At 41.4% G+C, this 288358-nt stretch overlaps 3 protein-coding genes across 7 annotated transcripts; 2 read left to right on the forward strand and 1 right to left on the reverse strand.

The window, feature by feature from the left end:
* Positions 1 to 3889: 3889 nt before the first annotated feature.
* ESD (esterase D) lies at positions 3890 to 25926 on the forward strand. 4 transcript variants are annotated; one of them, XM_082602219.1, is made up of 11 exons: positions 3890 to 3977; positions 7370 to 7418; positions 8550 to 8631; positions 9709 to 9783; positions 10377 to 10465; positions 12717 to 12815; positions 14266 to 14390; positions 15441 to 15560; positions 16219 to 16317; positions 18501 to 18668; positions 25697 to 25926. In XM_082602219.1, the coding sequence occupies exons 4-11, from the start codon at positions 9716 to 9718 to the stop codon at positions 25775 to 25777; spliced, it is 849 nt and encodes a 282-aa protein (XP_082458345.1). In that variant the 5' UTR covers positions 3890 to 3977; positions 7370 to 7418; positions 8550 to 8631; positions 9709 to 9715; the 3' UTR covers positions 25778 to 25926. The 4 variants fall into 4 exon arrangements, with proteins under 4 accessions (XP_082458345.1, XP_082458343.1, XP_082458346.1 ...); XM_082602220.1 differs by lacking the exon at positions 3890 to 3977 and adding an exon at positions 4796 to 4960; XM_082602217.1 differs by lacking the exon at positions 8550 to 8631.
* A 14025-nt stretch (positions 25927 to 39951) lies between these two features.
* Positions 39952 to 234476, reverse strand: LRCH1 (leucine rich repeats and calponin homology domain containing 1). 2 transcript variants are annotated; one of them, XM_082602166.1, is made up of 19 exons: positions 233745 to 234467; positions 139895 to 140039; positions 118396 to 118522; positions 106395 to 106500; positions 101149 to 101285; positions 100227 to 100354; positions 98709 to 98772; positions 95294 to 95396; positions 92250 to 92377; positions 88205 to 88272; positions 86163 to 86249; positions 81569 to 81658; positions 81431 to 81467; positions 76997 to 77050; positions 76191 to 76263; positions 65556 to 65665; positions 60991 to 61128; positions 58196 to 58273; positions 39952 to 41009 (listed from the first exon to the last, which is right to left on the reverse strand). In XM_082602166.1, the coding sequence occupies exons 1-19, from the start codon at positions 234046 to 234048 to the stop codon at positions 40899 to 40901; spliced, it is 2088 nt and encodes a 695-aa protein (XP_082458292.1). In that variant the 5' UTR covers positions 234049 to 234467; the 3' UTR covers positions 39952 to 40898. The 2 variants fall into 2 exon arrangements, with proteins under 2 accessions (XP_082458292.1, XP_082458293.1); XM_082602167.1 differs by lacking the exon at positions 39952 to 41009 and adding an exon at positions 49142 to 49447 and having other exon boundaries at positions 233745 to 234476.
* Positions 94839 to 95269, forward strand: LOC309792503 (large ribosomal subunit protein eL33-like). Its single transcript, XM_082602171.1, has one exon. It carries the CDS (start codon positions 94858 to 94860, stop codon positions 95197 to 95199), a length of 342 nt encoding a protein of 113 aa, XP_082458297.1. The 5' UTR covers positions 94839 to 94857; the 3' UTR covers positions 95200 to 95269.
* Positions 234477 to 288358: the final 53882 nt, after the last annotated feature.

Raw genomic sequence — 288358 nt, forward strand, 5'->3', positions numbered from 1 at the left:
TACTTTAAATATAAATATACTAAACCTTCCAATTAAAGGACAAAGACACTTCATAATGACAAAGAAGGTATAATAATAATATCAGGAAAGTATAATAATAAGAGATGCTTACATGCTTAATACCAGAGTTTCAAAACACATGAAGCAAAAACTGACAGAACTATAGGAAAAATAGATAAATCCACAATCACGGTTATACATTTAAACACTCTTTTCTGAATAATTAATAGGACACTTTTAAGACTAGACAAAAATTAGTAAAGATATGTAACATCCGAACAACATTATCAACTAACTTGACTGCATGAATATTTATAAACCGTACAATCAACAACCCCATGATACATATTATTTTCAAGGGCAGATGGAATATTCATGAAGATAGACATTATGCTGGGTCACAAAAATGTCTCAGTAAATTTCAAAAGATTGCAGTCTTTCACAGTATGTTCTCTGACTGCAAGGGAATTAAACTGAAAATCAATGACAATAGATAGAGAAGATGAAAAGGAGAGTTACAAGTACAGAAAGGGGGGAAGACTAGACCTATGATGTCGGATAGGAATTGGGGATCTCAGTATGAACCCATTAATTTTAATATGTATAGAGAAAAATATAGAAATAAATATAGGAATATATACATACAGGAAAGTGTGTGTGTGTGTGTGTGTGTGTGTGTGTGTGTGTGTCCATCCTAGTTTGGTCTCCTGAAAGGACGCAGAAGTTATTACATACCGGAAGCACCAAGCACACTTGGCTCCCAGATCTTAATTTATAGGTACAGGCCTCCTTGGAGAAAAGTCTAATTCTAGCCCTGGGACAGGGATAAGCCTACAGCATCTTGTTACTCCAGAAAGTAAGGAATTGCTTAAAGAATGATGGGAACATATCAAAAAGACATGGGAGCTGCTTGCAAAATCTGGCACAATTCAAGCATTAAAATAAATAATCTTAGTTGTGGATTACATAATCCACTGAAAAATAAAAATTAATGAGTACAACATGATAAAAAAGCGAGGGAAACCATTGTTTGTTCTCACTCTCCCCTGCTGCAGCAGGGGCCCGATAATGCCTTGCCTGAATTTCTTGTCTGGCCTCTGATCAATTTCTATTGATTAAGAAGGCCAAGAAACCTGGTCCGTAACAAAATGACCTATCAGAAAAATTAAATGAAGTTCTCTCTTAAATAGTAGGATTATTGGTGATTTAATTTTTATTAATTTCTATATTTTAAGTGTTCTTTTCAAATATATATTTGTATTAATATAATCAATACTCGGGCCTCCCTGGTGGCGCAGTGGTTGAGAGTCCGCCTGCCGATGCAGGGGATGCGGGTTCGTGCCCCGGTCTGGGAGGATCCCATGTGCCGCGGAGCGGCTGGGCCCGTGAGCCATGGCCGCTGGGCCTGCGCGTCCGGAGCCTGTGCTCCGCGACGGGAGAGGCCACAACAGTGAGAGGCCCGCATACCGCAAAAAGAAAATAAATAAATAAATAAATATAATCAATACTGTATTTAATAATATAATTAAAATGTATTAGGCCTTGGGATGAACCTAACTGAAATCATGAAAGTGGGAATATGTAATTTTTACTTTGTGAAGCTTTGAAATTAGTGAAAGACAGGTAAGGTGAAAGTGGTATCAATTTGGGGATGTTGAGATATTAAGAAAGAGAGGAGAACAGCCTTTTGGCTCTCATGGTTTTCAAAGCCAGATGTTTGGGAGATTCATTTTTCAGATGCAGGTCTTAAAAGTTGGAGTGCCTGAAGCAGGGGATAACCCTTCATTCCTGGGGAGAAGCTCAGGGTCTGTGAGGTCCCTTGGGATTGCGGGCTGCCATGCCAGGGGTTGGGTTTATAGCGAGACTCGGTCTCAGCCTTTCCTACCTGCTTTGATGTGTTTGCTGATGTGAAGGAGTTACTCAGCTAATTTTCACGTCTTTTTTAGAGTGAACTGTACCATAAGCAGCTGTAGACTTGGTGTGTCTCTGGGAGGAGGTGAGTTCAGGCTCCTCCTACATCATCATGTTGAACTGTTTTTTAGAGCCTATATATAAATGAAATCATTCACTATTTGTCTTTGATTTATTTCATTTAGCATAATGCCCTCAGGTTCATTCATCTTGAAACAAATGGCAAGATTTTCTTCTTTCTTAAGGCTAAGTAATATCCCATTGTGCACATACACATAAAATCTCACATTTTTTCATCCATTCATCCATCGATGGACACTTAGGATGTTCCCATGTCTTGTCTATTGTAAATAATGTTGCAATGAATAAGGGGAGGGCGCATACTTATATCTTTTCAAATTATATATTACAAAATTATATATATAATATTAAAGAAGAAACAGAAATGTATTGGAGCTATATATTATAATTGTATTTATGTTGAGTAAAATAAATTTTAAATTTTACTTCCGGTTATCATCACACTGTATCAACACAAGAACCTTTCAGTAAAAGACTTGATCTCACAGTTCTTAGGCTAGTCTGCACCCCAGAGCAATCAATTTATTAAATAAATCCCCTTTAAGTTTCTCCAAATATTTCCTATCAGTTCTAAATAACTTGCAAACTTGAGTATTCTATTTTAGTTGTGAAACTCAGTTTGAAGAAAATTCCGTTTTCAGTGATTTGTATTAAAAAATAGTGCACCGCAAGGAAGAGTAGCCCCGGATCGCGGCAACCAGAGAAAGCCCGCAGGCAGCAACCAAGACCCAACGCAGCCAAAAATAAATAAAATAAATTTAAATTTTTTTAATAATTAATTTTAAAAAATAGTAGAAAGTAAAATGAATTTTTCATTTCAATGCTTCCTCAGAATAAAAATATTATTTTGATTAAATAAATGCTACCTTCAGCCCGAATTCCAGTCGATCCACAGCTCCACAGATTAGTTCAGTCCATAGGTCACTATGGCCAAATAGGCCTGGGCCACGGGGACAAATGCTGACAGGTAGTCTCCTGAGTGGCATCTATATTTATAACATCGGCTCCAATAGAGGTCACTTCACCTACCACTCTTTTCAGAAGATCGGCCACATCATTTGCAGGGCCCAGTGCAAAACGGAAATATGTGGGCCCTTTCAGAATTTATTAACAATGCTGCACAGGAAAGAAACTAGGACCTCAGAGTCCTTCTGAGGTCCTGTTCCACTGGACAGATTGCATGCCCACAAAACCAGCCTTGTCTTTCAGAAGATGTCATTTACAATATGTCTATCTAGCTGTTGGTTAAAAAAATTTTTTTTTGTAATCATGTTTAATTTTCTCAACAGGCAAAATACACTAACAATTAATCTCGTTAAATCAAGCAACGGAAGCAAAAGGGCAAGCATCTGTTGTAAGTCAGCAACCAACAACTGTATTGCTCAATTCAACTAACATTGAGAGAAGGGAGAAAAGAGGACACTGGGGAAGCTTCTACTGTTTCCAGCACAGGAGATTTTTTAATGGCTCCTATTTCACTCCAGCTACCAAGTAGGTGAACTGGAACGACTGAGGAGGCGGGGGGGGAGGAGATTTGAAATTATGTCCTGGTTTCTAAATAACTTCAAAAGGCTACGTGGAAACATTTTCCACGAGTTTAGCGGGGCCAGAGCTCACGTTCATTCAAGCCTGGGCCTTATCCTGCGCGCGCTGGTAAGAGGCTGGGCCAAGGCGGCTGGCGGCTCCCTGACGTAGGACTCGCGTCAAGAAAAAGAGGAGCCGCCCACAAAGCGCTGCGCGGAAGTGCGAGGCGAGGGAGGGGGCGGGGACAGTGGGGGGCGGGGACAGTGGGGGCGGGGATAGTGGGGGCGGGGCCTAGGAGGGCGGGGCTGAGGAGAAGGGACTCGGGAGTTAGGATCCCGGAGTGGGCGGGCCTAGAGGGGGCGGACCCTAGAGGGGCGGGGCCGAGGCGGTGGCCCTGGCGGCCATGATGAGGCCCCGCCTTTCCCTTACGGCTGCTGCTCCTCTTCCCTACCCGGCCCGAGGTAAGACTAGGTCTGGACAGAGGCCTGGATGTCCGCGGCCCGTCTGGGTCTCGTGCTGCCCGGGTGATACGGCGGAGCCTGGTCGGGGCGCACGCTGAGGCCTGCGGCGAGTCGCGATCGCGAAGAACGCGGCCCCGGGCCCAGAGCGAGACGAGCCGTGGCAGGAGGGAGGGGCGCTGAGCCGAGGACTTTGTCCCGAGGCTCGGCGCCTCTTCCCGAATCCCTTTTCCTCACTGAGCTTCCAAGAATATGTAACCCGGGGCGTTCGGGCGTGTGGTCTCTGAGGGCATCTGCCGGTTTATCAAGTACCCCACTACGTTTGCGTAGCTGTTCCTGAGTCAGGTGGATGGGTACCTCGCTCATGGAGGAAACAGACCCCAAGGCGTTCGCAGCCTTCACGGGCGCCTGGGTCAGGGCGCCGGGCACCTGGGGACCCCACTTCTCCGCACACGCTTGCGAGCACTTTGGAAGGCTGATCGTATTTGTAAATGCGCTGTCAGTTGTGTAGGGGTCTGGCGGTCCTCCGTGACTGGGTCGTCAGGGCGATGGCATTTGCGCGGACCTTGGAGCGCATTCGAGGTTGCAGGAATAATAATAGCTAACATTTGTGTGCGTATCATGGCCAGCAGTGTTCGAAGTACGTGAATTAACTCAATCCCGGGAACAACCCTATCAAACTGATCCTATTAATATCCTTACTTTACAGATGGGGAAATGAGGCATAGAAAGATGACGTAGTTTGCCCGAAGTCACTACCACTACCAAAGAACTACCATGTATAGTACGTGGTGAAGCCAGAATTTGAACCTGGAGGGTCTGGCTCCACAGCCTGCTCTAAAACCATTGTACCATGGCACCCAGTAGAAACATGCAGGCTATGCTAGAATTATACATAATTGAGTTTGACTAAATTAAGATAACAGAAAACAAGGCCAGAAAAATACTGTGGGACCATTGAAGACAATTTTGACAGCTAAGTTAAGGTGCTTGGAGTTCATGGATGCTATGTTTTTCCCCAGGGTGGATTAAAAATTCATGTATGGGCGAGCCATGTGAATTTTTATGAAGGAAAAGCGATTATGTATATAGTACAGTTAATAATGTGACCAAAGTATATATGGAGTTCTGTTCATCCTTCTTGTCAGTTCATAGTTTCAATTTTGTGAAGTTTTAATGGCATCAAGCTTCTAAAAAATTGCATAATTATTGACACTATCTTCCATTTCAATGACTTATTAGTTTTCAACTACTGCCCTTGACAGAAGAGTGGGATTAGTTCTGCACACCTGTAGCAGCACCCTGGAGGTGGGCAAGCATTTTTCATCTGCTAGTTAATGTGGGCAAGCTAACCATGTTTTAAGATGACAATGTGCTTAACACTACTGAACTATACACTTAAAAATGGTTAAGACAGTAAAGTTTATGTTACGTGTTTTTTAATCACAATTTTTAAAATAAAATAAAAATAAATTTAAATGATTAATATTTCCAAGTAGACCATGTTAGGCCTGAAGATGTGTCGTGTATAGGGATCCATTGAACAGTAAGTTAAATGGATTAAAGCCCTAGGCCTCCATGCAGGATTGATTTTTTTTTTTTTTTTTTTTGCCTTACACGGGCCTCTCACTGTTGTGGCCTCTCCCGTTGTGGAGCACAGGCTCTGGACGCACAGGCCCAGCGGCCATGGCTCCCGGGCCCAACCGCTCCACGGCATGTGGGATCTTCCCAGACCAGGGCACGAACCCGTGTCCCCTGCATCAGCAGGCGGACTCTCAACCACTGCGCCACCAGGGAAGCCCAGGATTGATTTTAGTGAGACACACAAGAAGGAAACAAAGTAGGAAGGAGAATTTAATTTCTTGTGTATAATTAGGATGGTGGCAGTGGGAATTCAGAGACGGGGTAACTTTAAGATATTTCAAATGTAGGTTGGGCAAGACAGGCATAGATGAAAAGAGAAGCAAAAAAAGGAATAGAAACACTTGGTTTGAAGGTAGGAGTCAGAAGCTTAACTTTAGATGTGTTGAGTTTTACTAGCCTGTGGCACATCCTGTGAGAAGGGTCCAGCAAGAAATTTAAATTCTGGCACCAATGCCTGAGAACGATTGAATCAAGAGAGGCAGATTTATATTGTTTCAACGAAAAAATAGAGCGGAAACTTAGGGAATGGAATCCTGTTTTTTCACTGAGGAGAGAATTTGAACAAAGAAGTGATGGTCAGCAGTTCCATAATCGGGTGATGTTGGGAAGACCTGTGTAGGTGATTGAGAGCCAGTGGGGTGGGACACATTGCAGATGGAGAAATGGATCAAAGTCCACGAGAGAATGAGAACAAAAACCCAGGTAGAGATAGATAGAAACCTTTTGAGGTTCATGGGAAGAAGGAAAGAATGGGTGAAATACAAAGAACACAGATTGCTGGAGATAAATAACACTTAACTTCAATCAGTAAAGGGAAGAAAAGTAAGATTTGACAGTTGAGCCTTTTGGGGGAATCGATGCTTTGTGAATAAAGATGACTTTAATACTTTTTACCTCATTGGCTTTCCATGTACCATGCATTGAGAGAAACTTTGTTCTCTGAAGAATATTGATGTACATTTTCATTGACTTTCTAGGAAGACTGGCACTGTGAATTTTTTTTTGCCTTTGTTTTTGGTTTTTCTTGGGGGAGGGTGTTTTTTATTATTCTATTCTACTATGTAACTTCGTTTCTCCCCCAAAATCTGTTCTAGAACTGAAATGAAACGTGTCAGACAGATGACACATTTGGTGTCATTTGATGCACACTACTACGTACATTTCTATTTGTTTGTTTATTTCTGTGTATCAGTAACTTCACCATCATTCATAAGCCCAGTTTTCTCACCAGTTCATCCTTTCTAGCCAGTCAGCCCAGTAGTCCTTAAGCCCTCATCTCTTCCCTTTTTTATCCTCACCACATTACACGTTTAACCTACAACTCTTAGCTGATGAGTCTAGGCTTCTTTTTATCTTTCTCTACTTTTCTAGTCTCCACTCCTGTTTTCCTCACTCTCAGCAGTTGACTGTATCTTGTACTTTCAAATTACAATCTAAAACCTTTTCTATTTATTTAAAAGAAAAAAAAAAAAACTGTCTTCATAGGACTCTTATTCCAGGAGAAGTTTTTAACCAAACACAAGGCCTTGTGGCAAAATAGGTGTTAAGGTACTTAGATTATGGGCCGAGGTAAAGCGATGGTGCTGTTCCATCAGCTGCCCTTTTGACACTGCCATACCCAGAGTAGGTAGTCATCTACCTAACAAGGGGAAAATGTCTCTGTTGAGAATGTGTAGTGTACTATACATGTCTGTATAACCTTTGTTGTGAAAAGTATGTCCCATTTAAATACCATTTGATCTTTTTTTCAGGATCATCTACCCTTTGGTGCAGATAAAAAAGCAAGTAGCAATTGGACAGGTACCTTAAAAGTTTTATTTTTATGCATTACTTTGGAAGTTGAATGAAAAATCTAGTAACGTGGTTTAAAATATGCTATTTTTCACATAGAAAAATTTTAGTGAAAAATGTAATCACCTAGTATATCATTTCATGTATCATAGTATATCATATCTAGTTCTTAGCTTATGTCTTATTTTTTATTGAGCCTAACTTTCTTAATTGACAATTGAAGATAGTTTCTAAAATGGGTAGTTAGGGGGAAGAAAAACTTTAAAAGCTTTGATTTTATTTTTATTAATTCATTCTACCAATTTAAAAAACAGTATTTTAACTTTGTTTTCTCTGGCCCAATGGAAAGTGTTTGATTTTGAATTTTAACTAAGAACATTCAAAGAGCAGAAAAAATAGACTAGTTACGGATTACCAAAATAGATGAATAACAAAGTATAAAAACAATAGAGGTAAAGAATAAGCTAATTTTAAAAACTTTCACATAATTGGTAGTTAGAAGTTAAAAATGTATTCATTAATTCAACAAATAATTATTAGGTACCTCTCACATACTAGATATATGCTCAGTGTACCATGTTTTGGGAAAGTAGACATAGTCCTTGCTAGATCTAAAAAAACAGGATTTCCTTTAAGAATAATTCAGGTAAATTTTTTTCCTTAGTCTCATGTGTATATATTTAAAAAGTATACATTTGTCTCTGTTAATTCATTATTTAAGATAGTGTCATAAACAAGAATAGCTGAAGTTAATATTCAATAATTAATAACATTTTGTGGGCAGTTTGTTTAAAAATTGGTCTTTTAAAGGTTAAAAGCATAAACCTGTGAATAGAAGGTAATTCTACCTCTGTGTATAATTGTAATACCCTAATGCTATAAAATTCGTCAATCTTTTCTGAAAAAAATTTTTTTATGAGTATTTAAAAACCCTCTCAGGAGGCAGAAAAGCATAGCAGGAGAGTAGGGGCTCTGATGTCAGACTTTCTGGTTCACATCCCAGGTTTCCAATGCAAAACTCAGTATTTGGATTTATTGAGGAGATTACTTAAACGTAGGATTGAAACTAATCTTATGTAGAATTTTGCAAAGACGTTTCCAAAATAAGCTTTCTAAGATTATTGCTACATATCTTTTTAGAGTAACCTTAACACCACAACTGATCAGCGTACAGTAGAACATTTCACTGAGAAGACCACCAGAGAGGCAATACCTGTTCCTGGTATCTGAGGATTTTTTATTTAGTGTGTATGATTTAGTGATTTGTTATAAGGAGGGGAAGGGAATCCTTCCTCGAGAGATACAAATCAGAATCAGTCTGGTTTCTCTTTGCTCAACAGGTATTTACCATAAAGATGGTGTTCCAGTTTTTTTGCTATTTATTATTAAAAATTAATAATGTGTGGTATTTTAACATTTAAGTTTAAAATTATTTATGAAAACTTTAAAGATGTGTTGGAGAGAAAAGAAGTACTAAACTTCAAAATTTCCCCATGACAAACTGTACTTTTAATTCACTCAGGACAGGCTTTTGTTTTACTTGCTGGTTTGTTTTAAGAGGAGAAATGTTGATCTGAAAATTGTATATCACTTTCTCTGAAACACTCTCCTAGGATGAGTAATTTGATCTGTTCAACATGTAGGAAAGTGCCTGTGACACTGTGTTTAGTAAATGTTACCTGTTATTATTATCAAAATCATTATTGTTATACCATTTTCCTCCCATTTTAATATCAACTATAATGTCATACCATTGCCTCCTTTGTTACAGTTAACAGGTAAACTATTAACAATTTTTAATCTTCTAAGCTAAAGTTAATAACTTATTTATATTCTGCCTCTTTCTGCAAAGAATTTGGAAAAAAGTAAAAAGGAAAGGGACTTCCCTGGCAGTCCAGTGGTTAAGACTCTGTGCATCCATTGTAGGGGGGCATGGGTTTGATCCCTCATCGGGGAACTAAGATCCCACATGCCACGCGGCACAGCCAAAAAATTAAATAAAGATAAAAAGAATTTGGGGCAGTCCACAGTCATACAGACAAAAAAAGCTTATTAATAAATTAGTAATGACATTCCAAAGTACTAAAGTTTCCTAAAGTGAGTACCAAGTGTTAAGTGTATGTATCAAAATTAGTCAGTTTCATAATATTATTTATGAGAGGAAATTAGCATGTGAAAAAAATTCAGGGTGGCAGACAGTTGCATGTTTAGATAATTTATCCCAAAAACAGTTAGCTTTGTTTGAAATTTTTTAGGAACTGATTCTCTAGAAATTAATGAGATTAATCTTCACTAATAGGAGAAGAATGGCTTTGAAACAGATTTCCAGCAACAAGTGCTTTGGGGGATTGCAGAAAGTTTTTGAACATGACAGGTAACTACTAAGAAGATACAATTTTAGGTATCTCTAATTCTGCTTCCGTCTATTTGATTCTTTAAATAAGCCCATGAAAGATCACTGTTGCATGAATTACTGTTTACCTGTAGAAAATACCTGTGATTTTTATCAGCTTTATCTTATCTAGTTTTGATATTGGTGATGGTAATAAACTCTTAGTGATAAAAAGCAAATTAAGGATGTGATGCATTGCAGTGCCCATGAACAAACATGTAGTTTAAGAGCTTTAGAATTCATTTTTTATAAAAGCTGATTTATTATTTCATATATCTCTTTAGAAACAATTTTTCTTTTAATAATTTTGTGATACATTGAGGATGTTGCATTTATTCTTTTAATTCAGCCTGCTCAGAATGACTGTGTACCATGCACAGCACAGGCTCAGTTTGATTAGTATCAATAGATCAGTATGCTAAATTGGCCTCATTCTTTCTTTAAGGGCGATGGTATATTCTTTAAATGTTGGTGGAATCACTTATTTTGGACATTAAATCACTTATTTTATGTTTCTGTCTTGACTGATGTGGGGCAACTGATTTTTTGTGTGTGTATGACTGTTAAAATTACAGTGTTGAACTGAAATGCAAAATGAAATTTGCTGTCTATTTACCACCAAAGGCAGAAAATGGAAAATGCCCTGCACTATATTGGCTGTCTGGTAAGTGTTATGCATTTGAGTTTTATAAAGGAGTTTCTTTTTCTTTAATCTTTACTTATTGGTGTGCTTTCTGAACCATTTATAAAAGACTTTAGGAGCCTGTCATAGTCTACTCTTACTTTATCCTGAGAATAATTTCAGACCTACTGAATTACATTTATTATACTTCTTTTTCAATTAGACCAAGTAATTCAGCAGAGAATATAAAGTTCTAGACTCAGTGACAAGAGCTTAGAAAAGTTATTTACTTTGTACCTACCCAAGCATTTCTTAGAGACGTTACCACTCAAATAGAACAGTATTAGGTAAAAGCAGGACACCTGTGATATGCTAATTAGAAACCACAGCCAAGTAACTTCTTACAGTGTTCTCTGAAATATTTTAATTGGACTCACCTTCTCTGGGTACAATCTGGAACATCACAAAAGAATACTAATGCTTCTTAATCAGAGGTGAATGTTAAAGATTCTTGAATGGATTGTGAGAGAATAATTTTGAACCTCTGTGCTAACTTTTCTTTCACAAGATGTTGGCACTTCATCTTTAGAAGCAGACATTATAAGAGACTCATAGAAACCAAATTATGTCATAACATTCTATTTTTGTTTCTTTAAAATTGCTTCTTATAACTTTGATTTAAATCCTCCCTCATGTATGTTTCCTCAAAGATATGCCCCAAATACCAGTCTTTAAAAATGAGAATATTTCATTTTAAAAGGTAAAAATTAAGTGCCTACCTAGTTTTTTTTTTTAACATCTTTATTGGAGTATAATTGCTTTACAATGGTGTGTTTCTGCTGTATCACAGTGAATCAGCTATATGGATACATATATCCCCATATCCCCTCCCTCTTGCGTCTCCCTCCCAACCTCCCTATCCCACCCCTCTAGGTGGTCACAAAGCACTGAGCTGATCTCCCTGTGCTATGTGGCTGCTTCCCACTAGCTATTTTACATTTGGTAGAGTATACATGTCCATGCCACTCTCTCACTTCGTCCCAGCTTACCCTTCCCCCTCCCCATGTCCTCAGGTCCACTCTCTATGTCTGCATCTTTATTCCTGTCCTGCCCCTAGGTTCTTCAGAACCATTCTTTTTTTTTTTTTTTTTTAGATTCCATATATATGTGTTAACATACGGTATTTGTTTTTCTCTTTCTGACTTACTTCACTCTGTATGACAGACTCTAGGTCCATCCATCTCACTACAAATAACTCAATTTCATTTCTTTTTATGGCTGAGTAATACTCCATTGTATATATGTGCCACATCTTCTTTATCCATTCATCTGTCACTTAGGTTGCTTCCATGTCCTGGCTATTGTAAATACAGCTGCAATGAACATTTTGCTACATGACTCTTTATGAATTATGGTTTTCTCAGGGTATGTGCCCAGTAGTGGGATTGCTGGGTCGTATGGTAGTTCTATTTTTAGTTTTTTGAGGAACCTCCATACTGTGTCATAGTGGCTGTATCAATTTACATTCCCACCAACAGTGCAAGAGGGTTCCCTTTTCTCCACACCTCTCCAGCATTTGTTTGTAGACTTTCTGATGTGCCTATCTAGTTTTAACTCAACATCTAATTTCTTTGATTGGAAAAAGCAAACCAATTTTGCTAGAAGAGCAGGGTATTGCCAAAAGCAACAACAAATTACATGTTTGTTTTAGAAACATACTATTCTGTAGCTAAAGATGCTCTTAGAAATCATGTAACCTGTAGAATAGGAAACTATTCTATAGTACCAGGGAAATTATATATTACCCAGGATCACATAAAAGAGTGAACAAGTTTTCTGATTCATGGTCTAAAGCTGTATTCATTCTTTTCTCCTGTTCTTTTTACCTTTTGTTTCTGGTGAGAGCTACTGCAGTCATATCTCTTGTTAAAAGAATACATACCATTAGCGTTGTAATAACATTTGTTTTATGCACCATATTGCCATACTACAGTTTGAATAATTCTAAATTCCCAAACACACCTGGTCCAAAGGATTTCTGTAATTGAAATTTTAGTGAGTGACTTTCAAAGGACAGCTATGGGAACATTTAACCTAAGACAGTTCTTGGATTAATACCGTTACATATTTTATGAGAAGGGAAACTTTAGTGTCTTTTTCAGCATTATTTCTTAAACAAACAAAAAACTTTTTAATAAGTCAGCTTGTTTTCCTGTGTTATAAGAAGATTAAAGCTTATAAACCGTTCACAGTTCACAGCATATCATGAGATAACAATATTTTTGATCTTTAGGTTTAACTTGCACAGAACAAAATTTTATATCAAAATCTGGTTATCATCAAGCTGCCTCGGAACATGGCCTCGTCGTCATTGCTCCAGATACCAGCCCTCGTAAGTGTTCTTGTTCCAAAGGTCCTTTGTAAAAATATAAATCTTTAAGACTTAAGTTATAATAATGCATGATTCATTTCATATTTTTGCTATTTATTAATCTTTCAAGCAACATCATGACTCTAAAATACCATGCTGTACATTTTCCTCACTGAATTTTACTCATAACGTCACTCTTATGAGAGGGAACAGTTTTGCTATTCCCATTTTACAGATTAAGACACTAAGGCACTTTAAAACAGAGACTGAGCAACTCAATTAATAATGTATCATATTGGCACTAGTGCCAAAATAACCTACAATGCATAGGAAATAATTTTTTTTATTCCTTGGGTAAACTGCCTTGTCACGTGGTAATTATCTTTTCTCATTTCTGTTAGTCATCAAATAGTCGTACAGTTAAACAAGTATTCGTTTTAATATAAATGATTATAATGTTTACATTAGAGAAATGAGAATATCAAATATTTGAGAATTCAATCCATCAGATAGTTGAAACTTGTTTTGGGACCCTAGAAGAGTCAGGAAATGGAATTTAAATGGTAGCTAAAACTATCTGGAAGTTGAATGGCTGGCCTTGGAAGTAATGCGTCTCCTTTCACAATCCATATTATGTAAAAGTAAGACGTGTCACAGGAAATGTAACAAAATGTTTAATTCAGAAGAGCATCAAAAATATAAAATGCCTTGGAATAAACTTTTAAAGTATGAAGATTTATTTTTTAAAAAAACATAAAATTTCCTAACTGTTGTAAGTGGAAGAATGTCAGGTTCCTGGATGGGTAGACTGACTATTATGAAGAGGTCACTTCCATCAAATTACATATCACTATAATTTTATTCAGAATCCCAGTGGTTGGCTTTTTAACTGTATGCAAGGATATAAAATAAAACGTAATTAGTTAAAATAGAATATAAGAAAATCCCATTGGGGGATGGGTAAATAGGGGAAACGTGATGGAATGATTCCAAAGTACATAAGGAGACACCTTCAGTTCAAAATAGTGAATTGAGCACAAGCATTTGTTTCCCCTTCCCTTCTAAGATCACAGTGGTACAGAGAAGTAAAGAAGTGTTGGTAATGAGGAGGGTCATCAGAGAAGGAATCTTAACACATTTCTGAAAGATAAAAAGAGAGTATAAGCCCTTTGATAGGTAAAACAGAGTGAGGAAAGATGTTCAGAATACATAGGAGGGAGCTTCATCAGTGAAGAAAGCCAGTGAATACCCCAGCCTGGAGGGCCATTCCCTCTCTTGCCTCATTGGCTAGAACTAGTCACATGACCGCACGCAAGGGGGCAAGGAAGTATGTGCCCCAAAACGCAGAGAGCCCACAATACTTGGTGAACAGCTCTAATGCAAGTGAAATTTCAGGTTCATTTTAAAGTGTGTTATTAAACATGGGCCATTACTACAGAGTAGATGAAACCACAAGATTTTTCCTTCATAGGTGGCTGCAATATTAACGGAGAAGATGAGACCTGGGACTTTGGCACTGGTGCTGGATTTTATGTGGATGCTACTGAAGATCCTTGGAAAACTAACTACAGAATGTACTCGTATGTAACGGAGGAGGTAATTTAATTTACAGTGTAGTTATTAATTGATGACTGCCAAAAGTTTGATTTTGGACACAAAGTCTTTCCAGTCCCGAGAACTTTAGGGTGTGGTATTGTTGAATCTATTTGGTACATATTTATTAACTATCTTGGTAAAAATTCCGAAGTTTACAAGTACTATAGTCCTATTTTCTGCAATTTAAATGAACACTAAGTACAATTTTCCAGAGTTTAATAATTATATTGATAGCTGTATACACTACCCAGGTTATACAAAGAAAATAGTGTATGCAAAAACTGTGTCTTCTGGCAGCTGGTTCATCCAGACATATTTCATAGTGATTAAAATCAAAAAGGATAAGTGGTAAAGCATTGCTTCTATTAATAATATTTGTGTGCAGTTTATGCATTTTTCTGATTTTAATTGTTAATGTGCACATCATAGAAACTCAGAAACGATAATATAAAATTTTAATCACCATAATTCTGTCACCCCAAACAACAACTATATTTTCGTATATTCCAGACTTTTTTTTATGACTAGTTTTCATGTAATAGTAAAACATTTTTATCTTGTTCTTTTTTTAGTTGTATGAAGTAAATATTTTCTAATATTCTGATCTATTTGTAACATAATTTTAATAATTGTATAATATTCTGTCATATGCTGTGATTTACTTTTTTCTAATGGAGGCTACTTATATATATTACATATATTTTTTTACCATAATACGTATTACTGCATTGATTATCTTTGTTTATAATTTTTTACCCATAAGGACTTTTCCCTTAGAAGAGATTCCAGGAAGTGAAATTATTAAATGTTTACAACATTTTAAAGTTTCTTTCTGCATTATCTTCTTAAAGTCGCTTTCTAAGGAAGATGTAACGTATATTCTCCAGTGATATATTAATGATTATTGTCTATCTGACTTTTTTTTTTAATCTTTACTAGTGTAAACCATTTTAAGACTGAATTTGGAAGTATTGATTATTTTAGATGACTTTGAAAAAGTCTAAACTTATTTCTGTCATATCTCTTGTCCCACTATTAAATTCTGTCTAGCTTCCACAACTCATAAATACCAATTTTCCAGTGGATCCCCAAAGGATATCTATTTTTGGCCACTCCATGGGAGGCCATGGAGCTCTGATTTGTGCTTTGAAGAATCCTGGAAAATACAAAGTAAGATTACCTAAGCTTCTAGTGACAGATATTTCTCTTGAATAGTATAATATTAGGAACTTTCAAAGATTGAAATTAAGATACTGTTGTTTTAGTATTGGGACTAAACTTTTCTAGTCTTGGGAATTTCAAGGGGTTTGTGGGAAAAGAGTATTAAATTTGACCACACAATACATGCTACAGAATCAGACGTATAGGAATTTTATCCCAGTGGTTTCTCATTGGTCTGTTAGAGGTATTATAAAGCAATTTTCATTGCTTCTATTCAAACTATAGTTTTCTAGGCTTTTTTTTCCCTAAAAGTTATTATTGATTAATGTTATTGTGACAGTATGTTATTTACTTTTACCGGGAATATTCTTGTAAAGTTGACTTTGATTTTCCACTGTTTTAAGTGGAAAAAATGAGTAGAAACGCTGAACATAAACTTTCATTTGTGCCTTATTTAATGAAAATGTAGCTCTTTTAATAGAACACACAAAGGATATGGTCTCTTGGAGAGGCATATAATCTAAGCCCATAATATAGCAAAAGGAAAATTGTTCACAGGGATTTTCATGGCAAGTCAGAGTTCTTAAGCCAGTTGTAAATACCTGTTCATATTCAATTTAGCAAAATATAACTTGTTTTTAATTTTTTTGTTTGTTTGTTTCTGAAGTCTGTGTCAGCATTTGCTCCAATTTGCAACCCAGCGCTCTGTCCTTGGGGCAAAAAAGCCTTTAGTGGATATTTGGGAACAGATCAAAGTAAATGGGAGGTAGGTCCTGGATGGCGGTCTTCATACTCATTCTTAAGTTTTCAAATTTGTTAAAAAGCTACACACTACAGACGTTATATTCTTAACTCACTCAAGTTAAGGATTCAGAGCAAAAAATAATTAACTGAAGTGTATACATATAACAATGACAACAACAGAGAACAATATTTCAATTGCATTGAATTATGGCAGATATTCTGCAGCTACATTTTTTTTCTGCTAATGATTAATTTATATGTTTATTTTCTAAATTAACGTTACAAAAAATACCCCATGTTACTAAATTTAGACTTGCCTCATATTAACTGTGTGCTTAATTGTATGATAAGAACCACGAGGCCTGGCTTTTCATTTTGTGTATCTGTTTCAAAGTCTAGCATCTCTCAGATTTGGATTTTAAATTCTAGACTTAAAAGCTTTTAAAAATAGATATTGTGTATGTAATATACATTTATGAGAATATTTCCAACAGTAAGATTGCTTTTTCAAGCATAGGAGCAGATGCTTCTAAATGAAAGTAAAACTGGTAAAAATGGCCCTTTTTTCCTGAGACTGATTTGCCCTTGTGCAGAAATGGGCTATTTGAAAACTCCACCAAGAGTTTGAATATTTTGCAGGTGAACTCATCATCATGTACATGTTAGCAAGCAGAAAATTGTCGAGTGGGAAAAAAACCTTTTTTGTCTTATTGTTGTTTATTCAAAGTCATTTACACATGGACCCCTATTTTATTTAAGATTGGTCATTGAAATTCTGACAGATTGGAAGGTTAATCTTTTAGTCATTAGAGTTTTGTTTTGCTTAGGCTTAGATTGTCATTATATTGGAAGAATGCTGAAAATTATTACTGTTAGTTACTTTGGGGACAGTGCATTGACAGTACTTGTGCCTCAGTGTTTTGAGTCCTCACCATGTGCAGAGTTTGTGTGGGGTTTTGAGATCTTATGTCAAGAGGGTGATGACCCTTTCCTGTCCACAGGGGCCTTATGGTCTAACAGAAGTTTTAAGTAAAAGACCAACTGATTGGGAGAAGTAGGGGAGAGGTACCCTATAAAGGAATCTGTATCATTTTTCTCCAAATGGCAGGAGATTTTACTATTTTAATTATGCAGTGTTTAGGCTATCATTTAATTTACTCTTGGAATAAGGAGGCCATGCAGAATTATGAAACAGTGGAACTTAAACTAGTTGGACTTTATAGGTGTCCTTCCACTCCCTCCTTTTAAGATTAAAGAAAGCAAGTCTTAAAAAGCATGCTACTTTAGAAGGGGAAATCTTTTGGTTTTTGTGTGTCTTGATCAATGCATAAAAGTTGTCATTAGTGAATATACATGAATAATCAATATTTAAAGATGGATGGTAAAATAGAAAATTGTAACTAGCAGCAGCTCCTCACATAATAAATTTGAGTTGTTGATATGATTCAGATTGTTCAAATCAAGTCTTCCTGAAAGTTCCTGGAGATAGTAGACATTTGGTGCCGTTAGCAGATAGCAAAGAGAGATTTATGTCTGGAATTAGTCCAAAAAAGGGACAGGGCTTCCCTGGTGGCGCAGTGGTTGAGAGTCCGCCTGCCAAAGCAGGGGACACGGGTTCATGCCCCGGTCCGGGAAGATCCCACATGCCGCGGAGCGGCTGGGCCCGTGAGCCATGGCCGCTGAGCCTGCGCGTCCGGAGCCTGTGCTCCGCAACGGGAGAGGCCGCAACGGTGAGAGGCCCGCGTACTGCAAAAAAAGACAAAAAAAAGGGACAAAAAATAGACTATTTATTTGAAATAGAGAATATTTGGAAATAGAAAAAGATAATGGAGTTAGAAGAAATAGTCAATTTGTAAAAGGATTTACAAAGAAAACAAATTGGTTTTCTTGGAGTTGAGAGGTGATTAAACCTTAAAGGTTTGGAAGAAAAAAGGCTATATGCCATGAAGAATACTTGAGATATAGAATTCTTGCCGTTGGTCTAGGACTGGTTGAAAGTAGGGAAGAAGCTGTAATTGAGGATAGAATTCTGAAGGCCTGTAAATAAAAACCAGACAAGCCAACTTAAAAGCATATTTTCAATTTAATCAGCCTTAGAGCTGAAATGACTTTAAATTTCTATTCAGTTCTAGTATAGGGTATTCTGCAGAATAGCTCTCTGGGCACTTTCAAGTTTATTTTTCATTATTTCTCCCCTTTTTATAGGCTTATGATGCTACCCATCTTGTGAAGGCCTGCCCAGGTACTCAGCTGGATATACTAATTGATCAAGGAAAAGATGACCAGTTCCTTTCAGATGGACAGCTACTACCTGATAACTTCATAGCTGCCTGTACAGAAAAGAAAATCCCTGTTGTTTTCAGATTACAAGAGGCAAGTACTAGGAAACCTTAGCTTGTTCTAAATTAACTATAAAAAAACAAGATTCCGTAGTACTTTCTTAATTTTATTTGACTTTTATTTAATGTTAATGTTATTTTATTTATTTAATTTTATTTGAAAAGCTACCTCTAGTAAGGTATTTTTTAATTATAATAAGACATTTCAAGTGAAAGCCTTCCTATTAAGTTAATGATATCTAAGACCAAATTCCATAGAAATAGGAAAGCTTTTGACAGTGAAAAGTATTTACAATTTTCTGTCCCACTGTAAAATCAGTAAATAACACGAATTTAACACTTGAATAGTACCTAATTGTCAACATTATCAGGTATATCCTTCTTGACACATGCGGCTATTGTTGCAGTAAAATAAAAGGACAAGCTTCCACCTTCATTACTCTTCACTTTACGTACACATCTTAGCCTCAGAAGCTGTGTATTATTTGTCTCACACACACACACGCACTTTATATTGTTTGAGTTAGATGCTAATCTATTTGTTGTGCTACTTGCTAGTTGTTTAAGAATAATTACTGAATTTCAATTGGTTCGCAAATGTTCCTTGACTAAAATACTTTTGACTGTTCACTACTCACCTAACTCTATGCTAATACAGCTATAATTAAAGAAATTCCACCTTTTTTTTGAATTATGTATTCATAAGCTTCAGAACATAATAAAAACAAAATTTTTATTTCACGATGAAAAGTGAACACTGAAAATTATACATGGTTGTGATTTTTAAAAACATTTTTATTCATGTTTAAAGGTAATATGTCAGGCACATTGATCTAAAACATATACTTATAATGATAAGTGTTCAAATAAATCTATATTAATGTGTAATGTGGTATATTTCAGTTTACAAAAATGTTTTCACAGCATTAGCTCATTTTAGCCTTATACGACCAGATGAGAGACCATTCCTAGCCTATCCACCTGTTTGGGTTTTTTTGGGGTTTTTTTCAACTTTTTTTTTTGTTGTGGTAAAATACCACAATGCCACATAAAATTTACCACCTTAACTATTTTTAAGTGAACACTTCAGTGGTATTAAATACATTCATAATGTCATACAGCTATCACCACCATTCATCTCCACGATTCTTTTCATCTTGTAAAATTGAAACTCTGTTCCCATTAAATACCAACTCCCCATTTCTCCCTGCCCCCAGCCCTTGGCAACTACCATGTTACTTTCTGTCTCTCTTACTACTCTGAGGATCTCATATAAGTGGAATCATATAGTATTTGTCTTTTTGTGACTAGCTTATTTCACTTAGCATAGTCCTCTTAAGGTTCATCCATGTATCACGTGTCAGAATTTCCTTCCTTTTCAAGGCTCTTCATTGTATGCATATACCAAATTTTGCTTATCCGTTCGTCTGTCAGTGGACCACTTAGGTTGCTTCCATGTCTTAGCTATTATGAATAATGCTGTTATAAACATGGGTGTACAGGTATCTCTCAGGATTCTGCTTTTAATTCTTTCGGTTATATACCCAGAAGTGGGATTGCTCGGTCATATGGTAGTTCTATTCTTAGTTGTTTGAGGGACCTCCCTACTGTCCTCCAGAGCGGCTGCAACACTTTGCAGTCCCACCAGCAGTGCACAAGGGTTCCAGTTTCTGCACCTCCTCCCCAACACGTCTTTTCTCTTCTTTCTTTTTTTTTTCCTGGATAGTAGCCATCCCGGTGGCTGTGAGGTGGTAACGTGGTTTTGATTTAAATTTCCCTAATGATTACTGATGTTGAGCATCTTTTCGTGCTTATTGGCCATTTGTATATCTTTTGAGAAATGTCTATTCCAGTCCTTTGCCCATTTTTTCATTGGGTTGCTTTTTGTATTGAATGCTATTTGTATTGAGTTTTATGAGTTCTTTATGTATTCTGGATGCTAATCCCTTATCAGATAAATTATTTGCAGATATTTTTCTTCCATTCTGTGGGTTACCTTCTTACTCTGTTGATGTTGTATTTTGGTGCACAAAATATTTTAATGTTCACGAAGTCCAATTTGACTATGTTTTATTTTGTTGCATGTCCCTTTGGTGTCGTATCCAAGAAACCACTGCCAAGTCCATTGTCATGAAGCTTTTGTTCTATGTTTTCTTCTAAGAGTTTTATAGTTAGTTTTATAGCTTAAGGACCTACATTTAGTCCTTAATCCAATTTGAGTTCATTTTTGTATATGGTGTTAGGTAAGGATTCAAATTCATTGTTTTGCATGTGGATTCCAGCATCATTTGTTGAAAAAACTATCCTTTCACCATTGAATGGCTTAACACTCTTGTCAAAAATCATCTGACCATATATTCCAGGGTTTATTTATGGGCTCTCTGTTCTATTCCATTGGTCTATATGTCTGTCTTTATACCAGTTACCGTACTTTTTGATTACTGTAGTTTTGTAGAAAATTTTGAAATCTGGAAGCATGAGTTCTCAGGTTTTTTTCTTCTTTTTCCAAGATTGTTTTGGCTATTTGGGCTCCCCTGAGATTCCACTTGAATTTTAGGATGGTTTTTTCTGTTGCTGCAAAAATTGCCTTTGGAATTTTGATAGGGATTGCATTGAATCTATAGATTGCTTTGGGTAGTCTTGACACCTTGACAGACCATGAACATGGGATGTGTTTCCATTTATTGTGTCTTCTTTACTTTCTTTCAGCAGTGATTTATTCATTGTACAAGTTGCTCATCTTCTTGGTTAATTCCTAAGTATTGTATTCTTTCTGCTGCTGTTGTACATGGAGTTGGTTTCATAATTTTCTTTTCAGGTTGTTCATTTTTAGAATATAGAAATGCAACCGATTGTTGTGTTTGACTTTTTATCCTGCTACTTTTGCTGGATTATTAGCTCTAACAGTTCAGGGTTTTCTACATACAAGATCATATTATTTATGGACAGAGATAATTTTACCTCTTCCTTTCCAATTTGGATGCCTTTATTTCTTTTTCTTGCAAATTGCTCTGGCTAGAACTGCCAGTACTATGTTGAATAGAAGTGATAAAAGTGGGCATCCTGTCTTATTCCTGATCTTAGAGGAAAAGCTTTCAGTATTTTACCATGAAGTATGACAATTGCTATGGGTTTTCATACATGACTCCTGGCCATCTGTTTTACAGATGAGGAGACAAGCTCAGAAAAGTAACCTACTTACCTAAGGTCACACAGCTAGTTTATGGTGGAACCAGGCCTGGAAGCAAGGTCGTCTGATTGCAAATACTATCCTTCTTTCATCTGTCTAACCATTCCACAGCAAGGCAAAGCAGTACTGCTGCAGAGCCAAGGGATGGAATTAGAGCTAACATAAGGGGAAGTTGTGCATAACCTGCTGCTTGTCTAATTCATGCAGCAGACCTTAGCAATCTCCCTGATGTCCTTTTAATCTCCTTGATATTTTTAACATGTAAACAATACATATATCATGTGGGAAAATATGTCCAAAACCAATACATTATGTATACCTTGTTTGCGGGTATCCATCATATAGAAATAGATTTTTTTAGATTAATTTGAACATTTATCATCAGAACTACATGTTTTAGATCAATAATCAACCTTGAGAAATTTGATTATAAATATAATAGTATGCTTAACTCTGTTAACTATTGCTCTAAGTGATGTAACAAAGCATGTTTTTTCCAAATGACGTTAACTTCTTGGCTCTAGTGGGGTTGTTGCCTCTTCTGCTTCCCTTGTGTCTGTGCCAGGAAATTTAATTGTTACCACCAACAACCAAGTTTCAGCCTGCCAACAAAGAATGAAAAGTCTCTAGAGTTTGTTATAAAAACAACAGAGTTAGAACACTGATGTAATTCTTGGGGAGAGAAAATAAATCAACTTATTTCTAAAATGACTAAATCCCAAGCAACTGAAAAGCATAGTGGTCTGTACTTAATGAAGAGTCAGTACAAAGCATTCAATTCTTTAAAAAAAAAAAGTGAGAAAGTATTGAAATCATCAGTCACAGTTTTTAGCTCAGGCACAATTTTCTATTCACTTTCCTTCCAGCATGGACAGGTTAAAAGTGAACTACATAGTCTGAAGCAGATTATGTTTAGGTTTGTTGTAATTGAATGAGCAACTGAATGGACATACCTGGGCACTGGCTCCAGGGAAGCAGCTTTTCAGATTTTCAAGCCAACTTCTGTTGACTTCAGATTACCTCAGGTCTGAGGGCACTTGATTATAAGTACAGTTTATCTGTATTTCTTTATGAAGTGGGAGCTGTGAAGGATTAAATAAGCTGAAAATAATAGTGGGTAATATAAATAAGTGATCTAGGGAGGAAAAAAAAATTATTGCAATCATGTACATGGTTTACCCAACTTCATTCATTTTCCTCTTTTTAATGGTGTTAAATGCTCACAATCTACATTTCTATCAACTGTCAAAAAAATTGAGGGGGAAGTGTAGTCCATAGGGATATTAATTTGGTTTTTATTATACTTCGTAATTTTTTCTTTTTCTATTTTCACTTCAGTGAATCTAAATTGAAAATGCACAAGGTAGCAGAATTCTGATAGCTAATATACACAGATCAAGTCTTAGTCTGAAGAGGAAAGGCCTAGTATGTCTTATTATCAGTTATTGAAGTAATATAGTGAAGAAACATTTTCAGTTTCAGACCTAATGGAAACTTCCAGAAACCAACATTGAAGAAAGGCTATAGTACCTTCTCAAGTCTCAGGCCCTTTCTGAAGATTCAGAGGTTGTTTTGGCCTCTGTGCCTGCCTGTTAGAGAAGAGTACGAACATGGCACAGAATTCTAGAAGTGCAGGGCTCTCTCACTCATCTGTATCCCCATGCTTAGCACAATTACCTGGCACATAAACTCTCAGGAAGTGCTTATTGAATAAACAAATGAGCAGCTTTCAGCCATCTTCTTCTTTGTACTCTGAAGAGACTTCATAACTCGGGAATTCATATCTGAGCTTTGCTAATTGGGTCTGGAAAATATGTAGGAAAATACTGCCTGTTAGAATAAATGTTCATCATAGCCGCTGAAGCACTGCTTCTTATTTTGAGAATTGAGCAAAGAATAAAAGAATGAGTTCGTTTATTTTTATACTCTAAGAGAGTTTTGCTACCAAAGACTTTTCCATTTCAAGTGTCAGGTAGAAAAGGAAAGGAAGGCCCTTTCAAGTGTCACTAAATGAACGTAGTCACACAAGCTGCTTAACATACAAACCAATTCAAAGAATTTGATGAAGGGAGCTACCCCCATTTAATAATATTGACCAGCAGAACTTGAAACTAATCAAGAATGACACAGTCAGCTCTAATTATATAAATGTCTTGTATCTACCAGAATGGCAGTAATTCAAATGTATTCTCTTGCCTTTATGTTGACATTTTCAAAAAATCTTTCTTGGTCCCTCATGATAGGCATTTTCTATTTTCTCACGAAGGTAGACCTTCAGTTAAATATCATTATGGAAGGACATTTGCTTTGTACTTTAGGTGAAATATACTGTTATCTTGCAATACACCCCTGAGAGCTCAAAATTGTCACTTTGGTTTACTCTGGGACTTCTCTAATAAAATAATAATAAATAATAACAATAATAATGGTGGCTACCCACTATGTGCCTGAAACTGCAACACACTGAACATATGTGCAGCTAAACATGAAAATACAGCATAGTCAGTCACGTTAGCATTTTTGTTAACAAGTGTTTCGAGGCATCTACACCTGTTTTCAGTCAGATCCATCTTATCATCTGTGAAAAATGGCAGGTACTTGGTACTATATTTCACAGGTTTTATGGCCTGAAAATCATGGGCATATTTAGCCTCTTAACAACTCAAGAATTCCATGGTGGAAAATGCTTTTCTTTAACTTTCTTTATGTAAGAAACTGTCCTTCAGCTCTAAATTTAACTAATTTAACTGGGACTGGTCTGATCATTGAGAGATGTGAAACCAAATAATTCCAAGGCTCAGCCTTAATTTTGACAACATTCCTGTCAGATTCACTTCCACAGTTTGGGCACTGAAAATAGAAGACATTGCTTTTAAGTTACTTTGATGATTTTAAACTAGAACTCTTTTTTAACTGCTGTTCCCAAGATATGCACTGCATACCTCTGCCAAGTAAGAGGTAGAGAACATTTACTGATTCATCAAAACCTTAGGGACTTTACCTTGTTCCCTGAAACCCAGGTGATATTGTTATTAGGTTTTTTTTTGTTTGTTTCTTAAGTGCTTAGAAAAATTCCTTTTTCCTCCCATCAGAGATCATTCGCTCGATCTTAGACTTTCATCTTTCTCAGATTATTCTATTTTGTATTTTAATTGTGTTTTGGCAAGGTAAGGGCTGTCCCCCAGATTATCTGTTTTTTAACACTCTTTGATTCTTCCCACCCTATTTTTCTTTTCTTTTTCCTTTGAGAGCTACTTATTTTGTACTCAGAGGACACTCCAAGAAAGGACTGCCTCTCTATTTACCACTGATTACCTATTAAGGATTTTATTTGACCAGATAGAAATCTGTTTCACCTCAACTACTTCACACATTTTCTCTCTGCTTCATGGTAGTTTTCAAAAGTTTACTGACTTTTTACCCAGTTTGATTTATTGCTGAGGGATGTCAGAGTGTAATAAATTATTCCTTTTTCCTCAGATAAAGATACAATATGCTTTTACCGTGCAGGAGGTCGAATTCTTAATGCGATTTATGATGGCTGTGTTTAACTTCCCAGTGATAGGGCATTTGGGCATTCTTCATGTTCTTTCTCTGTATTGTTTATGTGTGCTTATTTTGTATCTTAACATTCCCTTATTGATGGTGGTGCATTGCTTTTGTGAGTTGAAACTTTTTTCAACTACTCTTTTTTCAGCGAAAATGTTGAAGTACAAGTGTAATAAGCTTTACTTTGATTATAAACCTTCCACATGTTGTGATAGTTTGATTATTTATAAGCGAATTAAGTGACATGCAAGATAGATTTAATGTCCCTAATATCGATTTTTCTGAATAGTAGATAAATGTCTTATCTCTATTTTGCCTTCTAGGGTTATGATCATAGCTACTACTTCATTGCAACCTTTATTACCGATCACATCAGACATCATGCAAAGTACCTGAATGCTTGAAAAACTTCGGATAAGAGAATCTCTTCAGGATGATAAAATTGTAATAAACAGACTGGCAAGGAAAAAAGATTTTAAAACGTGGATTTTGTAGTGCTAAAAATGCTTCACTCTATAGTTGAATCACCCTCTGAATAAATACATCAAACCTGCTTCTGATTTAAAAAGTTACTTTACCAGTGTTCACATGGGAAATATTTAATACTTCACAGTTTTCTTGAGGTAATTTGGAAACCACTGTTGTGTTGACCTCAGGACACAATATGAATATAATCCCATTGAAATAATGAAATGCTAACTCTGGAACAGAGAGTTTAAAGGTCGTTTAGCCTGAACTCCTCACCTTTCCAGACTTTAAGCCTCCGAAGGCGTGGACTGTCTTCTTCCTGTTCATTGTTACACACCTAGTGTCTAGCAACTACTTGGCTTCTAGTAGTCATGGAGTTGAATAACTATTCGTTAGTTGTTGAATAAGCAAGTAGGGTCAGAATTCCCCATTGTTACACAGTTATTTGTGGGAGAACTAAGATTAGAAGTCATATTTCTGGAGCCAATCAATGATATTTCTTTTCTTACCTGTTGAGTCAAATAGATTTGTGGACATTGGTTTATGGACCTCTCTCAAGAGACAGGAATTAAATACTAGATTCAATCTGAAATTAGATAAGGAAACTTGTTTCATATGTTACTGTAGAAGATATTTTCCTTTAGTTACATGCAGAAATTTAGCTTGATGAGCTCACCAAGAACTTGTAAATACCAAAGTGCGTTCCTTAAAAACTTAAGGATGTTTGGGAGTGGTGTAATGACCAGGGATTGAACCTGGGACCTCTGAAGTGAAAGCACCGTGTCCTAATCACTGGACCGCCAGGGAAGTCCCCTGGTTGTTTTAAAAGAAATATATTTTTCTGTTAAAAGAGTACGAAAGTTATACATTTTAAACATTCAATAAGAATGTGTGTTACTTGGTAATTGAGGAAGACATCAGGTTCTTAAAGTTATAAAATAAGTACTATGTAAATGTGAATTAGACAGTACTAAAATTTTTTAATTCGTACTATTTAAATTATCAGTAGTCAAGGGACTTCCCTGGTGGTCCAGTGGTTAAGACTCTGCGCTCCCAATACAGGGGAACCAGGTTCCATCCCTGGTCAGGGAACTAGAGCCCATGTGCCACAACTAAAAGATCCCGGACGTGGCAACGAAGATCCCGCATGCTGCAACTAAGACCAAATAAATAAATATTAAAAAATAAAAATATATATTAGTCAAGATTGAGCCCTACAGTGACCTACACAAGAGCGGCCAAATAAATAAACATTAAACAATAAAAATAAATATCAGTAGTCAAGATTGAGCCCTACAGTGAGCTACACACAAAATGGTTCTAAGTCTAAACAAGAAAAATTTTTTAATTCACAAAGTTTTTGCACGTTGTTGGGAATTCCTTTGTAAAGAAAAATAGTTGTGTGATCCTATGATCTTTGTATTAGTTGAGGATTTAACCAAAGGAACAGAACTAGTAGATATGTACGTTAAGAGATTTTTTACAGGGACTTGGCTTATGTGATTGTAAGGGCTGGCTAAGCAAGTCCAAAATCCAAAAGACAGGCCATCGGGAAGGGAAGTTCAAGAGCACGATGAGACTCCGTGGGCCAGGCCGAAGCTGTTGTCCACAGGTGGAGCTTCTTCTCTCAGCCTCATTCAGTCTTGCTTTTAAGCCCTTCTAACAGTAAGGCCCACCAGATTATCCAGGATAATCTTCCTTATTTAAATTCAGTTGATTAGGGACTTTGATCATATCTGCAAAATCCCTTCATAGTAACACCTAGATTAGTGATTAATTGAATAACTGGGAACTATTACCTTGCCAAGTTGGCGCACCATTATAAGAAAAGAGTTGCTTTGCCTTTTTGCAGGGTACATGCAGAAACATTTAAATACTCAGTAAATAATTGCTAACATATAGCCAATGATAACTAATAAAGACAAAAGCCTTCAGTTACAATACAGAATTGACCATTGAGGATATATAGGGAGCCAATTAATTTTAACTTGCTTTTATGTGCCACAAATACTGACCTGGGGAGGTATGAATTCTCATATATACCTGTAAGATGTTTCCCCCACCAGAAAAAATTCTCAAAGTCTCTCACATAATAAGGAACCATCTCAATGACTTTATAATAAACAACAAATAACCTACAAATGAACTAATACCAGTTTTGTTTGCTTCCAAAAGTCACCTGACAGAATCAGATATATAAGGAGGCAAAGGAATTGACAGATTTCCTGGATCACAATAAATGTAAAACCCTCATTAAGATCCCCTTAAGAAACAATACGATACAGTAAAGCCACGATTACTAGTAGCGGCAAGCCATGAAGTGGGTGGAGGTGCTTACAATATAGGTATCTGAAAGAACTTGTATCTAGAATATATAAAGAACTCCACAAATTCATTTTTAAAAAGATAAACCAACAGAAAAATGGGCAAAAGATTCAATTAGGTACTTAACAAAATAGGACGGAAGTATGACTAATAAATACTTGAAGATGTGCTTAACTTCATAAGATCAGGGAAGTGCAAACAAAAAATGCCACTACAAACCTACCTGAATGGCTAAAGTTAAGACAACAGAAATCCCAAGTGTTGGCCTGGCTGTATGATGACCTGCTAATGGGAGTGTACAGGCAGGGTTTGCTGAGATCAAACATATGGCCCTTCCTGATGATTCCACCTGAGGTTTACCCAACAGAAACGTGTATGTAAAACCTACATGAGAATGTTCAGAGCAACACTGCTCCTAATAGCCCAAATCTGGAAACAACCCAAATGCCCATCTACAAGAGAATGGGTAAAATCAGAGTATTCATACAGTGGAAGAGTCCACATTAATGAACACACTAAAACTATGTGCAGCAACACGGAGGACATCTCAAACACAATCTTGAGTGGAAGAATCAAATACAAAATATAAACTGTATAAATCATTTTGTATCATTTCATATAAGGATCCAAGCCAGGCATAACTCATCCATGATGTTAGAAGTCAGGATGGGGTTATGGATAGCAGGGGGAGGGGTGGCCCCTAGGCAGAGGTGATTAGAGAGTCACATGCAAGGTCCTTTAGGGGACTAGTGAGGCTCTCTTCATCTAGGTACTTGTTGCATGGGTGTGTTCACTTTGAAAATTCATCAAGCCATATACTTAAGATTTATACACTTTTTCATATGTGTTATACTTTAGAGAAGTTTATGTTAAAAATCTATTAAGTAGTCAAGATGTGGAGATCATAGATATACTACTGCACGAAGAAGAAAAAATTCCTGACGTTATACCAGGATGCTTATTTGAGAGGATACAATTTCCAGTGGCCACATCATTTATAGATTCAAGTAATGTTGTATCTCACTTAGAAACCACTTAGATGTGAAGGTGATGCATGATGGCTTCTGAGTTCTCTAATTTTGAAGATGCAAGTGAAGAGCCTGGATAAAATTATTTCTTGAAAACTTACAGTGGAAAAATTCCAAGCTGATATTTTTAAAAATATTTTTAGTATGTGTCATAATAAGCTGTGAAAGATAGACACAAATTTTGTATTGAAGTGTTCATAAACATACTTCAAATTAGCCAAACAACAATTTTTTGCATATTCTCATCAGAAAAATGCAGACTTCCTCCTGTTCAAGGTTGTCTTGTATTTGGCCACGTTGGACATACACGTTGGATGATAGTCAAAGGGGGTTTACTTTTTTTTTTTTTTTTTTAATTTTATTTATTTATTTTTTTTGTGGTACGCGGGCCTCTCACTGTTGTGGCCTCTCCCGTTGTGGAGCACAGGCTCCGGACGCACAGGCCCAGCGGCCATGGCTCACAGGCCCAGCCGCTCCGCGGCATGTGGGATCTTCCCGGACCGGGGCACGAACCCGTGTCCCCTGCATCGGCAGGCAGACTCTCAACCACTGCGCCACCAGGGAAGCCCTAAAGGGGGTTTACTTTTGATGGATGAGATCATTTTCACAAACTAGTCATTTGTGTATATTTTGAGATGTAAAACATATATTTTAAACATTGTTTAATAAATGTTGAAAGCCAAGAAGATAAAACAGTGCTTACATCAATCTGTGTCAACATCTTTGTGCTTCTTACTTTCTTTACAGTCTTGAGAATTTAAGTTCTGATTCAAAAACACTCTTTAAAAAAAGAATTATTATAATGATACTTGCAGAAGAAGAAAACCTGATATGTGTCGTGCTTCCGTAGGTACCTTGGGCAGCTTATTTCATCCTTATCAGTTATTTCATCCTTATCAGGCTGATTCCTCATCTGAAAATGGCGTAGACAGGAGCCCCTTCACCCTCTCACAGGACCGTGGAGCATAGCAAGACAAGATGCCCGTATGAAATCACTCTCTTCCTACCCAGATGTTAGTGACCAGTGCTTTAGTGCCAGTGGACTCCAAAGCGAGGAGTGCTAAGGAGAGAGCACAAGACTGTCCACGGGAGTGTAATAGAGCTTCTGCCTGTGTTAATTTTTATTTCATTCCCTCCTGCTAAGATGTGTATTTTTCTGCATGCTTTATAATATACATAACACTGTGGTATGTTAATACATACAATTATACAGAAATAGTTCATATGCTGGGGATACATGTGGCAAGTGTGAGACCCTCAAAGGTCCCTACCACAGCTTTGTGTGTAAAAGAAAAGAGTCTGTGAGGACCAACACAGAATATCTGCCGTGCGATTAATTTGTACTTTGCCTGTTCCCAGGCTGCTTGGCTGTAGAAATAAAATATTTTCCTCCAGGAAAACATAGTTCATAAACTTCTTCACATCTTTTAGTAGCCCTGGCCAATCCAGAGAAAATGTCCTTTTGGTCTTCAAAGATAATAAAAGGAATCTAGATCCTTGTAGTATTTGGCCTGAGTCCAGGACTCCAATCCAAGAGCAGTGAATTTCCCATTTCCTTCTCGTCTCTTTGGCACCAGGTGTCAGTCTGCCGCCACTGGTGATGCTTAATGAGTGATAGTAGGGGTGAAGAAGAGAACCCTAGCACTTCCTCTTTGGGATGAGAGCAGTATGTATTCAACCAGTCAAATAACATTTTCATCTTATTGGGTTTGTTGGACAGATTCAAATATGAATGGCACGTGCCCCCGTGTGTTTAACCCCTGCATGCAGAGTTGTAATACTGAGCACAGGTTGTTCAGGTGATGGATTGAAGGTGTATTGCCTTTTTGGTCACTGCTGGATAAACAGGATTGTTATTCTCAGAAGACTAAAGCGTAGTCCTTTTGGTTTTCTTCTAAAATCATTTCAGTAAAAACACTGCCACCCAGTGTTTTGATTAGGAGAAGCACAACAGACCGCACACTAAAAAAAAGTTTTCCAGAATAAATAGCAAATAACTCTTTTTTTGGTTATATATAAAGAAAACCTGACGGACTATAGAAATTTCCTGTCTTCAATGTAGAATAATGCAGCCCATGTGTTGCTGCATAGTGCAGAGAAGCTGTACACAGCTGTTGGAATGATCCTTTTGATTTTTAAATATAAATTCTAAAATAATCCTGCTAACAGTCCAGCCTTATTCAGCTGTTCTGATCTGGCTCACTGCACAAAGTCCAGGCTGAGGGATTATTGTAGGTGCTACCTCACAGGCTTGCTGTGAGACTTACAGTACAAACCTTGAACAGGGCCAGTCAGGTCATAACCACTCAATAAGCATCAGCTATTGTATTTAGTTTTCTTCATCACTTGGATCTGTGACTACTCTGATTATTAAGTTTTCTATAAGAGGACAGATAAATTATTGTGGGTCTTATTATGCCCTTTTCCCCACTGAAATTATTATTTGTCTAATATGAACTTGATAAAAGAGGTTTATTAGGAAACAAACATTCAACTACAGCAGAATGGATTCTTTTTTCAGGAGTGCCAAGGAGAAAGAAATCATGTAGAGGGGAAGGGGAAAGTTCACGGAAATGAAAAGCATTGGACCGACAACATTGGGTCTTCAAGCCTGGGTAGCACTTTGCAAAGTCAAGAAGAGGTGAGAGGACATTCTAAGCAGCAAGCATAGCCCAGGAAACAAAGACATCAGAGACCCTGGCAGGGTTGGTGGGGGGGGTGGGGAAGACTGGCAGAGCTGCACCAGACGATGTTAGCCGCAAACTGTTAATAGGTTGGAAAGGTATCCATGGAACTGAAATCTGCTGAACAAGTAATAGCGAGGTACTGAAGGTGTTTCCAGTAGGGAAGAGACGTGCTAAGACTTGTGCTTTATTCACATTAGTGTGGTCGAAGGGGAAGGTAGTAAAAATGAGGGAGACAGGGAGACCAGATGGACCTCATCTCGGGGAGAGCGGATGAGGGCTGGCACTAAGGTGGTAGGGATGAAGAGAGGGTGCCGGGGCTGAGAGACGTTTCTGGATCTACATGGTTTAGTGACCAGCTGAATGGGACACACCAGTGATGACCCTACAGTGTCTAGCCTGGGAGGCTGGGGAGGTGGTGAAAACATTGAATCAGGAAATACATGAGAAAAAGAAGAGGTTTGGGAAGGTAGAAGGGGAGTTCAAGTTCAAATACATTAAGTTTGAAGAACCTCCAAGTGGATGACCTTCACAAGGACATCCAAGTGAAGACACCCAGAGCTACATCATTCTGGATGTCAGAGAGGAAGCAGGATGTAGAGTTGTAAAGATATGTAGATGTATATATCATTGCCGCTGTTGATCACCACCAGATATCTCTGGCATGGATGGAAGACTGCCAAGCATTCCTCCTTAAAGAAAAAAAAAAAAAAAGAACAGAAAGTGGAGACTATGAAGAAAATGGGGGAAAAAAAAAACAACCACTCTGAGACAGAAAAATAGCACCAGGAGAGAACGTTTGGGTTTCAAGTAGCAAGGGCTTAACCATCCCAAATTCTACAGGAGGGTCAACTAGAAACAAGGACTGAAAAGAGGCCACTGGATCTGGCAATTGGGATGGGACCCATGACGTTATTATGAGTGTTTTCAATGGAGTGGTGAGGATAGAAGGGAAAATGAATGGAAAGTGAAGGCATTTGTTCATTTATTCCACAAATATTTATCAAGCACCTATTATATATCAGGCACTGTCCAGGCCTCAAGGAGAGGGCAGTAAACAAAACACAGACTCCTGTACTCATGGAGCATACACGCCAGTATTGTTCACAGACTACTCTTCAAAGAACATTCCCCAAGGGTCTGGGAAGACAAGAGACTAGACAGTTTTTTGAGCAGAAAGGTGAAGTCAAGGGAAGTGTTTCTTATGGGCTGGTAAGGCTTGAGCTTGTGGCTGAATCACGATAGATGGAGAGGAGAGGTTGGAGAAGACGGGAGGGAGGAGGTAAGAGAGACAGAGACAGAGAGAGACAGTCACACAAAATCCCCTGCAGTTGTGGAGTGGGTGTTTAACCTTGGAAGGGTGAGGGGTCATTTTTTTCCTCCAAGACAAGAAATTATTTGACAGTTCACATCTGATGGCCTCCATTTTCCCTGTAAATGAAGAGACAAGCTGAGAGCAGACTGAAGGAGATGTTAGACAGCAATTTGAAGAACTGAATCAGGAAGTAGGAAAAGAGCCAAAGGACACAAAGTCAACCTTAACTTCCAAGCAGAGTTGTATCCAGTTAAGCAATAAGAATATGTAGTGAATAAAGACACAGACCTACTAGAGAATGGACTTGAGGCTATGGGGAGGGGGAAGGGTAAGCTGGGGCAAAGTGAGAGAGTGGCATGGACATATATACACTACCAAATGTAAAATAGATAGCTAGTGGGAAGCAGCCGCATAGCACAGGGAGATCAGCTCGGTGCTTTGTGACCACCTAGAGGGGTGGGACAGGGAGGGTGGGAGGGAGGGAGACGCAAGAGGGAAGAGATATGGGAACATATGTATATGTATAACTGATTCACTTTGTTATGAAGCAGAAACTAACACACCATTGTAAAGCAATTATACTCCAATAAAGATGTAAAAAAAAAAAAAGAATATGTAGCAGTGTGTTCGCTTAACACACACCTACACATTCATGCTCAATAGAGGCTGCGTGGAGCCTTCCTCAGGCAGCAAAGGCGTCTTCTCCTCTGTCCCCAGCCCCCAGCTCTTGTGACTATAGCAGATATTTATGTGGGGATCAAATTCCAAGAGATCAAATACTTTCTTTTACTTCTCAAAGAAAAGCAGTAGTTGTTTAGGGAGCGTTTATTGGCCAAGTACTCAATTTAATTTACTTTGGCAGGTCTAATCACAGGGGAGAGCAGGCAGCCTACCCCTACCCACTTTTCCTCCCCAATCCTACCCCACCCTACCCCACTTGATCCTGCAGAAATAACAATGACTGCCCTGCCGCACTCTCCAAATCCTCAGCCACTTTTTTTTCATGAGTGTTGCTGTTACCAATTGACCTTCAAATCCAGCGTTTGAAAAGCACAGAGAATAGTAGTAAGATGGACTTTCTCCAGGTAACTGCCTCCCATTCCTTTGGTCTCGTCACCTGACCGAGTTAAAAAAGGCCTCTTTGCCCTCTTCCTGAGGACGTTTGTCCCGCCTTCTCAGTGACCCTGTGCTCAGTGCAATGATTCTCAGCTCCAGACCCGCCTGAGAGGACAGTGTCCTCTGCCCATTAACATGTGTACTTCTTAACACCAAGATCTTTTGGTTGAACACAGCTGTCTTAGCCCTAGGTGTATATTGACACAGATTTCCAGTACCACTGCGGGAAGGTTCTGCTTACCTATTTAGATGATTCTTCCTCAAGTGCCTTTACCAAGTGGACTGATCACCCATTAGAAGGCAGCACTGAGAAGCCTGGGCTCTTGATGACAAGGGGACCCATCTCAGCCCCGGCAGCTCACCTCTGGTCTAGGACTTCTTCTACATGTAAGAAAAATAAATTTCTATCTTGGTTAGGCCACTTGGGTGTTCTGTTCTTTGCAGCCTGGGCATTTCCTTATTTTCTTATAATAACCAAAGCATGTAAATGTGTACTATTTATTTTTTAAGCATTTCTAGGCATGTTGTTGAGGGTGGTTTTTCAGGGCTATGAATACTTCCCCTCCCTCCTGGGAGCCTGACTGGGATAATTCTGAAGTGTGAGGTGTCCTATACCATTTCTCAAAGCTTTTCCAGGATTGAGCTTCAGTGGCTCACTGTGAAGCTGGTTTAAGAATGCACCCCCTTTGTGGCCACATTCTAGAATGCACCCCCTATTGGCCACCTCTTGCTGATGGGACTTCCCCATTCCCACCTCCACGCACCCCTCCCCCCCACCCTGGCTGGCTCCCTATCAAAGACCTAAGGGCCCCTACCCTTATCTCAGGGTATGTCTGCTTCTTTTAGGTAATGCCCACCTAATACCACATGCTTCTAGGAACTAGACATGCTTCTAGGTGCTTCTAGAGGAAGCCTCTAAAATATCCTATTAATGCCTTAGTGCCCACAATTTCTTTCAGCAAACAGTACTGTCCTGGAAAAATGTGTATGCTCTACCATTAACAAGGGGGAGAAAAAGGCCAGTATAGAAAGTTGTACTGTGTAAAAATACGTAGGAATATCTCAAAGAAAATATTTCAAAAGTTTAACAGTTCCCTTAAGGTGGGATTACTGGTGATTTTCCCCTACCTCTTTATACTTTCCTAAGTTTCTATGATGAACATGTATCACTTTGATAAACAGAAAGAAAAATTCCCCAATTAAAAAAAAGTACAGGGCTTCCCTGGTGGCGCAGTGGTTGAGAGTCCGCCTGCCGATGCAGGGGACACGGGTTCGTGCCCCGGTCCGGGAGGAGCCCACATGCCATGGGGCAGCTGGGCCCGTGAGCCATGGCCGCTGAGCCTGCGCGTCCGGAGCCTGTGCTCCGCAACGGGAGAGGCTGCGACAGTGAGAGGCCCGCGTACTGCAAAAAAAAAAAAAAAAAAAAAAAAAAAATTACAGCAATGTTTTATTAAATTGGGAGAGAAAAATGGCAAGGGAACGAGAGGCTTCTTCCTGGACCTCACATCAAAGTGAGGAATGCTTCTTCTCACTGTGCTTGTCTTGTAAATCTCTTTTTTTCCTGCACTTTTTGTTCTGACCTCGACCTGTCTTACTTAGCATCTGAACTGGTCCCAAAAAGCTCAGCTTATCAGGTTTTATTATATAAATATGCTTTCTTTTGTATCTCCAAACATCTTAAGTACTGTCGACTTTTTTTTCTTCTAACTCTAGAAACGTCACCTGGGTTAGCTCTGCTGGGAAGCCCTTCTGCATGGTGAAAAGGACATAGGCCTGACACAGCTGAACTTGACTCTGCCTTGCTCTCTCACCTGCTGTGACCTTGAACGAGGTACTTGAATACTCTGAGTCTCAGTTTCTCCTTGTTAATTTGCACTCTTAGATTAGAAGTGATAGAAGCCCAGCTCAAGTTGATATGATGCAAAGTCATAGCCTCTTGGAAGCACACATGGAAGGTTTGACTACCTAAGCTTCAGAAATACAGGGCTCTTTACTACTGGATCCAAGAATGCAAACAGCAGGGTTTTCTTTGCTACTTCTCCCTGCATGTCATTTTTATCCTCTAGGTGTTTTACAGGTTTTATGTCTTCTGTCTTCAGTCACCAGGAAAGAATTAAAATCCTGGAAGAGACTTATTGGTCAATTGTGAATAAGAGGGAGGCTCCTCAGCCAGGTGGGCAGCATCAGTAAAGAACCACATAGAGGGACTTCCCTGGTGGCGCAGTGATTAAGAATCCGCCTGCCAATGCAGGGGACACCGGTTCAAGCCCTGGTCCGGGAAGATCCCACATGCCACCGAGCAACTAAGCCTGTGAGCCACAACTACTGAGCCTGCGCTCTAGAGCCCGTGAGCCACAACTACTGAGTCCATGTGCCACAACTACTGAGTCCATGTGCCACAACTACTGAAGCCCGTGCACCTGGAGCCCGTGCTCTACAACAAGAGAAGCCACAGCAATGAGAAGCCCGCGCACCACAACGAAGAGTAGCCCCCACTCGCCGCAACTACAGAAAGCCCGCGCGCAGCAACAAAGACCCAATGCAGCCAAAAATTAAATAAATTAAAGAAAAGAACCACATAGAGAATGCCCTGGCAGTACAGTGGTTAGGGCTCTGCGCTCCCAGTGCAGGGCCACAGGTTCAATCCCTCGCTGGGGAACTAAGATCCTGCATGCCATGCAGTGCAGCCAAAACAAACAAACAAATAAACCCATATAAAACCTCATGGTATACGATGCAGGGTTAGTTCCTAGAAGCACATGGTCTTGGGGGCAACCCCACGGGTGTCTACTACAAGTCCCTTCCTTATTGCATTTTGGTAAGAGTTTTTGAGATAATGTATGTGAAGTTCATTAACTCTTCTAACTGGCATCTCTCCAATGCCTACTACATGATAAGTACTTTCTAAGCAATGGAGGGAGAATCAGCAGAGAACCAAACAGACAAGCAGCCTTGTTTTAATGGAGCTTATAGTTCAGAAGAAACACTTGACTCACAGTAACCACTCAATACATACTGGCCATTAAGGTGGCCCATTAGCACGTGAGTGTGGGGAGTAGAGGGAGTTCTTTAGAGTGAAACCCTGCATACACACACCCACCCTCAACGGGACCTGATGTCTGCTGACTTCCAGTGGAAGATGGAAGATTAGATAACCAGTCCCACTGGGGTCACTGCTGCCCCATCTCTCAGGTTCACTCAGGAAGAACTAGGAAGTCCCCAGATGCAGCTGTTGGCTAGAATTCAGTGTCTGGGACAGTCCCCAGCTGTGGCCTATGCCATACAGCTGAGCTGCATGGGTGACCCTAAATGCAAACATGCCGCTGCCAGGCTCCCCCAGCACTCCCGCTGCCATCCCTTCCCTTGTCATTCACACATTCCCAGTTGCTCCAGCCAACTTACAATGCAAAGTGTCTGTGACGCACTGGACTTCTGTAAGGTGCAAGAAACCAAGAGGGCTAAGCTTTCGGAGGTGGGCACAGTTGCAGCACTTTTAGTCAGAACATCACAGGCAAGGCATAGCTCTTCCTGACTCCGTAGATACGGGTCTTAAACGTAGAGGCCCTGACACTGGTCCCTGCTGTCCCTGCTCAGGCTGAGTCTCGAGTCTTGTGTGCTCTGTGTGGGTTGGGACGAGAAGGCAGAAATGACATGTCACTGTTTTCCCTTGAATTCCTCAAAGCAGCTGCTCTTCTACCAGAGGTGGGCGGGACGTGTGGGGAAAATGGTAACACCGACCCGGATTTATGGGAAGTATCATCAGGAAGCCACTTTAGTCCCTGAGCGTCAGATTCCACAGGAGACAGTTGAGAGGGAGGACCAGACCCCGGGGCTTCACACCATGTACCACAGAACCTTCAGGTGAAGTGAAAACACTTCTGGAGCCACCACCTGAGGGACAGGTGGAGACACCTGATGTACACCTGGACTCCATCACAGCAACTCTGCTTTTGAGTGCTGCTTGTTCTGTGGGTCCAGGGAAGACCTTAGTTTGAATAAAAATTGTCTTATCCTATATATACATATTATATGTATATTTCATACACACACATACACATAGATGATTGCTACACTGTTTCATCAGTGACACTCTATGTATGATTTCTTCTCTGCATCTGATGGGTAAGTCAATCAGAAGATGGTTTGTACAAATTCAAAGTTTTAATGGCTGTTAAATCATAAAAGGAAGGGTATTGGCACTGTGCACATCGTGTTCATTAAGGGCGCTGCCAGCCGGCCATGCACATCTTATTGCACATACGAACAATGGACGAAGATCTTGAAGACGTCTTAGCCACACAAGGGCTGCATTTCGAAGAAAAAAAAAGCCATTTTACAAAATACTGAAGCCATTCATATTATACAGCCAACCGCAAGAAAATACTGAAAATTAATATCAAAAGAAATATTTTAATTTTGAAAAAAAATCTCTCAAAACAAGGATTACAGAGCTTCATGTTGCCATATATACACGTAAAAAAAAAATATTTCAGGACCCTGCATTCTCAATGCCCATCAAGGTGCAGTCATCTAAATTTCTATTTCTATAATCAACCTTTGACTGTCGCTTACACTGAATACACTCTTTGTTCAAAGTGTTTTCTTTTTTATTACATCATTATGCTATTGCAAAAAACAGGTATTTGTGCAGTACAGGAAAATATTAAAATATATTTTAAACTCGGTTAAAGTGCACAGTACATCTGATAGGAAGTAACGGCTAGCTGCCAATCCAAATGACTCTTTTCAGTAACCCCTCCCTCCTTGCTAGACAGGAGGGCAGCCTTGGCGTTGGCTGATGTAAGTCTGTGTTCAATTTCAATGCATACTGTCCTCCTGGTGTCTTTTCTTTTGTGTTCGCCTTTATATTTGGCTTATAACTTGTGGCTGCTGCTCTAAAAACATACAATGGCTTTTCACAGAAGTGACGATGCCGTCAGCATTCGCAAGATTTTGAAAGACGAATTACTGGGCTGTCTGTAACTGCAGGGCGAGTGCACATGCATGTAACTGCCTAAAATAGGTTGTGTGTCTGTGAAGTCTTACGTGACTCTCTCAGACCAACACGGACCCCTTTCCTTAGCTGGGTTTTCTCTAGTCATTGCTTTCTCTGAACCTGCCCCCTCCTGGGCCACTCAGCCTCACAAACGCTACTTCCTTCAACCTTCTCCTGAGCCCGCCTTGATCTTGCATGCAACCACTACACCAATTTACTGACTCACTTCCACGGTTTCATACCAGAGGCTGTGAATCTTGCCGTGTTTGACGGACTACTTTGAAAGCCACCAACTAAGCTGCAATAAAATAAGCACGTCTACATCTCAGAATAGTTTCCTCTTTTAAAACGGGCAGCTGCAGAAAGCGCTGGTCTCCTGATCCAGGTCCTACACGCCTTCAGTTAATTCTCGATCACTCTCCGCCGAAGCTACCCTTAAAAAACTTCTTGGTTAAACGATAACCTTTTCCTCATCTCCACTTTCCTGTACCACTTCCTTATTATCTACCTTTGGTGCTACACTTTCAATTGCCCAGGTTACAGTGCAAAATTACACTACAAGACACATGATGCCAACACTTGTTACTTCTTCGTGTTAAAACGTGAATGTTCTGTGCATAGCAAAATAAGTATGAACCCAAAAAAATAATTGTTCACATTTTATCTTCAAGTTTAATATGTCTTTTTTTTTTCCATCACAGCTATTTACAAACAACTTTGGGGTGCTCTCTTGATTTCTGTCAGTTCATTGTATCAGGGGACAACAGGGCTGCTGGAATGTAGGAAGCTGGATGGAATGCAGAAATATAAATAAGACCAATGTTCCAGAAACCAAAGTATAAATAATGCCTCCCCAGAAAATAGTTCTTGTCACAGAAGCACCTGCTTTTTGCTTCAATTTTTTTTTTTGAGTAATATACACCAGAAAACATGACTGTGGAGACCTAGAACTATTTGCACACCAAAGAGGATAGAGAATAACTCAATATTTATAATATTAAAATAAAGTGTTTAACCACAAAAAAGCAGTAATAAAATAGTTTCCTAATTTACAATTTGCATCCAAAGGATGAATAACAACTCACTAATAAATAATATTTATATAAATATTTTGTATGTCGAAAATAGTTTTTTTAAAAGGCAATGGTCTCAAGAAACTTCTTGAAAAATTTGGTGGCAAAAAACCTGACTGCAAGTTCCCCTCCCCACCCCCCCAAAATACACATCGCGTTTGGTTTGGTTTTAATAAAACAAATGCATCTTGCTGCAAAACGGCTGTGCTTGGTGTTTTGGTAATGGCAGTGGGTGAGCATGGAAGGGATGAAGGAGGTTGTAGAAGGCATTGATGAGCTGCTTGGTCCTTCACAACCAGCTCCCTCACGGGGTTTTAGGCAAATACCTGTCAGGTCTTAATGTCTGAGTCAGTTATGAAAGGTAGAAAATCTTCTTTTGTGTCCTCCCGTCAATTCAACTAGAGTCAGGGAACTGACAAGCAGTGAGTGGGAGGTTGGAGGGGGCAGGTGCTGAGAGGAGAGTTTAGGATCTCTGACCGGAAAAGCGTCTGAGCCACGACCCAAAGGAGAGGAGTTGGTCTCATGTGAATAGAGCCTTTGTTACAGTTACATCTAGCAATGCTTGAACGGTGATGCCCACTTTGACCAGGCCTTTCTCTTCAAGGATGTGATGGGGCAGACACAGTTTTTCCTAAAAGGAAGAAGAACAAAGCATTGATTTTTAGATGACTGGAATCTAATTAGAAAATCTCGAGATACCACTGACAGGAGTTAAGTCGAGCTCTGAAGTATGCCTATCTGATCACTTCAGACTGTGCTCTCTCCCTAACTTTCCACTCATTTTGCAAAGACCTTTTCTGTGTTTGCAAAGAAAACAATGATTTTCCACAAGTGAGGGTTGTTCTAGAAAGACTTCCAATCATCCTGAAATGTGCAAAAGAGCTAAACATTTTTTACAAACCTTGACACTAAATAAGTGAGCTACATACCGTCAGTTGGAAACCACCCACCAAGAACATATTAGCTTATATTCTTATAAAGCAAAATTTCACATAGCCTCTCACACATTTTAAAGGAACTTGAATACTCATTTATACAGACCACACACCATTCTACTGACCATAAATCTTGATCTAGTTCATTTTATTTCCTGTGATCTCTGGAATGGAGGCATGCTTTCTTCACAGTGTATGAACAGCCTTGTAAATAAGTAATTTTAGCCACAGCGTTGAAGAGCCTCCCTTTTAAGACTCTTTTATAAAACTGTCAAAGACACAAATATCCTGCTACTTTCTCATATTGTATTTTTGTTCTTGGGAATTGTCCAGCACATACTACTCAAGGAAGATAATCAAGGCGGCTCACCCCGTGTGTGGCACCCTGCACGCTCAACCACCAGTTTACAAAAGAGCAAAAACAAAATAATTTTACATTTTGTCATTTGACCTTGGTCTGATACCATACAAGGGAATCTCCTTCCAGAGTGTGTCTCCTTGGCTGGGAAACAACTCCACAGCAAACACTCCCTCTCATCTACCCAAAGATGGTGTGTTTTCCACAGTCCAATAACCACTGGTCTTAAGGACAGTTGAAATTGGGAGCTGCGTCAAGCCCCAGGTGGTGGACACAGTGTTTAACATGAAGCCAATCAGGTCTCCGATCAGCACTGCTTCCTTGCAGTTCTCTTGCTGGAGGAATCAGATATTCCTGCTGTGTCAATGCAGGACTCTCCACTAAGTACCCCAGATGCAGGCACTGTGCTCTTAAAAAGATCATCCAAAGACACATCATGACATCTCTAAGAACCTGTTCCACAACCTCGAAATGTTGGTGGGCTCTACACTCGCAGTCTTACCATCCCCCATCCCTCCCACTTCCCTAACTTATGGTAAATTCAGAGTATCTCAATCTCTGACTCCAGGCCTTGAGAAATGGCCACTTGTCAATATAAAACAGCCGATTCTTTAAAATACAATTTTAACAATGATTTCAAGTGGCTGCTGGGTATCAAATAGGATTATCTTGTCATCATGGTGTGTTGAGGGGAGGCAAGTTTATGCTGCTTGCCAACTTAGCAGCCAAATGTCAGCCTGAGAAAGAAAAGGAGGTTCTGTCTGAGTTGTGAACAGGGCACTAGGCCAGGATGGACGGTGCTCCCTCCTTCTGCCGCAGCCAGAGGTCAGTGTGTACCCTTTCCTGACACCTTCTGCTTGCCATGGGCTTGTGAAATCACCTGAATCTCATTTCATTGGTAAGGCTGGTCCCACAGGGGCAGGGATATAGTTTCCTCATTCTTATGGCTTCCACAGCACCCCAGTAGGATATTATAAATGGCTGTTAATTATGGTTAAGTTCCTGGTACAAGGTATTACTTGGGGAAAAAAATAAGTCTTCACTTTATACCATATGCTAAAATCAATTTGAGATGAGTTGAAGAGTTAAATGTTAAAAAACATCCACAACATTCCTCCCAATAAAATATAGATACATATTTAATATTTTCTCTGGTAAATGAATGGGGATGAAAAAGTGATATAAAAATCACAAAGGAGGACTTCCCTGGTGGCGCAGTGGTTGAGAGTCCACCTGCCGATGCAGGGGACATGGGTTCGTGCCCAGGCCCGGGAAGATCCCACATGCCGCGGAGCGGCTGGGCCCGTGAGCCATGGCCACTGGGCCTGCGCGTCCGGAGCCTGTGCTCCGCAACAAAAGAGGCCACAGCAGTGAGAGGCACAAAAAAAAAAAAAAAAAAAAAAAAAAATCACAAAGGAAAAGCTAAAAACAATTGATCACCTGAAAGTATACAGCTTCTGTGTGTAAAAAAGAAAAAAAATTAAAGGATAAACAACAAACTGTAAAAAAAATTATTTGCATCAAATTACAAAGGGTTTTATATTGATGCATAAAAGCTCAACAAATCGGTGAGAAAAACACTGAGATCAATAATGGAGCACTGGGCAAGGAACATGAATAGAAATTTTAAGGCAATAGATTTGCCCAAGGCATTCTGAACAAGATACTTTGCTTCTTGATCTCAGTGTTCCCCTATGTTTAGTCACAAACGTTCCTGAATTCTAGAACTAATATTTGCACAAAGCCTAATCTCTGTGCCACATGGCTTTGGGGGGGCTATCCTGAGTCCTGCTTGAGCTGTGACATGGCTCCACTGATGAGTGGTGGGGCCAGTGGTCTGCAGAGTTGAGTTTGCATGCTCGAGGTCATGCTTGGGAAGGGCTGGGCCTCCAGAGAAACAAGGATGGGAAGATACTGAGGCCTTAGCCTCCTGCTGACAGGACGTTGGAGGTGTCACACACCGAGTCAGCTTAAGGTCATCCCCTCTCCCAGGCATTTCTCACCTTCCTGGTCTCCTCATTCCTAAACCAGGTGCAGAGTTCAAAATTCTCCCTTCCACCCTAACAGCTGGTGACAAGGAGTAAATAAAAGACATAAAAAGGTATCCCTTGCATCCTTTCTGGCTTTCTCTTTTCATTCAGACTTCCTAAGAAGCCCTGAGGTGCCCTCAGATTACATTATAGGGTTGGAGGTACCTACAAAGACTAGCGTTAGATCATAGAAACCTTATGAAAACACGGCAGTTGTGGTTGTTCTATCACAGGACTGGGAGGGAGACTGATGGGAATCATGACTTCAGATGCTGGTTGACAAGAGAAGCAAGGGGAGCCTGCCAGAAATACGGAAGGGCTTTGAGGATGGCCAGAAGGCCATTTCCATCACACTAGTCCTGTCACTGCATAGCCCATGGGGGAGGGGATCCCTGAAGTGAACTACAAGTTGTGATGGGGAAGGAACTGCTGTGGATTTATAGCTTGATGGGAAATGACAGAGAAGGGTCACCTCACCTTGTATATAATGGATCTCAAGGAGAGAGCTGAGTATTTACATTGAGTTTAAATGCATTAAAATTCCATTGTTGGAGGAGATGAGTGGCTTTCACTGAGAATGTAGCAGCAGACTGCTCTCGGATACCCATGAGCTCCTTTTGTTGTGTTTCTTTCTAAAGCACAGAGCAGAATCATAAAGTAGTATCCTGCATAAAAATATTCTGACCCCCCTCTGAAGGACTCGTCCTGCCCTTTGCATTGTTTCTCCAATGGCGGAAACAAATATTCACTCTTATGCCCTCACCCACCCCTCTTCTGAGCCACAACACGCAGGGTTGGAAAAGGCAGGTAAGCCATAAAGACTAAATTCCAACTTTGCAAGACTTCTGGGGGCACCTCCTACAGGCCTGGCACCAATGCTATGGATTTGCGTTGGTCTTTTCTTTATGACAACTCTGCGAGGTAGATACAATATCTTTACTTTTCAGAGGAGAAAACTGAGATGTAGAGAGTTTAACTTTGCTGAAGTCACACAGCAGGTAAGTACTGCAACCAGGATTTGAACTTGTGTCTCATCTTACAGCTGGGGCCCCTTCCACGACATCATGCTGCTCCCCATAAGGTCCTTGACCAACCAGCGAGCAGGTCCTGTCTGTGCCCAGGAGATAGGAAGAGGCCCCTGGGCCCTCGGAGTCCTCTCCAGGCCAGTCCCACCAAGTTCAACGTCAGGTGGGCATCAGAGAACCCTCAGCTTGGGGAAGGGCATTAGCTCTGCCACTTAGCTCATTTGGTTTCTCTTCGCAGTGAGGGCCAGATGTCTTGTTCTGGCGGCAAATGCCTCACGGGAGCAGGTAGATCGCCATCACCGCCTGGCTCTCCTTTTTCTATAGTTTCTTACGCTCCCCAGCAGTCACAGGTCTCCTGCCAGGCCACCCGCTAGACAAAATGAAGTCACCCAGGCAGCACTTTTCATGTTGTTCAGTCTGCTTCTAAAATGTAAAGTCCTGGCACTAACTGATTGAACCTTAAAACAAAACTGTCTGCATCATTTTAATGTAAGAGAACTTCAGTTCCTGCTTTGCCGTGTGAGGGCTCCGAGGGGCAGCTTCTTCCGATGTGAAATGCAGACCACGTCAACCTCTTCCAGACAGAGAGGATTTCTTGTCACTCTTCATTTGGTTCTCTGCTTTCCAGCCATGCTACTTTCTAGTCCTTCTTTCTAGAACATTTATTCTCTACACACAACTATCCCTTCTCTCACCTCCCTAATCCATACACCCTTCACCTGGCTATTCCTACACATCTTTAAGGCCTCAGTGCAAACATCACGGTTCTAGGAAGGCTTCAAAGACCACCCACTCCCATCAGGGTTGGGCCCCCCTGTCCATGTGTTTCATATACAGAATCTTGTACCTGACCTATCACAGGACCTTATCACATTGAATTCTTCATTTGTCCACTAGATCCACTACACAGGGTCCAAAAACCTGCAGGCCAATCCAGCCCATAGCCTGTTTTTGTAAATAAAGTTTTATTGAGACACATTTACAAGTGTCTGTGGCTACTTTCACACTATAGCAGCTGAGCTGGGAGGTCCTAACAGAGATGGTATGGCCCACAAAGCCTAAAATATTTACTGGCACTTTACAGAAGTTTGCTGACTCCTGATTTTTGAAGACAGGGTCACGTGTCATGATCACCTTTTTATCCCCAAGATGGGGTCTTGTACAAAGGGTGCTCATTCAATATGTGAGGAATGAATGAATGAACACAATCATAAACAAAATCCAGTGAAAAAGCAAGGAACTGGACCCTCATAGTCTTAAGGAGAAAAGCGTACATTCTATTATATATACCTGACAGTTTATTGAGAACTAATTTCAAAATCTGAAGCCTAATTTTAAAAACCTAATCTCCTGAAAGAAAATCACATTAAAATATTTTTCACCTCATCCCGAACCACTTTCAAGCTCCTGAAATTTTAATCTACTGTCTATGACTTTTACCCTGTAGGTGAAACACCCTTTTTCCTTATGACAGAGACCAGCATGGATTTTAGAGAGATAACCCTAACCACTATGTCCTAAATTTAATTTCTTACTCACAAATAACTAGTATCAGGATATCAAGTGCCTTTACTTATCTACTCATTGATGAAACTCCTACTCAGCTGTCTTGCTTTGGAGTTCTGTAGGGCCCTTCCCACCAGCTGGGGCCCCTTCCACGACATCATGCTGCTCCCCATAAGGTCCTTGACCAACCAGCGAGCAGGTCCTGTCTGTGCCCAGGAGATAGGAAGAGGTCCCTGGCCCCTCGGAGTCCTCTCCAGGCCAGTCCCACCAAGTTCAACGTCAGGTGGGCATCAGAGAACCCTCTGTTTTATATGTCTCTCCCCAAGTACAATGAGCTGCATACGAACCACAAATCCATAACGAGAAGGAACTAATAGAACTTACTTAGTTGTCACATATTTTGGAAATCCTGACACGGAGTAGCAAGTTGCTACCAATTGGAAGAACTGGAGAAAGAGAACTTTCTATTTCAAATAGATCTTTCTATTTCAAAAAGAATATGTAAATAAATACTTGGTAATTTTTATCAGGCATTGTAAGTACTGAAAAAAATGGTCTTCCTTGTGAGAGGAAGATTTAGTATGCACACATAAATCACCCAACCACCTCTCAGATGACAAGTGGGTTGGCCAAGTATCCCTAGTCACGTGGCAATGGCAGGCATCATGCTAGCCTATGAGTCGGTGTGTGAGTACCTTGGGGAAGAACCATGGGGAGGCTTAATAATATTCTGAATAGAAATGAGTAGTAATGGGCAGGACAGTTCATTCCAAGCTTTGCCTAAAGGGCTAAATTAATTGTGTTCTGCTTGTTACCAGACTACTTGATGAAAAAATACCACCCAACAGATCCCCAGAGGAGCAACACATTAGGGTACAGATACACTAATGATATGAGAAGTGAAAGTGCATCCAAAAAATACTTTGGATGCCAGAACAGAAATATGAACAGGGCCAAAGAACTATGTCAAGTCAGCACTGAAAATTAAATCTGATCTCCCAGGATTGCGCTACTCAGTTTTCACTGAGGGAATATTCTTTCAGGTGGTCACCCAGTAAGTCATCTCTCTTCTTCCCCTGTGCCCCCCCACCCCCTTCAAGAAGAAAAATCCAAGCAGCAGTGATCCTTGAAGGGAAGCCTCAGTGCGCTGCAGAGCTGGACAGAGGTGCTGAGCGCGACTCTGGATGCACACAAATTAACGTATTGATGGGCCCATAAAAACTTGGATCTGTCACCCAAAACGTGTTTATTAAGCAACTTATGGCTCAGGGTGCTCGTTAGACATCGTACAAAGGGATTTTATTGTGTTACAGATTGAAGAGTACAAGATCGCACCAAAGGCAATTCAGTACATCTGCGGGTTACTTGTTACACAACTGACGTTAGATAAATTCCACATACCCTGTATTTCACCAATCAACCCAAAATCAGGAGGGAAGAGCTCAGTTAACTCAAGATATTATCATGTAAAGAATGTCTCCTGTTAGAAAATCTGATTTACCAACAAAGGATCTTTATAAATATATTCTTCTAACTATGTGACCTTTCCACATCCTCAAGTCCCCTGGATTCATGGAAATGTTCAGAAAAATAAAATTATCTTCTTAGTAGCCATCTATAAAGACTGTTTCCATGTGAGTAAACTAGAAATTCATCTTGAGGAGGTGAACTCCATCATCCCCCCCCCCAATTTAAGAAACAATATTTGTCAACCCGATGTAAATTGAAGCATAGGGGAGTCTGTCTTCACCTTGGAGCAGGGCTGTCTCATATTATAAAACGACATCCCAGAACCAGGAATATCTTGTCCTAGATAAGATTCTAATGTCTTTTTTCTTTAATTGCAAACTGATCACATTGCTCCGAAAGCAGATATAGTTATTAATATATAATCCTTTAAGCTTACTTAAACGTAAAAGCAGGTTGCTAATGTCACTGGGAATCAAAGGTTAAATGGAAATTTCAAGTCACTGAAGAAACTACATTCTTCTAAAATAAGAGCAATCTTATTGGCTCCTGTCATAGCAACCCCAGCCCTAGGCCCAAGAATGTTCCATGACTCATGGCTTTATTTGAAAATAAATACTGTCAAATCCATCACATTCTAGACCTGAAGTTATGATGTGATGTAGCAAAAAAGAAAAAAAAAAGCGAAATGACCCATTACATTATTTAAAAATAGAACCCCTTTTTGGAAAATGCTTTTCTAAGAGCCTCGGTCAGAGTAGACCAAACAAGGAATGAGTAAAACTACGCAGAAAGAGTGGTGTGCCGCGGATCCTCCAGGGGGCGCTCTGACCGCGCCGGACCCTTCCTCCCCAGCGCCCTTCTGCACAGCTCTGTCTCAGGCAGCAGGGCAGAGGGGCTCACTCAGGGTGGAAGTGGGGGGTCACCCTCCCTGGTGCCCTTCACAGCTCCCGCTGCAGGAAGCAGGGAGGAAGCCAGCTGGATGGCCAGCAAAGCAGTCATTCTCCAGATGGTATTTTTCAACTTGGTCAACAGGGGCATTCTTAAAGATTGTTATAGACCAAATTGGACCCCAAATGCTGGCTTTCTGTCTTCCCTCTACAGTTAAATTGCCCAATCCTGAATTAGGAGTCGACTTAAATACTGACCCAATGGAAGGATGTTCATACGCTAAATCCCCTCTGCTCCTGTTCTGGAACCTTCTTCGCCTCTACCCAGGGCAGCAAAGCTCACTGGGAGAGAGAAGAGGCACTGCAGAGCACTGCTGCTGGCACCATGGGGATGAGGAAGCAAGAGGTGTGGACACACACTGTCCTTCCTCACTGCTTCTCAGCAAGTCAGAGAAACTATCTCATGGGAGCTGCTTTCTATCAAGTTTGTGCTTCTGGAAAATCTGATGTGGAAACGTGCGGCTTCAAAACTCCAGAGATTACTGAAGAGATGACAGGGATGGAAGCTTGCAAGGCAAAGGCCCAGAGGGAGGAAGGACCCTGTCACGGAGCAGGGCGACAGAGCAGAGTGTAGGGATGCACATGCGGGCGTTACGCAGACAGAACATTCCAGCGGTAAGTGATATAGATCAGAACTACAAAGAGAATATGGACAAGACAGAAGCTTATAAGGTCCCTGGCGCGGAGGGCGGAAGGTGGTTGTGGGGCTTTCTCCCCGAGTGCCAGCAGAGTGTCAACAGTCTTTCGAATGTGACGAAAATCCAACTGCAGGATGTCATACGGAGAGCAGAGGTCAGCCTATTCCGAGGGCAGCCATCAGAACAGAAAGAGACAGTGCATACAATTAAAAATACACAGAACAACGGCTGAAAAGAAGCACACATGTTTAGTTACTAGCAAATGGCAAGAGTAACCCCTTATTTCAAGCAGGTAGAACCCGTTCCACCACAGATTTTTTAATTAATTACAAAAAGCAGCATACCCGACACAGTCTATGCAAATAGGACAAAGAAATGCCTCACCCAGAATCTCACTATCGAGGAACAGAAGGTTCTGTAATTTATACATCCTTCTGGTATTCAAACAGTTTTAATATTTAAGTGGTATCATGAGTCAGCAATGGCATAAAAATAAGAGCTTTTGCACCTGGGACATTTAGGTCTTCACTTTACTAAAGGGAAAAATACAAACTTAAAAACTTAACCCCCACCTTTCCTCACCATTCTCTTAGTGCATTTTTTACCCTGGTCTATGAAGACTGAATATAAAGTATTTCTCTCCGAAAGGGAATACATGCGCCTAATTTGTTTTCCTTTTAGGATTATTGATAAACTCTGGGGAATGCTAGTTTTAATCATGTCCCTACATGTGCCCAAAAACCACATTAAATTTCACATTTTCACAACTGGACATAAACCAAAAGTTTAAAAGAGGCTTCTTAGATCTGCAGTTAGAATAAAGGTACATTCCTGCATAGAGGAATTATGTAAATTTCTTCACCACTAAACAGGTATGTGTAGGGGGAGGGGCGGGGAGAACAGGCCTCCGTGTTTTGTCTACTTGACAGTCACCATGTAAGGAGGCAAAATTCCTACTTTATCAACTAAACGCACAAATAAGATAGTCCTATGAGTTGACCTCTGGATGCCTACTGCTATCAGGAAGCAAATGGTTTTCTGATACCCTGAATTCCTGAACCAGAAATGACCAGCTTCAAATTAAAAATGATTATTATTGCTATGTCAGTATGTACCAAAGTTCTGGCTTTGTTTCCAAATTAAACAAGGATTGAAAATATCTGTGATATATCTCATAAATGCAGCTTTATGTCCAAATTAGGCAAAGCATTTAAAAAATATATATATTATATATTTTATAATATACTTTGCAACAATATTGCCCTTTGTTTTAGCATCACTGCTAAGCAGATGCAAATCACAGAGCAACTGAAAGATGATTCTAAGATAGAGATTCCGTCTTGCCCGTATCTTCTGCAGTTAGGTTGATGCCCTCTGGTAAAGAGGGATAATCAATGTAAGTGCGTTGATAAGATTATAAACCTTCTAATCTTAAATTACTAAGGTAGAGATCCTCTTAACAAAAGATTTTTTAAAGGATATTAATAAATCATGCTATATCTATTCACACTGTGCATCTTTTCTCAGCGCATTTAGAGGAATCAAGCTACCATTGTTATTTTCTCAAGAATTAAAACAGCTACACATAGAATGGATTTCACTGTGACAGAGATGCTGATCAGGAATTAACGGATGGGGAAACATCTAAGAGAAGGAGATTTCTATTGCAATAAGAATTTTCTATTGCAATGGTGTGCTTAATCAGTGAACTCTGAGGAAAACAGACATAAGACAGAAGGCATATGCACACTAAGATGTGATTGTCATCAAAGTGGTATTTCCATGTTAAAAGCAAATCATTTTATCTCCAGGATATATTTCAATACATTTCCCAGAAGCCTATGGAAAATGTCTGGTCTGCTCCCCAGCAACTCCATCAAAGAACTAAGAATTAGATTGTCTGCAGTTTCCAGTGTATTTATTCAGTGGTACACTTCTCGCATGGGTAGGCAACACAGACCATTCTTCTCATTCTGGAAATAATTTCATGATGCCACAGATTCTGGGCTTTATTCAGATTAAAGTGGGTAAAGCTTAGACTCTCCATAGCGGGTGGTTTAAATTAAATCACGATCTCTGAAGAAAAAAGTATGGGTCTAAGATTGGCTGGGAGGCAAAAATCTGAAGCATCATAATGTGTGGAGTGTGGGTTACTCTCTGATTCCACCCCCCATCACACAGCCCATGGCCGTCAGATCAGTCCCTCAAGGATGCTATGATGGGAACCAGGGCTGAAGTTGCCAGGGGAACCTGGGAGTTTTCTGAGCCTTGTGCTTTCCAAATTTCAGGCTTAATAAGAGGGACTTACAGATTATGCTTTATTTTTTTCTTAAAATTACAATAGGAAAACACTAAAAAGGAAGGAAATTGAAAGAGGCCAAGTTTCACCATGTATTTACAGAGCATTAGTAATTATTGCAAGGCATTTAAAAAACATAGTTAATACACTCAGAGTCCCGAGCGGCAAGTGCAGATGCTAATTCCCGTTACAGTGAACAGAAATCACAATCACCAGAAGTTCACTGATTCTCATACAAGTCAACACAAGAGTGTGTGACTAAGATTACTATTAAAGATTAACTCAGGTTCCCCAAATACTACAGATAGAAACAAAAACGTACACACATCGATCAAAAGGTCTAATTTACAGGCATTCTGAGTATAATACAGACTAAATTCTAAGAAATGTAGAATATATTGTTTATTTAAATTTGATTTTGAAAGGCAGTATGCTTATAAATAGTTTATTTAAATTTAATTTTGAAAGGCAGTATGCTTACAAAGTATTTTTAATCTAAAATGTCATAGCACAAGAATGTTGACGGTCATTCTGAAAATGTAAAGCCCTAACTGACAAGGTGTAATTTGGCAGAGAGTGGAGTGAGGCAGGAAAAGGTTTCCAGAGTTTTCTCCAGATATGTAAGAACTAATCACCAATTTTATGCACTTAGTAACTCTAATATCAGTAAGCTAATTCATCTAGAAATGCAATTTCAAGCTCTTTGAAGATGCTGCTTCGAGAAAGTATTTGTCCTCAACCATGTACCAATGTCAGACCACTGACCGGAAGTGTCTCTACCACCAGGAGACACACAGGGGGAAAGGATTCTTACATGGATGGTGATACACACCTACTAACCATTGGAGATGACTGGTTTTACAAGCTAGAGACTGGCTCTTCTTAATGCATTAGGGATTTAAAAATTTACATTAATAAAATAATAACTTGGCGTCAATCTGCACCTCTGATCATCCAACCTCGGAAGTAACCAATGTAAATGGAAACTTAAAATAAATCTTGTAATAAGAATCTCACCATCCCCCAAAAGTGTTTATTAGTTATGACTTAAATTGACACTAAAGTCATTGATTTGGGGGAAAAAAGACACATAAGGTTCAAAGAGGCGAAGGAATTCATATCTCCTATTCTCAAGATTAAAACAAACAAACAAAAAAGGTAGCTTCAATTTATAGAACGTCTTTCGATTTAAAAAATTCAGATCATTTACATAAACTGTGCTAAACCCTTACAGCAGGTATAAAGTAGGAAAAGTTTTGCAATTACTTTCAAAAATAATATCTCTTTATAAAAGTCAACAAAATACAAATATGAAAGGCACTGAAAAGAAGACTCAGCCATAATTCCACTTTATCAATGCAATCATCGTTAGCATCTCAGTGTACTTTAGGATTTTATTTTTAACTCCATCTGGCTGATGCAGAGGCTGGACACCAAGGGACCTGTCCTTGTAGATATGGAAGGAAAACCTTCCACCTGCCACCGTCTAGTGAGGACCCTTGGCCTCTGTGCTATCCGGCAGGCAAGAGCCCTGTACAGCTGATGGAGTTGCTGCCCTGACCCTCCTCCCCAATTCCTCTCTGGAGACAGTAATGAACAGGAGAGGCTGGGCAGCTAGAAAACAAGGTGCATTTCTATTCCATGTCCCTTCCTCCTCTAAACAGGGCAAGTCTGTTAAATTAAGGACCTTGCTCCTTACAGAGGTTGGAGGCCAAGGCTACTTATTTAACATCAAGTAGACAGACAGAGACCAGGGGGTCTCCCCTCAGAAAGGGACCAGAGCATCTTCCCTCAGACAGAGACCAGGGAGCCTCCTTTCAGACAGAGACGTCAGTGTCTCCCCTCAGACAGGGACCAGGGCAATTTCTCTCAGAAAAAGACCAGGGTGTCTCCTCCAAGAGAAAGAGACCAGGGGATCTCCCTTTAGAAAAAGACCAGAGTGTCTTCCCCTCCAAAAAAATAAAAAAATAAAACCAAGGTGAAATACTTCCCTGGTGAGTAAAAAAATATATATCTATTTTCTATGATGCTTCACAAATGAGAGATTTCTCTCGGCCTGAGACAATACTAGTAAGAGTCCTAAAACAGCCCTAAACTTGGATCAAACCGGAGACCCCCAATAGCCAATCGTGAATCCTCCACATCAAGATGAGAGGCCAGGAATGACCAAGCTGACTCAGGAAAGGCAAAGGAAGCCTCAGTATGTCCACAAATAGCCTCAGGACTCCAAGGCTTAATTGAAATCAGATTCCTGGGTGATACAAAGAGTAGATAGTGAAGAATTTGGAAGCCCGCCAAGGCCTGTGTTCAAGATCAAGCTGCACCAGAGGTCAGAGACAGCTGCGCAGTCTGACCAGCGGCATCAGCACCACAAGGGGCCATGGGATGGGGCCAGCAACATCATCTGACCCCCAGATTTCCCAGGGTGCCTTGAGGCACGTGGGGTAATTTTCCTGCGTCTCCCGCCTCAGAGGAGCTGATGGGGGAAAGCAATCATGGCGCTGCGGGATGGAGCTGAGCGTCCATGGACTATCAGCTCAAAGTAACCTTAAGGGTCTAGTGATTTTCAAACTATAATTAGCAACAGGACACTTTCCCCCCCAAGGAACTCTTAACTGGAAAGCCGATGCATGCCACACAGGCAAAGCGGAAACTGCCGTGGCTGAATCAAGGGCGTGGGAGTGATCTGCAGCCGCGCCTTGGCTTCAGAAAGAATCAAGGGGCTCTGAGAACGTGGTTTTAATCCACTGCTTAAGTCCAACACCTGCAGTTTGCAGAGCAGGGAACTCGGCCGCAGAGAGCCCCTGTGTGTGCCGGAAAGAAGGCAGGCGCTGGGCGCGGACGGACCTGGGTTCGAACGCCAGCTCTGCTGCTTCCCAGCTGCGGGCGTGAGCTTAGGAAATTGTGTAACGTCTCTGGGCCTCAGTATCCTCAGAGCAGGGTAATAAAATATTGGCCTCCGAGCCTCAACCGTGAGCATTTGAGAAGATGATGCAGCTGCCAGAAGGTCCCGGCGAGTGGTTCACGGCTCCGGGCTTTAATGCGCTTGCCTCAGGGCACATAACCAGTGAACAGCACAGGTGCGGCTAATTCACCCCAAACCTGTGTCCCTCGCTCTGCTCACAGATCCTCCGCACTCGCCCTCACGCCTCTCCTTCCAGGTGGCAGTCACTCAATCTGTCCCAGTAGTTGAAGAACTGGCCCCAAACAGAAGAACCAAATCAAAACCAAAAAACTCCAAGGCACTGGAAATGGGCAGCAGGAAGTGACCCAGGCTGAAATCACTACCTGAAGAGATTAACTCTGCCATCAGAAAAGGAATTTGCCGGCAGGGTGAGGGTGAGGGGGGCGGGGCGCATTTCCGATTTGTGTTTCAGGATCTGCCCTTGGTATTCTCATCAGCAAACCTCTACCTCTTCCCAGAATCCCTCACAGATGATGGCAAATACGCCTGCTGTCGCCCTAACAGAATTTCTCCAGAAACCCAACGCCCACTTCTTTCTGTGATGTCAACTCCTTTCTATAGGTGGCATTGACTGCCAAGTCCTGTCTGTGCCCCTGGACTAAGAAAGGTATAGATGTAGCCTCGTCCAAACGTCAGGAACAACAGACAGAGGTCTAGAGTCGCCGTATCCATCTACTCTTGGTGCAGACTCCGACCTTCTGCAAATAAACTAGGCCGCTTACACCGTGTGCAGTTCTGAATGCAGCCAATTCGAAGAAGCCACATTTACAGGGAAGCCACTCCACTGGGCACACAATAAAATGCTTCATGAACCTTGACCAACCCTGAGGCAGGTACCTGGGTCTGGGTTCCTGGGGACTTCTAGAGAAAATATAATAAAAACTATAACAACGGGAACAATTTTAAAATCGCTTCCTTCCCATCGTATTAATTTATATATCATCATTTGCTCAGTGACCACATTCCACCCAGATGAACCTGATAAAACTGAGTAAGCTGCCGACCCTGACTTTGGGTTGTAGTTTCAAACTGTGATTCTATTACAAAGGGCAACAAACTCGGGCTGAGAGCACAGCTGTGACTTCTCAGTCTCTACAGGATGATTTATCATTGTCAATTAGCTATTTAGCTTAAAATAATACAGAATTCCACATCTCCGTGACTTATCGGTGTGTGTATGTAGATAAGTTATGGATGGAGAAGAAAGCAGGGCGAGCTTGCAAATTAGGAGGAATTCACTAAGCTGCCAGGAAATCAGTGAGTATTTTGTTACCCAAATATTAAGCTTGAAGCAAAAAAAGAAAATGTAACGTTAAAGGTCCTCCGCTTTTAAGTACCAGACTTTTAAAATGTCTGACTGCAAGGGGAGAATTCCTGCAACTTGAATTGCAGTGTGCCACATATACACTCAAATCATCACCCATCTTAAGTAGTGGAAGAAGGGGTTATTTCCACCCCTCCCCCAACTTAGTATCGCATTCCTAGATGAAAACATTTCCTCATTTCCAATAATTTATGACTCATTTATTCCAAGAGATGAAAGCACGTTCCTTTGAGTATATATAGCAAGTTTTGCCAGCTGCACTCCAATTGCAATTTCTGGTTTTCCACTAGAATATTCCTCCCTTCCTTTAACATATCTCACTAAAGAAGTTCAACTGCTAACCAACCAACAGACTTTTTCTAGTAGCAATGAACTTAATGTAACTCTAGTCACCAGTAAGATGCTACTGGATTATCCATCAGGATGGATACAGATGTACACACAATCACACACATACACAATGCAAACTTGAAAATCACCTCAAATCTTAAAAATCGTTTCAAAAATAGCCTTAGTGATATATTTCTTACTAAGCATAGTTAAGTTGGGACACTGGCAAAAAAGATGATTTACTTCTTGTAATTCAATTGTCTCCGGAATTATCAGTTGCCTATTAGTGCTAGGGGCATAATTCAGATATTATGATAAAATTTTCTCTGCATTTTGATGCTAATTTAATTTCCTTTTCCTCACTTTAGAAGGAAATCATAATTACCAATCTTTACTCACAATAAATGGTTAAGGGCATTTCCACATCATTTTGTGTCATCATACGCCAAGAAAAATGATGAGTTTTTAAATATCACAGGGGATTGGTCATAACTCATCAGCGCTTTTGAGTACAGACACAAATAATGTACAATCTGAAACTTGGTGTGATAATTTTGATTCACACACACTTATTAACCCATGATGGAATCAAATCATTAAAAATGGTAGGCGCATGAGAATTTCACGAACATTTGAAGCCAAGAATGTATGGGCAATAGTAAAATGAACACATACAATACAGACACACAGATTAACATTGCTGAAAGACATTTGGATTGATCATAAAGACATTTGGTACCTTATATAAAGATTACACTCTACTTAAAAACGAATTTGAAAGCTTCTTTTAATTGGTACAGTTTTGACTTAAAGATGTTTTAATAATTCTCTCCTTTTCCTCAAATAAGATTAGAAGCCCACCACTTAACTCTCACCTTCAAATGTCACCAAGCTGAAAAATAGGAAGAAGGAAGGAAGGAAGGAAGGAAGGGAGGGAGAGAGGGAGGGAGGAAGGAGGGAGGGAGGGAGGGAGGGAGGGAGGGAGAAAAAGCCTTACTCAATTCCAATAACTAACTCCTATCAATTAGTAGAACTACATGAAAATGTAATTCCTTCACATACGCAAAAACAGTATCTCATGATAGTTTGTAGTTACTTTATTCCTGGAACATTAGAAAAGACAGAAGAAAATTTTAAGAAATGTAGTTTCTGTCTATTTCCCTTTATCACAATGATGAAAAGCTTATCAACTTATCCCCAAATTCTGAGTGAACTGTCTTTTATCTCCCTAAGAAATCATTTTATGTTACTGATAGTAAAGTCGTTAGAAGACCCAAATCAGCTATCTTATCTGGCTGAGGCTAAGGCTGGGGCTTAGCTTGGGAGAAAGAAAAAGTAGCAAATCATTGCTGGGCTGGCTACAGGGAATTGCCAATTGGGTCTACAGTGGACTAAAAGGGAAAATGTAAATGCAAACAGTTAACAAACTATAAAGCAATATACAAACATTGTTATTATGAATGGTTGTGATGAATGATAATAATAACAATAATTATAGTATTTTCAATGCTTATTATTTTGAACTACATACCCCAAACCTACAAGGAGTGCAAATCAACAAATCAGTGGTCAACTACAGGTCTACTGTGCTTAAGAGCTTTGGATAGGGAAAAATCATTACCTCCAAAATTCTACCCTATGTAACCCACAGAAGGCTCCCTGAAGCTTCAGCAATTTCTGTTCTTTGAGAAGAGAATCAAGCTAACTAAATTTTTTTTTAAGTTTGGAATTTTGCATTTATTTCAAAACCTTAAAAAAATTATATTCCCCTTTTCTTCAGAATTGACCATACCATTTTAAGCCATTTTTATTTCACTGCAATAGAGTAATTTAAACTAAAATTTTATGTAACTTATTCAACATTATTCCTCAAGAAAGACTGAGATGAAAAAGGATGGACAAAGGTGTATATCTATTCAATAGGTTCAACCATATATATTAACTAAAATCTTTACTCAAACATAGTTACTGGAACTAAGTTTGATGTTACCTCTGGTACTCCTAATTTTCGGCATGCTTCCAAAAAGTTTTCCACGTTTCTTCTGCATTTGGCCATGCTAAGTTTAGGCTATAAATGCAAATATTCAGAAATAAAGAATTATTAAGAGAAATACTTGTAATAACAGGTTAAAATTTAAACTTTCTAAATGGCAGAAGTACTACACGTTTATTGGAGAAAAATAATACATAAGCAAACAGAAGACAATAAAAAATTATCCAGAAACATTCACCTATAGAGCTGTTAATATTTTGGATTATATTCCTCTAGACACTGTGTGTGTACACAAAGATATGCATATATATATACATATACACACATAGATATGTGTTTATATGTAGAATTTCTGCATACATGTATATATGTATATACACGTGTGCAAGATTTTCTGCACATGTGAATGTATATGTGTGGATTCACACATACACACACACACAGTTTTTATAAGATCATATTGTTGTGTAACCTGCTTTAGTTTACTTAAAAGTACACCATAAACATCACCTTTTCCCATCAGCAAATATATTTCTATATGAAGGGTTAAATTCACCAGGCCAATGACTCTCTTTCTCGCCAAAGCAATTTGGTTTTATTAGAAAGCTGGTGATGCTGCAAGGCGACGAGATTTAGAGACAGGGTGGGGAGCAGCCTTCTAGGTTAGAGTGAGCAACTTGTGCAAACACGGGAGTGGACAGTGAAGGCACAGACTGGAGACGGAAGCGGGTTCTACCGCTACGCCGTGGCTGGGTCTGGTCAATGGGAGCTCAAGATGCTCAGTGAAGAATTTCTGAGAAGTGGACATTTAGAAACATTTCTAGAAAGGAAAACTACAATATAATAACATAAGCTAAAATATTTCACAGTTGTTAAAATGGATATTTATGAAGAGTTTTAATGACCTGGGGAAATACTTAGGTTTTCATAAATTTTAAAAACTACTAAATAGTATATATGAGAGCTCACAGTTCAAAAACAATTTATATGTAGGAGGAATGTTAGCAGCATAAAAGCCAAAATGTAAACAGTGGTTGTCTTTGGGTGGGGGGATAGAACATGATATATTTTCCTCCTGCATTTCTCCATTTTCTCCAATCAAGCATTATTCCCATTATATTTTCAATTAAATTTTTTCATTTGAAAAAGATAAAAGGTGACAACCAAAGAATGTAGCATTTTTTCCTAAAGAATTGATCAAATATACCAATGTGTGTAGATACATGATTCATAGTGTCCTCATACCTTATAACACAATAACGGTATATTTAAATTGGAGGCTGAGGAATCGTACTTTCTTTCTTATAAGTTGGGGAAAAACACTGAATGGGAATCTGGTACACAGCTCAAACAACTTAACAGTAGTTTAGACTTCAAAACTTTTTCATATTCGATTATAGGACAGAATTTACTGCCCAAACTAAGGCAGATAAAGCAAATTTGAATCAGAAGACAAATTGTTTTGTTTTGGTTTTTTTTCCTGTGTTTTCTGAGGCAAAAAAGTGGTCAGTCTTTTGAAGGGAAAAATATATTCAACTGTATAGAAAGAAAACTGACAGTTGAAATGCGAAATCAGCTAAATTTTCCTGCTGCCAAGAGAAAAGAAACTAAGAAACTAAGAAACTAAGAAAAATAATGCCACTACGATGCTTTCCTGGGCGGGGAGTGGGGCTTCACATGAGGCTTTCACTCCACACACTCTTCATATGATATTTTATGAACACTGTGCCTTGAGGTTGGGGGCTCTGGCTTTTGAAAAATCTGTTCATAAACACTAATGATCACAATGGCTTGCATTCACATTTATATCACATGTAGGCCCTCATTTCATCCTCATGGGAGCAGTTCCATGACAGAGAAGAGCCAATCAAGTTAAAGAAAGGTTAAATAACTCCCAAAGTCATATGGATTATATAGATGTGGAATTGGAATCCAACCCCTACATTCTTAGCCCCTAAACTCTGCTGCTTCACCTAATAGTAAACAGTATGGATAGAGGTTTTCTCTACTTGTCTGAACCCTACGTAGGCTTCAAAGACCAGCTTATCTTTGATTCCCCCTCCCTCATCTGAATGACCATAAAATGACTCCATAGCTCTCTTCTGGATGGTAATATGGTCCATGATTATAGGAAGAGGATGCCAGTGCCTGCTTTATCTCCCCCACATGGAGACGAGGATTCTTAGGGACGAATGGCATCTCACTCGGTCTCTTTCATCTTTCCCCAGTTTCCTTGGTATCTCCAACCTACCCCTGAGCACAGCTAGTGATCAAGGAATTGCTGAATTAATGACCAGCTGACCAACCTCTGGCCTGACAGATTACAAATGATATTTTATACAGAATCCACATCTTTTCAGAGCTATTCTAAAATCCTCAATAATTAATAGAGGAAAGAGTTTCCATTTAGAAGAGAACTCACCAACCAAAAGAAGTCTTCCAAAAAGGCTTCTCACTGTTTAAATAATTCCTTGTGAGGAATGAATCTTTGTGTCTCTACAGTCTTAAAGTTAGCACCCCAAGCATTTCTTTAACGTGTTTTGCTTTATATTTGAAGTAAGTTCCTTTTCTGTCCTTTACATACTTACTCTAAATATTTTCCCTTTTTACAGTGAAAATGTTGCTTCATTCAGAAATGCTATTCCTTTTCTGCTCTTCTAGTTGTTTAGGGCCCAACACAGAGGATTTGAGCAGGGTCCTGGAGATCCCTTTGGTATCTTTAACCAGCAATACTATCCCAAAGGAGTTTGTTTGATGTAAGAGTTAGTTTCCCTTTATATGGTGTTACTTACGACTGCTGGTGAGGGGACATGGATGCTTGCAACGGATCGCGGGCGGATGTGGTTGACTAGATGGCAGAGGACGACGCCATCCATGAGGGCAGCCCCCAGGTCTTCGTGCAAGCTGACCTTGAGTCTCATCTCGATGCTCTGGGAAGGAATCAGAAGGAAGCCAATTGCTCTCAGGCAACTGAGGGTAAAATAGTTATGGGTATTTATGAATTGAGACTTAAGTTTCATTATGGAGAAGGATAAGAACACGTGGAAAACACTGACATGATTTCAACCTTTTCAAAAGATATTAAAATAAAAATCCCTCTGTAGAAAAACAAATTCAGTTGTGTCTAAAATTTTTAATTAGTTGAATTTTTAAAAGTATGGGCTTCTTGGGACTTCCCTGGTGGTCCAGTGGGAAAGAATCTGCCTTCCAATGCAGGGGACACGGGTTCGATCCCTGGTCAGGGAACTAATATCCTACATGCCGCGGGGCAACTAAGCCCACGCGCCACAACTACCGAGCTCACGCACCTCAACTAGAGAGCCCGAGTGCCACAAACTACAGAGCCCATGTGCTCTGGACCCCACACCACAACTACAGAAGAGAAAACCCACATGCCACAACTAGAGAGAAGCCCATGTGATGCAACAAAAGATCCCACATGCCACAGTGAAGATCCCATGTGCCACAATGAAGACCTGAGACAGTCAAAAACAAAAAATGGACTTCTTAAGTTCAACATTGCCTCAGACTTAGCAATGAAAATAGAAAAACAGAATGAGTTGAACAATAAAAGCCAAATCCATAGTGATCGTTTTGCCATGTGTAAAAATATCACATCACTATGTTGTACACCTGAAACTAAAATCATATTTTAAGTCAATTATACTTCAATAAAAAATAAATAAAATAAAATAAAATAAACAAAAATAAATTAAAAAATCCAACTGGTTCAGACAGACTGCAAGGGGCAGAAAAGGGATTAAGAGATGCTTTTCTCTCAGACCATGCTTTAGTTCAAAAATCAATTTTTCTTCCTTTTTAAAAAATTAAACACTTTGAGATAATTATAAATTCACATGGAGTTATAAGAAGTAATACAGAGAGAGCTCATGTACCCTTTACCCAGTTTCCCTCTAAGGTAACAACCTTCAAAAATATATACTACAACTTCACAACTGGGACATTGGCATTGATAGAACATGTCCATCACTACAAGGCTCTCTCACAATGCTGTTTTACAGCCACACCCACTTCCCTCCCACCCCCCAGAACCTCTTTGGCCCTACTCTCCTTCTCCTCTCCTTCCAGGACTCCCATGACATGAATGTGTATCATCTGTTACACGCCCACAGGTCCCTGGGGCTCTCTGGTCATTTATTTTCAGTCTGTCTTCTCTCTGCTACTCAGATTAGGTAATCCCTATTGTTCTTTCTTCCAGTTCACTGATTCTTTCCTCTGTTACCTCCATTCTGCTGTTGAGCCCACCCCCTGGGCTTCTTCTGTGGATAATGTATTCTGCAGTTCTAAATTTCCATTGGTCCTTCTTCATGTCTTCTATTTCTCTGCTAAAATTTTTTATTCCTTTGCAGAGGCATTCTATTTTTTTCTTTGTTTCACCTGTGTTCGTAATGGCTTGTGGAAGCATTTCTATCATGAACAGTATAAAATCTTTGTCAGAGGATAACATCTCTGCCACAATAGTGCTGTCATCTGTTGATTATCCTTTCACATTCATTCTGGTTCTTGGTAGAATGAGTGATTTTTTTAAAAAATTAATTTATTAATTTATTTTTGCTGTGTTGGGTCTTCGTTTCTGTGCAAGGGCTTTCTCTAGTTGTGGCAAGCAGGGGCCACTCTTCATCGCGGTGCACGGGCCTCTCACTATTCTGGCCTCTCTTGCTGCGGAGCACAGGCTCCAGACGTGCAGGCTCAGTAGTTGTGGCTCATGGGCCTAGTTGCTCCGTGGCATGTGGGATCCTCCCAGACCAGGGCTCGAAGCCGTGTCCCCTGCATTAGCAGGCAGAATCTCAACCACTGCGCCACCAGGGAAGCCCAAATGAGTGATTTTTTTGGTTGAAACCTGGACATTTCTGGTATTATGAGACTCTGGATTCTATTTAAACTTTCTGTTTTAGCTGGCTTTTTTGGACACTGCTCTGGCAGGGAAAGGGAGGCTACCACCTTGTTACTGCTGTGTAAATGCAGATTCCCACTTGCTGTCAGTGACTGGTGTGGGTGTGGAAATCCAGGCTCCCCATGTGGGCTCCACTGATACCATGGGAGGGGACGGGATCATTCTTAGCTCGTGGGAATGAAATTCCTGGCTCCCAACTTGGCCTTCTCTGATACCATCCCGGCAGAGGTTAAAGTCGAGCTGCCTACGCCATCTTTGCAGGCAAGGGTAGGGGTGGGACCACACGTTTTCTGTAGCGTTTAGCTGGAGTAGAGCCTTTAATGTCTAAAAACTTTCTATCTCACTAGGCTGCCCCTTTTCTGGTCCTTTGACTAAAGTAAGCAAGCTTTCATTGGGACTTTTTTTTTTCTTAATTTGTGCCCATTAGCATTTCCGGTTTCTAACTACTTCACCTTCAAGTCTGAGAAAGATAAGGCAAAAAAGAAATCCCACTGGACTCACCACCACTGTCATTCCTAGTCCCAAGGAGCCCAGCTCGTCTGAATTATTCTCTCCACTTTTCAGAGTGATCCTATGCTTATTTTATATATAATCACCAGGGGTTTTAGTTGTACTTAGTGGGATGAATGGGGAAAAGTACATCAACTCCATCTCCTCAGAAGCAGAAGTAGATAGATCAGTTTTTAAAACTTCAAATACAAATTTCTGCTTTACAGCAGAAGCTCCTTGTAAATGGATAACAGCGTAAGAAAGGATGACTTTACTGGGAGATCTGCAATAAGTGAAGCACTTGAAAATCAGTGCATGTAACAGGGTTGCATAATTCTCTTTCAGAACTGTCTTGTATAGACGCCTCATTTTTTTCCAAGCATGCTTTCAGTCTCTAATTTTACATCACTAAATTAAAACATAAGCTATCAATATGACCCAGGCTTTAAGATAAAATTATATCACTCTTTGAGAGGCATAGCTCAACTTCTGATCTTATGTTTACATATCTCTGAAAGTTCACCTCCCAAGTTTACGGCACATCCAAATATTCTAGGCAAATGACAGAGGACTGACTTGCCCTCTGCGACTGTTGAGTCAACCACAGTGGCTTAAAGTGGTGGTAAGAGGTTTCTGGGTTTTTTTTCTTTCCTCCTGACTGCATGTTAAACCGTATATAAAGTATCGTCTGCAACAACAAAGATTCTGACCTACCTTAATTCAGCTTTAATTTTAATTATAGGATTCACTGCTCATTTGTAGAACTCATTGCTATCTGAAATTGTGTATTTATTTGTTTCCTTCTTATTTACTCTGTCTTCTCAATAGACTACAGGCTTCATGCGAGCAGGGACCTTTTTGTTCTTTTCTCTGTCTATCACCTAGACTATCCAGCCTGGCACAGAGAGCCGTCAATAATCATTTGCTAGTGAAAGGAGAAGATGTAGTATAAAATCTACCTCCTCAAGAAGCTTCTTATATTCATCTAGTTCATGGCTATGGCACTTCGCTTTAAATATAAAGAACTTATGTAGTAATTCATGATGTACTGCCTTTAATAACTAATACCAGTGTGTTCTTTGGTGACTGACCCTTGTCCTGCTGTTTGATCTTCCACATATTTACATACGATCCTCCTAACTAGAGACAAAGACCATGAAGGTAGAAAAATACATACACAGTTCCCACTAGGAGCTGTGCTGGGGACAGAAACACAACAAGGAAGAAGACAGCCATGGTCCCTGCCATCACCGAGTTTGAAATCTTCCCTGGCACCCAGCACAAGACTTCACCCTTGGTAGGAACTCAAACGGTTTGCCTATTATGACATTCGAAAATTCTGGCCGGTTTGGGGTACGTAGTAAGGATAACTATAAATATCTTTAAATTCATGGCATATTATTAAGTAAATTAATAACAGTGCATTTTTTAAAGCATACAGAACTGAAATAATACCAGCTTTTATACATAGGTATTAAGTATTTCTACTTACATTATCTCATATATTTCTCATAAAATCCCATGGAGGTAGATGGGAACTATTGTTTTTAATACATGAAAGACTCAAATACATGAAAAGACTCAAACTCAGGGATGTTAAGTGACTTGTCCAATATCAAACAGTGAGCTGGCTAGATTTGAAACTAGATATTCAGTCTGCAGTGCTTCAAAGTCTACTTTTTTATTTAAAGATTTTTTTTGATGCGGACCATTTTTAAAGTCTTTATTAAATTTGTTACAATATTCCTTCTGTTTTATGTTTTGTTTTTTTGGCCACGAGGCATGTGGGATCTTAGCTCCCCAACCAGGGATCGAACCCACATCCCTTGTATTGGAAGGTGAAGTCTTAACTACTGGACCACCAGGGAAGTCCCCAATGTCTACTTTTTAAAAATACAGAATGCTGCTTCAATTCTGGAAGTAATTACTCAGTTATACAATGTTTCCCGGTACCTCTCGGAGCTGTTCCACCAGTTCTTTTTCTTCTCTCATCTGTTCCATTTTCCGCCGAATTGTAAACTGTGGGTCTATAGATTCCAAATTTCTCTGTGGTCTAAGAAACACTGTAACAGAAAAGGAAAAAAGCCTTTATGGAGCACCTAGTACAGGTTGCCGTATAGGGCTGCTCATATTTAAATCAAATAGTTTATTTATCCCAAATAATTCATTCACCACTCACAAAACAATAAATTCTGACTTCACGTGAAAAGCTTGATTCGAATATTCTAGAGAAGATTATGTATTCAATTATTCTGGGTTGTGTGGATGAACCATCAGCTGAATCCAGGAAAGGGCTTGGTCATCCCTGGCACCATTCCAGACCCCTTCTCTCTCATTTTTCCACTGCTTTTATTCCAAGTTTTCATCTACACTCCAGGTTTCACAATCCTTTCATTAAATTTGGATACTTTGTTTCAACTAATAAGACAGAACTGCTTTACAGGTTACAAACAAGCACAGGTTAAGGATTCTGTTGGCTGAGGTTTTTCATCAGCCTGGGTTAGGAACTAAGTGATGATACACACTATCCACTCAGATAAGTATCTGAGTGTGGAGGGAAAAATTCTGCCTTCTATCATGTCACTGACAGCACATCCCAGAAGTCAGCTCTTCAGAGATGACCACAGACTCCTTTTAGAAAAGCTGGCAAGATGGGAGACAGTTTTAAGAGATCATCTCTGGCTGCAGGTCCTTAAAATTACAACCTCCAGAAACAGCGACTCACAGTGGCAACTCTGGAAGGAGTTAAGGCTCTGGCTGCAGAGAAAATGAATGCTCTCAACCTTTGAAGGATGACATCTTTTAAAGCTTAACAGAGAAGGTACAAAATATGCTATGTACGGGCCGAGTGATTATGGCCATTTTTATTAGGATACAAAGCCCAGGGCGAATTTAAACTTGCATCTTTTTCTTCCTTGAGATTCTTATCTTATTAAGACTGTCAACTTTCCATGCACACCAGAGGGGGCAAAGAACGGTTAAGAGCTGTAGTTGGTTCCCCTTGTCCCGTAGATTTTCAGATGGGGGGCGGGGGGGACAAATGAGGGGGGCGCTTCAGACAATGTGGGGCAGAGAACTCCGATTTTAAAAATCAGTACCACGGAGAAGGCTGCACTGCCATACTGCAGTTCTAGGGGTTTCAACCACCGTATCTTCAATAATGTAGAATAAGAAGACTATGTAACGTTTATTCTATTCTGCCAAACATTTGCTATGAACCACTTTAAAAGCATTTCAATTTATTTGTTTTTTAATGAAATATGGTTTACAAATATACTTTGAATAAAAACAACTGGAGTCCACCATATAATCAATTATCCCATATTCACCCGACTAATTGAGGTCGTTTTAACCTCAATTTGTATCTTTGAACCAAAACACTTCAATAAGTGTCTTGCACTATACTTCTCACATCTCAGTATTTTCTTTCTGAATCAGATCTCAGATATCTGAACCAGCCCTCTGGTGCTCTATAGAGGACCAGAAAGTTGACACATCTTAAGAAACCCGTGACTTACAGCAGTTAATGGAGCGAGGGAATGATCTATTGTATATGTTAACACCTTCTGGAACCTCAGAGAGAAGTCAGCCTGGAGCCTGGGCTTCTGCCTCAAGCCACCTAAGGAAGTCACAAGCAGAAAGAGCCGAAGTCTTGTCACCAAGACCTACAAAAACCGAACCCCACAGGAAGCGAGACCAATTGTTTCAAAAATAAAGGCAAGGCAGGCAAAGGAAGTAGGGTGGACCAAGCAGCAGGGAGAGATGAGAATTTCACAGAGCAAAGGGAAATGAGGAAGGATTTGACAAAATAAGAAGCACGGAAGAAACTGGAAATGCATTAAATTTGCCTTTGCACCATATTGAGACCAACCAAAAAATCTACCCATTTAAACATAGTGACTAGAAGAGATATATATTAAAATGTAAAGTCTAGAAATAATCCACACCACCAAAGAAAAAGTCAACCAAATTTACCAAAAAAGTCAAGGAATGTGGACTTAGCTGAGTAATACACACACTGGCCAGCAAGGGGAGCCCCAGAACCGTTTAAACAAATCTAATGTTTTCTTTGGAGGTTTTAATTTCCTTTCCCTTTTTTCTGGGGGAAATCTTATCTAATACTACATGTTTAATATTTTCAGTATGTTTTTACTGGCAGATTTCATTCTGAATACGAAGCTATCAGGAAGTTAAATTAACCGTGAGCTTTTGGCTAACAGCACACTCTTCAAGTATCTATACCCTGTTAGAGCCCTGTGTAAGACACCAAGATAATTCAATGGTATCTGGGTTTTAATTTCCTGGCATTGCTTTTCATCTTAAATTCCCATACGTCTCAAAAAATATAAAATACATGCTTGGGTATTTGCTTTATAAATGTAAGCAGTCAAAAAGTGTTAAAACATATGTGAACCATTATTTTTAAAATGAATACTTCAAATGTACATAAAATTACTGGAAGCATGACTATAATACTAGTTTTCTAAATAGATTAATTATTGTAGAATATATTAGAATTTAAAATGAACTATTTAAACTAATAATAATTCTACAGAGCATGTAAGTTTGTTATGACAGAATAATTTTAATAGGACCATTATGGTAGCTCTGATTATTTTATCCACAGTTGTTTTTTTTTTGTTTCCTTTCAAGTCATATTTAAATAATAAATGCAGTGACCAGCCTGGTCAAAGCTTCAGGAAATTGATCTATGGAGGAATTATTCTGGTCTTTCTTAATTTCATATCACTGCATTTCGAGAACTCCCCTACTTAATTCAGGGGAATAAAAGTTTAGCTTGTGGCTGCAAGACAATATTAAGAGCCGCCCTGTTAGTAACTGTCTTTCACATCAAATGTCACACTGATTGTGTAAATAAGAAAAAAAGAGGGGCAAGGGAGCAGAGTGAGGGTGTGTGTCAGTGTGTGTGTGTGTGTGTGTGTGTGTGTACACACACATATGCATGCACAAGGGGTAGGAAGAGACAAGGAAATAGGTGATTTAAGATGCAGGAAAAAAGGAGTCCTGCTTAGCTGTTTAATTAGTGTACAGCAAATATTGATAACATTCAAAGAATGAAAAGGACAATTTGTTCATATTTGCAATTTCTTTAGCTGAAGAGACAAATTTCTAAGCAAAGACTCTGCAGGGAATGGTGACTATGCTTATGCAGAATATCAAATGTATCCTTGCAGGTACACGTCCAAGTCCACTGATTTTTCCGTTATCTCTACCTCCTCCTTCACCCTCCTCCTCATCTTCATCCCTGACCTGGCAGTGGTCTGTCAGCTGTGAATGTACAACATGCTTTATCTGTGTCTCTCATGGCACTCTTCACTTTCTGTCTTACAGGAGAGATCTGCTTTTCCCCATTAGGACTCTGTAAGAGTTTATGTTTGTTTCCAATTTAAACCTCTACCCCTGCCCCACAAAGCAGTTTGTTAGATGAATAAACAAACAAGTGTTTCAAAAACTCCCTCATTCAAAGATCACTTTATATGGAGAATACCTTGTCAGAGATTACCCTACCCTGATAATCAGTCATCTCAATTTTTTTTAACATGAAAAATCTCCTAAAACTTAGTCTCCAGGTCTGAATGCATTAGAGACTGAAATAAAAGTTCCACGGGATCTAGTCTGTCTTTTTCAGATCTGTATCCACAGTAACGAGCATCATGCCTAACACATAGGAGGCACTCAGTAAATATTTAAGGATGTGCATAAGAAACTTTTTCTAAATGTTGTAAAAGTATCTTTCAGTTAAGCAAAGATAGCTCGCTCCTCTAAAAATTGCCTGAAATGCTACTTATTTAATTATTAAGTGAAAGGAACTTTGCATAGAAATTATCGGTCTATATTATTAACCTTTGTTATCTAAATTTAACTCTAGATTTCTTCTCTGTGGACACCTGAGGTTTTGGAATTTGGCTCTCAACTTCTCCTTTGAAATTAAAAACCTGGACTGGGTGTGATGCTGAAGACATACAAATTCAAGGGCAGCAATATGGTGGCTTTGAAAAAGTATCATGAGCTGTAGATCCAGGTTAATGTGAATCAGAAATCTAATTAGTGCATTCATTTATTCCCTCTGGTGCCCAAAAATGAATTATGTAAAACCTCTGCCCTCAAAATGCTCAGATTTGCTTTCTATGGTCTTGGGCAGTTTATTCAACCCAGTGGTTTTCACCTACTTAAACATAACATAAAATCAGTAAAATAATAAGAATAATAATCAGTGCGAAGACTCCATGCTACTCCGAATAAATCAGCACAGGCAGTGTGGGGTATAGGCAGCTATTGTTTATAAAATGCCCAGGTGATTCTAATATGAAGACAGGTTAAGAACCACTGAAACACCTCTCATCTCATAGCTTCAGTTTCATCATTTTTGTAATAGGGAAATAATACCTAGAAGTGCAAGATTATGGTAAAACAATTCCAGAAAATGTCTGTAAACTGGCCCAAGATAGATGTCCATTCATTCACTTTCCAGTGATAGTTTAAAGATCAATTTTAAGTATAAATTAGCACCCACCAATTCACTGCAAATGAAAAAGGGAAAATAATTCAAAGGAAGATAGGAATGATTTTAATTTCAAAATGAAGGGGAAAAGGAAAGAAAGATGCAGAGTAGTAAGAGGGCACAAGAAAAGAAGCAGAAGAGAAGTTATCAAGTTAAGAACAACTTGAAGTGAAGCTGCCCCATCCAGCTCCAGGGGTGGAAAGACATACAGACACACATCCACATCCTTCCCCAACCATTATAGGAGGCAGAACTTTGGGGATTGTGGGAATTCAAACTCCCAAGGACCTTCTAACCAGTTTGCCTTTTTTTATTTCTTTGAAGAATGAGTTTTAGGGAAAATAGGGAATTTGAAATGAGATATATTTGAAACAAAATATTAGAAAGCTATATTTATTATTTTAAATGTATTTTTCTAAATAAAATTTAAATTTTACTTAAATATTGAAATTTAAATAAAAGGGTAATTTTAACATAAAGACAGTGAACAAGGTATAAAAATGCCAACTTTACCAAAAATAATTAATAAAAATACAAATGAAAGGCAAGCTACATTATGCTGGGTTGAGTTGGTAATATGATGCCACTTATTTACACAGGGTGAGATAGCTGCAGATATTGGATAATGGAGAAAATATGAGGAAACAAAACTGCTGGGGTAATCAGCTTTGAAATGCCATGAGAGGCCACTGAATAGGATCTACTATTCCAGAGGAACCAGTAAGAACAACATAAAAGTAGGCTGTATTCCTCTTCCAACCTTAGCACATATACTTGGGGATACATATATCATTAATTTTAAAAATGTACTGGAAAATGTATTCAAATCAGAAGGCAATATTTAGCACAAAAAGAATGAAGATTCTATTTGAAAGGTCAGATCTGGGAACCTACACAAATATTTGCAAAGATTTCTGTTGCCAGAAAATTAACAGATAATTAATAGAAAATCATCTCTTGCCCAGGGCATATTGTAGACAAATTGCAAATAGGGGAAAATAACAACTATCCAATATCTGACATGATTAACCCACGTAGATGAATACTGAAAACAATCCTTTTAGTGTGTGTGTGTGTGTGTGTGTGTGTGTGTTACAGCATAATAGCTACACATGAATCCCTGGAATTCTCACTCAAACAAAAACTACCAGAGAAGTACTGCCAGGTTATTTTATTTTCAGAAAGATTTTCACAGTGATTATTTTTCTATGGAAATCTTAGGACTTTCAATAAAAAGAAGGCCATCTGGCTTAGTAGCTTGCACAAAGAACCCTCAATAAACAGCTGTAGATGAAGGTAGATATGGTGGAGAGGAGATGATCAGAGAGTTAGGAGCCCTGGGTGTGACCCCCACCTCTCCCTCTACGTAACAGTGTGACCCAGCGTGACCCACCTTTCTCCTTTTGGTTGGTTCATCTATAAAGATAGAAATCTTACTGCTATGTAAGATGTCTAGATCTTACTCAGCTTAAAAAAAAAAAAAGTCTTTGGTTTCAGATATCACTCCTAAGGAAATACCAAATCACACATAAATCTTTCATTCTAGGCTCATTTCCTTTAAACAACATCAGATCCATAAATAGCCATGCTTTCTGAAAAACAAAAATGCCTCTCTCTCCTTTTTATTTTTAAGTAAAGGAACAGGTTTATCAAGAAAGTTTCCATTTAGCCTTCCTCAACTTCCAGAATTTAAAATGGGATGGTATAAGAAGGGACTTTGGTTTCCCTGTTGTTGTTGTTGTTTAATCACACTTGTTTTCAGTTAAAATTTTAGAAATCTATGAAATAATGAAATTCCTTTTGTAACTAACCTGCCAAGATATACATTATCCTTCTACATAAGGAAGTCTGGAAAAGCATTTTTTGGTTGAATTTTGACCAGAAATCACAGCAAATGTTTTAAATATACGGTTTCTATTCGTTACATATAACATATTGATACTTAGATTAAAAAAATAAGTATTATCAGAAAATACATCTTCTTATTGTGCTTGCATTGTGGTTTTACCCCACATATCACTTCTCTTCCCTATAAATCATCTCTCTATTTCATTTCACATTACTTTTATCTCCTGGTATCTTGGAGTAAAATATCTGAAGTAACAGACCAGTATGGAGGTTCAGATATCTGTGGTAAGTATACCTAAATAACTATATTTATTTTATTTTCATCTTTTAGGCTACTTGAGATATTTAGTGGCACGAAATCAAACGATATCCACATGAATCCTAGCTAGGTGTCCGCAATTTTTTATTTGCACATTTGGTTCTCAAGCCAAGTTACCGTTCTTAAATATCATGTAGATGCAATTACACTCAAAAGGGCTCAAGGTATCAAAAGTCATAATGTGCAAATAATTTGCAAAAAAAAAAAAAAAAGCAAGTGATTTCTCTTCATTTTTAGGAATTTCTCACTTCTAACTATTTTCAGTGCAGTCCTCTTGGATCAGCCACAGTATGTCTTGATTACTTTAAAAATTTCATATGGTAAATAAGCATAGATGATAAAAGATGAAACTCTGAAAGCATTTAGTTCAGAAGCAGGAGCAGCAGAGATTATCCAAATGTACAAACCCCCAATTTTTATAAACAAGCAAACACACCAAAAAAAAACCCAAGCAGAAAGGATAGAGAAGAAATTATTGTACAATCCTTCCAAAATTCAGAATATTCAAGATAATTAAATGTAGTCTGATAAACTGCCAGAGAACAATCCACATGCACTTTTCTGGACTTTCCAGGTTTACTATTATCTCTTATATCAGGCATGCAGGAGAATATACACTCTATCTTCAGCTGCACAGAAATGAATGTTCAGTATATTCATTCATTGGCTTATTAATGAGCACATCGAAGAATAGGTACAAAGCCACCTACCATTGTCACTGTCTCCTTCAGATGGAACACTGTAGCTAGAGTTGTCCCATGTTTGTGCCTGTGTAAGTTTGTTGAAGGAGATAGGAGGAAGAGTGAGGGCTGGGTCTGCAGGAGAGCGAGAGAGCCAGTCCGCGTACAGTTGCACAAGGACCAGGAAAAACCAAAGGGCAGCAGCATTTCACAAATGGCATAAGGATCGTATGGAAATGAAGCGAATTTCATATTATGGAATTTAATTTCAAATGTACAATATAGGAGAAGAATGAAAGATGGCGCATGGAATAAAAAGAATGATAAAAAACTGAGTGTTAGTACTTATCAATCATATACTTGGCATGCAGTTAACACCGTTAATCGTTAACAGTTCGCAAGCCCACAGACTCAGAGTACTAATGAATCATGTCAGCGGAAAGAAGGAGTACCCATAGATTATGCAGATAAAAAGCAAAAGACCTACCAGATACCTTTTCCAAAGACCTAAATAACTAACAATCTTAGCAAATATGATTCACACAAAAATTTGTTTACATAGAAAAAGCTTAATATGTACAAATATGTCTATTATTTAGAAATAAATCTATTATAGAACCGGTGTTTACCACTGGTGGATTTTTTTCCCAAGGTAATATAAAATTTCTCTTTAAAGACATCTGTAAGTCTGCTGGCATGCTTTACTGATAAGTGAATCTAGCCAACTCTGCTCAACCCTTGACACACAGGTATACCTCTCAATACTGTCTTAGATACTGATCAGTACAGAACCTATTTCAGACACTAGTAGAGTCTCTTTAACAACAAACCTAATTAACCGATAGATGTCAGTCAATTCAAAGCACTTCTAAATTGGTCATTTATGAAATAGCATCTCTTTTTTTTTGTACTAATTATCCATATAGTAATTTTTGATGTTTAGGAAATATCTATACAATTTTTATTCAATCATAAGGCAGGGCCAGTAAAATACAGGGACATGATTCTAGTAATGCATATTTAGATATATACAGTTGTCTTTCTTGGGAGGAAAACACAGAAGAAAAATTTTCTTTTGAAGAAAACTATTAGCCTACTTTAAGAATCTAAGTTTCTATTCCGACTTGCTAATCTGAGCAGTCTGTTTTTATTTTTAACACAGAAATCACATGAATTCATATACTTAACTTTAAAATAAAAATTAAATCACTTTTTAAAGTTCCAAAGCTACTCAATCAAAAATAATTTCTTTTTTAGTCATGTGATCTTCAATTAAGATTAGTATGTATATTATTTTCTAGAAAATGTGAAAAATACATACTGTAATATTTTAAAGTCACTAAATACAAATTTTTAAATTCCCAATACATGATGCTAGTTTCATAACGTTCCAACATGCCACTTGATGTTCCTGAAGAAAAATCAGCATTACTTACAACAACCAAACTCCACAAAGCTCTCAACAACTGGCACAATTTCCACACTGGTTAGTCAGCATTATAGAAAGGTTGGAAGCTAGGAAAGGAAATTATCTTTGTTTCCTGCTATTCAAAATAAATACTTCATTTATTTTTCACCACCACAAAGAGTCTGAAATGGTTCAACAGTGTGGGTATGAGGTTGGTAAGTTGAGTTTGGACCCCATAAAAAGAATTGAAAAAGTCATGGAGACAATTTTGCAACTAAATTGCAAAGATGCACATTCAAAAGAATATTATTCTTTGGAGATTCATTCAACTTTTGATTTGCTCAATTATAAGATTTTTTTTTTTTTTGCGGTACGCGGGCCTCTCACTGCTGTGGCCTCTCCCGTTGCGGAGCACAGGCTCCGGACGCGCAGGCTCAGCGGCCATGGCTCACGGGCCTAGCCGCTCCGCGGCATGTGGGATCCTCCCGGACCGAGGCACGAACCTGTGTCCCCTGCATCAGCAGGCGGACTCCCAACCACTGCGCCACCAGGGAAGCCCCCAAGATATTTTTAAATTGTGTAAAAGTGCCTGTAAGGGATAGGAGAAAGTCTGTAGCCCAATATGAAGTCCTCAGTGTATAGAGAACATTCCTGGCAGATCATCACTCAAGGCATGGAAGCCTCCATTCCTCCCAGCACAATCTGAAACCTTGAAAATGGAGGCCCAACCCAGATCTGGCTGTATACACTCAGCTCCATGAATGGTGAGGCCAGCCATTTGAGTCCTATTGCATGCACAATTTGGTTCTCCATAAAACACCTCCTAACCCTTGCCACACCCAAGCATCTTCTCAAATGGCTTTGTCTTACAGCCCATTCAAAATGCCAGGAAGCCATTACACCTGGCCACATGTTACTCATCAATCAACTTTCTCCAAAAACGAAAAAACATTCCTTTATAAAAGAACTATCTTCGTTTTTTTTCTATGGGTACCCTTTTTCAAAATATGCACATGTATAACTTCAACTGTTGCCAAATGCTTTATTAAAAAACCCAAGAACATATGAGTTTACTACCTTTTGCTTAAAGCGTCTGAGCACTTACTGAAAAGCATTAGCAGTGAGTGTATGCAAAAGACTTAAGAATCAAAAATATTAAAACAAAGAAGCACCTAAAAGAAGGTAGATAGTGTTAGAACTTTAAGTACGTGGAGAAATCAGAAGAACCAAATTTTTCTATACATAGTCCTTCTTTTTAAAATCAGTAGTTGTTTTGCACATTGCTATAATTTACGTTTGTGAATATACTAAGTTAAAATAAAGTAGGTAACATAAGCAGAAATGCTCTTAAAAATGTCTCCTAACCACTCATGTGAGTCTTGGAATGACCACCCTGTCACATGAGTAAATACACAGTCCTTACCAAGGCCCAGAGAGCAAATGAGGGGTGTCTCAGAAAAGAGTCACCAGCCTTAATTCAGCAAGGTACCAGGAACCACCAGGGCAAAGTGGTGGCTCTTTTATCAACAGAATATTTCTTTCCCACTTACATGTCCCAACATCTTTTTCTCTTTGCTCTGATTCAAAAGAAGGTCAGATAATCTATTACTGATAACATGGCGTTAATAGGTGATTCACGACCACAAGGCTCGAAAATATGGCCTCCCCACGCTGTAGTGGGGTTCTGATGCCAGGACTCAAACTCACCAGAGTTGACAAGGCTGCTCACACGATAATGTATGCATTGAAAAGGCTAAAGAGAAACTCCTGAGCTGTTCACACGTGCAAGAACACTAAGGTTTCAATTTACCTGATCGAGGCTTCAGGCCAAACAGAGCTGTGCTGGTGTTGGTAGGAGAGATGGCAGGGGAGTTCTCTCTCATCTGTGGTGTTAGAAGGAAAGGACATTTTTTAAAGAACTGGAGCAGAACTATGCAAGCTTCTCTATGATCAAGGATTATAATAAAACCACGACCTCCTTGCATTTACTGCTGTGAGGAAGTCCTGACTAAAAAATGATAATTGATGCATCTTCACATTGCTAATGCTTTAAGTGGTAGAATCGACAGAATGTTGTTTTGGGGGAGATCCGTCCAAATGTTTATGTGCTCATTATAAAAACAGTTCATAGTTGTGTGACACTGGCAATCCCTTTTTGCTCCCGAATAGATGCGTGCATTCAGGTGCAGGCACTGACATACACAAGCACTCACTCACATCCAGCTCACAGAGGGCACATCTGATAAAGAATTTCATAACAACGAGATGAGAAAACAGGTTAACACTGAACAGATGTCTCAGCTATAAGGAAACCACACACTGAATCATTTATAGATAACGAGACATTCTAAATGTTGCCTAGATGAGCTATTTTCACGTCGTTTTCTATAAAAACGTTCCCACATTTGGTCTTCAAAATATGTCTTATAAAATGAGTCTTTAATTATGGATAGGGCCGGATCGGGCTGTGAGAGCTAATGAGAGATTCCCTCAGAGATTCTGCAATACAATTAACTCATGAATCATCATGGTCTCAGATTATAGATTTCTGCACAAGATATTCCAATTCAGTCTTCACAAAATACCTCAGCTTTCATTAATCTTCAGGAAACTTACCTCATTGGGAGAATACTCGCTCCCATTACTCTGTAATGTTAGATCATTTTGCACCTTCAGGAAGAAAAAAAATGCATGGTACATTCCATCAGACTATAAAATTAGTGAGGCAAGAACTGAGTTTTTCTAACTTCCATCATATCCCTGGCACATAGGGACACAATGAATAATACGCTGAATTAATTAATTAGTAGTTAAGTAGGCCATACTTACATTTTCTAAAAACATGCAACTATATTCACAGAAAAATACCACTAAAATATCACACAAACTAAGAAAAGGGATTTCCCAGAGCAAAGAGCTCAGCCCAAAGTACCTGTGAACATCAGCTTCCCTTGCTAGGTTACCAAGCAACCGGCAGGCTCCCACCTGCTGGGAGCATAAGGGTTTTTTTATAAATGGTCCAAGGCAGTAGTTCCCAAATACGCAGAATCTCACTGGGAGCTTTTAAATAAATATACATATCCGGACCTAGGTAAATCCTGCGCTGTCAATTCAACATCAGTTTGCTTTGTCAACCAGTGGGGAACTCGATAGTTTATTTTTCCCAGATCTGCCTTCTTTATAAGGTAATCAAGAACCCCACTGAGGGAATATCCCTGGCGGTCCAGTGGTTAGGACTCCACGATTTCACTGCTGAAGGCCCGGGTTTGATCCCGGGTCGTGGAACTAAGATTTCATAAGCAGGGCGGCACAGCCAAAAAAAAAAAAAAAAAAGCATTGATCCACCCTAATAAAAAATTTGGTGATAGCTAATATAAACACCTTCATATATGTCACCAAACTAGTATAAATTTAAGATGTCTATCCCTATTCCTATTGTTGAGGAGTGCTATTAAAAAATATTCCCAACTGTGACAAATCCAAGGGAATAACCTATTTTTAGAATAAACAGTCATTAATTTCCCTATTCAATTAAATGTCTGAACTGCTAACAAGTAACTTGCAGGTTTGATTCTCTCTGTAAGAAACTCATTCCTCTAATTTTCCCTGTTGTCCCCACAGCATCCTTCCCTACTGGACATTATTTATGTATGAGAGTATAATTTGCAATTCTTCCTGAATGGTTGCCAGTGCTACCCAAACTTGATGTGAACAGTCATCTAAAGTGTGTTAAAAGTCAGATAATGTGATGTGCTGACAATTACAAACCATTTCATAATCTTGGCCTCACCCATCTAACTGGGCACCAGCCTATCCCTCGGTGTTTCTGTCCGGTTCATGCTCTGTGCTGATTCGACCATGGCCAAGCTGCCTTGCTCAGCACAGCCTCCTGGGACCGATCCAAATCCTAGCTGCCCCCCAAATCTAGGTTTATTTCCCTTTCCTTAACCTCTTATCCTTTCCCCAGTCTCAGAGAGCACCTAAAACACTCAGGATTATGGACTATCCATATTCTTCTCTAAGTTTTCTCAATATCTAAGCCTTCTTCCCTCCACAATTTTTAAAATGCCTTAGAAGTGAGGGCAACTTCATCTTCTTCCTATCCCAGTCTTCGACACCCCAAACAAGGCTGAATCCAGCACAAGGACTCAACAAATACTGGCTAACTGATTCAAGACTATGCTAAAGATACTGCTTTCTTCCTAAATGAGACGGAAGAGAGAATATAAAAATAACCAAACCATAAAGGAGGGTCCCACTTAAGTTCCACATAGTCATCAGCACTGGCCTTGCTAATCTACCACTTTCTTTTCCTCCTCCTTGTGAACTTCTTTTCTCCACCAGAGCCAGCAATTCCCCTCCCTTTTAAAAATCATGCAGACGTATGTCATGGACAGAGAATTGCCCAAAGAAGGAAGACAATGTGTAAGAATTCCTTACACTGAACGTGACTCCTCATTCAACCAAAAAGGGGAAAAAAAATTATTAACATTGTAAATCAGACGCAGAATGGAGATCTTTTTTCCTAGAGGCTTGGTGTCTGCTTGATGCTCCTGAAATCATGCACACAGGAGGGCATCTATTTTACTGGAATCAAAAGTGGGTCTGCAGCAGGATTCTAAGATGGTCTCAAAGGACCTCTTCGCTGACTGATTGTTAATTGCAAGGGGAAAATAGAATACTTAGACGGTGGAGAAATCAGATTCTACCTCGACTGGGTAATCAAATTAATGTCACCAATGAAGCACAGATGTACACAATGTGCCTCCAAATGTGGTACCTGAGAAGAACACCACATCACCTGTGCAGCATCCCAAACAAGAATGCAGGGACTCAATCTAATCATGAAGAAATATGAGGGATTTCTGTCCCACAAAATAAGGGGCAGTTCATTTTACAAAAGGGGGAGCACTATATTCTTCAAAATTTTAAGGTCATAAAAAATCAAAGAAAGGGTCTTCCCCGGTGGCACAGTGGTTGAGGGTCTGCCTGCCAATGCAGGGGACACGGGTTCATGCCCCGGTCCAAGAAGATCCCACATGCCGTGGAGCAGCTGGGCCCGTGAGCCATGGCCGCTGAGCCTGCCCGTCCGGAGCCTGTGCTCTGCAACGGGAGAGGCCACAGCAGTGAGAGGCCCACGTACCGCAAAAAAAAAAAAAAAAAATCAAAGAAAGGTTATGGAAATGTTCCAGAATAAAGCAAACTATAGTTACCTGACAATTATTGCCTCTAGACTGGATCCTACACTGAAGGGGAAAAAGTGCTATGAAAGACATCATTAGATCAACCTAAATATTTGGAATATGGATAGCAGATTAGATGAAAATATTTTATCAATGTAAATTTATGAAGCTGATAACTGAAATGGGGTTATATAGGATAAAATCCCTATTCTTAGGAAAGGTACACTGAAATGTTTAGAGAAAAGGACTATGATGTACAAAACTTTTCCTCCAATTTTCATAAAAAGAACTATGTGTGTGGAGGAAGAGAGAGATACTACGAATGTGTTAAAATGTTAATCACAGGTAAATCTGGGTGCAAGGTTATAACTTTTTTTTTTTTTTTTTTTTTTTTTTCTTTTTGCGTTACGTGGGCCTCTCACTGTTGTGGCCTCTCCCGTTGCGGAGCACAGGCTCCAGACGCGCCGGCCCAGCGGCCGTGGCTCACGGGCCCAGCCGCTCCGCGGCATATGGGATCCTCCCAGACCGGGGCACGAACCCGTATCCCCTGCATTGGCAGGCGGACTCTCAACCACTGCGCCACCAGGGAGGCCCAAGGTTATAACTTTTTATAACCTTTTGTAGAATCTTGTAATTTTTTAAACCTTTTATAAATTTTAAATTATTTCCAAATAAAAAGCTAAAACTAAAAGTGAGTCTGTACAGAATCAAAAGCAGCATGTCTCTAAAGAAGAGCCTGAGGAAATGCGCCCAGGGCAGCCTTCACATGAGAGGCTTCCTGATGTCCCACTGCTGGGTCATTCAGTGATGCCTCCACCTGGGGAAGAGGCAGTACAATGATTCTAAGGACCACACTGATGACAATCACAGAGCAGAGTAACAGTAACAGCTAAGTTAGGTGTCCTGGGTTCCAAGATTGATCCCAATTTATAGAAAATAAAGGTGAAGTTAAAGAGGTAGCCCACAGAAACTCATAGTTAGCAAGTCTTTGAGATAGGACCGAAACTTAACATAATTCCAAGTCACTACACTCAACTATGAAACCACGCTCTCTGGGAACATGGGTTTTTGGATTACAGTTCTTTTCCTCATTTAACACAGAGACTTAGCTAGTTAAGAGTGTGAAACTGCTTTACTATGGTACGTGTCCAGACACCTCAGGGGACATAAATTGGTTGTACTGAAATTAGCCATCCTAAGCCTATTCAGTAAGAAGGGATAAAACAGGTCGTATGTAAACAATGTTTTACTCCCACGTAGCTGGTCAAGCCTATCTCTCTACGCCTGCTTCTTCGGGACCTTCCAGGCTCATCTCTAGTTAATTATGTCAAATCTGCTTTCTTTACAGACACCCAAATTTCACCCTCTGTAGCTGCCTGACCTACCTTTACTCTGTCCCCAAACTGCCCCCTCCACCAGTTTCTCTTTGCTAGAGTCACTTAAATCCTCCTATGCATATCCCAAATCACTCATTCTTGTCTCTCAAGTCTTTCCTAGTTTATGTTCATCTGTGGCTGTAAAACTTGCATCAGATGGTCCTACCTCCAGTTTTTGACAGAGGAGGTTTCCGTGTGGGTCTCAGTTGCCAGGGCCTGACTTAAGACCGACCGCCTGACATAAAAAATTTAGAGAACTTAATGGAAACAGCCAACTCTCATCTTTAAGGGGAGGTGAGTATAATAGATAAGCAGGAAAACTAAAGAAGCCAGAACTATAAAAAAATTGAAAACTAGACCTTGAACAAATTTGAATATTGATCTCACTAATAAATGTTCCACCCCACGATAAATCTTGATAAAATATGGTGGCCACTCTTCTGTGGCAGAGTATTGCACCAGAGCTCTGGTGAATCCAAGAGCAGCCTTACCTCACATTCTGGCGATGTCTCCAACTGTATTTGACCACTGTAGGAATTAGAGGAAAAAAATGATACAAAGTGGAATTTAAAGCAAAAATATTTCAATGTAAAAAGGTAAAATATATTGTTATAAAAAGTTCAACATACTTTAGTGCAGAGTCTTGTAATTCTAAGTCTTCTGCTGAGTCCACAGGGTAAAAGTTTACAACACTTCTCTCTGTAATATCTGTGCTTAATCTAAAGAGTAAGGGGAAAAAAAGTGTTAACAAATTTATTAAACTTCTAATAAATTCTACTGCTCTTAGTCATATATTTAAAAGTTATGTCTATTGTTAAGATTTAATAATGAAAGGTTTATGGTAGAAATTTCAGACTACATGGTATTTTCCCACCATGTGCCAAATACAATGTAATATAGTTTTAATATAATTTTCCATCTGCTTTGGTATCAAAATCCAACTTATTTGAAATATACTAGTAATTTCTGATAAGGTCATAATATTCATAGGTAGCACACACTAAATTTTATTCTAGAACTTTATTAGTTTACAGAAGCAAGTAAAGTTGTTCTATACTATACTATACATGTACTATATTATGGTATATGTACCAAGGGCATTTGTTTTAACAGGAAGATCTCTTTGATAGACCCTAATACTCTCGATTTAAAAAATAAGAATTCATAAGCAATTTGATATGCATTTTAAATTCTGAAATTGTCTTACAGTTTCTGAATTTCTGTGATTTTAAGAGCTGAACTTTTTTTTTAAGATCTATAAAATAAGGAATTTCTATAAGTCATAAACAAGTTATAAAGCTATTTTTAAAAGTAGGGATATGTTCGTATTATACATGCCCATTGAAAATGGTATCAAACCAACAGTCAGAAATCCTTAAGAGAAGAAACCAACACAAAAGCAAAACAGGATAGCAATATTCAACTCAATGTTTTGATGTTAAGGTTGTGTGAAAGATAAAGCTCTAAAATTTAATCCTGTAATCAGCGGCTTGACTAAAACAAAGAAATCTGGATCTAGGAAATGCGAGATAAAGGAAAACCTTAATGTGTACGTAAACTTTTTATTACTACTATTCAAAAGCAGCTAGAAATAAATGACCTCTTGAAGTGCCCTCTCTTTATTAGGACAAAAACAGGACTCTTTCTTTACCCCTATTACACTGGCGCAAAGACATGTTATTATCAAGTTAGGATTGTCATATTATAATATCTATTTCAGGATGTACGACAAAGATCTGCAGCAGCCAAATTAGTGGGTTATTTTAGGGAGGAAATCAAATCCCTATAAAGTTTTACAACATAAATAATTTTAAAATAGCAATCCATAAAGACGCAAATCAACTATCCCTTGGAAGGTTACTCAAGGCTGTTTTCTTCCACGCCCACCATGCTGACTTGCTTGACATCCTTGGCGACTCTTTGCCTCAGACCTTTCCAAGCTGGAGAGGAATCTCCAGATCCTCAGTTCATCCCACTTCTCAGGAAAGATGGTGCAACTGAGGTCCAGAGCGGGGAGCCACACCTTCCAGGTCACCCCCATCTTACACTCGGTTCCAGTCCCACATTCCCTGGCTGCTGCTATTTCCATCAAACAAGGCTGTTCTTTTTCATTTTGGGGCTCACATCGTAATCTCGAATTTGTAAGAAAAGTTTATTGGAAAAGTAATACAAAATGTAGAAATATTAAAACAATATAAAGTTTGAGCCCAAGTGGGGCCTTCTCTCTGTCACATCATGTCTTCTAGGCTCTGTCCTGGACTCACATTCCCTTCCCATTGATATGCTTGCCCTTGGGAACCTCATCCCCTTATACTACTTCTGTTATGGCAGTACCTTATGAAAGTAACTTTTAAACCTAAGTCTCGAAGCCCCAGACCTAAACATCTAGCCGCTGAATGGATGCTGTAACATTGCCACCTTGGATTTTACTCAGCAGGTCCTAAACTGACCCCAACATCCTCCTCCTAAAAACCTGCCGTTCCCCTTGGTTCCCCATCTCAGATGGAGACATGAGGGGTCAGGTCTTAAAACACCTTGGACTGTTCCCTCCCATCCTCACCATCCACTTAAAACAATCAACACAGAACTACCACAGTACCCACCGCTGTGTATCTACAATATTTAAAAGTAAAAAGAAAAGTAGTAATTTAGAAACACCCACAGAAAAAAATCCATCTTAATATGTTTCTTTCTAGTTTTAATTTTTCCTAAGCTTCTTATACAATTGGGACCTAATTCTGTTTATATCGTTGGGATCAAACTTTATGCATGTTTTATTCTATTTATATCATTATGATCAAACTTTATGCATTTTTTATACTTTTTAAAGTTAACATTATGTAATGAGCAATCTAAAATATGGTGGAAAGTTTAAAAAACATTTTATTGGTCACATATTCCATCTTATTAATGACCAAAATTTAAGTACCTCCAAATTGTTAGATCACTTCCTTTTTTGCAAATATTTGCTATTAAAAACCCCTCTCCCCTCACAACTGCTATTCATATCTCTTTGTCCCTTAGGATATTTTTTTAGAATTAATTCAAAAGTTTTATATCTATTTTTAGACTACGGCTAGAAACTACAAGGATGTCTTCTGGAGTGGTTCTGCCTGTTTACCTTTTCACCAGCAGTTCATTTATTATTTCAAATCTTCACAACACTAAAAGATAAGTACTTATAGCCCATCTTATAGATGAGAAAACTCGGGTACAGAGAAGGTATATAACTTACCCAGATTAACTGGAATTAGAGCTGGGTTTCCAACCAGCATCTGGTTGATTAAGGTATGTTCTTCTCCAGCCATGCTATTTCCCCATTCCTTATAATTTCTCTCTCTCTTTCTCTCTTTCTCTCTCTCCCTCTCTCTCTCTCTCTCTTTTAGGATGTGAAACTCAGCTCTTTAAGGAACACACCTTGGTTAGGTGCTTACTAATAAGCCAGGCCCTGAGCCAAACATTAGGGAGAATTAACCACATGAATAATCATATTTTTAAACCATCATTACCTCCCCCTACTTATAAAATAAAGTCTCAGCTCCTCCACACAGCATTCGAAGTCACACCTGCATCACTCCAGAAGGTCTCTCTGGTGAGTCTCAGTCCTGGCTGCACATCAGAAGCACTGGCAGAACTTTAAAAAAAATAAAAACGGCCAGGGGCTTCCCTGGTGGCGCAGTGGTTGAGAGTCCGCCTGCCGATGCAGGGGACACGGGTTCGTGCCCCGGTCCGGGAAGATCCCACATGCCGCGGAGCGGCTGGGCCCGTGAGCCATGGCCGCTGAGCCTGCGCGTCCGGAGCCTGTGCTCCGCAACGGGAGAGGCCACAACGGTGAGAGGCCCGCGTACCGCAAAAAAAAAAAAAAAAACGGCCAGACCCCCAGCGCCACAGGTAGTGTCAGGCAGAGTGTCTGTGTTCTGAAACTTCTACAAATGATACTGAAGCAGAGCCAGCATGGAGATCACCATTTCTGCCTGAGATTTTCCAAGCTGGCTCCATTCTTTTTTTTTTTTTTTTTTTAGTTTCTGCTTTATAACAAAGTGAATCAGTCATACTGGCTCCATTCTTTTTGACCTCTGTACCTTTGCATAAGCTTTTAATTCAATCCAGAATTTGCTTTCTCCTTGGAAATGCCAGCTATTAAAGGCCCAGGTAAGATACTCCAACCTTCAGGAAGGTCAGCCAAGCCACCTTCCCTTCTCCGTCTGGGGTCAGGATCCCCTTCATTTCAAGCACTTAAATCAATTACACTTATAAATCACTACTCAAAGCAATGTCTATTACTAGAGTTTATGTTCCTAGAAGGAAGAGCTGCGTCTTGTTCATCTTTATATCCCCCAGGGTGCACACTGTAGATCTTTCCATGCTCTAAACACTCAACTAATGTCTGCAGAATTGAAATGCTTTTCAAATCAATTGCTAAAGATTTCCAGGCATACTCAACCCGAGCTAAGACTATTCTTTCAGAGCCCGACAACAGTGGTGGTGTACTCTCACCGGCACTCTGGGATTCACTCATCACCCTGTTCATAAATTCCCAGAATGTGCTGTGATTTCCACGCTCACCATATTATCAATACAAGACCACATTATCTTCACATTTAAATTCCCAGGATCCCTGCATAGCTTACCAGGGATAAGCTTCGGATCTATTTCTCTATTAGTACGGTAGTTATTACCTGATACCAGGTATACTGCTTTACTGAAAAATATTTTGTCTGTGGGAATTCCATAATCCTCAGCTAAGAAACCAAAAAAATATACCTATATATAAAGTGCTTAATATTGATAAAGACTAATTCAATTTAAAAATTATCTTGTCACCCAAATCTTTAGAAATATATGATTTAGTTAACATATATTTGGCACCATCAGAAATAAATATGGTTGTACTTGATAAACCAAGCTATATAAAATATGCAATTTTACCATATTTCTGTTGTCTAAGAATTATACAAAAATTGCCCTATGAATTCCACGAAGGGTGAATGAATTTCATGAAGGGATGGAAAAGCGGGGAACGGATCTCAGTCCCTCCAGAAGTTTGACTCTTTTACTTATGGATCTCGGGAAAACAGGCAGTTAAAATGACTTTTCTTTGTTAATGGTTATTGGTAAGCCCATACTGTGCATATAAATATCTTAAAAACTGAGATAATGTACTTAATAAATTAGTGTACATTACTGACACCTGAAACGTGGGCCAAGGAAAGACACCCATACCTGTTGGGATCTTGCAGCAAATCCACTGCTTCTCTCAGCTGTTCAATCATTGCTATATTCATGTCCTGGTCTTTGGATGAACTTATTCTGCAACATGAAACCAAGCTTTAGACTGAAAATGATCACTAGAACATGAATAGCGCCTAGGTTCTTAAGAACAAACTTATAAAGATCCATCTGACACTGCAAAAATGATTTTTGACAAACTCAACATTTTAGTGAAGATGTGTCAGTACCCTGTGGGGTGGGCTGCCAGAGTGTAGCAGAAAGAGTTGCTGGGTGGGAGGAGCCAGCTAGGCTGTAAAGCAGCTCACACAAAGTCTCAGTGCCCGTGGGCATTGCTCACCTGTAAAATCAGGGCAATGGACTGGCTGGGTAGTTCTCACGCTGTACTTTCCTGAGCCTGAGGGGGATCCACAGGGGTGCTCAGCTACGGTGGGTCTGCACTACTTCCAATTCCAGTTCAACCAGCCTGGCTCAGTTTTATTGCTTTCATACAATATGCGACTTCAGTGTGGGATTCTGGTTCCCAGTCCAGGCTCGTTAAGCAGCAAAATCACCTAATGGTGCTTAAAAAAATATGCCAGGTCTGATACTCCTAAGTAGATCTGTCTGGGGCTTGGACATTTTCTTAATCAGATGATACTGATTTACAGGCAGGGTTGGGAACAATAGATATAAGCTTGAGAATGGGATTTCCAAAGCTTTACACAGTTTAAAAACTCTTTCCGGGCTTCCCTGGTGGCGCAGTGGTTGAGAGTCCGCCTGCCGATGCAGGGGACACGGGTTCATGCCCCGGTCCGGGAGGATCCCACATGCCGCGGAGCGGCTGGGCCCGTGAGCCATGGCCGCTGAGCCTGCGTGTCCAGAGCCTGTGCTCCGCAACGGGAGAGGCCACAACAGTGAGAGGCCCGCGTACCGAAAAAAAAACAAAAAAACAAAAAAAAACAAAACTCTTTCCCTATAAAATCCTTTTCCCTATAATTCTATGATCAAGCTAGTCCTCCTCGGCATCACAGAAATACATCCAACAAATAGCTGGTTATACTGGACAGTGATTTGAAAGGAACTCTGCAATATTTTTAAAGGGCAAGAGAGATCCGATCACAGTTACTGCTTTCCACTACAGAATATAAGCCAATGTCTTTCTGTAAGTGGAAAAACTTTTTAACAATGGAGTAAATTCTCACTAAGGGGAAAACCCTCATGAGGTTTGATGGACGGTCCAGGCCTACATGCCAGATCATGGAAAACAAAATCCTGGGAACCAAAAACCTACCCTCTGCCATATGGTCCAAACTCAATCCCCCTGAGTGGTAAACCAGTAAAGTGGTTTACTGTCTGTTAGATGGATCACTCATGCCCTCCTGTGTAAATCTTCATATGCGATAGAGTAGAAGCGCTGTCCATCTGGTACGAGATCCCAGCCCTCTGTAACCCTGGGGCAAGATAATCAATCTCCCTGTGCCTCAGTTTTGTCATCAGTGAAGTGAGGGATAACAATAGGACTTATAGGATTGTTGTAAAGAGAAAATGAGTTACTACCTGTGAAGTATTTAGGACAGTGCCTGGCACGCGGTATTTAATAATTGTTAGCTATTACAACTATTAGACTTAAGACCAAGACATTGAGGTCTATGGTTTTCTCAGATCTTGAACTTGAAGACTCTGGGGAAAGAAGTGGGAACAGGACCACGTATCACTTTAGGTCCAGTTGTCGGTTCGTTCAGAGAAAGGAAAGTCAGCTAGAATCTCTAGTCTAGAAATTCTATCTAATTTCCTGAATCACATTCTACCCACAGCCTCAAATCAGATAAAACTCAAGGCCAAGGAACAGGCATGACCTGGCACAGTATGGCCCCAATACTAGGACAGTAAGCATCAGACAGAGGAAAACTTGCAACTTCTGAGCAATATCGTTGAGTCAGGTATCAGCTGGCTCAAAGAAAAGTGGACCAAAATTCTATCAGGACAAGGCTGCCATTCTGCTTGACACATGAACGTTACAGGGTGGTGGCTCATCACCAGCCTTCGGCACTCACATCCCCTCGGATGGCCAGTGCGCGTCCTCTTCTATCCGTAACAGTTCTTCACAGGCCTCGGTCCTTTCCTGTGGACAGAACATGGGTCTTCTGAGAGCCGCTGGCTGTAACAGTCAACAATCTAAACCTGCCCTCATCCATATTCACGACAGCCAAAAGGTGGAAACAACCCAAGTGTCCATGAATGGATGAATGGAGAAAATGTGGTCTAGACATACAATGGAGTATCATTCAGCCTTAAAAAGGACAGAAATTCTAACACATGTTACAACATAGATGAACCCTGAGGACATTATGCTAAGTGAAATAAGTGAGTCACAAGAAGAAAAATACTGTATGATGCCACTTACATGAGGTTCCTGGAACAGTCAACTTCATAAAGACAGAAAGAAGAATGGTAGTTGCCAGAGGAGATGGGGGAGGGGATTGGGAAGTTATGGTTTAACGGGGAAAGAGTGTCAGTTTTACAAGATGAAAGAGTTTTGGAGATGGAGTACACAACAATGTGAATGTACTTACCATGGAACTGTACACTTAAAAAATGGCTAAGATGGTAAGTTTTATGTCGTATGTATTTTGCCACAATTAAAAATAAAATAAAATTTTAAAAAAGAAGAAAAGAAAACCTGGCCGAGGACTACAATACCTGTTAACTTAGAAAAGAGCCAGAAATGCAAAGCTTAACTCCATTCATTATTGCCCTCTTAGCACCTCCTGATGTTGACAGATTCCTCAGCTGGGCTTGCCAGTCACATGAGAATGTGCATTCTGATGTTGGTGAGAGGAGCAGTGTGTGTGTGTGTGTGTGTGTGTGTGTGCGTGCATGCGGACCCGTGCACATGCACACTGTTAACAAAAAAGGAAGTATTAACGACAGAAAAATGCCTCAGATTGCATCTAATAGTTTTCACATGTACAACGTGCAGATTTCACTGAAATGCACCCCCCTCTTAATATCCCAAAGAAACACTGTGGTGGGAGTATCTAGAAAGGCGTGTCCCACTGTTGGAACTTCCATGCGAGTCATCTTTCCATTTTGATCTCTGACACAGAGAAATGCTGCTTTAACTCAGCTGACAGCTAAAACGGAAGCCATCCCTGAATGGGCAAACATTCCCCTAGCAAGGAAGGAATAACAGACAAAAGGACTGTTTTCTGTGTCAAAGTTCTGACACTTCATTAACTAACGCAGGCCCAACCAATTCTCCAGATGTGTCACAGAAAATAAGTCTTTTTCTGAGGAGGTATCTAGCTGCATGATGTCAACCTCTGGCTTGAAAAGCACTCAGACTTTTTCTATATAGATTATACTTTATATAGATTATACTTTTAGTGCATAATAAAATCAATATATAAATTACTGTGCTGCATAATAAAACCAATATATAAATTACTGTGCCTCTACCCAAATGCTAGTGAAATTCATGGGTGAAAATATACTACGAGAAACAACCAAGAAAACATGTTCTTATCTCTTCCTGTTGGGTTTCAACTATAGGAGCCATGGGTATTTCCTTCTAATTTTCAGTTTCATAATAAAAAGTAGCCAATAGTAGAAAATATACTTTTTTTCAGTAGGTAAAATAGAGGTATACTGGGTTTCTTTTGCTAAGTTAGACGGTGACACAGTTGATACACATTATTCATGGATTCCGTATTTATGAATCTGCCTCCTTACTAAAATCTATGTGTCACCCCGAAACCAATACTCGTGGTGCTTTTGCAGACACACGCAGAGCTTGGTGAAAAACTGGAGTTCACAATCCCAGAATGCACTTCCCAGTTGAGGCTGAACAAGGTAGCGAGCGACCTGCTTTCTTGTTTCAGCTCTCAGACTGTACAAAAGTGTCCTTTTCAGAGCCTATTTAGTACCACATTTTCACACTTTTGTGCCTTTCGTTGGTGATTTTGCTGTTTAAAATGCCTCCCAGCATAGTACTGAAGTGTTGTCTTTTCCTAAGCACAAGAAGGCTATGATATGTACTGTACCTTACAGAGAAAACACCTGCGTTAGGTAAGCTTCCTTCCTGCATGAGTTACGGGGCTGCTGGCCGCCAAGTTCAGTGTTAATGCACTAACAGTACATATTAAACAGAAATACACATAAAACCAGGTTATGTACTGACCAGTTGACAAAAATGTGTGACCAGAGGCTCGTAGGAACCTAACCCTGTATTTCCCATGGGAGCAACAGTTCAGCATTGGATAATTCAGTGTTTGAGGAAACTATCAAATAGAACTGCTCTGAATAAGGGTCAACCGTAGTTACAAAAGCACAAGATGCTTACTCAGTGGAGAGAAAACAGGATTATATAAAACACAGAACTCTTGATGGTCGGGGACTGAGTAGTTCAGCACACCGGCTGGCAGTCAAACACACTCTCACAGACTTTAAAAGTGATGCAAGTCAAGGGTAAAATGGGCCTGAATTGCAGCGCACAACTTTGAATTGTAGATTTATGTTTTATTTTATTATTAGCCTTCTTCTCCACCTGCCAACAGAAGCCTCTTGTAGGAGTAGACACTCAGGAAACATTTGCTGTCGATTTCTACACCCCATTTGCTCCCCTAGATTCTACCCACAGGACTCTGCTGTAGAACAGCCATTCCCATGGAGCCCTGTGCATCCTGAAATCTCTAAATCTAGAAGAATTTGCTTTTTTGAAACATGTTTTATTTTACTAATCCCTTTAATTGCTTTCCTTCAAGGCTTCCATCTTTACTTTAGACCCTCAACTTAAGATAAACTCTTCATAAAACAAAGACAAAAGCCCAATTTTCCATGTTTTGCTGACGGACTGGTCTCAGAGCTGATAGACAGGCATCAAATCTGGGAGAGCCTTGTGAGAACCACTGGCTGGAGAGTCATAGGATGAGGTTTTTACTTTCGGAAAATGACTGGCAGCAGCAGGGGCGCAATGCTGGATGCTCAGCTGGTGTAGGAGGGACTCCTGCCGTCCTAAGAATAAGCAATGATAAGGCTCCACTGAAGTCATGTCAGTGGAGGTGCAGGACAGAGAGGAGGCAGTGGGTGTGAGATATTTTGAAACAAGAACTGATGGATTTATGATGGATTAAATATACAGAATAAAGAATGAGGTTTTCTACAGATGTATGTCGTATGAGAGGTTCATTATTTTTGTCTTGAGTACACCAGAGTCTCCTACAGTGTATGATTCAGCTGTTTTGCCTCCCAGTTCCCTTGAAGGTGATGCCCAGAGACGTTAGCTGAGACAGAGACTAGCCATCCTAACACCATCCTCAGGTAATAAGAACCAGCACCTAGAGACCCCGGGCCCGACTTTAACACAGTAACTCAGAGACCACTGTCTCTCACAAGCCACAAGGAACCCGAATTTCACCGAAAGGATTATCTTCGTGATCCTTGGGTGCCACGACCTGAACCAAAAGGACTGGCAGAAACATACCAAGGCACCTAATTGTGTCACAGAGTGGAACCTTAACTACCAGGTTTATAAAGGGCTTGTTTTTCTCTCGTTTCTGCCACTCCTGTGATGAAGGTTTGCCTGACAATTTAGTGACTTCATCTAACATTTCAACACCTCAGCGCCACTATACCTGTTTATGAATGTGTCCTCAGAGTGACCCTTCTAAAAAGGGAAGACATTCATTTCCAGATTTTAAAAGTCTCCAGTTTTCTTCTTTTACTATGAATATACTCCCAAGAAAAACTTACGTACCTAGAATATGTTGAAAAGCATGTGAAACTTTGTTTTAGCTTTTTTACTGGATGGTCATGGTAATTCTGATAACTTATACAATGCATTGATTACCAGAGAGCTGAGTAATTTCTGAATACAAAAGAAAATCATCCATATACACAGACAAACAGAGAGGTATGGATGAAAGGGACACGCTCCTATTACCGGCAAATAAACACGTTGGACTTTGAGAAGATGTTATAAAGGCCCAAGGAAGGTGGTAGTAAGATGACATTTAAGGTGATGGATTGGTAACCTTGAACATAAATTCTAAGACACCAAACAAGAGTAAATAAGTTAAAAAATTATTATCCTCCACTTGCCTTAATATAGTTTATAAATTCCGAATGGAGAACGTCTGTTCCATGGGAAAATTGGTCTCTTTCTTCTCTTGAGTTCTCATTGTCACTCACAAGGGAAGGCGCTGGTTGAAATTCCTGATGAAATTCCCCTATTAGGAAAACATAGAGAAAGATAGAAAGCATGATTTCATAAACAGATGAGCAAAACATAGATGACTGTAAAATACATCACCTAGTATTTCAATCTTCTCCCTGACCTCTTCTGGAGGTATATGAATGACCCAAGTTTTCTCTTTCCGAAAGGATGTGAGGAAAAGGTGAAAAAAGGAGGAAGAAGAGGAAGAAAAGTAAAAGAAATGGAAAACCGCAAATCAAATGAACTTAAAAGTCAAGGCCCCTATATGGCTTAGTTCCTTATGAAAGAAATGAAATTTCCTCTAATTTTTTTTAAGGAACAGAGAATAGAAAGTATTAAAAGAGGGCTTTTTGTGCTCTCAGCAACGTGTGACAAGTAAGTATTTCAAACTCAAAATTCAGTAGTTACCGAACAACTACTAAATGGCAGGTAAAATACTAAACATTTTGGGGATTTAAAAAATCAGTGAATGGGACTTCCCTGGTGGTGCAGTGGTTAAGAATCCGCCTGCTAATGCAGGGGACACGGGTTCAAGCCCTGGTCCGGGAAGATTCCACATGTCGCGGAGCAACTAAGCCCATGCGCCACAACTACTGAGCCTGTGCTCTAGAGCCCGTGAGCCACAACTACTGAGCCCGCGTGCCACAACTACTGAAGCCTGCGTGCCTAGAGCCATGCTCCACAACAAGAGAAGCCACCGCAATGAGAAGCCCGCACACCACAACGAAGAGTCGCCCCTGCTCGCCGCAACTAGAGAAAAGCCTGCGTGTGGCAATGAAGACCCAACGCAGCCAAAAACAAATAAATTTACTTTAAAAAAAAAATTCATGAACAGCTGCAAGAAAGAGTGTGGGAAAGGACTAAAATAAGGACCCAAAATCATAACAACAAAAGAAGTGACTGTGATGAGGACCACATGGAGGGGAAAGCACAGTCAGAGCGCATCCAACAGGTCTGTGTTCTGGATGGTGCAGGAGAGGTGAAAGGAGGAAAAGCAGATCTCTTCTCTCTGATCTGGACACTGGGAAAGAAGCAAGTAGGACCACACCACCTTCAAGGACTCCTAGCCAGCAAAAAATACCCACTTCTAGAACACAGGGGAGAAAAACTGGTGACAAATGATGTAATTCTTTTATTTTAAAATATGTGCCTAAAACACTACCTCTTATACTGCATATACTGTTACAAAGCTTATCTAAATTAATAAAGTGGCAGTCATATTTTTGCATAATGTATACAGTTATGTTTGGGGACAATGGATGGTTCCAATCATCATCTCAGATAAACAAATGCTAACCTTAAAAACCTGAGCATAATAAGTGAAAGCAAACACTAGAGTGTGAGTTGGTTTAAACAGTTCTCCTGTCACTAGGGCGAGCAAGTCAAACTATGAGGGAGATAATCTGCATATTAATCTAGTTCTATACTATCCACACGTCATCAAACAGTCTCTGCCGCAAATGTAAACATTACATTTTACAATTTACTTAAACGTCACTGAATAAACAGAAGCAGTCAAATTACTGTCATAATGTAATCGAATGAGGGCTACTTACCGAGATATGAAGTGTATTACTAGGATTTTAAAGTAGGCAAGACGTAGAGTGTTTAGTGATCATCTGGTGATCATCAAAGAATCACAGACTTTTAGAGCTACACAAAGCATTACAAATCACCTCATCTAATCATCTCATTTACAGGTGAGAGAATTAAGGTCAACTGACTTGGTCAAAGTCAAGCAGATTCCTGGGCACACATCCCAACTGCATTTCCCACCCTTGCATGTAGTTAGATGAGACCCCTGGGCCTGTGAAAGGCCCAGCCCATGCTTTCTGCATGGCTGGTAAAGTTCTGTTTCTCTAACTGGGAGCTGGACCCTTTGTTCCCATTCCCGGAGTGAACCTCCATGCTCTTTCCCCTTTAGCTTGAAACAGATGGACTTGGAAATACAAATTAATATAACTTAAACATGGTAGAGTCACCAGATAAAAGGAGCTTGGGTTCTTGAAGCACTGCGTGGAGGAGAGTTGCCTGGGAATCACTAACTCCCCTTTGGACTTACTTTGGATTGTGTTAAGTCAATGAAATTTGGGAATTTTATGTGTTACAATAGCTAGAGTTGTCTTAAATAGTATATCTACATATCAATATTTTTTCCAATAATGGATTTAAAGAATCTTAAATAAATCTTCAGAATGAGAAGAGCTCCACTATTACTAGCTACGTGACCACTGGCAAGTTACTTAAACTGAGACTCACCTATAGAATGGAGATGATTAGAGTATCCAACTCAGAGTTTTGAATTTTAAACGACATGACCTTCACAGATTAGCACAGTGCCTGGGGCATATGAAATGCTCAATAAACATTAACTATTACTGTTGCCATGTTTCTGCATATTTTAAACATAGCATTTGAAACTTAAAAACAAGCTCTTTGCTTTTTCAGCCATCTTGGACCCTGTGGAGGCCTGCTGGGAACAGGACTTCTAAAATGACAAATATGTCTGGAAGCCTGTGGTCCAAGGCCATTTTTGCTGCCTATAAGCGGGGTCTATGGAACCAGACAGAGCACACAGCTCTCCTGAAAATTGAAGGTGTATATGCTCGAGATGAAACTGAATTCTATCTAGGCAAGAGCTGTGCTTACGTGTACGAAGCAAAGAACAACACAGTAACTCCTGGTGGAAAACCTAACAAAACCAGAGTAATCTGGGGAAAGATAACTCGTGCTCATGGAAACGGTGGCATGGTTCGTGCCAAATTCCGAAGCAACCTTCCTGCTAAGGCCATTGGACACAGAATCCGTGTGACGCTGTACCCTTCAAGGATTTAAACTTACTGAAAAGTAAATAAATAAAAGTGTGGAAAAAAGAAAACAAACAAACAAACAAACACAAGCTCTTTCTCCCCATCCTTGATTCTCAGACCTTTAACTGGACTAAGGCGATGGCAGGAGTCCTCCTTGATCTGTTCTTCTTCCATGATATTTGACATGGGCACATTGAGGCTAACGGTGTCTTCATCAGAGGGCTGAAAAGAAACAGGACACTGCCTCATTCAAGCGAGAAGTGTTATCAATATAGATTAAGAAAATGCTATGTGATTAAAAAAAAATACTGTGATTCTCACAAACATAATATTGAGTAAAAGACACCAAAGGACAATGCCATTTCTATAAGTTCAAAAATGGGCAAAACTAATCCATGGTGTTGGAAGTCAGGATAGCGGCTGCTCTTAGGTTAGGGGCGTGGGCGCATCATGGGGGCTTTCTGGGTGGCTGCTAAAGTTCTGTTTCTCTAACTGAGAGCTGGTAATGAGTGTGTTCACTTTGTCAAAATTCATCAAGCTAACACTCACGTACTTCTCTGTACATATGTTTTGAGCTGAAATTTTTTCAGGTACCTGATGATATTTTCGAACCTAAGAGCCACAGTCAGGGCACTGAGAAGGACTGGGTAACACCTGAGAGAACAGAGAAATAACTGGAAATACACTACCATACCAGCCCTAAGTCCAATCGATCACTTCAATAGTAATGGTGCTCTGAGATCTGACAACACAAATTTACCAAAACTATATTAAGGTTTCATGTGGCCAGTCACAGAAAGCAGGCAGTCAGCCTCTGGGACAACATCTCATTTATTTACGGTGCATCTTACACGCAACATCAAGCTTCAGTTTATTTTCCTGTTTAGGCTGAGGAAGCTGCTTTAAATGTATAATATATAGTACTTAAAAGGAACAGGGGTTCTGTGCAGTTTTCAGAATAATACTTCGATTTAGTAATCAGAGTTAGTTCTCCCTGGGGGTCTTGTTTCCCACACTAACTGATGAAGTTTATTCAGATAACCTATGATTCTGTCACAAATGAAATATGAAGCCTCATTTATTTTCCTATGTCTCCGTTTTAGCGTCACTGTTTCATGAAAAGCTTTTCAAATCACAGGGATCAGGAACCTCCACAGAGCACGTTTCTGTGGCTTGCTTCTAAACTCCTGAGGCTATAATTTTTCACAGTACAGTGTTCATTTACTTTTGGACACGTGCACAGATTGTTCAGAAACCGGCAGAAAACAAATGTACATTTCATTCATTACACAGCTATTCACTGAGCCTCACATTTTTTTTGCTTGTTTATCTGAGTGACAAATGCTAAATCAATCAGAGTGACAAATGCTAAATCAAACAATGGCAACAGCCAAAGAAAGGAATGAGGTGTGATTTCTGAACCCCACAGTGAGATGGAAGTAGGAAGCAAGACTGACTGACCACAGATAATAAAATATTTGCCAAATAAAGTGAAAATAGAAAGCTACATAGAATAATCCAGAACCCTTATCCTTGTAAAGAAAACATTTCTAGGAGGTGTTCTGAGGTAAGGAGGCCACAATGCAAGACACACACAAAAAAAAAGCCAAAGGGAAAATGTATACACTTCATTCTGTTGCACATAATCCTTTCTGTAGTCCCTCCTTCCACCCTCCTCCCATCTTAAAAACTTATTAGCAAAATTCCAAGATATGCATCTAGTTAAAAGGAAGAAAATAAACTCCTTTTAGAATATTAGCATCCTACTTATACTAAGTGAGAACAAAAGGATAATGAAGTTCTTTGTGTAATGTTTTATTAATGAACTTAATTATCCTTAGAAGACAGATAAAGGATAAAGCAGAGTCTGTTTTAATTTAACAGAAAATAAGCTCGGGTGAGTAATTTCTGAAACAAAGGGCTATTTCAGGGGACTTAACGAGTTTTAATAAAGTTAAGGGAGTAGAATTAAATACAACTTATAAAGCAATGTGTTGAGTATTTTCTCCCCCACGGAATCATAGTAAACTATTCATGGAGGTTCATGAGGGTAATTTTATTTTATTGATACTGGCCGCCTTTTTCTGCCTACTACTCTTCTTCCTTTTGAAATATTCTGTATTAGAAAGATTTTAAGGTATCCTAGTGCTTTATGAAGCGTTTTGTGGAAAATAAATTCCAATATCTTAGCTACATATTAAACCTCAAAGGCCTTAAGAGAACAGGGAAAAGGCAGTTTTCCTGGACTTATATATAGTAAAAATGTGGATTTCTTAGACAGGGTAATTGACCTATTAAGTACATCTTCAAAGAGTATTACAATGTTTCAAAACTCAATAACCACAAAAACTCAGTAAGTTCCCTCAAAAAAGGAAGGCCTGGGCCTCCCTGGTGGCGCAGTGGTTGAGAGTCCGCCTGCCGATGCAGGGGATGCGGGTTCGTGCCCCGGTCTGGGAGGATCCCATATGCCGTGGAGCGGCTGGGCCCGTGAGCCATGGCTGCTGAGCCTGCGCGTCCGGAGCCTGTGCTCCGCAACGGGAGAGGCCACAACAGTGAGAGGCCCGCATACCACAAAAAAAAAAAAAAAAAAAAAAAAAAAGGAAGGCCTGATAATACATACATCCCCTACTCCAGCTATCCCTCCTAGCTCTGCCGGTCAATAAACCCCATTTAATGGTTTATTACTGAAAGATTTTGCGGAACCTAATATAAATAAGATAACAAATGTTCTAATTGAGCTATATATAACCACTTTACAAAGCTCCAGTGTGGGAGGCCTCTTAGCTCACAAATAACCAAACTTTTATCCAATTATCTGAAAACAACACAATCTAAGAATTTCAGGAAAACAAATATTGATATAAAAATTATGGCTACTCAAAAATGCATTTCCTGTGGGTAAAATGCAATGTACATTTATAGTGGGAAGCAGCCGCATAGCACAGGGAGATCAGCTCTGTGCTTTGTGTCCACCTAGAGAGGTGGGATACGGAGGGTGGGAGGGAAATGCAAGAGGGAGGGGATATGGGGATATAAGTATACGTATAGCTGATTCACTTTGTGATACAGCAGAAACTAACACACCATTGTAAAGCAATTATAATCCAATAAAGATGTTAAAAAAATGCAATGTACATTTGATTCCTTAACATTTATGCAGGCATATAACAACTTTTTCCTAAGTTACTCTGTCACTTAAAAACAAACATATTTATAAAAATGCCTTCCGGGTTCTTGCACACCACTTAGTCATTTCATAATATTTATTAAGCATGCAAGAATATTCCAGATAATGTGAGGGGTGTGGTAGGAGGGGAAGGAGATAGGGACTCTCTTCTTGAGACATTTACAAAACATTAAAGATTCAGAAAAAGCTAACAACAGTTAATATTTACATAACAGAGGATTTCAAATAACTTTCACAAGCATTATCACATGTTCTCATGCAACTGCCTTTTATCCGAAAGGAGTACAGCGAATGCAGGTAGATATATCTAGAAGCACAAAAGGAAAATAATCTGATCACGAATTTACCTCTGTAGCAGATAATCGCTTGTCTCCATTATCACTCCCAACGCCCGAGTCAGAATCCTTCTTGCTGGGTTAGATGCCATCGATATTGAATTCATTTAGAAAAAATTAAAATCACAAAGTTCACAACAAGAGACATCAACTTATATTCAAATAATGACTTTACTAAACAAATTTTTATTATTACCAAAAGACAACAAATCCGCCCATTATTGAAGGTTGTTAAGACAAGGGCTTAATGAAAATCAGATACTTGTACCGTCTATATATGGTACAAGATAAATTCTTTGTGTTCAGAGTTTCATGGATTTATACTCTACCTGAGTGGCCCATTCTTTGAAACAGTTAATAATTTTCTTATTTTATTGATTCTAGCATATGAAAAAGCAAAAACTACCAATTGCTTTTACCTCTTATGTTATGAAATTTCCTAACTTTCAGTAATTCTGTAAACTTTTATTCAGTGACTAAATAAATTTGATAGTATGTTTAAAACAATAAAATAATGAATACATATTTTAAGCATTATATAAAGGTACCATTAGGGTAGGCTGAGATTTTCAGTCGCTACAGTATATTTACATTTTTTAGTAAAAAGTTCAAGGAAGATTTCTGCAGTGGAGACATTTCAAAAACAATCTGCATTTCTACAAGTGTGTTCAGTGTGAGAATTTTGTTCTCTGAAAATTCAAGGCCCAGTTTACACCACAAAATGGCCAAGGACATGTTAAACGATTCTAAAACTTCCATTCTGAACTGGAAATGGCAAAAGCTACGCACAGTGCATTTTTAAAAGACAATTTAAAAAAATATAAATAAATAAATAAATAAAATAAAGTCTGCATTTTTTTCTTAACAATGTTCTGGAAGCATATTAAAAATTAACTTAAAAAACCATGTCTCGGGCTTCCCTGGTGGCGCAGTGGTTGAGAGTCCGCCTGCTGATGCAGGGGACACGGGTTCGTGCCCTGGTCCGGGAGGATCCTGCATGCCGTGGAGCGGCTGGGCCCGTGGGCCATGGCCGCTGAGCCTGTGCGTCCGGAGCCTGTGCTCCACAGCAGAAGGGGCCACAACAGTGAGAGGCCCGCGTACCGCAAAACAAACAAACAAACAAACAAAAAACATGTCTCTAACACAACATTGTAAATCAACAATACCCCCCAAAAATTTTTAAAAAAACAAAAAACCATGTCTCAGTTTGATGTGGTTGTTTTAACTGATCAGTAAAAAATACATATATTTATATTATAGATCTTATTTATAACATGTGCACACACACATATGTTGCACTCAGGAAGGACTGATTCTTGATTAGGAGAGGGTAGATGAAACCTGAAAGATGCCAAAATGTTATCAACAGCATCAATTTTCCCTGTTTTATTCCAAAAGTGTTCAAGAGTCTGATGTATAAATCTGCATTGTTTGAGTGAAACACAAGGATTTTTGGAGTTAGTTACCTGGAGTGCCTTGGCCTAAGCAAACTCTAAACAGGGGCTTCTAGCCAAGGGGGGTCACACTCACCCGTCTTCCACATGCTGGTGTAAATGTGGCCTCTCCATGGTGTGGAGATAAAGGGAGTCGGTTGTCTTAATCTGGCATGCTTGGATGCTCAGATACTTAAATATGTGCACTTTGCCCTTGGTGCAAATCTATGAAGAAATTAATAATAAATATATTTTTAACGGCAAAACAAATGTAAACACTAGACATCTCACTCCGTATATTTTAGTTTTTGCATTTTCACTTTAAGTAACACGTCAACAATGACCACCAAATTTGACCTCTCCAAAACAGGGAAGATTTTAGGCAATCATTTCCTCCAAATTCGACTTCAATAGAAAACCATGTTCAAGAAATTTCTAGTTTCTCTTGCACTAAACCGCAAAATTCTAACAGAAATACATTTAAGTATGAATTGTGTAAAACGTATATACGTCAGATAACTAACCTGGTAATGTTCCAATTCTGAAAGCATATATACTTCATTCTGTTCTCACATAGCTTAATATCTGAGCTTGAATCTTGTCTCTAAATGACTGACAATCATATTTTAAAATGGTTAAACTCTAGTTTCCAGCTAACTTCAATGTAAGGAATCTATTACTCCTTTTGTAATCCATACACTCCATGAAAACATTTCAAATGCACGTACAAAATGATACAGACAATAACTGAATAAGTGAAATAATCAAACATCATAATTCTGGGACTGCGGTGACCAGAACAGTGAGGCAAATGGTGGTAAACAATTGTGATGTCACAGAAGACAACATATTGTAGTCAGATTCACCCAAGGTTTCATTTTTTAAGAGATTGTGACTGTTTATGATCATATCCATACATTAATTCTGCAAAATATCAACAAACCAGTTCTGCTGGGAGTTGCTTAGGTGCTATTGATAGCCTATCCCCCCGGCAACAGCTTTGCTGTGAGACCCCTCACCTGTGCTGGAGGAGACTGCAAAGGGTTATTCTCAAGCAGTAATACTTGCAGCTGCTTCATCTCTCTAAAACAAATGGGAATCACGAGCACTTTATTGCAGGAAAAGTCAAACTTTACCAAGGGAAGGTCTACTAGTTCTAAAAGAACAGAAAAAAAAAAAAAAAAGAAAGAAAGAAAGAAAAAAAAAAAACTCAGAAAGCAACAAGATTAAATGGCTAAACACATTCAAAAATTTTCTGCTTATCTGGAAATATATCATTTAGCATAATGAAAACCAAGTTGTGTTTTAGGAATATAAGTTATGTATATATAATACTTTACGAAAGAGGAGAGGAGAGCTTTCATTGGGGGCCCAACAGTTTTTAATTTGTTGTTATTTCTGATACGAGCTGTAAACACTTGACATATATAACACTTATTATTTAAAAAGGCTTTTTTTCCAGTGAAACAATCACATAAGCCACACCACACAAGAGATGCTTATGTTTTAACTTCAAACTGTTTTCAAACAGCTTGCTAGCTTACGAATAATATGTTAATTACAACATATTCTTATGCATTCCATGTATGTGGGCTGGCAGAATCTCAGAACGAGTTACTAGAAATATGTTCTTAATTGTTTAACTCCACTTTAAAAAAGAAATGCTATCAAATTTGGAACTTTGCAACAGACCCTGTAATCCTGATTTGATTAGGCTTTATTCTACTGCTTTAAAAAAGTCTTCTGTAGCTCCACAAACAAGACAGAACATTATATTTAGCTTAAAATCCCCACCCAGTGGCATAGCAAACACTCAGTAATTTCAAGCATTCCAACCGACATTGGCAGCTGCAAGACACGAAGTCAAATATATTCCATAGAGCAAAGACGCTGAGCAATGCCAGAGCAGGGTGACACGGAGCAAACCAACAAGATCTCCATGTGAGAGGCAACGGAGGGTTCATTTCAGAACGGGCCTCACCACGTTTGTTATGAAACCTGGTAAGGGAGGATACACGGTGCTTTCAAATACTCAAGGAATTCCCAAGCAGATGAAAGGCAGGGACTATAGGAAGAAGAGGAACAGAAGGCAGTGACCTGGAGAAAGAATTCATACTATCCCTCCGCTCCCCCTGTACTGCTGGAGGGTTTTCACGTTACTCAGCTAGACTACTTCGTGTTCCCCCAACAAAGGTTCACTTAGCAACCAGTCTCTACAAATTCAACTCGCTCTGGGTGTGGAAGGGACTTTCCTTCTTTCATACCTTAGTGAACTACTTTGTATTAAAGAAAAGAGTCATGAGATTGAAATGCAAGGACAGAGACATGGGAGCAGCAGCTCAGCAGCTCCCAAACTCAGGTCCATGATAGGCAGGCGGCTGTGTAAGAGAAACTCAGGATGTGTCTCTTTAAATTTTTTTTATTGAAGTATAGTTGATTTACAATGTTGTGTTAGTTTCAGGTGTACAGCAAAGTGATTCAGTTATACATATATATGTGTATATATATTCTTTTTCAGATTCTTTTCCATTATAGTTTATTATAAGATATTGAATATAGTTCCCTGCTAGGTCTTTGTTGTTTATCTATTTTATATATAATAGTGTGTATCTGCTAGTCCCAAACTCCTGATTAATCCCTCCCCCACTTTCCCTTTTGGTAAGCATAAATTTGTTTTCTATATCTGAGTCTGTTTCTGTTTTGTAAATAAGTTCATTTGTATCATTTTTTAAGATTCCACATATAAGTGATATCATATATTATTGGTCATTCTCTGTCTGACTGACTTCACTTGGTATGATAATCTCTAGGTCCATCCATGTTGCTGCAAATGGCATTATTTCATTCTTGTTTATGGCTGAGTAGTATTCCACTGTGTGTGTGTGTGTGTTGTGTGTATACACATTACATCTTCTTTATCCATTCATCTATTGATGGACATTTAGGTTGCTTCCATGTCTTGGCTATTGTAAACAGTGCTGCTATGAACATTGGGGTGCGTGTATCTTTTTGAATTGGAATTTTCAAATTAGAATTTTTGAATTCTTATTCAAATTGGATGTGTATTGTTTAAATTGCCCCAAGTAATTCTCTGCTCAAACTCAGCTCTCCCACCAATAGCGGGATAAGTGATTTCCCTCAGGTCTCACTCGTCCTGGTTGCCTTGAAGAAGCACATGGAGAGCAGTGGGAGATGAAGAGAGGAGGTGAAGCCAGAGGATGGCACGGAATCAAGAAAGTCAAAGGGAAAGGGAAAGTAAGACCTTTCCAGTTAATAGTTCATTTTGAAAACAGGGCTGAGAATTAGGGGGACTGTATGTAAAAAGAATATCTCCTTGCTATAACTTCCAGTAATATGAATCCATCTCTCCGATGGCTAACTTGACTCCCTCAAGTTAGGCTGGCAAAACAGGGGTGAAGTTTCACTGCACTCTGGCTTTTCAGCGATTTGCCACTTAAAATGAAGACTTTTAAGCAAGACTAGAGAGCTAAGTGCTTGGAAGACACAGCAGGAGGGGAAGGAAGGCGACTTACAGTTAAATAAAGTAAGAAATGGTTTTTATAATGACAATTCCTTTTAGTGCCTGTTGGGGACACAATTACCATCTTAGTTTAGGAAAGCTAGAATCTGACCTTTTCACAACAAGGAAACGAAGGAGAAAATGATAACTCCAGCTCAGAAAAAGCCAGAGAGCAAGGAAAAAGGTGTAAGAGAAGAACTAAAAAGAACAATGAATCCCACTCCTCTTTCTCCATTGCAAAGAGGGGCAATGAATGACTACGTCAATGTTCTGTCCATTCTGGTGCCAGAAAGAACAAAATAGAGTCTCCCCGTTGCATTAGTTGTAGTATAACCACCACAAGATTGATGTGGGCAATTAGGCCACAAACTTTCCCCCCCTCCTCAAATTGAAAGCATATGAGGAGGGGTACTAAAGAGGAAAAACAAGTGAGTAAATATGAAAAGTCTTTCAATTCACTGCCTGAGAGCATTATCAGTGCTCTTTTGTTAACAGAGTTCTCCAGAGTAAAGCAAAAAGAAACTTGATATTCAGGAAATTATTTTTTTTTTTAAAGAAGATTTTCCATTAAATTGACGTTTTAGCTCCGAGTGTATATTAAAATATTAAGCCTGAGAAAACATAATTATGAAAAGTATAGAAATTTGTAAGTGATCTTTTTAGGAGAAGGAATGCTTTTAAGTTAAGAGAGCAAGGAGTGGTGAGAGAAACAAATATCTTGATTTTACAGATGCGCTTTCTTCCCACATGTTTCTAAACCATTACAGGAAACTGTTAAATGATTAAATTTTTCTTTTGAAAACAAGAGTTCAATCGTTTGTGATGACTTCTCAATAATTAACCTAAGAGCTTAAATTTAGATGAAAGTTTTCTTTAATGTTATGAAAGGCTATATGATTATAAACTTGCTGTTTGTAAGAGTTTTCTCTTTATACTTGCTCAAACCAAGAAAAACAATTTCATCCAATCAGAACTGGAACCGCACAATGACAAAATGAAAAATCAATGTTTCTATACCAAGTCATCTCAAGTAATAAAGTAATAAATCTTTAGGCCCAGATAGTTTCTAATTCTTCTTCTTTAAATACTAGCCAGCATGAGAAAGGTGAAGATGGCAGATAACACTTAAAACTCCCATCTATAAAGCACATTACATTTTGTAAAGCTCTTTCCCTTTCCTGAGCTCCATTTTCTTGCCTTGAATAATGAAGCACTTCAAGCCAAAGATCATGAAGCAGGAACAGAATAATAAAAATCAGGCAGCTCTCAAACACCTGCATTAGAGTCAGATTAACCAAATGCTGACTGTTCCCAAATATACGCTTTAGCTTATCAGGCATCCTAATGTGCTTAAATAAAAATGATAGAAACCAATGTGATCTTTGAGAACCAGAGTATGTTTTGGAGAAAACATTCAGTGTCCTGCTGTTCATCAACTCATTCCTGATTACGTCCAAACAAGGATCCCAAAATGTGAAATTCAGATCCAGCATGATCTACAAGGCTACTTATCACCATTCTTAATGGTATAACATTTCTGAATAAATACATCTTTTTTATTTTTAATTTATTTTTGTTTTATTGAAGTACAGTTGACTGACAATTTTTTTGGCTGCGCTGCATGCGGGATCTTAGTTCCCCAACCAGGGATCGAACCCATGTCTCTTGCAGTGTCAACACGGAGTCTTAACCACTGGACGGCCAGAGAAGTCCCTGACAATTTTTTTATTGAATATCTTTTTATTTTAACTTCAACGCAACATATCAGAGGGACATACTATGGAAGCCCAGAGCTGCAGGGAAGGGTTTGCCCGTGCTTGGCTCCTGGGTGGGGCTGTGTGAGGGGCTCGGTGTTCGTGCCGAGTCGCAATGCTGAGGCTCTGGAGCCATCCTTGCTCCAGGCTTCAAGAAATTCATCAAAGCAACCAGTGGTATCAGCCCAAGATTCACTTTAGCAAAGGCATGCCCTCGCCTGAAGCACAGATTCGAGACACTCAGGGTTCCCAGTCAGGGCTCCCAGATGCCCCAAGCCCCAAACCCTGACTTCTGCATCTGCAGGACCAAGTGCAGCAACTAACTATTGGCTGGACGTTCCAGGACATCACACGTCCATCCATACCAAAAGCAATTCATGTTGCCTCCTGTTAGGAGCTGAACTGTGTGCCCCCCAAATTCATATGTTGGAGCCCTGACCCACAGCACCTCAGAATGTGACTGTATTTGGAGATAGGGTTTTTAAAGGGTAAATGAGTTAAAATGGGGTCATTAGTGTGGGCCCTAATCCAGTATGATGGGTGTCCTTACAAGAAGAAGAGATTAGGACACAGACACAGAGGGAAGATGCAGGGAGAAGACGGCCATCTACAAGCCAAGGAGAGAGGGCTCAGGAAAAACCAAACTGACCAACACTTTGATCTCAGACTTCCAGCCTCCAGACTGCGGGAAAATACATTTCTGTTGTTTAAACCACTCAGTCCGTGGTACTCTGTTATGCGAGCCTGAACAAACTTAATACACACACATACACACACACACAGCTTTATACAGGGGTATGATTTTGTTACTGAACCCCTGACTAAAATTACAACTTGAATATAACTTTTCTGTTATCAGCACATGAAATTCAAATTATAATTAATATTAATAGGCACACACAAACATGACTAGAGCTACCTTCTTCACAAAGGTAAACAAAAAATAATAAAAGCCTCCTGTTTGATTCATTTTTCCTCTTTCTTTTTTTACCTTGTGGTAAAACTTTAAGGTAATTTCTTCTGACATTCAGTTCTCGTAGGGATTTCAGTTGCCCTATCTGCTGAGGCAAGGCTGTGATCTCATTGCAGCTGACGTCCTGCATTGAACACAAAGAGAGAAACAGTAAACGCCTTTTGCCAGGAGATGAAGCATTTCATGTGAAATCTCCTTACGGAATTTAAATATTAGGACAACTACACAGGTACATTTTTATATTGGTCTCTGGGTCCGAGGTCAAGTGAGGCTTAGCACAGAGAAGAAAAAAGAAAGTGCAACATCTAAAACATCCTCTGAGAGAAAACAGAGAAAAGAAGCATGTTAGTAGCCTTCGGTAGCTACTCTGCCAGCCTAGAGGGCTGCTGTTCTCACATGCTTCAGTCTTATTTCTCACAACAAACCCATGAGGTAATATTACTGGCCTAATATTCACAGATTAGAAAACTGAGGATCAGGAAAGTTCAGTCAATTGTCCAAGGCTTGCAAGTACCAGGGTTAACACTTGGAACAAATTTCCAGCCCACTGTTCAGCCACCACCTTACCTTACCAAATGCTCATATTTTACAGTGTATACCTATATATATTACTGCATTGTTTGGATGCATTATTTATTTAAAATGGAGTTCTTATCAGAAGGCTGGAAACTTTGGACCTGAACACCTTTACAAACATTCTACAAGCAAGACTGTGGGGTATGCAGACTGTGTCTTCTTTGCTTTGGAAAAGTAATACTCTATTAGTAACCAATGATTGGAATCACCTCTTGACACGTGCAAAATGGTGGCCATGACATTTTTAATCTTCTAGATCATTATTACCTCCCCTAACCCCACTCTTCCTCTTGTCCCTAGTGGTTCTGCCCTGCTCTCCACCTCCCTTACCCCAGCTACTCCGTTAGTCCAGACCAGCAGTATCTCTCAGCTAGACAGTATAATGATCTTCTGGTTGTTTCCAGGCATCAATCTCCTCCTTGGTTCCATCCTTCACAAAGTGAAGATTTACAGAGTGTGAAGAATTTCACTCTGTCATTCATCAGCTCAAACACCTGCAACGGCTCCTCAGGATAAAATCCCAAACTCAAATCTGCTCAAATGTTTGCCTGTGAGCTCCTAGATGGAAGAGACTGTGTCTTAGTCACTCTGCCTCCTGTGCTGAGCAGAATGCCAGGTATAAAGTAAGGGATCAGGGGCTTCCCTGGTGGTGCAGTGGTTAAGAATCCGCCTGCCAATGCAGGGGACACGGGTTCGAGCCCTGGTCCGGGAAGATCCCACATGCCGCAGAGCAACTAAGCCTGTGCGCCACAACTACTGAGCCCGCGCACTAGAGTCCGTGAGCCACAACTACTGAGCCCACATGCCACAACTAATGAAGCCCACGTGCCTAGAGCCCGTGCTCCGCAACAAGAGAAGCCACCACAATGAGAGGCCTACGCACTGCAAGGAAGAGTAGCCCCCGCTCGCCGCAACCAGAGAAAGCCCACGCACAGCAACAACGCAGCCAAAAATAAATAAATAAAATAAAATAAATTAAAAAAAAAATAAAGTAAGGATCAATAAATATTGCATAAGACTTATGAAGTCCATTTATGTTGATGCTCCATAATGGTACAGTTTATTCTGTCTCTGGCTGGGAGCCCAAGAGGCTCCAACATACACACCAAATTTCTTGCAGGTCTTGCTTGGTGTCACAGAACCACAAATATATTTGGGCCACAAATGATCCCAATGAGATCAAGTCCTTAAACATCCCACATCACTGCTGAACCTGCAAAAACTCCCCTTCACTCATCCTCTTAGAAAGCAGCAAAGCCTTGTTTCAGAAATTGGTTTCATATTCACTCGGATGAGAACTCACCATTGACCAATTCCTTGAAACCTCTGTGCTCCGTGTTAAGAGCAAGGCTGTACAGAACACAGTGGATCTCTGCCCTCTAACCTCATCTCATTTACATATCCTCAGGTGACTTGCCAATCTGTCAAGGTCATGAAGGCGCTAAATGGATATCACTTGATGAAGAGGAATAACATCGCTCCTATTAAAGGAAATGAAGCTGTCATCTGTAAAGCCTGGGTGTACGCATTGGAATCAGCCCGCCATACCGTTCCACACTCAGCTGTCTGACTTGGGGTTGGGGCAGGGGGCTGGCGTGTGACAGGTTAAGGACATTAGGTGTTCAACGGCATCACCCGCAAGCTGGCTATTGCTGCATTGCTTCTGGCCCAGAAAAGTCACACAAAATTTTATGAAAGACATCCCTAATGTTAAAAAAAAAAAAAAAAAACCCGACAAGCGCATCTGCAGAGACATAAACGTCTAAGGAAGTAATTACATAATTAGGAGGTCCAGAGATTTGTTCAGTCACTCTTAGTCCCTCAATGAATCAGTAAATTACTCTGCCTTTCTGAATATACTTCCATATATGAGAAGTGAAAAGTAAAATGCCACCTTTTCCCAGTTACTATGGCATTTCATCAGCCACAAAAATCTACAACCAAACCCTTTCAATGAAAGTTTTATCTTTCTTTGCTTCCACCAAGTTACCAATAAGCAAGAGGTACCATTTTAAAATCTAAGAGTCCTTACACAAATGGTACACAGGTAAGCCCTAGAAATATATGAAATTAAATCATTTTTTTGGACTCAGGACCAGGCACAGTCATGTTGGTGATGGCTGAGAGGAGGGGAGGTCATGGGAGAAGAATTAGTGAGAATTATTTTCCACCTGTAAGGAGAATTTATGTTGACACCTAAAATGTTTTATAAGTCTGTGAGTGATAGCATGAGAAAGACCCTTTTGCAGATTACGGGAATCATGTATTTTTCAATGTGAAACTGATGATTTTCAGAAGTTTTAAGGACATAATTTACAAAGAAAAAACATTTCTCTTAAAAAAAGAGAGGTGGGAGAGGAAAGAGAATGGATATATTTAGGCAGCACAGTCTCACCATGAAATCTCCTGAGATGAAATTCATCTTTATTCTATTCTTTTCCTGTGTACTACACTCACCTTGCACGTTGTTGACTAACCTCGGCTAGCCATGAAATTAGAGTATGCTGTTTCCACAAATATACCGTAATTTTTCCAACATATATTTCTAAATGGCCTTATCAAAGAAAATAGACTCCCCTCAGCTATATTTAAACACTTATTTACCTGCAGGGAAAACGCTTTCCTAATTTATTTTTTTTAAAGAACTTCACATAATGATAAAACAAGTTTTTCCTTCTAACTTGCAAGACAGGACATCTGTAGACAATTAGAAACATAAAGTCCAATTGTCCATTCACATTTTGAAGGGTATATGGTGAAGGTCAAATTATTTTAATAGTACTCTGCACTGCTGTCAGTTACTTCCTGTCCTGCCAAAATAATGAGGGAAAAAGCAAGATAAAGACTTTTCACTCTTGTATGATCAATATTGCAGGAAACTGTGCAAACTCAATGCCCTCCCAGCTATTGAGCCTGCCAAGTTTTAAAGAGGTTATGAATTTCATCACAAAAATAAAACCCCACAGGTAATTATGTCTTAATTAGTTGGGAATGAGGAGGAGGACAGAGAGGAAAATAGTCTAGATGTTTTCAGACAACGTATTTCAGGTTAAAAAGTGTAAAAGCAACATTCCTAGAATAGCCTGGTTCTCTATAAAGTCTGTCCACATTTAGTCTAAAAGAAATAATGGCTTTTTTTGGGGGGGGAGTTCATTTTAAAAAGATATGATTTAGGAAAATAAATTTTAAAAATAAACAACATCAATGCCCCATATTTCTGAAATACTGAGAATTTATCAAGCTATGAGTTCCAGATCCAGTAACTTCTTAGAATAGTCAAATGAATCCCTTCCGAATTGTCTATTAGCCCTAAGCTATGTCTTGGAAAATAATTATTCCAAACTACAGTGAAATCAAATTACCATATATTCAGCATTATAAAGTTTTAAATATACAGGTAGGCCCAATTCTATTGTTTGATACAGAAATGAATCTAATCATTATGCATTATATAATCTAATTTTATTCTTTGATACAGAAATGAATCTAATCATTATGCATTATATAATCACATAAATACTCAAACTTAAGTTTTATGAAACAGCCAGTCTAATTTTGTCATTTAGATTAAAAAACAAAATAGAGAATTTTAGCTATGACTTAAAATACACTTATTTTCCACTGGTTTAATCAAGATGCTTTTAAGCAACCAAAAGAAAAACTTTAGAAGTTAAGATTCTCATTTCATCGCAACTCTTCTGGGCAATTTAAAAAGTCTCTAGAAGGGTTAAATGCATGTTGGAGATAAATAAATTTTTGCTGACTGACTGCTAATTGCTACCTTACCTTCAGAATGCAAAAATGACAAGGATTTAAAAAATCAGCATAGGTTCAAGGATTATTAAAGTAGGAAATGTTCACTTTCAGAATATATTTTTTAAAAGACTAGACATGCTTTCTTAAGTTGTGAATTCTAATGAAAGCCAACATAACTACTGCGTCAAGATGATCATGGTTAGAGAAGGTTTCCAGTAAGACCAGGCTAAGCGGCAGAACTGCACATGGTATTCTCATGAGCTATCTTCCCCTGACTCTCAGGTTTTCAGAAACTTAGCGTGGTTATACTACAGCTTAAGTCGTATTTTAAAATCTACCTCTTGGGCTTCCCTGGTGGGCACAGTGGTTAAGAATCTGCCTGCCAATGCAGGGGACACGGGTTCGAGCCCTGGTCCAAGAAGATCCCACATGCTGTGGAGCAACTAAGCCCGTGCGCCACAACTCCTGAGCCTGTGCTCTAGAGCCCACGAGCCACAACTACTGAGCCCGCGTGCCACAACTACTGAGCCCGTGCACCTAGAGTCCGTGCTCCACAACAAGAGAAGCCACCGCAATGAGAAGCCCGCGCACCACAACGAAGAGTAGCCCCCACTCGCCGCAGCTAGAGAAAGCCCACGTGTAGCAACCAAGATCCAATGCAGCCAAAAATAAAATAAATTTATTTTAAAAAATCTACCTCTTTATTTAATTGAAGAAAATGCAAACGTTCTAACAGGAAATATAAGCTATTAATACTGGCCTCCCATCATGTGACCATGTCCATTTTTGGAAATGTCTTTTGTATGACTCACTGTGTAACTTTAGGTAAATATCTTAACCTCTCTGTTCCTAGGTAAAAAGAAGAGGTGAGATTATAAATAATTCCAATTTCCTTCCAACATCAGGAAAATCCATCTACCATATCAAAAATAATGAAGAGATTTTGTTTGAAAGATAGATACTTAACTCACTTAGGAGTAATGTCAATTTTGATTTTTCAGCAATCAAAAACCTAAATGCCTGTAGTGAGAACTTTAAGACAAATCAGTATGTTCATTTAAACTCAAAACTTTTTCAAGCAACCTCTGATATGATAAATTATTACTTCTCAACACTTACTGAGAGTCTACTTCTAGTATAAAACTCCACCTCACACCCTTCCACTTACTCAGCAAACACATATCTCACCCCCACTGCTCTTCATAAGAAATGCAGAGATAGAAGCAACAGAAAGGACCCTGCACAGGCCATGAGTTTCCAATTCCCTCACAGAAAACAGAGAGGTTAGGAGGCATCTCCAGAGACTATGAATGGACCTACGATTACATCAGACATGAATTCATGTCTCCATTACACCTACCTCAGAGACTGGAATGCAACACATAAAAAAAAAAAACAAAGAAGAGATTTTCCTCAGAAGTTCCTCAATACATTCTGTGTCTATAATCAATCCCTGAATTCCAACTCTCCACACAACCAAACATTTCACAAAAAAGAGAAAAAAGAAGTAGCATGTCTAGTCAGGGCCAGGAAATGCACCTTCCAGTCAGTTACTACCTGAGTCAGGCCCAGTGAGTTTGGGGTTGTAAAAGCAGGTTTCTGAAACAGTGGTATTATGTCCTCTTATATGAAGTTAAGAGCCGGAAGACACAATTTGCACACACGGCATGAGTTGGGAGAGGGCAGACTTGAGAAAAACCAAACAAGAGATGGACCCCAGTGTGTCAGCATGTACAGAGAACTGGTGAGAAAACTTTTAAGACCTTGGGCAAATGCCCCATAAAAGGTTCTCAAATTTATTGTGTTCTTACTTAGCGTGCCTGTCTTCTTCAGAGCCATCTGTTAATTACAGCATGGCGTCCATACAGTATTTCTCACCAAATATTTAACACACCTTATCCTTCGGGTATGATTTGACAAGTGAAAAAAAAAAAAAAAAAAAAAAACATGTTTCCAGGATGCTGACACTGTCTTTATGAGTAAAATGAGGTTTAGTCAACCCAAGAGAAGTCTGCTGACCCTGGTGCCTGGCTTGAGGTTCTTCAGTGAGACAGACAGGGTCCATTTGTACCACACCCTACTTTTGTAACATTCTCCCTACTGTTCACGGCCTGCCCCAACTTGAATGGGAAAACCACTGCAAGTTGAAACAGGGCAACTGCACAGAAAGTAATCATGGCTCCTCTCCACGAGAGGCTTACGATCTAGATGAGGCCCCAGTGAGCACAGCTGCATTGTACTGTGGAAAGGCCTTGGGCTTTCAACAGGCAAACCTGGTTTTCACTCCAGCTCTACCACATTATAGCCCCACGCCCTTTGGGTAAATAATCCTGAAACCCACACTTGTCTGTGCAAGGTAGACAGGATATCCACCTTGCTGGGTTACTGTCAAGATCGAATGACAGAACACATGTCAAGTACTCAGCAGAGTGCCTGGCATACAGTAGGTGCTCAGTAAATGCCAGTGCTTTATCTCTTTCCTGGATAGAAAGAACATGCAGATACAAAGACTTACAAAGCAACACAGACACACAGCTACAGCTCTAAGGAGACATGCGGTACAGAAGTAATTCAAAGTAGCTGAGGAGGTCAGAAAGTTCTAGATCATTCTCATCAGAAATGACCCTTGAGGGACAGCTCCATAGTGCTTAGGTTCCCCTAAGTTCTCTGGCACCCGAAACAATGTGGAAATATATCCTCGCCTCTTCTGTGGACTCAAGAAAAGACACCTCAGAAGTGTTAACTTAATGAAAGTCTTCATGGAAGGAGGAAAAACTGCTTGTCCATATTCTTTGTGCAATCACAATCACTAAATGGCAATGCTTTATGTTTTAAGATTCTTAGATAATTGTGATATATTCAAGAAAGTAAGATACTGTTTTCCAAATCCAACTCCTCTCAAAAATTAGAGAGGGCACCCTTCTTGCAGATAGCCACAGTGCTTTGGTTTTTGTTTTTTAAGCGAATGATGACTCTGGAACATTCGCTCATACTTGGAAGAGAAGAGAGTTTACAATTCAGTTTAGGATACCCTTTGAGTCTAATGTGAAAATTTCTCAAATATTTCTACCAAAATAGTTCAACAGGGCTCAGAGCCTAATAATAAACTGAGAGATTTTATCAGCGCTATGTGACTAAAGGTACTCTGAATGCTTGGGGAGCAACCAAATGTTTTTAACAAGTTGGTTACTATGTAACTACAAAACAGGAGCCTCCCACGCAATTCTAGAATTACTTCAGGCTCTCCAGGGAATTTTTTTTCCAATTGATAGCTAAAATCATCTGACGTAGTTACCTGTAGTATCAATACTATTTTAAGCAAAAAGATATGAAAAATAAATAAGAATGGATGGAAACTAATCTTTTTTAGTCTGTGACCTTAAGCAAGGCCAGTCACCCCTTGCGGTTAAATAATGGCAATATTATTAAATATTCACCAACTTCACAAATAAATGCTTTTTGTGAAGGTCACACTTGCCCATAGAGCAGAAAGAACACAAGCTATAGAGCTGCCCTGTCTGGTAGGGTGGCCACCAGCCACATGTGGCTATTAAGCAGGAGAAATGTGGCTAGTCCAATCTGTGCTGTGTCAGTGGAAGACCTCAAAAACTTAGTAGGAAAGAAAGACTATTAAATATCTCATTAATTTTATATTGTAGAGATGTTGAAATAATATTTTAGCTATCTAGGGTAAACTAAAATATATTACTAAGATGAATTTCACTTGCTTCTGTTTTTTTTTAATGTGGCTACTAGTACATGTAAAATGACATTTGCAGAAGGACAAATATCATATGATATCGCTTATATGTGCAATCTAAAAAAATGGAACAAATAAATGTATTTATAAAACAGAAACAGAGTAACAGATGTAGGAAACAAACTTATGGTTATCAGGCGGGGAAAGAGGGGGAGGGATAAACTGGGAGATTGGGATTGACATACATACATTACTATATATAAAATAGATAAATAAGGACTTACTATATATAGCACAGGGACCTCTATTCAATACTCTGTAATGACCTATTTGGGAAAAGAATCTAAAAAAGAATGGATAAATGTATATAAATATATATATGTATGTATAAATGATTCTTCACTTTGCTGTACAGCAGAAAGTACACAACACTGTGAATCAACTATACTCCAAGAGGGAGGAGATTTGGGGATGTATGTACATGTATAGCTGATTCACTTTGTTCTACAGCAGAAACCAACACACCATTGTAAAGCAATTATACACCAATAAAGATGTTAAAAGAAATACATCAAAAAAAAATTTTTTTAAGGCAAAAATAAAATGACATTTGCTGTCTGCATCATGTGCTGGGTGAGGGACAGTGCTGGGTGAGGGTGTTTCTGTTTCAGCTACGCCAGGGTGACCGACCCTCTGGGCATCGCTCACCGTCTCTCTGCCTTGGGTTTCTTCTTTTGTAAGATGTTGAGAGATTGGACTAGATGTCTTTTTTTTCTTTTTAAAGATTGTTATTTTTTTGATGTGGACCATTTTTTTTCTGTCTTTACTGAATTTGTTACAATAATGCTTCTCTTTTATGTTTTGTTTTTTTGGCCCCAAGGCATGTGGGATCTTAACTCCCTGACCAGAGATCGAACCCGCACCCCCTGAATTGGAAGGCGAAGTCTTAACCACTGGACCGCCAGGGAAGTCCCGGACTAGACGTCTTTTAAAACCACTAGAATTCAAGAGTGCAAGAGTTATTGCTGGTGGAGAAAAGACACAGGACAGGCTGATGGCAGTGTTGGAACCAGGAGGCAAAGCAGCTTCCCTAGAGCTGAGCTCCGGATGGGGGCCTAAGAAAAGCCCAGGGCATCCCTTACAGCCACCCAGCAGCTCATGTGCCCCGAGCCTAGAGACAGGGCTCTTCTACCTCTGCCGCCTGCCACCAGCAGCTGACAGGAGAATTTGAGGAAAGCCCTGCCCCGTGTGGGGCTGGCTGCAGGGCTCAGCACGTGCACCACCTATTAGCAGATGAGCTGGTCTGTAGCAGCACAGCCCATGGCTGGCAAGCTGTCAGCTTAAGCCCGGGTGCAGTGGGACAGAAACACATTACGGCTGCCAAAGGCTGACTTCACCGATGTGCCATACATCCACTCCGCAGGAGCCCGACAAGTGGAAAAACACCAACGCTGTACTCATACAGTGTTTGCAAGACCTAATCCAAATTCTAGCAAACCCGGATTTGGGGGTTTATCACACTCCTGAAAGAAGCATTTTTTTAAAATGCAAATAACCATCAGTTTCATCTGAAGTGTTATTTGCTATATCTTTTGTTTTCCAGAATCAGTTAAAATGGAACCTTCTGAATTAACTTGGATTGAAAGCCCCTCACTGGCACGGCACTTGGGAGTCCTCGCAATCGGTCCAAAGCCACCTTCTTGGTCCACTGTCCATGATTTGACAGCAGCCTTCAGCAAACATTTTTTGGGGCATCTATCTTGTGCCAAGCACTGGGATAAAACAGCAAGTAACACGCAGTTCCGGTCCGGAAGCAGCTTTCAAGGTGTGGCGGGTGTTGGCCTGGAGAACGCCAAGTGAGAAGACAAATGTGGTTCCATGAAAATTCAGTGATACGTAGAGGGTGCTGGCCTTAGGAGCACCCAACCCTGGCTTGGAGGATCTGGGAAGGCTTTTGGAGGAAGTGAAATCTACCTTGACTAAGAACTGACCAAGAGAAGAAGAGAAGGAAGAAACAGTCCTTGTGGAAAGGGTGATGTGCTCAAAAGCCTAGAAGTGAAAATAAACAAGGCTGGAATTCAGAGGGTAAAGGGGCCAGGGGCAAGAGATGAACCTAGAGAGGTATGCAGGGCCCAGACTCAGCAGGGCCTTGAACACTCTGGGAAGGAGGTGACCATGGCCTAAATCTAAGCCGTGGCCTCGAGGACGCAGTGCCCAGCCTCACTCCACCTAGCCTCAATGGGATTGTACTGCTTCACACTCCCCAGGCATGCCGTGCACTCCCGGGCGGTCGGGCCTTTGCACAAGCTGTCCCTTCTCTCTCGAGTGCCTCCTCTGTCCCTTACATGGACTTACGTAAGGCGCCTCTCAAAGGTCTCTTCCTGTACAAACCCTTCCCAACCCCAAGACTGAATCAATCAATCAGTTCCTACGCCATGCACTTACTTCCTGTAATAGAGACTTTGTGGAGAGCAGGATGTCTGCCCAAATTAATATCTGACTTCTTTCGGAATCACCCCTCTCGGTGGCAGCCGAGCAGCCATGTCCGGGCAATGTGACCATGTGCCTTGGGCATCGCTGACCAAGTCAGGAGAGGACGCTGGAACCAGGTCTCGCCTCTCTCACTCAGAAACCAAGGCTGAGACCTGCTGGTAGGTTCTGCTATGTGCTTTATCTGGGGGGACATTTAAACTTGGGATCTGTGGGCTAGGCGACCTCTCCATTGTATGGAGAAGTACAGAAAGCTGAGCGAGAAAACCAGTGGCTTCCATGGTTCTTGACAAGTTTCCAGTACCTTGTTCTAGTCACTCACGATCCCTGACCCGATGTCATGGTGCTAGTGACGTGAAGACCCCTGTATCCTTACGACTCATCCCAGCTCTTGGTGTGAGCTAGTTGGAATGGGTTTCAGATACTGCCGTCCTGAAAAAGGTACCCTTTTCAGGGCTCTCTTGCCTTTATACAGGAATTACTCACTTCTGTCCTAAAATCAAAGTGGATACATATGTGACATGGGGGCTGTCACTTTCAGAGCCAATTCCAGATGAACACAGGACCATGGAGTCATAGCACTCTTTATCTGGGCCTCACAAGCCATCACCCCAGTGTTCCAGGTGGCCCTGAAAAAATTAACTGGAACTGGCACACAAGAGAAAAGTTATTGGCCATCAATGTTCTAGATTGGAGTCTACTTGAAGGAAGGTATTATGTCCTTTTCATGGTTGTAATCACAACATCCAGCTTTGTGCTGGACACAAGGGCAGTACGGAAGAACGCTTGTTGGAGGATAAATTATGACAATTATGGTTTAGACCAGTTGCTCATTCTTGCCTCTTCATTCACCCAAGATATCTCAGCTCAACAGAAGTACAGAAAGAACTCCTTCTTTCCCATTTTAGAAACAAGGTCAGTACTTCAATTAGTAGTGAAGGAGGTGACATCTCGGCCTCAGGTACACACTTACAAGCCATCTCTGCCTACCTATAACTTGTTCTTCTTTCTTCTCCCTGAGGAAATGGACACATTTTCAAGTTACATCAATTTGGAGCAACGGTTCCTAAAATCCTTAGAGAATCAGAGCATTCTCTTCTTTCCAAGTTAATTATATACATTCATAAAGTTTGGCCTACTAACTTACTTGCAGATTATTTTGCCAGTGTGTCCAAAATTTATCACACATTTATTTATGCAATCTGAAAAAAAAAGTGATCTAAATACCATAGGATAATCTGTAAACTTCAGGAACTGTAAATCCTGCAAACTTCAGGAAGTGTAAACTACAGGAAACCTGTAAATTTCAGGAACTCTGTCACAGCAAAGCCATGATTATTTATTCCTTTCCCCACTTAATGTCTCTATCATGTACAGACCTTCCCACGGACATGATCCCCCTCCTTGACTCACTGGAGCAAAAAGTCTTTCTGACTACCTTGATAGGCTACAATTAGTAAACAAACGAAAAGGGCATCTTAAAAATCAGTAACATACCAACTCCATTAACTGTTTGAGCTGACCTATCTCTTCAGGCAGCGATCCAAGTTTGTTGTTACTTGCAATTAAGACTTTGAGAGGCAGACCACACAGGCAGGCCGGCAGGGCGGACAGCTGATTCCGACTGCGAAGAAATACAAGAACTCTGGTAAACAGGCAGGCTACTTCATACTGTTTGTGAACATGTTTTTTTAACAAACAAGGAGAAAGGAGTGACCGAAGAAAACATTTTGCAAATATAAAAAGTCTGATAAACTTTTATAGAAACGCAAATCCCAAGTGTATAAGAAAATAAAAAATAGTTTTTAAAAAAGAGAGGCATAGGCAGTTTTAAGGGAAACAACTTTTTCCAGCACAAGGAACCCTATCAAGTCCCCTGCAGAAGCTAAGCTGTTGGCCAGCCTGAGAGCATATGGGCAATACAGGCTGTACCACCAATAGCAACGGGAAGCTGGTGCCAACTGTCCCCTTTCTTACAGTGTGAGCGGGAGATTTCAGCGAGGTCGAAAGCAACCAGCCCAGCGCAGGGAAGCATCATCGCATCCATCTTAGTAGTGACAAGGAAGATCATTTTGCTGTAAATCACAAAACCACCGGGCCCATTTCCAACATTTTTTTTTTTTTTTTTTTGCTGTACGCGGGCCTCTCACTGCTGTGGCCTCTCCCGTTGCGGAGCACAGGCTCCGGACACACAGGCTCCGCGGCCATGGCTCGCGGGCCCAGCCGCTGCGCGGCATGTGGGATCCTCCGGGATAGGGGCACGAACCCGTGTCCCCTGCATCGGCAGGCGGACTCTCAACCACTGCGCCACCAGGGAAGCCCCATTTCCAACATTTTGATTCAGCTTCCTTTTGTTAAAGCAAGAGCTCTGTGGTTAAATTCTGCTTGGGCTATCTGTGAAAGAGCTAATTAAAAAAGAAAAAGGAAAGTTGGCCTTCTGGCAAAAGCAAGCTGGAGCCAAGAGAGGTTCAGTTTCACAGAGGAGCCTGAAAAGGGTGAGTCCAGGCCAGGCCTCACCTCTGCTCTTCATCAAAAGGTCTCTACGTAATGGTCCGCACTGAGAAGTCTTTAAATTTCCCATCATCAATGCTAGTTGACTGAGAGACGGGAAAATATCGGATAAATGAAATCTATGAATCACCCATAAGGATAGGTCAGCCATTTATTTACCTTCCCCTCCACAAGGAGCCCTTTTCCTGCTATCAAGTAAGGAGACAGATGGTTTTCAGTTTCCCTTTCTTTCTCAGCCATTCTGCTGAGGGAGCCAACCACCAGGCAGTGAAATATCTACAAATCTGTCTTTGGAACTTCTGTGTGTATTCGCACACATGTGTGAGACTTCGGAAGCTGTGGTATAGTACCGTGTGTATATTTGTGGGTGTGTGTATGTCTTTGTGTGTGAGAGACGGGAACAGGCAGATAGACTGGAAACACACCAAAATGTTATCAGTAGCCATTTTGGGGGAGTAGGTACAGTGAGTGGATTTTATTTTCTTTATTATACTTTGCTGTATTTTCCAAAATTCCTACAAAGTGCTTTCATAATTCGGGAAGAAATATCATTATATAAGAAACTTCACTTGGATACTGGTTACATGGGTAACTTACTTGATAGCAGGAAAAGGACTCCTTGTGGAGGGGAAGGTAAATAAATGGCCGACATATCCTTATGGGTGATTCATAGATTTCATTTATCCGATATTTTTCTAGGTGTGAAAATTCATGAAGATGTACACTTACAATCTGTGCACTTTTCCACACGTATGTTATAGTTCAGTGGAACCTTTTACTCCCTCACCCTCCCATGTGAGGGGGTGGGTATCCGATTAGGAAAGGCTGTCTCTAACGGACGGGCTCAGAAAAAGCAGGTGCTGTGCTGTGAAAATGGCCTTTCCAACCTGGGTGCCCCCCTGTGACCACCATGACCAGGTGCCTGATGCCAAGTAACCATACTCTAGCAAGAAAACGTAGAGTCATGTCTTCTCTCCCCTGCCCAGATGTGAAAAGAAAACTCTTTGCAAAAAGGCACAGAAGGAAAAGAGCTTTCTCTCAGGGGGTCCACCAGAGGGGGAAGGAGAGTGAGAGCCCTGAGGGTGGAGGTTGTATCTCCTGGTGCTGGAAGGACCAGCTGGCTCTTAGCTTCCCCCTGGTTAGGATAACAGGCTAGAATAGGGGCAATGGGCTCGCCCTGACACTCTCTCCTGATGTCTGGGGGCAGTGGAAGGGGAAGCCAGGGCTACCAGGCCGTCTTTCTGTGCCCTCACACCCCTCGCGCTGCCCCCTCTCAGCTGCAAGAGCCCAGTGGGGCTCCTCGGTCTTGAGGAGGGGGCCTTCCCAGTGCCCTGCTGGGACAGCTTTCTTCAAGCTCCAGAACAGTTTCCTGAGACACTCCCTCTGGAAAGGAGAACTCGGTTTATTAAAAGGCGGCAAGTAAATAATTTGGAATTTGTGGTTTAAAATATTCCTTGATATACAATTTCACATAGTGAGACTGCTCAATTAAAACGTTAATACGGTAATTCTCTTACTCTGGAGCCATAGTTGAACTTCCTTTGGAAGAGAGGATAACGGCAACAAAGATAAGTATTTTTAGAAATTTCTACGCTCCTATTTTCCACAGAATCAACAATTACAGTTGGAGACCTTTCCTGTGTTTCTCTGCTTGCAGACTCGGATTTAAAGTATTCCCAGTCACACCACCTCAATGCAGGCATGTCATCAGATTCGCAGGTATTGCATTGGGAGGCGTCTATATACCATGTGAGCAATGCAGTGAAGCTTCTGCTCCTGCAGACACGGGAGCATTTGAAATGACCTGGGATTATTCCCACCGCAGTTCTTCCAGGATGGGTAGCCAATTTAAAATAAAATGTAGGCTTGGGAAAGCATTTGCGGTTTCTTTGATGGGGATGAATGCTTTTCATGATTAAAGCAGCTGATGGAATAGCCTGTTTATTTAGGCCCTACACATTCCCCTATCTATACTGTAGTGAATCACCTGTAGGCAAATCGAGATGCCAGGACTAGTCATAATACAGCATGCCACAGGCCTGGGGCACATTTCTTCTATTTCATCCGTCCCGTTCCCTCAGCCTGTACTTTGTATATTTTATCACAGGATGTTCCTGTATTACTGGTAATTTCCCCCATAGAAAAAGGAAATACACATGCACACAAAAACCCATTAGCTCTCCAGCAAATATTTATAAAGAAGAGGAGAAACTGCATGCCCTTTAATCCTCTCCCCACTAAAGACCACAACAGCAGCCTGAGCTTTTTGAAACTACTCATCTGGCAGCAATTTTTCTCAAGCAAGTAAGTGCCTCAGGCCACAATCCACCACTCTGGCCCCCACGTGTCTCCTGCAGCCCTCTGCACTATGAACAGGGCCTTGAAAGAAACAATGGTTAAAAATAAGACCGTACAGCATCTGATCAGGTAATGGCCAACATTTATTTTCAAATCCAGCCTGGGAGTCACATCTGAAAGCAATATATTTAAAAAGAAAAAGATTTTTTAAACTCACTCATTACAAAAGAGTAAATCAATGGGGGAAAAGGGCCACTTATTCAGAAGTAGAAATTACAGATTCGGTCATGGTGGCCTGAGCCTTCCTGCCACCACAGAGCAGGGCCTCCCCAGAGTTTCTTGTCACTCTCCCTGCTCAGGCTGGGTGGAGGATGGTGCGAGGAGGAATGAGGAGGGGCAGGAAGGCAGCGGGCTCTTACCAGTCTGTGATTACTGCTAACGCTTTGTCTTCCTTCCTTCTCGGCTGAATGACTTCCTACTAGACTCACTGGTCTGTTTCCTCATTTCAGGGTGAAACAAGGCAGCTCATCATAACCTGAACAGTTCTGATAGCCTAAGTTTGCAGGCTAAATTCCTCTTCAAGTATCACTACCCTCGCTTAACAAAAGTTCTAAATTAAGGAGTTCACAAACCAAGTCACTTCTGCATGGTTTCACTTTTATTTATTTATTTTTAAAATAAACTTATTTATTTTATTTATTTATTTTTGGCTGTGTTGGGTCTTGGTTGCTGCACGCGGCTTTTCTCTAGTTGCGGTGAGCGGGGGCTACTCTTCGTTGCGGTGCGCGGGCTTCTCATTGCGGTGGCTCCTCTTGTTGCGGAGCACAGGCTCTAGGTGTGTGGGCTTCAATACTTGTAGCTCACAGGCTCAGTAGTTGTGGCTCTCAGGCTCTAGTGCGCAGGCTCAGTAGTTGCGGCACACAGGCTTCGTTGCTCCGCGGCACGTGGGATCTTCCCGGACCAGGGCTAGAACCCATGTCCCCTGCGTTGGCAGGCTGATTCTTAACCACTGCGCCACCAGGGAAGCCCTGGTTTCACTTTTAGAGAGTGTTATTTTAATGTATTTTGACTATGGCCTTCCTTATTAATATCCATGCTTTCAGACTTAATTTTGGTATTTAACACTATTTATTACTGGTTTATCAGAAAGTTATTTTCCTTAATGTATGTGATGATAAAAACATGCTATAGTCTTACATGTGATTTTATTATCAGACATCATATGTGTTTTTTATTCTACTGAAATAGATCCTTTTTGTAAGTGAATGGGTTCACTTAATAATGAAACACGGAACTCACTTAAAATAATTTATAGAAAGATTTCTATAACAGATTCACCTACTCAGTTGGTACAGAGATCACCAACTGTGGAATTAGAAAACCTGGGTTCAAATCTCATCTCTGCCATAATCGTCCATAGAACTTTAGGTAAGTCACCTACCTCTCTGACTTTGTCATCCATAAAACATAGATAATAATACCTACCTAACATGATACATGAGATTATGGATGTAAAAGTGCTTAGCCCAACACTAAATCCATATATTAAGGTTAAACCATTCCCAACACCACTGACGTAGCAAAGCAATGGGAGGTGACCAAAAAGAGCTTAATTAGGTTTTAGTTATTGATTTTATTTCCTAACTGCTAACATTTCAACCACTCTTAAACTAAGGTTGCATGTTCAATTTGTCAAAAACATATGCCAATTAAAGATGACCATTCGGAGGCATGTTGGGGAAAACCAGGCTGGTTTCAGGCCAAAACAAACCAAGTAACTCTTTCCAATCTGGAGAACCAGGACTAGAACAACAACAAAAAAATCACACGAATGACCTTTTCTCTCCCATCTTCTCTAATTCCAAGATCCTACCATTACTCTGGGAAAACATGAATACCCAGGGATCATCTCTATTTACTAGTTTCCAAAAACTAACAGAAATAATAATGTGAAATCACTAACCTATTAAGAAAATGTCACAGTGTGCCTCTAAAGGGCACAGAGAAAGCAGGGCAGGCTTCATGGTATCGGCACCTCAGGCTCACCCTGTAGAGGTCTCAGGCAAGGAAGGGAATAAACAAGCACACAGGAGTTACTGTATATTGCTTGTTTGAATCACACTGTCTGTGCTTTCGGTACATGAACTACAGTGAAGAGCAGTTATTTTACTTGAGCCAAATAAGTTTCCTCTTGCACAGGGTACCTCACCTAATTTTGTTGTATGTTCTTTTTTGCATAAGCTGTTCGCCTTTAATTAAATGCAGGGTGATTTTTTTCTGGTGTGTGTTGGCCACTTGACTGTTACTTGTCTTCATGCCCACACAACAGTGAACAATATCCATAGAGAACTATTTCCTTTTTCCTGCTTGCTTCATTCTGAAAACCCACCATGGCAAAATTTCTCACCCTCATTTCCTCAAGTGACTAAATGCTTCCCCTGCATGGCCAGCCCTCCCTCTTCATTCCCACCATCCTCATATGCCTGAGACAAGGACCAGCAACGACCAGAGCCTGGCTTTAAGTTGCCTGGAGATATCTTGGTCAACTTTAATTCTGTAAATATACATTCTATAAATATAGCTTTAATAATGTGTTACATGACATTTTTTAGATAGACATTCTATTGAAATTATGTATACGCATAAAATCTGGGAGTCCCCGTCTACATCTAACTTTGCAAGCAGTTCTGCTACCTACAACTCGAGGATGACAATCATCTGAAAACTTAAATGTTGCAAAACTAGAAACACAGAGTCATCATTTCAAGTGAATCTTAAACCAGTTTTGAACACCATACCAATCCATTTCACACACTACACAATAGGGCCATTCTTTGAGAAAGTAAAAGGCAACTTTAGAAAACTAAAAGAAAAGGAAGAAGCGAGCGTCTAAAGCAGCTCAGAATTCAGGCAAATTGCTGCACCAGCCATTTTGCTGTGCATACCTGCACCATATTTGGCTTCTGCAACTGAACTGGTTTCCCACAATAACAGTCTATCAGTCTCCTCTTGAGTATAAATAAACCTTTGCTTAACATATTCTGGTTCTTTACACCCCTAACAGTCAGCAACCAGCACTACCAATGTCTGTAATTAGATTTCAAAGTGCAGTTATTGATAACTTGTCCCTTTCTCAGCTATTTCCTCTCCTTTTTGCTAAGAGCTCTTCAATTCTATAAGGACAAGTCTCTAAAAACTATTCCTTAAAGTTTCCTCTATAATATTTATCATTTCCTTCCTTCATTGTAAAATGGACCTAAGTGTTCAAAATCAAGGAAGCTTTAGATTTCAAAGAGAACTCAACACCTGATACTAGCAAGAATAATAATTGGCCAAACACCTCCAGAGGCAACAATGTAGATTTGAGGTTTTCAGTATTGAGACTGTAGAGGCCTGAGCCTTATGCAAAACATTGTTGCTGCCAAGTGGGAAAAGTACCACTAAATGGCTGGAAAAGGTGTACTGGCACTGAAGAGAATCCTCCCACTTTTAGGAGCCATGTCCCAGGCAGAACGGACACCACCTTTCCGTTCCCAGGAAGGTACGCCTACCTTACCTTCTCCTCCATGCCACTCCACACCAAAGCCGGGGAAATAGATATTTTTTACTTTAACATTTTTCCCTGCCAAAAAAAGAAAGGGCTATTGATGCTGACTGAAATGAGAACAGGCTGCTCAGATCAACTTTTACCCAGAGGGACTGAGTTAACAAAAATCATTCATAATAAAATTTAAGGTGCCTGAGCATGTTTGTTTATCACTTGAAGACGTGTGCCTCTCCATCCATTTCTAGGAATTTCTGAATGTGTAATGCAGGTAGACATGCATGAATATATTACTGTATATACATCCTCTTCTTCCCATGTATCCTTCCAAGTAAGTGAGTGTTCAGAAAGCTTCTCTCATGTAACTTGACAGCCAATAATAACTCAGTTCCACTTAACTGCTCTAAAACTTAAACAAATCAGCAGCATATCCTCTTTACTAAAAATGCTATAAAATCCATTTACTTTACTCAAATACTAGACCTCCTGCCACTATTTTTCTTAACCCATTTTGGAATCCATAAGATATAGTATGCCACAAACTTCATTCAACAATTCAACAAACATTTCTTGGGTGGTTATTATGTATAAGGCACTGCGCTAGGCACTTAGACCACTATTATTTTATTTATATTCACAATAATCCTGTAACATTAAACCCCCTACTTTTCAGACACAAAAACTGATGTTATTCAGTGAATTTAAATCACTTGCTCCAAGTTGCCTAGCTAATGCTAAGATATGAAGCCATGTGGGTTGGGCTTTAGATCAAAGTCTGTGGTCTTCCCTCAATACAATACAGCTTCTTCTCACTTTACTTTGGAATAAAAAGGACAGGTAAACCAGGAAAACGGTAGGAGGAGAGCTCCAAATTCCAAACAGAGGCAACTGAGATACTAGACTGACAATTCAATGACTGATTTATATAAAAAGGGATGGAGGAAAGGGTCGAAGATCATCTCTGAGATTCCAAGCTGGAGGATAGGGTGCTGGAGAAAAGCAGTAGGAGCATGGCTAGGAACAAGGTTCCCAATATGCTAATTTGGGAAAGAAAAAATGGGCTTAGTTTAGCCCATGTTGAACTTTGAGGTGTTCCATCTAAGAGGAATTGAATTTTAGTCAATTGGGAAAGTAAAGACTAGTGTTAAAATGAGTCAAAGTGACAGAGAATGTATTGGATACATACACATAAGGCATGAGGTCTGAGAGAGGTTTAAGGACCAAAGATGGGGCTTTGGGGAATACTAGCATTAAGGTGCAGGAAGAGAAAGAACGTCCAGACACAGGAATAGAGAAGAGACAGAAAGAAGTAGAAAAGTGAGCAGGAAAGCATGGGACCAAATCAAGGGAGGAAGATGCTACGGTATCAAATGCTGCAAGGAAGCCAATTATTTCCTACACTTACTGAGCGCCACTCTGCCCAAGAACCTGTTCTAAGTGCCGAGAAAATGTGAAATGTACATGAATCCTAAAGCTTAACTCCTATCAAGATAGATAACATCCCTCTGAGCTGGTATCCCCTACCTCCTACTTGAACGTGGATCTTATATTTTAAAAGTGCTGGAGCAGCAAATATTTCCTACTGGGTTTCTCAAGTTTAAGATAAAAAATGAGTGACTCAAGGAATAAAGAAAATGAGACTTCCTTTACGGGTCTTATCCTGTAAGGTGGAATGAAGGATTCCAGGCTCGTCCTAAACAACTCTTTAAACAAGTGCCTGCAGATTTGGACACCACTGTCAGATGCTCAAAGGTTGCCTCTGCCCAAGTCCCCAGGTGTCCTCTCCTGGTACTGAGGTCACAGTGGTCTCTTGCAGGGACGAATGCACCAGAGGGGCCACCACTAATATCAGTTTACTTAAATTCCCTGAAGATCATCCATTTAAATGGCCAAAGAAAAGGGAAAGCAATGCACTGCCTTCAAAGCGCTCTCACTATATCCTCAGACCTCCCTGCCCACCTACATGCAAACAGCCCTTCACAGTCTTTAGAACACAGGATCTGAAAGGAAGAGTTTCACAGTCCCCACTGAACACCTCTTTATTTTTTTCTTCTACCTATAGTCCTGTTCAAATAGTTCACAGAGCTATACAGTTCTTGCACGTGGTGATATAAATTAAATTATTTGGTGTATCAGGAAAAACTGTGACTTTGAAATGGACAAAAACCATTACTGGGGGTCTTGTCTAGCACACCCTTCCAGATTATCTCTGCTATTCATTGTCCTTGAGTTACTGTACAACTCTGTGTTTGTAGAAATGGATTGTAATGCAAATCATTTTTGTCCACAGAAATACAGATGAATCATGATGAGTGTAGAGGAATTATAACTGACTACTGCCCTCTGGATACTGACCAGCTTTGCAACTATTTGTAAATTTACTTCAGCAAGCCCACTAATGTGTGTGTGTGTGTTGAATTCTCCTTTAAACAGGATATAACATTCTACTGGCTCCTTCATTAATTAATAGGTTAAATATAATCTTCGACAGATGTACATTTTATATTTGTATGAGAGACATGATTTTACCTTTTTTAAAAGAATTACCCTTTAACAGGTGATTAGTTTTAGCCATAGCGACTCTGGTGTTTCAACAATGAAATTTCAGGGCAGACAATTTAAAGACCCAGCTGCTTTAGACTTTTGGTCAAGGTCATTCTTTTCCTCATTATATAATACAGAGCTCTCAGAAACTGAAAAAATCCCCTCACGCCCTCCAGAAAAAGTTCAATCTTATTAAGGAGCTGGGGAGAAGAAAAAACCTTAAAGTTGAGTACTAAGTGAGTGATTGATATATTCTTTGCACTTTTCAGTACTTATTTTTTCTCAAAATTAATTGCATATTTTAATTGATCATTAATAATAAACAAAATTCAGATTTATACATATTTAAAAGGTGCTAAATCAGCCTGGATGGCAGCTGTGTGGACACACTCTATGCTGTAGTACTTCCTGGGCCTTTCTCTTTTCTACTCTCATTTCGTCGTGTCTTTCAACACATCCAGTCCATACAGATATCTTGGCCTCTGAACGGGGCATCACGAAGGCACATACTTTTTAACCTCATCCTTTTTTAGACATGAGGTCAGTTCCTAAATCTTTAGGTGATAAACATTCTTCTAAATCAGTGTTTACAAAATGGTGTTCTGAAAAGCACACTCTAGGAGATGCTAATAGGTAGACCTCACAAAAAAAGGGAGGAGAGCTCTGATAGAACAATACGTGGACTTTTTTTTTTTAAAGCAAGCATACCTATTAACATCCAACATAACACTTTTCCATAGACTACACTTTTAGGAAATGGTGTTCTACTTACACCCTATTGTATCTACTGGCATCAGTGTGGTTAGAAATATGTAACTTCTTTTCTCCTAGGGAATTTGGCAGGCAGGTTTTCTCCAGTTCTGTTGCTCTCTATTCATGAACAGAAGGACTAATCATTCGGTAGAATGGATCAATTTTCTCATATTATTTTCCCATCGCTTTCTGTGATGGTTTGCCAGTTGCCAAATGGGAGTTTCAGAAACACATTGCCTGATTTCATGAGGATAAGGTAGATAAGCTGGGATTAATAGATAATACAGTTCCCACACGATCCAACTCTCAAAATGACCCAAATCTTCTGGTTATTTGGATCTCACCATTCAGAGAGATCATCTCATTCCATCTGTTCTGACAGTCCATCTGGTGCAGAGAGTATAAAGGTATTGCAAGAGATGACAGGAAATGAAAAAAAAGCCTTACAGAATAACCTGCTCACCTCACAACCACTCCTTTTGTACCCTAAGCACCCAATCCCTTGACTCTTTCTAGATAAAGCACTACAGACTATGCATTTATTCTTGACTTTCTCGTCCATGAAAAAAAAAAGTTGTTTGGAACTATTACACATGCTGAAACTCCTGGCTACATTATTTTATCAAGATTTTCCCTCCCTGAGTTCTCAGAGCACGAGCATTCTTTTCAGAAGTAGGATAATATTTTTAACATAATATTCTGCAATTTTCTAACCACTACAGTGTACGTTTTATTACTTTTGAAAATGAAGTGATGCATTTAGATCTGGATTGGGAAACTCAGAAAACCAATATTGCATCTCTTTTCTCAAAAGCAACTCCTATAAAAAACTTTATTTGTCCAGTTACTGTAATTGTTACTAACAAGCAACAAAGAACACTAAGAGAACAAAGGGAAGCCCTGGGTTGGCCATTATACCTCCAGACTGCAGTCAAATCCTACTTCCTTAAAGCCCTAATTCCAGGGAAGAAGGTATGGAGGATGCTGACAAGATAGAAAAAGCAGAGTTCAACAAAGGATTGAAGGTTAAGAAGTCAAATTCTCACAAACTTCAATTTAATGTCGAAGGCAACAAGACTGGTTCTTATCAAGTTTTATAATAAAATAAACAACTCAAAGGAATTCAGGATTAAGTTGTTTTTAGACAACCAACAAAGTATACTACTATAAGAGTAAGAGAGTGCATAAGATTTCACTAATGAGTCAAAATGTATAGCTCCTGTGCTACACATCTCAATCACTAAGAGTCTTTTCCATTAAGGAATCCCATGGTGCTACAATTTTTCCTGCTTTCAAAGTATTACTGTACTTTCACTCTCAATATGTTAAAGGCATATTCATGCTTGAAAAATATCCCAAATATAAAGAAATAAGAACGAATATAGAGACTAAAAAATGTGAAGGAATGAGAGGTCTAACATATAATGAATAGGGAGTATACAAAGGAGACAGAAATGATAGAGAAATAGAGGAAGGCACAATATTAAAAAAATAAATTTTTCTAGAATTGATGAAAGACGTGAATCTTCAGACTCAGGATGCAAAATAAAGTGTATAGTCAGGTAAATCAAAACAACATATGCATATACATATCATAGCATAAAGTACAGAAACACCAAAGACAAAGATATGGGAAGAAATCAAATGGAAAAATATAGAAGATTTTCTACAAACTTAAAATTTGTAGACAAGCAAGGATTTTTCTATAGCAAAACAGAGGCCAGAAGTCATAATGTCTTTGATATACAATAGAAAAAAACTGTCAACTTAAAACTTTATACTAATACAAATGAAAATTCTGTACAAATAATTTAATCTTCTAAGAATGAGGAAAGACACTTCAGAAAGAAGACTATTTACGAACCCTCACTGAATGAACTACTTAAGGATGCATATTATAAAGGAAGGAGAGTAAACCCTAAAATAAGTGAGATGCAAAAGCAACAGTAAGTTATACTTAGTGGATTTACTAGAACCCAGTACACAACACTTAGCATACATTCTTTTCAAGCTCATGTGTAATATTTATAAATTTAACTATGCATAGACTATAAAGCAAATATCAACCAATCTAAAGAATCAATATCAAACAAAATATTCTCCAAACACAATGCAATTAAACTAAAAATCAATTTTAAAAGATAACTATAAAAATATATTCTATCTCCAAAATATACAAACAGCTCATGCAACTCAATATCAAAAAAACAAACAACCCAGTCAAAAAATGGGTGGAAGACCTAAACAGACATTTGTCCAAAGAAGACATACAGATGGTCAACAAACACATGAAAGATGCTCAACAAACACATAAAAGATGCTCAACATCACTAATTATCAGAGAAAGGCAAATCAAAACTACAATGAGGTATCTCCTCACACTGGTTAAGAATGGACATCATCAGAAAATCTACAAACCAACAAATGCTGGAGAGGGTGTGGAGAAAAGGGAACCCTCTTGCACTGTTGGTGGGAATATAAATTGATACAGCCACTGTGGAGAACAGTATGGAGGTTCCTTAAAAAACTAAAAGTAGAACTACCATGTGACCCAGCAATCCCACTCCTGGGCATATACCCAGAGAAAACCATAATTCAAAAAGACACATGCACCCCAATGTTCACTGCAGCACTATTTACAATAGCCAGGACATGGAAAAAATCTAAATGCCCATCAACAGAGGAAAGGATAAAGAAGATGTGGTACATATATATAAAGGAATATTACTCAGCCATAAAAAGTAATGAAATTGGGTCATTTTCATTTGTAGAGACAGGGATGGAACTAGAGACTGTCATACAGAGTGAAGTGAGTCAGAAAGAGAAAAACAAATATCATATATTAACGCATATATGTGGAATCTGAAAAAATTGGTACAGATGATCTTATTTACAGAAATAGAGACACAGGCGTAGAGAACAAACGTATGGATACCAAGGAGGAAAGGGGTGGGGGTGGGATGAACTGGGAGATTGGAAATGACATATTTACACTATTGATACTATGTATAAAATAGATAACTAATGAAAACCTACTGTATAGCACAGGGAACTCTACTCAGTGCTCTGTGGTGACCTAAATGGGAAGGAAATCCAAAAAAGATGGGATATATGTATTCGTATAGCTGATTCACTTTGCTGTACAGTAGAAACTAACACAACATTGTAAAGCAACTGTACTCCAATAAAAATTTTGAAATGTATATATATTCCATAGGAAATTCATGGGTCAAAAATGAAATACTGGAAATCAGAAAAGATTTAGGAGTGATTTTTTAAAATACCGTACATCAAAACTTTTAGGCATCAGCTAAAGCAGTAAGTACAGGGAAATCCATGGCCTTAAATACTCTTATGAGAAAAGAAAAATAACTAGAAATTCCATAAATTAGAAAAAGAATAAAGCTATAAGAAAATAGACCAAAGGAAATATGATAGGTAATATCAGAAATTAATGAAAAGGAAAATATCAACAGTTAGTCATTAAACTTAAAAGCTCATTTTTTTAAAAAAAGCCACAATAAAAACAGACAAACGTCTGAAAAAATGAATAAAGGAAAAAACAAAGGCACAAATGTATAGGTGTTAGAAATTTAAAAAGGGAATCGAGTATGAATATAGTAGTATGAATATTTTTAATTTCCTTATTTAAATATTTAGGTTGGCCTCCTGGAAAATTCTGTAACAACTATGTTTATGATTCTGAAACGATTCAAAGGAGCATGGAATGCATCAGAGCACAGCGTTAAGCAAGATGAGAACGGTGAAAGTGCTGAACAAATAATAAATGTCATAGAAATAAGTTCCACTAATTCCCATTATTCTTATTTATGAAATAGTGTATCCTAGGGATAAGTCACTTTCCTATTTTCCTACCTAAAGTAAAGGGCTGTTGGGACTTCACTGGTGGTCCAGTGGGTAAGGCTCCACATTCCCAACGCAGGGAGCCAGGGTTCAATCCGTGGTCAGGGAACTAGATCCCACATGCATTCTGCATGACGCAACTAAAGATTCCGCATGCCACAGTGAAGATCCCGCGTGCCGCAACTAAGGCTCAGCACAGACAAAATAAATAAATATTTTAAAAATAAATAAATAAATAAAGGGCTGTTGAAGGGCTCACATATGATGGTGTAACAACGAAATCCTACTTAGCTATTAAGAAGTGATGATGATGATGATCGTGATGAAGACCATGGTGAAAGTTATTTCAAACTTCCACACCTCCTTTCACATGTTTATGCTCTGTTTTTCTTCCTTTCCCTCTTCTCATCTACATCACTTGTTATAAGACTTGGTAAACTGTAATGCTCTTGGAGTAAATATAAGTTGATGATTGATGAAGTGGCAATGTTTCAAAGGACTTTGGTCTGTCTAGTGAGAAAAATAAACGTAATTTGCAGCTTGCTCATTTGGAGCTTGCAGAAAAAATTTTGAGAATTTCCATAAACAAAAAATCTATACAATGAATTAGGAGTGAGTGTTCACCCTATTTTCAGAAAGCAAATCTGCAGCACAAAGATCTTAAAAACTTTATTAAGATCAGAAGCAGAACTGAAAACAAAACCAGCACATTCTGACAGCAGTCTGGCTATCAAAACTATAATGCCCCTTTTGTGTCTCTCTGTTCTTTTTTTCAATACAAACACTGATCTAAAGCAACGTCTGGAATCAGGTGATGTGTAGAATGGAAAAATCCCTTTTGGAAGCCTTGCCAAGCATGGGTTATACTAAAAGGAATGGAATCTGATAAGAAATACCTATTACGAACTCATTCGCATTTAATGAAGCCCTTCAACTACCAATGCCAATAACTTTACAGGCACAGTAATTTATAAGTATACTAAAATTTTTAGGGACTGTTTACTCAAGCTTCCACCTTAAAAACAAATGCCCAGTGAGCACATTAGAAAAGGCAAGGCTTAAACCACAGGTTGCTGCTCCTGCAATGGGTGACTCTGGTGACCACTTCTAACTCCAGCATTCTATGAAAAATACCTTCAAATTTTAAGATGATACTTCCAAATTCCAACATGGTTCCTTGTGTTTTGGTGCCTTCCTGCTGACTGTCAATTCACAAAGCACAGCCTAGTCACCAGAAGCCAGTTCCAAAATATATACACTAAAATATTCTCCCTTCCCCTTTGAATGAGATAAGATCTTCACAAAAGAAAGAGGGATACAAGTTTGAACTGAGCAAAATTCCTCCCCTTTTCCAGTTTAAGAAGACATCGTCCATTTTCCCTGTTTCTAGAAAGAAAAAAATACTATCCTACAACTGAGACTTTCTTCAGAAAGGTCAGTCACAAGGAGAAGGTATATTTCCTAGGGATAAAAATCAAAATTCTTAGGAACAATGAAAACTAATTTTTTGTTCAGAACAAAAAATATAAAATCTGTGCTTTCTAAGGCAATCCTAGCATGTAGGATGCTTCTCCCAAGCCCTGCAAATACAGAGCTATAGTCTGAGGTTTAAAGATTAATTCTCCAAATGAACCCCCAAAGGAATGTGGGGATACAGGTTATACAACCATCAGGAAGTTGGCTCTTTCTGCATTTTGTTTAGCAGCCAAAAGGATGCCAGGCTTCAGAAAAAGCAGCCAAAAAGGATTCCTTGTATGGCGTGATAACATTTTGCTCAAGAGACGGCCCCCTTCTCTACAGACAAGGCCTCACCATCCACTCCTAGGAGGCTGGGAGAGAAAGGGGCTTCTAATGAATAAACCAGCTTCTGGCTCTGTGCGTGTCACCCCAGGAAAGTAAAACCACTCACCGAGAGTTCTGGAAGCACTACGGTCAAATGCTGTAAAGAACTTGCATTTCCTGGCTGCTTCTATTCCAGAACCTCTCTGAGATGAAACTTTTAAGCTAAGTTCCCTATTCTTAGTTGCATTCACAACACCATTACACCCGCCAAAAGCCTCTCTGCTGTGGATTCTTCTATTTTTCTAAGGTACGTTTTCTTCATGAGTCTCATCAACAACAATCCCTCCGACAATTTAAAACAGATTTTACATTTTGTGAGGCTTTCCTGTGTAACCCAGGTTCAAAGCGTTTGTTCCCATATAGGAACAAGTCTTGCTTCATCACTTTTATTGTTCTTGGCCACATTTCTTGGTTAAGACACTTTCTAACAGGAAGAGACACAGTAGCGCATACATTAAATCAACATAACCTTTTGTTGTGAACACCAAGAAGCAAAGATTAAAAGCCCAGTTCCTCAGACGCAGCCTACATAAACAGTGGTAAATTAATGTTTTCCACAAACAGGACATTTCTATCACGAGAGGAAAAACTAGAAAACACGTCAGTGTTTTTCACTGTGTTTCACAGTGAAGGTTTTCTTTCCATGTGCTAAATAAACCCGTGTCTAGTCTAAGATGGGAACTGGGTTGCTGGCACCAAGCAGCCAGCTGACATTTAAAGATAATGTTGCTGAGAGATCCCGTCAGCCAAGGAGCTGGTGAGGCAGTGACTCACCATCACTACCACCATCACCTCCATTGTCATCATTATCGCCAACACCATCAAACATTTATGACTGTTTACTTGGCTGGAACATGCAATGTATCCTGGAGGGTGTAATCAATTTTGACTGGTTCCCATGCATTCAAAGTCACTTCATAGGATATCTCTCTTATTTTGGAACATTCAAAATCAGCAATTTCTACCTGTGATTTATTTAAAAAGAGAAAAATGTTAAAAACACAGTGAGATCATGTTTAATTTTAAGTATAGAAACATGAAATCTGTGGAACTTGAAAAGCAGCTTCGCTGCACTATTTTATCGAGCAACTCTTTTTCTCTGGCTAATAGAAATAAGAGGAAAAATCCTAAGCACTACAGAAAAGAAAGTGTTCGGGGTATTTATTGATAAAGCCTACTGAACTTACCTATTTGTTAAAACCGTTTCACACCATGCTATACCTGAGCCAGTCTACACTGTGTGCTCAAAAGTAATTTACAGTATTTCTTTAATTTTCTGAAATTTATACAGACTTCCCCAACACATCTAAATTAGTGACAATTTGATTAAATGCTTGATTTGATTAAATGCTTCTGTCTAGAAAATGTCTTTTCAAAATCTGTTATGATATTGTTTATATGTGTAATCTAAAAAATAAAACAAACTAGTGAATATAATAAAAAAGAAACAGACTCACAGATATAGAAAACAAACTAGAGGTTACCAGTAGGAAGAGGGAAGTGGGGGGCAATATAGAGGTAGGAAATAAAGAGGTACAAACTATTATGTATAAAATAAATAAGCTACGAGGACATATTGTACAACACGGGGAAAACAGCCAATATTTTATAAGTATAAATGGAGCACAGCCTTTAAAAATTGTGAATCACTATGTCGTACACCTGTAACATATAATACTGTACATCAACTATACTTCAATTAAAAAATAATCAATCACTCAATCAAATGGACTACTAAAAAACAGAATGAGTTTTTTCTCACTGCCATTATATCTCATTTGTAACTATCACAGAAAAAAAATTAGATTGAAGGGGACTCAGCAGCTCTCCTACAAAGCAGTCCTTTTGCAGCATCCTGAGTGCCTTGTTTCTTTTGCAGTTAAATGGATTGGCAGTTTCTCCTCCAAAGGCCAAGAGTCAACAGAATTCCACCATGCCTCTTCACCATACCCAAGAAGAAATACCTTTTATTTTGTTGACTTAGTTTTCATGAGGGGTAGAAAAGACATGAAAAGGCCACAGTGCTCAACCCTGGTTGTTATGAAGGGGACATCTGTCACGATCACACACAAGCACAACATTCCAAATTCCTCCTGGTTACCAGCTTGGGGGGGAGGTGGGGTGTGGGAGTGGAGGTGGGAGTTTGAAGACAGGAAAAACTCACATAGACAACACGACTATCATGTGATGTTATTACTCAGCATATCTTAGAAGACTTACAGTTTAGATGGCACTGGTATTTTCTAGATATTATTATACATTTGGAGATAAACAGGTAAGTCACCTACCATTTCACAAGCTACAAATAAATCTTTTGTGCAAATATAACATTCCACCTTAAATTATTCCCAAACTGAGAAATAACTCAATTCCAAGGGTCCAATTCCTAGAGGACATGTTTCAACTAAACCCAATAATCAAACAGGAATTAAAGGCCTTATAATTGTATAAACAAGATGACCATCTCCTGGTCATTTTACAGATTGCCCTATGTTACTATTTTATATTACACATTTACATTCATGAAGTAAATTTGATAGAAGGCATCAAAAATAATTATATATGTATAGGGACTTTCACTGGTGGCACAGTGGATAGGACTCCACGCTCCCAATGCAGGGGGCCTGGGTTTGATCCCTGGTCAGGGAACTAGATCCCACATGCATGCTGCAACTAAGAGTTCACATGCCACAACTAAGGAGCCCATGTGCTGCAACTAAGGAACCAGTGAGCTGCAACTAAGACCTGGCGCAACCAAATAAACAAGTAAATATTTTTTTAAAAACCTAGTGAATGTATTTAAAAAAGTAATAATAGTTATATACGTATATATAGTACCTGGCTTTCAAAGAGATTAGAGGACATACATACATTTTTCATATACCCTGATACAGTATCTCTGAAAAATAAGAGACATACTTTTTCTTAATCTTTTCCATTTAGTTATCAATTCCTTTAAAGAGTTCAACACTAGAGAATATGTCTTAACACATGGTAATATTAAAGTAGGAGATGTCAGGGCTTCCCTGGTGGTGCAGTGGCTGAGAGTCCGCCTGCCGATGCAAGGGACATGGGTTCGTGCCCCGGTCCGGGAAGGTCCCCCATGCCGCAGAGTGGCTGGGCCCGTGAACCATGACCACTGAGCCTGCGCTTCTGGAGCCTGTGCTCCGCAACGGGAGAGGCCACAACAGTGAGAGGCCCGCGTACCGCCAAAAAAAAAAAAAAAGTAGGAGATGTGAGCAAAGAAAACCAAAACCAAATAAAAATGAGCTATATAAATAGGACCAAAAATAAAGAGATATTAAACGGAATGAGAAAGCAAACCACTACAAGCAGAAAACAAACTTTAAAAAGTTGAGTGCTTAATGATCCCTTTATTCCTTTCCTTTACTTAGAACTTCATCACAAAACTTTGTTTACAATACTCCATACACTTCCTCTTCAACCATTGTCAGTTTCAACAAATTCTCTCTGTTCTTGAATTAAAGGCTCCTGAGATTCATATTCCAATATAGTCTTTCTACCATCTCAAGACAGCAACATTATTCTACCCTCAACTAGGCTCAACATAAAAATCACCCTACCAAAACAAAGTTTATTAATGCTTTTAAAGCAAAATATAAAGTTAAGATTAGATTCTCTAGTATTTGTAGAATTTTATAGTTTACATCATGCCAGAAGAAATACGTCATCTATATCCAAAAGTTTCTCAGTGTATATATATTTAAAACAACAATGCAAAGTTAAATCTATTTACTTGCTGCATGCAGGGCTGCTGGAGGTGAAAGTGTCAGGAGTCGGTAAGTGAAGTAAACAGACCAACTACATAGCTCTTGGGTTATTTCCCCTATATGGGTTGGGATTAGAAGGCAGATGTTTTAGGGAGATAATGAGCCAATATCTGTAGACACCACTCTACTGGTTCCATCAGGCAACAAGGTAATCAACATTCTGTTGCAGAAGAAACAGCATGAATGGTTCTTACACAAGAAAACTCAAATGAACTAGAAACCTGGAAAAATGAAAGTTACATATGATGTTGAGCCTCTAGATTACCCTAATAGTAACCTACATCTTATTTATCAAAAATAAGTAAGAGCCACTTAAAAACATGACCAAGATTTACTTTTCACTCCCAAGGGAAATGATATGCAGTCCTAGTGAAATGCAATGGAAACCCATTTTTTTTTTTTAAACTTCCTTGTCACAGTGGTTTTTTTTTTTTTTTTAGGACTGTTATTATTTCCAGTTTTATTTATTTATTTATTTATTTATTTATTTTTATTTTTTAAACCCACATTTGTTTATTTATTTATTTTTGGCTATGTTGGTTCTTCACTTCTGTGCGAGGGCTTTCTCTAGTTGTGGCAAGCAGGGGGGTCACTCTTCATCGCGGTGCGCGGGCCTCTCACTATCGAGGCCTCTTTTGTTGCTGGAGCACAGGCTCCAGACGCGCAGGCTCAGTAGCCATGGCTCACGGGCCCAGCCGCTCCGCGGCATGTGGGATCTTCCCAGACCAGGGCCCGAACCCGCATCTCCTGCATTAGCAGGCAGACTCTCAACCACTGCGCCACCAGGGAAACCCGGAAACCCATTTTTGACTGCAAAGAAAGCTGCAGAAGACTCCTAACTCTCAGTGGTCAGCCAAAACAAACAAAAAACAAAAACCCTAAAAAAATAAACATTATTATCTATCATAAATTAATGCTATACCTGGTTTATTGGGAATCCTGCCGTTTAAAGTTTGGCATATTGTTACACAGCACAAGCCTTGCTAGTTAGGTGCTACTCTTTGCACATTAAGATAATGCAACTGACAAGAGTGGAGGCTGCACAAAGGCTTTGAACTTTGCAACTTTGTTTTAATAGTAGAGATAGATTTGATAAAACAGCTCCCTTTCTCTCCTGACATCCCAGATGTGAGTCAAGAATTTAGGAAACAAGGAGTCAAAATCTGGCCAGAGAAGTTGACCGTCACAGCAGCAAAGTCTAAAAGTTAGACCTTAAAATAGTTTTTTTAACTTCAGGGCTACTTAGTGCATTAATAGGTTACACTGTGTTGTGCTTAATCAGAGTCAATACAGACCACTGACCCATCCTCAGCAAACACTGACCTAATTTAATGGGCTAAAGACAGCAAATTTTATATCTTGCTGGAGTTGCTCAGTGCTCCTCCTTAACTTTCTCCGGTGGCCTAAAGTGAACAGGCTCAGTCGGAGCTGGGTAGCAAATCTAATGGCACCAATAATCCCCCAAACCTGCAAGGCCCTAATGTGTCCCAACCCCCAAACCTTTTCCACTTCCTTCATCCTTCCTCCTGCAAAATCTACATCAATACCCGAAGAAAATATACCAACAAGTTTCCAAGTACCAAACAGTCAAAATATATAAATGATGCTGTATAAATTATTTTAAGAAACCAAAACATCTTGTCCTATTGACATTCAGAGAAGTCTAGTGCCAAAAATGAAATTAACGGCACCACAAATGTATTAGAAAAGATATTTCTTCAATAATCTTCATGTGATTTACTTCAAAGGGTGATCAGAAAAGATCAAAGAGAAAAAAAGAAAAAAAACTGATGGAAATGCAGTTATTTTTTTTCATCGAATTTGATTATAACCTTTATAGTCAACCTACCTTAAATTTAAGTAAGTCAGCATCTGCAGATTAATGATGGCCTCTGGAATGACTCTGATACAATTATGATACAGATTAAGAATTTCCAGTGATACAAAATGGCACAATTCCATTGGAACTTCAACCAGTCTGTTTTTAGATAAATCTATGAGAAAAGGAAAAAATATCTTGTTAATAACTCAACATAATCCAATACAATCTTATCAACTATCAATACTTTTTCCTTAACACATTTTAAAATAAACATTATCATCTACATTTAGGTCAACACTATCATTTTTTGCACCACTGTTACTATGGCGTTGTGATTCCCGTTTCCTAGCGTTGTATAGCCCAATTCATATAGAAAAGCAAAAATACTGCTGAAACAGTTTTAACTCTACTTTTTTTTAAATAAATTTATTTATTTGTTGCTGCGCGTGGGTTTTCTCTAGTTGTGGCGAGCGGGGGCTACTCCTCGTTGCAGTGCACAGGCTTCTCATTGCGGTGGCTTCTCTTGTTGCAGAGCAGGGCTCTAGGCACGCGGGCTTCAGTAGTTGTGGCACGTGGGTTCAGTAGTTGTGGCTCGCCGGCTCTAGAGAGCAGGCTCAGTAGTTGTGGTGCACGGGTTTAGTTGCTCCGCGGCATGTGGGATCTTCCCAGACCAGGGCTTGAACCCGTGTTCCCTGCATTGGCAGACGGATTCTTAACCACTCCGCCACCAGGGAAGTCCTAGCTCTTTATGTTAATTTGTAAATTCAGGCCATGTATAAGGGCAACCGAATCAACATTTACTTTTCGCTCCATCTGAAAATTATTTTTCCCCTGGACAAATATGTAAAATTGAATCCTTTAATATATCTGAATATACATAGTTACCTTAATATTTCATTTATTCAATTCAATTTTGCATTCATGACATATTATCTCTCAGAACATGTCTTTTATACCTTTCCCAAACAAACACATAGTAGATACTAAAGTATTTCATTCACTAGAATTACTGAGCATGTACAATGTACAAGAAAGAGATAAATCAGTTTGTCTATGAAGGATGGATACTATGCCGCATGACCTTCAGTAAAACTGGCTCCCTTGCCAAGTGTACCAAAGACAGTAATAATGGTCAACAGAGTAATGTAAACATACAGTACAGTTTAGTGTATCACCATCTCAACAATAAAAATATGGAATCATCCTTAACGTCCAAATCTGGGAATGGTAAACATGATTGTGAAATGCCATGAAACACTGAATATAAAAAAGAGCTACCAACTCTTGAAAACAGTAACTCAACAACAGCAGAGCACCTCACCCTTATCTAGCAGGGGCTTAATCAGTATGAGTTGAAGATGTTCAGTAAATAATATTTCAGATACACTTAAGGAATCACACTATGTGGGTGAGGGACTTAAATAGGTCAATATTATAATGAAATATAAGTCAAAAAGCTACCTCGCTGACTGACCTTCCAATAGATAAACACATAATTCAACAAAAACAGGTCTAGATTGCTTCAGAGGGGGAATTCCAGGAAACTTTTAAGGGATAATTCTGATAATACTTAAACCATTTCAAACCATATGAAGGGAAGGGAAGTTTCCAAATTCTTATTTAAACAGCAAGGTATAATATTGATACCATCACCCAACAAAGAAAGTACACAAAAGGGAAACTACATATGAATCTCCTTTCCAAATACTGATGTGAATCCTAAATTAAAAATGTGCAAACAGAAGTAAGCACTTACATAAAAAGATTAACATACTATGATTAAGTGGGATTTATTCTAGGAATATAAGGATTTTAAAAAATTATTTCAGGGGCTTCCCTGGTGGCGCAGTGGTTGAGAGTCCGCCTGCCGATGCAGGGGACACGGGTTCGTGCCCCGGTCGGGGAAGACCCCACATGCCGCGGAGCGGCTGGGCCCGTGAGCCATGACCGCTGAGCCTGCGCATCCAGAGCCTGTGCTCCACAACGGGAGAGGCCACAACAGTGAGAGGCCTGCGTACCGCAAAAAAACAAACAAACAAAAAAATTATTTCAACAATTCATCATATAAAAAGAGTGAAATATGAAATAGTACATGATCATCTCTCCACTTTCATCCTTGTTTTCCCTTCCCCTTCTTCTATGATTCACATCGCAGTAAACTTCTTTTAAGGTCTCTGAGAATTTCAATAGGAAAATCACATGCAAAACTATCAGCTGTCCAGGGTCTGGCCAACAGTATCGCCCTAATCCTTGAATTGAGCTATTTTGTATTTTTCCAGGAATTCTTTTTTTGAGAGTATTATATTATCCACTATAAATAAAGTTATAAGGTGTTAATGGTGGGCACCTGTCACGCCCAAACCTACAATGCTAGCCAAATGAACAGACCTCCGTGTCCGCGGAGTTACTGAGAATTTACATATGCAACACACTCCTATTATCCTGGGTTTGTGTACCAGTTTCTAAATTAAAAAGGAAGAAATTACAAAACCTACATGTAGCTTAGATTCTTTCAATGCCTGTATATCAATAGAAACAGTTGCCTAGATTAAATTAAAACAAAGCTGAAAAACAGAAAGAAACAAAAGTTTTCCTTTCCTGTTTGTTTAGCATGGCTACCCAGATTATTGACATTTTCATCAACATTTACTAAGTACATGATTTCTGCAGAAACGAGAAACACAGAGGGCTACTTTAAAAAAGTTTATCATTTGAAAGATGAAAGGCATAAACCCTGAATTGAACCATAAGGTAAAAGGTTCTAATTGTGCTTTAAAAAAAAAGTACTAATAAAGAGCTAAAATCCAGATGGGTAGATGTTATCATCCCTTGAGCACTTCCATCAAGCCAGGCTTTATGCCTGGAGCTTTGCATCTAGTACCTCATTTAAACCAACGCAAGGAGCAGTGTCACCACCAACCTAAAGATGAGGAAACTAGGCTCAGAAAGCTTATGTGACTTGTCCAAAGCCACAGAAATAAGTAATCATCCTCACACCTAAGTATGTCTAACTGCAAGGCCTGACTGAGTTCCCCACGTGAGACCACTCTGCAAGATCATGATGTGTCCCACAGCTAGATTATTACGAAGATACGGTGATTAAATCTTCACTGCATTTTTATTTGCCCAAAATGCAATAAAAACAGAGTCAACATGTTTTGTGTAAAGACTCAGAGGATAAGAAAGTTATAAACAGTAAGTTCAAAAGAGAAAGTAATGAAAACAATATGTCACCTGATGGGCTAAATTCTGGAAGTGGCTATAGGAAACTTGGTTAAGTAGAAACTCTGGCTTCAACTGCCAGTTATCCTAATCTTACATAAGCACTCTGTTTTACTAAAGAGTTTAGAATGAGTTTTCAGATACGTGACTTACTTTTCCTGCTTGGGTCTGAATATCATTTAATTCTCAACTAACTTTCTTATTGGAAGAGAAAAAGAGGGTGCGAAAAAACGAGCAGGTTTGCTTTCCTATAATTTACTTAGGCTCACGCAGAAATCATCTTGGATCCTTGGGCATCCACTAACCCGCAGTGGGAAAGATGCCCAGAAAGGCTGGGGAAGTCAGTCTAGATTAAGACGTTTTGACTTTGATAATCCAGAGTGGATAATCCGATTATAAACAATGGAACAAACGACATACCAGTTTGTTCAAAATTCTTCCTAACAGCTGAAAGCAAAGAACTAAAATGGGGTCTGGTCCCTCTTTTAAAACACACACACGTACACACACACACACACACACACAAAGGAGGAGGAGGAAGAGATCCAGGACTTAGTTGTAATTAAAGACGTGAACAGACAGTCAGTTCATGGTGCCCACACAGATGTGAGTGTCCCTAACTGGGACTTTGAAAGGGAAGATCCATGCCAGAGGCAGAGAGAGCTCAAACAGGAGCCTGGCTGTCCCAGTCATGACTACAGACACACCAAGATGGGAGCAATGAAGGTTCTCCAACTCAGCAAAGACAGAAAGAATAAGAGCTCAAAGATAACAGGCAAGTGTTAAGGAGGCAATTTGTATCTTTATTTTGAAATACAACCCAAACCAGCTTGGGCAAACGGGTCAGGAGCTGTGAAAAGCCCAGTACTTCCTGAGTGATAGAAAGATAAGTAAGCTTTTAAACTAGAGATAAATAGCAATGAGGAATTTGTGTTTATTTTCGTTGTTTATTTCTCTAATTTTGTTATAAATACATGGAGGTATAAATGAACCCACTTATGAGCTATTTCCCTAAATAAAGTATTTGCCTAGTATTTCTCAATCTCGTTGGTATACTGGAATCACTTTTAAAAATCCTGAAGCCTGGGGTCCATGGCCAGAAGTACTAGGGTGCGACTTGGGTATCCCTGTATATCCAGTTGATCCCCACTATCCCAGGGGAAACACCGGTGATCCACCCTCTCGTCTTCCTACCTAAAGCAAGACCCACCAATAGGTGGCGCTCTCCTGGGAGCAGGCCATCAGGCCCAGGAAGGATCCGGTTTAGACAACAGGCTTGGGAAAGAAAGCCTGTGCCAATCCAGAGTTAACCACTGCTCAATTAGATTCTTACTCTAAATTCCAACTCAACTGTTTTTTGGATACAATTAGAGCGACAAAAATCCGATCTGCAATAGAGTTTTCATATCATCGGGTGGCTACGATCAGAGAAAATCTGGTTTTTTCCTCAATGAATCTTCACCATAACCTAGGGAGGCAGGTGCTGTTATAACTCCCTGGTATGTGTGGACACCAAGGCCCAGAGAGGTTAGGTAACTTGCCTGAGGTCACAGAGCTAGTAAGTAGCAGAGGCAAGAACTAAACCAGTAGGTAGTTCTGAACCACTGCTGGGTCGACCTTGTAGGACTGTGATTAGGGAAGGTCAGCTGTTCTTGTGCGTATCTCTAATTTAAAAAATAATAATAATAACAGATCTGTTTCTGATGCCTGATCAGAAGGCATTAAATGATCCCAAAGCTCCGGACTAAAAGTAAATGATCTTTGACCAGGTCCTAATATTTTCTCCAGGAAGAAGAGCATGTGTCATGGTGCCCGGTTGCCTACCCCCAAGCTGGACTCCGTCCTTCCTTGCTGGAAACCTGCCCGGCGGTCTAGCCTGGCCCCGGGGATCGGGGTCCACCGCAGCTCTGGGCAAACAGCCGGGCAGCAAACCGGAACTCCAGAACCACGTCCTCCTCGTGTCTGCTTCTTAATTGAAACGTTCACATGAGAGCAGAACAGCCAGAAATAAAACAATAAGTTTCGACCCGGCCAAAACAAACTTTGCAAAGCCCTAAAATAAAGTAGCCAAAGGAATAAAAATGAGCAGAGGAGGGTAGAAAAACAGTCAGTGGAATCTGGTATGCAGTCAGCACCCTCAGAGGCACGATGTTGTTTTTGTATAAAAAAGGAAAGTGGTGCCTCAGGAGGGACTGGACGAGGCCTCCCACTCCACCCACGACATGCTGAGCTATCAGCCGCCACAGCCGCCAGCAGAAGCCTAATGGACCAGCACAGCTGGCAACCTCATTTGCAACGTCTTGCTTTCTGGTCAGAAGAAAAGGCCTGATCACTGGCGGTCGAATCATGCCCAGTTCCGAAAGGACCAAATGAGACATGTTTTGAGTTGAAGGATAAACATGTTATCGTGGAAGTTTAAGTTTAGCCTATTAGCACCTATCATGATGTCTCAATAATTGGGTGAAATATGTGTCCTTCACATATAAATCTAAACCCCTGACCCACAGACAAGCATACGGGACCCAATGTCTTCCTTGTACTGAAGGGACACTCTGTGCCAGGCCATCTGCACCCTCTTGCTTGGTCCCTCCTGGGTCCACTGTTCAGAGATAATCCTTGGGTGGAAGGATGGTCTGGGGCCGCTTGCCCTGTCTGGACAATCCATATCCCTTTTCTTCTAGGTAGGCAGGGGTCTCTCCAGAAGAATCTCAGCTATATTCTTCTACAGGGGAGCGCTCCACAATGTCCTTGGGTGTCGGACTGCCCCTCCTCTTTCAGCACAGACACCCCACCCAGCCCCGTGATTCAGCCCCCACGGGGCACTCCCGGGACAACTGCACATTTGGAAATGCTCTGGAGTAAGGGAGCCTACTCCAGGAAGTGAAGCAGAGCCCATGGGCTGACTCACCCTTGACTCTGGAGATAAAACCAGCAGACACTTCCAGTGTTAACCAGGCAGAACTAGTTAGAGGATTCATAAAAGTTTCGAGTGAGTCAACCAAGATTTCATGCTACATCTCTAAGAGATCAATAAAAAAAATCTTGTCAAACACTAGAGATTTGTTAAACAATTCCTCCGTATGAACCATGAAGTCCTCCCTGATTACCTACTTAAAATGTCAGCATGTCCATCTTAACCCCCCTCCCTCTGTTCTACATTTTCTTTTTTGTCTTAGCACTTGGATAACCTTCTAAAATAGCATACAATTTACTCATGTATTTTGGTTGTTTATTTTCTCTCTTCCTCTACTAGAATGAAAGTTCCATGAAGGCTGGGATCTTTACATTGTTCACCGGTAGACAGTAAGAGCTTAATAAATATTCATTGAATAAATGTGGTAGGAAAGCAGATTCTTAGGTCAGACAGCTGGAGTTCAAATCCTGATTCCACCACTTAGTGTGTAGACTTGGAAATAATTACTTAATTTCTCTATGCTGCAGTTTCTTTGCCTGTAATACGAGGATAATAATAGTACTGGCTCCGCTGAATTATTGGAAGGATTAAATGAGATGATACATATAAAGTCCTTAGAGCAGCACCTGGCACAGAGGGAAGGACTCTAAGAATAGTCTCTATCATTATGTTAGCTAATGCTGGGTTCCAAATGCAGTATTTCTAGCAAGAAAAAAGGCCTGGGCTGGGAAGGAGTTTAAAATCTAGCTGACAAGCACATGAAGCACACCATATGTACAAATGCCTCATGATAATAATAAATCAGAGATGAAAGAATAGAAAAAAACAATTGTGTATTATGAGTGAAGAACCTATAAGTTGGTTTGAAGGCTCCCTTTCCCAAGCTGAAGGAGGAAATAAGATATAGAAATTAGTCTTGGGAAATGCCAAAAAGGATATAAAATGACAGCCTCTTGGCCTGGTGATTTTATTAGCAGCTGATACCTATTAAGCCCACAAAGTACTAAAGAGGTAATTACCTATAGGTGGCCTTTTCCTGAACAACTGCATTACTGAAATGTTGATAGCAAAAATTGATTTCTTTATTGTACTTCTCCTATCCAAAGTGTTGCCAAAAAAATGAGGAAATAATATTTTAAAAGACCACCGCAGATGGAATTGGCGGGTGGCGGGAAATTCCTGTTCCAGAGTATAATCATTTTACTTAAAGAATCTCTGAAAGGCTCACTCAGAAGCTTTTACTCTTAAACACAATTCTAACAAATGCTATTATTGACTGTTTCAGTCCCACTGCATTTCAGAAGCAACAAATAGATTTTTTAAAGCGAGGTAGCCATAAGAAAGTGTGCTTCTAACACAAACATAGTAACAAAGAGTGAAATATACAGACATATTAAACTTTAAGTCTTTTAAATGTAATGGTCAGAGCCCTTCTAAATATTTTAGCACAATGTACTAGTAGCACCCAAATAATACCCACAATGCTGAATAACCTAGCAATAGTTAACATATTTGGGAATTAAACTGTCTTTTTAAATTTATTTATATATTTTTGGCTCTGTTGGGTCTTTGTTGCTGCTCACGGGCTTTCTCTAGTTGAGGTGAGCTGGGGCTACTCTTCGTTGTGGTGCATGGGCTTCTCATTGCAGTGGTTTCTCTTGCTGTGGTGCACGGGCTCTAGAGCTCAGGCTCAGTAGTTGTGGCGCACGGGCTTAGTTGCTCCACGGCATGTAGGATCTTCCCGGACCAGGGCTCGAACCTGTGTCCCCTGCATTGGCAGGCAGATTCTTAACCACTGCACCACCAGGGAAGCCCTAAACTGTCTTTCAAATGTTCTGTTCAAGAGAGCAGGGCAGTGTCTATTTTTAATGTTTTTGTGTAAAATTACTCAAAACAAAAACATTTTAGGTGGTTACAGTTTCTCTGAAATGACCCATTCCCTAGTGATTCTGTTTAGCTAATGAATCATTTCCCATTTGCTTAAACAGAACTTTTGCTCTGAGACATAATAAAAACAGCCCATCAACAGTAATAATCTTTAAAATGAGAAAAACTAATTTGAAAGGAAAATGCTTATTTTCTCATAGAACATGGTTGCTTTAAGTAGCATTATTTGCAATAGTCAAAAGGTAGAAATAACCCAAATCTCCATCGAAGGATGAATGGATAAGCAAAATGTGGTCTATACATACAATGGAATATTATTCAGCTTTAAAAAGGGAGGAAAGTTTGCCATATGCCACCACATGTCCTTGAGGACATTATGCTAAGTGAAATAAGCCAGTCACAAACAGACAGATACTGTATGATTCCACTTATACGAGGTTCCTGAAGTAGTCAAACTCATGGAGACAGAAAGTAGAATGATGGTTGCCAGAAGCTGGGGGAAGGCAGGATGTTATTATTTAGTAGGTACAGAGTTTCAGTTTTGCAAGGTGAAAAGAGTTCTGCGGATGGACGATGGTGACAGTACACAACAACATGAACGTACTTAATGCCACTGAACTGGGCACTTCAACATGGTTAAGATAGTAAATTTTATGCTACATGTTATTTTATCACAATTGAAAACAAAGAATGCTTTTTAAAATGGTCACAAAATACAAACATTACCCTGGAACTTACAATTTCCCAGAATCACAGAAATGACTAACCATGCCAGGCTGGAAGCCAGAGTGAAGGGGACAACTTTGGGGAATGACACAGGGACAGATGGCACATCTACACCATCAACGTTATTAGGCAGCTCTACGACCAAGTACCGCTAAATCAGCACTTACCTTACCTAACAGTGTTCTCTAGCTCCATCCACTGATCTATATACACAGACACACTCATCACACTGCCAACCATTGTTGTGTGCTTGATACAACTGCACCTCATAAATGTTGGGAAGAAGAGTGAATAGCAGTGCCTGGAACTCAACAAATGACAGTTGAGAAAAGAAATGAATGAGGGCATGGCTTCGGCTTTAACAATCTCACAGAGCAGAAAGGAAGAGAGACACAGAGCCCAATGGTAAAAGTCTAGAGGGACATGTGAGAAGAGGCACAGTCACAGATAACGCAGGAACGGGGGCCCCCGAGGGTGCAGGGGAGCCCAAAGGAGACACAGCAGGGGGCTGTGCTGAGACCCCAGGCGGGGAAAAGGGAGTGTGAGTGCCAGCCTCCGGCAGGTCAGACTAAGGGCAACTGCTCAGGTGCTGTGAGCGGGGCAGGAGCCCTTGGGTTCTCTGGGGTGCAAGAGGGAGAACAGAGTCTCCGGAGCTTTCCCTGTGAGGTTCTAGAGCTCAAAGAGCACTTCAGTAAAGCACATGATCAAGTACTTAAAATGAAACAAATACCTTGCTGCTGGACTAAAGTTGAGCAGCTGATGACAGTCACTCACCAGCCAGTTCATGGATAGTCTCTGTCACATTGTAACTAGAGGAAAACTAGTTACTAGGGATTAAGGGATCTGGCAAGTGCTGCACAATGAGTAATTGGGGAATGCAAAGAAAGTAAGTCCCAAGGGCTCTAAGGGCTCCAACTCACATGAGTGTACTGGAGTTAAAGGAAGAGAGTGGACTTTCTGTGAACAGAGCAGGGAGCAGGGAGGAAGACAGAGTGGCCAACCTTGAACTCCATGGCCTCAGTCTGGCTGGAGTTTACTATCATTCCAGGTTTACTACCCAGAATGAAACAAGGCACAGTTGTGAGTTGATTACGTAAATATTAAAACTCTCAACCAGGGGCTTCCTTGGTGGTGCAGTGGTTAAGAATCCGCCTGCCAATGCAGGGAACACGGGTTCAAGTGCTGGTCTGGGAAGATCCCACATGCCGCGGAGCAACTAAGCCCATGCGCCACAACTACTGAAGCTTGCGCGCCTAGAGCCCACGCTCCGCAACAAGAGAAGCCACTGCAATGAGAAGCCCGCGCACTGCAACGAAGAGTAGCCCCCACTCGCCACAACTAGAGAAAGCCCATGCGCAGCAACAAAGACCCAAAACAGCCAAAAATAAATAAACAGATAAGTAAATTTATTTTTAAAAAAACTCTTAACCATAAAAGAAATGTTATTTGCTGAAAGAAAGCCCTCTATAATAAAAATGACCTTGCCATAATTTTTTTCCAGGATTTTTACCTTTGTTAGCTTTTGAAATCAAATATACTATGAAAGAGTCTACAGAACGTCAGAAAACTATAAACATCAATTAATTAGATTCTTTTATTATATATTTTTAAAATAGCAAATAACAACATTAGGAAAGTTAATATTACCCCCCAAGGTAAAGAGGATGGAAGGCTTTTATATTTTTTATTATTGATTTGGCCTCTCATTAAAAGGAGGTTTTTAGAGGCAAATCAAATATTATTGTTTTTTGCAATGTTGTAAATAATCTCAGGCATGAGACCATGTAAGATCTTTAATTATCAAAGATAAAATTATAGACCCTCCAAGAGACTTTCTAACTGGCATGGAAACACATTAGTACATTTTTAAAGAGTTCTAAGATAAAGAAATGAATCTTTCCTTTTATTAACTCTGAACTAAATCACAGCTCTACTAGCCAGATAATCCATTATTCAAGTTCCCCAAATACTTGCATTAAACATCAAGGAGAGTGAGGGTAATAGCCATCACTTTGAAATAGAAATCATACAGAATTCGAAATTTATATCATATGATGTCAATTATATCAGTGGTTGATTAATCTCAAATGAGACAAAATTTTAAAAGCTACCCACAAATTCTGAGCCCGTTTCAACATATTGCTGATAATGTCAAAGGAGGAATCATTACCACAAGCTTAATTTTTTTAAAAAAACCCTTAAAGATATTGCTAGTGATATTTTTAAGTAGATATGATTCAAGAAATCTAAAATTACTATAATATTTAAATGTAATATTCCATAAGAAAGCCAGTCTTATACATCAGTCTATTTGAAAATCCATAGTAATCTTCTAATACATAATAAAAATACTATTTTTTACCACTAATGACATTTTATGTGTATAAAAATGCTCAGAGCAGCCTTAAATTATTGTTTCATTTGTCTGTCCTTCTTTGAAAATAGACACATTATTTGGGGGAATTTTAAATTCAACTTTGTTATCTTTTGGATAAAATTGAAACTTGAAATTTCAAATGAAGCCTATAGTTTTAAGAGAGGGAAAAAGACAATTTATTATGCTTTTCTGTTTGGGAAAGCTTCTTCGCAACAGAGTCACTCAACAAATACTTTCTGTGCACCCACTGGGTACCAGGAATAGTTCTGAGCAGTGGGCAAAAAGCAGTGAACACTGGCAAAATCCCTGCCCTCCAGAGCTTACATTCTAGTGGGGTGTGACCTAAACAAAACTAATAGAGAAAAATAAAGTAGAATAAAGAAATAGGAAGTCTGGAGCAGGGGACTGCAAATTTGAACAGGATGACCAGGGAGAATTCACCAATAAAGTGAAAATGAGTGAAGAGCTGAAGGAAGGAAGAGAAGTCATGGGAACATCTGGGGAGATGAGCCTCTCCCCAGGATGAACAGCAAATGGAAGAGCCCTAAGGTGGGAGGAGGGGCCATACGGCAGGGACACCGGGGAACCCTGTGGGGCTCCAGCAGAGGGAACCAGTGTGATGATCTTAAGAAGGTGGAGGTGGCAGCCTTCCATAGGGACGTGGACAATTTCTCTCCAGCAACGGAGGTAAGGCAGCGAGCGGATTTGGGCACAGATGCAGATAACTGAGAGGATAGGGTGGTGGGCACACAGCCAAGTTCCCTTCTGATTTCCTGCAAGCCCAAATAGCTGAGAGGGAGGGAGGGAGGAGAAGATGTTAACGGTTTTAGGAGAGACAAAGTCTGAAGTCGTCAATAAGAGAGCAGGAAAGTGACAGCACTAGACAAACATAGAGTGAGCGCCGGGTGACTTGAAGATTGAGGTCGTGAACTGAAAGTGAGACGGCTGGGACAGCCACAGTGCATACAAATGCCCGAGAGAAGGTGCATATTTCACTGTGTTCATTTGGTCATGTCCAACCTCAGTACCTTTGCTTATCAAAAAGTTCAACATAGAGCTTCCCTGGTGGCGCAGTGGTTGAGAGTCCGCCTGCCGATGCAGGGGACACAGGTTCGTGTCCCGGTCCGGGAAGATCCCACATGCCGTGGAGCGGCTGGGCCCGTGAGCCATGGCCGCTGAGCCTGCACGTCCGGAGCCTGTGCTCCGCAGCGGGAGAGACCACAACAGTGAGAGGCCCGCGTACCGCATTAAAAAAAAAAAAAAAAAAAAAAAAAAAAGCTCAACATAGAGATGAAAAAAAAAGTATTGGCTTATAGTTTACAGCTCTGGTCCCAGAGTACGTATTTAACTAGAGAGAGCCAAGCAAAGTCATCACAGGTGAGCCTACTCAGCAGTAAGTCACAGATGCTGGCCAGCGGTGGGGGGAGGGGGGGCGACTCCCAAGGCTGTGTGGCATCTTCCCTATCCCTTCCCACCACGAGTAAAACCATCTACACTCACTCAGTCATTTACTGGATGTCTCTACAAGCTGGGCACAACATGCCAGATGTTGTATGAGCAACATGAATTGAACACTCAATTCATAACCTCAAGTAACTCAGGGTCCAACAGGGGAGGAAGAGAAATCAAAGAAAATGTACAATGAATTAGATCTATCTTTATCAGCATGGTTAAATATCAATTCTGTCTGAAAGGCTGAGAAAGGCTTCAAGGAGGCATTGACCTGTAAGCTGAGTCTCTGGACAAGTGTCTGGGTGACCACCAGAGGCAGAGCGGATAATTCACTCCAGACCAACAGGCGCAGCCCACTTGAAGGATGGAGGGACGGGGTAGCTCGCTGAGGAACTGTCACTGGCATTATGGCTGGGGCACACGGGGTTGATGTTCAGCAGGGATGCACGGTTAAAAAGAGTGGCGACAAAAATCCAGGTGAGAAATGAGAAGGGCCGGAAGTAAGGCAAAGACATTTGATAGGGAAGAATGGTCATCATCACTGTCATCATCCTCACCATCACCACCGTCATCATCAGGAGGGAATGGATAAGGGAGACATTTATGAGGCAGAATTGGCAGTGCTTAGTGCTCTGTTAAATATAGAAAGTGAAGAGAAAGAAAGAGCTGAGGGCGTCTTGGGATTTCTGGCTTGGGTAGATGCCCGGAAGCATGGTACTTGCTCAAAAAAAGAACTAGGTTTGTGGGTAATGGTGGGAGAGGAGAGTCATGCTGAGTTTAGTTTTTGATACATTTATCTAATGTATCTATGGAGCAACAGCGTGGTCTGTTGGCCATTGGATTTTGGGTCTGGAGCCCATAAGAAAGGTCTTGGCTAAAATGTAGGTTTGGAACACATCAGCATATAAACAAGGAGTGGTCATATATGACATCACCCTGGAAAAAAGTGAAAACTGACGAAAGAAAATGAGCTAGCAAAGGATCTCCAGCAGCTGCTACCATAAAGCCAATGTCCTTCTCTTTCCAATCACAACTTCTTGAAACCCAAAGGCTTGGTTCCATGGCCTGAGAGCCATGATGAGTTCTGGAATTCAGACTTTTTGAACCAAAATCCAGTGTTATTTCCACTATAGCATTCTGTCCCATGTGTTATTGTACAGTTCAATGATAATGATAGTTTTATACTGACACCCTGACCAAGTGTGTGTAATATGATGACAGCATTTAATTGCTACATTATCACTCCTCTTTTAGGAACCAAGCATGATCCATGCTTTAGAAATGAGTGTCCTTTCAGTTATACTTAGGGTCACGATCAATTCCTAAAACAACAAAAATACTGTAGGCTAAACTACCAAGGCAATTGAGAAATTTGACTCCTTCCAGAAACACTTACTTGGGCAATTTTTTTTCTTAGCACAAAAATACAAAACAAAGTGTGGACTGTCTACAAAGTGCCTGATTTCCAATTTTTAAAGTTCACACTTAGCTAGGGCAGCACTGATAAGAAAGGCATTTTTGTGATGGTGACTGAATATAGTATATTCCATTGTAGGGACATGAATTTTAAGTCTAGAAATAGTTTCAAATGATTTCTGTATCCTTTTTACAGATCTAGCTGGAAGCTTCTTGCTGAACCCAAAAGTAATAAGATTGTTGATAATGAAACAGAAACTGCTTCACATTATCACTTATTAGAAACTATAATAGAAATGCAGTTTATCTAAATTATTTAAGAAAATATATTTAACTGGTATATTATTTTCAAATATATGGTTTCTGGAAGATTTAAATGTAAACAAAATGCTGCTCCTTTTCTTGAGACTTCTCTTTTTCCTCTCATTTTGGCCAATTTACTTCATCTACAATTCATGCATAACAAATAATTGTTGCTCACATTTTTGTAAAGCAAAGCAAGAGCTTTTTATCAAAGGTTCTGAAAAGAGCTAGTGTGCATGGAATATATTCAGAAGTCTACCCACTTTCCACCTCTTGAATTATGCTTTTTTTTTTTTTTTTTTTTTTTTTTTTTTTTGCGGTACACGGGCCTCTCACTGTTGTGGCCTCTCCCGTTGCGGAGCACAGGCTCCGGATGCGCAGGCTCAGCGGCCATGGCTCACGGGCCCAGCCGCTCCACGGCATGTGGGATCTTCCCGGACCGGGGCACGAACCCGTGTCCCCTGCATCGGCAGGCGGACTCTCAACCACTGCGCCACCAGGGAAGCCCTTGAATTATGCTTTAAACTTGAAATCAACATAGGTTTTTATCTTTTCATTATTAATTGCTTCACAAACAATTTGAAATCCAAATCTTAGAAAATCTTTTTTTCCTCCTTAAGTTCAAACTGCATATTAGTCCCACGCTAAAGTGGACACAAAAATGATGGATGCAAAATTATTCAGTGTCTGCAATGAGAATTCTCTGGTCTTCACACTGAGTCAGTGGGCAATAATTGCCCCACCTAAGCGTTCATACATATATATGCACCACACATATGGCACTAGTTCATCGACGGTTCCTACCAGCAAATGAGGGCCCTGCCAGTACTATAAGTCACCATGACCACTAATCATTATTGAGCACTTACTGTCTCCCAGGCACATCGAGTGTTTTCTATGAGCTGATCAGCTCATAAAAACTTAATGGGGATGTTATCCCCACTGGATAACAGTTTCTCAGATGAAGAAACTGAGACAAAGAGGGGTAAAATAATTTGATCCATAACACACAGCTAAAAAGTTATAAATGTACTTAATGCCACTGAATTGTACACCTAACCGTGGTTAAAATGGTAAACTTTGTTATGTAATATTTCACCCCCAAAATAATTTAAAATATCATTTAAAAAAAGAATAAACAGCCAGAGCCAAACTTGCCTCCTTCTACCAAAATAAATTCCAGGTAGATTCAAAATTTAACAGTAAAAAGAAACAAAAGTACTAGAAAAAAAAGTTGCAAAGCTGAGATTCAAACCCAAATAATCTAGCTTCAGAGTCCAGGCTACATGCTAATGGTCTTCCACAAATTGCTATTTTATGGGAAAAACTACCCAAAGTACTATTTTATAGACCACCCTCATCATCATCAAATTAAGTTTCAAAATAACTCAATAGCACCACATGGCTTGCTGGAAAATATGGAATGCACTGGGCAGGTCTATCTTCCGAACATGAGGGGCAAACCCCAACACAAGGTTGGAAGCCACCTAGAAAGCCTCAACATTGTAACAAGCTGTTCATTCCAAGCGAGACTGCCAAATGCACTCGAGAACCCACTTTTGGAACCTGTAGTTTAGGGGGAAATGTTTGCTCTGGAAAGGATACAGAAAATAATCACACGCATGTTTTAAGAAACCACATGCATACAGTGGAGAACAAACAAAATTACAGTTTTCCAAAATACCTCAGAGTTGAAAGCTTGCAAAAAGCCTCAAAACTTTACTGCAGATCTAAAATAGGAAGGAGAGGATAGATCGCAAGCTGAGGTCTCCTGGTGGCCTTCAGACTGGAAGGGAGCTAGAGAAAACCAGAGCTCCCCAAAGCCTGCAGTTTCATACATGTCTTCTGGAAATGACTGCCCACCTCATTTATTTTACCATCTATCACATATTAAGTTAATTAGAACTTTCTCGTCAATGTTCTAAATATCAGTTTAACTGCACTTGAAGAAGGAAGAAAAGTCAAAACGCCCCTCTCCCCATGCATTCAAAGCTTCGATGCTGAGTATAATTTCCATTTGACAAACAATGCGGTCCTTTCCCAGTCCCAATTTCTTAACGCACACGAAAGCCTGGCAGAGAACAACTGATCGAGAAACAGAAGGGACTGCTGGGTGGAGCTCTCATCAAATTGTGGGACTGCTGAGATGCAGTTAAGTGAACCTTGGATTCTTGGACAACGGGTCGTCTTATGATGACTGGCATACAACATAACACAAAACACATTTCCATAGGATTAGTCAAAATAAAAACAAGTGAGATGTGAAAAGTAAAAGACAGACATGGGCTACAGACCCAGAGAAGACAGTTTTCATCAGTACTGTCTTATTAATTGGGGAAAGATGTCTTTTCTTCCTACAAAGGATCCTATCCGGGTCTCACCAGTTTGCTGTTCTGCTCACTGATTTTGCCCAGGTTTGAAACCCTCGAAAAGCTCTGCAACATGGTCCTTGGCCTTTCTTCGTTTCCTTAGCTTACCAGGAACGTGGCATTAAAGTTCTTAGGAAAGGCCTCTGCGATATCTTTACTTTCTGGTGTTGGCGGATATTTAGCCCAGGCCACTGTCACATTCACAGTGAATAAGACATTCAAAATACTTTGTAAAAATTACTCTATGGGTAATCCAACGGGTATGTTCAGTGATGTTTAGTGGCTTCAGCAGCACTAGATATTGTCTGTCGCTACCCGGCATTTTCTGTCATGTGAATTAGACGGGCAAGAGGGGACTGGCTGAGCACAAAGCGGGAGTCACGCTCGTTCATACACGTTTGCCCCACATCACTGCTTCGTATGTGCAAGTGACAGCAGCTGGACACACAGTCTAAGCTGAAGCAGACACTCGGTGCAGCACCAGAGCCCACCGTGCCCGATGCCCACCGGGGTCTGCGCCTGCTGGGCCTCACGTCTTACGCGTCCCTCTGCCATTCACTCTGCGGGAATCTCCCAGAGCTCTGGGCTTTTCTCTTGCTCCCAATACCCACCAGTCTCACCTCCTTCCCTACGTCCCCTTGCATCAAGCAGCCTCACATCTTTTCATAAGTTGAAGTCATATGTACCAAAGGGTGTCTGTATACAGTAGGAATTTAACATGTCTTCTGAATTGTGCTTTTTATTCAGGTTTTTACTGTTTCTGTTAGTGCTCTAGTTGCAAATTAGCATAGATTTAGAGCGGTCAGCCCGATCCTCTATTTTCTGCAAGCCGTATTCTTTCGAATGCATGATTTTGTGGAACTTGAGGTTTTTAGGAATATCAAGCTTTCACTGAGATACCTGTCATGGTAATTCGGTCCACAGAAACTGAGAAAAAGAAAATAATGCAGGCGCTTCAAAGATATCACATGGGTCCCAAAACTACAGATGAAAAGGAAAACCTGGAAAGAAAAAATTATATTTAGCTCTTTAAAATAAGCTATTGTTGTAAGTGACCAACAACCATGGGCCATGTCTAGCCAGGAATGGTATTGGCAGCTCCCGTGGAAACGGAGCCTGGACGCTGCATCCTTCTTGATCTTTGCCATTTGTGTGTGTGTGTGTGTGTGTGTGTGTGTGCATGTGTGTGTGTGCATACACGCGCCCTAGTGGAAGGTGGACCAGGTTGAGAAGGAGGGAGAAGGGGAGGGAAAGACCGTGGGAAAACAGTAGAACAGGCAGTGACCTAGCAATACAATAAAACACTGGACAAAGTCCCCAACTCCACCTCTCACGCGTTACAGGGACTTGCATGGTTCATTTAATCCTCTGGGCCTCAGTTTCCCCATCTGTCAAATAAAAATCCTGTCTTATCTAAAACTCTATGATACTAAACAAAAGGAAAGAGGTAGAACAGAGCCATGTCTTCTCACTACCTTAGTTTCCAGGGAGATGGACCTGTCATCACATTTACATTTACAAACACCAGAATACACAGAAGCACGCAGATGCTGAAGACCAAAATGTTACTATCAAATTTCAAATATACAGATATACTTTCAGACACGGGTCAGCTGGATTAAACTGAACCTTTGCAATTGGCCAAGAGAAACTATTATTATTTCTACTTTTCCCCTTTTTCCAAGTAGTATGCTTACAAGTAAATGACAGAAACAAAACCCAAACCTAAGCCCATCTGACTCCAAATCCAGGTTTATTCCATTTTACCATCTGTCTATATAAAAGATGTACAGGTTACATGAAAACTCCCAACCATTCCTCAAACATTAATTCGAGAAAAAAACATGAGAAAATTAAAGGAAATACTACCTGGTGTTTATCTAATTTACAATAAAACAGGAAGTCAGGATTTTAAAATCACTTTCACTTTGTTTTTGTTCTGGGGAGTTCTCTTTCTTTTTCTTCTTCTGTGTAAACCCACTGCTAGAGGCAAATAATGAACGAAAACAAAGAAAAGCAAGAGTGGCTATTTATTTGCTATATTAACATATGTCCTCTTTCCACCCATCCCAGCACATGAAAAGGGCTAAAACTGATCTAACGAAAATTGAGTCTAACATCACATGGTTTACACATCATATCTCATTATCAAGGTTGCCAAGCTTAAAATGTAATTAAGTAGAAACTAACCAACAAACAAAGGAAGTCATTCTACTTCGCAGCTCCTTGAATGACCCAAGGAGCCACCGTTTTAGGGTGATCTGTTCCACAGAGGTGGAAAGCTGGAACACGGAGGCCCACAGAGGATGTGAGGGGTGTTTGGAAGCAGGCAGCCCTAATGGGGACTGAGGAGACAGGGAAGAGGAGACACTTAAGCTTAAACCCCACATGCCAAAAGGGCATCCCTGAGTATGTGGGCGGGGAGAGGGCTGGGCATCCAAACAGGCAAAGCAGGCAGGTACGGTCAGAACAGGGGCAATGACTAATATGAGGCTGAACAGATTGTTGAGGCTCTCTGTGCACGTGACCCAAAGGCTGCCTGACCTACTGAAGGTTTTTGGTTTTCGTTTTTTTTTAATTTTTGGCTGCCTTGGGCCTTCGTTGCTGCACACAGGTTTTCTCTAGTTGCGGCGAGCGGGGGCTACTCTTCATTGCAGTGCGCGGACTTCTCACTGCGGTGGCTTGTCTTGTTGCGGAGCACGGGTTCTAGGTGCGCAGGCTTCAGTAGTTGTGGCGCGCAGGCTCAGAAGTTGTGGCACACGGGCTTAGTTGCTCTGTGGCATGTGGGATCTTCCAGGACCGGGGATCAAACCCGTGTCCCCTGCATTGTCAGGTGGATGCTCAACCACTGCGCCACCAAGGAAGTCTGCTACTGAAGGTTTTTAAGAAAGTAACAGAATGAGTTTCAGTGGGAGGAAGATCACTGATCATAATGAATCTGCCTAATACAACATTCCACTCCACAAGTAAACGCTGTTGTCACAAGGGTTAAAGTGTATCTTGAAAGAGTAATTCACACATTTGGAGTGGCTGGATTAAGTTCACAATATTGAGATTTTTCCCATCAGTAATATCACTAGGTCACGCCCAGGGTGTTAGTAGTGTTTTACTTTTTTTTCTTCATCTTGGCTAAAACAGATTGTGTCCCCAAGATAAGCAGCTGAATTCTAACTTTGCAAGGAATTCCCCCTACCCGCCCAGTCCTGCACCTGTTCTGGGACTTCTCAAAACAAAATCCCTTCAGGCTCCACTGATTCCCTGCAAGACTTCTCAACTCTGTGGATCTCCTGATAGTCAAACCATTTTAAGAGGCATTTGTGTCCTCTTACTAAGGAAAAATGAAAAATTTCATTTCCACTGAAAATGGAGCTTTTAGGGACTTCCCTGGTGGCGCAGTGGAACAACCACTGAGCCACAACTACTACTACGCAAGCCACAACTACTGAGCCCTTGCGCCTAGAGCCCATGCTCCGCAACATGAGAAGCCACCACAGTGAGAAGCCCACGCACCTCAACGAAGAGTAGCCCCCTCTAGCCACAACTAGGGAAAACCGTGCGCAGCAAGGAAGACCCAACGCAGCCAAAAATAAATTAATTAATTTTTTAAAAGCCTCTATACAATTCCTTAATGACAAGAAACAATGTCAAGCATATTATAAAAAAAAGAAAGAAAGAAAGGTAAAAAAGAAAATGGAGCTTTATCAGCTGCAACAGCCCGTGACTTGGTGAGCAGGTATGGGTTAGCAATGGGGAGAGACTGACGGACTGACTGCCAAAGGGAGGTCATTCTGAAACTCAGTTTAGTGGGTCCTGGCGGCCTCTCAAGGTGCTTTCCTTAATGAGGTATACAGCACACCCGCTCTCAAGCTCCACGCCAGCCAAATCGAACTCCAGAGAACAAAACCCAATGAAAGAAGCGATTACAGTGGAGTGTTCTATTTTATCCACATAAACTCAGTCTGCAGAAAATGTACTGCAAGTTAAAAACAGACTCATGGTTGCATAAATTACTCTTTAAGTCAAGGAAAGGGGGTGGGGCAGCAGAAGGGAAAAGAATGATCAAATTGGCACAATCACTAGTGGAAGATGATTAATTAAACATATCCCTGGAGGAAAAGGCTGACTTTGAACAACAAAAAAAAGTCACCCTCCAAGGATAAAGCCGATTTTTATAAAGGAAGCTAGAGATTGGACACTTTCTCTTCCTAGTACTTAAAAGCTATCACTTTATAAACATTTTTTAAGGCTGTTAGTCATGTATTTGTAACTTTCCTTATCCAAAATATTTGCCTTCCCCTCATCACTATCCTTTTACTAAATACTTGCCTTCTCCCACCACTATCACCTTTAACGCCAAAGCCCCTACTCAGTCTGCACATTCTAATAAGCACAAGCATTATCTTTCACCAAGAATATGCTTATTATCATTACTAGGTCCCAGAAATTGCTCCCAAGATGAGGCAGGATTGCATTAAACACACCAGATGATAGGTCCCCAGCTCACATGGAATCTGCAGCCCTTCACCAGCTGCTCTCGGAGGAAGTAGAATATAAAGCTCAGTCTGAAATCTCTTGCTCAGTTTCAATGGATGCAAATGACAGATGGGCATCTTTTAACTACACTAAAAGCTTCCAGCCCTGCTTTCTCTGGGACACGTACCAGTGGGATCAGCTATTATACCCTGGGTCTCTCTGCAAATGCTGTTTTCCCAAAAGTCTTCAGCTCAATGAGCAGTAGGACACAACAACAAAGCTGCTTCACTGAAATTACTAATTGCAAACTTTTTACAAAAGTGAAAGGGAGTGTTAAAGGATCTCGACGGAAATGCCGGCTTTACCACAGTGTTCTTGAACATTGCTGGAAATTCTTGCAGGCTGTCTGGTTGTTCAAATTAGAAAGTAATTTTCTTAGCTTAATTCATACCATAAATTAATTTCAATAAATAAACAATCTGAGAATTTCAATTTCCCTCTCATTTTACAGGTTGTTCGGTTTTTTGACAGTTCCCCTAGGGCTTATTAAAAGATCAGCATTTCTTGAATGGTGCTACTCATGTCTTACAGGACTAAACTTTCAAGGCAGCATGAAACAAGTGAGGAAGCTTCACTGATACTGGAAACACAATCCACTTACAAGGGTTCTGCAAGTTAATGCCTGCTGCTAGAGACACTGTCAGGATTTGCACTGATTTTTAATGAGCTTCTGCAAGCGAAACACTTGCAGATGCTTGTCTGTTAGGAGAGATGCAAATCACACCCACCCAAGCTGAAAAGAATTAAAATCTATTTAATAGCTGAGATTGTACAATGCTAGATGATTTACATCCTTTGGAGGGGTTCCGGTGTCATTGAGTTGGTGGATGCCACACTCTATTAAGCAAGCAGGAAGTTGGCCAGCTAGAATTCAGTCAACACAGAAGAGAATAGAACATAGAAAGGAGAGTGTGCTTATTTGGATTTCAGTTTTTTTAACTTCTTTATTTCACAAAAGTTTCATCGCAGGGCTGTTTTAAATAGCAACTTCTGTTAGCACATTCCATTTAATTCAATTTATTCAGGACATTTACACACAACCTTGCATAAACATTTCTATCACCTAAGGAAGAATAATGCAATACTTGTTTCACGTTTGGAGTCCACTGTCTGGAACACAAGCATAATAACCGTGTATCTTATCCATCTTGTAAATCCTTCTAGCTTCTAAGAGCACAGAGAAGGAACTAGATGAAGGTCTGCGGGATAAGAGGTGAACGCAAACTTCTTAAATCAACACTCCCACCCACTTGATGAGTTTTCTATTTTACTATCAAAGACAATGTAAAAAATATCAATTGTTTAAAAAATATTATCCTTTCTGATTATAAGGTGGTTACTAACTCCCTATATTCCTTATTTTACTAGCCTTTCTATAACTTTATAATATGAAAGGTATTTACAATGTCAAATTTATTATATACTTCTGATATAAAATTCACCTTTTTCTGAGCAATTTAGCTAGAGCAATGGGAAGTAAGTACTGCAGAGCTCCATCACTGCTCACCTAGACTTTGTCAAAAGCCTTACCCCGACCTCTCCCCTCACCTAATGCCACGAGAATTAATTTACGAGGATGCACATGGAAGCCTGTCACTCTCCTGATCAATAACCTTCTATTGTTTCCTACTTTGGTTTCCAGACCAAGTCTAAACTTGTCTGTATGGCATTCAAACGCCTACGCTCAGAACTGAACTCTGGAGAGTCAGCTTGGTCTCCATTCATTCACCATGCGTGGCGTTCCCACCGCGTGCTAGACGCTGGGGGTAAGCACAGCCCTGACCCTGAAGCCACTCAGGGCTAAGTGGGAAAGATGGATGTAAGGACAGACACAGAGAACACACCGTGGTACCTGCAGTGCATCTCCCACAGGCTGGCAAATGCCATTTTGCAGGTGGAGAAATATCTGATTGACTGCATTTACATGATACTGGAAGATATGATATGTCTGGGCTGGGGAAGGGGTGTGAAAAGGCTGCGAGGTACAAGAAAACGTGCTCACACATAGCTCTACTTTAATGACCCCAAAATGTCTTGGGTGCTGAGGCGCAGAGCATGAAGAGGAGGGTCTAGGGGAAAAGGAGCGTGTGTGGGCGAGGCAGACCAAGACCCAGAGCCTGTTCTCAGAGCCCACGATGCCTTAACCAGTTTGCCTTAAACGCAGTCAGAGCTCAATGAATGACACATTTCTTACAGAAGCCAAGAAAGGTGATAAGTTCCTCACAACATTACAGCATGTGATATAAAGTAATTATCATCAGCTAATGATTTACTCAATATCCCTGTAAAATGGAAAAAGAAGTAAATGCAAATTGAGTATAGTCATAACTAAAAGTTAAATTAAATGGGAGGCATGGAAATGTCCAAATCCAAAGGCAAAATTATCCCTAAATAATGAGGCAAAAAGCAGGTTCCTGTAGACTTCAGCGACACAACTCATCAGTGCTCTAGAAAAATATGGCAGATCATACACAGATCACTTCACCACTGCACAGCTCCACACCTGATAAATTACGTAAGCAGGGTTTCTGTGATGATTACAGCACTGTCCTTTGAGGCCCACACCTGTTTCTAGTGGAGAATACTATAGACTTGCAATTTATATTCTCATTTCTTCCCTCAGGAATTAACCAAACATAAACGCATACACCATACAACAGTGAACACAGCACATCATCATTAGTGTAAAAAGAGGAAGAAAATAATATTCTTTTGTATCTGTTGGTACATATAAGGACATACAAGAATCTGGTAACACTGGTTGCCTGGAAGAAGTTGAACTGGGTGGCTGGGGATAGATCTGGTAAGGACTTTGCACTCTGTACCTCTTCGTGTCTGTCAAATCTGAAAACATGGAAATGAATTACTGAGTCCAAATATTTTAACAGCCCAACACAGACACCAGAATTACATGACCTCCATTCATAATTTAAATGGTTACTGAACCAAAAGGAAATTAACTGTACTCTTTCTCTTGAAAATATACTTCATCTGATATTAAAAGAAGTAAAATGCAATTCCGGCATTCTGGAAACTGCCAGCAGTAATACCAAGACTGAGTATGTGGGTGTAGTATTTAGGAAATGTTTCAGCCTAAGGACCTATTTTAGTTAAAATTCTCAACACATGAAATCCACAAGGCTCACAATTTGCTACATCTTCCAAAGGAAAAATAGTAGTAAAATTCATGCCAATCCAACAGCTTCTTCACCCAAATGTTCACTTTCCTTTCTTCTGACTTCAAACACTGAGCTTTGTGTGTGATCTCTTTTTAAGAACAAAATTACCCCAAGGATGGTTTCCATACTGGAATATCTTCTCTTTCTAGAACATTACCATCTCCTTGCCTCTGTCCTTCAAACCGGGGCCCTCATTTTGAGCCTGTTTTGCTGAATAATTCATTCCTTAATGGATTCTCTGGAAATACTTGGTCACTGCTTCAAACCCAACTTCTTAAACCAAAAGAAGTCAGAAGAAAATGTTTTAAATGGATACTTAAGACATGAAGCTAAAGATCCCAAGAATCTGGGAGGATTTTTCTAAACATCTTTGTAAACTGTGAAGCACCATCCATATAACAGTTATTATTTCACCTAATAACAATACATTAATAAAACCCACACAGGGAAAACATGCCATAGGGAGAGCCATAGAGGCAATAAAGTTTTATGTGGCTACTAACAGAACTCAACTCTGTACCTCCTCATGGCCAAAATTAAAATTAAAAAAAATAAATAAATAACTGATGAAGTAGAAAATGAACAGTTACAAGGGGGAAACCCCTACAAATTACTCAGGGTACACTAAGTTTTGTTGTTGTCGTTGTTTCATTCTGTATTAAACTTAGGCTTTGAAGAAATGCCCACTGAGGCCTTCCTGAGGGACCGCTGTAATCTAATGTCCCATGTTCTCAACATCATCTTCGCGGGAAATGCGGAGATGCCTCTATACTTAGGATTTGGGGCGGCAACTTTTCTTTTTTCTTGTAAATTAAGGGGAAAATATCAAAGCAAAATTCAGTGCAGCCAACACAAAAGAATAATTTTCCTACACACCAGGTTTTGCTAAAATTTGAAGTAGCTATCATTTCAGTAGAGGAACACCCATATACACAGCCTATGTAACACACTGAGGGTGTCACCAGCAGGGTATAAAGCTTCTAGAAGAGAGGGGCTGTGTCTGATTTATCTCTGTGTCCAACTATCTAGTAATACCTGGTGCTCAGTGGACTCTCAAAAATATTCATTGAATGAATACCATGTGATATCACTTCTATGTGGAATCTAAAAAGTATGATACAAATGAACTTATTTACAAAACAGAAATAGACTCACAGACAGAAAACAAACTTATGGTTACCAAAGAGGAAAGCAGGGGGCAGGAGAAGAGGGATAAACAAGGATTTGGGGATTAACAGATACAAACTACTATATATAAAAGAGATAAACAACAAGGACCTACTGTATAGCACAGGGAACAATATTCAATATCTTATAATAACCTATAAGGAGAAAGAATCTGAAAAATAATAGATGTATGTATAACTGAATCACTTTGCTGTATACTTGAAACTAACATAACACTGTAAATCAACTATACTTCAATTAAAAAAAATTTTTTTAATCTAAAAAAATAATGAATGAATAAGTGAACAAACAAATACGAAATGAGGAAATGACATCCTATCAGGATGAAAAGAAGGTGCTGGGGCCCATCTTGGAGGAGAGCTTTTATTTCTTCTTCAGGAACTTTCTTAAAATGATCATTTTCTAAGGAGAATCTGAGTAAATAATTCTAAGACAGTAAGACCACTTAACTGCAACAGAGAGAGGACTTGATGTCTGTCTTCTAAAGAGAAGGGTTAGGCAAGGACCAATGACATTCAAGATTATGAGACCTTCAGGGGACTTGAAGTCAAGACTGGCCCTGCAAGGACCCTGCCCTGGGTCACACAGTGGCCTCTCTCAGCCTCCCCAGCAGCACAAAGGAATGCATAGCTCAGATGACCCTCTGTGAGCTCCTGCTTCAAATGTGTGGGCTCCAACTCACAAAAACACAGTGTTGGAAGAGACCACACAGATTAGCCGACATCCTGATTTCACAAAAGAAAACAGGGATGCTCAGACAAATGAAGTGACTTGCCCACTCAGCTAGTAAGTCACTGGCCCCCGGATGCGAACCAAACTCTCCTGGCCCTGCGTCAATAGTTGTGTCTAAATTCACCACACTCCTCTGCCTGAAAGGCTGTCTCCCAGACTACTCCCGTCCAAAGCATCCAAGTACAAACAACCCAAAACACATCTGCCATCAGCCAGAAGCCTGCCTGGAAAGCTCTTCACCTGACACAGACGGTCTGACCGTTTTGAACACTGGGTTACGCCACCTCTGAAAAACAAGTATAAAAAAATTTTTCAGATCACCTACCCTCCCAACAGAAAAGAGATTTATTCTGGGGTATTTTTTAAAAAACAAATGATAGTTCATTTCTGTTTTTCAATACAGTACCACTTAAAGCTCTCTGGGAAAAATCTGGAAGTAAGTGACTCAAGAAATTACACTTACTTTCATTTTTAGAAACTCACTAAATAATAGATAAACATCAGCTGTCCGCCCCCCACCAACAGGCACTTGCACCCCACCCACCCTGTTATTTTTTTACAGGTCAGGCTTACAACCAAGGATGAGGGTGAAGGAGGCTGTCCTCTTAAGGGCATTGGAAAAGCTGTCTCTCAGACAGTGGTTCTGTTCTGAGCTTATTTTGAGAGCAAATAAATTATTTTTATGGAGCTGTAGCATAAAAAACTTAGTTTTAGGGCTCTGTTTCTGTTTTGTGCCATTTACTTTCCAGTTTTATTTGCAAGTTGGTCTTGTGACCAGGTAGACTCATCTAGGAAGAGAAAGTACTGACATCAGGGCACCATATCTTGTATTGTTCCAATTGGCTAAATAAAGCCAGTTTCCTTATCTACAAAACTGAAACTCACTCCAGGATATTTTTCTTTTTCCAATACACAATTCCTCTGCCAAGTGCGTTACCACAACTCAATTCTAAGTCTCATGTTTACATTTCCAAGAAACAATGTTTAATTACTCCAGGAGGGAACTATGAAGGAGCTGCTCAAATTGTTCACAAACTGTAAGGACCAGGGTCGCCTTACATGGGGTGCAAACAGAGAGGAAAGGCGGGAAAGGACCCAGGATCTGCTGTACTTCATCTGGTGGGTTCTCCTCACCAGCACTCAAAGCATAAGTCTTCCTGGGAAATTTTTCCATCAAACCCTTAATAATGATACTTCATTTCTAAGACAATCCACACAGACTACCATAGTTGGGCATGTCTGTATATGTCAGAAATACTCGAAGAAAATACAATTGAAAAATATCCAATCTTGGGGACAAAAACATTCCTGAAACTCTTGTTGAAGGAACAAGAGTTCCTTCAACAAGAAGGAACAGATGAAGATTTTAAACAGGATTTTAAACTGGATTTTAAAACAGTAAAAACTGCTAGAGTTACATCTGATGCTACTTAGCCACGGAAGAAATGTTTTTAAGAATAAAAAGAAAAAGAACCAAATCATCAGTAGCAATAACTCAGGTTCGTTGTTACGCAATGAATTCATCAATGTGGACAAGAAACCAGTTGTAGCCATAAAAAGAACAGCACACCCTCACGATTAAATTTATAAGGAGGTAGGGCCACGGAATGAGGTCAGAGTCCCAGGTGCCCAAATGTCAGACAATGATTCGGAAATGGTTTCTTACATTATAATTCAACTCCAACAGGATTTTCTGAGTCACTGTCATCTCCTCCTGGGACAAAATGTTTTGATATTGCACTGATATCCAATAGAGGAAGTCCTTCTTACGTCATTATTCATCTCGAATGTCATAATACCCTTCATCTGAGTTTGGCAGAGAGAGTTAACACAACAATATACAGGAGACTTGAAACAAGGAGAATCCACTGATTATTCATTTTCAAAGGAAAAACGAACAAAACTGTCAACCAGAAAACATGATTCAGGGTAAAATTACAGATGTGATTGGGAAGTAGCATCTACCACTAGAAAACAGATTTTATTAAGACTTTCTTTTTAAAATGTTTTCTTCATTATGCATGCTTTTCCCTTTAAGAACATTTTGGTTATTTAGTCTTTTATGAATTCAACATTTCTTTTTCATTTTTTCCTTATGTGGATTTGTTTGGCAGATGTTTATGACTTTAGTTTTATGATTTTGTTCACAGATCATCTTTAAGCTCTTTTCATATTCTTTCCTCTAGTCTTTCTCTATCCATTTCATCTCTGGAACCAGACAAAGCTTCCCAGAATTCAGTGATCAACAACCATCACAGTATGTTACCTCAAAAGGCATCATTAATGAAGCCAGGGTCAAGAGATTAAAATACATACAACCTGATGCACCTAAAACAAAACAACCCACTAATGTTTTTGATGCTGGAAAAAAAAAGTGTGTTTGGACCAAGCCACTTCAAAAGCCTACAAGTGGGAGCTAGGAATTCAGAGGACGTTGAGGAACATATCAGAGTTGAGTGATAAATTCTGTGGTCACCTTACTTATCTTGTGTCTATTCGAATGCTTTCAGCTACAAGTTACAAAGAACCCATTTCAAAATGGCTTAAGCCAGGTCCTGCACCAGACCAATAAATCAGAATCTCGGTGGGTAGAGCCCAAGCATCTGTATTTAAAGCTCCCAGAGCGATTCTAATCAACAGCCAGAATTGAGCAATCACAGCTCTGGCCAGTCAGGTTTCAGCCCTCAGGTCTTACACCACTTACCTAAAGAGCATAGAAGGTAGAGGCCTGAGCAAAGTTGGGGTTTTATAATTAAGGAGGAAATGATGGGGATGGGGGGAAGTGATGGCTGATGGGGAAGGAGCAGAGAGTGGTAAGTAAAAATTTAGAGGTTCGTGGCGTCTTTTTTCCCAAGGATACAGAAAACCTGATAACACTTATTATGCTGAAATAATAATGTACAAATTACAGGTTCCTGCAGCTTTTCTTTGGTTTTCAATAAATTACATTATCCATCAACGTACACACAAGCATATAGACTTAACCAGAAAACTCTTACAATTACTTAAGCTTTACATTGTATGATTTCAATAGGTCAAAATGAAAGTGGTTTCCTTATACTGTGCTTCTTCACAATTAACCAAGTGCATAAAGAGCAAACTGTATTGCCTTGGAGATGAGCAGGAAATACTGGCTTTCAATAACTTACGTGATCCACCAATGTACATATATTCTTAACCAGGAACCCTTGCAGTTACTTAATCATTTCATTCTATGATTCCAATAGGTAAAAATGAATCATCTCATTCTATGATTGCAATAGGTAAAAATGAACAGAATCTTCCTTAAATTGCTGTTCTTAACTGACCAAATAAATAAACAACAAAATACATAGCCTCGAAGATGAGTAAGGAAATAGCTTTATTCTTCAAAACAATATTGCAGTGTTTTCTTAGAAATCATCTGCTAATCTAAGAAGCCATGCATAAGGAGTACAGAATTTTCCTTCTTTCTCTGATTTTGCTTTGAAAACTCAAAACTAAACCTACTTAAAACAAGCAACCCCAGCATGCTAGCCTATACATCTTCCCCAGGAAACTCAAAGGTAAAAATAGAGTGGTTCTTCGAGCGATCTGCCTGATCTCAGGGCAAGAAAATGGAGGCTTCAAAATCAACACATACAGACCAGGCCCATCTTTCCTATGAGGTGAGAGTTTCAACAAAACTGTGGGCTCCTTTTATGAATTTACACATGGAGCCCATAATGTAACAGGCCCAATACCAAAGCATTATGGCACGTCAAGTTATTTTTTGCCTATACACATTTAAAACTATGGAATAGATATGTAATGCTGTTGTATGTTGACTATACCACAATAAAAAATAAGTGAAAAATATTTTAAAAGAAAAGCATATTGTAAAATGATGAAGCTGTGTTTTATCAAATAAAAGACTCTTGGAATTTGTGCTGAAAAAGTAAAAAATAAAATATTTTTAAAAGTGAAAGAAAACTCTACAAGATAGAAAGAACTATTAATCATTATTCTACTCATTAATATGTTCATACCTTTATAAACATGTATATAAAATACACACATTTTTATTGAAGGTCTTCACTTTAAAAAGCAGCAAACATAAAAGTTATTTCTTAAAAGACCTATTTTATTTCATTCTCCAAAAGGTCTGGTACATACCCCACCACCCAAGTCCACAGGAGCCCGAGGAAGGGAGCTATGGCAGCTCGGCCCTAAATAGGGTTCACCAGTGTGGGCGCGTTGAAGGCTGGCCCTCATTAGCCTAAATGGGTGCTGTCCAGTAAGGCCCTTGGAGGACCTACATGGGGGTTCAGAGGGTGGAGATACATCTCATTTAGGTGACAGCTGCAAAGTTGGCCCTCAGAAGCAAAGCCAACAGAGGACACTGGGAGCAGAATCTTATCCTAAAGCTTCCTAAAGCACGGGTAGTTAACTGTAACCAAAATGCTAAGGCTCCTGGACACAGCACCTCTAGAGGAGGTTCTAACTTTGGCTGTAAAACACCTCCCAAATAACATTTTAAAATTAAGAGTCACCTCTTCAATACCAATGTTAACAGGATCAGCGATTACTGGGTAAATTATATTCCATGTCGTTTACCTAAGCCATTACCAGTCGATTTTGTGAACGCTGCAAACTTAAATACCCTGCATCGTGGTGGATGGCAGAAAGCATGTCAGATAAATCCATAACTGAAAAAATACTGTGTTATTTCTGGGGAGGAAGATTTGGGTGAGTAGATTAATAAAATGTTACACAATCTTAAAGAAAAAATATAAATATACTGACCATATTTTTTCCCAAATTAAAAAAAAAGGAAAAACAGGATGATATGGTCTGAAAGAGGCAGAATAAATCAGTCACTACCCTAGGAAATTTGCCTTTGAACATAAAAGAATGGGCAAAAAAATACAACAAAGTGTTAAAAACAAGTTAAATGATTAACTTCTACAGATGTCCCAAGGGAGAGATCATTTTGGACTGTCATTTCAAACTCCCAAATAAATCCTCACCAGGATTTAAAGTTAACCCTAAGAAGGGAGCATTCCACTTCCTCCTCTTTTGTTTTTGTCTGATGTTGACAGTGGAGCTAGTGAACAGTACAAAGGTCTAGCTGGCAGCCATGAAAAAAAAGGAGAAAAGAGAAATGGAGATCTTGTCCAGCTGGCTCCCGGACATCCTGACAACCACAACTCATAAAATACTTCCTTTTCAGGGCTTCCCTGTTGGCACAGTGGTTAAGAATCCACCTGCCAATGCAGGGGACACAGGTTCGATCCCTGGTCTGGGAAGACCCCACATGCCACGGAGCAACTAACCCGCGGGCCACAACTACTGAGCTTGCGCTCTAGAACCTACAAGCCACAACTACTGAAGCCTGCGTGCCTAGAGCCCATGCTCCACAACAAGAGGAGCCACCACAATGATAAGCCCGCGCAACGCAACAAAGAGTAGCCTCCGCTCGCCGCAACTAGAGAAAGCCTGCGTGCAGCAATGAAGACCCAACGCAGCCAAAAATAAATAAATTAATTAATTAATTTTAAAAAAAAATACCGCCTTTTCCCCTTTGCTCACTTGACTTCCCTCTATAAGGACACTGGTTTAAGACTTCAAGAAGGTCCCTCTCGGGCCTCCCTGGTGGCGCAGTGGTTGAGAGTCCGCCTGCCGATGCAGGGGATACGGGTTCGTGCCCCGGTCTGGGAGGATCCCATATGCCGCGGAGCGGCTGGGCCCGTGAGCCATGGCCGCTGAGCCTGCGCATCCGGAGCCTGTGCTCCGCAACGGGAGAGGCCACAACAGTGAGAGGCCCGCGTACGGGGAAAAAAAAAAAAAAAAAAAAGAAGGTCCCTCTCCCAGACTGCCAAACCCTTGGGTAGATCCCCTTCCCTCCTCCCTCCTCCCTCTTCCGACTAATTCCTCCTCAGCTTCTTAATCTGTTCAAACATCCACCGCCCCCTTCCCCCCGCCACTAGATCTGGTCCCCTCCCCTCACATGCTCTCAGAGCTCCCTAACCTCTCCTACAGTGGACTTGCCATAGTTTGTTTAAGTTTATGATGAGAGATTTTTTTTTTTCCCAATTACTTGAATATTGTCCCTCACCCCCTAAAGATGAGCTCCGGGAGACAGGGACCACTGCTGCTGTGTTCAGCATGTAATAAGCAGAGCCCTCAGAACAGAAGCCTCCACCCGGTAGGTGTTCCCTAAGTCTTTCTGGTTGAATGAATTAATTGGCTGTTTGGTGAGTTCATCTAAGACCCCTTTTCATTCCGAAATTCTAAAACTCTCTATGAGATCTTCGTTAAATGATGCTTTCAGCTTCGAATAAAGAGAAAAGATCAGCAGCCGAGTGTTTATAGAAATATATGATTTTTTTCCCTTGTTACTCTTGCTGCCGGCTTTCTCAAAATGCAGTTTTTAATCTTAAAGATTATAAATGAATAGCAAGGAGGCACAAGTGGTATGAAAACTTAGGGAAAAGTGATGTCCAGGTCTTGTCAGCAAAACCGTCCCCCTCTGAGGATGAAGAATGTAGATGTTCTGTTTAAGGCAATGGCCCTGGACTTCCAGCCCAGAACAACATCACAAAACGGGGAAAGGCACACAGGCCTCATGCCTTATGCTCGTGCCCAAATGTGGAGCATGTGACAAAGTGGCTGGCCTCGGCAGACAAGGTAGTGCTCAATGCCCTCTCTGTGCAGAAATTACTGACCCCTTTTAAGTTATGGTGACAAGTTAAAGGTCACAGACAACTAACCTGAAGTCAGTGAGGCTCTATGGACACTAAGAAACCATACGGAAGAGGCTGCTTCTCCCTGGTTCACTCAAGATGGTTATACAGCTTGATTCACACAATTACATGCTATGCAAGATGAACAACTGACAGAAAACCAAGTTCCAAAAAGAGAATGATATTGCATCTGTCCATTTTGCTTAAAAGAGGGATGTATACAGTGTACAGTAATTTCTAGAAGAATAAAAATCACTAGAATGTAACTTAGGAAGTGAATTGTCTATTACGTGGAAAACTAACCTATCTTTAAAAATCCATTATGTGGGGACTTCCCTCGTGGTGCAGTGGTTGGGAATCTGCCTGCCAATGCAGGGGATGTGGGTTCGAGCCCTGGTCCGGGAAGATCCCACATGCTGCAGAGCAACTAAGCCCGTGCGCCACAACTACTGCACCTACGCTCTAGAGCCCACGAGCCACAACTACTGAGCCCACGTGCCGCAGAGTGTGCGCTCTAGAGCCCACAAGCCACAACTACTGAAGCCCACGTGCCTAGAGACCATGCTCCGCAACAAGAGAAGCCACCGCAATGAGAAACCCATGCACCACAATGAAGAGTAGCCCCAGCTTGCCACAACTAGAGAAAGCCTGTGTGCAGCAACGAAGACCCAATGCAGTCAAAAAACAAAACAAAACAAAACAAAAATCCATTACGTAATTATATACAATGCTTCTTAAGTCTTTTAACAACAGACTGACAAATGTCACTACATTTTAATGTTACCCACTTGGAATTCAATTTTGCCCTCTTAATTGTATAGAAAGAAAAGAAGAAAAGTGGGAGGAGGGAGGATGTATAGGTTACACTAAAAACCCTCTAATCTGTAGACTCAGGAAGAGAACTCGATTTGCTTTCCCAGAGAAGTACAGTTCATAAAAGCATGTTCATCAAATACTTACTATGAAAAGACTCCACTAAGCATGTACTTCTTTTCTTCCAGAAATTACTCCAACTGTGTTTTATGGTCTCTTCCTCACACTGAGTGGAAATAAAAATCAAACTTACCCACAATGACACAAGGCACTGTCCGTGGAAAATATGATCAGCAATGGACACAAAGGCCTAAGCTTCTTTAATTCCAAAGCAAATCACCTCTACTGATGAGAGTCCCTCCCTGTGTTTGTACTACATCTGGAAAAGACACGGGAACATGCCTATACTTTTCTTCTGCCCTGCAGTGAACTAGTGTTAATGCAAAGGATCAGGAAACAAACTTGAACTCGGACGAAGAACTAAATGTCCACTGGGCCCAACATTCTGGTACTGTTGGAAAAGCATCCGTGACCTATGACTCCCCTCCTCACAGATTCCTCACTTCTCTGATTGCCCACAGGGTCAGAGTACATCTGCCAACAACTCCCAGAAAGTAACCCATCACGTTCAATTCTGACTATAAAACTGGTACCTCATGGGGAGGGAAGTCTCCTGACTGCCCCACAAGCAGAGAAGATGCCCTGCCTTCAGCTCTGCTTCAAAACTCATCAGTGATTATTAAGTCTCTTAAAAATGAACAGCTGAACTCGGTGCCACAGATCCTTCTCCCAGAGCCTAAGTGTCTCATTACAAAGGGAACCCCGCTTCTCCGCTTCTCCGCCAGGCCTCTGAGCCCTTCCCCACCCCACCTCTCCCCTGCACAAAGCTGCTCACCTGGTTAGCAGACGAGGAATGACAAGCATTTTCCTAAAGCACCTGAGGACATTTCACAACATGCTTTAAACGATACCGATAAAAGCGTTTAACATGCCAAGCATCATTTAAATGTTCGCATGGAGAGCAGAAATTTTAAAAAGGGAAGAGTTGGTTATTTCTGACAGAAAATGTCTAATGCTGACAACTTACTGATAAATGAAAGGTTCTGGTCTCAACTGTGCGAAGGCAAAGGCTGTATCTTCCTTTACCCGAGCATCTTTCAGAATCCGGGCAGCATCTGCACACTGGGGGCATCCAGCCAGTTAAAACCAACTGAAACACACATTCTTTCTCTCATCTATTTCCTCTAAAGTAAGTGCAGGCGTGTGTGTGTGTATATGTGTGTGTGTGTGTGCGTGCGTGTGTGTTGCTGCAGAATGTGGGGCGTAGTTTGTGTGTGAGGGGGGTCTTGTTTTGATCATTTGAGAACATGTAGAAATTAAAGGCTTTTTAGCCGAGCACCATGTGTGAACCCTTTCTTTTCATTCAGTCCAAGTATCTGCAGCACTCATAACCCAACAGGAATTAGGGAATTATAAATAAATTTATAATTAGTGTTTCCTAAATTTATAATTAGGAAATGATAAATAAATCTGACGCAGGCTGTATGAGTTTCTTGCTGTCACTGTAACAAATTACCACAAACTTAGCATCTTAAAACAACATAAATGTCTTAACTCACAGTTCTGGAAGTCAGAAGTCAGAAATGGATCTTACAGGCCCAAAATGAAGGAGCTGGCGGAGCTAGGTTCCTTCAGGAGGCTCATTCCTTGCCTTTTCCAGCTTCTAGAAGCTGCTCGTGGCCCTGCATTACCCCAACCTCTGCCTCTGTCCTGCCATCACATCTCCTCTGACTGACCGACCCTCCTACCTCCCTTTATAAAGACCCTTGTAATTATGCTGGGCTCACTGGGAAAATCCAAGATAATCTCTCTGCCTCGACAACCTTAAGTTAATCACACCTGCAAAGTTCTTTTTGCCATGTAAGGTAATACATTCACAGGTTCTGTGATCAGGACCTGGACGTCTATGAGGGGCGGGGGGGAGGGGCAGGGGGCAGGAGAACATCATTATTTGACCTGCCACAATAATAAATTACATTTCAGTGCTATTCTTAAAGGTTTTGGCACTGGGGATTTTCATTCAAATAAAAATATAATTTCTGCCTACTAATGAATAAAATTAGGTTGAAGTTTTGTTTTTGTTTTTTTTGCCGTACGCGGGCCTCTCACTGTTGTGGCCCCTCCCGTTGCGGAGCACGGGCTCCGGACGCGCAGGCTCAGCGGCCATGGCTCACGGGCCCAGCCGCTCCGCGGCATGCGGGATCCTCCCGGACCGGGGCACGAACCCGTGTCCCCTGCATCGGCAGGCGGACTCTCAACCACTGCGCCACCAGGGAAGCCCAGGTTGAAGTTTTTTTTTTTTTTTTTTTTTTCTGTACGTGGGCCTCTCACTGTTGTGGCCTCTCCCGTTGCGGAGCACGGGCTCCGGACGCGCAGGCTCAGCGGCCATGGCTCACGGGCCCAGCCGCTCCGCGGCATATGGGATCCTCCCAGACCGGGGCACGAACCCGTATCCCCTGCATCGGCAGGCGGACTCCCAACCACTGCGCCACCAGGGAGGCCCTGAAGTATTTTTGATTCCATATTTTTCATCATTTGCCCTTGGTCACCCCAAACTCCCTTTCTCTGCCTCAGTTAGTCCACGCCTAAAATGCAGGATTACCCCATTAGACCCAGAAGTGCTGAGTAAGGCCTGTCTAATGGCTTATAACATTTTATATACGTAGGCCGATTAACAGATATTACATAAAGTAGTTTCTTACATTCCAGGAGTCACTCAGCAGACAGCCTCAACTATCACAACAAATCTGACATCCAGCAGGTAAGTAACAACAGCAAACAACAAGCCACTATACACGTCAGTCAACAAATATTTACTTATGGGCACCTACTGAGCACACAGCTCAGCACCAGACACTAAGGGGAAGACATAAGCCAATAGAGGACCATGCCGAGTAGAGGAAAGAACATGTACGTGGCAAAAATCCAAAGAGAGGTAAATATCATATTAAAAGTACAAAAGCAGTACTTGCACCGTTAAGATGGCACTTGGGCTTAGTGTAAAACACAGGTGGAGTTTCACTACAGAACCTCTCCAAGGAGAGGAAAGACAAGGAGTCATGGGTCCCCGGACAAGAGACTTCTCACTCGGAATCTATTCATCACTTATGCATACCGCGTTTCCAAGTAAAACAACCTTGTTTCTAACTATAAAAATATCTAGTCTTTGTTTTTAAAAAATCCACATTTACAGAAAAGCACAAAAAGAAAGTAAAAATCCATCCCAGACCCCACCACTCGCAAAAAAGTACCCACCCTTCCAGACATCTCTCTATGAAAATATACACAAAATATACACATCTCCAAGAGGTTTGGGATTTCTTGGTCCACCACAGAGCTAAGTAAGACTGGGAAGTGAGATTCAGAAAGTGCTATCATAAGGTGGCAAAAAGTGAGAAGTGACAATGAGGAAGAATACCAACAAGGTTTACGTTCACATCTATGCATTAATGAGCCTGACAGGCTGGAGTTTCAGCATACCTAAGGGCCCAGAGTTTGTTTTTGTTTTTTTTGTTTGTTTGTTTGTTTTTATATACAGTAGACACTCCCCATCCATGGACGATGCATTCGAGTTTCAGCATACCTAAGGGCCCAGAGGTTTTTTTTGTTTTTTTTGTTTGTTTGTTTGTTTTTATATACAGTAGACACTCCCCATCCATGGAGGATGCATTCGAGTTTCAGCATACCTAAGGGCCCAGAGTTTTTTTTGTTTTTTTTGTTTGTTTGTTTGTTTTTATATACAGTAGACACTCCCCATCCATGGAGGATGCATTCAAGACCCCCAGTGGACGCCTGAAACCACAGGCAGTACCAAACCCTAAATATACTGTTTTTCCTATACACACATACCTATGAGAAGCCTTAATTTATAAATAAGGCACAGTAAGAGAATAACAACAATACTAATGAAATAAAACTATTATAACAATATACTCTAATAAAAGGTATGTGAATGTGGTCTCTCTTTCTCAAAATATCTTATTGTACTGTACGTACCCATCCTTCTTGTGATGACTTGAGATGGTAAAATGCCCATGTGAGGAGATGAAGTGAGGTGAATGACGTAGGCATTGTGATGCAGAGTTAGGCTACTATTGACCTGATCTGTCGACAGAGGCAGAGGATCACCTGCTTCAGGTGATCATGGATCACGGAGCCATGACAACGTTGATGGTTGGGGAGCCTTGGCAGCACAAGCAGGATGGTGGGAGATGTCTTCACGCTACTCAAAATGGCATGCAATTTAAAATTTATGAATTGTTTACTTCTGGAATTTTCCATTTAATATTTTTGGACCGCAGTTGACTTTAGGTAACTGAAACAAATGAAAGCAAAACCTCAGATAAGGGGGACTACTGTATCCACTATGTGTTAAACCACAAACAATAACTGATGCTCACAAGACAACGTTGATAATGATGGGGTTTAGAAAAGGTTAAAGTGCATGCTACAGAGTCAATTCTGACTTTAGAAGATAAAGTATTTCAGAAGGACTTCTACCAAAAACTGTCAAAATTAGAGTTTGGACATTTAAAGGAGTATTTCAATTTTAATACTGAGCTCCTTTTTCTTCAACAGCTGGGAGAAAGCTCTGCTCTGGAGTTGGGCAACCCAGGTGCCTACTCTCAAACTTTACCACTAACTTTGCTGTGTGACTCAGGGGAAGTCACTTCATGTCTCTGAGTCTCCATTTCCTATAATGAGGGAAAGTGTTGGACTAGATCAAATCTAAGATTTCTCCTAGTTCTGACATCTTATATTTATAAGTGAATTGTCACTAGTAAACTTAAAATGTGAATTCCAATCACATGCTTCAGCCATTATCACCAATGATAGCTTTAGTTTTTTTTTTTTTTTTTTTTTTTTCTTCTTTTTGCGGTATGCGGGCCTCTCACTGTTGTGGCCTCTCCCGTTGCGGAGCACAGGCTCCGGACGCGCAGGCCCAGCGGCCATGGCTCACGGGCCCAGCCGCTCCGCGGCATATGGGATCCTCCCAGACCGGGGCACGAACCCGCATCCCCTGCATCGGCAGGCGGACTCCCAACCACCGCGCCACCAGGGAGGCCCGATAGCTTTAGTTTTGCCTCATAACCAGAGATGTAAGGTTTTCATACAGTGAGGAAACTGAAAGAAAAAAGAAAACTCATAGGTCAAAACCCTTCAAATCCTTCCTTAAGGAATGTATCATATGAAGGAATACCCAACTTCCCCTATCAGGATGTTTAGAAATCACAGTCAAAAATTCCCAGCTAAAATATTTACAGGCACATGATGAGGAAAAATATCCTTGTGATTATTTTTAAAAAAAAGAAAAAAGAAAAAAGGCTGCCCAAGGAGGGAGGAGGGGGAGAGAAGGGGGGGGGAGGAGGGGGAGAGAAAGGGGGGGAGGAGGGGGAGAGGAAGAGAGGGAATGTGGAGGGAGGGAGAAGGAGGAGGGAGTTCTCTCTTCCTCAGCACATGGAGCCTCTAAACATAAAATACTCCATAATTTTTATACCTCTGCTCCTGCAGGACCCAAGTATGTTTTCCAAATGGATATGAATGGATAAAAGGCACAGGAATGCCGTAAAATAAATACGTAAAGTAGCATGGAAAGAACCCATTATTGTTCAAGAGTCAGGAAGCTTTGGAGCCCAGCCCAGGAAAACCCTCTGTAACCTAAGGTGTGCCCTTCTAAGTCTTGGCCTAGTTATTTATAAAGGACCCAGAGAGATAATTCCAGACACGTGTGTTATTATGTCAATCCAACTTTTCTTAACGAAAAAGTGCTTTAAACTCAGAATAGTTAAGATGTGCAAAGAGTAGGTGGGGATTACTATTTCCATACACTTCCCGGTGCTGCTCTCTGCTAAGAAAGCAGAGGCCTACAGGGCTGCCTTTCCTAACTGAGGAATGAATGGGTCGATTTCTTGAGGAAATAGCACCATGATGTAATTGCCTGTTAACCTGCCATTCTTCTCATCCATGTGAGTTTTTACTCATTACCCCTCAACCAACAGCCAAAATGGCCTAGAACATTTTCTTATGCACCTTTTCCTCGCATCAAAGCATTAGGACTAAGAGAGCTTGCCTGCTGCTAATTCGATAATGGTCACGACAATGTCTGGTTCCTGAGAATAAGGGTCGAAAACTCTGTGGATAGTCTGTGATGAGATAAATGACATAAAAGGCCTTAGGCCCTAAGCTCATCTAGCTCAAAGCATTTCACAAACCCCCATCAGATCTTTCTGGTATAGCTCAGTCTTCGGGTCTTGGGGAAAAAAAGAGAGGAAAAGATAAATCTTGTAGGAAGTCTCAGGCTGAGGGCAGAACAGGACCAACATGACCCAAGTTCCACCTGCACTGCTTCAGTTATAACTCATGCTTCTTCAGTATCACGGGGAAGAAGAGGCCGACAACTGATGACTCAAAGAACACTATCATGAAGTAACCTTAATGTGTCCCTTCAGAATGAAGCTATCCTATCACCTCGAGCCACCCCCTACATCCTATTCTGACGACAGGAGAGGACCCAGGACCACAGACTCAGCGAGTAAAGCTACCACACCGCAGTCATCTCTGGCAGCCACAAGAACCTGCTGCGTTTCAGAGGTCTCTCCTCCAGTCACACTCAGGGCCCTCCCCACCGCTCCCTACCCCAGTTAGGGCTGCCAGATAAAATAAGGGGCTCCCAGTTAGATGTGAATTTCAGATAAACGACCAACAGATTTTTCAGTATAAGTATGTCCCAAATGTTGCATGGGACATACTTATGCTAAAAGCATGTTTCCTTGTTTATCTGAAATTCGAATTTAACTCTTGCACGGGACAACTTACACTAGAAACATTCATTGTTTATATGAAATTCGAATGCAATTGTTGTCGTAAACTTTTATTTGCTAAATCTGGCAACCCCTCCCCCAGTTCTTTCACTACTCCTCTATGGTAATCTACAATACGAGAAGAAAAATTAGTTCCTGCCAGCGGAACAAATGGGAGGGGGGGGATCGATGAGCTGGTTATATAAAAATTCAACAGTAGCAAGGCCAAATGATTTTAGACGTGATCACTGTACCTGCCCCCTGCACAATCTGAACCTCACTGAAATTACTTGAAACAAACAAGGCACTGGGGTCGGCAGAACATAACCTCTTTTCAGAGTACTTTGAATATTAAATCATCTGATTAAAAAGCTGAAGGTAGGGGCTTCCCTGGTGGCGCAGTGGTTGAGAGTCCGCCTGCCGATGCAGGGGATATGGGTTTGAGCCTGCGCGTCCGGAGCCTGTGCTCTGTGACGGGAGAGGCCACAACAGTGAAAGGCCCGCGTACTGCAAAAAAAATTTTTAAATAAATAAATAACAAAAAGCTGAAGGTAGATTAGACAGTATTTTTAAATGCTGAAAATTCACCAATACTTTAAAAAAAAGCCTTCTAAGACAATTGACTAAGTTGACTATGGTAGATATAATTTTCAAATCTGTTGATGGCATTCAGTGTTATTTAGCATTCAGCACTTTCCACTTAAATTACTCACTTTGGTGACATATATGAACCATCCCCCACCGGAAATTCTCGTTAAACACGGAACACCTCTACGGACCCCAGCCTTGGGAACAACCCATTTGGGTTATGTAAGGAGGGCAGCTGATAGAAAGAGAATGGGGCTGACAGAAGATTTAAGGGAGATCTGAGTCAGGGTCAGGAGGAGGAAACTGGATGGTTTCCCAGCACCTCAGATCTCTGCGGTGTGGCTTTATTCCTCCCTGAGTGGTCAGACACACCCATGTTCAAAAGACAAAGCCAGGCCGAAAAGAAGTCATCTGGAGATCGTCCATATCTCTGATGCATATAATAAAAAAGAAGGCGCCTCCTCCCTCCTGGATCATGGAAAGTGCAAGAGGTACAAAATTATTTAAAAGATGGAGCCAAAGATGTCTGCATAGAATGCAGACGTTCTGTTATAAAAATAAAGCCATTTATTCAGCAAGATATGAGTGTATTTAAATGTATTTAAATTTACTTATTATTTTTTTAAAGTACTGAGCAATCACTATCAATAACCAGGTGACCGTCAATAATCAACCTTCTGACCATGCAGAATTTCAGCCTGGTGTCCAAAGAAGCATGTTGGGGGATCAACAGCAATGCCCTTTGATTAAGAAATAATAATGATGCTGAGTGCTTTCTGGGTACAGCCATAGTGCTAAGAGTTTTGCATAAATTTATCTCATTCAATCTTCATCACACTCCTATGAGTAAAAAAAATAAAAGTGTTCTTATTTCTATTTAACCTCACAGGAAGACTCAGTTCAAGAAGTTAAGTAGCTTGTCCAAGGCTACAGACACAGTAAACTGCAGGTGAGTAATTCAGATCCTCGGGAGACCAATCCAAAAACCATGCTCTTAACCTTGAGTGGACACCCTGTCCCAGATTAAATGAAACGTGTTCTGGGTGGTAATCATGACACTACCACTGACACGGTAAACACAGGAAACACACTTCAATTTCTCTGACTCTCAGTTACACGCTGAAGCTAGATCATCTCCAAAGAAGCTCCCACGTCCAAAATACAGGCTCTATTCAATGTGAACCCAAAATTCCTCAGGGTCAGCTATACCTAGTCACGTTTCATCTTCCTGACACCTTTAAGGTATGGAGACGTTAAGTGACTTCCTCAAGGCTACACAGCTAGAACAGAAAGAAAGCAGACACAAATTCTGATCTTTTGAATCCACATCCAGGGCGGTCACCATTAAACCATAGGTGGATCCATGATCTCTAACTTATATGACAGTGGTGCAAATTGGTAGACACAAGGCATCCAGCCTACAAACCCAACTACGACACACCAGCTATTAATTCTCAGGTTTATCAAACAGACTCTTTCCTCCCAGTAAAAAAGAAAGTACCGTAGATGAAAACTCGGACTCATAGCTGGATTCCAAGAGTTAGGAGCAGTGCTGACACCATGATGCGAGCCTAGCTTATGTCCCTAATGTCCCAGGCACTGGTGACCTTGCCGGGAGACCTGCCACTCCATGGCCCAGCTACAGAAAGCACATTGGTCCTACTGGGTCATCACAGGGTGAAAACGAACTCAACAGGGCTGGGCTTGACAGGTGCTGGGCAGTGGGCCACCTGAACATGGCTATAGAAATCCAATTAGCCTTACTAACCTAAGACTTAATTCATTAAGGGTTTTGTGATACTTCATATAGATCCAAGCCCCATCTGGATTTAAAAGGATCGGATAAGAAAATTCAGATTGCAAGAGGACACTGAATGAACCTTAGGGGACAAGTCACTTAACATTTTTAAAGCCTCTATTTACCTATGACCAATGAGATAATTAATAATCATTCTTCTGTATTCACTATGGCATTTAAAATATTTTATAATCTTACTTTTCCTTAATTTAAAGAGTCTTTGCCCCAGTTTGCCTCAAACATAAACTTTCACATACAAGCAGTCTCCACCTCCCAAGCAAGTCACGCCCCCAGGTCATTCCACACTGTCTCTTGCTATATATAATTCGGTTTTCTGCAGGGAGGAAGAAAAAGCACTGGAGAAAAGAAGATGGAGAATGAAAACACTCTACCAGACCTGAGGCTGATGTATCTTCTCCACGAGGCGTCGTGCTAAGGATTATTAATAGAGAAACCAGACACAGCCCCTCTGCTCAAAGCACCCATGAGGTAAACGATCATAGGTGATCGCAGGTGACGCGTGCTATTCCAAATGGCCACGAACTACGCTTTTGAGGTCCAGAGTGGGCTGACATGTGATTGCCTTCCTGCTGAGTCTTCCTCTGTGAACACTGCCGCCGCCCCCAAGTATAAAGCTGTTTCTATGGAACATTCAATCTGCTCTGAGAGTCCCACCTCCTGTGGAGCAGCTCCTGCACAGGTAAAACTGAATGTACAGCCAGAGCTGGCATGACATCTACAATCAAATTGCTTTAAAGGGCTGACAGCATCGCATGGCAACAGGCAATCAGTCACCAGCAGAAAGATTGGCTATTGTTGTAGAATATGAATAACAAAGGTCTACGATGCCAGTGCTTGGTGTCTGTCAAACTGTACGACAAAATAAATCAATTCAGTGATTGGCATTTTATGCAAAGACATGGAAACACATATCCTTAGAAAGACCTGTATGCACTGCAACAAATACTTTAGGTTCAGTTGTGTGTGAAACGGGTCAGGATGTAAAATGATTTTAAAAGCTTGCTGTCTTAGGCTCAGTGGAAAACTCAATTCTGAGTAATAGCAGCAAAAGGGACCCAAGAAAAGGCAAACAAAAATGAATAAAAATAAATACTTCCTTGGAAGGGCTGACCATACAGTTCACTGTCTGGACCCTCTACTTTATTACTCTTGGCTCAATGGAATTCAACTATCTGAGAAAACTATGCAAAACACCTGAAAGATTTCAAATGCAGGTGTTTAGAAGGCACCCCCAAAAAAAAATCACATCAAATTTTAAAAGAAAGGAAGCCACATTCCCAAACAATAAAGATATTACTAGAATAAAAATGTTTATGTTTCTACATATAAAAGCCTGGCCAAGTAGACAATGCATACTATAAAAGCATGAAGGTGGGCCCTGGGAACACCACAGAGATTAATGTCACATGGGCAATGGCCTAGTGTGGGAAAACAGAATGGGATCATTTTTTTTTAAAGCACTAACATATTTAATATTTAATATAACTAACACATTTAACATAACTAACACATTTAATGTTGGGTTACATTTATCCAAATTCTCTTTTAAATTTATTAAATGTTTACCTTTGAATATTTAAAGTGAATATTTTTATGTTTTTGAAATAGCTAAGGAGTTAATAAAAATTTACCCTAAATCTTTTCTAACCTCAATATGTATCTCCATGACAAATAACAGCTCAACTGACATCATGGTCACTGATTCAATCGTTTAATGAAAGTTCAAACGCAGACGTAGAGAATGGACTTGAGGACATGGGGAGTGGGAAGGGTAAGCTGGGACGAAGTGAAAGAGAGGCATGGACATATATACACGACCAAACGTAAAATAGATAGCTAGTGGGAAGCAGCCGCATAGCACAGGGAGATCAGCTCAGTGCTTTGTGACCACCTAGAGGGGTGGGATAGGGAGGGTGGGAGGGAGACGCAAGAGGGAGGAGCTATGGGGATATATGTATACGTATAGCTGATTCACTTTGTTATACAGCAGAAACTAACACACCATTGTAAAGCAATTATACTCCAATAAAGATGTTTTTTTAAAGAAGTTCATTGAGTATCTACTAGGCATCAGCCACAGTTCTAAGGTAATACAAGGTAAACTGGTTCTATCAGGTTTATTTGTAACCTACATAGGGGAAAATCTTCATGACACTGGATTTGGCAATAATTTCTTGAATATGACACCAAAAGCACAGGAAACAAAAGAAAAAACCAGATAGATTGTACTTCACCAAAACCAAAAACTTTTCTACATCAAAGGATACTAGCAACAGAATGAAAAGGCAACCCAGGGAATGAGAGAAGATATTTTAAAATTATATATCCGATAAGGGGTTAATATCCAGAATATATATTAAAAAAAACTACAACTCAATAATTAAAACAACAAACCATCTGATTAAAAAATGAGCAAAGAACTTAGACATTTCTCCAAAGAAAATATACAAGTGGCCAAACAAACACATGAAAAGATGCTCAACATCACTGATTAGTAGGGAAATGCCTACGGAAAAAAGAAATAACAAGTGTTGACAAGGATATGGAGAAACTGGAACCCTTGAGCACTACTGGTAGGAGTGTAAAATGGCGCAGCCACTATGGAAAACAGTATGGCAGTTCCTGAAAAAATAGAATTATTATTCTATTATAATTATTATAGAATTATTATATGATCCAGCAATTCTATTTCTGGGTATATATCCAAGTATATACCCAGAGATAGAATTATTATATGATCCAGCAATTCTATTTCTGGCTATATATCCAAGTATATACCCAGAAATAGAATTATTATATGATCCAGCAATTCTATTTCTGGCTATATATCCAAGTATATATATCCAGAAATAGAGTTATTATATGATCCAGCAATTCTATTTCTGGGTGTACATCCAAAGAATTGAAAGCAGGGACTCAAACGGATATTTGTGCACTCATATTCATAGCAGCCTTAATCACAAGAGCCAAAAGTGGAAGCAACCCAAGCGTCCATCAACAGATGAACAGATAAACAAAATGTAGTGTACATAGCTAAGGGAATATTATTCGGTCTTAAAAAGGAAGGAAATTCTGACACATGATACAACTTGGATGAACCCTGAAGGCACTGTGTTACATGAAATAAGCCAGTCACAAAGGGACTAATAATATATGATTCCACTTATGTGAGATATGTAGAGTAGTTAAATTCATAGAGGCAGAAAGTAGATGGTGATTTCTAAGGTCTGAGGGGTAGGGAGAATGGAAAGTTAGTATTTCATGGGTATAGAGTTTCAGTTTTTCAAGATGAAAAGAAAAATTCTGGAGATTGGTTGCACGACAACATGAATAAACTTAACACTGCTGAACTGTATACTTAAAAATGGTTAAGCTGGTAAAATTTTATGTATTTTACCACAATTTAAAAAATATGTAGCTAATATATATAGCCAATATATACATATATATATATACACATATATACATGCATATTAGCTCTGGGGATTTGTGCACCACAGTGCTACCCGTAATTCTGGATGTAAAGAACAACTTTTCAAGTGTCCTGTGGAAGCTGAACCCCCGATTTTGCAGCCACACACATTTCCCTTCCAAAAAGCCCATCCAGGAAGTTCTGAATCTTTAATTCATTGTCTAACCAAATAGCCTCACAAAAGCACTTCCTCAAAACACAGAACAGGGCTGTTTTGTTCATGTCCTTTCTTTTTTTTCTTTCAGGGGTGGGGATGGGGTGTGAAACTGCAAAAAAAAAAGTCATAGGGACTCTAAAAAGGCAGACAACATTTTCCCTTGAATTTTCTGAAACTGGGTTTTTTTATCCTGTAAAATTTCATCCTGAAATTGGATTTTTTAGAGCCTGCAGCATATCATCTATTCAGATGCAAAAGCTTGTGAAAGTCTGCAACCTTCTCTTTCCCCCAGACAGGCAAGTTCCTGTGCTGCCTATTTTTACTCTGATTGTACACTGGACTGGAGCACCCTGGCTGCAAGAAGGCCAGAGGAAACCACCCCAGAGATGCTCAAAAGAGGCCATTTTACACATAAAGAAATAGCGGTGTTCTGGAGCCTGTGGAGGAAAGAGAGCACCATGTATGCACTGACTGGCTTTGGAACTGCCTCAAAAACTGTGAATTTTGAATTCTTTTCTCATTTTACCATATCTGTGGTTCTGGACCAGCACACTAACATGGAGCCACACTTGTAGTGATGGACCAACTATAAAATGGTATCAAGAACCCTCCAGAAGTTCCCAGAACTTTGGGTGCTGTTGGTGAGGTCACATGGTTTATGATCTAACTACTCTCATAAAAAGCCTAGAGGAAGGGCTTCCCTGGTGGCACGGTGGTTGGGAGTCCGCCTGCCGATGCAGGGGACGCGGGTTTGTGCCCCGGTCCGGGAAGATCCCACATGCCGCGGAGCGGCTGGGCCCGTGGGCCATGGCCGCTGAGCCTGCGTGTCTGGAGCCTGTGCTCCTCAACCGGAGAGGCCACAGCAGTGAGAGGCCCGCGTACCACACACACAAAAAAAAAGTCTAGAGGAAACAGGTGGGGGAGAAGGAAAGAAACTCCTACGTATAAGCTGGTCCTCGTTATGTGTGGTCGTTCTGTTCTAGAAAGTCACCTCGAACACTGAATTAGCAAATACGGAACCATCGCTGCTGGAGGAAATAACAGGGTTAGGTTCCCTGAGTACGTCTGGTCCCCACATTCTAGTCAACTGACCTTGTTTTACGTGTGTTTCTGTTTAACAGCATCTTAGCTGATATATGATGCCGACTCCTTACCGTTGCACTCACAGCCAACGGCACTATAACTCACGCCTAAACAAAGCTTGCCTAACTTACGTATTTTCTCCAAAAGGCACATCACAGCCTTCTTGCACTTGGAAACACAGACAGCACCTCAGTACTACGTCTGGGGGCACTTAAACAGTGACAGCGCCACTGCAAAGCACAGAAATGCAAAAAGTGGTACGACAGCAAAAAGGATGCTTGTTTAGAGTGAGAGCTTAAACAGGAAGGCAGAGCATTGCCTCCAGCGACTCCAGTGTTTTGCCCATCTACACATCTGCACATGAGCACGAAGGCACCAGGAGTACTAATGTGGAGGCAAGAAATAAATCTCAGCAAGCAGGAGAATTCAAAAATATAGAATTCTTGAATAATGAGGATCCACTTATTAGCCAACTAGAGAACTCTCCTAGACTTAACCTTCGAGTAATAAATATGAAGTCTATTCAACCTATTAGTGGTGGCCCTTTTAAAAACCATTTGAAAATTCAGGTGTCCTGAGCTGCATATACTGCACACAAGTGACTGCCTGCCGGAGATGGTTGAAATGCTCCCCTCCCTCCCCCAGATTCAGCAGGCCAAGCGCTGGGCAGAGCGCCAATCACTATGGACCTAGCAGTGTGACTACCAGCATCTACCACCACCACGTCGGAGGGACTTGGATCCAATCACCAGCCGCCCGTCTACCCACAACGGGATTTCCCATCATCTCCAGAAGGCACTTCCTCAAAATCATTCCCTTTGTCTATTCATGCCTTTAAAGTCTCATCTGAATGTAACTTCAAGTTAGAATTTGCTGGCATTCTTTCACACTCTAACAAAGATATCTCTGTTCTTCGGAATATTTCATTTCCATACATATGCTTGAGAGAAAACTCAAGATTAAAAGATGCCCAGTTTTTTCCTATTTACTATCCATGGCCTCACCAAGTGTCTCCCATCACAAAAGTGGAAACACACGACAGCCATAATGCAACTAATACAGGGTCCTTGCAAAATAACAAATGATTTTTTATCTCTCTGAGAAGTAAAGACTCTGATTTGTCATCACTGTACCAGACTGCACCAAATCATGCTACCTCTCTGAGGCAGAAAATGTTGAGGGGCATAAGACAGGTGCCAGGTGCCCTGGGAGTTCATTAGGATCACAGTATTTCTTCAGAGCTGCAGGGAAAGTTCAAAATTCACCAACCCAGCACTCTCCTGGAATGAGAGCAATAAGCGCTCAAGATGTCCTTTGGAAAGGAAACCTTTAATCGTGTCTCAGCTCCCTCCCCCATCACCACCGTTCAGTTCTCAGCTCGGCCTCCGTCCAGTCATACTAAAATGGGAAGCACTGCTCTCCAAAACTTCTGCTTTTTAAAAGTCTCGAAACCGGTTACTTTTTTAAAGCCTTGTTTTCACACAAAATTCACCTTTATTCTATTCCTGTGGAATCTAATAAATCACTGGGCAGGAGAAGATGAAGTCTCATATAAAGTCCAGAAGGAGAAACTGACATCATGTTTCGAACAGCCAACAATTTGACAAACACCCTGGAGAAGTTAGGTTGGTTTTTAGAGTCTTTTCTAAAGTTGTTTAAAGCCCTTTTGACATCACAACTAAAAAAGCTTTGAGCATTAAAGTTATGATTTGCTACGTTTAAAGATATGTTTGTTGTTCTTAATTACTTTCCCACCTTTAACATCCCCTTTCCTACATAAAATATTCAAAGAAAAAATGTTGAGCCATGGTTTAGTTTTCACATGGCCGATTTTGCCAGTCACCAGCAAAATTCTGTGTCTGGGCCAACCAGTATGTGCCTAGAGCCTTTCCTGTTCTTTCTGCTTCCTTGAGTCAATTCCTGTCAGGTGCAAACACTCCAGAAATGTAGGATTAGGACATAGGAACCCACCCTGAGTCATAGCTGGAACCCGTCTTTCTCTCCTGAGTTCACCATTAAAAACAAACGAAATCTAAAAATACATTTAGAGCAAAAAGGTAGGTGGAAGTTTAAAGTGCAGATGTGGCTTCAGCGCCAGCTGGAGATGTTCAGGCAGAACAGATGGCAGTAATAAACCTCAGAGAGCAACAAAGGTTATTTTACATCCATCACGCATCCTAAGTGAAAATGCTGACACGAATCTAAAAGCGGATCACAGTTGCTTCCTACACATTCTGAGTGTGCCGTGTAGAGACAGACACACAACCTGGAACAGAATCCAGAAATGGGATGGAGACACAGAGCAGGTCTGTCACGACAGAGTGAGAGTATTACATGATTAGGGGCAGTTTTACAGGTGGCACAATCGGGAAAACGATGGCTTCTCCCAACAGCTGCACAAGGCCTAGTCATCCTCTTAGCTCCCCAGAGAAGAAAACGTGTAACCCACTGTTATTGTTCATTCCCGTGTACCATGAGGGAATATCGTTCTCATGGGGTCTGCGGGGAATGAGAGAACCAAGTAGGAAAGACCAGGAAGGGTATAAAATTAAACCTACAGTGACCTAGGAGGAAAAGCAAACCTAAAAATGATCGTCATAAAGATGGTAATTAAATAAAGACTGTAAACTGAGAATAAGGTAGGGAGAAAATCCAAAGCCTGAAAAAGTAGAGGAAGTTAATGCAGCAATACTGAAAACAGCGTGAATGGGAGTCAGATAAAATCTGTTATGAGACTTTCCTGATAGCCTGGAGGCAATCAGGTTTTCCGAAATGACACTCTCATTACTTGATCTTATTACAGTCTTACACATTTCAGACTGAGATGTTTTATTTCTAGAAGGCACAGACTTGAAAGTAGGGGTGAGTGTCTCTTCAGAATTTGCAGCCACATAATTTGGTGGTTTTATTATTCATCAAAGCTAAGTGAAGCAGTCACTTATGAAGTCATGTGTGCTAATTTAGTCAACTTGAGAAACTTCAAATATTAAATTCTCCTGTAAAACTCAGCTGGAAGCCAGCTCTCCTTCCACCAAAGTGCCAGAGTAGCTGGGACCTGTCCCATGGCCCTAAGCATCTCTACACCTCAAGGAGAGAGCACGATAGTGGCTTTAAACCAAAGGGTCTTTACTTTTCCAGGGGGATTAAAAAAAAATCACTTTTTATTCTGTAAGGATCCCCTCATTAAATTTTCCTCTGGGTGAGTAGCACTCATCAGATAACAAGGGTCCCACATCTGTCCTATGGTGACATTCTTAAAAACCGCTTCCACAAATATACTTTTTTTTTAACATCTTTATTGGAGATAATTGCTTTACAACAAATATACTTTTTCAACAATACCCTATCAGCTTGGAAATTTACTGCTGTCTGTGCTTAGTTTGCTTAATTGTTAAATATGGATTTTCCACTTCTTTTCCTTGAAATGAAGGAGGAGTCCAATGCCAAACAGTAAGACTATAGGTAAGAAAGTAAAGACAATGAATATCTTGACTTGTCTCCTGGAGTCACACTGCCTGGGTTTAAATCACAACCCTGCCACTCACTGGCTGTGTGATGTTGGCCAAGTTACTTAAACTCTCTGTGCTTCAGTGAGGATACTAATAGCCACAACCTCATAGGATTATTATGAGAATTAAACGGGTAAACCAAATATGTAAAGCACTTAAAACTGTTCCTATCACGTAGTAAATGCTATATGTGTGTTATTCCCTTGATGACTGATGATGATGATGACGACGATGACTTTAGCATTCCAAATTCTGCACCATTTGAAGTTATAATACTTAATTCATAATGATATCTCTACATTTTACCATACCAAATTAAAATTAGCCTTATACAGGCATACCTTGAGGAGATATTGAGGGTTCAACTCCAGACCACCGCAAAAAAGCAAATATCACAATAAAGTGAGTCACACAATTTTTTTGTTTTCCCAGTGCATATAAAAGTTTTGTTTATACTATTCTGTAGTCTATTAAGTGTGCAATAGTTTGTTTGTTTGTTTGTTTGTTTGTTTGTTTGTTTTTCTGTACGCGGGCCTCTCACTGTTGTGGCCTCTCCCGTTGCGGAGCACAGGCTCCGGACGCACAGGCTCAGCGGCCATGGCTCACGGGCCCAGCCGCTCCGCGGCATATGGGATCCTCCCAGACCGGGGCACGAACCCGTATCCCCTGCATCGGCAGGCGGACTCTCAACCACTGCGCCACCAGGGAGGCCCCTGCAATAGTTTTATGTCTAAGAAATGTACCTACCTTAAAAATAATTTATTGCTAAAAAATAACTGTCATCTGAGCCTTCAGCGAGTCATAATCCATTTCCCATAGTGATATCAAAGATCACTGATCACCATAAGAAATATAATAATAATGAAAAAGTTTGGAATTACCCAAATGTGACACAAAGACATGAAGTGAGCACATGATGTTGGAAAAACAGCACCGATAGATTTGCTTGATGCAGGGTTGCCACAGACTTTCCATTTGTAAAAAAAAAAAAAAAAAAAAAGCAATATCTGCAAAATGCAATAAATCAAAAGCAATAAAATGAGGTGTGCCTGTATGGGCAACGATAGATGATAAAAATACTTAACAAAAAATACAGTGGTTTTTCTCTATCATTATTGTGAGCCAACTGAACCAAAACTACCACAATAAACAAGTATAAAATCAGAGCAAGGTGAGTTTAAATTTCAGAAGGGCAGGAGAAGAAGCTGATAGGGATGGGGAGTGAAATATGGGTCCACAGGGCAATCCCATGCTCCCTAGACTTGATCTAGTGGGAGCACTGGCCTCACCTCAGGGCCTCACCGGCTACAGGATGGTCCCCACCTGGGTCATGTCCCTGGCAGGGCAGCGGGATTAAGGGCGCACTGCAAATGCACAGGTGTGACCACTGGTTCATGAGGCAGCGTTAGAAAAACTAGCCATTCGTATCAACGCACAGAACAAAGTTATTCAGAACATCACCTCACTTATCTGAGATTATGCTTGGTTCAGATCACCGTGATGATTCACGCAAGTCACTTTGGTTTCTCCCGGCTCTAAGATTCAGTGACTCTCTGGGTAGAATTTTCATTCTGCCTTTGTATTTTGCAGCATGACCTAATCAGCTACCAAGTCCTGGGATTCCCAGAAATGTCTGAAGAATGGCATGTTCCAATTAACTACGTTTGTCTGATCAAATTCAGGTCTTAGGAAGACAAAAAAAAAAAAAAAGTGAAATAAAATAAACTCCTAAGGAAAAACAAACATTTGTTTCAATTCTCACTGAAAATGTTGAAAATACATTGATAAACTTTCATATTACGGAAATGGAAGTCCTGAACGTTGTTTAATATTTTTCATGACTGGACTTGTAAATAAACTTTCTTAGGGTTTTAAGAGAGCTACAAATATAGAGTTAGCAATTCAGAGGAGGATGACATTATTTCCAATTTGGAAGGAAACAAGAAAGACTATTTGGGGGTGCAAGTCTCAGAAGGTACAAGGGGATTTGAGCAGGTGAAGACTGGAGGGGGCAGGGCAGGCGGCTGAGGGCGCGAGAACTCAGGTGATGAGGGAGCTTTAGGTAGAGGAAAGACACAAACTTACGGAAGCCAGAAATCCAGCAGTGTGTTCGGCATGAGAGCAGGTCCAGTGCAAGCAGGAAGGGAAGTCTGAGTCTAGAAAGGTAGGACAGGGCCAGATCACAGGGGGCCTCACAGGACACACCAAGGAGTTTGGATTTTAGCCCAAACGCAGTAGGGAATCACCAAATGTTCTTCAGCTCTAAGACCAGGGATTGGGAAGAGAGATGATGTGATCAAATGAGTGGTTCTGAATAATAAAACTGGCAGAAAGGTAAGTGGACCGTCATGCTAAGTACCAGCTGTAACATACTTGCTAAGTGATTGATGTACTCTAGCAATTTAATCTCATTTTATTGATAAGAAAGTGAGACATGGAGGATTAAATAAGTTATTCAGATCACTGTGACTCCAAAGGCCTGTAATGACTGGCACAGGGAATCCTCACATCCACAAGGCATCACAGCACCTTGTGAGCCAGTAATAAAGTTCTTCCTTCCCTTGCCCTGCCTATGCTGAATTGGAAAAGGCAACTACAGAAGCAAAAAGGATGGAATGACACAGCGCCGTGTATCACTGGGACACATCGCAGGCATTACATTTTCAAGGTCCGTAAGTGATTAACTGGGGATGCCATCTCCAAAACCTGCTGCCTCTGAGCAGTGGCGCACTCTGAAACAGAATCAGCAATCCAAAACCAGGAGACCCTCATTCTCTATTTATGTGAGGCTTTGATGAGATGATACACTTTAAAAATCTATCCAGCAGTTCACACCCGTCACAGAAAACGTTGAGGGGCCTCAGCACTGCACCGCTATATTCAAAATAAGGACTGAGCCACAGACAGCACCACTGGGTGGGAATTTTTCCTATTCTGACAGTTTTAAAACAAGATTCTATTTTTGATTCAAATACTTCGTGACGCTGGGGAGGCCTTGAAAACCAGGGACGTTTTTCACCCAGTTCCATTCCAAAGTTCAAGAAGGACTCCACGGCAAAGTCTTAAGTTGCAAACAGATGATTGAACTCCTCTAATTTCTCAAATTGTAAATATTATTTTCCTTGATATTAACCAAATGAATTGAATGGAAAATAAAACTATTATTAGGGAAGGAAAAGAAGACAACACAGGCTCCAGTTCGCTGTGCTCCTTCATTTTTTCAAAGCACATTTGCATTCAAATTCTTACCTGGGAACAGGGATTAATATCCTACTGGCCTAAAGGCAAGGGTCTTGACCTGCTGGTTTTCTCCGGCCTCTTCCAGATCTAAGAACTCGAATTTAATTAGGTTTGGGAAACTGAGAGCTCTCCAAAATCCTGACTCTCTGCTTAACTGCCTTCAGGAACCTGGTGGCTAGCCTGGAGCTCTCGCTGAGAAAACGATACTTAGAAGTGAATGCTGACAGCTGCCTTTCTTACTTATCAAGTGCACATTCAGAGTAATATTTCTCTTTCTTTGAATTTGATTAAAGTATCCATTTCATTATGCCTTTCCAGAAGGGAGTCACAACGAAGTCATAATAATCCTACTGGAATCATTTCCATTCCGACAAATTAGCTATTAATGAAGGTTTATTCTTACAGCTGAAAAAAAAAAGAGGAACTAACTCATTATGAAAATGAATAGCACACATACATGCTTATCAACGGCCCGTAAAAAAATATTTTCATATGAAAACTGTGTTTTTAGATCCTAAAATTTCCAGCATTTGGCATGGAGCCACAGCAACGCAGTAACTTTGCCATTTATAGCAAAGTTCAGTCTAAGTTGCAGGGCACACAAAAAGAAGTAGACTTACGTGACATTTTAAGGCCATAGAGCCAATCAGAATGTCCGTGCAGGAAGGAACTTTGTCTAACCTGGGCAAGCGAAAGACAGGCCACGTGTTTCCACGGCTACAGCTGGCAGAGCGCTAACAGAAAATAAAATGCCACAGGCAGTGGAAAATTGGCACACATCAACTCCTGAAAGCTAGGGCATCCACTGATAAACACATTTACTTATCACTTCGCTTGGGAGTAGCTGAAGACTAGAAACGCACATGTATTACCTCCCAATGAAGCCATTATTCTTCTCCACCTGACTCAGTAGGACAGAGGCCTGGGTGTTAAGGAAACTTGCCCTGAAAAGACAACATCTGCTTTTTCTTAATCTTCCGCCCCAACCCCCCAAAAAAGAGTAAAAGAAGTAATAACCTCCAACCTCTGTGCCTAACTTCCAATTGGTAGGAGGTACAGGAACGAGAGCAAAGTGCATGGCCCCAGGGGAAACAATCCATCAGACACATCCTCAAGGTGGAACATTCTCCAAGGCAAACAGCCTGGTCTCTTCAAAAAGTCAGTGTCATAGAAAAAAATGTGAGAGAGCTTTTCTAGATTCTAGAATAAACGAGCCCTTAGGGCCATACCATTGCAATGCATGAACACTGACTGGATCTTAGTTCAGGGAAAATATAAACAATCATAGAAGACATTCTGGAAACAACTGGGAGGGTGTGACTATGGACTGGCTATCAGGGATCATGAGACAATTATGGCTAATTTTCGTATTTTGGAATATTACCGTGGTTCTGTAGGAGAATGTCCTTATTTTTAGGAGACAGATATTTAAGAACACAGGGGTGAGTATCTTGATGTCTGCCTACCTCTGCCTGCCTCAAATTGTTCAGCAAAAAATATACATGTATTGGGCTTCCCTGGTGGCACAGTGGTTAAGAATCCACCTGCCAATGCAGGGGACACGGGTTCAAGCCCTGGTCCAGGAAGATCCCACATGCCGCGGAGCAACTAAGCCTGCGTGCCACAGCTACTGAGTCTGGGCTCTAGAGCCCGCGAGCCACAACTACTGAGCCCACGTGCCACAACTACTGAAGCCCGCACGCCTAGAGCCCATGCTCTGCAACAAGAGAAGCCACTGCTATGAGAAGCCCGTGCACCGCAACAAAGAGTGGCCTCCGCTCGACGCAACTAGAGAAAGCCCAGGCACAGCAACGAAGACCCAACGCAGCCAAAATTAAATAATAAATAAATAAATTTATATTAAAAAATATATATATATATACATGTATATATGCACCCACCCCCACACACACACAGATAAAGCAAATGCTGGACAATGTTAACAACTAAGGAATCTAGGCAGTAGATACACACATGGATGTTCAATGTACTATTCTTTCAATTTCTCTATGTTTGAAATTTTTATAATAAAAAGCTGGGAGGGGCGGGGCTGAGGGAAATGCTGCTAAGACCTTAAACAAGTGAAGAGAAAGTTAATCTATTTCTAAGGAAACTTAGAAGAATGAACAAGTTAAGTTATGTATTATTTATCATGTAACTAGCAGAGACATTTAATCAGACTAATAAGTAACTTATTGATCTCTGAAAGTTGCTACCACCTGCAGTATCTGAGATTTGTAGGAGTTGCCTACGGTAATCTAATCCAGATTTACTATGTACATAAAAAACATGTCATGACTTCAGATGGTTAGGAAAGTATATGGTTCTGGTTTTCATGCTTTCATGCACAGCATGTTGTAAATGTTAATTACTCCAAGGTAAGTCAGTCAGGAAAAAGCAAATAACTCTGCATTTACAATTCTATCAGAGGTATATGACTGGATTTACCCATAAGGGAGAAATACAGCCTCAAGTCTGCACATTCCTTTAATTTCCTCATGTCAAATTATATTTAAATATCCCCATAGTGTTAATAATCACAGCCCCACCATTTCTTAACTACTCGGTGGTACTAAAAATGAAATGGAAATGCTAAGATTAATTTCAGCAATTGAGATGGGTCAGGAGAGAAATCATCCATTTCATACAGTGCATAATAATGGAAGTGATATGTGTATTTTTACGGTTTCTCACAGCTCTCTGACCTATGCTAAGATTATAGTTCCCAGTCTATATTATCACAGATGTTAACACTAAGGTAGAGTTGTTTCAACTTTTCACTAACAAAACCAGTGGCATTTAGTGAAATTTACCTCCAAAAGTCTGCTATGAAACAACATAATAACAATGCACTCCTCTAAAATTTGTCTCTAACTCCTAACTAATCAGAGCTGTCAAAGAAAGCATTTATTAAGAGGCCCATTCACAAATCAGGGACAACCTAAAATTTAGCTTGAGGCAAACATTTCCTCTCAGGCACCCAAAATATGTTCCAACACCCTCATTTTCTTCTGATCCTTCTTCAAAAATGTCTTTCACATACCGCAAGGTTATCAAAAGTGTCCTGAAAGGCCGCCTACTTTGCCTTAATTCATCAATGCCAAAAATCAGTTGTCAAGCCTCAACATTTTTCACTTAATCAGCATTACAATCTGCACATTCTATGTGCAATGCAACCTACCAGGCCCTTGTGAAGCCATAGGGCCTATTTGAGGATAGAGTTTCCTTTCAAGGAACTGCCACTGACTAAAGAAAGTGTGACACATAAACAGAGTCAAGGACCAAGATGGCGCTGAAGACCATGCTTCCACTCTTCTCTAGAATCAGGGCAAATGGAGATATGAAGCTTTACCTTCAGCAAGCAGCATCCTCAGGGTGCTGCTGTTCGAACATTTACAACTCAAGCAACTTGGATGGGCAAAGAAACGTCCAGACTTATAAGCCTCTTCCAGTATCTGTCATGAGCTGTTTGATCCCCAAAAAGCCACACGACATCTCAAGGGTCTGAGCTGGAAGCCACTGCTGAGGTCATTTAATGGTCAACTCCTCATTTTCCTGATAAGGAAATCGAGACCCGGTGAGAGCCACGGTCCCTCTGCTGAAGCTGAGACAAACCACATCTATATAAAACATCCAAGGGCTTCCCTGGTGGTGCAGTGGTTGAGAGTCCGCCTGCCGATGCAGGGGACACGGGTTCGTGCCCCGGTCCGGGAAGATCCCACATGCCGCGGAGCGGCTGGGCCCGTGAGCCATGGCCGCTGAGCCTGTGCGTCCGGAGCCTGTGCTCCGCAACGGGAGAAGCCACAGCAGTGAGAGGCCCGCGTACCGCAAAAAAAAAAAAAAAAAAAAAAAAAAATCCAACAACGCTTTCTGCTTGGGGAGATCAAAGGTTAGGAAAAGCTGCTCATGACAACAAAATATGGCAAGACCTATCCTGACCCCCAATACTTACTGTTACAGCTGTAATATTATTCCTTCGTCCAGGGAGGGATTCAATAAAAGTTGGCCAAACGAAAAAACAAATAAACGAAGTTCTCCTCAGCCTTTGCTGGAGCTGTTCTTGGCTGCCAAACACATGTGACAGGTGGCCTTGGACCCCATGTGTGGCCCTTCCTCAGGCCTTCCTGGGTAACAATTACAATGCTGAGTTTAGCAAAATGTGCCATCTCTGTGGTCATATCCACTGATCTTTCTCCCTGTCTGTCATTCTTTCTCGCCCTCTCTTTATTTTTACGACCATTGACTTTGCATCTCCTCTAAGTCAAGCTATTTCTAGATGCTAGACTGGCAATAAACATGTTATCCTGGTGAGGAAGATGCATGATGTTTTTAAGGTTTAAAAACTTGAAATGAAAAGTCAAAATAAGTTTGAAGGGGCAATTTTTTTCCCCAGGACTGGACTGGAGATCACAAAGTCAAGGAAACTGTAAAGTCAACACCTGTGCAGCACAACCAAGTCTGAATGTATGGTTTAGATTTAAAAGGCAGAAAAAATACATTTACAAAGACTTAAACCACAGTCTTAGTGGTTTGTTCCTTCAGCTGGAAAGGATTTCTTAGTACTGCAATTACATTTATCATTCCTAGGGGAGAAAAAGCGACAATGTTCATTCTTATTCCCGGTAAATCCAGTTACAACCAAAAAGAGAGAGAGATGTAACCTAAAGAATGAAAATTACTTAAGTGAACAATACCTATGTAGGTAAAGCGCATTCAGGAACACTAATTTCAGATCACACTGATTTCTACAAAACTGCTGCAAGTTACAGAAATGCTGAAAAAAAAAAAGAAATGCTGAATGTATTCTTATGAGTAGCAGAAATACAAGTGCTAACGCCTTTTAAAACATCATACTTAACAAGTAGATCCAAAATGTTTTGAAATATATGTCAGGAACTCTACCAAGTTGTTCCTACTCATTTCCAAAGCCTTCCTAATCATGACAGAAAAAGACATCTGTTCATTTTAAAAGCTGGAAATGTTTCCAGTTACCTATGAAAAATGCAGTTCTCTTAAAGAACTACTTCTTCTCAATGTCACTATTACCCCATAAATTTCTTTTTACTTTTCAGTAGTGAAGCAAATTGCGAATTCTCTGTGCTTTCATTGCTTAGTTGTATGGAAGCAGTTCCAGGAAGGAACTTTTATCACAGACCAAAATATACTTCTCCATCAGTTCCCAAATGAGGCACAAATTCCATCCCTACTTTACATATAGCCTCATCTCAGGAAGATCTGCTTTTTTTCATAACAAGTGGAGGTTTATAAAACATTATTAAATAGGTACCATGTGGGTTCTGACTATAAAATTATCACCAGACTGAAACGCCATGTAAAAATCAAGAAATAAAAAGCTTAAGTTCAAGAGGACTTAAGAAGAAATCAAAGGGACAAAATCTTAAAGGACAAAAGCACACGGGGGCATAGCTAAAAAGCCTAGCAAGAGAAATACAGGATACAGGGACCCTCAGAGGCCCCATGGTGGCAGTGGGGTTTCTGCAGCACTGTGGGAAAGAAAGGATGGGCATCTCTGCTATATCAGCAACACAAGCTACGAAACCCAGACTAGTCTGCTTGCCATGTGACTCTGAAACACAGTTAACTTTGGTGTCTTGAGTGGTGCTTTGCAAATTTTAATACGCACTTGAATCATCGGGGATCTCGTTAAAAATACAGACTGATTCAGGAGGACTGGGGTGGGGCCTGAGAGTCTGCATTTCTCTGGGACCTCCCAGGGGATGCCAATGTCGCTGGTCCATGGAACACACCCTGGGTAGCAAGATCTTAAATCAAATGTAAAAAAATAGGATTCACATAGCAGGATGCTATAGGAAGGGATGAGGCTATGTGTGTAAAGAACTTTAAGTTCCCTGGAAGAAAGCCACTCTGTAACTAAAATGAGAACTCCACCAGTGATGAATTGAGCAGACTCTAATTTAAGTGTCTTAATTATCCTTATGTCTTTGAGTACAAGTCCTGTTGTCTAGAATTTCAGAATCAAGCATACTTCGGATAAAGTTATAGAGAGATTAAGTTTTATTAACAAATGTAATGCGTTTCCAACCTTATGTGGACCTTCTGATAGTTAAAATAAATTTATAATAGAAGGCGTGTGTTCCCCTGAGATACTGGAAAACAGTTACCATAGTTTCTGTATTTCTTTTTTCTTTTCTAGGCTAAACATCTGGTTTCTTCAACCATTCTTTGAATAATAAGGTTTTGATTTATTTCACTATTTTAGTTGCTCTATTCAGAAAATCACTGTAGTGGTCTACATGTGTCACTCTCCTGTTTGCTATTAAAAAGCTATAAAATAATATGAATAGAAATAGTCATATTAGTTCCCATTTATGGAATGTTGACTGTCAGGAACCTTAGGTGGATTATCTCACTTAAATCTCCCAGAATCCCTTGTCATCCTCATTTTGCAGCACAGAAAAACAGGGCCCAGAGATATTAAGGAACTTGCCAAAGGCCACACAGCTAGCCAGTGGCCAGGCCAGGATCTGTGTAAAATAAGGAGTCTTCAGAGGTCACATCCTTAGCCTCTACTCATATCATCTCTAAAAAATACCTAGAAAATAGTCTTCCGCATGAAGGGAAAACACATTATGCGAAAAATACGTTTCCCAAGCTCATGGCGTTTAAAATCTAGGTGACTAAAAAAACAAAACAAACAAAAAACACCTTAGTTGAAACATTAACAAAAATACAAATCAATAATTAAGGTCAAAAGTTTGCAGTAATCTGGTCAGATCAGATCACATCACTAACATTTATTCTATTAAATAGAAAAGAAACCTAGGGAATGTAGTTACTCTCAATTGCCTAGAACCTAAAAGCTAGATATCCTGCCCAGAGTCAGTAATGATATGTGCAAATGCAGCTAGGAATCTGAAAGCATCTTTTGGAGCCAAAAGCTCATGCAGTGGCTTCCAGGTTCAAGCCTAGAGTCTGTCATACAGAGTGAAGTAAGTCAGAAAGAGAAAGACAAATACCATATGCTAACACATATATATATGGAATTTAAGGGAAAAAAATGTCATGAAGAACCTAGGAGTAAGACAGGAAGAAAGACACAGACCTACTAGAGAATGGACTTGAGGATATGGGGAGGGGGAAGGGTAAGCCGTGACAAAGTGAGAGAGTGGCATGGACATATATACACTACCAAATGTAAAATAGATAGCTAGTGGGAAGCAGCCGCATAGCACAGGGAGATCAGCTCGGTGCTTTGTGACCACCTAGAGGGGTGGGATAGGGAGGGTGGGAGGGAGGGAGACGCAAGAGGGAAGAGATATGGGAACATATGTATAACTGACTCACTTTGTTATAAAGCAGAAACTAACACCATTGTACAGCAATTATACTCCAATAAAGATGTTAAAAAAAAAAAAAAAGAGCAGAAGACTAGAAGGAAGACAAAACGACCCGCCATACTACCAACCACGACCTCCAGCGCATGAGAGAGGCCACGGACTTAATTTACCAAGGAAAATTGTCTCGGTCCAGTGAAACTGACTCTTTTTAATTTGGCCAGTATTCTCACTGGCTATATTTCTATAGCACCCAAAAAAGAACAAAATAGTCATGCTTTCAACATGGTTGATTGAAGATGGGCAGGAGGTGACAGCAAATTTCACCAAGATCTTGAAGAGAAGCTAGAACTGATTTGTCTTCAGAGCTATCAAATTAAGCATTTAATGTGAGAATTGGTAACTTTTAAAAGATAAAAAGGTTTTCAGTTTTACGACATTAGGATCAGTCCTTGGAGACTCTGTGGCAGAACAGTCCTTGAGATGGCAGTATACAGACACTGGATGGTCTCTGGCTTGGATTAAAGTGCAGTTCGTGGGAATACATTTTTGAGAAATGTGTTGCGCTTCTGGTTCCACCCTTGGTTGAATAGAACTGCCATTTGGTTTCTTTCTGAGAGCGCAAGTCTTTGTGATGTAAGATGTTATAAGAGCTGGAGCCTTTATTCTGAGCCCAAAAACCTCTGGAAGTGCTTCGTAGCACTTACGGCTTAATTCCATCCAGCAGCAAAAGGCTCATCCCCGTTAAGACAGGCAAAGGAACGCAAAACAACCACGGGGCGTCTCGTATTGGTTTCAGCCACTGGAAGGATGAAATGGCAAAAAAGATGAGAGCAACAGTTGTTTTCCCAGTGGTGGAAAAACCTGGTAATAAGGGTCCTTTGTATCTTAGAACACACTCCGATTTTTAAAACTGCCAACGTCCCATGGAATGAGCAGCTTTTAGCTACACCCTTCACTTTCTTCAAATAATTTTTAAAATTCTTTTGGATTATATAAAGGAAGGGCAACCAATAATGCAAAGAAGGGGAAAACAAAAAGAAGAACACGAGTCCGTGGGCTTGAAAGGATGGAATACTAATGCGGGGGTGGGGCTGGAGTGGGTGGAATAATCTGAAAAATCACCACCTTTCGCTGTGATTTTCGGCCCACCCTTTGTTCAGTCCGTATAATGCTTAAGGCTATAAACAAGAGTTTATAATCACTGAAAGGGCTACTTCGCAACTGAAAAATGACTTCCTTTTCACGCTGCAGATTCCTCACATCTAATACGAGGATGAGAGAATTCCCTGGCGGTCCAGTGGTTAGGACTCGGCACTCTCACTACCCAGGGTCCGGGATCAATCCCTGGTCAGGGAACTAAGATCCCACAAGGCCCTTGACAGGGCCCAAAAATAAATAATAATAATAATACGAGGATGATAATGATAGCCTTTTAGGGTTCTTGTGAGACTGAGATGAAATAATACATCTCCTGCGCTGGGAACCACACCTGGCACGTGGTACATGTTCAGTGGATGCTGGCGAGTCTTACCTACCGCTCTCGCAATCGCCACCTCCAGATCCTCTGTGACGCATTTCCTTCGCTCCAGCTCCCACCTCCCTTTCGCTGCTGTGGTTATTGTTGCTTTGCCTTCTTTTCTGTCCGTGGCCTTCCCAGCCTTTCCCTCAGATGCTTCAGAAGCACAGTCAACACTGGATTCCATTCAGCCCACAGAGGTTTGGGAGACGGGGGGGCAGAAACAGGAGGCAAAAGCCTCCAGCTGCAGTGGGGTTCACCGAGCCAATGAAAGAATGAGGAGCCCGAGGAAGCAAACACAACCCCACCTGCGAGGTTCCAAATGTCAGCAGGGAGTTGACACATGAACCCACTTTCTGGTACAACAGTGCCACAGGGGCTGTGCTTTCCTTTCTTTCATTAAGGCAAAGGCAATGCTTAGATGCTCACCGGTGATGCATCTATGAACAGCGAGATGAGTTCCAGCCACACACTTCAATTCCGAAGTGTCATGATAATATTGCTGCTGCTGCTACTAATAATAATAATAGTAGAGGCCTAGCGTCAGCCCTTGTACATAAATTCCCTTTTCTAGAGCTTCATTAGAGCCAACCCAGCACTGAAAACTACAGAATTTTTACCAATTCCCTTTGTGCTTTGCTCCTTTTGGGTAGAAAGAACTTTGTCCCCAAAGCTCTGTCACTTCTGATGTCATTGCAATGTATTTAAGCTCTTCCATCTCAGTCTGCTGCAGATCAGGAAGGTCTGACAGATGACAATAGGTTTTGTCACTATGTCAGCACAAATTAACCCACGTTATAAGATCAATAATAGCAAAAAGGGAAGGGGCTTTCCTTCTGGTCTCACAAACAAGTTCATCTAACAAGCCCGGCTTCAAAATGTGAAGTAACCGTTGATTTACCAATCTTAAAGATTTGTGCCAGGGCCTCCCTGGTGGCACAGTGGTTGAGAGTCCGCCTGCCGATGCAGGGGATACGGGTTCGTGCCCCGGTCTGGGAGGATCCCATATGCCGCGGAGCGGCTGGGCCCGTGAGCCATGGCCGCTGAGCCTGCGCGTCCGGAGCCTGTGCTCCGCAACGGGAGAGGCCCCAACAGTGAGAGGCCCGCGTACAGCAAAAAAAAAAAAGATTTGTGCCAGATCAGAAAGTCCCCAATTCCAATGTTAGTGCCCCTGAAACAGAAAGCAGGGTACACTAACCCTGAACACTGGCATTACAAGAAGACGTGGGTACCTTTTTTCTTAGCAGTTTTGCTATTGTTGTTTCAACTGCCAGGTAGGATGCAAATTGCAAATTACACTCTGGATAATTTCATATCCTCATTCTAAAAACACACGATTCTGGGAAAGAAGTAAGAAGAGAAGGGCCCTGTAAGAAAGAGTAAAATAACTGAAGCATTTTTAATTATTTTAGAACTTTAGATATAGTCAGCTTATAATTTGATGACAAATGACAGAATTAGTTTTAAAACTCCTTCTTCACTGAAAATAGTTCTATAAAGCTTTTCCAGAGCTAGTTCACAATCAAACAAGAATGTCAGTTACATGGGACTTAATTTTTTTTTTCATTGGAGGCAGTTGGAGGGGGGCCTGGGAGAGGAACAAATGCTATAAAAAGGGTCTTGAGCTACAAACTCAAAACAAATGCTCCAGGAGCTTCCCTGGCCCATCCCACTTGCTTGAGAGGTTTCACTCTTTGGTGAAGCCACTTTCTAGAGCTGCCTTGCCCAGGTGCAGACTGTGAGTCTTCCCAAATTACCCTGAAGCTCCACAAGGTTCACAATGTTACAACACTGAGCATCTTAAGATCAAGCACCTCATGCTTTTGCTTTTTTTTTTTGCCGTACGCGGGCCTCTCACTGTTGTGGCCTCTCCCGTTGCGGAGCACAGGCTCCGGACTCGCAGGCCCAGCGGCCATGGCTCACAGCCCAGCTGCTCCGCGGCATGTGGGATCTTCCTGGACCAGGGCACGAACCCGTGTCCCCTGCATCGGCAGGCGGACTCTCAACCACTGCGCCACCAGGGAAGCCCATGCTTTTGCATTTTAAGTCGCCAGGTGATGAACAATTGGACAGGTGTTTCTGAAACCACATTTTTTTAACTGATGGTTGTTTTGATGTTCACATTGCTTAGGTACGGAAGGGACAAAGAAGCAGGCAGCTGCCTGCAGATGAGTCCACAGAAAATTAACTCTGAAATGTATAAAGGTGGTGAAAAGTAATTTAGGGAAGAAAATATACATTATTTACTTTGTTTGATTTTGGAGGTGTTACTACCTCTTTATTGATCACATCATCAGATCCACAGTGATAAACCCAAGAAAAGGAGCCGACCCTACCCGCTATTCAACTTGGCTGAAAAGGGGATTAATATAAGGAAAAATCATCTCTTTCCCACCAGCTACAAGTTGTCATATGTGGAAAAACTGTTACCACGAAAGAAAAAATAACCATCGGCAAAAAGACACGGGACCTATTAATCCATCTGAGATTGACCTCTTGTTCCATGGAGTTCTAGGAAGCTACATGCATAGTCAGGCCACTTTTCATAGTGATAAATATTTCTCTGATGAGTTAAAGAAATGAACACTGATGAGGGCTGGCAGTCAGAGCTAGAGTTAAGTTGTGTTCTGCAGGTTCACATCAGGTGGCCATCCAGGCTGCAAACTCTGCCCATAATTAGATGCTGCCGGCATACGACACTCCTGCCCGGCTGAGTCAGGCAGACCAGGGTTTCAAAAGAACAGTCCTTTGGCATATTTTGTGTTTATTCTGAGGTCTACATACAAATTCTTGAAAATGCAGACTTGCACAGGGCAAGTCCCCCACCTTCACACCAGGGAAAATGTCTCCACGTTCTCATGAATGAGGACACTTTCACTGGCATTAGGGTTTTTTCTCTGCAGAGTTGGGAGGCTGCAGTGCGGCTCCCTCGGTTAAAAACATTAATAAAAGTAAGAGAGTGACAACCCCTCCTCCCCAGGGAGATTCCCCCAGAGTGTGCGTCCCTGTCCTTTCTGGCAGGAGGGCCAAGCCCTATGCTTCCAGCTCCCAGGCTGTTAGCGTCTGACTGCATAACCCAGATGCTCCCAAAGCCAGCCTAGCAACTGCCGATGCTGCACTGGCTTGCAGGGACCAGCCACCAAGCTACTTCAGTTCTCAAGGAAGTCCAAAGGACCGGCATATTAATTTTGGAGGGAAAAAGAGAATTGAAAGACAGGGGTAGGCGATCGTAAAGAAGAATAACATAGTCCTTCCCGCTGAAATGCTGGTTCTTACCATCCAGAAAAGCACTGAGAATGTATCCGACTGTTAATCAGATGAGACAAAGACTCTCTTACTGTTTGTACGTTCCCAGGCTCCAGCCTTCATATTTTCCTCCGAATTCTAACGACATCCTCCAGCTGCTATTAATGTGTCATCCTTTAGCTTCTGCAGGCACTGAAAGCAGCCGTGTTTACACACAGTGGCACCCACGCCTGGGAACTGTCAGGGAAGCAGGGCCATTGTCTGCGCGGGCAGCTTCTAAGGCTGGGCACAGTGGTATTATGTCATGGAGACCCTTCTACCATGTGGGCATCATAAAGCACACATCCTTTCTGCCCTTCCAAATTAAACACAGACGGCCACGGTTCAATTTGATTTTTTACAGCCAACTGCAGCCAGGAGATTTGAAATTAAGGCTTCCTTTCCACACCTAATGCATCTCACTGCCAGAGGATTCCAAGGGGATACGGCATGTGCGTGTGGTTATAAGGGATCGAAGAAACACTCGCACCAGGTTTTCATTTCAGCCGAAGGCAGAGAGATCTGATCTCTGGAAACTAAAAGCAAACTTGAAGGGGATTCCCTTTACTGGGTGCCTCCACCCTTCTGTGTCCACAGTGGCTGTGCCTGGGAGCAGAAGTGAGGAAAGACTCACAGCCCTTGGTCTCTGACCCACTATAAAAGTCAGCAAGCCGGCAGGTGGGTAGAGCTCCTGGAACGGCCACCTGAAATCAGCCCAAGACATGATTTCCTTCTTCTTCTCATCTTCCTTCCTTCCTTTCTTGCTGTTTCCTCTCTTCTGCTTATGCCTTTATAGTTCCAGGATATAGCTCACACTAGTGATAAAGAAACTGCTTGCAACTGCATTTTGCAATAGGAATTCAGTACCTTCTCACTCGTTCTACCATAAGCTGCTTGCTTTGTTTGCCACCCGCCAGAACTCATTTGTTTATTCTTTCAACACTATTGAGCATTCTGGTAGGTAGAACTTTAAGATGGTCCCCAAGATAGCTGCATCCCCCCAGGATATATATACCCTGTATAAGCTTCTCCCCTTGAATGTGGGTGGGACCCACGAATATGACGGTATCACTCCCAGGATTATGTTAATTTATTGAGCAAAGGGATTTTGCATATAATTAAGGATCCCAACAGTCGACTTTGAGTTCATCAACAGGGAGGTGATCCGGAGGGGCCTGACCTAATCAGGTGACGCCTCTAAAAGAGGGACTTGGATCCTTTTTAAAAAAAATTAAAAGCTACCATGAGTTCTATGAGTTCTACAGCCACAAGGAACTGAATTCTGCCAATAACTTCACGAACTTGGCAGAGTAGTCCAAGCCTCGGATGAGAGCAGCCCCAGTCAATACCTTGATTACAGTCTTGTTAGACCCTGAGCAGAGGACCCAGCAAAACATGCCCTAACTCCTGACTCAGGGAAACTGTGAGATAATAAATATATGTTGTTTTAGCCACTGTGTTTTTTGTGGCAACTTCTTCTGAAGCAATAGAAAACTAACACAAATGCCAGCGTGGGCCTGGAACTGTGCTGGGATGTTGGGACCAAGAAAGAGAGAAGGGGGACACTGGGAGGTGCATATATATGATAAAGGGTAAGTACAGAATTCAACGGGACCAGCGAGGGAGCCTCTAATTCGGTTGGCGGAAGAAGGGAACATCTAAAGGCAACAGCCTGCCCCCCAACTTTTCGAAGGTTGATAACCTTTTAGAACTCAGAGCTCTAGGGTATCCCTGGTGGCGCAGTGGTTGAGAGTCCACCTGCCGATGCAGGGGACACAGGTTCGTGCCCCGGTCTGGGAAGATCCCACATGCCCCGGAGCACCTGGGCCCGTGAGCCATGGCCGCTGAGCCTGCGCGTCCGGAGCCTGTGCTCCGCAACGGGAGAGGCCACAACAGTGAGAGACCCGCGTACCGCAAAAAAAAAAAAAACAAAAACAACAACTCAGAGCTCTAATCGACAGCAGCCTTGTGACCATGTAGTGAAAGCCCTCTTGGGTCTTGAAATACAGAGAATCAGCATAAAGGACGCAATTCTTTCTGTTGAGTTTAGCACCAACTGACAACTTCAGGTCATCAGAGGGCATTTAAGGTATTTAACTTGGGAATTCTAACAAGTTTTACACTGACAACCTGAACCCTACAGAAGAAAAAAAAAAAAAGTGTTCTCATTTAGGGCCGCCATAAAGGAAGCACTATTATTAAAACACGCTGCCATGCATGAGAACCTCGCTGAAAGTGCCTTTCAGTTTCTTGTTTCTGCGACTTAGGGAGAAGTTACATGAACACAAGGTCCATGGCAAATGTCTCATCCAGATGGCTTTCCCCTGGTCGCCAGCATGCCTCGGGGCTGCCACTTTCTTTGGCCGTAATTAGCGTGTGCTTCAGGAGTACCAACTGATTCCAGTGTTTGTCCAGGCCGAACATGGGAGGTAAATCCACTGCCAAAAATAAAAATGCGTTCCCAAGTCAAGTATCCATTACTCTCGGATGATGTGCTGTTCTGTATCATCCCTGCCAGGGCTTTCCTCCTTCACTTCTACTGATAATGTTCGTGCCCTCTGAACTCCCCAGCACACCTTCGAACTATTCCACCAGACACGTGAGCTCAAGGGCTCAGTAGCCGACTTCGCTCTCTCATTTCAGCCAAAATCAGGTTCCTGCCGGCATTTCAAGAAAAATTAAATAGACAGAGTGAAGGAAAATATAAATACCTAAATATAAATTTACTTAAATACAGATTGGGCAATGGTTTCTGTATCTTTCAATTTAAACGAATCAATCTTTCAGTTTAAATGGGTCCCTGAGCACACACTGATCTTCAACGGTTTTCAAGGCACTGGGCGGGGTTCAAGAAACTTTGCTAATATTTAGTCAACACAAGAAGCTGAAAATCACCAGCCCTATGCAAAGCTTTGGAAATCCCTGCCTGATGATTTTTACAAGCGGGACACATACCGCTCTGTATCCCTCTCCCAGACACACACAGGCACAGCTTTCTATTTTGCAGATCTATGCTACAGAGCAATGTCTCCTTCGACTTGGAGAGGAAACCTTTTGTGTGCAGAGCAGATGAATGAAAAGCCCTCCCAGCATGGTTCTTTCTTAAGATAACCACACACACATCTCCTGGCTGTGTGAAGCTAAGCTGTACAATAGGCAATCTTCACCAAAGTTTGGGGTGCAGAGCTGAAGCTAACCTCCCCATCTATAAAATTACTGACTGCAGCAGGGAATATAATCATTTGTGCTGGTGATGATGGAGAAGCAGCAGCAAAGAGCCAGCCCTTCTAGCGATTCTCTGCTGTCCATGGTCAGGGTCACTCCCAAGGTGGGACAGTAATGAAGGAAGAGTCCACCTTAACGAGGACTCCCATCTAATAAAAGAAGGTGATTCTTGTCCATGAGACATTTTGGGTTTTTTTGTTTGTTTGTTTGTTTTTGTGGTACGCGGGCCTCTCACTGTTGTGGCCTCTCCCGCTGCGGAGCACAGGCTCCGGACGCACAGGCTCAGCGACCATGGCTCACGGGCCCAGGCGCTCCGCGGCACGTGGGATCCTCCCAGACCGGGGCACGAACCCACATCCCCTGCATCGGCAGGCGGACTCTCAACCACTGCGCCACCAGGGAAGCCCAGGTTTGATTTTTTCAGTTATCTCACTATCCATTGGCCAAAAGAACCTGTAATGTTAACGTTCAAGAATGTACGTGTAGGGCTTCCCTGGTGGCGCAGTGGTTGAGAATCTGCCTGCTAATGCAGGGGACACGGGTTCGAGCCCTGGTCTGGGAGGATCCCACATGCCGCGGAGCAACTGGGCCCGTGAGCCACAACTACTGAGCCTGCGCGTCTGGAGCCTGTGCTCTGCAACAAGAGAGGCCGCCATGGTGAGAGGCCCGCGCGCCGTGATGAGGAGTGGCCCCCGCTTGCCACAACTGGAGAAAGCCCTCGCACAGAAACGAAGACACAACACAGCAAAAATAAATAAATAAATTAAAAAAAAAAAAAAAAGAATGTACGTGTAAATATTTAATGTAAACCTCAGCCTAAGACTAAGACAGAATCTTTATCACTACTCCATCCAGAAAGAATTTTACTGGCTGAATTTATCCAAACAGACAAGAGAAAGATGAAGGAAAACCAAAAAATAGCCCATATACCAAAATAGAAAAAAAAAAACTAATTCCAAGCAACCAAAAGCAAACAAGTGAGTGTTTCATAATCAGTTTTAAATTCCATGGGTTGACCTTTTAAAATCTTTTAAATCATTAAAGTTTGTTTGCCTTCCTTTTAAAAACTTTAGAACATGCAGATAATAGTTTATATGTTTGAAGGGAGGGAAAAATTGAGTGGAAATGCTTTAAAAAGCAGGGGGAGGAACCCACAAATAACTATTTTAAGTCTTCGAATGGAGGAAGGGAAAAGATGTCCTGTTTATCAGTCAACATGCAACATAGTCTGAAGATGCTCCTTCCCCCCTGACCACGCAATACAAAACAGTCCCACCTGGTTCTCAGCCTGCATGTCCCGTCGCCATTTGTCATTATACATCTCCAGTTTCCCCTCCCCTAGACTAACCCCCAGCTCCATGAAGGCAGGCACTGCATTTGGTTCACCAGTGTAGATGAAGCATCCAGCCTGGAGCCTTGTGTTCATTCATCCATTTATCCATTCACTCATTCATTTCTTGAGCTTGAATACTTACTAAGTTCCTACCATGGGCCAGACTAGGGATCCTGGGAACTGAGGATACTAGTTACAAGACAAAAAGAAAAACAGGGTCGCTCTCCACATCTGATGATATGGAGGGAGAGAATGACCAGAAAGAAGGGAACAAATAAATAAGAAACAAATAATAGCTAACAATGACTGTTTCTCATATGCCAGGCACTGCTATACACGACTCCCTCTGAAATAGGTGCTATTATCATTTCTATTTACAGGTGAGGAAACTGGGGCACCGAGGGATTATGTAACTTGCCTGAGGTCACTAGGCCAGCAGGTGGAAGAGCAGGAAGCTCAACCTTGGCAGTGAGGATCGGGCCAGGTGCACGTTGCTGTTCTTATCACAGAGGGAGATAAGCACAGGGAAGGGACAAGCTCATCAACAGTCTACATATACTGGATAATAAATACATGCTGGATGAATGACTGAAGAACAAAACACAGCATTTCTTACTTTATAAAGTGTGAGGGGTGAATGCAGAACTTAAAAAGCCTTTTAGGGCTTCCCTGGTGGCGCAGTGGTTGGGAGTCCGCCTGCCGATGCAGGGGACACGGGTTCGTGCCCCGGTCCGGGAGGATCCCACATGCCGCGGAGCGGCTGGGCCCATGAGCCATGGCCACTGAGCCTGCGCGTCCGGAGCTCCTCAACGGGAGAGGCCACAACAGTGAGAGGCCCACGTACCGCAAAAAAATTTTTTAAAAAGCCTTTTAAAGTCCTTGTGAGTTTCACTACCTCAGTTCACCCGTGTCCCAGTACACTGCCTTCTCACGCTGCGTCCTACATTGCTCCCAGAGGTTGGTTAAGATTTTATTGAGCTCTTTTTCTCTAGTCAGTGTCATGAAAATAATGCTTACAAATATTTTTTCCAAACTATATCCCTGTCCATCAAGCATCATCACCCTAAGCGTTCATACCGCTAAGCAAAGTGGGCCTTTACATCACCCTGCCCTCCGGCTGGCACCACTCTCTCTCTCTCCCTCTCTCTCACTCGCTCTCTTTCTCCTTCCCTCCCATTTCGTCTTTATCAAGAGCTAAGACGCCATGCCATATCATAGTTGGGCCCCAAATTAAAGTCACAGGGCTGAGGGGATTTCCTTAGTGGCACAGTGGTTAAAACTCCAAGCTCCCAATGCAGCGGGCCTGGGTTCGATCCCTGGTCCGGGAACTAGATCCCACATCTATGTCACAACTAAGAGTTCACATGCCGCAACTAGGGAGCCCGTGTGCCGCAACTAAGGAGCCAGTGAGCCACAACTAAGGACCCTTGAGCCACAACAAAGGAGCCCACCTGCTGCAACTAAGACCCAAGGCAACCAAATAAATAAATAAAAATAGAGAAAGAAAGAAAGTCATGGAGCTTCAAGGAGTATTGCATTGAGTTCCCAGATGGCTCAAATAAGATGCTCAATGTAACTGGTCAGGGGACCATAGCCTCGTTGGAGCTGTAGCTGACCAGGCAGCCAGGGGGAGACAGTCAAAGTCCTCCCATTAACAAGCAGCAAGCTCCAGTCTGGCTGAGTATCACTGACACCCTGTGTACAGTCGGGAGTCCTCAGGCACTGCCTGGGTTGGGGGAGTACAAAGGGGATGCAGAGGGCTGGCAGAAGGGAACAGGGAGACAGTTGTATCAGCCAAGAGATATGTTCCCAGACTAGTGACAGAGACAGATGCAGGTCCCCAGCTCGGATGGGGACTGGAAGCAGTGAGCAGATCAGTCATTTAAAAATAGCTCTCCCTTTGGGGCCACCGTAGTTCAAAGAAAAGCTACTACTAATGTCTCACACATACACACACACACACGGGCCAAGTGCCATGTATTTAGAATTTGTTATTTTAATCATCACAGCAACCCCAGGAGATAAGTTTTATTACTTTCATTTTACAGATGAAAAATCAGAGCTCAGAATTGCTCCAAATCACCCAACTAGTAACTGATGGTGCAGGGATTTGACCTTCATCTGTTGGACTCCAAGCCCATTACCTAAACAGCCATAATCATTTTAAACCTCAGCAAGCTAGAGATGGAAGCCGGTGACAAAGACACGGTGATGTGAGCCCTTGGTGTTTCTTTCTAGGAGAGCTCGCCCATCATGTACTGACACAATTCTAAGAAGCTCACAGCCAGCGCTGGGAGATGCCATCCCTAGCACACTTTGAGAAAACCCAGTGCACACAGCCAGCATTTCTCCAGTTACTGAGAGCACAAAGGGCCATGCGTGGAAGGCAGAGCTGGTGCCTGTCACTCAAGAGACTACACTGCAGTCCCCCCTGGCTCCACGCTAACACACATCTCTGCGAATACCACCGACAACTGCTCCCTTGGCACGCAGTACACTCGGCAGAAATGCTCTGCTGACAAAAAACGAAAAGTGGAGGACACACTCCAAGACCCAGGAACTACACCTCATGCAGACCTCTAGGTTCCTTGTACTAAGAACAAAAAGATGTACAAGATGTACTGAGTAGTCAGAGTGTGTGTGTTTTGAACAACAAAATTCTAACATATTTTTAGAACGTAGACGAGTTCCTATTTGGTTTAGTTTTTTTTTTTTTTTTTTTTAATTGTTAATTACTTTGAAGGGTGAGCTCTAGGGTGGATTTCAATGGTCTCCAAATCCACCAATGAAAGGGCCCAGGGTAACCGGCCATTATTAGCTTTTATTTCTGTACCTGAGAAGGGCAGATGGAAGTAGGGGAGTCAGCTGACTGGAGAAAGCTAACAACACAGCATCTGCAAAACTGGAACCAGAATACTTAAGTCATCCTCTCCTGTCTTTTCATTTTAGACATTCTTGCTCCACCAGAGCAAAATTCAGGAAGGGATAAAGTCATTCTCTCAAGATAAACAAAATTCTACGGCTCCTCCAAGCATTCGAGAACCTATTCCACCTCATCTTTGTTTTTAGACTGTCCCTTCCCTAAAGCTGACATGCTTGGTGGGCTCTACGCTTCCCCACGGAACTACTTCTCATGCTTCTAACAGGATAAAAAGAACCTTTGATTTTTTTCAATCAACCTGTAACTAATTGAAAAGTTTCACTAACATCCAGCACTGTACTAGGCCTCACAGAGAATTTAAAAAGGAATATATAGGGGCTTCCCTGGTGGTGCAGTGGTTGGGAGTCCGCCTGCCGATGCAGGGGACACGGGTTCATGCCCCAGTCCGGGAAGATCCCACATGCCGCGGAGCGGCTGGGCCCGTGAGCCATGGCCGCTGGGCCTGCGCGTCCGGAGCCTGTGCTCCGCAACGGGAGAGGCCACAACAGTGAGAGGCCCGCGTACCGCAAAAAAAAAAAAAAAAAAAAAAAAAAAAGGGAATATATAGTAGGAGTTCCTCATGCACAGAGCGGGGATCTCTAGGGGCAGAAAGACCTGCTTTGAATTTGATGTCTCACTTATCAATTCTTTAACCTTGAGGAAATTATTTACACTGAGCCTCAATTTTTGGGAGACCATGATACCTAATTCTTAGCATTAGAATAAGGATCCTGTGAGGTAATACAGTAAGCCACCTCTACCACATGCTGTAGTAAAGGCACAATAAATGTCAGTTTCCTTTCTTCTCCATGCTTTTCAAGGGATTTTCAAGGGGTCAGTAAAGAGTGAGACGGGATCACTCAAGTCAAACAGGATTTGAATCCCAGTTTCAACTAAGGTTTGAATCCTAGTTTAGTAGCTATGCGATCTTAGGCTGTTTTCTCTGAGCCTCGATTTTCTAAACTGTTAAACAGGGAAAAAACATGTACTGACATCCTAAGATTATTTGGCAAAATTAACTGAGAGAAATACATAACACAATACCTGTCTCGAGAAATAAAGCTATTATCATTCTTCTTGTTGTTATTATCAATTGGAGAGAAAAGAAATGAAGTCAAATAACAATTAAGGATCAACTCAATCAAACTGCCAGTTACAGACCAAAAGCCTAAAGTTCGGAAAAGATGGGGGTGAAGCTGGAGAGAGAGGCCAGGGTTTGGGACATCCAGAAGAGGCAGGTGTTGAGATTCTGGGGTGACTGACAGAGACTAGAGATCTGGAGTTTTATTTGTTGATTGTTTTGTTTTCTGTTTTATTTTCTTTGGCACATGCAGAGAGGAAAGGGAAGGCATGATCAAAGGCAAAATAGAGGCACTTAACCTGGAACATATGGAGGCTAAAGACAAAGGCAGCTGGAGCCACGAAGGCTGGTGAGGAGGGTGAGGGGAAACCCAGTGGGTAAGCAGGATGGTGTTGATCCCAGAGGCCTATTAGATCAGGCAGCTGACCTGGGCGGGCAGGAGGGAGCCATGGAGGAAGCGGGGCAGGGAGTGTGCCTGGTCAGGGCTGTCACACAGGAAGGTTGCGGGTGGTACACCACACCGTCCCAGGCTCCAGGGGACAAGCAAGGAGCTAGCGAAAAGGCCCTGCTTTCCCCAGCAGAAGGCAGTTCTTTCTAATGACCTCTCTTGGTGGGAAAGGCAAACGCTTTAGAGTCAGGCTGCTGGCGGTTACACCCGCGGCTCCTCCACTTTCCACGTGGGGGTCCTGGGCAAGCCGCTGAGCATCTATGAGCCTCAGCATCTGCACTCCACGAAATCTAAGGTACACGACATCTCTCATGTAGGCTGAGGTGAAGAATGAGATCAGGCCTGCAGAGTGTCTTGGCGCCCAGCAGGTGCACAGCAAATGCTCTTAGGCCCTGGATTTCATTAGCCAGCACCATCCCAGTGATGCCAGGAAGCCTGGCTCAGTTTCAGTTTTTTCTATCAATAAACTAAACTGCCGCTCATAAAGAGAATTAGAATATTTGATTAGTATGACTATGTAGACAGTTAACAAGCTGTTTTGAAATAAAGAAAATGAAGATCAAAGAATCTGTCCACTAATACAGAAATATCAGTCTTGTAGTAGGCACCCATTCAGCCATAAAGCCCCAATTATTCTGTGCTTTTAAATGGCTTGTTAATCAGGGATAATGCATTGTTATGGGAAATGTTCCACTTCTCAAGTTGAATAATGGGTACATAGGGGCATTTTTAGTCTACTTTAGTAAGGTATAATTTATATACAACAAAATGCAACCATTTTATACGTAGAGTTTGATGCGTTCTGACAAATGCATACTTACCTGCGCGTTCACCGCTAACTCAAGACAGAGACTGTTTCTATCACCCCTTGTACTGCCCCAGGCAATCACCTCCCCACCCCAGTCCCAGCTCCCTGTCTGCTCTAGGTCTCTATGCCTATTTTACTATCATCATTTAAACCATGCTTACGTTTTATATAGACTCCTTTCTATGCATGCTATATTTCACAATTTTAAAATGAGTGCTGTATTTTGCCCACTAAGATTAGAGACAAATGCCAAAGACCTTCCTGCGAGGGTTTCTTGGTGTGAAAGTTAAAATGAGGAACCAGCCAAGCATTGTCATTCCCTCAAAGGGCAGCAGTATGGGCAGCTGACAGAGATGACCAGGATAAACTGTTCAGATCCTAGACCTGATCTGACACTGAAGTGGCCAGAGGGCCTGGGCAAATCATTTACCTTGTCTCCACTTCAGTTTATCTTAAAACATGGTGTCTATGTCCCATGAGTAGAGTGGTCATGTAATTTATCATCCAAATCGGGATGTGTTAAAAAGAGGTGCTATTATTCAGTAGTCCAGGGCAAAAGGTATCAACCAGACTGTCCCCAGCAAACCTGGACTTAGGTTGACACTATTTAGGGGCATCCTATAAGAGCACTTCTTGTGATGTCCACAGTGACCTAATGTTCTCTTGAAAAATGAAAGAGCATTGCATAGAATTATACAAAGCAAGGTGTTTGAAAGCTGAAGTCTTTCATCCAAAGGTGATGGAGCTCCCAAGGTTCATGGCAGCATTAATTACAACTGCCAAGGTATGGAAGCAACCTAAGTGTCCATCAACAGATGAATGGATAAAGAAGATATGGTATATATATACTATAGAATAGTACTCAGCCATAAAAAAGAATGACATTTTGCCATTTGCAGGAACATGGATGGACTTGGAGGGCATTATGCTAAGTGAAATAAGTCAGAGAAAGACACGTACTATATGATTTCACTTATATGTGGAATCTAAAAAATACAACAAACTAGTGAATAAAACAAAAAAGAAGCAGATTCGCAGATGTAAAGAACAAACTAGTGGTTACTAGTTGGGGGGAGGGAATATAGGGATAAGGGGGAAAAGGGTTATTATGGGAGTATATGAAATGATGTGTGTGAAACTTTTGAAAATTGTAAAGCACTAAAGAATTTAAAGAACCTTTCATTCAATTAAAAAAAAAAAAAAAAAGTGGACTCCCCCGGCGGTCCAGTGGTTAACACTCCTCGCTTCCACTGCACAGGGCACCGGATGGATCCCTGGTAGGGGAACTAAGATCCCACATGTGGCGTGGTGAGGCCAAAAACAAAAAAAAAAAACAAAAAAAAAGGTGACGGGGCTCATCCAACCCAATCTACTGTGTGGTATTAAGAGATCACAATCAAGGAGGCCTGGCTGACAGAAGAGAGATTTCTAAGACACTGAGATACAGAGAGTGCACACGCTGAAGACACAGACCGACTTTAGAAAGACCCAGGCAGCCTGACTGTGAAAGCACTTAGCTGGCCTATCCTGTCTTTGTCATTCACTCCCTAAGAGGCAGACATTAAGGGCTCTGTCAGGGCACATTACCTCGGAACTCCCACTGTGCCAATTTCATATTGAGATACCAAGTCTTCATTAACATACTGATTCCAAGGACTTTGGGGGCGGGGGGTAGGGAAGCAACAGCAAGTCTTCACAGCTGCCGAATGAATTTCATAAAACAGATCAGACTTTGGCTCATTAACACTCATAAAGTTATGGCATGGCACCCTTTAAAGTACTGCACGGACACAACAAAGCATTAAATGCAAATATCTGAACAAACCACGGTTAAGAGTTTATTACAAGACTATGGCCACTGGAAGGACTGGTACAACTAAAATTAACTTTGATTTATCCAGGCTTCCAAAAGACAGAAAAATACACATAATTGCCTTAAATTGCATGCAGAGATTATCATCCTCACCTCCAACGGAACTGCACAAAGAGAGGTCTATTTGCCTTCAATTGCACAATCAGATTCCTTTGAATTAGATCAATTTGCATAAACACAAAAAATTTTGGTTATTTAGCCATAAACTGTGCTGCCATTTTAGCCAGTGGGCTGCTGTGCTATTTCTTTTATAAGATTTTAAAAGCAATTAATTAATGCATTGAAGGATCTTCATTACAACATAAAATGCATTAGAAGTTGACTCAATGATTATTACTTAGAAAAACAACTTTGAGAATGTAAGCACTTGTGTTACAGAGGGAATGGTCTAGGAAGTAAATTACTTGGTCACTCACCCAATGGCTATTCATTCATTTCTCACTGGAGGGAATAAAATAAAGTAAATTTTAAATAGGCTGTTCAAATAAGTTACGTATTATAAAGTCTAACAAAATTTTATACCAAAACTAAAAACCTGAAGGTGTTATTTAAATTTTTTAATAATAGACATGTTGGAGGATTTTTAAAACCAATACTGTTGCTTGCTGGAAAGCACAGTTCTTAGAAATGGAGCTGATAACTGGCCACTAGCAATAGGTAAGGATTAGGGCTAGAACTCCCCATGCATGCACCTTGGTCTCCTGCATCCACTTTCAGATTAATGAGAGAAACAACATTAGGCTGGAATCTGACTCCTCCGTCTATAAGTCACCCCGAGGATTGCCTATCAGAATGCTCTGGGCTCGATTCACATTGCAAAATCTCCCCCTCCGATCTGTCCTTCCAACTCTAAATATGCAGTAACGCTACAACAGAGCACGGCATAGAGGAAGAAAACGTAATTCCTTCTTTCCTTTTAGGTCCTTTGGCTGGCCTAATAATCAAATTGATATGAAACAATTAACAGGAAAAAAACAAAGTCCCTATGTACAGGAGCTCAAAAATATACGATACTGAAAGAAGTGACCAAAGCAGGCAGCTGTTGTATCTTTTAGACAAAATAAATAAATAAATCTGTGAAAAATGGACAAGACAAAGGGGTTTGAGCTTGGGGTGGTAAGTGAGTGAAGTAAATTTGTTTATACAGCCTTCTCGGCCCTGGATTCCCTATCTCTGGTGATAAGAATGTCTTCTACCCCTCTTTGGTACAGGAAGAGTACCTTTCACACAGGAGATTTATTTCCTGCTTTCAGGGAGACAAAGGAGGCCAAGTGTCCCTGCACCGACTGTTTCTTTTTTTTTTTTTTTTTGCTGTACGCAGGCCTCTCACTGTTGTGGCCTCTCCCGTTGCGGAGCACAGGCTCCGGACGCACAGGCTCAGCGGCCATGGCTCACGGGCCCAGCCGCTCCGCGGCATATGGGATCCTCCCAGACCGGGGCACGAACCCGTATCCCCTGCATCGGCAGGCGGACTCTCAACCACTGCGCCACCAGGGAGGCCCCCGACTGTTTCTTAAGTAACTTTCGGTTCAAAAGAATCAATATGCCAAAGTGGCATACTTTGGGGTGGCATATTCTGCTCCCCCTCAATAGCAAGAGACTCCAACACTTCTTCAACCAGAGTTCGGACCCCAACTTTAGCTCTGGCCTTACTGGCTCTACAAACGTACTCAGATTGCCTAACCGATGTTTCCTTCTCCGCTCCAAGGACACTACCTACCTTGCAAGGGGAGGGGTTAACCTTCATGAGGGTTGAAGGAGGAAATACCCTGAAGGGCCCAGACCATATCCCCCTTTCAGTTCCCTTGTCAGTAACTTCAGGGTGATACTGAACCTATCACCAGGCTTCTGATGAAATGACTTCTGATTAAAGTTCAAAACAAATGCTGATGCCGGGAAAACAGTGAGAAAAGAAATGATACGTTTAAATCCGAGTATTTATTCTTTAACCTCTGCTTCTTCATAGACATGTTCTCACTCCTTAGAGAAGTATCTGCTACACATCTTCGGAGCAGTGGCCAGGAACATAAAGAGACTCACAAATTGTTTCTTGCCAAGAGCATCAAAGGTGATCAATTTGTTTATTTTGATCTGGAAGAGTTCTTAAATCCATGGCAGGACTCTTGCAGAGGGCGGAGAGCTGTGCTACAAACCCTCCTCTGAGGCCCCACCCCCTCCTTCCTACTCCTCCATCCCAAGGCCCAAAACAAGCCTTGGTCCCAGCACCCTTTGCAGGAATACATAGTGTAGCCCCAGAATACGCTCCCCATTCTCCACTGGGGAGCACTCTTCTCTACCAGCCTGTCCCCTCAGGATTTCTTTGTCCTGATGAAATCAAATCAAACCTACGAAGGCTATTATATTGAGGAATGAATGGAAATCACATTAAGAACTCAGAAGATACAGTCCTGGCTCAAACACTTACTAGAAACATAACCCAAGGAAAATGATTTCACCATCTAGTCTGGGTTTCCTTACACATAAGCCCTGAATGTTTTGAGCTGGAAGAATAAATAGCACCTACTCCATCACCCTCCAAAGACTGTCAAAAGAATATAACGCTTACACATACTGAAAGCATGTATATTGAAGCTTTCTGGATATCAAGATTATTTTATTAATGTCACAATATTTCTAGGAATCTAGTCTTTTTGTGCCTTAGAAGATTGACTCTCTTTTCTAAAGATAATGGACTATAATAATAATAATGGCGGGGCCTCCCTGGCGGTCCAGTGGTTGGGACTCCAAGCTTCCACTGCAGGGGTAGCAGGTTCAATCCCTGGTCGGGGAAGTAAGATCCCGCACGCAGCTCGGCCACAATAATAATAATAATGGGGGCTTCCCTGGTGGTGCAGTGGTTGAGAGTCCGCCTGCTGATGCAGGGGACACGGGTTCGTGCCCCGGTCCAGGAAGATCCCACATGCCGCGGAGCGGCTGGGCCCGTGAGCCATGGCCACTGAGCCTGCGCGTCCGGAGCCTGTGCTCCACAAGGGGAGAGGCCACAACAGTGAGAGGCCCACGTACCGCAAAAAAAAAATAATAATAATAATGGCAAACGTCAACAGCAGGCATTGACCTGAGTACTTTACACCTATATTCATTCATTTCCTCCTCACAATAATCCCATGATCATTATCCCTCATTGTATGACCAGGCTCAGGGAGCTTAAGTACTAGCCATATCCTGGTAAAACCAGGACTGAGACCCAGCCACGTGTGCTCTTAGCCACTACGGCAATGACAGGCTAACAATGTGCAGTTATCTATTTTACTGCAGTTATATTATTTTACTATGACGCATAACCCCACGGGAATCGAGGAAGGCCAGCGACATCTGCGGGCCACTCGCTCTGAGCCAGACCCGAACTCCATGTACCTCCTTTTACAACAGCCCTGAGTGAGGAAGAGTATTTTCACTATTAACAAATTACAGACCTGAAGTTCAGGGAGACTCATCATTTGCTTCAAAGTCCAAAATAAATAAGTTGGGGAGATAATACGCAAAAAAAATACAACCATTAGGCAGAGAGGTGTTTAAATCCCTGCCCGTCTCCCTCAGGGGGCATCTCCTGGGCCGGCACCTCTTAGGCCTGAGGCCTCACGGAGTCCCAGAACTGACCCCCAACTTATGCCGACCCTTGCTCCCCACACCAGGGGGAAGGGACACCCAGTCTGCTGGGCCCACTGACCAAGGGGCCTAGAAGGGAGGGGAACTTTCTGACATCAGGTAGGAATGGCCGCAGGGGAGAGAGTTATCCCCAAGAGGCAGGAGGTTCACATCCTGATGCCACAATCTCCAGATTCAGAATTCCTTGTCAGAACAGAGCTTACATTTTTCCAAAGAAACACCATCGACACAAAGGCCCGGCTCTGCTAGGGTTAAATAGAGGGTTGGCGGGGGAACCAAACCACCACTTACTACTGTATTTCCACTGGAAAATGTATTTCAAGTGCCAAGAAAACCCTTGCTATGATAGGCGGCTGTGGACCTCCAGGTTGTGAGTCTGGGTGGGACTTCCCAACACGCCTTTTAGTACTTGGGAGCCAATTTACACGGAGCCCATGCATGTCCTCCAAACCACATGCAGTAAAATCCTGAACTAACACATTTAATCTGTAACCACTCTTAGTTTTCTATCTTGTTCTCCCCAGCTTTGGACCACATGTTATTAAAGGTTTCACAGTATTTTTTCTTTTAGGGACCTTCCCCGTGGCTGGTCTGGGTGAGGCTGACCTGAGAATCTATGGAGGGAGGGAGGTCTTCCGTCCATCCAGTGTAGCCTCCAGGCTCCACAGAAACGGCCCTCTGCTGGGAGTTGCCACTGCCCTGCTGTGTGACCTTGCGCAAGGGGCTGAAGCTCTCTGAACCTCAGTGTCCTCAGCTATTAAATGAGGGAGAGATGTGAATGGGTGGTTTCTAGATATCTAAACTCCCTCTTCAGGCTACAATGGTCAAGAAAGGGATTTCAGAGGCAGATGAATTTCAACCAGACACAGGTGGTTGAGTGGAACCTAGCGAACAGCTGGAAGAGTTAGGAATTACTGAGTTCCTACTACAGTTAAAACAGAACACTCAGCAAGAATTAAATGAGGCAATGTATGTATTACATATATTTAATATATATATTAACATATAAAGCACTTGGAGGAATGCCTGGCACAGAGGGAGCACCTGACAATGTTATCTATTGTTGTTATAATCATTGTTCTCACAACTCAGTTAAGTACGTATTGCTCCCATTTTATAGCTGACATCAGTTTATAGAAAACTGATACCCGGGGTTTAAGTTATCTGGTCAGAGTAACACAGTTTATAATTGACAAAGCCAAGATTTGGACCCAGGTCCTTGAGGCTCAAGAAAGCTGATGTTTAACCTCTAATCTACCCAAGATGGAAGACAGACTGAAAGGCTTTATCTGGAAAAGACACTTGTTAATGAGAATACTATACATGTATAGTACTTTCAAACATGTTATTTTTTTAATCCTTACTCAATTCTGCAAAGTATGTACCATAGAACTATGTCTCTAATTTTTTTAATCATCCACAGATCCTATACATGACAGGTACTCAAAAATTTTACTTTCACCTTACTTGTTAATTTCAAGCACGATGGGATACAATAAAACTGCATCCATCCCCTTCAGAAGTCAGGATAACTCTACCTCCTGATGTAACCTGGCTTACCAAACACTTGCAAATGTTGAAGAAAGCAACCTTATCTTTCTTTTTACTACTGTTGAGAAAGCGTAACTCTGGGGACCCCCCAACCACCAAAAAGAAGATTCTAAATTTGTGAGAGATGGTGGGGAGAAGGGAGGCCCAGACTAGCCAGAGTCACCCATTTTTAAGGATGAATGTGGCCCCTTCCCCTTTTACAACACATCATGTGCTCAATAACAGTAATTGAGGGTCTATCTCGCACCCAGGCGGGGTCAGCATGGTGTTGTGCTGGGTCCTGGGGGTGGAGTGGTGAATAAGACAGGCCTGGCTTGGGCCTCATGGGAGGGCAGACTGGCACAGCACCAAGTCACTGTATCCAGGCTGGGGGAGGAACAGTAGCTAGCTACCAGCAACACCAGAGGGGGTGCATGCTGGGCTGAATCGTGTCCCCCTAAATTCACACCTAGAAGCCCTATCCCTCAGTCCCTCAGAATGTGATTTATTTGGAGATTAGGCCTTTCAAGTGGTACCCAAGGTTAAATGAGTAGGTTACGGGTGGGCCCTAATTCAGTGTGACTGGTGTCTGTACAAGAAGAGGAAATCTGGACTCGCAAAGAGACACCAGGGACTCTCAGGCACAGAGGAAGGGCCATATGGGAACACACAGGGAGGCTGGCCGTTGACAAGCGAAGGAGAGACGCCTCGGGAGAAACCAGCCCCACTGACACCCTGACTTTGGACTCAGCCTCCAGAACTGGGAGGAGATAAATGTCTGGTGTTTAAGCCCCCCAGTCTGTGGTATTTTGTTATGCGGCCCAAGCCAACTAATACAGTGGGTGATGCTGAGAAGCAAAAAGATGTCATGTGAAAAAAAATAAGGTCAGCACTGAAAAAAAAGGCAGCATATCAGCAAACTGTGCATAGTGGCAGATCCAAGATGATGGACTGAGAGTGCAGGGACTAAGAGAGGGCTGTGAGTAGGAAAGAGGAGACAGAACGGTGCACTGACGTTAATCTAGCATTTTCTGTGACAGACATGAAGGGCACATACGAAAATAAGGAAAGACCCCTGCCTAGCCAGACCTCACAGGCCAGCGAAGGAGGAAAAAGCTGAAACCTGGGGAAAGCACCAAAGAGGAAGGCAAGAATTAACAAAAAATGGGCTTCCCTGGTGGCGCAGTGGTTGAGAGTCCGCCTGCCGATGCAGGGGACACGGGTTCGTGCCCCGGTCCGGGGGGATCCCACATGCCGTGGAGCGGCTGGGCCCGTGAGCCATGGCCACTGAGCCTGCGCGTCCGGAGCCTGTGCTCCGCGGCGGGAGCGGCCACAACAGTGAGAGGCCCGCGTAATGCAAAAAATAAAAAAAAGAATTAACAAAAAATGCCAGAAGGAAATAATGCAAAAGTGCCTTAAAGCTATGCCTGATTCAGTGCTCAGATCTGCAAGGAAGGGATGGCAGGGAGGCCCGTGTCTGGAGTAGGCTGGGGACTGGATGAAATAGGAGCATGGTTAAGGTGAGTCTTCCAGGGCAGGGAGGAGGGCAAAGTGAGGGAAATGACCTGGAAAAGCAAAACGAAGGCAATCTAAAGGAAGGCAAGTCAGGCAGTCTGCCGGTGATGCTACCTTTGAAATTGTCACTGTTGCCTGCAGAGCTAAAGTGCCTCAAAGCAGAGCCAAGCTGAGGGAACCAGGTCAGGTGCACGGAGGCTACTCGTAGCACTGTACAGCATCAACATCAAAAAATGGGAAAGAACGTTAGGGAGATACACCGAGTAGCAAAACTCCATGGCCTGCGCTGCAGGGGTCAGCTGTCAAGAGCAAGGCCACAGGAGAAGCCAGAAGATTAAGAAAACTAAAATGGGGCCTCTCTCTGCCCATCTGGGGAGAACAGTGAAGGGGAAATTCAAGGCTCACTGAGCCAGAGGGATCCCGGCTCTGCTTCAAGTCACACGGTCTTAGGGCCCCTCCAGCAAAGAGACTGAGGAAACACAGCAAAAGGAAGCAAGTGAGTATCACGGCAGATTCCAAAATTATAAAGCCTGACCTTGGTGACTTAAAATATCCTGGAGGGACTTCCCTGGTGGTGCAGTGGTTAAGAATCGCCTGCCAATGCAGGGGACACGGGTTCGAGCCCTGGTCCGGGAAGATCCCACATGCCACGGAGCAACTAAGCCCGTGTGCCACAACTACTGAGCCTGCGCTCTAGAGCCCGCGAGCCACAACTACTGAGCCCGTGTACCATAACTACTGAAGCCTGCACACCTAGAGACTGTGCTCCGCAATAAGAGAAGCCACTGCAATGAGAAGCCCGCGCACCGCAACGAAGAGTAGCCCCTGCTCGCTGCAACTAGAGAAAGGCCAAACGCAGCAACGAAGACCCAATGCAACCAAAAATAAATAAATAAAATAAATTTATATAAAATAATTATTTCTATATACTAGCAACAAAAAATGAAGATGAGTGCAAAAAATTTAGAAAAAATTTAAAAATCATGGAAAAGTTCCAGGTACCATAAGTTAAGCTGGCTCAGTATCAACGTCATATTAACACAGGAGCAATAATGTCTCATCAAGCAAAAAAAATAAAATGTTTCTGTGATGCAAATCAAACACTGCTGTTCTGATTTTTTTTGTCCCCGCTATATTCCTCCTCTATGGCCAGTGAAGCAGGATAGGGATGGGAAAAAGTACGAGCGCACAGAAATCCAACTATAAAGGCATTTCCCTCCTACTGCCTTGCTGGAGTAACAGCAAGAGAAGCCACATTCTCACAGTTCCTCAACTTTCTGTTCATGTAAACAGTCTCAATCGATTTTTGAATTACTCTGTGGGAACAGATGGTTTCCAAATGTATGACTTCTTACTACAGTTTATGGAAGCAATACTACTGAACTCTGAAATTAAGATGAAGAAAACACAGACATGCTTCAAGCTTGCATCTTTATTGGCAGGCCTAGTTTTCCTGAACTAAGGCTTACATGGAATCTTGACTTTCCATATTTTTTCTTTTCTTTCTCGCTTTTTTTTTTCTTTTTTCGTTAAACAATTCACACGACACACACAAAAACTTGTCTGAAATATAATAGCAGCTGAAAATTCTGCGGCAAAAATTCTTCCACGCCACAAAAAACAGCAGCGGTAACAGAGGCCTCTAGACTTCCCATAAATTATACATAAACAAAGGCATCAGATATGTAAATATAGCTGGGTTTTGGGTCTTATATCCTTAAGCCTTTTATGATAGATTATAATTTTATATTTGAAATAAACACTGCAATTAACACCAAATTACCTTAATTCCAACAAGTGACACAGTCACTGAAAGAGCTTGGTGGCAGTACCAGATCAAAGCCCAGGCCAGTTTTCCCTGATGTGTTTCTAAGGCAGAAGTCTAATTTTCCAAAAAGCTAAACCAAATCTGGAAAGTAGCATCACAGACAAGTTTTTGTGAGGCACAGACAAAAGTTCAAGTCATGTGGTCTGACTGATGAACCCATATGCACCTTAAATAGAGTTTATAGCATTTCTGCCATTTAAATTGCCAAGTCTCTGAAAAAGCATACTCAATACGGCACCTGGGGGAGATGACTCTGGGAAGAGATGAAGAGAAAGTAAATGCTGCCCAGCCTAAAGATAAAACATCTTTATACCTATATCTCTATCAATAGAAATTTATAGAGCAAATGAAAATTTTGGTGCAAAAAAAATACTTTCATGCAACAAAAGAACTGTAGCAATAAGAGATGCCTCTAGACTTACTATAAATTATACATAAATAAAGGCATCAGATATGCAAATATAATTGGGCTTTCTTTTTTGGTTAAGCAAGTCACACACCTACATAAATTTATGTAGATATAGATATATACCTATAAATACAAGTATATAAGTATACCTATAGACATAGGTAAATAGATATACCTATAGATATAGGTAGACAGATATAGGTAGGTAGGTAGACAAACAGATATGAAAAAGGGGAAAAATAGAAAAGTACACACAAAAGAAGGAAACAACTTATGCTTAAATAAGTAATGATGAAGTTGAGTAACAGGACAGAAAAAGCCTTTGTTCACACCAGTAGGACAGCAAGAGCAAAAGGAAATTAACCTCTGCACTGATCAACACCAACATGGATTTCAAAAGGTATCTACCCTTTAAATGCTTACACCAAAGAACTGCTAAACCACAGCATGAAAAATTTAAGTTTGCAACAAAACTCAAAAAAAAAAAAAAAAAAACCTTAGTCAACAATCGAAGTTAAAAATTTTAAATAGTGGGGTGTGCCGAATTTTTGCCTCATAACATACACTCACCAAAAATCAAATAAGATGTCGCAGTGACTGACAAACAATCCGGTAGAATCCTCTCAATGATGAAGTCAAACCTTAGGCTGAACTTATAAACCGGCACAGATCAAAAATTACCAGAGGTTTCGTTGCCTATGGTTGTATGCTATTACCCTAGAAACATGATTAGTGTGCTTCTGCCTTTTCAATAAAGAACAGCCCATAATGCAAGCAATGAGAATAGAGGTATGTTTGTGGAGATTGTTTCCGCCACAAACAGAAACGTGGAAGAGCACATCTGGGTATGGTTCAGAGACACCATATATATGGAGTCTTAGTAGTTCTAACAGCTTTTACTATTAGAAGTCCTCTGCATTGAAACTGATCAACAAGAAAAAAATAATAATAGGAAGGAAAAGGATGTGACTCATTGTTTATGAATGAAGTATTCAGAATATATGTCATTAATATAGCCATTTAAATAATGACTACCACAATAAACTATCATTACAGCAATGACTAATAAATTTAATTCAATAGCAGAAACATAATTTGAAACAAGATATAACTATAAAAGAACACACGTTCTACGAAAACACATGTGATTTCAAGTTTCATTACATTTGTAATGAAAAATCTTTATGAACGAAATGGCATGGTTTTTGAGACCAAATAGATATCACCAAGTCCTGGGTGCATCCCAATGACTAAAGCGTGCTAATATCCCAAGGATTCGGCTGCTACAGGATGGGAGTGGGGCGGGGGAAAGTCAGGCTTCAGCAGATAAGCCTGCCCACAAATCTCAGAGAAGATTCTTTGCCTCTGCAGACACTGGAGAGAGGTATCTCAGACAGACTAGGGCATTAGTCCCACAGGCTGACATATCCCAGGCGTCAGCCATCCCCAGCATCCTCAAAGGGTCCTAAGAGCCCCGTGCTCTGTTACCTCATTACATGGTGACAGTGGGGTGGGAGAATGTGACCAGAAGCACAAGCCTGAATGCCCTCTCTTACTGCTTTATTCTCAGCAAGTCTTAGGCTGTCAGGTTCTCACTCCACACGTTCAAACCATCTTTCCCACCACAGCATGGGTTCTGGGCACTTCCGTCGGAAACCTAGCCATCCTACAAAACCTGACCCAAATCCCACCTCTGCTATGAGTCTTTCCTAACCCATTTAACTGAAATGGCCTTTTAGTTCCTGAATTCTGCAATGTCTATCTACGCTATTGGCATCTCACCTTGACCTGCCTTGAGAGTCCCGTGGCTTCCTGGACCTGTTGTGGCACTCCTGTCGTGTCTTACACTTTGCACCTCCTCCAGCACCTGCACTGGCACATACAGGACCTCGATGAGTATTTGTCCCCCGCGCTGGGGAAGCCCTTCATTTCCCATATAGACTTTTCTGCTTCAAGCCACCCCAAAAGATATTGGCAATGACACAGCCCTCCCTCTCCTTAATGAGACCAACTTTCAACAACTGTTCTGCACATCAAATCGAAGAGCTTCCTTTTAATTTTCCAGGACCTCCTGCAATCAGCCTAAGACAGACACTTTCTTTTCTTACTCCTCTTTTCAATCTGCTTTATTTGTCATACAAACACCCTCTGGAACTTCCTTATCCCAAAATGACACTATTTAAAATATCAGCACTAGGGACTTCCCTGGTGGCGCAGTGGTTAAGAATTTGCCTGCCAAAGTAGGGGACATGGGTTCGAGCCCTGGTCCTGGAAGATCCCACATGCCACGGAGCAACTAAGCCTGGGTGCCACAACTACTGAACCTGCACTCCAGAGCCTGAGAGCCACAACTACTGAGCCCATGTGGCACAACTACTGAAGCCCATGCACCTAGAGCCCGTGCTCCACAACAAGAGAAGCCACCGCAATGAGAAGCCCGCACACCGCAACGAAGAGTAGCCCCCGCTCGCCGCAATTAGAGAAAGCCCGTGTGCAGCAACGAACACCAAACGCAGCCAAAAAAAAAAAAAAAAAAAAAAAAATCAGCACTAGAAAAAAAAGTTTGCTTTCCTGATGCACATATCTGTGTACTTCTTTTTATCGGGCAGATTTTCTGCTTCAGTTGATATTTATTACTAGTCATCTTTTATGCTGTTGTTACAAGCTGCTATAAGTCATCTTTAATACGAAGCAGTATGTATACTTCTAAACAAAGATATTAGAAGTATAACTTTTCCTATTCAGCCTGCAAAATCTACTTCTTCATTTGTCTCCTCACCCGCCTCCAACTAGAATGAAAACTCTATCAGAATGGATACAGGGATTCTCTGTTGGTCCCTGCTGTATCCCTAGTGCTTAGAACAGTGCCTGGCACTTAGCAGCGCTTGGTGGGTACTTGCAGAATGAATGTGGGTTGAATGAATCTCCAGATACCTTCCCAAATTCTGCTCCTCTCCACCCCTTCCCTGCTTAACAGGAATATGGTCAAGAACATATACACTAGGGACTTCCCTGGTGGCGCAGTGGTTAAGAACCCGCCTGCCAATGCAGGGAACACTTGTTTGAGCCCTGGTCCGGGAAGATCCCACATGCCGCGGAGCAACTAAGCCTGTGTGCCACAACTACTGAGCCTGCGCTCTAGAGCCCGAGAGCCACAACTACTGAGCCCACGTGGCACAACTACTGAAGCCCGTGCGCCTAGAGCCCGTGCTCCGCAATAAGAGAAGCCACCGCAGAGAAGCCCGCGCACCGCAGCGAGGAGTAGCCCCCGCTCACCACAACTAGAGAAAGCCCGCGCGCAGCAACGAAGACCCAACTCAGAAAAAAAAAAAAAGAACATATACACTAGAGTGAAACCATCAGAGTCCAATCCCTGATTCACCATTTAAGTAGGGCTATGATCTTCAGCAACTATTACTCAACTCTCCCCAGCTGTACATGAGGATCTGAATAGCTTCTAAGGAGGACCGGGCAGGAGAGTTCTGAGCACACACCCAGTGCTCATCATCGCTCTTTTGTTCAGGTTTCTCCCATTCAGCCAGTGTCACCTGTGCCACCACACCTGCATGGATCAGCCTTTCTTTCCCCTTCTCACCTGCCAAAAGACTAGACCCCGACACAACCAAACTATTTTCACTTGAATATGGGTAAATCGATAGGCTCAAAGTGAGGGGGAGAGCCTGAGAGCTTTTTTCCTATGAAAAATATGTATGCACTTGATTGACAGAGCTTAAACATCTACTGAGCAGCCCAGGGCCTCTATATTAATGTGTTTGCATCTGGGTTTTCACAACTCCTGTCCAGATAAGCTACACTGCCCAAGAGTGCAGTTCTGCTTAGGTGGCTGCCAGAATAGTTACTTTTACAAGGCATAAACCAAATGGTCTGTATTATACAACTGAACAGTGAGAAAAAGCTTTCTATGTCACTCGCTGTCTTCCAAAATTTATGAAAAAGTCCACTTTATATCTTAGGTCTTTAAGAATCTTCATATGTCCTCCTGATCTTAAGAGATATTCTGTAAACTAAATTTTAACCCCAGAGAAACCACTGTCTTTATTGTATATGTTACTGTTCATACACTCCACTCTACTAGAACTCTTTATATGCAGGAAATGTCAACACTATGCAAACGGAGGTAATTTTAACTCTTGCTTTATTTTGAGTTTTGCTCTTCCAAATAAGGAACAGTGCTCGGTAAATAGAACAAAGGGCAGAATACATTTGGTTTACACCCAGCTTTGACCTGAGGCAAAGATGATTTGGCAAAAGCAACTCTTTAACACATTCAGGTACTGAAATTTCATGTAAAATAGCTGTCTACATTGAATTCTCTTTATCTTTATAGGGTTTTCCTAAGTTTTCTACAAACTTCGGTGACACTCCCCCTCCCATAATTAACACTGCCTTTTTTAACGGCAAGTTAAGCCTCCAAGTTTTAGCTAGTTAGAATTTTCTGAGCATCAAACACGTGCAAGTGAGGTTCATAATTTTAAAACCTGCGGAACTCACAACCACAGCTCGCCACAAGCAAGCAAGAGAGAACAAAATATTTTTAAGCATTGCCGTGCCTCACATGGTAAGGCCTTCACTGAAAGAGGTGGTCTCTGCTTTTAAAAGCACGGGTTTTAGGCTTCTCTGGTGGCGCAGTGGTTGTGAATCCGCCTGCCAATGCAGGGGACACTGGTTCAAGCCCTGGTCAGGGAAGATCCCACACACCCTGGAGCAACTAAGCCCCTGAGCCACAACTACTGAAGCCCGTGCTCTGCAACAAGAGAAGCCACCACAATGAGAAGCCCGCGCACTGCAACGATGCTCACCTCAACTAGAGAAAGCCCAGGCAGCAACGAAGACCCAACACAGCCAAAAAAAAATAATTAATTAATTTTTTTTAAAAAGCGCGAGCCTTCTCAAAGAAATGCCAACAGAGCAGTTCACCCATCTTGAAATAAACGTCAGCATAACTGAATTAGAGGAACAACTTTCAATGCCCCCATCCTGAACGACAAACACATATTACTATTGGTCATGCCAGCTCCATTTTCTGCAGTCATATCCAATCCTTCCACAGCTCACTGTACACTCTATAGCAAAAGGGAAGTCGAACTTAACAACGGATTTTTTTTTTAAGTTAATGATTCAGGCAATTCTTGGAATAACTTCCACTTGAGAAAATGCAACGAAGAAGTCCTATCAAGAGACTCCCCAGCTGTTGACAGCTCAACTCTGGAAATTCCCTCCTTTATGCCCATTCCTGACTATCCCTGAATCCAAATTACAAAGTTTAATGACCCTTAAGAGCCCTTTTTGCCTCCAGTGAACTCAGAACTCTGTCTAAATATTCGTTAGGACTCAATAAAAGTTTACTGAATTAAAGGAGGGGAGCGCTAGAAACCAAGCTCCAAAAGGCAACTGTCTGCCCCCTCCCCCGAACCCCTCTTCCCGCAGGAAAGGAAACTGGGAGATCTGGAGCTGACAGTCAAGCCGTCCAGGATCCTAGGGGTCTGACACTCAGCCCTTGATGTGATGACAGCCACGAGGTCTGGGCGGTGGTTCCAAAACGGGGCACCCACTGCTCTGGGAAATGCTGGGTGCTTGCCAAGATACAAACCCTCCCCCAAGGAGCTGAAACCGGACGGTCGGGAACCGAGTCAGTTCTGTAGGGATCCCAAGGCCTGAATCGCATTCCATCAGCCTCCTTCCTGTTTATAGATCTCACTCCAGTAACTCCAACTACCAAAGAGAAAGCCGACCTCTGAGAAATATGTCAACACATGACATAACTTGAAAACGCTGTATGCTCACTGGCGCGAGTTGCAACTTGTCCGGCTCACGAAGGAAAACCGGCTCACTTTAATTACTTTCTTCTTTTTTTTTTTTAATATGCCATGCCGTCTCTTTCCAGGGCCCCCGCAAAGATCGGGTTACTGAGAACTAGGTAGCCTCGGTGGCAGGAACCAAAACGCGTGGGCGGTTAGCTAGAGGCAAAGAACCGGGGAGCCGACCCCCCCCAGCAAAAGGGCGGCGATTCGGTTTCGCTGCGATTCGGCGGCCGCTCCTTCCTCGCACAGGCGCAGGAAGGAGAAGCCTCGGCACCTCCTCGCAGTCGGCACCAAGTTGCTGGAGCGCTCAGTGATGTCGCCGCGGGGGCCTCGCGGCACCGCGCCGATGTCCTCGGGTGGGCGGAGGGCGCGCCACCTTTGTCTGGGTTTCCCCACCAGGACGGGCGACGCCTCGACGCAAAGCGGAGGCGCAGACACCGCGGCCGGCTTCCCAGACCCTACGCGGGGCCCAGAAAGCGGCCGCGGCCGCCTGAAACCTCCCACTTCCACTGCGCGCACCCGGCACGCCCGCAAGTCCCAGCCCGGCGGCCACTTCCCCCACACGGCCGCCGCGGGTGGGGAGCTGGAGACCCACGCGCTCCCACACGCTAGCGGGCCGAGCGGCCCGGAGCAGCCCGGCTCTCCCGGCGCCGCAGCGCCCACGCGGGTCCCTTCCTCAGGAGAGCACGGGCCGCTCGTCCCTCAGCAAGGCCAGATCTCAGACTGGCCACCGCGTCGGGGAAGGGACGACAGACAGCCACCCACGCCCACTGCCCGCCCTCGGCCCTCTCTCACCTGCCTGCACCGTGTCCGAGAGGTCGTGCGCGGGGGCCGCCGTCCTGGGAAATTCCTTCAGCTTCCTAGCACTGAGGTTCAACCCCCCGGAGTTGGCCGCTTCCTCCAGCGCGCGCTCCAGCCCCCGGTTCAAGGGCAGGTTGAAGCCCCCGCCGCCGCCGCCGCCGCCTCCTCCGGCCCCGCCGCTGGCTCCGGCTCCTCCGTGGTGCTGATGGTGGTGGTGGGGGGGATGATGGTGGGGGTGCAGAGTAGCCACTGACAGGGCAGGGACGAAAGGTTGGGGTTCGCTTCCCGGCGTCGCCATCTTCTCCCGGGCCCCCCACCCCGCCCTGCCGCTCCTGCCGGGGGGGTCACAGCTTTCCCCCGGGTCGGGGAGACTGCAGCCCGGGCCGAGTCCCTGCAGGGCTCCACCGAGAGATGCTGGAAGAAGCGGAGGAGGGTGTGGGAGGCGCGCGGAATGGGGGGGGGGGGCAGAAGGGGAGGCGGCAGTGGCAGCTCGGTCTCGAGGCTTTCCTGTCCCTGGCAAGCTGAGGACTGCGGCGGCGGCGGCGGCGGCAGGCAGCGCGCATGTGTCTCCTCCCGCCTCTGCTCCCTCCTCTAGGCGGCTCTCCCCTCCTTCGCCGCCTGCTCTCTCCTCCTCCTCCCCGAGAGCCGTCAGTCCAGCCCTGCGCCTTCCTCCGCCGCCCGCCGCGGTAGCTCTGCTGCTCGGCCCCGCTATCCGGGAACGTGGGGGGCTGGACGCCGTGAGATCACGGGGAGGTGAGAGGTTATCTCAATTATGCAAATTATTCTGGTTCTTTGACCCAGAGTTCCCCGAGAGGCAGTTTTTCACTGTGGGGTCAGGCCAACAGACGACCCCTGGCATTTGGGCACCTACGACGAGCCAGTCGCTGGTCCAGGTGGTCTGCATTCGTGATCTCATTAATCCAGGGACCCCGTGAGCGGAAAAATTGTTTCCCCCAGGCCACAGAGGAAGTTAAGAGTTCACCCATGCAGTCAGAGGCGGAGCTGGGTTTGAAAGTAGAGCCTTCAGACTCCAGGGTTGCCCTCCTTCCTGTAAACGCCCTCCCGGGCCGCACCTCACTGCAAACAAATAGGAGTAAGGCAGGGGGTTTTCTGAGCGATGGCAGAAAACTACAGACACAGAAAGGAAGGACTTTTCAAAATGCAGGTCGTTTTTATGGTGGACAGAACCCATTGTCCTATGAGGAAGAGGGGCTGGCTGTGGCTGGCTGAGCCCAGAACTGGGTGGGGCTAGAAAGGTCAGGAAGTCAGTGACCCCAACTAGCCAATAACTCAGTCACAGCTGAAGCCTGCGCACAGGTACCGTCAAGGTATCCTCGTGCGCTTCCTCTAGCCCCTGTGGGACATGGGAGCTGATGTGTCTGCCTGCAAGTGAATTCATGTTCTGCCCAGACCAATGCCTGCACACCAGGGGAGACAGAACATCTGACACCATAAGAGCAGACCAGCTGGAAGATTAATAAAGTCCCACTCCTTTCCGAAGTTTTGGCTCCAACTCTCTAGGGCCTTTATTTTTGCTCTCCGCCCAAGGCTTGAGCAGCGTCCCTGTGAGCAACTTAGCTAGGGGAAGTGAGGATGCGGGTCAGTACGAAAATACTTCAACCCTTGGAGTAGAGAAGGCGGTTTTTTAAGTGGTGATGCAGAAACGTGGTGGCCTGAGCACCAGGCTGGATCTAAAGTACCGCGTGATCTATGTCACTTGCATTGACTGCGTGCATAGTACGTAGCCCTTGAGTCCTACAGGATTCCAGGATGAGTCCAACATTGTAACCTCGGAGGAGGAGACAAGCGCCACCTGCTGGTAGCCTCCCCGAAAACCTCTTCTCTCATCAACTTTTTCTCCTGTGCCTCCCAGACTTTTAAAAGACAGGCTTGAAAATAATAATGATGATAATAATGATGATGAAAGTGAAAGTGTACTTATAAAAAATAACCTACCATTCCCTTTCCTCACTGGTCTTTTCCCAAAAAGCGAGTGAGAAACAGAAACAGAAAAAAATTTCATTTGAAAGTCTTCAGCTAAAACCAGGTGGTAGTCTGTGTGATCAGTATGCAGGGTATGGTTGAGGACATCTTCTGGCGACTGCAAATGTAGTTCAGACCGTGAATTGTGGTGTTGCATCATATAGAGCATAATTTTTTTAGGACCACAAACTCTTTTTTAGAGGAAAAGATGGGATATAAGTTCAGGATTTGCTTTGTAGTAATCTGTTCTTATGTTAGGTTGACCTTGTTATTATAGCTTGCTTTATCTTCTCCAGATTACTAAAATGTAAACTCCTTGAGGGAGGGACTTATTCATCTTTGCAACTTTTTCCCCATATCCCAGAATCCAAAAAGATACTTTGCATATAATGAGTGCACAATGAAGATTAGTAATTAAGCATTGCACAATAGACCAGGTGTTTTACACGCTGCCATTTGTTGATACATCTTACAAATGATGTCCTTGAATGAAGGAATTTTTCCTTCAAATGGGGGAGAGTACTTTACCCTTGAAAGTGATCTTGGTTATTCATAAATATTCAAGAAACTTGACAAGCCATTTTCTCTTGCTGTCTTGTTTCTTCACTATTTTTTTAAGAAGGTGGACGTTTCTGCTTTGTTCAATACCCTTTTTATTTCTTCTGAAAACAGAACCCTCTTCCTGTTTCACTCTCCCCACACCCTACATATAGTCCTCTGATAACAGCTGTGTTATTACATCGACCTAGCTAACCATCTTGGTTATTCCAGAAGTGGCCTTCTGACCATATGACGGAACACCCAGAGGATCAGAGGATCCTGACTGTGTTCAAACCCTAGATTCTGACTGTTCCTAATTCACATCTTTAGTTTCTATGAGATAGCTAGTAGGGTATTGATAATACATTCTGCTGTTTGCCTAAGTCAATTTTATTTGGTTTTCTGTCAGTGCAACGAAGGGCTCTGATTAATATATTTAATTTACCATATTTTAGTCTTTATTCCCCCTTGTTTTCCTATATAGCCTCATTTTTGGATGGTCCACAAATAATCTTTTACAAACTATTTGGATGAAGGCAGCAGATTCTTTCCATGCTTTGTCTTTAGTACCTTCCAATCATTCAAAGTTAACAGAATTCAAATGATTGAGAAAATGGGGGAAATGGAAATATTTCCTGCTTAAAATATTGGCTATTAGGAGAAAATTGATCAGTTTCATCAATAAATCAAAAAATTTTAGAACCTACCTTTTTTTTAATTCTTGTGCTCAGAAAACATATCTGGTCATATAGAGCCTTCCACATTTAAGACCCAGCTCTTTTATTCTCACCTGAAAATGGAGTTGTGGACAAGCTTATAAGAATCAAACTTATTAAGAATAGCATATAGATTTGAGCAGGGCTATTCAGCCCATATCACCTTCTCAGAAAATCACTGGGAATTATCTTTTGGAGAGTGATCAAAACATTTGCTCAACAAGTGGGCATGGTCAGCCAGGTGTGTCTTTTTTTTTTTTAATTGAAGTATAGTTAGATTTACAATGTTGTGCTAGTTTCAGATGTACAGCAAAGTGATTCAGTTTTATATATATATATGTATATATATACATATATATATTCTTTTTCAGATTCTTTTCCATTGTAGGTTATTACAAGATATTGAATATAGTTCCCTGTACTATACAGTAGGTCCTTGTAGATACTAGTGTGTATATGTTAATCCCAAACTCCTAACTTATCCCTCCCCCCAACCCCCCACTTTTCCCTTTGGTAACCATAAGTTTGCTTTTTATGTCTGTGTGTCTATTTCTGTTTTGTACATAAGTTCATTTGTATCATTTTTTTAGATTCCACCTATAAGTGATATCATGTGATATTTGTCTTCCTCTGTCTGACTTACTTCACTTAATATGATAATCTCTAGGTCCATCCATGTTGCTGCAAATGGCATTATTTCATTCTTTTTAATGGCTGAGTAATATTCCATTGTATATATATACCATGTCATCTTTATCCATTCATCTGTCGATGAACACTTAGGTTGCTTGCATGTCTTGGCTATTGTAAATAGTGCTGCTATGAACTTTGGGGTGTGTGTATCTTTTCGAATTGGAGTTTTCTCTCGATATATGCTGAGGCAGGTGTGTCTTTTGTGGTCCTGACTGCCCCCTCCAGCCACAGGGTAGATAAGTGTGTCTACCAACTCTCCTGAAGATTTAAGCAAAAGCACTCCCAAACCATAGGCAATTAACAACAGGCATTTGGCCCCAAAGGCAGGAAGAATCAGGGCTTATTTATATCTTTTACCTTGAAATATTCCAACCTCTCAGCTTTGGTTTCCTCTTCCCTAAAAAAGGAGAAAGAATATTCCCCGATTAACACCGCCCTTTTTACTCTCTCCACACTCTCTCAGTACTAAAGTTTTCTCTTTGTACTGCATCTGTAAATATTTATCAGTAAATATGTATCTGTAAACGATTGGGGTACGTAGTGTGTATTCCTTAGCTTTTAAGTACATCAGATGCCGAGCTCAGTCCTTTTTTTCCTAGAAGAGTCAATAAATAATGTTGTCTGAGTTATTTGTATATTGTAAGGCAACTAATAACACCAATGTGAATTTCTCTGAAGATAGTCAATAATACTATCTTGGGCATGTTTAGATATTTTTCTAGCATTCCAAAACACTAATCTGACAAAGCAAACCTGGCAAAATGGAAAGATTAGAACAATATCCCAAGTTTTTCATTAAAGCTGAACGCATTCAATTTTAAGAATTGTATATAAATGTTGGACTATGTATGTAAATGTGAGGCTGTGCTTTCCTATTTTTTTTCCTAGTGGAAAAAAATAAAACAATGGTAATAATAAATTCTAGCCAAATTAGTCCATCCTTATTTGGAAAAAAAAAAAAAAGTAGGCTACTAGAGTCAGCTTCCAAAGAAGTTTATTTTAATGTTACTTATCTGTGAAATCAAAAAGCCTACGAACCACTTGCTTAGATTCTTGGTTTTCTTAAAAGAGAGTTAGTCGTACTAAACTCCAGCTACCTGCCTTCAAGCTTTTTCTCAAGCTGTGCTCACACCAACTGTAATTTAATGTAAAACCTAGTATCTTTGTGAGAGTGTAAGGTTTCTTCTGGGTCGCCACCCCTATCTGTTTTCTAAGCATTCTCATTCCAGAATTTATCATAAATCTGAAAAGAAAATATTGCCTGCCTTTTAAAAACTATTTCGCAGCTGGCTATTTTCGAGATCCAGCTTTTTTACCCTCTCCGCTCCAACCTCCCAGCAAAAATCCTCAACCTCCTTACAGGGGCTCATTTATACTTCTCACCGAGAAAAGCACCAGAAGCTCCTCCCCCTGTGGCCAGGCCCTGCCCTGCTCTTTCTACCTGTTCTCTCAGGGACAAAGCAGGGCTCTCGCTCTAGACCAGGGAGACTTTACTTACGTCGTCCTTTCTACTACAGCTCCTATTCAATAAAGAAACCACGAACTCTGGGCCATCAAGACAACAGTCACAAAGAAGCTGCCTTCTAGAACCATTCTCTGAATGACACGAGAGGAGCTGTCCATGAATTAGTGGATTTTATGGGTTTTAATCTGTGTTCTATTTCGGACGTTTACTTGGGCTTAGGATAAAACGCCAATTTTGTGTGATTTTTATTATTTTTAAACAATATTTTTAAAATTATATATATATATATACAATTTTTAATATATATATATTTGAGGGCTTCCCTGGTGGCGCAGTGGTTGAGAGTCCGCCTGCCGATGCAGGGGACACGGGTTCGTGCCCCGGTCCGGGAAGATCCCACATGCCACGGAGCGGCTGGGCCCGTGAGCCATGGCCGCTGAGCCTGCGCGTCCGGAGCCTGTGCTCCGCAACGGGAGAGGCCACAGCAGTGAGAGGCCCGTGTACCGCAAAAAAAAAAAAAAAATATATATATATATATACATATATATATACATATATATATGTATATATATATATATTTGACATTATAACCAATTGTGTAGCAGAAAGACAACATTCTGACCAGCACTTATGAGACATAATAGCATTTGAAACTATGAGGAAAATATAGTTTGGACCACTCAGGTGAGAAACTGATTATAACAAGAAGAATTTCTTTGGCTTTATGAGGTTGATATCTCCTTAAGGAAAAACATATCAGTGACCAACAGCTGACCGTCTGGTTCCTGCCAGAAGTTTCTTAAGAGGATACCAGGGAAAAAGTCACTGGAAAGTAAGGACGGAAGGACCCCAGCTAACTGCACTGCAACTTATAAAGAAATGTATTTTTAAGTAACTGGTTTTTTAAAGATGTGAATATAAATATTAGATCATAGATAATAATAGATAATAGCTTTACTGTGATTGGTTTCCCTAAATAATTCACCTATTCATTATATTATGTTATTAGTTTATAACATGAAGCATGTTATTGGTCTGTAACGTAATGGATACATGAAATATTTAAGGGAACCCATTGTTCGTTTACAAATAAATGGCTTAACTTTCATGGAGAGACTGAAGCAGTACTATCCAGTATGTGTCCCTCTGAACCTTAGTTTTTAGGCTGTTAATAGACATTGTGCATAAAGGGTTTCATTGCCAAATAAGTTTGGGTTAATAAAAAAGTTTAGAAGTTATTTTACTCAGGAACCTCTCAGAACCTTTGATATGCTAAAGTGCACTGTGAATATGCAGGAGAGAGGGAGGGTATACATCAAGCTTTTCTCTTATATATTTTACCAATAAATCTCTTCTTGCAAGACTGTTATCCTTGGACCACATACTGAGAAACATTATATACATATAGATAACATTAACATATATAACATATACTTATGTTATATATGTTAACATATGTGTAACATATGTCATATATAACACACACATATAACATAACTATAGTATATAACAGATCAGAATTTACCTCCAAATCAATATTTAAAATAGGCCAAGTGTCACTAAGGCAGTACTTCCTCAGTAAATACCATTCCAGGTCTGTTGTGCATTAGATGGATTTCAAAAGCACAAAAAAGTCTTCCTATTTATTCTTAAGTTACTTTGCATCTAACGAAAACAGTAATTTATGTTCTCTCAAGGCAGCTTTAATACTCTTGATGTCATTACAGGGGTATTTTCCAAACCCAAGGCTGTCATTACTGCCTCATCAGACACAGAACTAGAGGGTGGCTCCCAGAGTGACTCTTTTCCCCAGATTTAGTAGGAACTGCACTCTGGCTATATCAGAGTGACATCCAGCTTTCTACACCCAGATGCTATCACAGGGTACCCAGTAGACATGTACAACCTTGAGTTATATCTCAGATCATTCTGCTGCATCATTTGAAGAGGACTCAGACCTGGACTCAGTAACAAGGCCACATGATGAAGCGATAATGCAGAAACAAAGGAACGCTGTCATCACAGGCTCATCTCCTGGCAACCAGGTCAAGAGGGAGCACAACCCACCGTGTTTCAGTAGCAAACCAGTTAGAACTTCCTTCAATTTCTGGTTGGTGCAGAAAGAGCAAAGTCAGGATTAGTGGGATTCAGACTGGACCACTAACCAGAAAGGAGCTTCACTCCAAGGAGGGTGAACAGTGCTGGAAACCCTCACAGTAGCCACAGGGGGCATGTTGTCTGCGGGTCCCTCCCAGCCACCGGAAGTCCCCAACCATCTAGTGAGAGCAAGGATTAGTCTCAGGCTGAAGCAAACCTCAGGCTATGATTTGGAATATGTATGGTAGAGCCCAGCTCTGGGAGAAATGGCCAGTAGGCAAACAGGCCCATAGCCCAAATGGCTGGATTCAAGATGGGGCCCCAGGCACGGTGGTGAACTGTAGACCAATCAGGAAGAACTGCATGCACAAAATATCTCTGCAAGGATGGGCAAGGATGTATAAGAAACTGCTAACGGGTGATTGCTCCTGGGAGGAAAAACAGGGAGAATGGGAGGAAAGAGGGATTTTCTCTTTCTCTGGTACCTTTTTGTTCAGTTTAAATGTTTCACTTGTGCATCTATAGCTCTTTTTTAAGCAGTTAATTAATTACATTTTCTAAATACCCATTGAAGAGATGGAGTTTGGATCAATAGTCCCTGGGGAACTGTCAGTGAGTCCCGAGGAAGATTTAAGTGATACAGTGCTCTACGGGATGAATTAGACGTGAAGAAGGGAGCCAGAATATTGCCACAGTGATAGGAGGTGAGACAAGGAGGGCTTGTATTGCAAGGAGACCCAGGATGGACGGTTGAGAAATATCTGTAAGGAAGAGGCAACAGAGAGCTTCAGTGTTCAGCGAAGGTTTCCTGAGCTGCTGCTGAGTCATGGTCAATGCTGGGCCCTGGAAGGTGACAGAGAGACATGCTGTCTCTACACTGCATTTATATCAAAAACCAGGGGCAAAGGGAAGGAGAGCATGGAAAGCCCTGCTTGGAGAGAACAGTTCCAGGGCAGCTTATGAACATCCAGACTGCAGAGGCAAGAAGATGGCAAAGGAAATAAAAATAGTAGGTATACGCTATTTACTCTGAGGATTTGTGGGTTGGGAGAAGGAAATAGATTTAAAAGTGACTAAAAAGACAAATAGAGCAGAGAAACTGGTTTAATGTTTAAGATAAGGAAGATCTGAGAAGATCCGGGAAGAGAAGGACAAGTCTGCAAGGAAGGCAAGATTGAAACACCTAGAGGAGGAAGCGGGATGAGGGTGGAACAGACAACTGGAGATGTGACATCCAGGAACGGGGACAGGGATGAGAAGGATGGAATCCAGGAGAGGTTAGAGGACTCAGAGGCCTCCTTTGAGCCTGGAGTGAAAAAGTCAGGAGACCTGCGTATGACTAATATGCCAAAGTATCGATTCAGACACCTTAAGGATTGTACACTGAAGAGTCTAGAATGGAAATATATATGATCCGCTACGAACAGAACTAGAGATTGGAGGTGGGAAGGGAGATTTATGAACAATATTTCCAAATCAGAAACCACAGAGCAGGCACCCCATCATAATCAGAAATATTCAGTCTTTGGCTTTCGGCCCTAACTAACCTATAACCCATCACCGACATCGTGATGCTTCACACAAGTGATGTTTTTGCTCTTGGATGTACGTATTTGTTTATAATCCTTCTACAGACTGCAAAATCCAACATGTCTTAAAACATATAGCTTGGTGTTTAAGATAGAAGAATAAATCAGCTCCTAGTAAAAGACCAGTTCCTCTGCCAATACCTCTCTGCAGACAGGGCCACATCACCAAGTTTGTCCACAGCCTGTCATGTCCTCGGCTAGGGAGGCCTCAGGAATCTAGTCCAACTTCCCCATTCTACAGATTGGGAAACTGAAATAAATACATGAGGTGAAATGCCCAATGCTGTGCACTGGCCAATGCAGAATGTGGACAAGCACTCAGGTCTTCATTTCCTGGCCATTGTGTTTTCCTTGTCCCCCATAACACCGGAAGTTTCTGACTATGCCACAACCTGCCCTGTTGGGACATCTGCTCCTGTCCTTCCATCATTGTGGTTCATTTGCCTTCTGCCTGAGTGTGACCTCATTAAAGGTATATCATCGAGGGCGCTAGCTCACAGGGCTGGTGCTGGGCAAGGACTGTGGTGGCATATGGTTGGAGGGACCTGAGATGGTCTTGCTACTTGTCTCTGGAACAGAACAGGCAGTGTGCCCTGGGCCAGCTGAAGGGTGATGGAAGGGTACCCAGGGACCAGGCAAAACACAGGCCATGAGTTACCTCATATCCACGTCATGCAGTGACCTTTCAGGATTCTTTCTGCCATGATCAGAAAGGCTGGGCTCCTCCGAACTCTATAGCAGTGGCTACAAAATATTTTGGAGTCACAGATCTTTTGAGATTCTTTGACAAGAGATATATATACCCTCTTCCCAGAAAAATGAATATTAAATCCTATAATACTGTTTTGTATACAATTTCAAAGGTATTAGAGACTCTCTGAATCCTCTAGGGCAGGTCAAGCATCATCTAGTCAAGCTTGACTCTGAACAAACCTTCTTTATTGAAAAAAATCTCGGGGCTTCCCTGGTGGCGCAGTGGTTCAGAATCTGCCTGCCAATGCAGGGGACAAGGGGTTCTAAGCCCTGGTCCGGGAAGATCCCACATGCCGCGGGGCAACTAAGCCCGTGCGCCACAACGACTGAGCCTGCGCTCTAGAGCCCGCGAGCCACAACTACTGAGCACCCGTTTCCCAACTACTGAAGCCCGCGCGCTTAGAGCCCATGCTTCACAGCAGGAGAAGCCATCGCAGTGAAAGGCCCGTGTACTGAAGAGTAGCCCCCGCTCGCCGCAACTAGAGAAAGCCTGCGCATAACAAGGAAGACCCAACGCAGCCAAAAATTAATTAATTTTTAAAAAAAGAAAAAATCTCGAGAAGTAATGTGTTCCATGATACAATCTTAAAAAAAATTCTACTTTTTATGTGCAGCAAGTTTTTCTGGTCCTGAACCCCTGACATTTCCTTTGGGCACAGAGAGAATGGTGCAACATTGGAACTGTCTTCCAACACGGAAGGAGCGGAGGGGAGAGTTGGGGCGACACTCATGCTGAAGATTCTCCCCTGCTGCCCAAGGGCCCCCATCTTTAACACTTTCAACACCTGTTCGGGTTTCCCCAGCCACACACTGGTTTTATCCCCATGCAACCAGTCCTAATTGCCTTCCACAGCCCAGGTTGGATTATCCTCAGGCCCTTTCCAGAGTAGCTGCCATCTGGCTAATGATGGGGCACCATATGCCAGCAGCAGGATACAGGCACCCACCTATGGGTTGGGGCACGGACCTGCCCTCATGAACAACATGGCTTCCCAGTGTGAGACTCACTCCCCGTTGACACAAGACATCTCTGTGGCATGAGTCTGCAACTAGGACACACATGACTGAGGTTCCTCCCACGCTGGGCTGAGTTGGTGGTAAATGGCATAAATGTGTTTGAGTTCCCTTTAAGTCATCCATCACCTTCCATTTACCTACAGCTGTTTCCCACGTAGGCACAGAGATTATCTCACTAAACAGCCCATTACCCCTGCAAGGTTAAAAATTAGGAGGCAAGGGCTTTATTATTGAGTTCAGTTGATACTACAGTAAACACCCAACACCGTCCCCAAGGGTTTCCAGATTACTCAGATCGCACAGTGAATTATGACTGAGAGGAAACACACTTTCCAAGTCTGATGTTAAAAAAACATACTAGGTATCTGCAAGGGAAGCAGGTACTTTGTCTTCATGCTTCATCAGATGGGAAACTGGTAAGCGTGTTGGTTTCCTTGTGTGGTTGGCACTTCTGTGTGTAAACTGGGGAGTGGGAATGGGGGGACTAAAAGGTGAAGGTCTCCCAGATAGTGGATGGTGGCCTCGTGATGGGATAAGGGAGAAGCACACATCTTTCAGGTCCTCGGTACTGATTAGGTTATGCTGTCCTCCACTGGCTGTTTCTAATTATATGTGCCTCTTCCTGTAAACAGGACCATTGGGGTCCAGATGGCTGCATTAAGCAATACCTGTTTCTCTTTATCATTCTTGAAAGTCCAAGGGATCCTCTAGGCTTAAGGTTTTCTAAAAATAAAGCCAGGCTTTTATTCACCTTCCCCCCTCAAACTTCCTTGTCAACTAAAAAAATAATTGGAATGCAAATGAGAGGTATTAGATGCAGGGTTCTTAATAATGGACTGCTTTCTTGAACTGTTGAATTCACTAGGCAAACAAATATGTGGTCAGCAGCCATTGACCAACCTTGCCGAACTTCAGCAAGCCCAGGAAAAATCCATACATGGCCTGCATACATGGAGGGAGGTGCAATGTGTGACAGTCACACAATCTAATCCTGTTAGTGAGAACAACAGCGAAAATCTGGTATTAACTTAAAATTTATTTTTGCAAGTTGTCATTTAAATCCAAATTTGCTCCCACTGAACTTGCCCTTGATTTTTCCTTCAAGTACGTAAAACAATAAGCTTTTATAAACTGCATGATTTCATAAAATCAGAGAAGTTCGGGAAAATAATGCCTGCTATAATTATTAGCTACCGAGCTAACCTTAGTTCTTGAAGGCCAAGGTCATTGAGATGCTGTATGTCCTGGAAAGAGAACTGAACTGGAAGTATTTAGGATGAACTTGGTTTCATATGATTTAACAATACAAAAACACAGTATAAATAATTATTTATATACAGTATGTGTATGTAAATATATTTATAGTGTATATATATGTATATGTACATATATAATATATACATACAAACATAAATGTATACTTGAATAGACAAGTGTTAATAATGATTGAATCTAAGTGGTGGGTATATTAGTGTTCTTAATACTATTTTTTCCAATTTTTATGGTTATTTTTAAAGTTTGCATAATAAAAAACTGAGGGGAAAAACTAAAATCATTTTGTGAAATTTCCAAACTATTTCTGACATTTTGATTTGAACTGCATTAAAACAGTAAGTTAATTGGAGAACAATTAGCATTCTTATAAAAATTTAGTGTTCCCCTCCAGGAACATGCTGTTTCTCATTTACTCAAGTCTTCTTTTATCTCTTAATACATTGTTTTTAGTTTTTTTAATAGAGATCATCAGATTCATAAGTTTGATAGTCATTTACTTTGCAAACATGAACTGCAGTTTTTGTTTAATCCTTTAGGTTGCACTTCAAAAGCTGGAGCTAAAGGGGAACTCAAGGGTCTTAGCTTGTGACTAAATACTGCCCTTTATACTGTGTATAATATCTCACAACTGCCTTATATGTTTGATGGGATGTGGAAAAGAATGGAAGAGGAAAAGGGTCCCCACTTTCTGAGTGCCTTTAGTCTTCTGAGAATGTTTTCTTAGGAACCTGGTAGGTTCCAGCATTGTTTTGTTTGTTTGTTTTGTCAATGGTTGTTCAGCAGTTAGTTGTGATTTTGGTGTTTCTGTAATAAGAGGTGAGCTCACATCCTTCTACTCTGCCATCTTATCTCCTCTCCGCCTTAGGAACTTGGTATCAAGTTACTACAGTAACCTACTTAGCTCTGCCAGTTCTCCCAGGTCCTTGGTGTATGTTTGGGGTTTGAAAGGAGCTGATCATACCTGTTACCTAGTCTCTCCTCCAGATTCTGAACCAATTCAAAAAAAGAAACAAGAAACCAAACTTCGTTGTAATACATGAGCTCTATTTCAGGTACAGCTGGTGCCTAGAGACCGTGGCTTGTCCCAAGCCTGAACTAGAGCTTCCTATTCTCCCTGACCAATGTGACAGACACAGGCTGAATGGTGGGGAACGGGGTGGGAAACCTCTCTGTTGAGCTGACTGAGGGAGAGGAGGAGGTGGAGAGGAGACCTTGACTGTTTGCTGGCAGGTAAGAGCCAGCATGGTGAGTCCTGTTCTCACCATTCCTGTGGTCTCTCTGCCATGGTCAGGAGCCAGCAAGAGGGAACGTTTCCTCTCAGCTCCTCTCCAAGAGGACTGAAGGGCTGGGCAAGTTCCTCAGCATCTCTTGGAGCATCCAGGAGTTTGCACTGTATAGTCAAGGTAGAGGGAATGCGCTGGACAAGAATGAAAAGAAATCCCACTCTACTGTGAATTAGGTTTCATTCATTCATTTCTTTCCTTCTGAGCTGATTGGTCCCATGACAGATGGACTGTGGGCTCCATGAGAAGAAGCTTCTAATGGGGAAAAACACTTGGATGAACCATGAATGAAAACTCTGTGTGGAACGGAAATGAAATCAAGCCAATTCTTAATGTACCTGACATCATCAGAAGACTAATTATCTACATGGTAGTCCCTGTATTATAAAAGGCAGCCTCTAAAGTTAACACAGAGATATAATATAAGGCTGCAGAAAAGCCTGGAAGTGAGGCTCAGTCTTTCCTCAGTCTCACTGAAATGTTATATGGCTGTTTCAGCTAAAATGTAATTAAATGATAATCATTGTGATGAAAGCCAGGCATGTAAAATGAATATCAAATGGACAGGATTGTGAACTTAAAATAGCATAAGAAAATCCAAACAGTTTTTTATCTTGAAAAATTCTCTCTCCCCCCTCTTTTTTTGGTCCTATTTCAGGAAGAGGAGAGATGCTTGTCTGGGAATAGCTCTTATAACAGAGGGAAAGGTTTTACCCAGCAGATTTAATTTAGTCTCAGGAACAACACGACTGTGACAATAGAGTTCTAAGTTCTTAAAACCCCTGCAAAACCTTGGATGCAATGAATCAACAAATGATTCATTAAACAGCTCCATTTTTTCAAGAGTCTGGAAGAATAAAAATTGTGAAGTTGAGTCACTTAGGGACTTTTATAAGTTCACCAAAGGAAGACTTAGGCACATTCATAACATTTGATAAATGCAATTTAATCAAGTGTTGTGATGGTTAATTTTTTTTTTTTTTTTTTTTTTTTTGGCGGTACGCGGGCCTCTCACTGTTGTGGCCTCTCCCATTGCGGAGCACAGGCTCTGGACGCGCAGGCTCAGCGGCCATGGCTCATGGGCCCAGCCGCTCCGTGGCATGTGGGATCTTCCCGGACCGGGGCACGAACCCGTGTCCCCTGCATCGGCAGGTGGACTCAACCACTGCGCCACCAGGGAAGCCCGTGATGGTTAATTTTACATGTCAACTTGATGGGGCCAAAGGGTGCCTGGACATTTGGTCAAACATTATTCTGGGTGCGCCTCTGAGGGTGTTTCTGGTGAGATTAACATCTGAATTGGTGGACTGAGTAAAACAGATTGCCCTCCCTGAAGTGTGTGGGCTCCATCCAATCAGTTGAAGGCCTGGAGAAGACAAAAAGCCCTACCTTTCTGGGAGTAAGAGAGAATTCTTCCTGCCAGACAACTTTGAGCTGGGATATTGATTTTTTCCCTGCTTTCAGACTCAAAGTAAAACATTGGCTCTTTCTGGGTCTTAAGCTTCCTGGCCTTCAGACTAGAACTACCCCATCAGTGCTGCTGCGTCTCCAGCTTGCCAACTGCAGATCTTGGGATTTGTCAGCCTCCATAATCACATGAGTCAATTCCTTATAATAAGTCTCTCTTCTCTATCATTTTCTCTTTCTCTTCTCTATCATTCTATCACTCTTTCTCTCTCTCCCTCTAGATTTATCTATCATCTATCTATCTACTGAGAGCTAGAGCTCTCTGTATATTCTATTGGTTCTGTTTCTCTGGAGAACCCTGACTAATACAGGTTTATGTTGATATTTGTGTCTGTTAGGACTCTGTTGATGGCAAGTGGCAGAAAACTGTACCGAAATTGCCTTCCATAAATAGAAACTCTGGAGGTAGACGGCTTGGTTTTAAGCCTGGCTTTATACTGTGGATCAAATGATGACCCCAGAATCAATTTTCCTGATCTCTCCATTTCTCAATTCTGCTTTCTTTGAGTGGACTCCATTCTCATACAGACTTTACTGGTCACAAGATGGCTCTTCTAGATTCTCCTCTGAGGTAGAGGTGGGGCGGGAAATGAGATGCCTGTCCTCTGAAGCAAAAGCTTCAAAGGTTTCATTTCATCTCAGTAGTTCCAGTTGGATCACATGCACATCCCTGTATATGGCCAAGAAAATATGATACTGTCAGAAGAATCATGGCCCTGAGCATCTTGCACATACCTGCTACGTGTGCATGGCCTGTCCTTCTCCCAAGCAGCTCTGTACCTGGTCACATAGGCAACCAAGTAGGTGAAGGTGCTAGAGTTTGACCACAGCTTTCAGGGTGGAATCTGCGGAGGGAAGACTGACTCCTTGCTGGTCACAGTGTCCTCTGCTTGCTCACAGTCTACAGGTCCCTCAGCTCTGAATTCCTCTGCTGTAACGCCACCCACTATGTATGCAGGTGTCATCTGGCCCTTATTGTCACCCTGCGGATTGGAGCTTGGGGAACAGTGCAAATTGCTGACACTCTGGCTGCTGCTTTTGCTGTAATACCGTGTGTGTGTGTCTGTGTGTGTGTGAGTTTGTCAAGGAGTCTTATGTTTTCTCCTAGCATCCATAAAATGGTAGCAGACTAACTTGCTTTCTTGAAAGTAGGGTAAAATCTCAGGGACTTCACGTGTCTTGACAGATATACTGATTGACTTCAACCTTCAGTCTGCTCTGGTGCATCTGCCCCTGGAACATGTTGACATAGGAAGGGGGGAGTCCTACCAGAGGAAAACTGAGTGCAGATACCAGAAGAAGGACAAATGGATTGTGGGTAGGGAAAAAAATTGGGAATTGTGCCAACTTGCCCACGTGTGCCCTACCTCCATGCTCCCACCTCTGCTTAAGATGCTGTATTTCGACTTCCGGGTAAGATGGCGGAAGAGTAAGACGCGGAGATCACCTTCCTCCCCATGGATACACCAGAAATACAGCTACACGTGGAACAACTCCTACAGAACACCTACTGAACGCTGGCAGAAGACCCCAGACCTCCCAAAAGGCAAGAAACTCCCCACATACCTGGGTAGGGCAAAGCGGAGAGATCCCTACACAGAGGATCGGTGCCGAGCGGCACTCACCAGCCTGAGAGGCTTGTCTGCTCGCCCGCCGGGGCGGTCGGCACTGGGAGCTGGGGCGCGGGCTTCGGTCGGAGCGCAGGGAGAGGACTGGGGCTGGCGGTGAGAACTCAGCCTGAAGGGGGCTGGTGCGCCACGGCTGGCCGGGAGGGAGTCCGGGGGAACTCTGGAGCTGCCGAAGAGGCAGGAGACTTTTTCTTCCCTCTTGGTTTCCTGGTGCGCGAGGAGAGGGGACTGGGAGCGCTGCTTAAAGGGGCTCCACAGACGGGCGCGAGTCGCGACTGAAGGCGCGGAGCCCAGTGGCGGGCGTGGGACGCTGGGGCTGCTGCTGCCGCCGCCGGGGGGCCTGTGTGCGAGCGCAGGTCACTGCCCACGCCGCCCTTCCGGGAGCCTGTGCAGCCCGCCGCTGCTGGGGTCCCGGGATCCAGGGGCGGCTTCCCTGGGGGAACGCACGGTGCGCCTCGGGCTGGTGCAGCGTCACGCCGACCTCTGCCGCTGCGGGCTCGTCCCGCACTCCGTGCCCCTCCCTCCCTCCCGGCCTGGGTGAGCCAGAGTCCCCGAGGAGGCTGCTCCTTTAACCCTGTCCTGTCTGAGCGAAGAACAGACGCCCTCCGGCGACCGACACACAGAGGCGGGGCCAAATCCAAAGCTGAGACCCAGGAGCTGTGAGAACAAAGAAGAGAAAGGGAAACCTCTCCCAGCAGCCTCAGAAGCAGCGGATTAAAGCTCCACAATCAACTTGATGTACCCTGCATCTGTGGAATACATGAATAGACAACACATCATCCCAAATTGAGGAGCCCGGAGTCAGTGCTGTGCCTCTGAGGTGGGAGAGCCAACTTCAGGACACTGGTCCACAAGAGACCTCCCAGCTCCACATAATATCAAACGGCGAAAATCTTCCAGAGATCTCCATCTCAACACCAGCACCCAGCTTCACTCAACGACCAGCAAGCTACAGTGCTGGACACCCTAAGCCAAACAACTAGCAAGACAGGAACACAACACCACCCATTAGCAGAGAGGTGGCCTAAAATCATAAAAAGTCCACAGACACCCCAAAACACACCACCAGACGTGGACCTGCCCACCAGAAAGACAAGATCCAGCCTCATCCACCAGAACACAGGCACTAGTCCCCTCCACCAGGAAGCCTACACAACCCACTAAACCAACCTTAGCCACTGGGGACAGACACCAAAAACAACAGGAACTACGAACCTGCAGCCTGCAAAAAGGAGACCCCAAACACATTAACATAAGCAAAATGAGAAGACAGAAAAACACACAGCAGGAGAAGGAGCAAGATAAAAACCCACCAGACCTAACAAATGAAGAGGTAATAGGCACTCTACCTGAAAAAGAATTCAGAATAATGATGGTAAAGATGATCCAAGATTCTATTTCCCAGATCCAAAATCTTGGAAATAGAATAGACAAAATGCAAGAAACAGTTAACAAGGACCTAGAAGAACTAAAGATGAATCAAGCATCGATTAAAAACACAATACATGAAATAAAAAATACTCTAGACGGGATCAATAGCAGAATAACTGAGGCAGAAGAACGGATAAGTGAGGTGGAAGATAAAATAGTGGAAATAACTGCTGCAGAGCAAAATAAAGAAAAAAGAATGAAAAGAACAGAGAACAGTCTCAGAGACCTCTGGGACAACATTAAACGCACCAACATTCGAATTATAGGGGTTCCAGAAGAAGAAGAGAAAAAGAAAGGGACTGAGAAAATATTTGAAGAGATTATAGTTGAAAACTTCCCTAATATGGGAAAGGAAATAGTTAATCAAGTCCAGGAGGCACAGAGAGCCCCATACAGAATAAATCCAAGGAGAAATACGCCAAGACACATATTAATCAAACTGTCAAAAATTAAACACAAAGAAATCATATTAAAAGCAGCAAGGCAAAAACAACAAATAACACACAAGGGAAACCCCATCAGGATAACAGCTGATCTCTCAGCAGAAACTCTACAAGCCAGAAGGGAGTGGCAGGACATAATTAAAGTGATGAAGGAGAAAAACCTGCAACCAAGATTACTCTACCCAGCAAGGATCTCATTCAGATTTGATGGAGAAATTAAAACGTTTACAGACAAGCAAAAGCTGAGAGAGTTCAGCACCACCAAACCAGCTTTACAACAAATGCTAAAGGAACTTCTCTAGGCAAGAAACACAACAGAAGTAAAAGACCTACAATAACGAACCCAAAACAATTAAGAAAATGGGAATAGGAACATACATATCGATAATTACCTTAAATGTAAATGGACTAAATGCTCCCACCAAAAGACACAGAGTGGCTGAATGGATACAAAAACAAGACCCATATATATGCTGTCTACAAGAGACCCACTTCAGACCTAGAGACACATACAGACTGAAAGTAAGGGGATGGAAAAAGATATTCCATGCAAATGGAAATCAAAAGAAAGCTGGAGTAGCAATTCTCATATCAGACAAAATAGACTTTAAAATAAAGACTACTAGAAGAGACAAAGAAGGACACTACCTAATGATCAAGGGATCGATCCAAGAAGAAGATATAACAATTGTAAATATTTATGCACCCAACATAGGAGCACCTCAATACATAAGGCAAATACTAACAGCCATAAAAGGAGAAATCGACAGTAACACAATCATAGTAGGGGACTTTAACACCCCACTTTCACCAATGGACAGATCATCCAAAATGAAAATAAATAAGGAAACACAAGCTTTAAATGATACATTAAACAAGATGGACTTAATTGATATTTATAGGACATTCCATCCAAAAACAACAGAATACACATTTTTCTCAAGTGCTCATGGAACATTCTCCAGGATAGATCATATCTTGGGTCACAAATCAAGCCTTGGTAAATTTAAGAAAATTGAAATTGTATCAAGTATCTTTTCCGACCACAATGCTATGAGACTAGATATCAATTACAGGAAAAGAGCTGTAAAAAATACAAACACATGGAGGCTAAACAATACACTACTTAATAACGAAGTGATCACTGAAGAAATCAAAGAGGAAATTTAAAAATACCTAGAAACAAATGACAATGGAGACACGACGACCCAAAACCTATGGGATGCAGCAAAAGCAATTCAAAGAGGGAAGTTTATAGCAATACAATCCCACCTTAAGAAACAGGAAACATCTCGAATAAACAACCTAACCTTGCACCTAAAGCAATTAGAGAAAGAAGAACAAAAACATCCCAAAGTTAGCAGAAGGAAAGAAATCATAAAAATCAGATCAGAAATAAATGAAAAAGAAATGAAGGAAATGATAGCAAAGATCAATAAAAAAAAAAAAAAGATGCTGTATTTCTTTTTTTTTTAAATAAATCTATTTATTTATTTATTTATTTATTTATTTATTTATTTGTCTGTGTTGGGTCTCCGTTGCAGTGCGCGGGCTTTCTCTAGTTGCAGCCAGCAGGGGCTATTCTTTGTTGCGGTGCACGAGCTTCTCATTGTGGTGGCTTCTCTCGTTGTGGAGCACAGGCTGTAGACGCGCGGGCTTCAGTAGTTGTGGCACACAGGCTCAGTAGTTGTGGCTCACAGACTCTAGAGTGAGGGCTCAATAGTTGTGGCTCGCGGGCTCTAGAGCGCAGGCTCAGTAGTTGTGGTGCATGGGCTTAGTTACTCCGCAGCATGTGGGATCTTCCCGGACCAGGGCTTGAACCTGTGTCCCCTGCATCGGCAGGTGGATTCTTAACCACTGCACCACCAGGTGTGCCCCCAAATAGTTTTTATTTGAACTGCCTTTTTAGTTCTTTATCATATGTATTCATGTTGTTTATAAAATTATAGTAGGAAAATATAGCATTAATCATCTTCATTTAACCTGTACCACCGTCATTTCCCCATAGTTTTTTGTTGTTTCCATTTTAATTATTGAGAAAAATTTAATGTCAAAATAAGAGTACTTACACAACCTTATTTACCATTCCCTTCTAAATGAGTACTTCCATTATTTTCTGTTTCTCCCTAAAATAACACAAGTAAATAACATTTGTATATCTAGGCTTTCTACACTTTGTTTCACTTGATCCTCCTAGCAACTCAGTGAAGGTGGCTTTGTTATCTATTTCCTTTTCACAGATAAGGAAAGAGAAACTCTGACAGATGAAGTAATCCATTCTCGAATACAGAACCTGTTTCACTGGGTGATGACTTGGGCCCAGTGTTTCCAGGCTTCTAGATACCATTTGCTTTGCAGATGTTGGTGCTGGCAGATTTTTACTTTTAGAACTTACCTGCCCAATAACTTCTACCGGTGACAAAAGTATCCATGTCAATAAGCAGAGGTCTCTGGCTTTATGAAAGGACCTCACAACTCCCTACATTTGAAGACTCTGAGAAGCCTTTTAGGCCCCTAAATATCCCATCCATCAGGCCTGTAATGCCTCTATTAAAGGCATTTCTCTGAGTTTGGGTGACCTTTTGGTCTTTAAGAGGCCCTTATTAAAATCTCCAAAACAGTGAGAGGGATGATTTGCTAAACAAGGTTTTGCTAACCCTGTAAGAGATTGTTTTTCAGCCCAGATGTCAGCGGAGTACCACAGACATCTGTTGTTTTCTTTGCTCAACATCCCACCCCCATTCTCACTTAATGGAATTGCCTCTTCCTCCCAACGACATGGTTATTATGGGAACAGTCGTGTTGGGATAATGTGATTATTGGTGGTGATCGTTCTAGTGTCAGAATTGAGTTAACCAAATCTTCCTTGAGATTTTGGGATTGAGATGCAGAGAAAAAGAGCTCTCTCTCTCTCCCCCCCCCTTCCTCTCTCTCTCTCTCTGTCTCCCTTTCTCTCTCCTTCCCTCCCTCTCTCTTTGTGTCTATTTCTCTCTCTCTCTCTCTCTCTCTCATTAAAAGTTAATTTCACAGTCCTACAGAAAGCAAAAGCAGAAACTCTCTGCCCGGAGGATTGTGAAGACAAAAATTGAGTCCTGTCCTAATGAAATCTATAGAAACACAAATTCTGAGCAGTTTGAATTCCATGGAGGTGTTAAATAAGTGTTAGTAATCACTCACACATCATCACAACTTGCGCATATTTAGTTCATCTTTTATTCAATAAACACCCACTGAGAACCTATTGCGCCAGGCCCTGGAGACACAGAGATGAGATCGGCCCCTTTCTCAAGAAGCTCCCAGGCTGATGAGAGAGCTGGACAGGCAAACGAATTATTTCAAAACACGTGACCGGCACCCTAAGGACGATAAAGGTGTAACCAAGGAAGGTATGATGGGAGAAGAGGGGTCCAGCATGGGGTCAGGTGGACTTTGGGGAGGCGTTAACCTTTGAGTGATCCTTGCTGGATGAGTGGGGATTTTCCCATGGAAGATGTTGGGCACGGAGACATTGGGTTTGGGCATGAACGATGCTCCACGTGGGGAGAGCCGAGTGTGCAAATGAAGGGAGGAGAAAAAAGTATGGTGTTTGGGGAACGGCGTGCGGTCTGTGGGGTTGCACCTTAGGATGTGGGAGGAACTGGAGTCCTCAGGGGAACAGGACAGGAGGCCTAAAGTCCGGGAAGGACCATCCTGTGCTGGGCTTCACTCTGGGCTGGTGGATTCCATTCCGTGTTTGAGGACTGTCACTTTGAAAGCAGAGGACTAAGGGGTTAAGCACGTGGGCTCTGGAGGCAACTAGGCTGGGGTTCAGAGTCCCAGCTCTGATGCCCAGTAGCTGTGTGACCTTGAACAAATTGATGATCCTCTCTAAGCTGCAGTTTCCTCATTTGCAAATTGGTGCTCTTCATGGAATATACCAAAAAGGCTTCTTGAGGGAATTAAAGGAGTCCTGTCTTGAAAGCACTTAGCACAGAGTCTGACACCTGTAGTGATAGCTTAATACAAAGGAGATGCTATTAGTAATTTGAGTAGCAGTAGGTTAATGGGTCCACAAGAGACTAAAGACATTTAAGGTGTATCTAAGGATCTCAAGGAGGAGAAAGCTACCACTGCTTCTGGAGAGAAAGCTTAGAAATCTTGTTCACTGGACCGCTTCCAGTCCTCATTGCAAATTTCCTGGAAAATGTGTTTCCAGGTAGCCATGTAAGAGGAAAACAATTAGGAAAAACGGTGAAACAATTTTCAATGAATAGTTTATGTAAAGTACAGGATATAAAACCAAAGATGCTTGAAAGTTGCTAAGAGAGCAAATCTTTTTTTTTTTTAACATGTTTATTGAGAGAGCAAATCTTAAAAGTTCTCATCACAAGAAAAAAAAGTCTTGTAACTCTCTGTGGGGACAGATGGTCACTAGACCTATTGTGGTGATCATTTTATAATATGTATAAATATCAAATCGTCACATTGTACACCTGAAACTAATATCATGTAATATGTCAATTATACCTAAATAAAAAGAATAAATTAAATGAACTCAAAGACAGAGTAAGGAATGTTTAACGTATCTTGCTTACATGGGTTTGGGCTTCATCACACTAGGGAAAACCAAGATTTGCTTTTTTCTCAACAGAAGAACATACTGGCCTTTGATGCAGATGCATTTAGCTGATTAAATAGTTTGTAAAATGTGCGGGACTTTTCTCTCTGTCAGATTGGCGAGCAACAAGAAAAGAAGACTTATGCATTGGAAAATAGCGGGGGGGGGGCTTTTGTTGAGAGATACTTTTTGGAAGCTGAAATATTAAAATCTAGTCACTTCTAAGCAAACATACAGTCTGTGAGATGACAAAACATTCAAGCATATGTTGATTAATTAGATGACAATGGAATATTTGGCCAATGAATCAAAGTTTTGTTCTACATGATGCCAGACATCTGGATATTTAAAAGCAGCTGTTTGGCATCCTGTGGAACAAATAGAAGCATCATTGTACGGCTGTGGCTCTAGATTGCTTTCTGTGTGATCTGTCCCACTGTCCCTAAGATACAGTCCCACAAACACGGTTGATAAAGCAGGGCAGATACTAGTTTGGGTCGAGGTCAGGTAGTAAAGTTGATGGAGACAGAATTTTTCATTGGGATTCAGATCTAAGGAGCAGATGTGAGGCAGATTTATTAGAAAGACTGAACCTCCTAATTGCAACAGTTCAGAAAGCCACGGTGCACCAGTACAAGAGAGGAAGTAATATGGAACCCCGGACCAAAGTGATACCTCCTTGTTTCACCTTTTGCCGTCAGTAGCATGGAGTAGTGAAAAGAGCACAGGACCAAAATCTAAAGGAACTGGGTTCTGCTCCTGGCTCTACCACCCTCTTACACATATGACCATATGCCCACTCTCTGAAACTCAACTTTCTTCTTTTTTTTTTAAGTCTTTATTGAATTTGTTACCATATTGCTTCTGTTTTACGTTTTGGTTTTTTGGCTGCAAGACATGTGGGATCTTGGCTCCCTGACCAGGGATCGAACCCGCACCCCCTGCATTGGAAGGTGGAATATTAACCAGTGGACCACCAGGGAAGTCCCCTCTTTATTTTCTTAATTGGAGTATAGTTGATTTACAATGTTGTGTTAGTTTCAGATGTACAACAAAGTGAATCAGTTATACGTATACATATATCTACTCTTTTCTTGGATTTCCTTCCCATATAGGTCATTTCAGAGTATTGAGAACAGTTCCCTGTGTTATATAGTAGGTCCTTATTAGTTATCTATTTTACGTATAGTAGTGTGTATCTATCAATCCCAATCTTCCAGTGTATCCCTCCCCCCGCCGCCCTGGTAACCATAAGTTTGTGTTCTACATCTGTGACTCTATATCTGTTTTGTAAATAAGTTCATTTGTACCAATGTTTTTAGATTCCATATAAAAGCGATATCATATTTGTCTTTCTGTGTCTGACTTACTTCACTCAGTATGACAATCTCTAGGTCCATCCATGTGGCTGCGAATGACATTATTTCATTCCTTTTTATGGCTGTGAAACTCAACTTTCTAACAGGTAAACTAGAGGTAGTGATAACTATCTCAAAGAACTGTTGAAAGGTTCAAGTGAAACTACTGACACGCTCCGTAAACAGTAAAGTGGTACAAAATGTAAATTATCAGGAACAGTTTTTTTTTCATTCCCACTTTTGATATCATGTAAAACTTACAGTGATTAGCTAAAATGATGGGTAAGAATATTTCAGAGAGTTCCTGGTGGGGACGGGGTGTCCGGAAAGGTACTTGGAGACCCTAATGGAGAAGAGCTTGGGGTTTGGAGAAAAACAGACCTGGGTTTGAGCTCCTGCTTCAGTGTGGTTTAGCTGTGTGTCCTTGGGCAAGTTACTTCTCTGCTCTGGTTTCCTGACTTGGGAAGTGGGGCTTATGATAGTAGCTGCCCCAGGGAGCTGTGGGGACTAAAGGGGATAATGCCACCAGAGCTCCCTACGTGGCTCAAAGCACACGCACAGGAGCTGCTTGCACCAGGAAGTGTCCCATCACTGAATGGGCTCAGGGAGAGGCTGAACCCCAGTCTCTCCAAGACATCGATGGTATGTGAAGAGGTTGGGCAAAACGACTTCTAAATTTCCTTCAAATTCAAAACTTCCCTGAGTTTCTGACATCAAAATACTGAATTGGAGGAAAGCAACAAGAAATGAATTTGATCCTTGGAAAAGATCATTTCACTTACGTGCAGAATGAGAGACTATATATGAATAAACATCGAGCACTACTCTCCAAAGCTCTTTACTGGCACTGAACCCAGCCCATTACTTAGCAAAGCCCAACACAAACAACTCACCAGCTTGTTCACACTGTCCTGTGCTTTGAAGTGTCAGAATTTCAACTTCTCCCGCTCTTGTTGGGTTGGCCCCAGTACAAGATAAGGGACCAGAGGATCTTGTTGGCAAGTGAAAGAGTGAAAACAGTAACAGCAGTTATCAGGGTAACGGTGCCATTCAACCTAACTTAGGTTGTAATTACTGGCTGCACAGATAAAGTTCTTCGGGGCGGAGCTATCAATGTTTCTTGCTTTGCAAACAAAACACTACTGTTCCCGTTAAACTCATCTTTTAGGAGAGAGAAAGGACAGCCCAGCTTTGGACACTGAGCCCTTGTTGAAAAATCTGTGCTGTGGAGAGAAAAATTCTCCTTAGCAAATGTATATTTCTCTTCGTCAGAAGTAAAGTGAACTGTGAGGACCTCAAAAAACATAAGCTACATTTAAATATTTTTTTTATATTTTCTTAACTTCTTTCACTCATTTTTTTTCAGTGCCCACTATGTACTCAGAACATGTCTAAGCCTTCTGCGTGTTGTGGTGGGGATTCTCCACCTGCTGCTCCAGATCCACTTTTCCACCCTGCTCTGGGCCCCCCCAGGAAGCTGAACTTGTGTGGATGCATCCCCCAGGCTCCACTGACTTCTGGTGTGTAGCTGAGTTTGATCACTGGGAGGAAACAGCCAGTCAGAAACATGAGAGGAGAGAGAGATTAGGTTATCTATTTCCAGACTCCCATCTCACATCTGCTCCCTGAGTTTCAGCTACTGAAAATCCAGGACCTGCACTGAGTTGTTGGCAGTCTTGGGAGGCCTCACCATCCCTTCTGATTTCTTTTAACCCTGCTTACACCTTTGTAAGTAAGCCATTAAATAAGTGGCCCTTTAGAGTGTGCCATCTGTTTTTGTTTGTTTCTTTTTTGCTCAGATTCTGACTGATATACATGCTTATTTCCAAAGAACTGTAACCAGAAAAGACATAGCTACTTTGAGGCCAAGGGTGTAAAGAGCCAGCGTGGGTCCTACATTCATCAGGAAGCAAAGACCTCCAAGATGTCAGAGAAGCTGTTTGGAAGCAACCGAGATCCTTGATCACCCTTGGAGGAAAGCCACCTGCCCCCCTCAGACTATGACATGAGCAAGAAGTAAAATTTGATCAGGTTAAGCCATTGAAATATTGGGATTCATTTGTTACTGCAGCAGAACCTATTGTATCCTGACTAATCCTCTTATCTAATTTAACCCTTATGACCACCCTGTGAAGTAGATACTAATATTAATCCTCATCTTATAGCAAAGTGCTTAAGGAACTTGCAACGACACCAGAAGCAGCAGAACTGGTGTTTCAGCCAGATCTTTCTGACCCCAAAGCCTAGTACAGTTTTCCCCTAAACTGTACTCTTTTATGTGGGATAGGGAGACTATCTTTTCTCCATGTGTAGGAAGATGTACTCTATCAGTGAATCTTGCAAATGGCATGAGCCCAGCAAGGCCTGCTGGCCACACAGACAGTACATCCAGCAAATATTGAGGGACCTCTCCTGAAGCTGAGAGGTGAGTAGAAATCTCCTTAATACTCTAGCTCACCTTCCCTGGAAAAGAAGGATATAGGATTTTTTCCCCCTTGCTCTAGGCCTTTAAATTATTCGTATGGAAGTATCACAGTTTTCCATCCTTCTCTGGAATGAAAACTGTAGCTCTTTCTTTGTTGCCCTTATTGAATGTATTTCTTCAGAGCGACTAGGGACCCATTTACAGCTATTTATTTTAAAAATATGATTCTTAATGTGCATAATGCCACTGAATCGTACACTTAAAAATCATTAAAATGGTGAATTTTATGTTACATATGTTTTACCACAATAGAAAAAAATTTAAAATACGATTCTTCAAATTTTGATTGAAAAAGGTACAGGACTGCATCCTTGCCATGGATGATTTGCTTTTTGAAAATGCGTGTTCAGTGCCTTTCCAGGGTTTCATTATCAGCTGGAGGAAACAGGCTTTGCCACTTGCAGGAAGAAATCATTGACTCTAGGTCAGATCAGTTCCTTGCATTCAACAATAATGACTGTTTTTTCTGTTACCGAAGGAAATTCAGCCACACAGTGACTTCTGAAATTTTGTGCAGAGGAAGGAAAAGCCAAAGGAGGGCTTGGTGGCCCAAGCCGGAAATGTGACCTATTGAGCTTTTCTGAGGCAATGAGGTCAGAGAATCCTTTTTCCCTTTAAGCTGGATGTGCGAAGCCTCAGCAGTTTGCATTCTAAGGCTCTGTAGACAAGGAACTTGAAGGCTAACATTCTGATCCAAATGTCCTATGTGTTTCCCATGATCAGTTTGCCTTGGCTTCTTTCGCTGAGTTTTCAATGCATCTGGCGTAGGTCTTAGTGTGTGGAAGCCATTCTCTCCTACTTATGTTTTCTTAGACATGAAGGTGCTCCTTGGAAAAGAAGGCAGGAATTTACTTGGAAAAGCCAGCCCTTTTATTTAGAATAGTGTCTGAACCAATACATACTTGCCCAGGGTCCTTAAAAAGACTTGACTTGTCGGGTGAGGTGGGAGTTTGCGGTCCGATTCTGTGTGTGGTGTCCGAAGCCAAAACAGGCAGAGACGGGGACTAGGCTGAGGTGTCCACCACCTGTTGTTTGCTTCCTGTTAGACCTGACCTCGACTCTTGGTCAGAGTGTCCAACAGACCATGTCAAGAGTGGCCTTATCCCCACTCTGTCCTTAGGGATGACATGTTTTTGAATGGTCACGCATTTCTACAAAGAGGATGAGAACTCCCAATCCAGTCTGAAGCTTTTATTTTAAGGGCTGATGAGCTGCAGAAATTTTCCACTCACCAGCCCATATCCATTTCCTGCCCTTTTCTGTCCTGCTCTGGTCCTGACGTGCTCTGAAACTACTTAACTTGGAGGCTTGCAGAGCCTTGAGTCACTTTTTTTTTTTTTTTTTTTGCGGTACGCGGGCCTCTCACTGTTGTGGGCTCTCCCGCTGCGGAGCACAGGCTCCGGACGCGCAGGCTCACGGGCCCAGCCGCTCCGCGGCATGTGGGATCTTCCCGGACCTGGGCACGAACCCGTGTCCCCTGCATCGGCAGGCGGACTCTCAACCACTGCGCCACCAGGGAAGCCCTGTGAGTCACTTTTAATGCTTCAATAGTGACAGGGTTATGGTTTGTGACAATGACATTTTACTCTGAAAGAGATTAAGCTTTTGTCACCCAGCGGCCTCAGCATCACCGGGAATTTGTTAGGAAGCTCAGGCTGCACCCTAACCTCCTCAATTAGAGTCTGCATTTCAACAAGATTCCAGACAGTTGGTGTTTTTGATAAGCACTCTTGTAACCCATAGATGACTGAGATCATTGGATACTATTCCATGTGCAGAGCCTAGCTGCAAAAGGACTGTTAGGACAGAGGGGCTCTCGACCCCGCGGCTCTCCGCTTTCCGACACACCCTGGCCACGTGCACAGCTCAGCGCTCCGTGTCCCCTCCTCTGCGCGCCCGCTGGCCGGTGGGGACCCCATGAGCCTGGGCTCCCTGCGGGCCAAGGCGCTGCTCACTGAGAACGAGGCGTCGTTCGGAGGCAAGACGGTCCGGGACCACACCCAGATGAATGAGCTGCAGCGGCGTCACCTCGGGGGCCCCGGGCCTGGTCGCGCTCGGCTTCCGGAGAAAGCAGTTTGGGCAACAGGTGCGCAGGGCGGAGCCGGGGTGGGAGCGCGACCCGGGTCAGGAGCGCCGGCGGGCCCCGCGGCCGCGCGCGCCCTGGGTGTGGAGAGGCGGGCCTCCGGCTCGCTTCCCGCCGGCGCTCGTTCCGACTGGGGTTCAAGTCCACCCAGGGGTTTTGCAAGAAAGGCAACAGTCCAGTGACTCATGGGCAAACTCCATGTTTGCGGTCGGGAGGCTTCCCCTCCCGTCACGGTCCCGGGTCCCAGCTGCTCTTCTCTTCTGCAGGAAGCTGACAAGAATGAGGAGATGCTGAAGGGCCTCAGGTACGTGCGACCAGACGGTGGGCTCGAGCCCGATCTCAGGCTCCCGGCCAAGGGCGAGGGGGAATGGCGCGCAGGCGCACCGGCTCTTTGCCTCCGCGACGCGCTGCGCATGCCCAGTGACGACGCCCCGCCCTCGTGAGCGACCGCAAGCTCCTCGCCTGGTCTCCGGTGTGCCTCAGCGACGTCGCCTGGAACTTCCAGAAGCTCCTGGTAGGCCCGGACGGTGTGCCGTGCACACGTACAGCGGCCGCCGAAGCCCTATTGCCCCAGGGGCCCCGCTGTGCCCCGGGCGCCCCTCCTACCCCTGCTGCTTGCAGAGAGCGCTGCTCTCTGGGGATTTGATCCGTGAAGGTGTTTCCTCTAAACCTGCGTGGAGGAACGCCTGATGTCCAGGAAAATCCCCCGAGATGGGCGCTGGTCCATCCCAGCCTCCCCTTTCCCAGACCACAGCTCCTCACTTAATAAAGAGCTGAGTGTCGGGGGAAAAAAAAAAAAAGGGACAGGACAGAGGGTTAACTATGAAGTATTTCAGTGATAGGCTGGTGAAAGCAGAGGAAAATTGGGTTATCTCCCCTTTGATCACTACTTCCTCTCAGGCATCTCATGAAATCCTGTTCTGTTTTCCCTCTTCAGCCCAACTCTAGAGAATCTGGTAGTCATTCACCCTATAAGAAATGGATGGGAGGATACTTTTTCATTCCATCAAAGCCAAACATTCATGAAGTGTCTCTTTTTTATAAATTTATTTATTTATTTATTTTTGGCTGTGTTGGGTCTTCGTTTCTGTGCGAGGGCTTTCTCTAGTTGCGGCGAGCGGGGGCCACTCTTCATCCCGGTGTGCGGGCCTCTCACTATCGCGGCCTCTCTTGTTGCGGAGCACAGGCTCCAGACACGCAGGCTCAGTCGTTGTGGCTCACGGGCCCAGTTGCTCCGCGGCATGTGGGATCTTCCCAGACCAGGGCTCGAAGCCGTGTCCCCTGCATTGGCAGGCAGATTCTCAACCACTGCGCCACCAGGGAAGCCCCATGAAGTGTCTCTTATGCACCAAAAAGTGCTTTTCAGGAAGAAATGGTGAACTAGAGTGGAAAAAGAGAAGGCTGGTGGGCGAAACTGAGAAATAATTAGGAGATAAATTAGCCAGAATTTAGTAACTGGTGATGTGGTTCTGAGGTGGGAGGCTGGGTTTGAAGGAGGGCGTGGAGATGAGGTGTTTTCTCAATTTTTAGCCCGTGTGGCTGGGATCGAGGTGGTGCCAATACCCTGAGTCAGAGGAGACAGCCGGAGAAGCAGCACGTTTAGGGAAGAAGAGGATGAGTTTAGCTTTGCCCACACTGAGCCAGACATCTCATGGGCATTTGGATATATATGTCTGGAGGAAATTGAATCTCAACAAAGAAGAACTGGGCTTCCCTGGTGGCGCAGTGGTTGAGAGTCCGCCTGCCGATGCAGGGGACATGGGTTCATGCCCCGGTCCGGGAAGATCCCACATGCTGCGGAGCGGCTGGCCCCGTGAGCCATGGCCGCTGAGCCTGCGCGTCCGGAGCCTGTGCTCCGCAATGGGAGAGGCCACAACAGTGAGAGGCCCGCGTACCGCAAAAAACAGAAAAAAAAGAAGAAGAACTAACCAGGAAACAAATGATTGACCTGGAGCTACAGAGTGGGGATAAGTGGCTTATTCCTCTAAATTTGAGAATAAAATAAAGGACAACGCCCTCCTGACAACCTGTACGCTTGAGTGGTGTCAGGTCCACTCGGCACTGTTTTCCTCCTGGGAGCAGGGCCGGGCGCTCGGCTTCTTCTCATTTCGCTGGAGCACATCCTCCCTCCACACCCGCTCTCGAGGCTCCTCACGCCACGCCAGGATGAGGAGTCGGATGTGGCTGCCCCGGACCCCATTCTTTGTAGTTCCTGGACGTGGCACGTAAGCCTTCGGTTTGGGGTTTTTCACACCAATCCCTATAGGAAACAAGAGGAGGAGAAAGATCGGAGCAAGAACAAAAGTGGTCTCCTGTGTAGTATTTCTACTAGGAGTAAATAGATTTTCTGAACCATTCAGCTTGGTACTTTTCCTGGACATCAAAGGTGCCCCTTGGGAATTAAATGGGAAAGGAAATTTATGTTGACTGACTTGACTGAGAGTAAAAACAAAGGGAGTTCTAATAATGAAAATGATGGAATGCATTTTCTTCCCGGATTAATAGGTTGCTCTCTGGGTTTTATTGTTTCTTTTTTTCTCTTTCTTTTAGCTTTGTTTTGTTTTCTTCTTTATTCTTATTTGCCCTTCTCTTGGGACCCAATCTTGACTCTTGTACAAAATCTCATGCATGCAGATCGCTGTCTGTGAGGTCCTCGTTGCTCCAGAGAATGAAATCAGAGCCTCCAACTATAGGTATTAACACAAGGCTACGGAACTCAGATAAATGAATTTCAAATGCTGGCCTGTGCGTGATGAATAACAATTCCTTGCACTAAACAGGATATAGGATTTATGTGCCATTTCGTGCTGAGAAATAGTGTCACTAACCAGGCAGATGGCTTGTGGTTGCTCCACTTTTCTCTCAGATGATAACAATATTCATTTTTGACAAGGAAAGAAAAAAAACGGGACCATCAGCCCTTTAGCCTTCCTTCGAAGATTTTGTGCAGCATGAAGTAATGCTGACATTTTTTAAGTGAAATTAAATAATAAAAAGACTAATCTGAATAGTTCCTCTCAGTTGGCCATCCTTCACCCGCAGTTACTTGAAGTAGCTCAGGTGAAAGTCATTTCTCCTGATTTACCAGAATAGTTGTTGTAAGGTGATCCTAGTTTCTTGGAAAGGCTTCTGGGAAAATCCTTTGGATTTTTCAAATCGGAAATAAACATCACCCTTTATATTTGATTGCTAGAGATAACTGGTAGACTTTGCCTAACAGCAAAAATAATCAGAGCAATTTCTTTACACACATTCACTCAATAACATTCCTTGACATCTACGGTGAACACAGATTATGCTTGGTGTGAAGAGATTCCTGCTCTGGGGAAATACATGTTCTTGGCAGGAGACAGATATGTAGTGATGAAAACAATGTGAGAGTGATATGATAGAATGATGTAGAAAGGGCCAAGGGAGCGTGGAATAGAGACGTTCTAATTTTGTGGGAAGGAGAGAGGATGAATCGGGAAGCGTCATAGTAGAGGTAACATTAAAGCAGGGTCTTGAAGAGTCAGCAAGAGAAGGTCAGGTAACATGGGCAAAGGCAGCAGAGTGAGAGGCCGTGGGTTTAAGGTGTATGTGTGTTTAGGATATGAGGTGTATGGGAGGGAAGGAAAAGGAGGGCAAGGACCTGATTGTGACTGTCAGGTGGGCTAGGTCAGGAAGGTTACATGTTATCCTACAGGTAGTGATGAGCTGCTGTGAGGGCTTTAATCAGGTAACTGCTGCTTTCTTTTATTTTCGGAAAAACACCCAGATGCTCTATTTTCACACTCTGGCACTCTGGCGCTACAGAAATAAACAGAGTAGGAGTATACAATTTATAAAATGTTGCTTACTCTTGGGATGTAAAGGTCTGGTCCTATCTAGTTCCAGGTCTCCCTTTTTGCTTATGTATGCAAAGCACACCCATATGCTTGCACGTGGATGTATGTATGTGAGCAGAGGTGGGGATGGGGGATGAGGATGATACCCCTGGACACCTGCCAGCCAAGAGCACATGCCTAGACATCTAACTTCCTCCATGTCTACCCGCCCTTCTCAACTGGTGTTCCTCCATAACATTAATCCTTAATGCCTTAAGGCATCTGATATATTTTTGATAGATCAACTTCTCTCTTACGTATCTAGAATGGAACTAGCTATGGACTTGGAAGAACTGAGAAAACAGTCACTCAACTCACTTTCTGTAGGGCTTAGTACTTCATACCCTTCCAGTTAAGAAAACCTGGAGAGGGACTTCTCTGGCGGTCCAGTGGGTGAGTCTGTGCTTCCACTGCAGGGGGTCTGGGTTCGATCCCTGGTCAGGGAACTAAGATCCCGCTTGCTGCGTGACATGGCCAAAAAAAAAAAAAAAAAAAAGAAAGACTGGAGACAGGGAGAAAAGATGATACTGCAGTGGTCCAGGAGTTGGATGTATTGTCTTTGTATGGTTCCCAACAGAAAGATGGGCCCCGTAACATAGTAACAATGTCTGTGCTCTGCAACTATGTTCCCAGCCATAACGGACTGCTTTAAGGGAAGATACCTCACCCAAATACACCAATCAGATTCTCTCACCTGAGAATTTGGAAAAGAGGCACAAAAATTGGGATCCTTTGAGCTGATTCAGTATGGCAGAACTCAGGAACAATGTTGAGATTCTTGGTGCTATCTTGCTTTCTGCCTTCTGGAGGCTTGATTGTTAATTTCTTTCTGAATTTCAATTTTAATATATTGATTTCATCACAAACATTAAAATGAGAAAAATAAATTACAAAGTAAATCCTCCCCCTGAGGCAGGAGATAGATGGGCCCCAGGCTGAACAGTTTCTCCCCTATGGACAAATACTCCAAAATGGCAGGAGAGAGGAGCTGAGCCCTGCCCAGATGAGAGATAAAAGACCACCCATTCCTCCTTCTCAAAGTCAAGGAGACCTCCCCAACTACACATGCGCAGAAAGGCTCCTCGGAGGTCAAAAGGGAGGGGGCGTCACTTCATAGTAAGTTATGTCAACCTACCCATAGGCCTCTTTGCTAGAATCCATCTTGGCTAAAAGGTATGCGCCCACACATGGGAGGACCCTGAGAGATACCAAATACAGACTCAGAACCAGGCCAAGCAAGATGATTGGCCAGAGGAAAACCAGAAGAAATGCCCTGTAAAAGTGATTCAAACTACCACGAGGGCGTGACTCTCTCTGAGCCCGCCCATGTGTCTATCCACACGTACTCGTTTCCCTCCTAAAAAACACTTTACTTGCTTCACTACTTTCTGTCTGTATGGGGAACTTCATTTCTACAGAGCTGATGGGCCAGGGCCTTGTCACTGACCACTGGTCTACTGTCTGGGATTCAGGGCTCTCACTGCCATGGCCCAACTTCCATCTCTGGCCAGGAATCAAAATCCCGCTTCAAGCTGCTGTAGGCTGAGGCCTCCCAAGATCACCCCCATATATACATTCTGTCCATTATTTATAAAATTAGACTTTATAAAAACATATAGAAGTATATACATATATGGGGGCCATATACTGTTTTATAACCTGGGTCAGAGGTTTTTGGTTTTGCTTTGTCTTGATTTTAGTCAAAAAATATATTGTGGTTGTCTTTCCATGTCAATTGATACAGAATTTCTTAATGCTTTTTAATGGTTTCATAACATTCCATTACATAGTTAGAGCATAATTTATTGATTATTAATTTCTTCCTGGGCTTCAATTAGAAGCATTCCTAAAATCTTAACTAAGTTCTACTGAGTAAACAGTAGAAGTAGAACAGTAAAAGGCCTATGTAAATCTATGAAGCATAAAGATGAAGAGTCAGAAATAAACCCCATCTTTTTAAAAAAACTATATTTATTTATTTATTTGGCTGCACTGGGTCTTAATTGCAGCACATGGGCTCTTTAGTTGTGGCATGCAGGCTCTTTAGTTATGGCATGCGGGCTCTTAGTTGCAGCATTCCCTGACCAGGGATCAAAACCAGGCCCCCTGCATTGGGAGCGTGGAGTCTTAACCACTGGACCACCAGGGAAGTCCCGAACCCTCATCTTTATGATCAATTGATCTTCAACAATGACGCCAAGACAATTCCATGGGGAAAAGAATAGTCTTTTCAACAGATGGTTCTGTGATAACTGGATATCTACATGCAAAAGAATGAAATTGCATGCCTCCCTCCCACCATATAGAAAAATTAGTTCATTGGTCAAAGGCCTATATATAAGTATTAAAACTATAAAACTCTTAGAGGAAAACTTGGGTGTAAATATTCATGGTCGTGAATTAGGCAATAGTTTTCTTAAACATGACATCAAAAGCACAAGCAAGAAAAGGAAAAAATAGATAAATTGCACATCATCAAAATTAAAAACTTTGTGCTTCAAAAGGCACCAAAAAAGTGAAAAGACAACCTACAGAATGAAAATTTTTTGCAAATCATATATCTACTAAGGTAATTGTATCTAGAATATATTAAAAACTCTTACAACCTAATAATAAAGACAACTCAATTAAAAATGGGCAAAGGATTTGAGTAGACATTCCCCATTTGTACAAGAAGATGTATAAATAGCCAATAAGCATATAAAAAGATGCTCAACATCACTAATTCTCAGGGAAACACAAATCAAATCAACAATGAGATCCACTTCATACCCACCAGGATGATAAAATCAAAAAGACAACTAATAACAAATGTTGGCTAGGATGTAGAAAAATTGGAACTCTCAAACGTTGTTTATGGTAAGAACATACAATGACGCAGCGACTTTGGAAAATGGTCTGACAGCTCCATAGAGCTACCACATGACCCTGCAGTTCTCCTTCTAGACATATACCCAGGAGAAATGAAAAAGTATGCCCATACAGAAAATTGTACATGAATGTTCATAACAGAATTATTCATAATGGCCAAAAAGTCAAAGCAACTAAAATGTCCATCAACTGAAAAATGGACAAATAAAATGTGGTATATCTATACAATGCAGAATTACTTGAAAACAAATAATTTAAATACAAATACATGCTACAGCATGCATAAACTCTGAATACATTATGCTAAGTAAAAGAAACCAGTCACAAAAGACCTCATATTATATGGTTCAATTTATATCTAATGTCCAGAATAAGCAAATCTATAGAGACAGGGAATAGATTGCCCTGGGCTGGAGGGAGGAGGGAAGGGTTGTTGGGGAAAACTGGGGAGTGCTTGCCAATGAGTTTCTTTCTGGAATGATGAAAATGTTCTAAAATTGACTATGGTGATGGTTGCACATATCTGTGAATATATTAAAAACCATTGAATTGGTTTACATGGGTGAATTTTATGAAATGTGAATTATATCACAGTAAGGCTGTTATTTAGAAAATCTGTGAAAGTGGGTAACGAGATGATTTTGTAAACTCCTCAGCAAGTTTGGGGGTTCTGCAGAGACTCTGCTAGGGTTCAAGGCTCAGGCTCACAGGTTTAAGGATCTGGGGTGTGGTAACAGCCACGACACCGCAGTCCCATGAGGCATCTCTAGCGTTGCTTTAGCAGCATTTTAGTGTCCAGTTGTGCTTGTCCTCTGATCCCAGGGCCCCAGATCTCCAGGGAATAGATAGATTCTGGCTCTGAACCTGAGCCCCAGGTGACATTTCATTTGGCCTTTGACCTCAGCAGCTGGAGCCTAATATTCTTTGTGCAGAAAATGGATCAGTTCACTCTATCTTTGCTATGATGATCAGGGCAGAACAACATGGCCATCTGAGGCCAGCACTGTCTGCCATTAATCAGAATAATTCAGAATAACCAAGATAGGGCTCTGTAAGGCCTACACTGTCAGGTTAATGAATGGGAGGAATAAAAACCATGTTTCCAGACCTGGCGAGAGTAGTTTGAAAACTCAGTTATGCCATTCAGACCATGTAATTCACCATTAATATTCCTAAGGAGAGATCTCCAAAATGGAAGGTGCCCACCCCAAGGGGGCCAATCTACTGGGGTACAACAGCATCATGTTAGAATTTCTATGCATTCTTTATTTAATCTTTTTTAAGTTTCTATTTTTTCAAATTATTTATTTATTTTTAATATTTTCGGCTGCATTGCGTCTTCATTGCTGCGTGCTGTCTTTCTCTAGTTGTGGCAGGGCTACTCTTCGTTGTGGTGCACGGGCTTCTCATTGCAGAGGCTTCTTTTGTTGCGGAGCTCTAGGTGCGTGGGCTTCAGTAGTTGTGGTGCACGGGCTCAGTAGTTGTGGCACGCGGGCTCAGTAGTTGTGGCACATGGGCTTAGTTGCTCTGCAGCATGTGGGATCTTCCCAGACCAGGGCTCGAACCTGTGTCCCCTACATTGGCAGGTGGATTCTTAACCACTGTGCCACCAGGGAAGCCCCTGTTTTTGTTTTTTAATATACTTAATGTTTTAGGAAAATTGTACACACATATTGCTTATACATGGATAAATTAATGTAAATGAAGGTGCTCAAAAGCTTATTATTGATGGTTGTAAGCAATTTTTAAAAAAAAAGTTTAGGGACTGCTGCTCTAAAGGATGTTGTGGCTTTCTGCTAGACGGAGGAATAAAGATTGACTTAAATGATACCATAATTCACGTTTGAGACCTAGCCCCCAAAGAAAAACTAGTTCAGAATACCTGTTTGCAAAGATTTATTTTTTAGTATAAATTCATCTTAAAAGAACTCAGATCTCTAGAGTTCAAACTGTCTCCCCACAATGGATGAGAGCAAACCCCACGTGGCTGGCCCTGCTTGGGTTCCTAAGTTCCTAAGTCCCTCTTCTTCACTAATTGGGCAGTTAGTCCCGCTTTCATAGGTTCACCCTTGCCCTTGTCTGAAGGATCTACCCTGACTTTAAACTTAAGGATTTTATACCTATGTTCTTGGCCAAAGTTATCAACTTGCCTTCATTGCTAGTCTAACTTCAGGCCACTTCTCCAGTTCTGAGAACTGAGCTTGTGTTTCGATTCTGAGACCCACTGCAATCAACACTCTAGTTCTAGTAATTGAATCCTATCTTGTACCCCGTATCTAAGTCTGAATCCGAAAGCCCATCTACTACTCTGTCCTATAAGACTGAGAACCACAAAGGCCTCACCAGTCTCCAGGCAAATGATTAGGGCCTGGGTACCTGCTAACACAGTTTTCAGTGTTTTGGATTCTTGGTATGTTAAATGTAAATGACAAAATGAAGCTGTGCCTAATAATCTCAAGTGTTCTCATAGTATACTATAATATACTAATAATATCTGGTTGTTAGTACCAGATACTAGTAACCAGAAGGAATGTTCTTGATCAGCATTTAAATGTCCTCTTTAGTAAACAAAACTCATCTTTTTAAGAATGCAGAGCTGCTGCACAGCACCAATTCCCTTTCAGTTTAAAGCAAAATCAGAGACACTTCCAAGTGTATACAATCTGGAGACCATAGATAGCACCAAGCAGCTAAGCTCCCTTGGAGAACTGGGAGAACTTACATAGATAGATACATAGATGATACATAGATACATAGATAGCACCAAGCAGCTAAGCTCCCTTGGAGAACTGGGAGAACTTATAATGGTGAGGAATTTAGCTGTGGTCAGCCCACTCCCTGAACTTTGCACACCTGCAGATAAGCTCTTTGCTTTTCTATCTCCAATCCTTCTTAGGTTGACGCTGAAAAACTGCTCCCATGAATTTACTTAGCTCTAATTTCTATTAACTGTCTTTTTCTGCTTCCTATGTTCACTTTTCATATGCTCTCCAGATGAAAAAAAAATTATCTGTAGGAAACACACCCAAGACTTACCATAAAATGTTCTAAAGGGAATTTAGATCTGTCTCACTTGTATGTCTGGGTTCTCTTTTAACTCCTTCATACCCCTGAGCACATCCCCATTCACTGGATTTCACAGGTGACTAAGAGAACTGGATTTTATTCCAGCTCAGGTGGAGTCTTGTTGATCGAGACCCACTCTACCTTATCTAATCCCACCTATCAGAGGGGCAGGCTTGCTCTCTGATGACCTAACAGCCAAACAACTCCTGGAGGTATACCCAGAAGTCACTACGCCTTGTAGAGTTACTTCACCTATCAGTTGCCTCATATCTTATATTGTCACAGTGATTTACCTCACAGGATGATTGTTGGAGTAATGAGTAAGTGCTAAAATTACTACAAAACATTCTTACTTCCCAGGTGTCATAATAACTAACCCACATATGTCAAGTTCTTCCAATTTTTTGTGGAACATTTCATATGAATATTTGTGCAGAATATTTTCATATGACTGTGCAAGGCAAAGGTCCTTTTTGATGTCTAACTTAAATTCCTCTTCAGTAGTCCATCAGCCTTGCTCTCTGTAGGGGCGCTTACCATCACTAAGGCTAGACCTTTCACTAGACGGAAGCTAACTGTGGCTTTCTCCAAAGTTTACCCAATAATAAATAACATTCAGATAAGAAAGAGGTCCTTTACATGTTTGATATTTTCTTTATTATTAGCAGCTCACCTTTCACAGCATAAACCATATACTGACTTTGAATTTTTATGAATTGCCTTCAATTAGCAGTAAAACTCATGAAAGTGAACGGAAAGATTTGAAATTCTGAGAAGAGAAAGCAGAGCAAAACCAATTCTGGGGAAAAAATACAGTCTCTGATACCTGGAGTTGATTTACCTGGCAGCTTGCATTCTAGCTGTGGAAACCTGAGGAAGGTGTATGATTCCTCCAAGCTTCATTCCCTTGTCCGTAAGACGGATATATGCCTTAGGGTAAGGTTAATGTGCTGTAGCAAAGAGACCTAAAAATTCATCAGCCTAAAGAATATAGAAGCTTATTTCTAGCACATGTAATAATTCCTAGGTGAGTAATCAGGTTGACCAAGTAGCTCTGCTGAACAGCCATTTAAGGATCAAATATCATATTTAAGTCCCACATGTAACCCCATAAGAGTATCTGCAAAAATCCATTTTTCATTCTTCTAGGGCATGTGGCTGCCCACCTATGCTGTGTCTCCTACTTTGTGACATGAAGTGGCAAGTAGTTTCAAAACACATCTTGAAAACATAAACTGTAAGGCAAAATTTGATGAATTTGATTACATAAAAATTAAACATTTTTGTGCCCATGCTATAAGAAACCCAGGTCCTATGGTGGAACCATGGTGGATTGACAGGCCCAGCTGGGCTCCCAGCCAAGACTGAGCAGCAACTGACAGTGCCCCATCCCAGATGGAGATATGGGAGTGAAGAAGCCATCATGAAGTGGCTCCTCCAGCCCCAGCGACTCAGCTGACGCCACAGGGATCAATACTCACCACCCAGCTGAGCGCTTCCTGACCTGCAAAATACAAGAAAGACGAAATGGTTGTATGAAGTTCAAAGTTTTGGAACAGAGTTTAAGACAAAGTCTGAGTCAAAAACATAGATCTGAGACTTACAAGCATATAAGTAGTGATTGAAAGTCCTGGAAATACAGAATATCTCTAAAGATGGAGAGTAATAAATAGGAGTCAGATGCCAACCTTTGTGGGTAGTCTGAGGAGGAGGAATCTGCAAAGGAGACTGGGAAGAAAGGAATAAGGAAGAGGACATGGAAAACAATGTGGCTTTGTCAACTTATTTTTACTAGTTTAACTCTCAGAGGATTACCTGAAAATCTAAGTTGACTCAGAGCAACACATTCATTCAAATGATACGTGTGTAGAACTGGTGTGAGACAGTTCAAAGCTTGGGGTGGTGGAAGTGACCAGATCAGGACATGAAGCCCAGTACTCCATGTCTTTGCAATGTGTTCTTTCTTTCTTTCTTCTACTTTAAGGTATACAGTAAAATTCACCCTTTATTGGTAAACAGTGCTGTGTGTTTTGAAAAATGCATATTGTTCTATCACCACCACCAAGACCAAATATCTCTTTAAAGCCAGCTCCTCTCCACCCACAGCCCTGATAACCAGTGTGATCTGTTGTCTGTCCTGGTAGTTTTGCCTTTTCCAGAATGTCCTATTAATAGAATAACACAGAATTACTCTGTTTTGGTCTGGATTCTTTCATATAGCATAATGCCTTTTTTTAGATTCACCCACGTTGTTGTGTATATCAGTAATCCATTCCTTTTTATTGCTGAGTAGTATTCTATTGTATGGATATACCACAATTTGTTTATTCATTCCACAGTTAAGAGAAATCGGTGTTTTTTATCCTGTTTTTGACAATTATGGCAAAAGTCACTATAAAGATTTACATACAGGTTTTTATGTGAACGTAAATTTTCATTTCACTTGGGTAAATACTTAGGAATGACAGTACTAGGTCATATGGTAAGTGTATGCTTACTTTTATAAGAAACTACCCCATTATTTTCTAAAGTGCCTGTACCCTTTTGCAGTCCCACCAGATATCTGTGAGAAGTCCAGTCTCTCCTCCCCTGCACTTGATATTCTCAGGTTGTTAGATTTCTTTACATTTTAGCCATCCTTGTCGATGTGTACCCCATTGAAGTTTTTTTTGGGGGGTGGTACATGGGCCTCTCACTGTTGTGGCCTCTCTTGTTGCAGAGCACAGGCTCCGGACGTGCAGGCTCAGCGGCCATGGCACACGGGCCCAGCCGCTCCGCGGCATGTGGGATCCTCCCGGACCGGGACACGATCCCGTGTCCCCTGCATCGGCAGGCGGACTCTCAACCACTGCGCCATCAGGGAAGCCCCCCATGAAGTTTTAATGTGCATTTCCATAAGGACTAGTGATGTTAGTGATCATCATCTTTTCATGTGCTTATTTCCGTTCATCTGTCTTCTTGGATCAGCAAGTAACAGAAAACTGATTTGATGGCTTAAACAACCAGGAGGGTTATTATCTGACAGAAGAAAAAGTCCAGAAACAAGACATATCCTGGGCTCAATTTCTTCTTTTCCATGGATCTCATGGTAACATCCTCCTCCTTACGGTAGACTTACCCTCAATGTTGCTGCTGTAGGAGGTTTGAGACATAACATCCAGAAGACATCCAGAAAAGATACCCAGGGGAAGGAAGAAGGTCAGCTTTTCCTGTGGAAAGGTATTAAGATCACTCCTCCATCCCCAAACTTCTTTAACACCTCATTGGTCAGAATTGGGTCACATTCCCATCTCTAAAACATTCACTCAGAAAGAGGAATGGAAATACCATTGACTGGCTTAAGCCAAGCAAGACTTACTACTAGACCTGGGAATAGGGTATCAGGAAAAATAGTGAAAGACTTTGAAATGAGCAAAATGAGCAAAAAGAAAGATTACAGGTCTAGCAGTCCTTCCAGATTTTCTCCACTTTTCATTGCCTTTGGGCTATTTGAGAAATCTGTAAATTATAGAAAACTATTAGTAATGTAAGTAATTCTTATCATGAGAAATGCAAACAAATTATGTGCAGTGGAATGCAGTTGGTCATTGCCTTGTGATTCTGTGCATCTGTTTGTAAATTCATCTCAGCAGTCCTCTTCTTCCTGTCTATGAATGATTATTTGAATTCTTCTCTGAACCGGTTAAAACATCTTACTGGTTCTCTCATTATTGATTGGGTTAAATAAAATCTTTGACACATGTTTATTTTACATTTGAATGAGACATGATTTTACCTTCAAAAAAATTCTTTAACAAGAGTCACCTTTCCTGAGGGATAGGTTTCATCCTGAAATTTGGGACCCTAGAAGCAAGGGAGAAAGCTGAGTAGGCAACCAAAAGTGTCTGCTGTAGAGATAGTCCCGAGAATATCAGGAAAGATGGGATTAATAATGTAGACGAGGTAAGAGAGAATAACTATTTCCCTATTGAATAACTACTGAAGGAAAAAGTTGCCTATGGATGAAAATACAGGATTCTTATGAGGAGGAGAAAGAGGTCAGAGGAGCTCACACCCTCTTCTGTTAGCTTATAGAGAGCCACAGAGAGCCTTGGTAAAGTACTATAGAGCAGTGTTACTCAAAGTGTGGTTCCCACACTGACAGAACTGTAAGCAGCCCACCCAAGATACCTACAGAAATTTACAGTATGTATTTAGAAACTTGTAGTGCTTTACTATTGCTGTGAAATGCAAATGTTTGGTCAGGGGACTCATCTTACAGAACAGGGCATGGACTAGTTTGGATGTTGTCAAACTCCTCTTGTGGGCAGGATGTAGTGTGAGCTGGAGGTCCATCTCATTGGAGAGGTCCCCATTTACCATGTGATATTTTAAGGTTAGTTTGCCAACTGTAATGTGTAAAATGTGTAAAATCTGGGATCCACTTCTTTCCCTGAGAGATAAGTTACAGTTTCTTTCCTAGGATAAATTTGTTGATACTGAAAGGTTAGAGGTAACTTTTGAAAGTACAGCATTATTTGCTTTATATTCTTGCTGAAATTCATTTGAAATCTCTTCTTCCAGTCCTATTAGCTTCCCTACTAGGTGTGCTATGAAAACAAAACATAGAGATGGTTTAGATGTACACTGTCCTCTGTGGATGGTGTTATTATGTGCAACGTAGTCAACAAAAAAATAAACGAATACATTTGTCATATTAAAAACTTTAAATATTGACATACATGATATTCATGGAAGTGTGCACAGAAGCATTTACTAATTGATATTTGGGGACAGAATAAAATAATGGAAGAAATTCTTGGAGAGACAAAATTGAGAATCATCACCTAGTTCAATCCACTTGAAGTGGTATTATTCATTGAGAAGTTAATTTATGTCCTATTTTCCTTGGATTCTTACCTTCTCTTTTGATTCTGGAAGATGGTTGGGGCTTTATATTCTTTTATTTCAAGGCCCAAAACAGAGGTTTCTTGGACATAACCCCACTAATACCACTACCTTCCTGGCATTTACTTTTTTTTTTTCTTATTTACTTATTTGGCTGTGCCAGGTCTTAGTTGTGGCACGCGGGACCTTTGTTGTGGCATGTGGGATCTAGTTCCCCGACCAGGGATCAAACCTGGGCCCCCTGCATTGGGAGCCCAGAGTCTTACCCACTGTACCATCAGGGAAGTCCCCTGGCATTTACTCTTAAAAGCCTAAACTATCTTCCTAGGGGGACTGAGGAGGAGTATCTTTGTGGCAGGAAGTGGTAGAAGCTGTGATAATAGAGTGAGGAGAAGGCTTCTCCCAAGCCTGGAATATGGACGGGGTGAAGCACTGGTGACCTGAGCCTCCGTCCTTTGCAGCACTGTGAGGGGGTGGCCAGGCTTTAAAAGGGTTGGAACACCAGTGGTGGGTGGGCACCCTACATGGGGGCTCCCATGCCCGACCAGCATGCTATGCTTGGTTGGCAGAGAAGGACCAGAGTGACCCACCTTCGAAAGGCTTGGACAAAGGATGGAGCATCAGTGCAGCTCTTGGACTAAAGACAGAGGGCCCTTTCTCAGACGTTGGTTGGGGAGAGAGTAGCCTATTAACAAGACTAAGACTAAATTTTCTGCCTCCCAGATAGGGTCAAGGTCAGAGTAAACTTGGCTTTAGAAAAACAAAAGAATATAATAGTATCTAGTGCACCCAAGGTTGTGGAGTAAAGTTCATATCTGCTTCATCATCATTATACAGACGATCACACTAAGTTTTGAGATGAGTGATATAGTGATTTCTCCAAGGTCATGCAACGGCAGAGGCCGTTGGGTTTTTTCTATCACACGGTGACCCTGCTTAAGGTTGGTAGGCTAAGAGAAAACAGATCCAATCACAAAGCCATTTAATAATAATAATACCAACAATACCCCTGTGCTGGGGGTTTACATTTTTCATCTAATTTAATTCTCATAACCCTATGATACCATTACGATTGATCCCCCATCTGACAGAAAACGGAACCTTGGGGACTTGAACTAGCTTGCCCAAGGCTGCATATCTAGGAAAGGCTGGACCAGGGTTTAAACCAGGCAGTCTGATTCCAGAGCCTGCACACCTAACCACCACCCTATTCCTGCAGCTTCCCCACAAAACCAGGCTTCAAGGAATGAGGGCAAAAGACTTGCCATCTGTTTTCTATTCAACCAACCTGATTTACTTTAGGCTTGAGGCATTGAAAGTGTGCTAATATGAAATCCTATGTTAGTAGTCTATTTCAGTTAGGGGAAAAGGGGAGTTTTGTATCAATGATGTCCTTTATTTTTAATGTAAAATTCTTTTAGCCTTGCAGTGAACTGTGCCCAGACCCCAATTCTGCCTTTTCACTCTTTACCTCCAGAAAGTTTTCCAGCAGGACGGGGATTTAAGCAATTGTGAACCTCCAGGAGAGTCCCACAGCTAAGGCACTTCGAAAATAGAACCATATTATTTTATTGTAGGTTTGGCAAATTCTCTCAAAGTCAATATATTCCTTGTCTGGTTTCCAACAGCAATGCTTTTTGCCAGTGGTCACCTACGTGCTTCTAGTCCACCTTTGAGTGAGAAATAAAATTCTACGAACAAACCGGCTATGATTGTCTCCTTCTTTCAGAAATCTAATTCCTTGCGACCACATCACTGAGCAATTTCACGTGGTTGTAATTAAGATCACATTTCCCATACTTGGCTTTCTGGTCTCTGATACATGGCATGAATGGAGTATTCAAGTTCTAAACTCCCTGGACACACAGCCTGTTTTACTCCTGGCCTCTCACGTTGCTGATCTCTCAGGTAAAGGAGGTGTTGTGAACTGAATGTTTGTGTCCCCTCCAAATTCCTCTGTAGAAATCCTAACCCCCGATGTGAGGGCATTAGGAGGTGGGGTCTTTGGGAAGTGATTAGGTCATGAGGGCTCCACCCTCATGAATGGAATTAGTGCCCTTATAAGAAAAGACCCCAGAAGAGCTCTCTCTCTCTTTCTGCAAAGTGAGGACGCAAGGCGAAAGTAGCCACCTGCAACCCGGAAGAAGGTCCTCACCAGAACCCACCCAACCATGCGTGGCACCCTGATCCCGGATTTCCAGCTTCCAGAACAGTCGGAAATAAATTTCTGTTGTTTATAAGCCACTCAGGCCATATTCACATTTATGCAAAATATTATGAATATTTATATTTCTCATTTTATTAGAGGACAAAAATACACGTTAAACAGTAAGAGATAAATCCCTTCCATTGTGACCTCTGCATTTGTATCTTGCGTTGCCCACGTTTTCTTAATCCAGAAAAGTGAAGTCTGGTGCCCTCTTGTGGTCTTTTACTTTGTTGTCCTGGGAAATTTTTATTCCACTAACTTGCCTAGAGCTTCTCTGTGAAGGAACACTGCTTCCTTGAGAATCATTGCTTCTTCCACTAGCCATGTCTCTCAGCAACTTCAAACTGGAAGAGTCCACCCAACCAAAGATGTAGTCAGGCTCAATGTGATTTTTCTGTTAGTAGCCAGGGCAGATACTTTGAGGTCCTATGGAGTTTCTCTAAAGACAGAGAATGTACTTAATAAGATAATTCCAAAATATTGACAGGTCAAGTCCATCCTCATGCCTCTTGACCCTCAGAAGACCAGCAGCTCATCTTGCAAAGCTGCCTAAGTGTCAGGAGGAAAAGGTACATTTTCCATAGCCTCTTTCTGCACTTTGGAAAGTGATGAGTCAAACCAAACCCTTGATGCAATTAAGAGTTAAAGAGAGCTGTAAGCACTGCCTTTTTCCTCTGATACGGATACGTGAGGAGGGTAGGACTCAAGGCACTGATAAAGAACATGGGCTCAGAGGTTAGACTTGCCCTAAGTCACATGGCTTATGAGTGACGGAGCCAGGACTAGAACGTGGGCCCATGACTCCCAGTTCCACACTCCATTCATTGCATCGCACAGTGCTTCCTCTTGACAGGGAGCTTGACTCCTTTCCTTGATATTTCGGCTGTCTGTGTAGCACATACACACGATATTTCAGTAAACAATAAGATAGTATTTAGATACTACAAGCAACTCTCACTGACCAGCTGTCCCCACCCCCAACTAAAGTAAACTAAACAAAACAAACCCACCAATGAAAACAAATGAACAAAACCATCAACTACACTCCCGTAGGATCAGCAGAGTATCAGAAATATTATGGAGGAATCTAGAGTCTCAGGGTTGCATTTGGATCCGTGCCCTGCCATTTATCTGTTTATGGCCCTTGGCAATTGATTCCCCTCTGTCTTCACTTCTTCATTTACAAAATAAATGAAAAATTATGTGTGTTGAGAGAATTCGATGAGTTCTGGTATGTAGTCAAGTATTTGATTAATTTTATCTATTATTGTTATTATTATTATTTTTTTTTTTTTTCTGTACACGGGCCTCTCACTGCTGTGGCCTCTCCCGTTGCGGAGCACAGGCTCCGGACACACAGGCTCCGCGGCCATGGCTCGCGGGCCCAGCCGCTCCGCGGCATGTGGGATCTTCCGGGATCGGGGCACGAACCCGTGTCCCCTGCATCGGCAGGCGGACTCTCAACCACTGCGCCACCAGGGAAGCCCTATTGTTATTATTTGAAGAATTATTTCAGTTATCCAGATTGGACTGTCTACATTGGTGAAATTCACTGCACAATTTAAAATGTTTCTTTGCATTAGCTATAATCTTTGATAGGTGATTTCTTTAAAGTAAAGCTTATTTCACCTACTATGCTATATACAGCAGCAAAACTGTCTGGTCCCTCTCTTTCTCTGTCTCTCTTTTGATTTCAAAGTTAAAAAACAGTTTCAATACCATCATTCCACGTAGGCTAAGCCCTTCTGCATGTCCCATTTCTGAGGTTCAGAGGCTCAAGGTAAGAGATTCTTTAAAGAACTGGCTAAGACTCTTGTCAATACAGAAAAAGGAAGCCCTGCCTATTTGCTTCTCAGAGGTTCTCTAAATGGACTCACCCCAAAGGGAAGCTGGGTCTTGGGGCATTATTTGGCTTTGATTACTTTTACTTCCCTGCAAAGGGCTCCATCCCTGTGACCTCTTGTCTCCTTTAATACTGACTCATGATACAAGTACCCCTTGATGGGTCAGAGAGCTAATGGTGTCTTCCGGCCAACTGGCTTCTGTATCCAAAAAGAACCAATAGCCATCACAGCTCCCTGAGCTCCTGGATTCTACCTTTCACTGTTGGATGCAGTGGTACTTCTGCTTTATCTTAACACACACATTCTCCTAGTCCAGTGGGATTTGCCTGGCCCTTAGACAGTGGTTCCATCAGACAGTGTTTGCTTTCTCCCCAGAAGGGGAAAAGAATGTCTCTCTCCCAGAGCAAGGGATTAATCCTTTATCTGGAAGAAGTCAACAAATAGATTTGTAGTGAGATCTTTGAACTAAGTCTTAAGAACATCCACCCTTAAGACACCATTTGAAAGTGAAACGCAGCTGAAAGTTTCCTAGAAAAAAGCAAATGAAAAATTGTGTGTTACTAAACAAATTTGACCGTTACCCAGGACAACCTTGAGTTTAGTAAAACAGAGGAATCTCAGAACAGGCGCCTGTCAATACCTAAGCATGTGACTCCTACAAGGATTAGCAACTGTGACCCGGGTGTGTAGACAGAAACTTGGGCTGATATTTCCTGACTTTGCACTACAGCGTCCTGGTAAAACTGCAGATCCACAGTCTGGTAGACTTCTCTTAAATTCAAACCACATGTAGAGACATTAAATAAGCATATGTCATAACATATTTGGGTAACTATAGGGCAAACTGAAAAGTTGGCAACAGATCTTAAGAAAGTTACTCAATTGTCTGGTAAGGCAGGGCGGCTTTTGAAAGCCCGGCCACTTGCCATTTCGTTAAGCCCTTGATGTGAGCAGCTGCAGGATAGATGAGGACTGAAAAAGCTGCTCTTCTTTCCTGAGCGGGTGAAGATGGGGCCTGGGGTCAAGCCAGGGATACGTGTCTGCACTGCATCTAAGAAGAATGAAGCCCAGCCAAGTCCCACCCTCTGCACCAGATATGTTGGAGCTAAGGGTGAAAAGCCAGACAGCTCATCCAGGCAACTGGGCCTCAGCTCCTTCCCTCTGCAGCGTTGAGGGGCACACTGGAAGGCTGTTGGGTTCATTGGGAGCCGGTTCTTCAATCTCTCGTCTTTCCTGAATTCATTATTTTACAAGGGTAGTCATTTACATAGGATGAAAAATACCAAATATCTCCCAAACACACTAACCCATCCCCCTTTCTGGTGTCATGGCAGCCGGGAAATACAAAAGTGTTTATTGAGACATTTGGATTTGCAGGTTGATTAGAAGTTTCTCTGCTTTTCTGTGATGGCTGTGGCTGCTCAAGATGATGATAGGTATATGTGTTTAAAGTCAACAAGCCAGACTCTAGTCTCATCTGTACAGCTACTGCTGTGGCCGCTTCCTGTATGTGTGTTTTGGCAGAAAGAGATCAGGGGAGCCTGGGAAGGGAAGTATTTCAAAGAGGAGGATATTGTCAGATTTCCCAAATACCGCACATAAATCAGTAAATATAGGACTGAAATGTGTGCATGGGGCTTTTTAAAAACAACTTTTTTGAAGTTTAACTGGCGTACAATAAGCTGCACATATTTAAAGCACGTAGTTTGATAAGTTTTCGTATATGTACACACCCAAAAACCATCACCACGATCAAGCTAATGAGCACATCCATCACCCGCTAAACTTCCCTCTGCTTCTTTGTAACCCCTGCACCCCACCCTCCCCTATCCATCCTCCCCAGGAAACCACTAGTTTGCATTTTCTAGAATTTTATATAATTGAAATCATACAGTATGTACTCTTTTTTAATCTGGTTTCCTTATTTTGAGAATTGGCCTAATTATTTTGAGATTAAGACTCATCCATGTTGGAGCATATATCAAAGTCTCTCTCTCTCTCTCTCTCTCTTTCTCTTTCTTGTCCCCCGCCCCTGTCTCTCTCTTTTTGCTGAGTAGTTTTCCATTGTGAATATACCATGGATATATGGGTATATCTCTATTTGTTTATCCATTCTCCTGTTGGTGGACATTTGGGTTGTTTCCCATTTTCAGTTACTACAAATAAAGCTGGTTTGAATATTCATGTTCATGTCTTTGTATGAACATATGCTTTCTTTTCTCTTGGGTAAATACCTAGGCTGGCTCATATGGGTATGTGTATATTTAACATTTTTAAGAAATGGTTGCACTGTTTTTCAAAGCGGTTGTACCATTCTACCTTCCCGCCAGCAGTGTTTGAGAATTCCAATTCCTCCATACCCTTGCCAGCACTTGGTACAGCAGGCTTTTTAACTTCAGCCATTCTAATATATGTTGTCCGTGAACTCTGACGATCGAACGTTCTGATAATCTTCAGAAGCATCTGCATTATGGGACTTCCCTGGTGGTCCAGTGGGTAAGACTCTGTGCTTTCAATGCAGGGGGCCTGGGTTCGATCTCTAGTCGGGGAACTAGATCCCGCATGCATGCCACAACTAAGAGTCCGCGTGCCGCAGCTAAGACCTGGTGCAGCCAAAAATAAATAATAAATAAATATTTTTTAAAACTGAAACCATCTGCATTATGGCTGTGAGTCCACAAACCAGACAGCAATGGAAGGAGGAGACAATGAATACAGGCGATTTTCAGAGACTTCTGGTTACAAGGGAAGGTTCCAAGTTCATGTGAAAGTCATGGTTATATACTCAAAACAGGTCCACTCTACATCTGAATTACAACATTTTAAGGTTTATTATTTGCCAGTTCACAGTGTGGGCAGTTAGGTGGGGCCTTAGAGGATAAAATATTTCTTTTTAAATTTTACCAAATCATAAGGCCACGCTGCTTCTTGAACAGTAAGTATTAAGGTTGGACAAAAATCAGCTGCAGTTCATCACAGTCCTTTAACCAAGCTATAAATATGTCACATGTGTCTTTATTCTTTTGAACAGGGCACACCCAAACAGAAGACAAACAGTCAGGCTGGAAAGGAGAGACAAAGACCGAATGAGAAACAGGGTGACTGACCATCTGTCCCAGTTTGTGGGGACTGTCCCAGTTTTAGCACAGAACGTCTTGAGTCTGTGAGTGTGTGTTCCACTTTGGTCAGAGCTAAAGCGAGAATCAAATCAATACAGCCTGAGGGCTTGAATGGAGGAAAGGTGTCACACAATCTCAAACTGGTTGAGAGAATATTTCTCATTGCTCCCTAAAAATGAGAAACGTCACTTTCACAAATCACCAATGCGCTATGTGTGGAAGTCATACAAAAGCTAGGGGTTCATAAGGTGAAAAAGGTTTCAAACTGGTCACTCAAGTGAACAGACGTAGTGGGAGCAGGGACAGGCTGAGTTCAGGGCTCCTCCCCTGCCCACCTCCCTCCATTCTGTGACCACCAGCTTCTCCTGCCCTTTGGGATGTCATTGTGGGTTGAACTGTGTCCTTCCCCCACCTCCAAATATGTCCAAGTCCTAACCCCAGTTACCTGTGAATATGACCTTATTTCAAGATGGGGTCTTCACTGATGTAATCAAAGTTAAGATGAGGTCATACTGATTAGGGTGGGCCTAAATCCAATGACTGGTGTCCTTATAAAAAGAGAGAAATTTGGACACAGAAACACACACAACGGGAGAAGTTTGCATGACAATAGTGGCAGGGATTGGAGTGATGCATCTAGAAGCTAAGGAATGCCAAGGATTGCTGGCAGCCACCAGAAGTTAGGAAAGAGGCATGGAGTAGATTCTCCCTCAGACTTTCCAAAAAGGAAGCAGCCCTGCCCAACACCTGGATTTCGAATTTCTGGCCTCTAGAACTGTGAGAATAAATTTCTGTTGTGTTAAGCCACCCAGTTCTGAGTACTTTGTTATGGTAGTGTTAGGAAACCAATACAGATGTGCTTCCACATATGAACCCCAGTGATCATTTATGTCCTGAACATTTATTTAACAGTGGTTTATTGAGTAACTACCATGTTCCAGGGTCCATGTGGGTATTACGGAAGGAGCAAAGTAGAATACCAAGGCCTACCCTCCTCCTTTGCCTGAATTATCATGTGCACTTTCCTAGTCTCCATGCAGCTGTTACCTCTGCTAGAAAGTGATTTCCCCATTATATCTCCCTAGGTGCGTTCCAATGGTTTTCGAGCATCTCTGGGTATCAGAATCACCTGGCAAGCTTTTTAAACACACTCATGCCCTGAGAGCTGAGATTCTGAGTCCCTGAGCTTGGGAGAGAGCCAGGGCATTTTGTAAATTCCACAAGTGCTTCTAACATACAAGGTTGAGACTCTCTGGAAGGGTGCTTCACCTCTGGTCTTTCACAGCACCCCAGGACTGCTTCAGCCATAGCACCCTCCACATTATATTGAAATGATGTGCTTCTTTTCATCTACTAGAAGAACATTTCTCAACTTGGGCTGCACAATCAAGCCAACTAGAAAGTTAAGATTCCACATGTGCCTGACCAATCCCAGACCAACTGAATCAGAATCTCCCCAGGTGACTGCAATTTGCAGCCAAGTTGGAGAATTACTGTACTAGATCAGAAACTCCTTGGGGGCAGGCATCTAGCCTTCTTGATCCCAGTAACTCCATTGCTGGTGCTTGTAGCTGCCATAAGCACACCAACAGATGTTCCTTAAGTAACTTAACACTACCAGAAAATGAGTTTATAACCTAGCAGGGAGCCTAAGTGACCCTCCCAGAATGCATACTTCATTGGCTAAGGGCTCATTTTGAATATGTAAAGAAGCAGGCCATGAGGTAGACAGGCTGTAAGAGATCACCAACCCTACCCTGCTTGGTTCCATGGCTTTCCAAGATCGGTGTTCTAAAAATGTCTTATCAAGAGGGTCTGAAAGTAGACCACTGACAAATAAACTGTGTCTGGACTTCTCTGGGGGCTCAGGGGCTCTACTCTGCTCTTGTCTGTCTCTGTGTGCTCAGGACAAGTGGAATATGGCAGCCATCCTAAGCTAAGAAGAGAGAATCCAGTAGCATCCTCCAGCTTTCACGTGCTTTGATGTGCTTAAGCAGTATGTGATACATCACAGTGAACGCTCCAAATCAGAGATCTGAGGTTTCCATGGGGAAAAGGCAATGGGCTCAGGAAACAGAATCGTGTGACTTCAGTGGAGAATGTTCTGGTTGTGTGGCCTGGCTCTGACTTCTGACATGTCCCTGGGATCAAGCTCCAGGTCGACCCCCCTTGGAGTCATGTTCTCTGCTGGGCTCGGCCTAGCCTGGCCCCCTGCCTTGACCATGGGTCTGGTAGTCTCAGCCCTTTAAGGACCAGGCTGTTCCTGATCTTTCCAATTTTCCCAGGTGCCTAGAGTCCTGACCCGGAGCCAAGTTCAACAGCTGAACCTCACTCAACAGGCCTCATCTCTGCTTCTTTTCTGCACTTGACAGCTCCTTTCAGAACACGGGTAACGTCTTATCTCGTGGTCTTTCTATTTGCTCTTGCTCTAGGAGATCATTTCTCCTCATTCTTGAGTACTGCCCCCTCCCCAAGCCATTCTCTATCATCCTGTCTTATTTTCTTGATAGTGCTCTGTGGAATTACCTGCTTAGTTGTAGAATTACTTACGTATCAACGGTCTCTCTTGCTACTTCACTACATCCTAGAATATAAGTTCCAGGAATGCACGGACTATTTTGTTTACACTAGATTTCTCAATAAGCATGTTAATGAGGGAATTCCCTCGTGGTCCAGTGGTTAGCACTCGGCGCTTTCACTATGGTGGCCCGGATTCAATCCCTGGTTGGGGAACTAAGATCTCACAAGCTGAGCGGCCAAAAACTATATATATATAAAGTATTTTAATGAATCCTTAGGCTGAACTGCCTGTCGCTCTGTTATTTCTTACAGAGCCTGTCTGCGACCCCAAGTGCTGCTGCCATGACAGTAGGTGTGTAATTTCCAGTTCCCACCTCTCTCTCCCTCCCCACCTCAGTTGGCCCCATGCCAGGAGGCTCAGCATCACATCTCCTGAGCACTAAGTTTCCATTCTGACAACTTGCCAATATTCATAGATGTCTGGACCTCTGCTTGCCTGCATAGCCTTGTTCTTACCAGCAATAGCTCTGCCCACTGGACCTTCAGCCCCCATCGTGACCTCTGGTCTCCTTGGCTGCACTGTGCTTTCTGCCTCATTCATCTTACTCCCTCACCTTTCTGCCAACCCTCCTCATTCCAGCTCCTGCCCTTGCTGCCTGGGGTCCCAGGATGGCCACGGAGAAGACGACATCAAGGTCAGTGTCACTCTCAGCCTCGAGTCCTAAATATGAAGGGCTTTCAGAGATCTCCAAGTGAGAGCTTCCCTCTGGTACAACCCAGAGTATGCCAGTCACTGAATAGTCAATGGTCTCATCCTTAAGAGAATGTTTACCTTCCTAGAGATGATTAAAGCAGCCACCTGTTTCATATTCTTTTTTAAAATTGTGAAGTACCCTGGTGGCGCAGTCGTTGAGAGTCCGCCTGCCGATGCAGGGGACACAGGTTCGTGCCCCGGTCCGGGAAGATCCCACATGCCACGGAGCGGCTGGGCCCGTGAGCCATGGCCACTGAGCCTGCGCATCCGGAACCTGTGCTCCTCAATGGGAGAGGCCACAGCAGTGAGAGGCCCGTGCAAAAAAAAAAAAAAAAAAAAAAAATTGTGAAGTAAAACACGCACTCAGAAAAAAATGTATAAAGCACACATATGTCATTTAATAATTATTGTATAGCAAACACCTATATGGCTACCACCTAGATTAAAAAATAGAACATGACCAGCAATCAAGCAACCCCCCAATGCTTCTACCCAGTTGCAACCTGTTCCCACCCCAAATCCTAGTGGGAACCACCACACTGACTTTTGTGTCTATTTCTTCCTTTTCC

The sequence above is a fragment of the Mesoplodon mirus genome (assembly GCF_964341445.2).
Source record: "Mesoplodon mirus genome assembly, chromosome: 17".
Lineage (NCBI taxonomy): Eukaryota > Metazoa > Chordata > Mammalia > Artiodactyla > Ziphiidae > Mesoplodon > Mesoplodon mirus.

Bases quoted from the DNA above. Each gene is read 5' to 3' on its own strand.
- ESD (XM_082602219.1), top strand. From the start codon at position 9,716: ATGGCTTTGAAACAGATTTCCAGCAACAAGTGCTTTGGGGGATTGCAG. The intron at 12,816-14,265 runs GTAAGTGTTCTT...TTTCCTTCATAG, and splicing joins TGCTCCAGATACCAGCCCTC to GTGGCTGCAATATTAACGGA. The intron at 16,318-18,500 runs GTAGGTCCTGGA...CCCTTTTTATAG, and splicing joins CAGATCAAAGTAAATGGGAG to GCTTATGATGCTACCCATCT.
- LOC309792503 (XM_082602171.1), top strand. From the start codon at position 94,858: ATGACAAATATGTCTGGAAGCCTGTGGTCCAAGGCCATTTTTGCTGCC.
- LRCH1 (XM_082602167.1), bottom strand. From the start codon at position 234,048: ATGGCGACGCCGGGAAGCGAACCCCAACCTTTCGTCCCTGCCCTGTCA. The intron at 81,468-81,568 runs GTATGTTGAACT...TAATTCCTACAG, and splicing joins TTACAAGACTCTGCACTAAA to TGGTCAAATACAGTTGGAGA. The intron at 61,129-65,555 runs GTACCGGGAAAC...ATTCCTTCCCAG, and splicing joins TGGTGGAACAGCTCCGAGAG to AGCATCGAGATGAGACTCAA.